Below are 288,358 nucleotides of genomic sequence, written 5' to 3'. Positions count from 1 at the left end.
ACGCCCAGACAATGGCGAATGCCTCTCTTTCAGTCTGAGAATTGTGCCGCTCTACATCTGTGCAAGCACGGCTAGCGTAGTACTGCGTGAACCATCTATTTGCTTCTGACTAAAGATAGCTCTTAGCCCCACTGGACTTGCGTCCACAATCACGTGTGTCTCTGCATCTTGATTGAAGTAGGCCATGTTGTGTGAATTGGCCAGTGCGTTCTTCAGTGTGTTGATTGATGATTTTTATTCATCTCCCCACGTCCATTTGCATGATGCTTTTGTGACTCTTCTCAGTGGTTCGGATGTGGTTGCCAGATTAGGGATAAATCTGACACAGTAGTTCACTAGTCCCAAGAAACTCCTTACTTCAGCAGCATTTGTCAGTCTGCATGTGTTCTGCACCGCTTCCACCTTTGACTGACCTGCAACGATGGAGTTCTTCGAGAGAACGTGGCCCATGAACTCCATCTCCGTCAGTCAGAATTCACATTTGTCACTGTTGAGGGTGAGCCCCCTTTCCTGCAGTTGTCTCAGGACTTGGTGTAGTCATTTGGTGTAGTATGGTGTAGTATGGTGCAGTATGTTCTTCCCAAACACAATGATATCATCTGAGATTTGGAAACCCTTGATGCCTTGATGCCTTATAGGACTTGCTGTGATGTGCTGATATGTCTCTGGAACAGAGGAGACACCAAACATTAGTCTCTTGTAGCGCCACAAACCTGTGTAGGTCACAAATATGCTCAGGGAACTGAAGATCTCAGTTCGATCTGATGATATCCCCACTTTAGGTTAAGGTTTGAGAAGACCACGGCTCCTGACATGTCCATCAGGATCTCGTCGATAGTGGGGATGGGGTGTCGCTCCTGCACAATTGCTTCATTTGCTCTACACACGTCAACACATACACTGATGTTATAAGTTTTTCTTGTGTACTACAACTAATGGTGACACCCATAGTGTAGGTCTCAATAACATCCATGTCCTCTAGCTTGTTCATCTTCTGTTTCAGATAGCTTCCTGACACCGAATGGTATTCTGTGTACTGGCTTTGCAACAGGTGTGACAGTCTCATCTACATTAATTCCTAACTGGAAGTCTTTCAGTTTTAGCATGCAGGATCGATTTTGTATTTCCACTCGTTCAATTTGCAAAGAGAGGAATCTGTGAAAATCTCACCCTTAACGTTGTTTCAACCAGTCAAATCACATTCGTATGTATTCCTCAGAGATCCTAGAATGTAACGAGACTTCACTATATCATTAGGGGTGTAATATATCCTATAGGACACCATATTTGGTCAAAGAGTGACGCCTTCATGGCACACCGATGACGCAGGCAGTCTTCACTTGAACGACTAACTTTGTCAAATAAGCACCAATCGGGGTCAAACAAGCTAGCTAGATAGCCAATGAGCTGGGCTTTATGGGAATATCTGTAAACCATGTATCTGTCGTAAAATGTAGCTACTATCCTTATACGACAGTATGACTTTTCATTTTGGACATAAATTATAAGAATATTCAGAGTTATGATGTTATGAAAACGAGTTGTTTTGGAAAATCTTGAACTTATAATATGGCTACTAATACTGGAAAAGCTGAATCAAAGTCCAAGTATACAGATTTGACAATATTCTTGCAGAAAAATTTAATATGAATTTGCCCAAATGTACCGGGTGACTTCATACTTAATGTCATGTAGCTCGCTCATACTTCAAGTTATCCCTCTGAAACTTTGTAATACACTGCTCCCATCTTGTGGACACCATCGGAATTAAAACCAGAGTGATGGCTGGAACAGGGACCTTTCTGCTGCATTTTAAAAATGGTGGTAGAAAAAATTGGTTGTTTTTTTCTTTGTATTTTCTTCTACCAGATCTATTGTGCTATATACCATTCAATTCACATTTCCACAAACTTAAAAGTGTTTCCTTTCAAATGGTACCAAGAATATGCATATCCGGAGGCGGAGCTAGCATGTTGGAGTGAACGGCTGTGCATGAGAGGCTCCTGCAACTTTTTTGCGAAATAATCTAATTTAACCTACTTTATGGCACTTTTTACAACAAACGTTTCTTTCTAATACAAGATTGTAACTTTTTATATGAAAATGCCGAGTAATAAGCGACCAAAGGACAATAAATCCACAGCAGAGGCCTACTCCCCACTAAACAACGAGACAGACATGGCGGGAGGGACATGCAACAACAATTATTATTTGTACTTTATTACTATTTTCTCTTAGCATTTTAGTATTATGTATGTGTATATTTTAAATCAGTGTAGATTGTTATTCTGGGGTATGAATTTTTGTATGTGTATATGTGCATATGGATGTATATACATATTTTTTTGTGTGGGTATGTATACATACATGTATACAGTGCCTTGCGAAAGTATTCGGCCCCCTTGAACTTTGCGACCTTTTGCCACATTTCAGGCTTCAAACATAAAGATATAAAACTGTATTTTTTTGTGAAGAATCAACAACAAGTGGGACACAATCATGAAGTGGAACGACATTTATTGGATATTTCAAACTTTTTTAACAAATCAAAAACTGAAAAATTGGGCGTTTTGAGACCGAAAAGCATAATCAGAGTTCTAACTCCCCCTTGCACTGGTCTGGAGCAATGAAGCAGTGACGCAGGGTACAGTACTAAACCACTAAGTCCCACAGCATAATCTCAAAACGTTTAGTTGAACAATTAATATAATTTATTTTTCTATTATTTTATTATCCAGTTCTGGAGACGGTAGAGTGCTTCTATTCAGCCCATGATGTAGACCTATAGCCTAACTCACTACTGTAAGACCGTTCTTCATCAGACAGTCACTGGACACTGCTCCATCATGTGCTCGCCACACAGACACGTACACACACACACACACACACACACACACACGCACGCACACACGCATGCACACACACACACACACACACACACACACAAATGCAAGGTAACGACACACCTCAACACCATAGAGGTAGAACAGATGTGCTGACAGAAAACATCTTTGTATCAGATCAGGTTTGTGTACATTAGGGCACATAAACTGAAACATTATATAACATTTTTCAATGGAAATGAAAAGTAATATTTCTTATTGCACAAGTCCAGGTAGTCCCCTCCTGTTTCGGTCTGTTATCCTCCGTTTGGTGCCTAATGAACACGACCATGCTGAATCATATAATAATAATAATAATCCATTTATTTTACATAGCATTAAAATGTTCCATTAAAAGTTGAATCTCAAAGTCGCTTTAAAAACAATTTAACAAAAAAATGGAGAGATCTGGCAGTGGCAACTCAGGTAATGGAAAGAGGGGAGTGGGGGAAGGCGGAGGAGGGGAGAGGAGACTCAAATCTGATTACTGATACCTGTGAGGAAGAGAGGAAAAAGGATTGTAGGAGGGTGAGTCAGAGGAGGAGGCATGTGGGTTGATGGAGCAGGAGAGGACCTTGAGGCTCAAACAAACCTTCGAATGATGGGGAGGAGAGAAGCAAGAGAAATTACAGAGAGGGAAGAGAGGAGAGGGGGGACCTGAGTTACTGTAGTAGCAGTTGGGTTGGGGGGACGTGGGGTGCTATTAATGTCCACTGGTGGAATTCCAGACATTTTCTATGTTTTGTTTTGTTTATTTGTTTGTTTTGTTGTTTACAGGATGTACTTGAATGCAAGTACATGTAATTGAAGTTGTAACAGAGATTGACTATGTGGGGAAAAATAGCAAATGTATTAATACTACAGTTGATATTTAGGGTATTATACTGTCCATTGCCATGCTAAGGTTGGATTTGGCAATATTCAAAAAATAATATTTGTGCTGCTATCGGAACAATAATATTGAAACAAAAGTGAATTAATGAATTTATTTTGTTGGATCATCTATTTCTTGGAGGGTGGTAAATTGAAATGCTCTCATATACTAATGTACTTGTCTCACGACTTCCGCCTAAGTCGGATCCTCTCCTTGTTCGGGCGGCACTCGGCGGTCTTCTAGCCGGCAACGCTAGTCTCAATTCCGTCATTATATGTTGTGTACTTAAACCTCTGTTCCCCCCATGTCTTTGTGCGGAATTGTTTATTGTAAGTGCATATGCACGTTTTCTCTGGTGCGCGACAGGTTTTGTACCCATTTTGTTTGTTGTTCTGGTTTCCGGTGGTTTTATGAATAAAACTGCTCCGTTGATTACCCAGTTTTGCTCTCCTGCGCCTGACTTCCCTGCCACCAGTTACGCACTCTCTTACTACATTCTCTCCTATCTACAACATTTTTCCTGTTTGTTTTTTAAGGCTGTTGAACAACTTCAATTTCTAAAGCCAAGGGTAAGATTGTGGAGAAATATTCTTACATCGTAATATCTGACTAAATCAAACCTGATCTACCTCTGTACCTATCAGTTAGTGTAGATAGAAATGTGTAGCTACATGCCAACTTTTGTACACTCACTCAGTCATGTTGACTGTGCATGTCATAATGATGGAATAAATCTCTCAAGTGTAATCATGTTTACTGTATTACATTTTTTCTAATTGTAGTGAGAATCCAATTTTCTAATGTTATAGTCCCAACCACATACTTATTCTTTGTAGAACATCTTGATTTATAATAGCCTTTCTTTTATATCAGTTCAGCCTCTTTCTACTACACACAGAGCAGTAGCAGGTCACAGGGGCTCTTCAAATCACACCTGCTTTTTACAACCTTACAACCCATATTAACTATTATGTAAATTGTACTATCAATGATATAACAATATACAGAGATTGTTTCGTGTATGCATACATGGGGTAAATACAGTATATTGGTTCGTCCAAAATACACCAAAAACTATTTTGGAATTAAAGATTGATTGCTTTATAGTCCTTTGAGCTCACTTGAGGATTTTATTTTGGAGCATATTTTTCCCTGTGTAGAAACTAAGCTCGAGAAAAACACGTGGCCCAATTCCAAACAATAAGCAGACTTGTACAACTATCATTAGCTATTTTTCACAACTGTTTCAGGGGAGGCATCAATCGAAGAAAGAGAGAGAGTGCGCGTCCTCGGTGGCGCTGGTCATGGTGTTGAAATGCCTAACTGTGTCGTGTGGGGTTTCGGCTTGTGGGTAGTCAATAGGCTTACTACTTAGTCTTAGGTCAAAAGTCGTAGTATAATTCTTTAAGTCATCAGTCGAAACAAACAAGCTCAGAAACTGCTCCTCCTGTCATCATCCTTAATCTCAATTCTTCACTTTAAGTGGGTAACAGTGGAGTGACAGAGAGAGCTGTAGCTTTTACACTGACAGACCTCATTTGATAAAGAGTGTCCTTAATGACGCACACATGCACACACACAAACGGGTTCTTTGGCGTTCTTTATACAACGTTTGGGTCTAATCCTGAATTCGATAAAAGCCATTCCAGCCGGTGTCTATTCCACAAGTTACCACCGGCTAAATCTATGACGTTAAAATGCTTATTTTCCCTGTTCCATCTGACTGCAATGTCTCATCAGCCCAAGCAGGGAAGTTATAAACTTGATCTCCACTATAAAAATCATCTAGACATTAACTCACATTTCTTTTTGACTAACATTTAAGAGATTTGAAGAAGTGAAGAAGAAGTGCACCTTACAGTCTGTCTCTTCGACATTTGCGACATTGTTGGCTAGCTCCTCTGAACAACAGTGTCCTAATGAGAGAGCACATTTTCTATGCCAGGAGAAATTGTGCCTTGTTAGCTCATTGTAATGGATGTATCCAAATAAATGTCACTGTTCTTTCTGCACTGTTTGACGTGGCTGTAAATTAACCGTAGTTGGCTAGCTAGCAAGCAAGGGATAAGAATCTTTCCAGCCAGTATGGCAATGAAACATTTGGAATGAACGACTGGGTCACACTTACGGAGTGTGATACAAAACATAAAGACTGAACGACTGGGTCGCGTCTCTGGCAACCGAACCAATAGAACGAACGACCAGCCGGCTTGGGTAGCAACCTTATATTTGTTTTCGGGGCTATAAATTGCGGAAGGATGAAATAGTATGAAGAAATTCATCAAAATAACGATTTTAATTAAGATATTTCAATCATTATATGAACATATTGGTAACCCGTTGTAAAAGGGATAATGCCCCATATATATCCTCCAAACACCGGCTTCTCGGGCATTATCACTTAAATATAGAACCATTTATTCTAAAAGTGTAACACACTCCATAAGTGTAAGAACATAAAAACCAACTATTGGAATAAATGTATCAACAGTTATTTGATTTCAATTTTCTCCTCGCATTTCACCGCGGTTGTAATAACAATTTTATTTTCAGCAGTGCATAAATTAATTACACACATTTAATAACCAAAATATCATTATATCCCCCTTTAATATCATAAATGCTGTTCACAAGGGAAGCTCTTAATAACGCACGGGCCGTAACTGCCCATTATCCGACTGTAATGATATTACAGACCCAATTACCCATCATTAGACAGGCTTCTCTGCATCTTATGTGCGTTGATCCAATCCCACCCTCCTCTTCCAAATTTCAGCTGCAGTTTGGAGCCTCATTTCGCCTCTCCATAGAGACTCCGGCGTCTGCGCCGTGTTGTCCCAGATGCGCTTTAAAACTAATTGAAAGGGTCCTGTGGTATATGTTTATCTGCAGAAGCTATATAAATCGTGGGACCCCTTGCTGTGAAGAAAATCAAAATTCTGGCCGTTGTAAATGTTGTGATATGCCAGCCCCTTGTAAAGTGGACCCGGTAACCCACCTAACGAGCAGACAATCTCAAACCCAACATAGAAGCAACCAAATGAAGAAGTGCACCGGCTGTGTGTATGTGTGTGTTTATGGTCAGGGAATAACCACTGGTATAACAGCAGAGTAATCTGCAGGGGGAAAATATTTAAATTTTCAGATAGGCTACCTGGGAGAGTTGTTTCCCACCTGGGTCGGCCCCTGACGCACGCACGCACACACACACACACACACACACACACACACACACACACACACACACACACACACACACACACACACACACACACACACACACACACACACACACACACACACACACCGAGATGGTCCCACTCACAGTGAGAAGACAAAGCCACGGTAATCCGATTAGAACCAATTAGGCGTGAGATTCTAAAGGCAGCAAGAGCTGAAGCCTCAAAACACTGTAGACATCTGGGCACTCCCAGAGAGAGAGGGAGAGCGAGAGAGAGAGGTAGAGGAAAAGGAAAAGGAAGATGAACTCAGAGAGGGATGTTGAGGGGGAAAGAGGGGAGTGAGTAATAACGAGAGTGATATAGAGGTTGTAGAGATAGTGGGACAGAGAGAGAGACTGTGACTGGAACTGGAACTGCCGGTTCCTGAGACAAACAGGAAACTTATCGCGCCCTCTCAGCATCCTCTCTTCCTCGCTCCCTGGACCAGCGCAAGACAAATACTCAGCAGGTATCAGCGGGAATATCTATCAGATAGGCCTATCTACCATTTTCTATTATAGATAGGCTACATCTTTATTATATAATTTACAATAATTTATATTACTTTTATTGCAAGAGGCAACTGGGCATTATTTCTGATTTGTCTCTTTAAAACATTTGGTGAGTGCTGCCCTGTCTTATCCTAATGGACTATATTGATGAGGAATATTCTCAGCAAATAACTTTGGAGTGAGCACATGGCTTCCTTGTTATGTGATGTTTTATTCCAATGTTTTATAGCCTGGTTTGTTTACTTATTTTTATAGTTGGGTTATTTGGGTGAAGAGCAGGGAGTTTTGTGGAGTTTCTTTAGTTGATCTACTTTGTCATTTGTAATATCAACACTATAATAATTTCACTGATTATGCCGTTTGACTAATGTCAAATACCCATACAGACAACTTGGACACATCTGGACCCGCAATTCTCTGATCTGCAACTGAAATTATTTGGTATATTTTCAGATTTCTCCGTGACATCGGCTTTTGTCCACACAGAACCACAGATAAACGAAGCCACCTAGAAAACCATAATGTTTTACTTCCACTGTCCCCCTCAGCTGGATGGAGAATGTTGTCGGACTAATACATGTAAGTAGGCTAAACTATAGCCTAAAATGCAGCAACTTTTGGCTGAGTCGCCATAGATAAGCTAGAACGTGTTGACAGTGGTTTTATCTGGGAAAAGCAGGCTTATAACTACTTCAGTCTTTAACTTCTCTATATTTGCAATCAAGTTTAAATATCTGTAGCCGGATGCTACCCCTGAATAGGCTGTAAGAAGAGTGATTTAAGTTGTATTACTCTGCAATCATCTGAATAACATATTTGTATCACTTTATTTCAACGTGGTAAATAAAGTGTGTTTGTGTGTGTGTGTGTGTGTGTGTGTGTGTGTGTGTGTGTGTGTGTGTGTGTGTGTGTGTGTGTGTGTGTGTGTGTGTGTGTGTGTGTGTGTGTGCATGTGTGTATGTATATATATATATATATAGCCACGGGGCTGAGGCAGGTGTGTTGTCCCGTCTGCAGCCACATATTTTAGTGTCTCTCAGACCGGGACATCAATGTTTTCATGGCTCTAATAACATGAATACACTAGATCATAGTTCGTTTCAATGGGCCATCCTATTTACTCACATCCTAAAAATAAACAACTGCTTGTATTTTTATTGGAACTTTTCTTAGATGATGTTATTATGTTTCTAGTGAACACCAACGGGTTTCCCAACCATTCGTCAGCAGGTGATTTTGATGACGGCTTTCTGCGAAGAAAACAGCGTAGAAATAGAACAACATTTACACTGCAACAGGTAGCAACCAATTATAAAACTCTGGACTGCTTAGAAATGTAACTCTGTAGACTACATTGTTATAACGAACTGTGTGAACAAAACCATGTGTCAAGCTAGCTAGGCTACACACATTTAATTTTCCATAATAATGTTGATAACGATTATTATGATGATGCTTAACATTATTTCCACCATAAAAATAAAATGTATCACTTCCTTATTGCTTTCAGTTATTTCAGTTAATAGCATTTTGTTAGCATTTTTCCTAGTTAGGCTAGTCATCTTTTGTCTTTAAAAGTAGGCTAGACTACTTACAAAAACAGACATTTTGTAGATTTTGTAGATTTCGTTCAAAAACCATCACACCAAAATATACAATTGTGTGTAGTATTATGAATATGAATAATAAACTCGCATAACTTTAAAACAGCATATTCCATTTTTCCTTTTCTCAGTTGGAGGCTTTGGAGGCTGTGTTCACGCAGACTCACTACCCCGATGTTTTTACACGTGAGGAACTGGCCATGAAGATCAACCTGACTGAGGCACGTGTCCAGGTGAGCACACACACAAGGCACTCTGTCATTGTCTTGATACGCCTTAATAATTTATCCACTTCGACTAAAGTCCCCTGTTTTGGGGACCTGCATGGTTCTGGTACCAGTTCCGACCGACATTTTCACTTATAAATCAATCTGTGGACACCATAAATTGGAATGGCTTGCAATAGAGCAGTAGCCCTGATTCTCACAGACACATATATATGGTGTATAGCAGGATGTGAAATCTGACACCACTTGAAGCTGGGATGTTCCTCCTACCATTTGACTGTCCATCAACTCCAGGCTGAACCCTATGTCACAGCCACTATTAACACATATGCCTCTAAACCTTTCATCATAATGCAGTGGAAGAGAGTGATTGCGTTGCTGTAGCACATTCAGAGATCGATTTATGGCCAGTAATCTAAAATAATACTAGATTTTAAACAAAATACACTTTCTGTTTGTCATAGATGGACAAGATTAATATGAGCTGAAAGGTGAGTTCCTACCGAGTTCAGGAAGCCAAGCTAGAGCTCTGTGAGATGTTCACAGCTATGCGGGTAGATGTTTTGATCAAGAGAGACCTTCAGAAAATATGGACTTTTTCTCTAACAATAAATATACAAATATGTATTTTACAGTTTTATGGAAGGTGAAATTATAGCTAATCATTTTAGAAATGTATTATATAACATTTAGAACAGAAATAAGTCATTTGAAGTCTTATTCGTACAGTTTTGTTGAATAGGAAATACATCATAAAATATTTCATATTTTCATATTTTTATCAAATATGTACTGTGTACTTAAGCTTGTGTCCCCAAAAGTGACTACACACTGGCAATGTATAACTATTTTTTACCAGAAAGGTGAGATTTGAACCTTTCTTGGAGTATGCAGCATTACTAGTTATTGTTTATGGCCCTCTCATGATAAATTATTACTTTTGGCGATTAAGTAGATTACATTTTCGATTACATTTAGTTACATTTAAGACGTTTTAATAAGATCAACATAATGGTGAATATGAGATTAAGTTGATTCATCGGTCATTCATAATTAACCAGCGATAATGTTCTTCACTAATTTGTTGACATCTCAAAGGCTAACAAAAAAGACATCATCCATGTGTGTCCATTTCCATGGCTCATAAAAAAAGAAGCATAAGGGATGCTTTTAAAGACAGCAGTACATAAACATTTTTAAGACAGCATTAAGGATGTGCACGCTCGCAGCCACACACACGCATATACACAAACACACCTTAATATTATTTAAAAATTTGTCCATTTATATTCTGCCCCTGCCCTCCACATATGCGTGGTTATAAACTTGTTCAGTTGTAATTGAATTCAGTGTGTCCTGTATGTAATTCCATGCATTCCTGATTTGCTTTTGGGGTTTGTTGTGAGCGCAGATCTAATTGTAGGAAATATAATAGTTAGGCTTTGCTTCCCCTGGGTCATCTTACTATCGCTTAAAGCCGACAGCGCGCTGCATAATAGAATCCCGAGCTGTAAATTAGGGATTGTAAACAAATTATTCTGTTCTAATCCGATTACAGCATTCTTATTATTAAATCTGAACATGAATCGGATGCAGCATACAGGGACATTATTATTAGAAAATAAATGTCCTTTCTGTTGTAGTGTTGGATGGCTTGTCTTTATGTGCATGTCAATGGATTTCCCCCCTCCTTAAAGCAGCAGCCAAATGGAGATTAATGTAGCAATTACCGGCCATTCAGAGGGACGGGATCACGACTCTTAGCTGTAAGGTGCTGTAAGGTGCAGGGTTGAGATAGTAGTCTCACAATGATAGCAAGCCGCCATATTGTTGTCTTGTCACTAAACCAAACTGTTGTCCTTTTCTTTTATATCGACTGAATGCAATTCGTTTTGTTTGGATGCTGACATCATTGTACCTCGGCTCGTCACACAATAGTGACTGTTCTGTCCCGCGTGCAGGTTGCATGCAGTCGTTCTTATTCGCACTCCCGTCCAACCCATTCCATTCACACACATCATGATTAATGCGTGCGCGAGCGCAGTCTTAATCGAATCTGATGTTGTCAAACAATCACTAAATAGGGGAATAAACGACTTAATCACAGTTCTCTCACTCAGGCACCCGACTGTTATTGGGAAGTCATTAAAATATGATAATGAAAAATTGCTCAATTAAATGTTGTTATAGGAAATGACCTTCATTCAATTAGGATATAGTAGTTGGCAGTATGTATCGGGCTGGAGACTATGGGTGGGTGAAGTTTGGGAGAAGTTGCAGTGCAAAGTCATTCAGGCAGAGAGCTTTAGTCCAACACACACACACACACATGCACACACATGCACACAAACACAGGGACTTCTATACCTTTATATTATCATGAAACAAAAATGACATTTTTTTTTATACATTGGATAATAAGATAGTTAAATCACCATATTTCAGTGCAGAGACATGATTCATGAAATCTGTCAATTTTCTGACCGACTGTATCATACCTTCCACTCCTGGGTCTCTTTTGAAAATGTATTTTATCTCGATGAGACTATACAACACGTCAACATACAAAAGCAGGTATTCATTAGAATACTTTAAATTGCACAAAGGAGAGAGCAACATTTCGTTTTTTCCTCCTCTCCTCCTGTGTAGGTGTGGTTCCAGAATCGTAGGGCCAAGTGGAGGAAGACTCAGAGAGGGAGTACAGACCCCGACGGAGGTAAGGAGCAGATTAACGAGGGAGGCACTCCTCCGTCCAGGAGTCTGAACTCCCAGTCTCCTGTGGACCAGAGCAGGAAACAGAAGGAACCTCTGGAGATGCAGCAGAGGTGAGAGAACAGGGATGGGGACATAGATGAGTTTCTGGGGAGTGTTCCCCTTCAGAGTTAGGCCTCTTCTCCCATTACAAGTTTTTACCAGTGGCCGGTGACGTTGACACTGTTCACTGTCATGGGGTATTGAATGCCTGAATTTGGGGATTCTGATTTAGCCAATGTCCATGGTGATGAAATCTCACTCTCCCTGTGGCCAGTAATGTTGCAGCTGTACCTCATGGCAGCTGTCCACTGTTACTTGGTGCTGAACAACAGATCACAGGAGTCTGAGTGTGCAGCTGTCCATGGCGCTGAAATTGCAGATCACATTTATTTGCTTGTTGTTTACATCGGACCTTCCACACATGATTAATTCACCACAAATGGTAACCCACTCATCTTCCCCTCCTCTCTCCTCCTCACTCCTCTTCACTTTCTTTCAGTTGCAGGATAACCATAATCTCTTATCTCTGCTCTGAGTCATTTTAAACTATCCTCAAACCTCTCTCTCCCCACAGTATAAACCGAGCAGTAGGTCCTGGTGGGCCGTTCTTCCCATCCTGTCTACCAGGGACCCTCCTGAACTCAGCCACCTATGCCCAGGCGCTGTCGCATGTTGCCACAATGAAGGGTACGCAAGATTCAGAATGTAGCACAGTGTTGCATTGTTGTTTTTCATCACAAAATGGGCAGCTCCTTTTATATACGCTGCGGCATTCAACATACTTTTGTACTACCTGAAATTTGAGATGCGCCATATCATTCCTTCCGCAGCTGTGGGTGCAGTGTTGTCGCTTGATTCCTTGATCTGATGTATAGGCTATATAGGCTATTCATCAAAGTAGTGTATTTTGCATCGATAACCAAATGTAATCTCAGCAACGGTTCAAACAGTAAACCAAACAAGAATCCACACAAAAAGCTATTTTGTTTAGAAGTAATAACTGGTTATTCCAGGCTATTGTGAAATGGTAGAACCTACTGTAGCCAACTAGCTAGACGTGTGAACTAAACATGATGACGCTCTATTTTGAGCTGATATTGGAATGAATACACAAGCAGCATATCAAACTGGGATAATGTTTTACACTAAACCGTCAATATAATATATAATATATGACCAAAAGTATGTGGACACCTGTTCGTTGAACATCTCATTCCAAAATCATGGGCAGTCCTCGCTTTGTGCACGGTTGAATTGTCATGCTGGAACAGGAAAGGGCCTTCCCAAAACGGTTGCCACGAAGTTGGAAGTACAGAATCATCTAGAATGTCATTGTATGATGAAGCGTTAAGATTTCCCTTCACTGGAACTAAGGGGCCAAACCCAGATTCATCCGTCGGACTGCCAGATGGTGAAGTGTGAGTCCAATGGCGGGGTGCTTTACACCAATCAAGCTGACGCTTGTCATTGTGCATGGTGATCTTAGGCTTATGTGAGGCTGCACGGCCATGGAAACCCATTTCATGAAGCTCCAGACGAACAGTTATTTTGCTTACATTGCTTCCAGAGGCAGTTTGAAACTTGGTAGTGAGTGTTGCAACTGAGGACAGCCAATTTTTGCAAGTTATGCAGCACTCTGCGGTCCCGTTCTTTGAGCTTGTGTGGCCTACCACTTCGTGGCTCAGCCATTGTTGCTTCTAGACGTTTCTGCTTCACAATAACAGCACTTACAGTTGACCGGCGCAGTTCTAGCTAGGCAGAAATTTGACGCACTGACTTGTTTGAAAGGTGGTATCCTTTGACAATGCCACGTTGAAAGTCACTGAGCTATTCAGTAAGACCATTCTCCTGCCAATGTTTGTCTATGGAGATTACATGGCTGTGTGCTAGATTTTATACACCTGTCAGCAACGGGTGTGGCTGAAATAGCTGAATCCACCAATATGAAGGGGTGTCCACATTTTTGTATATATAGTGTATATATATATCTGCATGTAGATCGACGGAGAGAAGCTGGTAGTAACCTTAACAGTTAACACAACGAATGATAAGAGGAGAGAAGGAGGCAGGTGATGATGATGATGGTGGTGGTAATGATAGACATACCCTACTGTATTTGTAAGAAACCCTAAAACAATTTCCTGACCCAGACATGTGCGTTTATTTATTTGTGTGTGTATGTGTGTGTGTGTGTGTGTGTGTGTGTGTGTGTGTATAACAAGGAGGTGGTCTGTGCTCTTGCTGTGTTCCTGACCCCATGGGCCTGTCCTTCTTGCCCCCCTACGGTTGTCAGGGTAACCGTACAGCCAGCGTGGCAGCCCTGCGGATGAAGGCCCGTGAGCACTCCGAGGCCGTCCTGCAGTCAGCCAACCTGCTGGGGAATGGCCATGGGCATGGCGCTGGAATAGGAGGCCTGCCCAGGGTCGGGGTATCTGGGGATGGGTTGAAAAGGCCCAGGATGGAACCTATCCTGGGAGTCATATCTGGATCAGTGTCTGGTGTTTCTGGAGCCGTGGGGGGAGGAGCAGGGGGCAGACTTACTCTCAGCCCAGGCTCCAAGGCCCCGACTCAGGGTAGAGGGTCTGACATGCACCCCCTCTGCGCCAAGGAACCACTGGAGAAAAAGTGAGTGTGTGTGTCTGTGTTCGCTGCCAAGAGGAAACAGACGTACGGACAGTGAGGATGTACAGACAGACGTACGGACTGGGACTTTAACTCCTGTAGTGTGACTGTGCCTGTTGTTATGACCACTTTCCCTCTCCCTACTCCCCCTAAAGCACAAAAATGGACCTATTCCTACTGGAACAGGGTGAGGAGTGGGTGCCCAGATATCATACTGTATGGATTTAACTATCAAGATATTTATTTGATTGTGATTTATTTATTGTGGGTGAATATTGCTGAATGCAGTGGGCTGTTGCTGAACCTTTATAATGGACTCTATATGGGCTCTTTGTAAGGGATAACTTGAGTACATTGTGTGTGTGTTTGTGCATGTGTGTGTTTGTGTGCGTGTGCGTGTGCTTGTGTGTGTGCGTGTGTGAACAGAGACCCTGGCTGATGTGAATCTGAGGCATTTCTCTTTCTCTCTCACCTTGGCTACACACTCCTCCTTGTGTGTTATTAGAGTATTGTGTTACAGAATGTCACCAGACAATGTAACATATTATGTTTGTATTCTTATGACCACATGTAAAACACAATGTGAAATATTGACGATTCCATTGTTTCACTGGAGCTATGGTCATTATTGTTCAGGTTTTTAGGCTAGCGACCAGAGAGAACTGCAACTAATTATTTATTTATCTTGTTTAACTGACAGAGACAGTGCACATGAATCAACATATACATTTTCACATCAGTTGAAGCTGATGTTGCTTCGCTGTCCCTTGGTTAATAGATATAATACAACAGTTGTGTTGGTATCAGGGCTGTTGCTAATATTTATTCAGTCTGTTAGCACTTCTGTAGTGTTAATAGCGTTAGCCGAACCCAGATCACTTTAGTCCTGTTGTCTAAAACAATTAAAGATGTATTCTCTCCTGTTGCCTCCCGCCACAGCCATCTGCTCCTATCCATTATTCATCAGCTTCCCTTAAAGCTGGAGAGACGAGAGCAATCATTGTTCTTATTATTTATTTACTTTTAGGAACGCCAACGCCACTCACTGCTTTTCTTTTCTCTCTCTCCCCCTCTCTCTCTCCCTTTCTCTCACATGCCTCCCCTTCTCTCTCTCCCTCTCTCTCACATGCCTCCCCCTCTCTCTCTCCCTCTCTGTCACATGCCTCCCACCTCGCTCTCCCTCTCTCTCACATGCCTTCCCCTCTCTCTCTCACTCTCTCTCTCTCTCTCTCTCTCATGAGATGCATCGCCAGGTTTCAATAACCCATTGAACATGATACATGCTAATTATTTATGCCTAAATGTATATTTACAAAACACTTTTTTAAACACCCAGAGCCTCCTTCATGGTTCATCAGCAATTGCTTATTAATTCATTAATGAATCCTTTTATTTATTTATTTTATTTTTTCCCAGATCAGATTGAGAATATTTAACCGCAGCGAGAGAGAGCACACAGAGACCAGAACTTAGTCTGATTCAATTTGCGTCCTTTTCAGGAAATCACTTTTGTTAGTCAATAACACAATTAAGCAAACTACACACAAAATAGCATTAATAATTGATGGTGAATTGTGTATTACCACAAAGTACTGGGTTAATAATTAATTATGACGGAGACACCCTGGTGACATGGAGGAGGGAGATAATGTCAGAAGGCCAGGATGGAGCACTCACACTTTTATTTTCTCTCTCTATTCCTCTCTCTCTCCTCTCATTCTGTATCTTTCTTTCATCTCTCTCTCTCTCTTTCTCTCTTGTCTTTCACACTGAAATCGACTGCATGCTGTGCATAGTTCATATATATTAATAAAGTGAAGATTTAATTGAATCTTTGAGTCATTGAGTTATATTAATTAATGTGTTTGTATGAGCAAGAATTCTCTCTGGCTTATTTTGTTTTACACTTTGTAAACAAAACAAGTAAAACCCTCATATGAAACAAAGATCCATGCATGTATTTAGTTGAGTGTGCATTATTATACTCTAAAATGTGGATACAATTGTGATGGTTCTATTCAAAACTTTAGACCAGTGACTGTGTTTTCCAATCTAAACTAAGTAGCAATGTAACTCATGTAACATTGACATGCTGGCCAGATTTATACAGTAAGGACAGGCGAGTTTATTTTGTATTTTTGCATTACTCCAGTCATTGTAGCACATATTGTTCAAAATATCTACTATCCAATCAAGCCCAATCAAGGATGACTTGATTAATCATATCATACAATGGTAATACGTCAATGTATGCGTTTGAAAAATGACATAGCAGCAAATTATAATATTGTGTAAACGTATTATAACAATGGTTATATTATGCGTACTTATTATACCAATACTTATTATAACAAATGTACACTGCTTCCGAAAATGGAACATTTATTATATCATGTGGCTGACATTGACATACGGTCTAAAACTCACAAAAGATTCAGACAAACCATTTAAATCCCTCCAAATTGAATACAGTGGTTTTGGAATTGAATCATAAAAAAAAGGATTTCGGTCTTATAACGGTTCCAATCATCATAAGTTCTGTATAGCACTCATAATTCACTGCTTTAATATGCCATAAACAAGTCAAGTTGCTGTTGACATCCCCGCTGTGCATATGGCATCTGTGATAATTCTGTCACCTAAAATAAGTCCTGCAGCAGTTTGTGGAGCATTGTTATAATAAATTAACTGGAGCGCAGCCGGAAACACAAACTGACAGAATGAATACAGAGGCCAGGCATTCTACTCTGTTCTACACAGCCATGTTAATGGGCTTCTATTGTTGCAGTAATGAAAACATTATGCTGAGATACAGAAAGAGAGAGAGATGTCCTGGACCAGGGGCACTTCACACTAAGAGACAACCAGCAGGATGAAGACAAACCTGGACACTCATCAGAGGTCAGTTTTATGTTTTCCATCCCTAATGGTCAGGGATTTGGGGAAGGGTATTAAAGATGGTCCTAGATCTGTGCCTAAGAGCTAACTTCTACCCAGCAGCAGAGAGAAACAGTGCAGACAGTGTTCAAAACAAATCAAATCAAATGTTATTTGTCACATGCACCAAATACAACAGGTGTAGACCTTACAGTGAAATACATACTAACCAACAATGTGGTTTTAAGAAAATACAAAAAAAAAAGGTAAGAGATAAGAATAACAAATAATTAAAGAGCAGCAGTAAATAACAATAGCGGGGCTATATACAGGGGGCACCGGTACAGAGTCAATGTGCAGGGGCACCTGTGTCGAGGTAATTGAGGTAATATGTACATGTAGGTAAAGTTAAACTGACTATGCATATATAATAACAGAGAGCAGCAGCAGCGTAGAAGAGGGGGGGTGACATTTGATTAGCTATTCAGGAGCCTCTTGGACCTAGACTTGGCGCTCCGGTACCGCTTGCCGTGCGGTAGCAGAGAGGACAGTCTATGACTAGGATGACTGGAGTTTTTGAACATTTTTAGGGCCTTCCTCTGACACCGCCTGGTATAGAGGTCCTGGATGGCCGGAAGCTTGGCCCCGGTGATGTATTGGGCCGTACGCACTACCATCTGTGGTGCCTTGCGGTCGGAGACCAAGCAGTTGCCATACCAGGCAGTAATGCAACCCGTTAAGGTCAGAGAAGAGACTGAAATTCCACTGTCATTATTACTGCTTTTAATTCCTGCTTCAGAGATGATAGATAAGCCAATCAATTAGAATCAGTTATACTCAACTCTGATGAAGGTATACCAGCAGCATATTTTAACTCAGCAGAGAATAATGCATTTGTCACTCAGATGTCTGCCAGCTGTAACAATAGGCTCCTGACAGCAACACAACCACAGGAAGGCATCTGACTCAGCATGGAGAGGACCAGGACCTGCTCTCTGCTCTGGACCAGACTCCTGCCTCATATACGTGTATCAGACCAAAATAATATTTGATTTATTTATCCTTTATTTAATTTGGTGTATCCGATTGACAAATATATATATTTTGCAAGGGAGAAAATGGTGAAGGAATGTTTTTTTATTTTGCATTTAACCTTTATTTAGGTTAAATAAAGTCCCATTTATGTCAGGAGACCTCTTTTACAAAGGAGACCTGGCCAAGAGGGTCATGTTGTTGGCTTGTAAAATAGGTCCTAAAAGGTTCAATACAAAATCAAAATAAATATTTCACATTTATTGCAAGGACTTGCAAGGCTTCAGATTTGTTTTCACCCACTATAGAATTGACCAAAGTCTGAGAACTTAAAGCCTTTTAGGGTGCATCTCGGTAGGGTTAATTTAATCAGTGATAATTGATGGAGTGAATTCCAGCTTTCTCACAGATTTAGGGATGCATACATAAATGCACTATAAGAAATGACTGAGGTGTTTTGCAGGCCATATAGGAGGACAGTGTATTAAAACAGACCAAAGAGTGTGATTATGGAGGGTCTGGACACCGAATCCTCTACAGCAGTGGTTACCAAACTTTTTATAGTCCCGTACCCCTTCAAACATTCAACCTCCAGCTGCGTACACCTTCTAGCACCAGGGTCAGCGTACTCTGAAATGTTGTTTTTTGCCATCAAGCCTGCCAGACACACTCTACGATACATTTATTAAACATAAGAACGAGTGTGAGTTTTTGTCACAACCCGGCTCGTGGGAAATGACAAAGAGCTCTTATAGGACCGGGGCACAAATAATAATATAATCAATAACTTTGAGCTTTGTTTAGCCATATATTAATACCTTTATATTAAAATTGTGAATAACTCACCACAGTTTAATGAGAAGGGTGTGCTTGAAAGGATGCACATAACTCTGCAATGTTGGGTTGTATTGGGGAGAGTCTCAGTCTTAAATAATTTTCCACACAGTCTGTGCCTGTATTTAGTTTCCACTCTCACGTAGGTATGTGGTTGCAAAGGGCAGCAGTGTCTTAACAGCACGATATGCCAAGGCAATAAACTCTGAGCGCAGCCCTATCTTGAAATCTGGCAGTGGCTTCCGATTGTATTCAATTTTCACAGAACCGCTTGTTGCAATTTCGTACAATGATCTTGCTTCAGGTCCTGAGCTACAGGCAGTTAGATTGGGCTATGTAATCTTAGGGGAAAATTGAAAATAAGGGTCCGTTCTTTCCTGAAGGAGGGGAGGAGAGAGGAGGATCATGGTTACATACTGATCACGTCCACTAGGTGGTATCTTAGTCAGCTGCTGAGTCCATCAACAGTGAATAGACAACCAATTATGTCAACAACAAGAGCAATTCCAACCAACAACACATATTTTGATTAGATTTTGTCTTTAATATTTGCTTATTTACAAAGTGCTTCTAAAAGACACCCAAAATACTGACAAAGAAAGTGAATAGAGTCAAGTAAGTTTTATTTTCTCTGCAAAAGTCCATCTCACACTATATTACTCACAGTAAGAGAAAAACCCTGTACACCTTTCTCATTGCAGAAATTTTGATTTATTTAGTGAAATCAAATCTACCAAACGGCAAGATTCAAATCAGCTTTTTTCACATCCACACAATGTGGTTGCATACTTGCATAATTCGTTTTTGTGTTCACTTTGTTAGACATTTCAGCTTGTGTGACGTAACTACAGTTGATTAAAATCACCATATATCCCTATTATAAAATATTCTTATGACACCATGTTGCAGAATAGTCACTGAATTGTGGAATAAAAAATAATCAAATCCATGTTTACACTGGATTAGGGGCCCTGAACAGGCAGTTAACCCACTGTTCCTAGGCCGTCATTGAAAAACTGGTAGCAGATGTAGCTAAGGAGAACTTGAGTTTCTACATTCTGTTGAACTTCATCCCTAAAATTACTAGCAGCACTAATACTGTAGAATTGTATTGTATACTTATTCACTAATATTAGCAAAAGTTGGAGGTGACCATGATGTATTTCTCCACAGCATTTATTCACAGTAAAAAAATAATACCAAAAAATAAGAAATGGAATTGTAAACATTTCTGTAAAACAGTCATAATACATATCCTTCGTCTAATTCATACATCAACATCAGGAATATAAAACAAACTAGAAAAACATTTTCTAATGAAAACAAAACAGTCAATTACAGCAGACAAAGATCTTAAATAAGTCACATATACAGCCGCATCACTCATGTTTAAAAAATATATATTGAGCTTCTGTGAAATCTCTATTTTTGCATCTAAATGCTATCAAACACTTCAAAACACTGCAGTTTCTTCTGGGTTAAACTCTTCTGGGTGAAGGGCTGGGGAGGCTGAGGGAGGCTGAGGGAGGAGGGGGAGTGTAGTTGGGGTCTACATGGCACTGAGGGACATTCAGGTGGGAGGCCAGTGGTGAGACAAGGTGTCTGGGGTGAGCAAGGTGGTGGGGTGGGGTGGGGTGGGGAGGAGGGCACACTGGCCACTTGCGTTGGGACTCGGGGGCAAGAGACAGGGGGTGAGGCATGTGGTGAGGTGACGGGAAAAGAGACGAAGGCTTTGGCATGGAGGAAGGCGTAGAAAGATGGGCGAAGGGAAGATGGTAAATCAGTTGGAGAAGAGGGGACACTGGAGATCTAAGTTGGGGCGAGGGGCAGGGAGATAGGGGCAGAGAAAAGGGGGACTCACGAGTCTGACGGTTGGAGGATCGTAGTTCCAACGGTGAGGAGGGGATGCTAACGACCACACAGACCGGTTTCTCCACTGGGTCAGCAGCGCTGTCGGTCTCAGTCGTGGACTTTTTATTTATCCTGCAGGTTGTCCTGCAGCCTCTTGGCTCTCAGTTGGGCTTTCTCTTTTTTATTTTTTTACCCCTTTTTCTCCCCAATTTTGTGGCATCCAATTGTTAGTAGCTACTATCTTGTCTCATCGCTACAACTCCCGTACGGGCTCGGGAGAGACGAAGGTTGAAAGTCATGCGTCCTCCGATACACAACCCAACCAAGCCGCACTGCTTCTTAACACAGCGCGCATCCAACCCGGAAGCCAGCCGCACCAATGTGTCAGAGGAAACACCGTGCACCTGGCAACCTTGGTTAGCGTCCTCCGGCCCGCCACAGGAGTCGCTGGTGCGCGATGAGACAAGGATATCCCTACCGGCCAAACCCTCCCTAACCCGGACGACGCTAGGCCAACTGTGCGTCGCCCCACAGGCCTTCTCACTCTTAGGAGGATGAGTTGGTGTCTTCTCCAGTGGACGTCTTACGTCGTGGGTAAAACTACAAGCTGATTCTGGCCTGTCATACCCCCCCCCCCCCGCTGGCGAACTAAAGTCAGACAGGTTGGCTACACTGGTGGCATAACTTTTAACATCCCCAGACATGTTGCTGATCATTGAACTAGAGTCATCGTCGTCCAGAGCCACACTCCTCCTGGAGTAAGGTTGAGTCTCTCGGATGTTGGCGAGTCGGCGCTCTCTCTCTGTCATTCATGTACGGCTCTCCTCATCTCCCCTGTCTGATCTGCTCCAGAGCGGTGAGCCCACCCAGAATCCTTCTCCGAAGCTCTTGTGAAACCATGGTTTGACTGACTAGGTGAGAGAGGAGTCTCTGAAGATGTTGCCTTTTACTCTAATTATGGTGGGATTGCCCCCCAGGCCAGGGGAGGAGGTTTTGAAGTGGGTAGAAGGGAGTGCAGAGGAGGTAGGGAGGTGGGGTCTACCGTAGAACTCCCAGTCCTCAGGGTCCCCCCTGCATGGGGAGGGTTGGGGGAGAAGAGGGTTCTGTAACTCTGGGTCTGGTCTGATCCTCATGGCTGCTGATGGAGTAATTCTGGAGAGCGTCCATCTTGTCCTCCTCTCTCTGTCTTGCCCTCCGCTTCTCCTCTTTCTTCTCCTTTCTCTCGCCGTTGCTGTAGCTCTCTCCTCCTCGTTTCTCTCTTCCTCTCTCTGTCTATTTATTCTCTCATTCTCTTTCCTCTCTTCCTCTTTTCTCTCTTCCTCTCTCTGTCTCACCAAACTCTCCTCTTCTTTGTCTTCCTCCCTTCTCTCCTCTTTTTTCTCCTCCTCTCTCTTCTTCTCCTCTTTCTTCTCCACCTCTCTCTGGTGGTGTAGCTCTTTCATCTCCTCCTCTTTTCTCTCTCCCTCTTCCTGTCTCGCCATCTTATCCTTCTCCCCTCTTCTTTCTTCTCCTCTTTCTTCTGCTCCTGTCTGTCTGTCGCTGCTGCTCTCTCTTCTCCTCTTTCCTCTCGTTTTCTCTCTGTCTTAGCATCCTCTTCTCTTTGCTCTGTCTCACCCTCCACTCCTCCTCTTTCTTCTTCTTCTCTTCTTGCAGCTATGCCTCTCTCCTCTCCTCCTCTCTATGTCTCATCCTCCTCTCCTCCTCTTTCTTCTCCTTTCTCTGTAGCTGTTCTCTCTCTTCCTCTCTCTTTCTCTCCCTGTCTCACCAAACTCTCCTCTTCTTTGTCTTCCTCCCTTCTCTCCTCCTCTTTTTTCTCCTCCTCTATCTGTTGCTCTCTCTTCTTCTCCTCTTTCTTCTCCACCTCTCTCTGCTGGTGTAGCTATTTCCTCTCCTCCTCTTTTCTCTCTTCCTCTTCCTGTCTCGCCCTTCTCCGATCCTCGCCCTTCTCCTCCTCTTTCTGTCTTACCTTACTCCCCTCCTCTTTTTTTCCCTCTTTCTGTCGCTGTTGCTCTATCCTCTGCTCCTCTTTCCGATCCTCCTCTTCCCACTGTTTTGTCTCTTATCCTCCTCTTTCTTCGCCTGCTCTTTCTGTCACTGTTGCTCTCTCCTCTCCTCCTTTCTCCTCTCCTCCTTCACAAACTCTCCTCATTTATCTGTCTCACCTTCCTCTTCTCGTCTTTCTTCTCTTCTCTCTGTTGCTGTTGCTCTCTCCTCTCCTCCTCTTTCTTTCTCATTCTCCTCTACTCCTCTCTCTGTTTAGCCTTCCTCTCCTCCTTTTTCCTCTCCTCCTCTTTCCTCTGCTCCTCTGTCTCATATTCCTCTCCTATTTTTTCCTTTTTCCTTTCCCTGTCTCTCTCTCCTATCATGCTCTCTCTTCTCCATGCTATAGATCTCTCCCAGAGAGGCCTGTGTAGCATGTGTTTTCTCCATATATTGAGTTGCCTTACTAAAAGCGGAGAACCGGTCTTTTCCAGGCATGTCGACATGGGGGGGTTGGGTCGTTGGTGAGAGAACAAGGGGGTTCTAGTCTGGTTTCTGAAATGGTTGCATTTTCTGGTTGTGGCACAGTGGCACATCTGTTGTCTCTGTGAATCCCTCAGTAGTTTTGGCCTTGTTGAATGAGATTGCCTGTTTGTCTTTTTCCCTCAGTCTGAACATCCCTGTCTTTCTCTGTTCCTGCTCCATGGAAGAGAACACTACTATCTTAGCCTCCATGTTTAGTTTAGTTTAGAACCTCTGGTTCTTTCACAGCTAATGCATCTTTCCCAGACATCACTGCCACTGGGTGGTCTTTCTATTCAGTCGTAAAGACTGGACATCTATAGCGGCAAGTCTGTATTATCTGAAAATATCCATCCTTTCTGCTTGGACTGTCCATGTTAGGAGGGGAATCTTCTTCTGTAGAGCTTAGTCTGGCGTAGTCTGTGATGCAGTAGGGACAGAAGGCAGCAAGTTCTCTCTTGATTTCACCTCTGGTTTAGAAGACACTTTTTCTCTTGTTGGAATGACTGGGTTATTTTCTCTCTCTTTTGCTGTTGTTTCCACATTGTTGTTCTCACTCACCCCTGACACAACATGGATAGCTGTACTTTCGATGTCAACATTATTGTCACCAGTGGGTTTCTCTGCTCCTGAAGAAACATGTTTAGTAACGGAATGATTTTCAGTAGTTTGTGGCTGTCAATCTCACTTGTTCCTGATACAACATGGATTGTAACTACTGTCTATGTGTAAATTCTCCACTTGGCCATCTTGAACACTTAATTCATTGCCACCTTGAACGACACTGCTCTTTGTAATTTCCACTGATGCAAGGTCAGCTTTGCAGATGGTTTCATTAGTAGGAGGGTTGTTATTTGAGTAGTTGGATTTATTGCAGTTATGCCATGTTTAAAGAGGAGAGGGGATGTTGAGTTTCATCCAACTATTTATTTTTAGCCGGTTTGACCTCTGCTGAGCGTCCATTTCGACAGCAAACACAGCTGCCAGAGGCAAACGTTGGAGCTAGAGGTCCACCTGAAAACACGAAGAAAGATCCTGAAAACTATGAAAAGCCTGTGAGGAACAATAATTATTCACAGAAGGATCCTCCATTGCATGGGAAAGATCAGTCTCAGAGGGAAAATCTACTCCATGACATCTCTGTAGAACTTCTTAGGGACGCTAGCAGGACCCCAACCCAACAACATCCGGTGAAATTGGAGGGTGCGAGGTTCAAATAAATAATCATAATATTAAACATTCATGAACATACAAGTATGTAAAATGTAAATAAACTATAATATTTCATACGGAAAGTAGTATGTTAAATAGGAAAGCAAAATTAGTAAAAGCCCGCCCGCTCCCTCGCGCGCCGAAAGACTAATATTGTTCCGCTGCTCTCTTGTTTTTCAAAAAACAAGCCTGAAACCTTGAATAAAGACTGTTGAAAATTAGTGGAAGCCATAGGAATTGCAATATGGGTCCTATTACATAGCTTTCCATTGTAAGAGCCTGGGACCTAAAAAAAAAAAAAAATCCGGATGGTTTTCCTTAGGATTTTCACCTGCCATATCAATTCTGTTATAGTCTCAGACATTATTTTACCAGTTTTAGAAACACTATTTTACCACTTTTAGAAACTTTCTATCTAATGCTACCAATTATATGCATATCCTGGCTTCTGGGACTGAGTAACAGGCAGTTTACTTTGGGCACATCAGTCAGGCTGAAATTCAGGAAACTGGACACTATCCCTAACAGATTTTGTAACTCTGGCGTTTTCTAGAATTCCAGGGTCAGCAAATGTAATATTTTCCTTATTGCTGGTTACAGTTGATTTAGCTTTATTTATCTGAAAGTTTTTCATCTGCAATGGGAGCCATGGCTGGACGAGTCTCTTTTTCAAATGGCCTGAATTGTTGTTGGGAAGTTGGTCTGAGGTGAGTAGATTGTTATTGGAAATAATTGCCTCTTCTTCCCTGTTTACCTAATCTTTTACTGGGGTGGGTTGTTGTGGAGTAAAAATGCATTCTTCATCCACTGAGGGTTTCTTATGTCATCGTCTGAAACTGCCTCACTCTCTCCAAGAACAAGTTAAGATAATTTTGAGTTTGTCATCTGTTGCTGGAACAGCTTTGTTGACACTGTACCTTTTCTCTCTCAGTCGCTCTCACTTCACCTGTTCATAGTCTCTGGTAGTGAGGATGTAATATATACCGTATCTGTCCTCACTGGCTGACCATGAACTGTACTTAGCAGGTTCATTTTGTTGCTTTTTAACCTCTTGCGACGAGCAATCCCGTATCCGGGAGCGTAATCATAGCCTCAAGCGCATTACCATAACGCAACTTTTCCTATTCATGAAAATCGCAAATGAAATGAAATAAATATATTCAAACACAAGCTTAGCCTTTTGTTAAACAACACTGTCATCTCATTTTCAAAATATGCGTTACAGCCAACGCTAGACAAGCATTTGTGTAAGTTTATCATGGCATAATGCTATGCTTGGCTCTGCCGGCAGCAGGCAACATTTTCACGAAAATAAGAAAAGCAACCAAATTAAATCATTTACCTTTGAAGAACTTCAGATGCTTTCACTCAGGAGACTCCCAGTTAGATAGCAAATGTTCCTTTTTTCCAAAAATAATATTTTTGTAGGCGAAAAAGTTCCCGTTTGTTCATCAGTTTTGGCTGAGAAATCGACGGAAAAACTTTTTTCAAATTTGCTCCATAATATCGACAGAAACACGGCAAACGTTGTTTAGGATCCATCCTCAAGGTGTTTTTAACATATGTATTCGATAATATATCCGTTGAGGCAGTTGGTTTCTCATAAGAAACGTTTGGAAAAATGTCTCCCTCAGTATTTTACGCAAGATTTTCTCCGGGAGACACCATGTGACCACTCGCCCTATATGGTCCCTTACAGCTATTGCCCAATGGAAATGCCTAAAAAGACATCACAATACTGTAGACACCTTGGGGAAAACGTGGAAAACGTAAGCTCACTCCTAGCTCCTTCACAGCCATATAACGAGTCATTGGCATGAGGCGGTTTCAAAAAATGCTGCACTTCCGGATTGGATTTTTATCTGGGTTTCGCCTGTAACATCAGTTCTGTGGCACTCACAGACAATATCTTTGCAGTTTTGGAAACGTCAGAGTGTTTTCTTTTCAAAGCTGTCAATTATATGCATAGTCGAGCATCTTTTCGTGACAAAATATCTTGTTTAAAGCGGGAACGTTTTTCATCCAAAACTGTAAATAGCGCCCCCTATATCCAACTGGTTTTAAAGCTCTGCCGTAGCTTGCTCTGCTTTAGCTGATTCTGCTTTAGCTTGTTCTGCTTTAGTCGACATTGCTTTAGCTAATTCTGATTTAGCTTGTTCCACTTTAGCTAACTCGGCTTTAGCTTTCTCTGCTTTAGCCAACTCTGCCTTTGCTAGCTCTGCTTTCACTTTCTCTGCTGTAGCTTGTTCTGCTTGAGATTTAGCTAACTGTGCTTTAGCTTGTTCTGCTTGAGCTTGAACTAACTCTGCATTAGCTAGTTCTGCTTTAGCTTGCGCTACATTAGCTTTAGCTAATTCAGCTTTACCTAGCTCTGCTTTCAATGGTTCTGCTTTAGCTTGTTCTGCTTTAGCTACCGTTGCTTTAGGTAGCTCTGTTGTGTGCATCTTATTAGGGTCATTTGTAGTAAACACCTCACTTCTGCGATATTGGTGGCTCTTCATGGCACTAAACTGGCTTGCCTAGTAAAATTTAAAAACTGAAGCAAATCTGTTTGACTGTTCCTCCTGATTGGCTAGTGTGTGTTCAGGAACCGGAAGCACTTCCTTATATGGAAGGCTATTTTATCTATTAAGACTTATCTATGTTCCCTTCCATCAGATACAGTTGAAGTTGGAAGTTTACACACATTTAGGCTGGAGTCAATAAAACTTGTTTTTCAACCACTCCCCAAATTTCTTGTTAGCAAACTATAGTTTTGGCAAGTCGGTTAGGACATCTACTTTGTGCATGACACAAGTAATTTTTTCCAACAACTGTTGCAGACAGATTATTTCACTTATAATTCACTGTATCACAATTCCAATGGGTCAGAAGTTTACATACACTAAGTTAACTGTGCCTTTAAACAGCTTGGAAAATTCCATAAAATCATGGCTTTAGAAGATCCCGATATGCTAATTTACATAATTTTAGTCAACTGGAGGTGTATATGTGGATGTATTTCAAGGCCTACCTTCAAACTCAGTGCCTCTTTGCTTGACATCATGGGAAATTCAAAACAAATCAGCCAAAAACTCACACAAAGAATTGTAGACCTCCACATGTCTGATTCAACCTTGGGAGCAATTTACAAACACCTGAAGGTACCACGTTCATCTGTACAAACAATAGTACGCATAAACACCATTGGACCACGCAGTCATACCGCTCAAGAAGGAGGTGCATTCTGTCTCCTGGAGATGAACGTACTTTAGTGTGAAAAGTGCAAACAATCCCAGAACAACAGCAAAGGACCTTGTGAAGATGCTGGAGGAAACAGGTGGAAAAGTATCTATATCCACATAAAATGAGTACCATATCGACATAACCTGAAAGGCTGCTCAGCAAGGAAGAAGCCACTGCTCTAAAACTGCCACAAAAAAGCCAGACTATGGTTTGCAACTGTACATGGGGACAAAAATTTTACTTTTTGGAGAAATGTCCTCTGGTCTGATGAAACAAGAATATAACTGTTTGGCCATAATGATCATCATGACCATGGTTTGAGGAAAAAGGGGTGAGGCTTTCAAGAGAAAGAACACCATCCCAACCATGAAGCACGGGGATGGCAGCATCATGTTGTCGGGTGATTTGCTGCAGGAGGGACTGCTGCACTTCACAAAATAGATGGCATCATGAGGTAGGAAAATCAAGTGGATATATTGAACCAACATGTCAAGACATCAGTCAGGAAGTTAAAGCTTGGTTGCAAATTGGTCTTACAAATGGACAATGACCCAAAGCATACTTCCAAAGTTGTGGAAAAATGGCTTAAGGACAACAAAGTCACACATATATTCCCCTCATATTTCTGGAGTGGCCATCACAAAGCCTTGACCTCAATCCTATAGATAATTTGTGGGCAGAACTGAAAAAGCGTGTGCAAGCAAGGAGGCCTACAAACCTGACTCAGTTACACCAGCTCTATCAGGAGGAATGGGCCAAAATTCACTCAACGTATTGTGGGAAGCTTGTGGAAGGCTACCTGAAACTAGTGTATGTAAACTTCTGAACCACTGGGAATGTGATGAAAGAAATAATAACATTCTCTCTACTATTATCTCTCTACTATTATTCTGACATTTCACATTCTTAAAATAAAGTGGTGATCCTAACTGACCTAAGACAGGAAATTTTTACTAGGATTAAATGTTAGGAATTGTGAAAAACTGAGTTTAAATGTATTTGGCTAAGGTGTATGTAAACTTCCGACTTCAACTGTACATACTGCTCCCACTGTTCTGTTTTCTTGTTGTCCACATATATTCCCCTCATATTTCTGGTTTGGGTCATGTTTCATTGTAACGGCTCTGTCTGAGTGTAGAGACTGTACTTCTCTATTAGAGCTGTGATCTCCCCTTTCCATGTAGTGTTTCTGTTTACAGTGTTGGTTTTGTTTGCGTTGATGCCATCTGTCATGTAAGTGTTTATGACTGTCGGACCAATGCGCAGCGTGGTATGTGCTCATGATGTTTATTGACTGAACACTGAAAAATACAAAATAACATTGTGAAATAAACGAAAACCGAAACAGTCCTGAAAGGTGCAGAAAACACAAGACAGAAAATAATCACCCACAAAACACAGGTGGGAAACGGCTACCTAAGTATGATTCTCAATCAGAGACAACGAACGACACCTGCCTCTGATTGAGAACCATACCAGGCCAAACACATAAACACAACATAGAAAAAAGAACATAGACTACCCACCCCAACTCACGCCCTGACCATACTAAAACAAAGACATAACAAAGGAACTAAGGTCAGAACGTGACATTGAGGTTAGTGTTAGGGAGGTGTAATCTGGTTGAATAATGGTGATAACCACCTTGAACGTTCTGACTGGTAGTGAGCTGATTTCTGCTACTGAACCACTGCACTCCACTGTAATCTTGATGGTAAACCATCTCCTCTTGAGTCTGATACAAGGGCAAGTGGGGAGGGTGAAAGGGCATACTGTAGCACCTCTGAGGTGGTGTCAGTGTCTTGCGGGCTGTGGATAACAGGCGTCAGCAGCCGGATAATGTTGAAGGGAGTTGTGCTGGTGTTGCTAGCCGGAGTGAAGGATATTTGTTGGACCCTACGCTCTTGGTGCGTTTCCACGGTGGGTAATGACCGGCCAGCTCAGATTCCGAGTGTTTCTCCAGGGCCAAAGCCTTCTGCAGCATCATGGAGATGGACCGGGGTGGAGCAGGAGGGGCGACTGCCTCCAGGAGCGTATGTTGGGGTCCATACACTGTCCTCTTGAACCCAGGGGGGCCATGGAACTGCTGTTCCAATGTCAGCTCCTTGTACATGGGCAAGTTGTACCATTTAAAAGGAAGTGTGCAAGGGACAATATCCTGGAGACACCAGGTATGGTCACTCCACAGGGGCTGGATGGGGTATGGTCACTCCACCAGGGCTGGATGGGGCTGAATTCACTATGGTGAAAGACGTTAGAGGTGGAATTGAGCTGCGTAAACATGCTGTGTTTACTACTGTGTTTACTGAGGGTGGATGTCATAAAGGAGGATGTTGTGTCCATCTCAGACACAGCAGAAGATACCTCAAAGGGGTAGATGCTCTTTTTACTGGGGGGAAGGGGCCTGTCTGCTGAGGGAAGGAGCTGGCCATAGGGAAGGGGCCAGTGTTAAAGTTATGGTATGCCGTAGAGAACTCAGACAGCTCTTTCTGCATGCTTATCAGAGCTGACTTGTCTCATGAGGACTCATTATTCCAGTCCCTGAGTTTTCCATCCATCCCCTCGTCCCCACTTCCAAAGCCATCTGACCTAAAATATTTGATGAGAGAGGAGACTCGGGGAGTGACTGCGGCACTACTGCCAGCTGGTGCCTGACCCGTTACTCAGGAAGGAACGTCTCTCCTCCCTCATAGTCTTCTCCTCCTGAGACACATCTATTAACCAGCACTGGAATGTGGCAGTCCTAAAATTCTTTTGCACTTTTGCCTAAATATATAGAGTGAAAGTCTGTGTCTTCAAGACGATCAGTCTTTTTATTTGTTGTCCTGAAAGGGAACATGCAAGTAAGTTGTCCCATATAGCTTTATATCAACCTACTAAAAGTGCAAGAGGACGCCTCTGGTGTTCATTTAGCATTTGAACAAGAGAAGAGCTAGATTAAATTAAATTGATTTTCTGTGAATTGAGTAGCAATGTTTTGTATGTGTGACTGAAAACAGCCTGTAAATCTACCAGTGAGTTTATGTGACCTTCAGGTCCTAGTGGTGAACTGAGACAGCCAACTGTTGCTAGGCACAGTAAAGAATTGACACAGGCAGTTGCTAGAGACACTAAAGACAGTGAGAGATCGACTTGTGTGAGTTATTTTAGGAAAGGAGGACATTTCCCTTCCAAACCATGATGATCATCTAGTCAACCCCCCTTCCCCCTCACAGGCCCCCCAATAGAATGTGTTGTGTTAGAGCCTGAATTTAACATGGATTACATTTAGATTTTGTAACACAACAAACTTTGGAAAAAGTCAGTGGGTGTGTATACTAGCTGACCTGAAAGTGAGCCATACTTCAGAAGGATTTTGAAGTAGCAGTGTCCATCAGTTAGTCAACAGTTAGTCAACAGTTAGTCAACGCGACATCCCTCTAAGGCCCTTCTGCTAGCCCCGTCTTGCTAGCTGTCTGAATCACCATGTCTCCAGCCAGCCCAACCACTCACTGGACCCTTATGATCACTCGGCTACGCATGCCTCTCCCTAATATCAATATGCCTTGTTCATTACTGTCCTGGTTAGTGATTATTGTCTTACTTCAGTGTAGAGCCTCTAGCCCGGCTCAATATGCCTTAATCAACCATTTAGTTCACCACATATGCGGTGACATCACCTGGTTTAAACGTCTCTAGAGACAATATCTCTCTCATCATTACTCAATGCATAGGTTTACCTCCAATGTACTCACATCCTACCATACCTTTGTCTGTACATTATGCCTTGAAACTATTCTATTGCGCCCAGAAATCTGCTCCTTTTACTCTCTGTTCCGAACGTACTAGACGACCAGTTCTTATAGCCTTTAGCCGTACCCTTATCCTAGTCACCCTCTGTTCCTCTGGTGATGTAGAGGTTAATCCAGGCCCTGCAGTGCCTAGCTCCACTCCTATTCCCCAGGTGCTCTCATTTGTTGACTTCTGTAACCGTAAAACCCTTGGTTTCATGCATGTTAACATTAGAAGCCTCCTCCCTAAGTTTGTTTTATTCACTGCTTTAGCACACTCTGCCAAACGTGTCTGAATCCTGTTTTAGGAAGACCACCAAAAATCCTGCAATTTCCACCCCTAACGATAACATTTTCCAACAAGATAGATCTGCCAAGGGGGGCGGTGTTGCAATCTACTGCAGAGATAGCCTGCAAAGTTCTGTCTTTACTATCCAGGTCAGTACCCAAACAATTTGAGGTTATACTTTTAAAATCCACCTTTCCAGAAACAAGTCTCTCACCGCTTGCTCTAGACCACCCTCTGCCCCCAGCTGTGCCCTGGACACCATATGTGAATTGATTGACCCCATCTATCTTCAGAGCTCGTGCTGCTAGGTGACCTAAACTGGTGACCTAAACTTAACAACCCGGCCATCCTGCAATGTAAACTTGATGCCCTCAATCTCACACAAATGATCAATGAACCCACCAGGTACAGCCCCAAATCCGTAAACATGGGCACCCTCATAGATATCATCCTAACCAACTTGCCCTCCAAGTACACTGCTGTTTTCAACCAAAATCTCAGCGATCACTGCCTCATTGCCTGCATCCGTAATGGGCCTGCAATCAAACGACCACCCCTCATCACTGTCAAACGCTCCCTAAAACACTTCAGCGGGCTGGCCTTTCTATTTGATCTGGCCCGTGTATCCTGGAAGGATGTTGACCTCATCCCGTCAGTAGAGGATGCCTGGTTATTCTTTAAAAGTGCCTTCCTCACCATCTTAAATAAGCATGTCCCATTCAAAAAATGTAGAACCAGGAACAGATATAGCCCTTGGTTCTCCATAGACCTGACTGCCCTTGACCAGCACAAAAACATCCTGTGGCGTTTTGCATCGAATATCCCTAATATCCATTCCCTAATACTTTTCAGGGAAGTTAAGAACCAATATACACAGGCAGTTAGGAAAGCAAAGGCTAGCTTTTTCAAGCAGAAATTTGCATCCTGTAGCACAAACTCAAAAAAAATCTGGGACACTGTAAAGCCCAAGGAGAAAAATAGCACCTCCTCCCAGCTGACCACTGGACTGAGGCTAGGAAACACTGTCACCACCGATAAATCCACGATAATTGAGAATTTCGATAAGCATTTTTCTACTGCTGGCCATGCTTTCCACCTGGCTACCCCTACCCTGGTCAACATCCCTGCACCCCCACAGCAACTCGCCCAAGCCTCCCCATTTCTCCTTCACACAAATCCAGATAGCTGATGTTCTGAAAGAGCTGCAAAATCTGGAGCCCTACAAATCAGCCGGGCTAGACAATCTGGACCCTCTCTTTCTAAAATGATATGCCAAAATTGTCGCAATCCCTATTACTAGCCTGTTCAACCTTTCTTTCGTATCATCTGAGATTCCCAAAGATTGGAAAGCTGCCGTGGTCATCCCCCTCTTCAAAGGGGGAGACACTCTAGACCCAAACTGCTACAGATCTATATCTATCCTACCCTGCCTTTCTATGGTCTTCAAAAGCCAAGTTAACAAACAGATTACCGACCATTTAAAATCCCCCCGTACCTTTTCCACTATGCAATCTGGTTTCAGAACTGGTCATGGGTGCACCTCAGCCACGCTCAAGGCCTTGTTTTCCTATTATTTGAAAGCTTAGCCTTCAGCCACACCCAAGGTCCTAAACGATATCATAACCGGCATCGATAAGAGACATTACTGTGCAGCTGTATTCATCGACTTGGCCAAGGCTTTTGACTCTGTCAATCATCACATTCTTATCGGTATACCAAACAGCCTTGGTTTCTCAAATGATTGCTTCGCCTGGTTCACCAACTACTTCTCTGATAGAGTTCAGTGTGTCAAATCGGAGGGCCTTGTTGTCCGGACCTATGGCAGTCTCTATGGGGGTGCCACAGGGTTCAATTCTCGGACCGACTCTCTTCTCTGTATACATCAATAATGTCGCTCTTGCTGCTGGTGATTCTCTGATCCACACCATTCTGTATACCTCTGGCCCTTCTTTGGACACTGTGTTAACTAACCTCCAGACGAGCTTCAATGCCATACAATTCTCCTTCCGTGGCATCCAACTGCTCTTAAATGCAAGTAAAACTAAATGCATGCTCTTCAACCGATCGCTGCCTGCACCTGCCCGCCCGTCCAGCATCACTACTCTGGACGGTTCTGACTTAGAATATGTGGACATCTACAAATACCTAGGTGTTTGGTTAGACTGTAAACTCTCCTTCCAGACTCACATTAAGAATCTCCAATCGGGGCGCTAGTGAGCGTGTTATGGAGTAGATGTGCTATGGAGTTGATGTGCGACAGAACATCCGAATATTTGGGATCCAGGAGGACACTGAGAAGGGGCAACCCACTGAATTCATCTCGGAGCTGAAACTGGCATTGCTGGGGAGTGAACACTTCAAAACGGCCATCCTGATCGACCACTCACACAGATCACAGGCAACGAAGCAGGCCAAGGGCGCACCACCAAGGCCATTCATTGTACGGCTGCACTATCCCCAGACCAGGGATCTCATCCTCAAGCTGGCTAGTCAAAAGTTCCCCCTTAACTACAACAAAGCCAGGGTGTCTTTCTACCCAGATCTTACTTTGGAGGTGAGGAACCAACGGAAAGTATGATGAGTTTTATTTTTTACCTTTATTTAACTAGGCAAGTCAGTTAAGAACAAATTCTTATTTTCAATGACGGCCTAGGAACAGTGGGTTTACTGCCTGTTCAGGGGCAGAACGACAGATTTGTACCTTGTCAGCTCAGGGATTTGAACTTGCAACCTTTAAGTTACAACTTGCAGACTTGTTTACGTATTGCTGTGCGTTTTGTTGCCAACCTATTTTGCTACCTGACAACTTTAAGTTTTTTACTTTTGAATTACCGTTTATATTTTTGTTTTTTACCTAAATCTTTTCACTCCGGACGCTTTATCTGGACATGGTTCGTCAGGACCTCCAACAACCGAAGCTAAGTAGTAACATTAACATGATGCCTTCTAATTGCAGTCGCTGTACTCATAATATACAGGAGAACGATCGCCTTACGGCGAGGATAGCTGTGCTTCAAGCCCAGCTTCAGACGCAATCGTTAGGCAAGGGTAATTTCTGTGCCACCAGTAAGTACAGATAGTAACGTTAGTATAAATCCCCTCGCACGGTCCCCGCAGCCGGACAACTTTCTCACGGTTTCTGGAAGGAAATGCTGTAGGAATGCTCAACCGGTGTCGCTCATTCAGCCAACAGAAACTTTCAACCGGTTTTCCCCATTAAGCAGCGAGTCGGAGTCAGAGGCCGAGCCTTCTCTTGTCTCTAGTCCTCCCGTTACGGGGTCTGAGACGCCGAAGCTTCCCACCATTAGCTCTGACAAATTTAAAACTCTAGTCATTGGCGACTCCATTACCCACAGTATTAGACTTAAAACGAATCATCCAGCGATCATACACTGTTTACCAGGGGGCAGGGCTACCGACGTTAAGGCTAATCTGAAGATGGTGCTGGCTAAAGCTAAAACTGGCGAGTGTAGAGAGTATAGAGATATTGTTATCCACGTCGGCACCAATGATGTTAGGACTCACCCACAAACAGGACCAAGCCTGACCTGCTGAGGAGTGACGGACTCCATCCTAGCTGGAGGGGTGCTCTCATCTTATCTACCAACATAGACAGGGCTCTAACTCCTCTAGCTCCACAATGAAATAGGGTGCAGGCCAGGCAGCAGGCTGTTAGCCAGCCTGCCAGCATAGTGGAGTCTGCCACTAGCACAGTCAGTGTAGTTAGCTCAGCTATCCCCATTGAGACCGTGTCTGTGCCTCGACCTAGGTTGGGCAAAACTAAACATGGCGGTGTTCGCCTTAGCAATCTCACTAGGATAAAGACCTCCTCCATTCCTGTCATTATTGAAAGAGATCATGATACCTCACATCTCAAAATAGGGCTACTTAATGTTAGATCCCTTACTTCAAAGGCAATTATAGTCAATGAACTAATCACTGATCATAATCTTGATGTGATTGGCCTGACTGAAACATGGCTTAAGCCTGATGAATTTACTGTTTTAAATGAGGTCTCACCTCCTGGCTACACTAGTGACCATATCCCCCGTGCATCCCGCAAAGGCGGAGGTGTTGCTAACATTTACGATAGCAAATTTCAACTTACAAAAAGAAAATGACGCGTTTTCGTCTTTTGAGCTTCTAGTCATGAAATCTATGCAGCCTACTCAATCACTTTTTATAGCTACTGTTTTACAGTCCTCCTGAGCCATATACAGAGTTCCTCATTGAGTTCCCTGAATTTCTATCGGACGTTGTAGTCATAGCAGATAATATTCTAATCTTTGGTGACTTTAATATTCACATGGAAAAGTCCACAGACCCACTCCAAAAGGCTTTCGGAGCCATCATCGACTTTTTGTTTTGTCCAACATGTCTCTGGACTCACTCACTGTCACAGTCATACTCTGGACCTAGTTTTGTCCCATGGAATAAATATTGTGGATCTTAATGTTTTTCCTCATAATCCTTGACTATCAGACCACCATTTTATTCATTTGCAATTGCAACAAATAATCTGCTCAGACCCCAAAAGTCGTGCTATAAATTCACAGACAACACAAAGATTCCTTGATGTCCTTCCAGATTCCCTCTCCCAAGGACACCAGAGGACAAAAATCAGTTAACCACCTAACTGAGGAACTCAATTTAACCTTGCGCAATACCCTAAATGCAGTTGCACCCCTAAAAACGAAAAACATTTTTCATAAGAAACTAGCTCCCTGGTACACAGAAAATACCCGAGCTCTGAAGCAAGCTTCCAGAAAATTGGAACGGAAATGGCGCCACACCAAACTGTAAGTCTTCCGACTAGCTTGGAAAGACAGTACCATGCAGTACCGTGAACCCTTACTGCTGCTCGATCATCCTATTTTTCTAACTTAATTGAGGAAAATAAGAACAATCCGAAATTCCTTTTTGATACTGTCGCAAAGCTAACTAAAAAGCAGCATTCCCCAAGAGAGGGTGGCTTTCACTTCAGCAGTGATAAATTCATGAACTTCTTTGAGGAAAAGATCATGATTATTAGAAAGCAAATTATGGACTCCTCTTAAAATCTGCATATTCCTTCAAAGCTCAGTTGTCCTGATTCTGCACAACTCTGCCAGGACCTAGGATCAAGAGAGGCGCTCAAGTGTTTTAGTACTATATCTCTTGAAACAATGATGAAAATAATCATGGCCTCTAAACCTTCAAGCTGCATACTGGACCCTATTCCAACTAAACTACTGAAAGAGCTGCTTCCTGTGCTTGGCCCTCCTATGTTGAACATAATAAACGGCTCTCTATCCACCGGATGTGTACCAAACTCACTAAAAGTGGCAGTAATAAAGCCTCTCTTGAAAAAGCCAAACCTTGACCCAGAAAATATAAAAAACTATCGGCCTATATCGAATCTTCCATTCCTCTCAATTCTTTTTGAAAAGGCTGTTGTGCAGCAACTCACTGCCTTCCTGAAGACAAACAATGTATATGAAATGCTTCAGTCTGGTTTTAGACCCCATCATAGCACTGAGACTGCACTTGTGAAGGTGGTAAATGACCTTTTAATGGCATCAGACCGAGGCTCTGCATCTGTCCTCGTGCTCCTAGACCTTAGTGCTGCTTTTGATACCATCGATCACCACATTCTTTTGGAGAGATTGGAAACCCAAATTGGTCTACACGGACAAGTTCTGGCCTGGTTTAGATCTTATCTGTCGGAAAGATATCAGTTTGTCTCTGTGAGTGGTTTGTCCTCTGACAAATCAACTGTAAATGTCGGTGTTCCTCAAGGTTCCGTTTTAGGACCACTATTGTTTTCACTATATATTTTACCTCTTGGGGATGTCATTCGAAAAAATAAAGTTAACTTTCACTGCTATGCGGATGACACACAGCTGTACATTTCAATGAAACATGGTGAAGCCCCAAAATTGCCCTCGCTAGAAGCATGTGTTTCAGACATAAGGAAGTGGATGGCTGCAAATGTTCTACTTTTAAACTTGGACAAAACAGAGATGCTTGTTCTAGGTCCCAAGAAACAAAGAGATCTTCTGTTGAATCTGACAATTAATCTTAATGGTTGTGCAGTCGTCTCAAATAAAACTGTGAAGGACCTCGGCGTTACTCTGGACCCTGATCTCTCTTTTGAAGAACATATCGATACCATTTCAAGGACAGGTTTTTCCATCTACGTAACATTGCAAAAATCAGAAACTTTCTGTCCAAAAATGAGGCAGAAAAATTAATCCATGCTTTTGTCACTTCTAGGTTAGACTACTGCAATGCTCTACTCTCCGGCCTACCCGGATAAAGCACTAAATCAACTTCAGTTAGTGCTAAATACGGCTGCTAGAATCCTGACTAGAACCAAAAAATTTGATCATATTACTTCAGTGCTAGCCTCCCTACACTGGCTTCCTGTCAAGGCAAGGGCTGATTTCAAGGTTTTACTGCTAACCTACAAAGCATTATATGGGCTTGTTCCTACCTATCTCTCTGATTTGGTCCTGCCGTACATACCTACACGTACGCTATGGTCACAAGACGCAGGCCTCCTAATTGTCCCTAGAAATTCTAATCAAACAGCTGGAGGCAGGGCTTTCACCTATAGAGCTCAATTTTTATGGAATGGTCTGCCTACCCATGTAAGAGACGCAAACTCGGTCTCAACCTTTAAGTCTTTACTGAAGACTCATCTCTTCAGTGGGTCATATGATTGAGTGTAGTCTGGCCCAGGAGTGGGAAGGTGAACGGAAAGGCTCTGGAGCAACGAACCGCCCTTGCTGTCTCTGCCTGGCCGGTTCTCCTCTTTCCACTGGGATTATCTGCCTCTAATCCTATTACAGGGGCTGAGTCACTGGCTTACTGGGTCTCTTTCATGCCGTCCCTGAGAGGGGTGCGTCACTTGAGTGGGTTTTGTCACTGATGTGATCTTCCTGTCTGGGTTGGCGCCCCCCCTTTGGGTTGTGCCGTGGCGGAGATCTTTGTGTGCTATACTCGGCCTTGTCTCAGGATGGTAAATTGGTGGTTGAAGATATCCCTCTAGTGGTGTGGGGGCTGTGCTTTGGCAAAGTGGGTGAGGTTATATCCTTCCTGTTTGGCCCTGTCCGGGGGTGTCCTCGGATGGGGCCACAGTGTCTCCTGACCCCTCCTGTCTCAGCCTCCAGTATTTGTGCTGCAGTAGTTTATGTGTCGGGGGCTAGGGTCAGTTTGTTAGTTTGTTATACTTCTCCTGTCCTATTCGGTGTCCTGTGTGCATTTAAGTGTGCTCTCTCTAATTCTCTCTTTCTCTCTTTCTTTCTCTCTCTCGGAGGACCTGAGCCCTAGGACCATGCCTCAGGACTACCTGACAATGACTCCTTGCTGTCCTGAGTCCACCTGGCCGTGCTGCTGCTCCAGTTTCAACTGTTCTGCCTTATTATTGGACCATGCTGGTCATTTATGAACATTTGAACATCTTGGCCATGTTCTGTTATAATCTCCACCCGGCACAGCCAGAAGAGGACTGGCCACCCCACATAGCCTGGTTCCTCTCTAGGTTTCTTCCTAGGTTTTGTCCTTTCTAGGGAGTTTTTCCTAGCCATCGTGCTTCTACACCTGCATTGCTTGCTGTTTGGGGTTTTAGGCTGGGTTTCTGTACAGCACTTTGAGATATCAGCTGATGTACGAAGGGCTATATAAATACATTTGATTTGATTTTGATTTGATTTGTTACTAGTCCAACACTCTAACCACTAGGCTACCTTGCCGTTACACAACAAATGCAGGGCTTCCAACATCCGATATGAATTCCTCTTCCCAGCCCGCTTTAAGGTGACAGTCGTGGGATCAACACATACGTTTGACAACCCAAAAGAGGCCAATCTGTTCTTCTCAGGAAGTTCTCTGGCTAAGGAATCAGAACAGCTGGGTCAACCGGCTAAATGGCCAAATACAGGCCAGGAATGTCCTGCCTATGTCTTTTCGATCAGAAGATCAGAAATCGGGACTTATATGATGGGTGAGATGTTGTGGCTTATATAGCATTGTTTAGCCTATCATGTTTTAGCACCACTGACCCCCTAATGTGAGAGTGTTATTTAATATTAGTTTATATGCGGAGCATCTATAGACAACAAGTTAATTCAAGCTGTATGTCTAGACACCCTAAGGTTTGTGTGTTAGTCAAGGAGTGCTTCGTTTGTGGAAGTCACTCAGTAAAGTGACGGGAGGGGGGATGGGGTCTGTGTTTTATGTTCACATTTATTAATACAGGTGGCATGACAAGCTCCCGCATGGCGGAACATTTTTCTTTTGGGCTTTGTATGACAGCAACAATTTTCTCTAAAATAAGAAATGCAACATAGTGACCGAGCACAGAGTAGACCTAGTGGAATTAAGATAGTCAGCTGGAACTGTATTGGCTTAGGGCATATTATGAAACGAGCCAAGGTTTTATTTTCATCTTAAATCACTGGGGGCTGACATAGTGCTTCTTCAAGAAACTCATATTAAAACGCTCAGCTCAGGACAAGCTACGACTCGGCTGGATCGGTCAGATATACCAGTCTAACTTGCAAAAGTGAGAGGGGTAGCAATCCGTATAAGGAAAAACATTCCTTTCGTTGACTCATTCTCGATTTCAGATCCTAATGGTCGGTATATTATTGTGGCTGGTACACTGAATTCGAAACCATGACCTTGGTCAATATGGTTTATATGGACCCAACTTCGATGATCCATCATTTTTTCAAAGGGTATTTAAGGCCATACCAAATATCTCGGATACAAATGTTATTGTTGCAGATGACTTTAACTGTACGTTAGATCCTCTTTTAGATAAACAGCTATCAAGTTCACTTCAACAATCAAATGCCAGTGTCTGTCTAAATACATTGATGACAAACCTTAACATTGTTGATATTTGGAGACTGACAAGATAGGGATTATTCTTTTTTTTCATCAGTTCATAAATCATATTCCAGAACCCCCCTCTGTCCATGGTTCTGAAACTCGATAATATGTTTACAGGTCGGCGACCGTGGCGCTTAGACGCATACCTGTTGAAAGATGAGGCTTTTTGTCAGTATTTGAAGGAGCAGATTGCCTTTTTCCTCTGAGCTAACGACATGGGGGATGTTGACGACTCCACCCTTTGGGAATCTCTAAAGGCTGTGATTAGCGGATACATTATTTCTTATACATCAGAGAGGAAGAAACGCGCCAATACTAGGCTGAAAGAAATTGAAAGCGAGTTAGGGAAACAGGATAACTTTTTAAGGACGAATACAGTCCTTGAGAAGATCACAAAGTTGAAATATGAACACAATACCATCCTTTCGAAACGGGTGGGCACTTTACTTGCAAGAATGCAACAAAGTTATTTTGAACTGGGTGACAAACCACATAAATTATTAGCAAGACAGCTAAGGCATGTACAGGCATCTAGAGCTATTCACAAAATAAAAGACAAGAAAGGTAAAATAGTAAAAGATCCGCAGGATATTAATAAATGCTTTTCGCAGTTTTACTCAGAGCTATATCAATCAAAATGTGATGCTACTGAGCCACAAACTATGGAGCGCTTCTCGCTGAATGCAAACTCATTAAACTAGACAGGGGGGCAGCTGCTGCACTCGATGCTGGGATAACTTTAGAGGAAATTAACACAGCGATAGCACCATTTTCAAACAGCATGGCCCCCGGGCCCGATGGATATGTAATAGAATTCTATAAGAAGTACGGCGCCAGTTTTGCTCCACTTATGTTGCGAATGTTTAAACAATCCAAAGAAAATGCCAAACTCCCACAAACACTGTATAGCTACAATAGCACTGATCTTGAAAAAATATAGAGATTCCATGGAGATGTCATTACTCCCCATAGAAAATAAGGTGTTGACAAAGATATTGGCAAACCGATGGAAAAAAAAATATTTCTGACATCCTACACCCTGACCAGACAGGTTTTATCCCGGGCTGACATATATAATAACATTTGAGACGCCTTTTCAACGTAATGTATCATGATCATAAAGTTGAGGCAGTGGTAATAGCTCTTGACACAGAGAAGGCATTTGATCAGATTGAATGGAAGTATATGATGTCGGTTCTGGAGCAGGTTTGGAAAGGAATTTAATAATTGGATAAGAATTATTTCTGCACACCCAATGGCGTCCGTGGTAACCAATCAGCAAATGTCGCAGTCATTAAGCCTGTTCAAGGGCTGCCGACAGGGGTGCCATATTTCGCCTGCTCTCTTCGCTATAGCCATGGAACCCCTTGCTACTCGCATTCGGGCATGTGTCGATATAGCTTCTGTTAAAATAAAAGACACGCAACACAAAATTTCCCTATATGCAGACAATGTTCTTTTGTTTTTATCCAAGCCTAAAACTTCTGATATCCAGTCATTTGTCATGATAAATACATTTGGCCCATTCTCTGGCTACAAAATAAACTGGGAAAAAAGCGAATTGATGCCGATATCACGGCCTGTGGATATGCAATTTCTGCAATCTACACCATTTATAACAATGATGGACAAATTCACCAGCCTTGGCATTGTAGTGACAAGAGACCTTGATCAGCTATTGAAAGCGAATTGCGACATGAAAATGTATCAGCTTAAACAAAATATAGATTTTTGGGAAACTCTGCCTATCACCTTGGTTGGTCGTGTAAAAGCTATTAAAATGGTTATCCTACCCATGTTTTTTTACCTCTTCGTATGTCTACCCAATTTCATACCACAAAGCTATTTTAAGAAACTGGATTCAATAGTAATTCAATTTTTATGGGATAAGAAGGCAGCCAGAATTTCAAAGAAGCATTTATGCAACTACAATATAGAGGGGGGCTTTGGCCTTCCTCACTTTAAACGGTTTTATTGGGCTGCTAATCTGAACATTGTGTCTTTCTGGAGGGAAAGTTTACCTGGGATGCGACAGAATGATATGCCTTCATGGCTTTTGATTGAGCAGGCCTCCTGTCAACGTTCCTCACTCCCTGCACTTGTTAATAGTCCATCATATGTGAAAAAAGCCACTTATGACTCTAATCCAGTCATTTGTCATACTCTTAGGATCTGGAAACAGATGAGGTATTTTCTTAACACACCCACTGTATACATTGACAGCCCGATTTGCCTGAATCTTGCTTTCCACCCTGCATTGGGTGATATGGTGTTTTCACAGTGGAAGGAGAAGGGGCTCACAACAATTGGTAAATTATACATGGATGGCCAGTTAGCTTCATCTCAACAATTACAGGGAAAGTTCAACATGCCAATAACACATTTTTTTCAGATACCTCCAAATCAGGAATTTCTTAAGGACACATATCCCACAGTACGGCATTAAGCAAAATAATCCTACATTAGATAGCCTGATCCTTGTCAAACCCCATTCAAAAGGGTCAGTCTCTAGACTGTATGATGTGATACAGGCCCACATAGAGGTATCCACAGACACTATTAAAAAGGCTTGGGAACAAGAACTTAGTTCAGAAATCTCAGATGAGGACTGGGTAGAAGCTCTCAGGAAAATAAACCACAGTTCAGTGAATGCCAGACACAACCTTGTACAGTTTAAGGTGCTACACAGGTTACATTACTCAAAAGTGAAACTGCATAAAATATTCCCGGACACCTCACCACTGTGTGAGAGGTGCAAGCAAGATGAGGGGACGTTGACGCACTTATTTGGACATGTCCTAAGTTACATGCTTACTGGGCTCTCATTTTTGATCACTTATCTAAAGCCTTCGATAGAATTATAGCCCCAGACCCATTGATTGCTATGTTTGGCACATTTGGTGGGAATAACCAGGAGGGGAAGGCTGTCTCTATTTGTACTCTATTAGCCAAAAGGATCATATTGCAATTTTGGAAACTGGAGACTGTACCTATCTTTGAAATGTGGTTACGGGATTTAGGGAATGTAATACATATGGAAAAGATACGATACAATACCTCCAATAGAAGTCCATTGTTTTACAAAATATGGCAGCCGATACTGGATAAATGGTCTAGTCCCGCTTCATAACTGGGTTGACGATCTGTTGCTACTCAGTGCTGTACTCAATTTAATATTTATTTTTGGCTTAACTACACTGCTTGTAATGACTGTATCCTGTCTTCTTATACATGTACCACCTAATAGGATTTTGTTTTATTTTGTGTATGTGTGAGTTACGTTTTGTTTTGTCATGTAAATTGGCCATCAGTACAATGAATGTCAATGTTTGTATTGCTGTCTTTTTACATACATTTTTTGGGAAAATAATAAACATTAAAAAAAGAAAAGAAAAAGAATCTCCAATCCAAAATCAAATCTGGAATCGGCTTCCTGTTCCACAACAAAGCATCCTTCACTCATGCTGCCAAACATACCCTCATAAAACTGACCATCCTACCGATCCTCAACTTCGGCGATGTCATTTACAAAATAGACACCAACACTCGACTCAACAAATTGGATGCAGTCTATCACAGTGCCATCCGTTTTGTCACCAAAGCCCCATATACTACCCACCACTGTGACCTGTATGCTCTCATTGGCTGGCCCTCGCTTCATACTCGTTGCCAAACCCACTGGCTCCAGGTCATCTACAAGTCTCTGCTAGGTAAAGCCCCGCCTTATCTCAGCTCACAGGTCAACATAGCAGCACCCACCCGTAGCACGCGCTCCAGCAGGAATATCTCACTGGTCACCCCCAAAGCCAATTCTTCCTTTGGCCGCCTTTCCTTCCAGTTCTTTGCTGCCAATAACTGGAACAAACTACAAAAATCACTGAAGCTGGAGACTCATATCTCCCTCACTAGCTTTAAGCACCATTTGTCAGAGAAGCTCACAGAGCAGCACCTGTACATAGCCCATCTGTAAATAGCCCATCCAACTACCTCATCACCATACTGTATTTATTTGTTTATCTTGCTCCTTTACACCCCAGTATCTCTACTTGCACATTCATCTTCTGCACATCTATCATTGAAGTGTTTAATTGCTATATTGTAATTACTTCGCTACTGTGGCATATTTATTGCCTTACCTCCCTTATCCTACCTCATTTTCAAACACTGTATATATACTTTTCCACTGTATTATTGACTGTATGTTTGTTTATTCCATGTGTAACTCTGTGTTGTTGTACGTATGTGTCGAATGGCTTTGCTTTATCTTGGCCAGGTCGCAGTTGTAAATGAGAACATGTTCTCAACTAGCCTACCTGGTTAAATAAAGGTGAAATAAATCAAATTAAAAAACATTATAACATTATTTAGTCCTTCATGTGAACCCCGGTAAGTGATTCACAATTTAGAATAGTTTGGACATAAACATTCTGTCATGGAGAAGTGGGTTTGGATCCCACTTCGGACACCATGTTATGTTATTAGCTATATGGAGGAGTCAAAGAGATGTGAGTCAAGTTAAAATGTTTACTTAGGAAATAATTTGACAACAATAAAGGTCATGCATCCAGGGTCTTGACCAAGTCATCATTACCACTTCATTATGAGATTGTACTCAACGTTATTCGAGCTATTCATAAGAATACGATTACCTGTTCAATGGCTTAAATCTAAAACGAATAGTGATGTTGCATGTAGGGGTAGGGTGAAAATAATTATAGACTGCTGGACAATACTTTCATTAAGCCAAATCTTCTTGATACGACCGAGTTTGGTGCCATGTGTCCCTAATATGTATGGTATTATGTGTAATTACATAAACAGGTAATTACATAAACTGCAAGCAGACTATAAAACCTGTAAGTAACAATATGTATCTATTACACTGTAAATAAACTATACCTGACTATGTAACTACCATGTCAATACCAGAGGATGCTCGTTCTGGGAGGAGCAGGAGAATGGTCTTCATATAAATGAATTGCTGCTTGCACAAGGATTATACAACAGCATGGTACCTGAGTCAGTCAAACATCAGCTCTCAGAACATAAAGATAAGATATTCAATTGGAAATATGTTCTAGTCAATGCAAACAATCACCTAATAATATTATTGGGCAAATATAGTATTTGTATAGTATTTCCACTCAAATAATAACCTCTCGTGTCTCTAAAGAATAACTGATATCTGAAAATATCACGGCTCAGGATAAGACTCAGACGTAGACAGTTCAAATCACAGATGCGTATTGACCAAACAGGGGGCAGGCAAAAGACAGGTCAAGGGCAGGCAGAGGTCCGTAATCCAGAGGTCCGTAATCCAGGGCAGAGTCAGTAAGGTATAGAATGGTAGGTAGGCTTGGGTCAGGGCAGACATAGGTCAGTAATCCAGGGTAGTGGCATACAGGTACAGAACGGCAGCCTCAGGGTCAGGACAGGCAAAGTGCTCAAAACCGGAAAAACTAGAAAAACAAGGGCTAGAGAGAAACAGGAGTACGGGAAAAACACACTGGTAGGCTTGATGAGACCAGACGAACTGGCAACAGACAAACAGAAAACACAGGTATAAATGCACATGGATAATGGGGAAAATGGGTGACACCTGCAGGGGGGTTGAGACAACCACACGACAGGTGAAACAGATCAGGGTGTGACAGAAAAGTATTAAAGTTCATAAGAGCACTACAGTAGTGTGCACGTTCCCTTGGTAACTTAAAGCGATTACTTAACGGACATATTTTGTTGAGCTAGAATTGCAGAGGTTCTATTCATCCTGAAAATATATGCTAGATTGCAAACACTTCAATTCAACACATATTACATTAATATTTAAAAAAAATGTTTAGTGGAACATCCATTTAAGCCTGATGCAGAGTTAAAACACTTGCTGTGTACTGACCTTGAATAGCAGTGCAATACAGTAATGAAGCAATGTAAAACGGGGTAATACAGGGTGATCATCCTGGGTGATTTATTTTACTGCAGCTACCAGGCAGTCTTCCAACGGCCCAGAATATCTACTGGTGGGTCATTAATGCCTCCTAACCTGACCGGGAGTATCACACGGCACTCATTACATACCAGATACGCTATAATAGCTACAGTAGATGCAGACCACAATACAGCCATACAGGGATGATCTAATACTATGGAATATCTACTCTTCATTATTAATCCTGACCCGGTGGACACCCAGATTCTTTCATTAGTGTCACGCCCTGGCCTTAGTTATCTTAGTTTTCTTTATTATTTTGGTTAGGTCAGGGTGTGACATGGGGGATTTATGTGTTTTGACTTGTCTAGGGGTTTGTATGTTTATGGGGCCTTTTCCTGTCTAGGTAAATTGTATGTCTATGGTTGCCTAGATTGGTTCTCAATTAGAGGCAGCTGTCTATCATTGTCTCTGATTGGGAACCACATTTAGGCAGCCATATTCTTTGGGTATTTTATGGGTGATTGTTTCCTGTGTCTTTGTTTGTGCCACACGGGACTGTTTCGTTACCAGTTCACTTTGTTATTTTGTATACGTGTTCATGTTCAGTTTTTCACATTAAAAACCATCGACACTTACCACGCCGCGTATTAGTCCGATCCTTGTTTCACCTCTTCTAAGGAAGAGGAGGAAATCTGCCGTGACAATCAGATACATTAATGACAGAAATAATTGGCACCCTTGAAAAAGAATACTGTATAAAATAATAATACAAATATTATATTGTATGTTTTAAAAAAATGTGAATTATTTTATACTAATACAATTGCTCAGAAAAATATATTTTTTTCAAAAAAATTATTATTGACACTCCTGCTTTCAATACTCCTAGTACTCGCACCCTACGAGGATGTCACGAACCCCGCTTCCTGAGTCTGTGTTTGCCTGTGTTTCTGTCCTGGAACGCACCCTGTCTGGTTGCCGGGCAGATTAGCTTGTTGGGAGATCGATGTTCACCCGCACCTGTATCCCATCAGTAATCTGCACACCTGTCCTGATCATCACCTCTCCCCTTCAAAAGCTCTGACCTGACATCCATTCCCTGCCGGATCGTTAGCCATGAACAGTATGTTGTGCCATAGTATCAGCCTCAAGTTGGATAGAATTTGTTTTGTTGTTTTGTACGTCTTGCTTGCCTTCAACTTACCTCCGTTTGTTCTGTCTTCAGTTACTCACCCGGATCATTTACCCCATTCCCGCCTGGTCATCGGAGGATTCCGCTTCCCCATTGGATCCACCTATTTACTCCCATCAACTCACCACCGCTGCCCGCTACGCCACCTGGATGTATCTACCCACTCACATTCACTTGTAAATAAATACTCACCTTCTTCCTACTCTCCTTGTCCTGGTCTGCTTCTGGGTTCGATTTTGAAGAAACGTGACAGAACGATCCGGACTAGGATGAACCCAGCGGACCTGGATTCCGTTTGCCATGCCATTACCCAGCAGGGGAAGACACTGGGACAACACAAGACGACGCTACAGGAGATAGCGGGTGCAATCCAGAATTTATCTGCTAGCTTGACACAGATCCAGGATCAGCTCAGTTTGCCGGCGATTCATTCACCACCTGTTTCACCCATCTCACCTGCCGTGTCTGATGCGGTTTCCTTCCGTGAACCCAAGGTACCGACGCCTGATAAATATGAAGGGGATTTGGGAAGATGCCGTTCGTTTCTTATGCAGTGTGGGTTAGTGTTTGATCTGCAGCCCCATTCTTACGCCACTGACAAGGCTAGGATAGCCTTTGTTATTGAACTGCTGCGTGGAATAGCTCTGGAATGGGCTTCAGCCGTTTGGGAACGACAGGAGACCTGCATGGCTTCATACCAGGAATTCACGGGAGAGATGAGAAGGCTTTTTGACCATCCAGTCCGAGGTAAGGACGCAGCTAAAAGTTTGTTCACTCTTCGCCAAGGAGCTTGCAGTGTGGCAGACTTTGTGATAGAATTCAGGACATTGGCTGTGGAGAGTGGTTGGAATGAGGAATCACTACAAGCGTTTTTTTACCAGGGGTTGTCGGAGCAACTCAAGGACGAGCTGATCTCCTATCCAGAGCCTAGTGACCTGGATAGTTTGGTTACCTTAGCTATTCGGGTAGATAATAGAGTCCGAGAGAGGAGGGAGAAGCAGTGGGGTCCATCTAATCAATCTGAGACTCGGTTACCATTCGGGTCAGGAAGTGGACCAGAACGGGTTGATCATTTTCCCTCACACGGGATTAGTGGAGGAGTCCTGCCGCCAGATCCTGAACCTATGCAAGTGGGGCGGTACGAGTTAACTAAGGACGAGCGCCAATGTAGACGTGAGACCAACAGCTGCCTCTACTGTGGTAGCTCGGGACATTACATCTCCGTTTGTCCTCAGCGCCCGTTAAACTGCTCGGCTCGTTAAGTTTGGGAGGTTTGTTAGCGAGCCAGTTTCAACCTCTCAAGAGCCCTGACAGACCTGGTTTTCCTGCTACCCTCATAAATAAGAATCAGAGTTTAGCGATTAACGCTTTCATCGATTCAGGTGCCGATGACAGCTTCATTGATGCCGACTTAGTGGAACAGCTGGGGCTTTCCAAGGAGCAACTACCGGAAGCCATTGAAGCAACCACTCTGAACGGCAGTAGTCTGGCACGGATCACTATGAGGACCGAACCGGTTAAGATGTTGTTGTCGGGGAATCATTCAGAGGTTATTTCTTTTTTCATTTTGCCTTCCCCCCAGGTTCCTCTGGTTCTTGGATACCCCTGGCTAAGAGAACACAATCCTTCGTTCGATTGGATGACTGGTAAGGTGACTAGTTGGAGCATTGAGTGCCATGCTAACTGCCTCAGGACTGCCTGTTCTCATGCTGTCCCCAGTCGGGTCAGTGAGTCTGCTCCTCCTGATTTGTCCCTGGTTCCTGAAACATATCATGAGTTGGGTGAGGTGTTCAGTAAGCAGAAAGCTCAGTCACTTCCTCCCCACCGACCTTATGATTGTACAATTAAGCTGTTCCCTGGAGCTGCCTTTCCCAAGGGACGGTTATACAGTATTTCTCGACCTGAGCGGGAAGCCCTGGAGACCTACATAAAGGAGTCTCTTGCTGCAGGTCTCATTCGTCCCTCATCATCACCCCTGGGAGCTGGATTTTTTTTTGTGAGTAAGAAGGATGGCTCTCTTCGACCGTGTATTGATTATCGGGGGTTGAATGATATTACGGTCAAAAACAAGTACCCCTTGCCCTTGATGAGCTCCGCTTTCGATTCTTTACAGGGTGCTACTGTGTTTACGAAGCTTGATCTACGCAATGCATATCATCTGGTTCGGATCAAAGAGGGGGACGAGTGGTTGACTGGATTCAATACACCTATGGGACATTTCGAGTACCAGGTGATGCCGTTTGGACTTTCCAACGCTCCAGCAGTGTTCCAAGGTTTGGTGAATGACGTACTGAGGGATATGATCGATCTGTTTGTGTTCGTTTACCTGGATGACATCCTGATTTTCTCCAAGGAGCTTTCCAGCCACATCCAGCATGTTAAACAGGTTCTGCAGCGGTTATTGGAGAACCGTCTGTTTGTGAAGGCAGAGAAGTGTGATTTTCACGCCCACACTACATCCCTTCCTCGGGTACATCATCTCCAGGGGTGAGATCAAGATGGACCAAGAGAAGGTTCGGGCGGTTCGGGATTGGGCCCGGCCCGGTACGAGATTGCAGCTCCAGAGATTCCTGGGATTTGCGAACTTCTATCGGAGGTTTATCCGTGATTACAGCCGGGTGGCCGCCCCTTTAACTGCTCTGACGTCTTGCACCAGAATATTCTGTTGGACTCCTGAGGCAGACCGAGCATTTCTGAACTTGAAGAGCCGATTCACCAACGCGCCGATTCTATCTCAACCTGACACTTCCCGTCAGTTTGTTGTTGAGGTGGACGCGTCTGATGTGGGGGTGGGCGCCATCCTGTCCCAGCGTAGCTCCACTGACGGTAAACTCCATCCCTGCGCCTTCTACTCTTGTCGTCTTTCACCAGCTGAGAGAAACTACGATGTGGGTAACCGGGAGCTTCTCGCTGTGAAGCTTGCCTTGGAGGAGTGGCGTCACTGGTTGGAGGGAGCGGAGCAACCGTTTGTGGTCTGGACTGACCACAAGAATCTGGCTTACGTGCAATCGGCTAAACGTCTCAACTCCCGTCAGGCCAGGTGGGCTTTGTTTTTTGGACGCTTCAATTTTTCCCTGACGTTCCGACCTGGGTCGAAGAACGGCAAAGCGGACGCCTTGTCCCGGATGTTCTCCAAGACGGATGAGAGTGGGGCCAAGACTGAGACGATTCTTCCCCAGAACCTTGTCGTGGGAGCCGTTACATGGAAGATTGAGGAGGATGTGATGGCGGCCCTTCGGACGCAGCCCGGCCCCGGTAACGGTCCACCCGGTCGGTTGTTCGTGCCTGAGTCGGTCCGTTCTGCTGTTCTTCAGTGGTCCCACCCCAGCAAGATAGCTTGTCACCCTGTCGTTGCTCGGACTATGGCGCTACTGTGCAGACGATTTTGGTGGCCTGCCATGGGAGAAGATACCCGGAGGTTTGTTGCCGCATGTCCTGTTTGTGCTCAGAACAAGAGTACCAATCGGCCCAGCTCTGGGCTTCTTCACCCCCTACCTATTCCTCGGCGACCTTGGTCGCATCTGGCCCTGGATTTTGTCACGGGATTGCCCCCTTCTGTTGGGAACACGGTCATTCTGACCATTGTGGACAGATTCAGCAAGTTTGCTCATTTTGTCCCTCTCTCCAAGCTTCCATCTGCCACGGAGACGTCCGAGATCCTTGTTAGGGAGGTTTTCAGGGTCCACGGATTGCCCAGTGACATTGTTTCTGACCGTGGTCCTCAATTTACCTCTGCTGTCTGGAAATCCTTCTGTTTGGCCATTGGAGCTACAGTCAGTCTCACTTCTGGATTTCACCCACAATCTAATGGTCAGGCGGAGAGAGCCAACCAGAAGATGGAGTCCACGCTGCGTTGTCTTGTCTCCTCTGATCCCACCTCTTGGTCATCTCAATTACCCTGGGTCGAGTATGCCCATAATACCCTTCCTTCATCTGCCACTGGGATGTCCCCCTTCCAATGCCTGTACGGATACCAACCTCCCTTGTTTCCTTCTCAGGAGAGGGATCTTTCGGTTCATTCTGTCCAGGCCCACATTCGTCGTTGCCACCGGACCTGGCATCGGGCCCGGAAGGTTCTCCTTAGAGTTTCTGACCGGTATCAGATCCAGGCGAATCGTCGCCGTATTCCTGCTCCCGCTTACACCATCGGAGATAAGGTTTGGTTGGCTACACGGGATCTTCCTCTACGGACTGAGTCGAGGAAACTGTCACCGAAGTTCATTGGTCCGTTTGTGGTGGAGAGAATCATTAACCCCGACTCAAGTTGCCGGCAACGCTTCGAGTACACCCCACTTTTCATGTCTCCTGCCTCAAGCCGGTTCTCATCAGTCCTCTGTTGCCCCCTCCCCCTCGTCCTCCTCCTCCTCGGATGATCGGAGGTGGTCCTGCCTACACGGTGCGCCGCATAATGGATTCCAGACGGCGGGGTCGAGGTTTCCAATATCTCGTGGATTGGGAAGGATATGGTCCAGAGGAGAGGAGTTGGATTCCTCGGCGTCAGATCCTTGATGACGATCTGCTTCGTGACTTCTACCGCCTCCACCCTGGTGCTCTAGGTAGTCCGCCCGGTGGCGTTCGTCGGAGGGGGGGTACTGTCACGAACCCCGCTTCCTGAGTCTGTGTTTGCCTGTGTTTCTGTCCTGGAGTGTGTTTCCGGTGTCCTGGAACGCACCCTGTCTGGTTGCACCCTTGAAAAAGAATACTGTATAAAATAATAATACAAATATTATATTGTATGTTTTAAAAAAATGTGAATTATTTTATACTAATACAATTGCTCAGAAAAAGATATTTTTTTCAAAAAAATTATTATTGACACTCCTGCTTTCAATACTCCTAGTACTCGCACCCTACGAGGATGTCACGAACCCCGCTTCCTGAGTCTGTGTTTGCCTGTGTTTCTGTCCTGGAACGCACCCTGTCTGGTTGCCGGGCAGATTAGCTTGTTGGGAGATCGATGTTCACCCGCACCTGTATCCCATCAGTAATCTGCACACCTGTCATGATCATCACCTCTCCCCTTCAAAAGCTCTGACCTGACATCCATTCCCTGCCGGATCGTTAGCCATGAACAGTATGTTGTGCCATAGTATCAGCCTCAAGTTGGATAGAATTTGTTTTGTTGTTTTGTACGTCTTGCTTGCCTTCAACTTACCTCCGTTTGTTCTGTCTTCAGTTACTCACCCGGATCATTTACCCCATTCCCGCCTGGTCATCGGAGGATTCCGCTTCCCCATTGGATCCACCTATTTACTCCCATCAACTCACCACCGCTGCCCGCTACGCCACCTGGATGTATCTACCCACTCACATTCACTTGTAAATAAATACTCACCTTCTTCCTACTCTCCTTGTCCTGGTCTGCTTCTGGGTTCGATTTTGAAGAAACGTGACAGAGGATAATGGCACTGATCCTTTTCAAAATTGGAGAACACATTTGGGAGGGATCTTAGATCATTCCTCAATACAGAATGTTTCAAGATGCTTGATATTCTTCGTCTGCGCTTATAGACTGCCCTCTTCCATACAAACTACAGGTATTCAATGGGGTTCAAGTCCGGAGACTAAGATGGCCATTGCAAAATGTTGATTTTTATGGTAAATAAAACATTTCTTTGTGGAATTTGATGTGTGCTTGGAGTCAATGGCGGCCCGCCCGTGGATTATGTTTTAAATGCTCATAAAACTTTTCTTGTTTCAAAAATATATTGTTCAAAACAAGCTGTTCAGTTCCACTCTTCTCTGCCCATCAGTGCCTGCCAGCAGCTCCCCGGGCGCATAGGCCATGTGAACATTACTTCCGCACATGAGACTAGATCTGCACTATCAGATACAGATGGCGCTAAAGCAAAAAGCAAACTGTAATGAACTTGTAAATAAGCATTCATAACAGTCATGGGAGCCTGGGACCTGATAAACCAGACTTCTACTGTATATCCAACAAGAGTCAAAGGACAGAGGGATACACTAGCTAGAACCTTCTCATCGCGGATCTGGTAGGACAAAAAAGCATGACGTGGCTGGCCAAGTTTATTGTTCATCAGGTTCAAATCAAAATCAAATCAAATTTGATTGGTCACATACACATGGTTAACAGATGTTATTGCGAGTGTAGCGAATGCTTGTGCTCCCTAGTTCCGACAGTGCAGTAATATCTAACAAGTAATCTAACAATTCCACAACAACTACCTCATACACACAAATCAAAGTAAAGGGATGGAATAAGAATATATACATATAAATATATGGATGAGCAATGACAGAGGCATAGGCAAGACGCAATAGATGGTATAAAAATACAGTATATACATACAGGATGAGTAATGCAAGATATGTAAACATTATTCAAGTGGCATTATTAAAGTGACTAGTGGTCTATTTATTAAAGTGGCCAAAGATTTCAAGTCGGTATGTAAGCAGCAGTCTCTCTGTGTTAGTTACGGCTGTTTAACAGTCTGATGGTCTTGAGATAGAAGCTATTTTTCAGCCTCTCGGTCCCAGCTTTGAGGAACCTGTACTGACCTCGCCTTCTGGATGGTAGCGGGGTGAACAGGCAGTGGCTCGGGTGGTTGTTGTCCTTGATGATCTTTTTGACCTTCTTGTGACAACGGGTGCTGTAGGTCAGTGGTTCCCAAACGTTTTATAGTCCCGTAGCCATTCACACATTCAACCTCCAGCTGCATACCCCTCTAGCACCAGGGTCAGCGCACTCTAAAATGTTGTTTTTTGCCATCATTATAAGCCTGCCACACACACACACACTATACAATACATTTATTAAACATAAGAATGAGTGTGAGGTTTTGTTACAACCCGGCTCATGGGAAGTGACAAAGAGCTCTTATAGGACCATGGCAAAAATAATAATTTAATAATAATAAATCATTTTGCTCTTTATTTAACCATCTTACATATAAAACCTTATTTGTTCATCAGCAATTGTGAATAACTCACCACAGGTTAACGAGAAGGGTGTGCTTGAAAGGATGCACATAACATCCTTTCAAGCAGTCTCAGTTAAAAATAATTTTCCACACAGTCTGTACCTGTATTATTTTTCATGCTAGTTAGGGCCGAGAATCCACTCTCACATACAGTTGAAGACAGAAGTTTACATACACCTTATCCAAATACATTTAAACTATGTTTTTCACAATTCCTGACATTTAATCCTAGTAAAAAAAAACAGTTTTAGGTCAGTTAGGATCACCAATTAATTTTAAGAATTTGAAATGTCAGAATAATAGTAAAGAGAATGATTTATTTCAGCTTTTGTTTCTGTCATACATTGCCAGTGGGTCAGAAGTTTACATACACTCAATTAGTATTTGTCACGTCTTAGTATTTAGTATGGTCAGGGCGTGAGTTGGGGTGGGCAGTCTATGTTCGTTTTTCTATGATTTGGGTATTTCTATGTTTCGGCCTAGTATGGTTCTCAATCAGAGGCAGGTGTCATTAGTTGTCTCTGATTGAGAATCATACTTAGGTAGCCTGGGTTGCACTGTTTGTTTGTGGGTGATTGTCTATGTTGATGGCTTGTTTCAGCGCAGCTCGCATTAGCTTCACGGTTGTTATTTTGTTTTTGTATAGTGTTTCAGTGTTCAGTGTTTTCTTTATTAAAATTCATGATGAACACATATCACGCCGCATTTTGGTCTTCCGATCCTTCTCGCCTGTCCTCTTCAGATGAAGAGGAGGACGACCGTGACAGTATTTGGCAACATTGCCTTCAAATGGTTTAACTTGGGTCAAATGTTTCGGGGAGCCTTCCACAAGCTTCCCACAATAATTACATTTTGGCCCATTCCGCCTGAAAGAGCTGGTGGAACTGAGTCAGGTTTGTAGGCCTCCTTTCTCGCGCACACTTTTTCCTTTCTGCCCACAAATGTTCTATGGGACTGAGGTCAGGGCTTTGTGATGGCCACTCCAATACCTTGACTTTGTTGTCCTTAAGACATTTTATCACAACTTTGGAAGTATGCTTGGGGTCATTGTCTATTTGGAAGACCCACTTGCGACCAAGCTTTAACTGATGTCTTGAGGTGTTGGTTCAATATATCCACATGATTTTCCTACTTCATGATGCCATCTATTTTGTGAAGTGCACCAGTCCCTCCTGCAGCAAAGAACCCCCACAACATGATGCTGCCACCCCCGTGCTTCACGGTTGAGATGGTGTTCTTCGTCTTGCAAGCCACCCCTTTTTCCTCCAAACATAACGATGGTCATTATGGTCAAACCGTTCTATTTTTGTTTCATCAGACCAGAGGACAAAAAAAAGTAAAATCCTTATTCCCATGTGCAGTTGCAAACCGTAGTCGGGCTATTTTATAGCGGTTTTGGAGCCGTGGCTTCTTCCTTCTTCTTTGCGGCCTTTCAGGTAATGTCGATTTAGGACTCGTTTCATTGTGGATATAGATACTTTTGTACCTGTTTCCTCCAGCATCTTCAGAAGGTCCTTTGCTGTTGTTCTGGGATTGATTTGCACTTTTCGCACCAATGTATGTTCAACTCTAGGAGACAAAGAGTCTCCTTCCTTAGCGGTAATGATGGCTGCGTGGTCCCATGGTGTTTTTACTTGCATACTATTGTTTGTACAGATGAACGTGGTACCTTCAGGCATTTGGAAATTGCTCCCAAGGATGAACCAGTCTTGTGGAGGTCTACATTTTTTTCTGAGGTCTTGGCTGATTTCTTTTAATTTTCCCATGATGTCAAGCAAAGAGGCACTGAGTTTGAAGGTAGGCCTTGAAATACATCCACAGGTACACCTCCAATTGACTCAAATGATGTCAATTAGCCTATCAGAAGCTTCTAAAGCCATGACATCATTTTCTGGAATTTTCCAAGCTGTTTAAAGGCACAGTCAACTTAGTGTATGTAAACTTCTGACCCACTGGAATTATGATACAGTGAATTATAAGTGATATAATCTGTCTAACAGTTGTTAGAAAAATTACTTGTGTCATGCACAAAGCAGATGTCCTAACCGACTTGCCAAAACTATAGTTTGTTAACAAGAAATGTGTGTAGTGGTTGAAAAACTAGTTTTAATGACTCCAACCTAAGTGTACATAAACGTCAGACTGCAACTGTATATTAAATTACACAGTTACATAAATAATCAGACCCTTAACTCTGTACTTTGTTGAAGCACCTTTGACAGCGATTACGCTACAAGCTTGACAGACCTGTATTTGGAGCTTTTCTCTCATTCTTCTATGCAGATCCTCTCAAGCTCTGCCAGGATGGAATGGGAGCGTCTCGCCAGAGATGTTGGTTTGGGTTTAAGTCTGGGCTCTGCCTGGGCCACTCAAGGACATTCAGAAACTTGTCCTGAAGAAACTGCTGCTTTGTCTTGGCTGTGTGCTTAGGGTCGTTTTCCTATTGGAAGGTGAACCTTTGCCCCCAGTCTGAGGTCCTGAGCGCTCTGGAGCAGGTTTTCATTAAGGATTTCTCTGTACTTTGCTTCGTCCATCTTTCCCTCATTCCTGACTAGTCTCCCAGCCCCTGCCGCTGAAAAACAACACCACAGCATGATGCTGACACCAACACGCTTCATCGTAGATGGTGGCAGGTTTCCTCCAGACGTGACGCTTGGCATTCAGCCCAAATAGTTCAATCTTGGTTTCATCAGACTGGAGAATCTTGGACTGAGAGTCCTTTAGGTGCCTTTTAGCAAACTCCAAGCAGGCTCTCTTGTCTTTTACTGAGGAGTGGCTTCCGTCAAGCTACTCTACCATAAAGGTCTGATTGGTGGAATGCTTCAGAAATGGTTGTCCTTCTGGAAGGTTCTCCCATCTCCACAGAGGAACTCTGGAGCTCTGTAAGAGTGACCATCAGGTTCTTGGTCACCTGACCAAAGTCCTTCTCCCCCGATTGCTCAGTTTGGCTTGGTGGCCAGCTCTAGGATGAATCTTGGTGTTTCCAAACTTCTTCCGTTTAAGAATGATGGAGGCCACTGTGTTCTTGGGGACCATCAATGCTGCAGATTTTTTTCTTTACCCTTCCCCAGATCTGTGCCTCGACAAAATCCAATCTCGGAGCTCTACAGACAATTTCTTCGACCTCATGGCTTGGTTTTTCCTCAGACAAACTGTGGGACCTTATATTGACAGGTGTGTGCCTTTCCAAATCATGTCCAATCAATTGTATTTACCACACGTGGACTCCAATCAAGTTGTAGAAACATCTCAAGGATGATCAATGCAAACAGGATGCACCTGAGCTCAATTTCGAGACTCATAGCAAAGGGTCTGAACACTTTTGTAAAAGTATTTCTGTTTTTTTATTTCTAAAAACCTATTTTCGCTTTGTCATTATGGGTTATTGTGTTCAGATTGATGTGGGATATATATATATATTTTTAACAATTTTAGGAAAAGGCTGTAACGTAACAAAATGTGGAAGAAGTCAAATTGTCTGTATAATTTCCAGTACAGTGTATGCCAATTAAGAATGATCGGGATGTTTAGGTGGCCATGATGGAATGTGGCCAGGTTGGGAATTTGGTCATGACACTGGCCTGCGAGGATCAGGTTACCGTAGATCAACTCTACAGAGCTCTCTCTCTCCTGCATGGGTGGGGGTTTGATTGTGGATTTTATGACACCTCAGGCAGCAGAGGAATCCTTTTTCCTCAAGTGTTGGGATTTGGAATGTCTGTGTGGGCCTTATGGAGAGTCTACCTCAGAACTGTAACATGCAATACATGGACTTAGGACATTATGCTTCATCAGCCAAAATGGTGTTAACAATGACAGATGGAATATGAAAATAAATGTTGATTTTGTGATGTCATTGAAAGTTAAATGAGGATGTTATAAAAATATCCAGATTAGAGAGAATGTTTTTGTGACAATGAACTGTGACTTTAGTCTAAACAGGATCATAGTAAATTCTAATACCTTGCCTCGTAACAAGCTACGCCCCAGGGAACCCAGAGAGTGTGTCATAAAGATGGAAACGCCCCCTTTTGACCAGAGGGTATAAACCATGGGAGTTAAGAATTAACATTCTAGTCTAGAGGACCACGCGTTGCAGCCAGTGTCAACAGTTAGTCACGACCCCCCAAAACGCAACACAAGGTTGAAGAGGACAGCAACATCTTAACAATCAATGCATACGGTTTAATACTGGTGTCACGCCCTGGTCTAAGTATTTTGTGTTTTTCTTCATGTATTGGGTCAGGCCAGGGTGTGGCATGGAGTTTTTGTATTGTGGTGTGTTTTGTCTTGGGGTTTTGGTGTGTATGTATTTGGGATTGTAGCTAGTGGGGTTATCTAGCAAAGTCTATGGCTGTCTGGAGTGGTTCTCAATCAGAGGCAGGTGCTTATCGTTGTCTCTGATTGGGAACCATATTTAGGCAGCCATATTCTTTGAGTTTGTCGTGGGTGATTGTCCTTAGTGTCTTTGTTCCTGTCGCTGTATTTAGTTGACAAGTATAGGCTGTTTCGGTTTTCATTACATTTATTGTTTTGTGTATATTCGTATTTACGTTTGTTTTCATTAAACATGGATCGCAATCTACATGCTGCAGTTTGGTCCGACTCTCCTTCACCACACCTAGAAAGCCGTAACAACTGGACCTAAGAAGGTGAATTGAATCAGGACCACCCGGTTATTCTTTTTAACCTCTAGCGACGAGCAATCCTGTATCCGGGAGCGTAATCATAGCCTCAAGCACATTACCATAACGCAACATTTCCTATTCATGAAAATCGCAAATGAAATGAAATAAATATATTGAAACACAAGCTTAGCCTTTTGTTAACAACACTGTCATCTCAGATTTTCAAAATATGCTTTTCAACCAAAGCTACACAAGCATTTGTGTAAGAGTATTGATAGCCTAGCATAGCATTAAGCCTAGCATTCAGCAGGCAACATTTTCACAAAAACAAGAAAAGCATTTACCTTTGAAGAACTTCGGATGTTTTCAATGAGGAGACTCTCAGTTAGATAGCAAATGTTCATTTTCTCAAAAAATATTATTTGTGTAGGAAGAAATCGCTCCGAAATCATTCATCACTTTTGGCTAAGAAAAAAAAACGAAAATTAATTCACTACAACGCCAAACTTTTTTCCAAATGAACTTCATAATATCGACAGAAACATGGCAAACGTTGTTTAGAATCATCCTCAAGGTGTTTTTCACATATCTATTCGATGATAACTCCTTCGTGGCAGTTGGGTTTCTCCTCAGTAGAAAACGGAAAAAACGGAAAACATCAGTTCTGTGGCACTCACAGACAATATCTTTGCAGTTTTGGAAACGTCAGAGTGTTTTCCTTCCAAAGCTGTCAATTATATGCATAGTCGAGCATCTTTTCGTGACAAAATATCTTGTTTAAAACAGGAACGTTTTTCATCCAAAAAATAAAAGAGCGCCCCCTATATCGAAGAAGTTAAAGGACTATGCAACATTCAGAATGAGGTTGATATAAGGAAATGGTGGACTGCTATGATATTGAGTTCTGATATTTTCTTTGTGTTAATTCGGGAAATGGTAACTCATTAAACAAAATTTCCCGTGGTGTCCCAGGTTACTGAGTTAATTGTTACATGATTAATTTAATCACATAATAATAAACATAAGTAATTATTTCGATAAATTGCATGTCATCACATTAACGATTGCAACAACGCCCCCGTGCGAGGAATCTAAGATAAAACTATGCCTCACGGTTGAATTCAGCCCTTAGGAATTGTGTAGCACGATACTTATACACCAATAGCGCTATAGGCAGGATTATTGTTGAGTGGCGTGTGTGTGGTTCTTTTTCACCCAGATACTATTGGAGAGAGATTGCCTCATGTGTTGTATATCTGTTGAAAGTCAGTGTGTAGGGGATTTACTGAATACTATGAGCTAGGGCATATGTACCAGTTGATGCAGGCATTCTGAGAAATATACTAGCTTGGCCCAATGTAGTGTTATTTCTGTCTCTCACGTTTAGGACCAAGTAGACTCGGTCATTATTAATTTCTCGAGCGAGGATATAGGGCAAGCCGATTGAAATTTGAGTAGAGATTAGCTTGACCAAGCGAATAATTATCTCTCTGTCTCTCGCGTTTTCAGTGGTGTGAGTAGACCAACAGTGTATTTCTTTGTTTTCCACGGGTTCTGGTTAACATCTCGAAAAATATCGCCGAAAGGTTGAATGTGAGACGTCACTTAGTAAACCCGTTCTCTTGTTGGAGGGGACTTTTGACAATGCTAGAAAGTAAGATTCTGCACAAGTGAGGCTAGGCATTGCACCAAATGCTAAGCAAACAAGGGGGAGCAGCCATTTTTGTGTTTCCCTTTGTTCAAAGTGAAATCCTGCGCCGTGTGGGAATCAATTTTGATTTCAGCTTGTGCTATCAGTGACCTCTGATGGCGATGAATCTCCAGTAATTGTTTTTGGAATAGTTCAAGTTACACTGTATGATATAATTTTAAACTTTGCTAAGATAAAGCAATACTTTTAGGTTCATTAAAGTTTAATTCCAAATAGTGAACACCCTAGTGGTGTAGTGGAGGATATGTGAAGGTATACGCAGTATTCCCACTTATTTTCAGTGGGCATTGTGTATGCTCACTTCTTAATCCCCACTGATACATATCAAAGACGTATAGTTGAGGTATACATTGTATCAATTAATAGGGCTGACAGAACAGATCAGAATGTTTAGCTTAAAATGTATTATTCTTCACATTTTAGGCACAGCAATGTACACACGGCAGTAGGCCTAAGAGTGAGTGTTTTACAAAATGCAGTTTGTGGGAAAACACTATTCTAAAAAGCACAACGCACAAGCAAGCAGTTTCATGGACAGAGATGGAAATATCAGTTAGAAAGAGGGGGGGATTTAAAGATGCAAAAACTATCATGGGTTACTAATTTGAATAGGATAATGCCTTTGGCTGCTAGACAATGAAAGAATGTTGAAAGAAAACCAGTAGGACAGAGAATGCATATAAGTAAGTCTTTATAAAAATAATTGCCTCCAAAATTAGAGTATACCCACTTTTCCAGGCACCATTAAACCACTGGAACACCCCTACTCTTACAATAAGTGCCATGGGATTTTGAATGAACACAGAGAGTTGGGACACCCATTTTAAAGCCCAATCCGAAAGACGGCACCTTACGCAGGGTAATGTCCTCAAATGTATTAAAGGTTTAAAATGATTGTTTTATTCACATTTTACACCTGTTTAGGCTTCTTGCGATCAATTTGCAATTCAAAAATATTAGTTTTTTTATGTTCCGGCCCCCCGACCATCTATGTTCTGGCCCCCCGACAATCTACTCAAGAAGATATTGGCCCTCGGCTGAATCTAGTTGATGAATCCTGCACTATGGTGTTGAATGCTGAGCTGTAGTCAATGAACAGTATTCTTACGTAGATGTTCCTTTTGTCCAAGTGAGAAAGGGCAGTGGAGTACAATGGATAATGCGTCATTTGTGGATCTGTTGGGGCAGTATGCGAATTGGAGTGGGTCCAGGGTGTCTGGGATGATGGTGTTGATGTGAGCATGGCTAGCCTTTCAAAGCATTTAATGGCTACAGATCTGAGTCCTATGGGGCGATAGTCATGTAGACAGGTTCTCTTGGCATTCTTTGGCACAGGGACTATTGTGGTCTGTTTGAAACATGTAGGTATTACAGACTGGGTCAGGGAGAGGTTGAAAATGTCAGTGAAAACACTTGCCAGCTGGTCAGCACATGCTCTGAGTACACATCCTGGTAATCCACCTGGCCCTGGGGCCTTGTGAATGTTAACCTGTTTAAAGGTCTGACTCACATTGGCTACAGAGAGCTTGATCACACAGTCCTCTGTAACAGCTGGTGCTTTCACGCATGGTTCAGCGATGCTTGGCTCAAAGCGAGCTTAGAAGGCACTTAGCTCGTCAGGTAGGCTTGCGTCACTGGACATCTCGCGGCTGGGTTTCACTTTGCAAACCACAATAGTTTGCCAGCGCTGCCACATCTGACGAGCGTCAGAGCCGGTGTAGTAGGATTCAATCTAAATCCTGTATTGACGCTTTGCTTGTTTGATGGTTCCTTGGAGGGCGTAGTGGGATTTCTTTCAAGCGTTCGGGTTAGTGTCCCGATCCTTGAAAGTGGCAGATCTATCAATGGCTTCTGTTTGGAATATGTACATACAGTCACTGTGGGGACGACTTCGTCAATGCACTTATTAATGAAGCTGGTGAACTGATGTGGTAAACACCTCAATGCCATCGGATGAGTCAAGGAACAAATTCCAGTCTGTGCTAGAGATACAGTCCTGTAGCTTAGCATCCGCTTCATCGGTCCAATCCCGTATTGAGCGCATCACTGGTACTTCCTGTTTGAGTTTTTGATTCTAAGCAGGAATCAGGAGGATAGAGAGATGGTCAGATTTGCCAAGTGGAGGATGAGGATAATCATTGCATGTGTGTGGAGGAAAGGTGATCTAGAGTTTTTCCACCTCTAGTTGCACATGTGACATGCTGGTTGAAGTTAGACAAAACGTATTTCAGTTTTCTTGCATTGAAAGCACAAGTCACTAGGAGTGTTGCCTCTGGATGTACATTTTCTTGTTTGCTTATGGTCCTATACAGCTCGTTGAGTGCAGTCTTAGTGCCAGCATTGGTTTGTGGAGGTAAATAGACAGCTACAAAATATATAGCTGAAAATTCTCTTGATAAAAAGTATGGTCTACAGCTTATCAGGAGGTATTCTAACTCAGGCGAGCAGAACCTTGACACTTCCTTAATATTACACAAAGAGCAGAAGCTGTTGTTTAAGTGATACACACCATCCCCCTTGAACTTACCCAACGCTGCTGTTCGGTCCTGACGATGCATAGAAAAACCAGCTACAATATTATCCATGTCCTTGTTCAGCCAAGTTTCAGAGATACATAGGATATTACAGTTCTTCAAGTCCCATTGATAGGATAGTCTCGAACGGACCTTGTCCAGTTTCTTCTCCAGTGATTGTACATTTGCCAATAGAACAGAGGGTAGAGGCGGAATATTTACTTATTGTCGTAGTTTCATCAGGGTATCCGCACGTCGGCCTCTATATCGCTGTCTCCTCATCTTCCAAGTGTCGCGATCAGAGACTAAAATATTTTTAAAAAACGATATTCAAACACCTCACACAACTAGTGTTTGAGGGCGAAAATGTCAAAAGGACTCATACCTCTATACTAGCTTGGCCCAATGTAGTGTTATTTCTGTCTCTCACGTTTAGGACCAAGTAGACTCTGGGTGAGCAGTATCTCCTGTGCTGCCGACTCATTTAAGTAGAAATCTTCAACCAAATTCAGTGATCGCTGGTCTGATGTCCAGAAGCTCTTTTCGGTCATAGGAAACGATCGTGGAAACATTATGTACAAAAAAAGTTAAGATCAGTGCAAAAAAATATATAAAAAAATAGGAGCCAGTAAAACTGCCGCTATACATTCCAGCATCATTCTTGTACTTCTAGTTGGGCCAAGGGCTAGGGTTGCTGCTGGGCCCAGGGCTATGGTTGCTGCATGGCTCTCGTCATAATCTGTGTGGGAGAGTGATAAGCAAAGTTACCAAGCAGGATACATTCGCTATGAACAATGACTTTTGTTAGCAAACACCTAGTAGTCAACAACGTAATGTAGTGGTGAAATAGTTGACTTACTCTTATTCATTACAAGCATTTGAGTGAGAGTGAAAAGGAAAGTTTACAAACATGCTTGCAACAATCACTAATGTTATAAACAGTGGGCTTTGTTAGCAGCCAGCTAGCAGACAATAAAGTGAAGTAGTGATCATTTCGATTCATATAACTTATAGCTAACTAGCTGGCTGGGTAATACATTAGGACATATCAGTGTCAGTATGTACTTTGTTAGCTATGTCATGATGTGGCCCTTTCTGGGTATAGAGCATGGAATCCCCCTCTCTCTCCCTCCTACACCCAGGTTCTGTTATCTCAGGTCGTAAATTCCTGGAGGAGACTCTCTCCTCCTGGCCATGCAGTATATAAAGAGAGAGAGTTTCACAGTAGAACAAAGGAACTTCTTCTACATCACAGAACTTGAGAACTGAATAATGTCCATGTTTTGGAGAATGTGTAAATGTTCGGTGGAGAAGCCAGCTACGACCCGGTCCATTTTGTTTCATGTTTGTGACCTCATGAAAGACAATACAGCCACATTACCATAACTCTGTTTATACAGGTGCCTCCATTATGAGGTTTGCGTCTAATTATTGTATAAAATGAACGAGTAAAGATGAAACTATTTGTGAAATGATATAATGATGTTAATGTTAGAGAATTGTATTCCCTTTAATGTTTAACTAAGTCATTGGCCTGCACCCATGAGCACAGACATGATCTGGCTCATGGGACAGCCCTTTTCTACTGTTACGAATAAAAAAAACACCTGAAGAAATCCTCTTCAGACCATGCATACCTTAGTCAGCTGAGAGGGCAAAGGTTTGAGTGGAGACCACAAAAACCTCAGTAAACTAAGGTTATAATGGTTGTTGAATTCCTAACAATACCACATGGAGCATTGGCTACACTGCAGGAAATGGTTCAACTCTGAGACTATCGATCTCTACAGAATAAGAGTAAATCTTAGATACTAATTAGTAGTCTGTAGCTAGAAATTGTTAACCTGGGATGTGAAGACCGACAACCGCCAAGACATCTATTCTATAAGAACATTTCTGAATGGTACTCTGAAGTATCCAACCACTTCAGGGAAGCAGAGAGACGCTTGGATGAACTTTCCAACAGAAAGATGGACAATTCCAACAGAGATCACGACAACACACTGAGCGTTATTATATATTGATTGCAATTATTCCCGAATGAACAACAACATTGTAGTTACTCCACAATACTAACCTAATTGAAACAGTGAAAAGAAGCAAGCCTGTAGAATTAACTTTAGAATTCACTTTTTGTCCTGAATACAAAGTGTTATGCTTGGGGCAAATCCAACACAACACATTACAAAGTACCACACTTCATATTTTCAAGCATAGTTTTCGGGAGTTTTCAGGATAAAAAATAAACGGAATGGAGCTAAGCACAGGCAAAATCCTAGAGGAAAACCTGGTTCAGTGTCACGTTCTGACCTTAGTTCTGTTATTATGCCTTTGTTTCAGTATGGTCAGGGCGTGAGTTGGGTGGGTTGTCTATGTTCGTTTTTCTACTGCATAATTTGTGATTTCTGTGTTCGGCCTCTCAATCAGAGGCAGCTGTCAATCGTTGTCCCTGATTGAGAATCATACTTACTTTTGAGTTGTGGGTGTTGTGGGTTGTGGGTGTTTATTTTCCGTGTTAGTGTCTGTGCCACACGGGACTGTTTGATCAGTTTGATTTACGTCACGTTTATTGCTTTGTTTAGTTTTTTCATTAAAAAACATGCACACTTACCACGCTGCGTTTTGGTCCTCCGATCCTTCATACTAGTCCTCCAAGTCAGAAAAGGAGGACGAAAACCCTTACATTCAGTCTGTTTTCCACCAGACACTGGGAGATGAATTCATCTTTCAGAAAGGACAAAAACCTTAAACACAAGGCCAAATATACACTGGAGTTGCTTTCCAAGAAGACAGTGAATATTTATTTGACTTACATCTACTTGAAAATCTAGCAAGGATCAACAAGTAATTTGACAGAGCTTGAAGAATTTTGAAAAAGATAATGGCAAATGTTGCACAATCATGTTGTGGAAAGCTCTTAGAGACTTACCCAGATAGACTCACACCTGTAATCGCTGCGAAAGGTACTTCTACAAAGTATTGACTCAGGGGTGTAATTTTTATACATTTGCAAAAATGTATTAAAACATATTTTCACTTGTCATTATGGGGTATTATGTGTATTTAATCCATTATGACATCAGGCTGTAACATAACAAAATGTGGAATAAGATAAGTGGCATGAATACTTTCTGAATTCACTGTACATACAGTTCATGATACAGTACAACTGTCCTGGCTGTGGTACCATAGCACTTCATGCTAATCATTAATGGTGATGAGGATGTTTAACCTTCTCACATTTTCTAAAGAAAAAGATACAGAATGAGAACCTACTCGCTCCTCCTCCTCCTCCTCCTCCTCCTCCTCCTCCTCCTCCTCCTCCTCTACTGTCCCCATGTCTCAGAGGCAGAAATGGGACTGTCTTTATCACACAGATAATTACCACAGTTCATTAGGGAGGTTTAAGTAATCACACTCTTACGCTGCTACTGTTGTCACTCTAGGTCTCTTTCTCTCCCTCTCTCTCTCTTCTATTGAATCAACAACATCACCCTCTCTCTTCCCTACTCTTTCTTTATTGTTAGTGTGCGTGTGTGTTTGTGTGTGTATCTTTCCTGTTGCTGTATAAACGTCCCAAACGAGTTAAATGAGCGCCAACTGCCCCCAGAAGCCTGGAAGCTACATCTGCTATGAAAATGCCTTTCCTTTCATTTCCCCTGATCCACAACCTCACAACAAACAAACAAACAAACACACACCATGATCCTTATTTGTTTCACAGTCTTCCCTCTGAACTATGACATAGGGGGTGCTTGGAATGGGGACATTGCGATCCAGTACAGTAGGCAGGTTCACTAGGCAACTTTGTGGGCGACCCGACCAAATTCACATAGTAATGTGAGTTGTAGATCTGTCAGTCATTCTCATCGGAGGCAAGTCTGATAAGCGGTAGGTCTGACTATGGGTGCTATTTCTATTCTTTGCAGTGATTTAAGAAACAAGAAATGGCAGAGCCATTGTACCTTTAAGTGTTTACCATCATAAGGAACACATCTGCCTCAAGGACCTGCCATACTGGAATTTCCTTCATTTTAAAAACCTTATTCACCCTGTTTGTGAAAAGCTAAGACTTTAATTAAAAGATCATCAAGAAAATGTAAATATTTATTTAAAAAATTAAAGTACAGTTAAACATGGGTTTTTGCAGTGACAGGGTGTATTGATACACCATACAAAGTGTAATTAATAACTTCAACATTCTCAAAGGGATATTCAGTTGCAGGTTTTTTTAGTTTTGACCCATCTACCAATAGGTGCCCTTCTTTGCGAGGTATTGGAAAATCTCTCTGGTCTTCGTGGTTGAATCTGTGTTTGAAAATCACTGCTCGACTGAGGGACCTCCAATTGGGAGGAGGTCAGAGACCTGGCAGTGTGGTGCCAGGATAACAACCTCTCCCTCAACGTGATCAAGACAAAGGAGATGATTGTGGACTACAGGAAAAGATGGACCGAGCACGCCCCCATTCTCATCGACTGGGATATATTGGAGCAGGTTGAGAGCTTCAAGTTCTTTGGTGTCCACATCACCAACAAACTATCATTTGTGAAGGCACAACAAAGCCCATTCCCCCTCAGGAGTCTGAAAAGATTAGGCATGGTGTCACGTTCTGACCTTTATTTCCTTTGTTTTGTATTTATTTAGTATGTTCAGGGCGTGAGTTGGGTGGGCAGTCTATGTTTGATTTTCTATGATTTGGGGTTTTCTATGTTTCGGCCTAGTATGGTTCTCAATCAGAGGCAGGTGTCATTAGTTGTCTCTGATTGAGAATCATACTTAGGTAGCCTGGGTGTCACTGTGTGTTTGTGGGTGATTGTTCCTGTCTCTGTGTTTGCACCAGACAGGGCTGTTTAGGGTTTCACACGTTTCTTGTTTTGTTGTATCAGTTGTTCATGTGTAAGTTTACATATTAAAAGAACCATGGACACTTACCACGCCGCATATTGGTCCTCTGATCCTTCTCGCCTCTCCTCTTCGGAAGAGGAGGAGGAAATCCTTGACACATGGGTCCTCAGATCCACAAAAAAGTTATACAGCTGCACCATCAAGAGCGTCCTAACTGGTTGCATCACATCTCTGACCGCAAGGCTCTACCGAGGGTAATGCGTACGGCCCAGTACATCACTGGGGCAAAGCTTCCTGCCATCCAGGACCTCTATACCAGGCGGTGTCAGAGGAAGGCCCAAGCCACAAGATTCCTGAATAGCTGATCAAATGGCTACCCGGACTATTTGCATTGCCCCACACCCCATTTTTACACTGCTGCTACTCTCTGTTTATTATCCATGCATAGTCACTTTACCTCTACCTACATGTACATATTATCTCAACTTACCTGTGTCCCCGCACATTGACTCTGTACTGGTACCCCCTGTATATAGCCTCGCTACTGTTTTTTTTTATTGTTGCTCCTCTATTATTTGTTATTTTTCTTCTTTATTTATATTTTTTATTTTATTTATAATTTTTTTACTTCAGTTTATTTTAGTAAATACTTTCTTAACACTTCTTCTTAAAAATGCATTATTGGTTAAGGTCTTCACCGGTTGTATTCGGTGCATGTGACATGTACAATTTGATTTGATTTGAAATATCATGAAGGCCTATTGTTATCCAAATGCTGACGAAGGCTATCGCCAAAACACGTACGTACGTTTGCTTTGACCTCTACTGACATTACATTTTTTTACTTAAATAATATTTCAGTGAGCGCAGGTTTTTCATTTTCTCTGGAATAATCTGAATTGCCAGATCTAATTCCATGGTTGTACTGGTGTATAGATGCGTGAGCCAAGTGAAAAGTAGCCTCTTTTAACCACATGGGGGCAGAGAGGAGCATAGTAGGTAGCAACAGGGAATACAAAACAGAAGTGTGTGTGTGTGTGTGTGTGTGTGTGTGTGGTAGCAGATGGGTAGAAGCATCAATCTTGTGTTTTATGTTAAGGGCCAGATGCCTACTCCTGGATTACAGGTAGCTTTATACTACCATTTTGTTTGAATCAACTGTTTGTTATCCTCCATCACATGTTAATCAGAATCAATTGAATCCTCTGGGAGTGGAGACTTTAAAACCCTGTCAACATGATTTACTGTATTTTAAGGTGTCTTAAAGCATCATGTGACCATTGCCAAGAATTTCAACATCTGGTTTCTCTATTCTATTCTATTCTGTTAATATTGTTTTACGTCAGATAGTGCGACAAACCGTCTGCAACTATCAGTTGAGGGACGAGTGTCAAGTAGGCGTGACGCCACCTTTTGGAAGACATTGTTGTGTTGCTGTACAGTAAATTAATCTTTACAAAAGGAGTTCATGTAGGAAGAGCTTTCAATGTCATCCTGCACAAGATTGGAAAAAGTGAAGTTTGCATGACACCAGCCACATTTGACAAAGTGCTAACACTTTACATTGAGGTAGCTTTTATAACGTATTGGTCAAAATAGTGTGATAGCTGTTCAGTACTTGCCAAATAGAAGCCAAATTTGACCTGCAGTCATTAACACTTTATAAAATGCACTTACACATGGTTATAACCTTTATCTGTCATCATGCAACCATAAAAAGGTTGGAAATGTCATTATTTTCAGTGTTCTATTCCTGAATTCCAAAACTCAGCTCTGAGTTGGCTGTCAATTGCGGAGTCATCAGCTAGAGCATAAAGGGAGGAGGGAAAGGTGTAAACTACATGTGATTTCACATTAATCTGCATGAAAAGTAAACAACACTATATAACAGAAATTGTAAAATAAAAATAATTTTGAAAGAGTGATTCCTGAAGGCCGTTAGACATAGTATATAAAGGGTTATGTGTTGTGTAACACCAGTGGGCTAGGGATGGCCTAGAGCCAGCAGTAATACTAGCTCAGCACTTTAGCCTGGCCATTAAACCAGCAGGCCTGTAGTCTACTGGACCAGTCTGACCACAGCCTGAGACTAACCTTGCCACTCTGTTGGAGAGACAGACACAGACACAGAATCAGACACAGACACAGACACAGACACAGACACAGACACAGACACAGGTAACGCTCACTCACGCACACACACACACACACACACACAAAAAGATGCCCGCTAGGCCTGCCTAATGCTTCTTAGGCAGCTTTAGCTGGAAATCTGCGGCTGTTCCAAAACACCACTCAGGAAACGACATTTCCCTACATTTAACAGGGGAAAGAGAGAGAGAGAGAGAGAGAATGAGAAAGAAAGAACTGAGGGGAGTTTCTAAGTGAGAACAGAGCATGTACTGTTTCTTATTACACACTGTGATTTTGGGAACGGAGAAAGAAAATGAGAGAGAAGAGACAAAAATAGAGAAAAGTAGAGTAGGCTAGATGGTGGCCTGGGCTCTGGAGGATGGTGTAACTACTGGAGAGTTGTTACGTGGCTGTGTCTAGATGTATAGCTACATCTTGTTGTATTGCGTAGTTTATTGTATAGGTGCAGTGTGCGTTTATGGATTGGTTGACTGTGGAAAATGAACTTCTCCTTTGTAATGTACGTTCTCTTGACTAGAGCTCTCATAGCAGGTAAGGTGCTCTACTTACATACTACTACTGTATTCACATACTGTACTACCTCTGTACTAACATACTACTACCCTGTATTTACTTGCTGTTAATTTATCTCTGTAGAAGTAGGGATAAATAAATACTTTTGCACATTCTTCAGTTTGAATTGTCAGGATACTCTTCACTCTCAACCATGTGAACTTATACAGTACATTGTCAGGCCACTGTTTTATATGTTATCCCATACAAACATTCTTCACATTTTATTGTGTTACAAAGGGCATAAAAATGTATTTAATTGGAATTGTGGAAGAACATCTTAATAAAAAAAAATTATTAATAGAAATTAAATACCTAAAATATGGCTCCATGCATCAAATACATTTTACAATCACCTATGGCATTGATTGCAGCTATGAGTCTTCTTGGGTAAGTCTATACTTGCTTTGCACACCTGGATTGTGAAATATTTTCCCATTATTCTTTTCAAAATTCTTCAAGTTCTGTCAAGATGTTGGGGATCAAGTCTTGCCATAGACTTTCAAACAGATTTAAGTAAATACTGTAACTTGCCCGCTCAGGAACATTCACTGTCTTCTTGGTAAGCAACTCCAGTTTAGATTTCACCTTGTGTTGGAGGTTATTGTCCTGCTTAAAGGTGTAAAGCAGACTAAAGCAGACTGTGCTTAGCGCCATACCGTTTCTTTTAATCCTAAAAACCTCCCTGTATTTTCCGAAGTAAAGCATGCCTATACCATGACGCAGCCACCCAAACACAAGGCTTTGCAATTAGGCCAAAAAGTGTATTCCTTTACTATGTTTTTTTTGCAGTATTACTTAAGTGCCTTGTTGCATTCAAGATGCATTTTTTGGCATATTTTGTATATTTATATTCTTCTTTTCACCGTGTCATTTAGGTCATTATTGTGGAGTCACTAGTTTTCTCCCATTACATCCCTGGAGCAGTTTAATTCCTGTCCTGCAGCTCAGTTCAGAAGGATGTCTATCTTTGATGTGTCTAGGTTGTTTAATATATGATCCACAGCATAATTATTAACTTGACCATGCATGAAGAGATTATACATTTCTGATTTGTTTTTGTTACCCATCTACCAATCACTGCCCTTTTTATGAGGCTTTCAAAAAGCTCCCTGGTCATTTTAGTTGAATCTGTGCTTGAAATTCAATAGTTGACTAATTGACCTTTACAGATGTTGGATGTTTGGGGGACAGAGCAACGTTTAGTCATTCAAAAAATATTTCACACAGAGAGACGCCATGTAACTTATTATGTAATTTGTTAAGCCACATGTTACTCCTGAACTAATTTAGTCTTGCCTAAACAAAGGGTCGAAATACTTATGCAATGACTATATTTTAGTTATGAACTTCCACTTTGACATTAGAGTATTTTGTGTAGATTGTTGACAAATAAAAATCATAATTCAATTCATTTTAATCTGACTTTGTTATACGTTTGCAAGGCACTGTATCTACCATCGGTCAGCAACAGGAGATAACAGCAACAGGAGATAAGCAGTCACTAACTCCTCATATATCAGTTTTGAAGTTCAGAATGCTAGCATCTCAAAATCAACCACATTTCGAAAGTATATAAGCTAGGTATATATATATATATATATATATATATACAGTGGGGCAAAAAAAATTATTTAGTCAGCCACCAATTGTGCAAGTTTTCCCACTTAAAAAGATGAGGCCTGTAATTTTCATCATAGGTAAACTTCAACTATGACAGACAAAATGAGAGAAAAAATCCAGAAAATCACATTGTAGGATTTTTAATGAATTTATTTGCAAATTATGGTGGAAAATAAGTATTTGGTCACCTACAAACAAGCAAGATTTCTGGCTCTCACAGACCTGTAACTTCTTCTTTAAGAGGCTCCTCTGTCCTCCACTCGTTACCTGTATTAATGGCACCTGTTTGAACTTGTTGTCAGTATAAAAGACACCTGTCCACAACCTCAAACAGTCACACTCCAAACTCCACTATGGCCAAGACCAAAGAGCTGGCAAAGGACACCAGAAACAAAATTGTAGACCTGTACCAGGCTGGGAAGACTGAATCTGCAATAGGTAAGCAGCTTGGTGTGAAGAAATCAACTGTGGGAGGAATTATTAGGAAATGGAAGACATACAAGACCACTGATAATCTCCCTCGATCTGGGGCTCCACGCAAGATCTCACCCTGTGGGGTCAAAATTATCACAAGAACGGTGAGCAAACCACACGGGGGGACCTAGTGAATGACCTGCAGAGAGCTGGGACCAAAGTAACAAAGCCTACCATCAGTAACACACTACGCCGCCAGGGACTCAAATCCTGCAGTGCCAGACGTGTCCCCCTGCTTAAGCCAGTACATATCCAGGCTCGTCTGAAGTTTGCTAGAGAGCATTTAGATGATCCAGAAGAAGATTGGAGGAATGTCATATGGTCAGATGACACCAAAATAGAACTTTTTGGTAAAAACTCCAACTCTTTGTGTTTGGAGGACAAAGAATGCTGAGTTGCATCCAAAGAACACCATACCTACTGTGAAGCATGGGGGTGGAAACATCATGCTTTGGGGCTGTTTTTCTGCAAAGGGACCAGGGCGACTGATCCATGTAAAGGAAAGAATGAATGGGGCCATGTATCGTGAGATTTTGAGTGAAAACCTCCTTCCATCAGCAAGGGTAACGTGACTGGGTCTTTCAGCATGACAATGATCCCAAACACACCGCCTGGGCAACGAAGGAGTGGCTTCGTAAGAAGCATTTCAAGGTCCTGGAGTGGCCTAGCCAGTCTCCAGATCTCAACCCCATAGAAAATCTTTGGAGGGAGTTGAAAGTCCGTGTTGCCCAGCAACAGCCCCAAAACATCACTGCTCTAGAGGAGATCTGCATGGAGGAATGAGCCAAAATACCAGCAACAGTGTGTGAAAACCTTGTGAAGACTTACAGAAAACCTTTGACCTCTGTCATTGCCAACAAAGGGTATATAACAAAGTATTGAGATAAACTTTTGTTATTGACCAAATACTTTTTTCCACAATAATTTGCATATAAATTCATAAAAATTCCTACAATGTGATTTTCTGGATTTTTTTTCTCATTTTGTCTGTCATAGTTGAAGTGTACCTAAGATGAAAATTTCAGGCCTCTCATCATTTTAAGTTTGAGAACTTGCACAATTGGTGGCTGACTAAATACTTTTTTGCCCCGTATATATATATATATATATATATATATATATATATATATAGTATATTCCATTAAACAGATGCTTTTATCCAAAGTGACAGTAATTTGTGCATACATGTTTTACGTATGGGTGGAACCCACTATCCTCGCGTTGCAAGCGCCATGCTCTGCAGAGATGTGCGTGCGTGTGTTATTATGTGTGTGTTTGCGTGCACTGGTTTTGTAAACAAAGAAACAGCGCAGACATAGCTGTGGTTTGGTTGAATTCAGCCCTTGTTCTGACTTCAGTGTCACTGTCTTTGTCCCAAATTGCACCCTATTCCGAATAGTGCATGACTTTTGACCAGAGCCCATGTATGATGACCTGTGGGCTTTTGTCTCTATGGCGTGGTCATGGACAACATATGAACAGGGTTATGACATAAAGATAGTCCGTACATACACTGCAAAATAAATCTAGTTGTTTCAACTAATTATTATTAAGTAACTGGTTCCACAGCCATTTTGTTGTTAATTCAACTTACCTGAACTAAAAAAACAATAGTTGGCCAAGACAAAAATGCAATACATTTTAAATGATATGATTTCTCAATTTGTCTGTTCATTCAATTATAACTTATTATCTGAGCATCTTAACTGAAAAAGGCTGTGTAACTACATTGTATGTTAAAAGCACTGTGTGTGTAACTAATTCCACAGCCTTTTTTTAGGTAAGATGCACAAATAATAATTCATACTTGAATGAATAGACAAGTTAAACAAACATATCATTTTTAATATACTTTTTTTGCAGATAACACTGAACTGTTGAGTAAACAAACAAAAAAAGCCTGTGGAACTAGTTACTTATTAAAAATTTGTTGAAACAACTAAAAAAAAATGTACACACGTAACTTATCAGATGAATGGACCAATTCATATCTACAGTGAACATACATCATATAGCCTTTAGTGGTTATGACGTAAACATAAAGTGGGGAGAACAAGTATTTGATACACTGCCGATTTTGCAGGTTTTCCTACTTACAAAGCATGTAGAGGTCTGTAATTTTTTATCATAGGTACACTTCAACTGTGAGAGACGGAATCAAAAACAAAAATCCAGAAAATCACATTGTATGATATTTAAGTAATTAATTTGAATTTTTTTGCATGACATAAGTATTTGATACATCAGAAAAGCAGAACTTAATATTTGGTGCAGAAACCTTTGTTTACAATTACAGAGATCATACATTTCCTGTAGTTCTTGACCAGGTTTGCAAACACTGGAGCAGGGATTTTGGCCCACTCCTCCATACAGACCTTCTCCAGATCCCTCAGGTTTCAGGGCTGTCGCTGGGCAATACGGACTTTCAGCTCCCTCCAAAGATTTTCTATTGGGTTCAGGTCTGGATACTGGCTAGGCCACTCCAGGACCTTGAGATGCTTCTTACGGAGCCACTCCTTAGTTGCCCTGGCTGTGTGTTTCGGGTCGTTGTCATGCTGGAAGACCCAGCCACGACCCATCTTCAATGCTCTTACTGAGGGAAGGAGGTTGTTGGCCAAGATCTCGCGATACATGGTCCCATCCATCCTCCCCTCAATACGGTGCAGTCGTCCTGTCCCCTTTGCAGATAAGCATCCCAAAGAATGATGTTTCCACCACCATGCTTCATGGTTTGGAATGGTGTTCTTGGGGTTGTACTCATCCTTCGTCTTCCTCCAAACACGGCGAGTGGAGTTTAGACCAAAAAGCTCTATTTTTGTCTCATCAGACCACATGACCTTCTCCCATTCCTCCTCTGGATCATCCAGATGGTCATTGGCAAACTTTAGACGGGCCTGGAAATGCGCTGGCTTGAGCAGGGGGACCTTGCGTGCGCTGCAGGATTTTAATCCATTGCGTTACTAATGGTTTTCTTTGAGACTGTGGTCCCAGCTCTCTTCAGGTCATTAACCAGGTCCTGCCGTGTAGTTCTAGGCTGATCCCTCACCTTCCTCATGATCATTGATGCCCCACAAGGTGAGATCCTGCATGGAGCCCCAGACCGAGGGTGATTGACCGTCATCTTGAACTTCTTCCATTTTCGAATAATTGCGCCAACAGTTGTTGCCTTCTCAAGAAGCTGCTTGCCTATTGTCCTGTAGCCCTTCCCAGCCTTGTGCATGTCTACAATTTTAACCCTGATGTCCTTACACAGCTCTCTGGTCTTGGCCATTGTGGAGAGGTTGGAGACTGTTTGATTGAGTGTATGGACAGGTGTCTTTTATACAGGTAACGAGTTCAAACAGGTGCAGTTAATGCAGGTAATGAGTGGAGAACAGGAGGGCTTCTTAAAGACAAACTAACAGGTCTGTGAGAGCAGGAATTCTTACTGGTTGGTAGGTGATCAAATACTTATGTCATGCAATAAAATGCTAATTAATTACTTAAAAATCAAACAATGTGATTTTCTGGATTTTTGTTTTAGATTCCGTCCCTCACAGTTGAAGTGTACCTATGATTTAAAAAAACAGACCTCTACATGCTTTGTAAGTAGGAAAACCTGCAAAATCGGCAATGTATCAAATAATTGTTCTCCCCACTGTATGTGCATGATGCGCAGCGCTAGTTCATACAGGAAACCAGAGTATTGGCATAAGCTGATAGCATCAGCTGGTATTGCACCAATTAGATTCATCACTCCACGTTAATAATATGGCGGTCTATTTAGTCCACCAGGTTCTGCACACACTTCTCTGATGGCTGCCATGCGCAAACTATGCACTGGTGTTCTCGGTGGCATGCTATTGCAGGAACATGCGTTACCCGCATGCATGTCTGTTACTTGCTTTCCCCCCAGCCTCCACCTTTTTGGTTCTGTGTTTCCTTCCTGTAGGTGGATTGGTTTAGCATGCTCTATGCCTGTAATTATTATTATCTCAACAATATGCATGCTCTGGCAGTGAGCTACCCTGAATGAGCAGAGCCTAACGCCAAGACTAATGTATTGCATGTATTGTAATCTTTCTTAAAAATGGTTAATTTAATACGTGATGTTTCCTGTCTGAAATGTGTAACATATGAACTCTCAGGCCATGGACAGACTGTAGGGGTAGGAAATATTAACAAGACTAAAGCTCTATAGTAAACACACACACCCACACTATTTATGGAACACAGGTGGTCCTTGTTATCCTGTCGTGTTTCTCTCTCTTCCCCTTTTCTCTCTGTACAGTAGATAAATGTGTACCACCTGTAGCTGTTCTGTCTCCGCTGGCAAATTGTCCATACTGTTTCCAGACAGACTGACTCCCCTGAACAGACCTGACCCAGCTGGTACACTGGGCATCAACACACACAACCCCCTTTTAGAAAGTGTGCAGTCTGTGAACAAGTCAAACTCTATGGACCTCTCTTAAACCTCTCCAGACCGTGTCTGGACTTCTATTTATCTATAAATGTACTGATGATCCAGTATGAATGTTACAGTTGTTATTCAAGAGGTGATAATATACAGTATTTAGAATCACAGAGAGTATATTTGAGCAATAGTGTCAGTACAGTCTCTGAGTAGGTGTGTGTGGGTGTGTATGCGTGCATGCATGCATGTGTGTGTGTGTGTGTGTGTGTGTATGTGTTACGAGAATTATGTTTTCAATGTTCATAAACCACTTCAATTAAACTACTCAGTCTGCAACCCAGAATTTGTAAGATTCTAGTTGAATGAAACAGACGGAGGCCCAGCTATGATAGTCAAAATGTTTATTCACGAGAGCGCTAGTCCGTTGTACAAAATCATTAATTTTATACTGGCTCCTTACGCACTTACATTCACACACAAACAGTAGGTATCCTACGCACATACTGTATCACTATTCAGCCAACAAAGATTAGGGAGACCGTGGGAAGCACTCCCTGTCCTCTCTCAAGATTAGGGAGGCGGTGAGAAGTACTCCCTGCCCTCTTCCAAATCTCTCAGTGGCCCCTAGCCAAGGTCGGCACCAAATTTTGCTGAGACAGTCTGTGTTTAAGATACTATAAAGATCTATTGTACAGATATATAATTTATTGACTAAACCTTAACAAACCCATCAGATAATAAATGTATGATTCTAATCAATTTCATACAGTTATAAGGTTTCAGAGTGGAATTATTTCATCATTATCTTTCAACATTTAAATTACTTTAACAGTATGTTTGACCCCACAGGTGTGTGTGAGGCCCTGAACGTGACCGTGATCCCTGGGCCAGTTGTAATGGTTAGTGAGGGTGAGAACCTGAACCTGTCCTGCCTCGTCTCCCAGAAGAAGAGGAGCAACAGCTTCCTCGTCCTCCGATGGCTCTTCTCTCCTCCTCCTCCCTCTTTCCCTCCTCTCCCTCCATCCCCATCTCCTCCTCTTCCTGAACAGCTGATTGTGAAGTTGACCATGAAGAAGATACAGATATATGGGAACTACAGTTGCCGGTTCTCCCAGCCCAAGTTCCATCTGTATGAGGAGAGAGAGGGAAGGACAGAGGGAGAGGTGTATGGACTGCTGGTTCTGAATGTGACTCGAAGGGATCGAGGGTTCTACACCTGTAGGGTCCAGGAGATACGCAGACACAGAAACAGCTGGAAGGCTTCGTCTAATGGCACCTCTGCAGCCCAGCTCACTGGTAAGAGTATGTGAGTTGTGCATGTGTGTTTTTTCATGTGTACCTATGGGTGTGTTCATGTGCTTGTGTGTGTGTGTGTGTGTGTGTGTGTGTGTGTGTGTGTGTGTGTGTGTGTGTGTGTGTGTGTGTGTGTGTGTGTGTGTGTGTGTGTGTGTTTTTGTGTGTTTGTGTGTTTGTGTGTGTGTGTGTGTGTGTTACTGCCCAGGACTGCTCTATGGTTATGTAAAGAAGGATGGTCTCAAGGTCAGTTACACAGCTGTTTCCTTCAGCTCAAAATCAGAGCGAGGTTACCTCTAGTCAGTCACAGCTCTCAGAATAGAGCTTTCCTGGCCCTGGTTGTTATGCCACAGATAACTGACTGCCAGTAAAACTATCTTGTGTACTTGTGTAGACACACAATAATTTCAACTCTACAAGATTTTCCTGCCATGTACAGTAAACAGGCCTGGAGGCTAACAATATGAAGCATGGGGAGACCTGGGACCAACGTATGGAGATAGATATCTATCAAAATGTTTCAAATATATGAGTAGTGAGTCACAAACAAAAGATGTCTTTAAATCTGAGTCTTTAAAGATACCCATATAGTTTCACAAACATATGCCATGATCCAAAAGCAAATTAGTCAAAAACAAATGCTGATTACCAAATAAATGCAAGACAGATTTTTTTCTGATTAACACAGCACATTACTACTGTAGTATATTTCTTACCTTGCAAACACAATGTTAATGTGAAAACATTTGTGACAGGTAACAGGATCTGAGGCGTTTGACGCCAGTTCCTACTTCACAGTAGGGCTGTTTACAGAAAAATGCCTTCTTGAACTTTCATGTTTACTTATAAACTTGAATAGGATACGAAAATATGTATACAAATGTTAAATTATGAGCCTAATTTAGCGAAGTAGAAAACACTGTACAGCGAGAAAGAAAGGATCCTTCCTGGCTGAAATAGTAGAGTGGTTGGACATGCCGAGATATGAGTCTTGATTGGTCTGTCATGTCACAGGCTTCCTTAGTCAGTATATACAGTACAGTGCCTGCAGAAAGTATTCACACCTGTTGACTTTCTCCACATTTTGTTGTTTTACAGACTGAATTTAAAATGTATTAAATTGTCACTGACCTAGACACAGTAAATACCCCCTAAATGTCAAAGTGACATTTTTGGGGATTTATTTTGTATTTTTTTTTACAATGAATTAAAAGTGAAATACTGAAATGTTGTCACGGTCTTCCTCCTCTTCATCTGAAGAGGAGAGGCGAGAAGGATCAGAGGACCAATATGCGGCGTGGTATGTGTTCATAGTGAAGTTTAATAAAGAGAACACTGAACACTGCAACACTATACAAAAGAGTAACAAAAACAATAAACCAATGATGACCGTGAAGCTACAAAATGAGACCTGTTCTGACACAAGCCACTAACATAGACAATCACCCACAAACAAACAGTGCAACCCAGGCTACCTAAGTATGATTCTCAATCAGAGACAACTAATGACACCTGCCTCTGATTGAGAACCATACTAGGCCGAATTTGCTTAACAAGTCACATAAAAAGTTTCATGGACTCACTTTGTGTGGAATAATAGTGTTTAAGATGAGTTTTGAATGACTATCTCATCTCTGTACCCCACACATAGAATTATCTGTAAGGTCCCTCAGTCAAGCAGTGCATTTCAAACACAGATTCAACCACAAAGACCAGGGAGGTTTTCCAATGCCTCACAAAGAAGGGCACCTGTTGGTAGATGGGTAAACATTTAAAAAACAGATATTGAATATCCCTTTGAGCATGGGTGAAGTTATTAATTACACTTTGAATGATGTATCAATACATCCATGTCACTACAAAGATACAGGTGTCCTTCCTAACTCAGTTGCCAGTAAGGAAGGAAACCGCTCACTGGTTTCACCATGAGCCCAATGGTGACTTTAAAACAGTTAAATAGTTTAAAGGCTGTGATAGGAGAAGACTGAGGATGGATCAACAACATTGTAGTTACTCCACAACACTAACCTAATTGACAGAATGAAAAGAAGGAAGCCTGTACAGGAAGCATTTCAAGGTCCTGGAGTGGCCTAGCCAGTCTCCAGATCTCAACCCCATAGAAAATCTTTAGAGGGAGTTGAAAGTCTGTGTTGCCCAGCAACAGCCCCAAAACATCACTGCTCTAGTGGAGATCTGCATGGAGGAATGGGCCAAAATACCAGCAACAGTGTGTGAAAATCTTGTGAAGACTTACAGAAAATGTTTGACCTCTGTCATTGCCAACAAAGGGTATTTAACAAAGTATTGAGATAAACTTTTGTTATTGACCAAATACTTTTTTTCCACCATAATTTGCAAATGAATTCATAAAAAATCCTACAATGTGATTTTCTGGAATTTTCTTTCTCATTTTGTCTGTCATAGTTGAAGTGTACCTATGATGAAAATTACAGGCCTCTCTCATCATTTTAAGTGGGAGAACTTGCACAATTGGTGGCTGACTAAATACTTTTTTGCCCAACTGTATATATGAAGAATTGGAAATTATGCAGACAATTACATTGATGGAAGATACAATCTATCTGTAGTAAAAAAAGTTGATCTACCTATTTAAAAAAAAAAGTCAATACCTGTTTGCGTACCCATTGTTGCGTTAGTTAGTTAGTATTTACTGGTCAATATCATAAGTTCCACCGTCTTTCCTACCTACCCCACCGGCTACTGTTATTTTTCTCTGAGTTGCTCTATGCAACAACCTGCAACTGCGCACTCTTGCTGCATGACACATGATGTTATTTAAATATTAACTCAGCAAAAAAAGAAATGTCCTTTCACTGTCAACTGCATTTATTTTCAGCAAACTTAACATGTGTAAATATTTGTATGAACATAACAAGATTCAACAAATGAGACATAAACTGAACAAGTTCCACAGACATGTGACTAACAGAAATTCACCTGCAAGTTCCCAAACATTTCTGGTGGAATGGCCCTAGCCCACACCCTCCGATCCAACAGGTCCTAGACATGCTCAATGGGATTGAGATCTGGGCTCTTTGCTGGCCATGGCAGAACACTGACATTCCTGTCTTGCAGGAAATCACGCACAGAACGAGCAGTATGGCTGGTGGCATTGTCATGCTGGAGGGTCATGTCAGGATGAGCCTGCAGGAAGGGTACCAAATGAGGGAGGAGGATGTCTTCCCTGTAACGCACAGCATTGATTGCCTGCAATGACAACAAGCTCAGTCCGATGATGCTGTGACACACTGCCCCAGACCATGAAGGACCCTTCACCTCCAAATCGATCCCTCTCCAGAGTACAGCCCTCAGTGTAATACTCATTCCTTCAAAGATAAACGCGAATCCGATCATCACCTCTTGTGAGACAAAACCGCGACTTGTCAGTGAAGAGCACTTTTTGCCAGTCCTGTCTGGTCCAGCGACGGTGGGTTTGTGCCCATAGGCGATGTTGCTGCCGATGATGTCTGGTGAGGACCTGCCTTACAACAGGCCTACAAGCCCTCAGTCCATCCTCTCTCAGCCTATTGCGGACAGTCTGAGCACTGATGGAGGGATTGTGCGTTCCTGGTGTAACTCGGGCAGTTGTTGCCATTCTGTACCTGTCGCGCTGGTGTGATGTTCGGAAATACCGATTCTCTGCAGGTGTTGATACACGTGGTCTGCCACTGCGAGGACAATCAGCTGTCTGTCCTGTTTCCCTGTAGCGCTGTCTTAGGCGTCTCACAGTGCGGACATTGCAATTTATTGCCCTGGCCACATCTGCAGTCCTCATGCCTCCTTGCAGCATGCCCAAGGCACATTCATACAGATGAGCAGGGACCCTGGGCATCTTTCTTTTGGTGTTTTTCAGAGTTAGTAAAAAGGCATCTTTAGTGTCCTACGTTTTCATAACTTTTACCTTAATTGGCTACCTTCTGTAAGCTGTTAGTGTCTTAACGACCGTTCCACAGGTGCATGTTCATTAATTGTTTATGGTTCATTGAACAAGCAAAGGAAACAGTGTTTAAACCCTTTACAATGAAGATCTGTGAAGTTATTTGGATTTTTTAAAATTATCTTTGAAAGACAGGGTCCTGAAAAAGGGACATTTATTTTTTTGCTGACATTATTTCACATACTTTCCAATTGTTTAGACTAGTTTGTGCATGATTATCTATTGTACTACATAATTGATACAGCATACACTACTTTGATACGCAAGTGGGAAGTGAGTATAAGCACTGAAAAAAAAGTGGGTATACGGCGTGTACATGTGTATATCACCCACTACACTACTGCACACAAGAGGATCTCATAGCGTGTGTGACATTGTAGTGTTTTACTTACCGGGAGCGTCCAAAGATGGGTTGACTGAAAATTACTTATTCTAGGTGGAGAACTACAGTACATCAAGTCATGCCTCTTCTGGTGGTTGTGTCATATTTCTTTGCATACTTTCCGTTGAAGCTTGCTTCGCTGCATGCTTCAAAATAAGTACACATTCGAAAAGTGCCCTACGTGCTCCGTTTTGCAGACTTTGATTTGGACTCATACTCTGACCCTCCCATGCTACACTTGTGTGCTCGGAGCACAGTTTGCTCGGAGCACGGTAGTATACATTTTAAGAAAGACCCTGTGTGAATGAATAATAAGTCAAAGTCATGGACAATGTCAAATGTAACAAACATCTTATACTTACACCTAAAACAAAATATTCCATATATTATTATTATTATTTTTTTGCCTTATTATTATTTAAAATGTTTTGCCTTATTAAAGGAATGATGAGAACTGAGGAAGTCCTAATATGCATGCCTTTTTTTTGATCTGCACAGCAACTCAGAAATATGTGAGCCAAATCATAAATATGGGAGGGCAGTCACAAATGTAATGCAAGTCACAAATACATGAATGCAAACCACAAAAGTAATCTGTTGAGTCACAAATGTTGTCACATTCACGAAAACATATTTGACAACTGTTGTGTTCGCAAAGTAACAAACATAGTATGTTTGTAAAGTGTGCCGTTTTAATAAAAAGAAAATCTGTTGCATTTATTTGCAAATCATCATTTGTTGACTCATTTGCTTTTGGATCATGACATATGTTTGTAAAACTATATGGGAATATTTACAGACTGATATTTATTTAAAAGTTGCATTTTCTATTTGCACAACACATTTTTTGTTTGTGACTCACTGCTTGTATATTGTTTTCTATATACAGTATATATATAAATCTCCATACCGACGCCACACACACACACACACACACACACACACACACACACACACACACACACACACACACACACACACACACACACACACACACACACACAATGTGAACTCATTGTTTTTACATGGAAGTGTTGTGTCTTTGGCTATGCCAGATTATGTGATATGACATGCTATTCTATAAAACAATTTCTCCGTAATTAATATCACCTGATTGAGCTAATCATGTAAATGGAATTAACTAGAGAGTCGGGCACCATGAAAGAATATTTATAGAGCTGTAATCTTCCGAATAAACTCTTAAAGACCTAGTAATATTTTACATCCATAGCAGTCAACATTAATCTTCATTTTATTTCAGTCTCATCTGAAAGTTGTAAATTCTTGGATATCTGCAAGAACCCTGGCTAACAATTTGAATCAGCAATACAAAATTGGGTTTAAATATTTATTTACTAAATACCTAACTAATCACACAGAATTCCCATACACACAATTAATCATAACTTGATAACAAATTACATCATAAAGGAAAACTTCCCTTGCGGGCGGAACAGATATGACAGCTTGTTACACAAAGGAAAATTGGCCTGGGTTGAGTGAAAGAGCGGGAGACTGAGGAACAAAGGAAAAAAAGATGTGCTATCATAAATACAGTATCTTATGCATTCTAAATTACTGCCCATTTGGAAAAGGAAAATGCAATAAATATTTACTCTGAGCTACGCTTCAGTAGGTTGGTGGTAGATGGAAGGCCGTGTTGCCAAACTGAGTCCTCTGTAGAATGTCTCTGGTTGTCAATTGGATACGTTGTAGTAACGTCGTTGTGTGATAGACGGGATACTCTGTCTGTTCCTTCCTAACCTGCGTTTGCAGCTGCGGTCGCTAACTCAACAGCTAGGAGGTATCACTTCTGTAGTGAATAAGAGTTCAAAAGTTCATACCATTCGCAACCAAAGCTCATGCTGATGTTGGCTTTGTTCCGTAGTTATTATCTGAACCATTCTGACATAGGACCGTCACCCTCATATCCTCGGAACAGGACGTTATGTTGTCGTCAAGGCTTTATATATATACATATGCTCCAAGGTGGCATAGCAGTTCAGACGTCTTTTGTCCTCGTCTTGTCGTGTCCTGTATATATATATATTTACAACTTTTTTTCACATACATTTTATTTTTATTTTCCATCAACTCATCTTCAAAACACTCTCCTGCAACCCGCCTCACCAATGTATATTTATAAAAAAGTATTATTTACCTCAAATCTGTAATCCTCCAAGAAGCTAGCCAGAAACTCCAAGAAGCTAGCCTGAAACTAGCCAGAAGCTAGCCAGAAGCTAATCCAGAAGCTAGTTCAGAAGCTAGTTAGCTCCTTTACTGGCAAATCGTTAGTATTCAGCTAACCACGGTTTGTGGTCATCAGCTATCCTTTAGCTCGAAAATCTATCGCCAGTTCTGTACGGCGCCAGCGCGGCTCGGAACGGAACATACCGGACCAATTTCTCTCTCCATGTCCCTGGATTTCGACTGCTCTCTGGACATTCATACCCGGATCTCACAGCTAGCTAGCTGCTATCCATGTGACTATCGGCCTTCGTCGATTCCGGAGCAAACATCAATTATTCCGGAGCTAGCAAGCTCCGTCAATCACTCCTGAGTTCCATCAATCACACCTGGGCTGCAGTCACCTATCCGGACCCGTTTTACTGCCTACGCGGAGCCCCACCGGGCCTTCACAACTGGACTGCCGACGTTATCTACCCGAAGGAGTTATCCGGCTGGCTCCTCCGTCGCGACGTCACCTGAACGCCCATCTGCGGCCTGCTAACCGTTAGCTGTCTTACCGGCTGCTATCTGAATAGACAATCGGACAATTTATTTATTTTTTATTATTATTATTATGTTTTCTTCTTGGGCCTCTATAACTATATCTATTGTTTTTATTTTTGTTGTTGTTGTGTGATTTGGATTAATCCCCTCTACCACACGGAACCCCACGAATCTACTGACGGAACGCAAGAGGTGGCTAACAACAGACCTCCATCCTATGCTAGCTTGCTACCGATGCCCTGGCTAGCTGTCTAAATCACAACCAACCTCTCCACTCACCGGACCCTTTTGATCACTCGACTAAGCATGCCTCTCCTTAATGTCAATATGTCTTGTCCATTGCTGTTCTGGTTAGTGTTTATTGGCTTATTTCACTGTAGAGCCTCTAGTCCTGCTCACTATACCTTATCCAACCTATTAGTTCCACCACCCACACATGCAATGACATCTCCTGGTTTCAACGATGTTTCTAGAGACAATATCTCTCTCTTCATCACTCAATACCTAGGTTTACCTCCACTGTATTCACATCCTACCATACATTTGTCTGTTCATTATACCTTGATGCTATTTTATCGCCCCCAGAAACCTCCTTTTACTCTATGTTCCAGACGTTCTAGACGACCAATTCTCATAGCTTTTAGCCGTACCCTTATTCTACTCCTCCTATGTTCCTCTGGCGATGTAGAGGTGAATCCAGGCCCTGCAGTGCCTAGCTCCACTCCTATTCCCAAGGCGCTCTCTTTTGACGACTTCTGTAACCGTAATAGCCTTGGTTTCATGCATGTTAACATTAGAAGTCTCCTCCCTAAGTTTGTTCTATTCACTGCTTTAGCACACTCTGCCAACCCGGATGTTCTAGCTGTGTCTGAATCCTGGCTTAGGAAGACCACCAAAAATTCAGACATTTTAATTCCAAACTACAACATTTTCAGACAAGATAGAACTGCCAAAGGGGGCGGTGTTGCAATCTACTGTAAAGATAGCCTGCAGAGTTCTGTCCTACTATCCAGGTCTGTCCCCAAACAATTTGAACTTCTACTTTTAAAGATCCACCTCTCTAAAAACAAGTCTCTCACCGTTGCCGCCTGCTATAGACCACCCTCTGCCCCCAGCTGTGCTCTGGACACCATATGTGAACTGATTGCCCCCCATCTATCTTCAGAGTTCGTGCTGCTAGGCGACCTAAACTGGAACATGCTTAACACCCCAGCCATCCTACAATCTAAACTTGATGCCCTCAATCTCACACAAATTATCAATGAACCTACCAGGTACCTCCCCAAAGCCTTAAACACGGGCACCCTCATAGATATCATCCTAACCAACTTCCCCTCTAAATACACGTCTGCTGTCTTCAACCAAGATCTCAGCGATCACTGCCTCATTGCCTGCATCCGTAATGGGTCAGCGATCAAACGACCTCCACTCATCACTGTAAAACGCTCCCTGAAACACTTCTGCGAGCAGGCCTTTCTAATCGACCTGGCCGGGGTATCCTGGAAGGATATTGATCTCATCCCGTCAGTAGAGGATGCCTGGATATTTTTTTTAAATGCCTTCCTAACCATCTTAAATAAACATGCCCCATTCAAGAAATTTAGAACCAGGAACAGATATAGCCCTTGGTTCTCCCCAGACCTGACTGCCCTTAACCAACACAAAAACATCCTATGGCGTTCTGCATTAGCATCGAACAGCCCCCGTGATATGCAGCTGTTCAGGGAAGCTAGAAACCATTATACACAGGCAGTTAGAAAAGCCAAGGCTAGCTTTTTCAAGCAGAAATTTGCTTCCTGCAACACTAACTCAAAAAAGTTCTGGGACACTGTAAAGTCCATGGAGAATAAGAACACCTCCTCCAAAGCTGCCCACTGCACTGAAGATAGGAAACACTGTCACCACTGATAAATCGACCATAATTGAGAATTTCAATAAGCATTTTTCTACAGCTGGCCATGCTTTCCACCTGGCTACTCCTACCCCGGACAACAGCACTGCACCCCCAACAGCAACTCGCCCAAGCCTTCCCCATTTCTCCTTCTCCCAAATCCATTCAGCTGATGTTCTGAAAGAGCTGCAAAATCTGGACCCCTACAAATCAGCCGGGCTAGACAATCTGGACCCTTTCTTTCTAAAATTATCTGCCGAAATTGTTGCCACCCCTATTACTAGCCTGTTCAACCTCTCTTTCGTGTCGTCTGAGATTCCCAAAGATTGGAAAGCAGCTGCGGTCATCCCCCTCTTCAAAGGGGGGGACACTCTTGACCCAAACTGCTACAGACCTATATCTATCCTACCGTGCCTTTCTAAGGTCTTCGAAAGCCAAGTCAACAAACAGATTACCGACCATTTCGAATCTCACCATACCTTCTCTGCTATGCAATTTGGTTTCAGAGCTGGTCATGGGTGCACCTCTCGCTCTTGCTGCTGGTGAGTCCCTGATCCACCTCTACGCAGACGACACCATTCTGTATACTTCCGGCCCTTCTTTGGACACTGTGTTAACCACCCTCCAGGCAAGCTTCAATGCCATACAACTCTCCTTCCGTGGCCTCCAATTGCTCTTAAATACAAGTAAAACTAAATGCATGCTCTTCAACCGATCGCTACCTGCACCTACCCGCCTGTCCAACATCACTACTCTGGACGGCTCTGAATTAGAATACGTGGACAACTACAAATACTTAGGTGTCTGGTTAGACTGTAAACTCTCCTTTCAGACCCATATCAAACATCCAACAACAATCCAAAGTTAAATCTAGAATTGGCTTCCTATTTCGCAACAAAGCATCCTTCACTCATGCTGCCAAACATACCCTTGTAAAACTGACCATCCTACCAATCCTCGACTTTGGCGATGTCATTTACAAAATAGCCTCCAATACCCTACTCAACAAATTGGATGCAGTCTATCACAGTGCAATCCGTTTTATCACCAAAGCCCCATATACTACCCACCATTGCGACCTGTACGCTCTCGTTGGCTGGCCCTCGCTTCATACTCATCGCCAAACCCACTGGCTCCATGTCATCTACAAGACCCTGCTAGGTAAAGTCCCCCCTTATCTCAGCTCGCTGGTCACCATAGCATCTCCCACCTATAGCACACGCTCCAGCAGGTATATCTCTCTAGTCACCCCCAAAACCAATTCTTTCTTTGGCCGCCTCTCCTTCCAGTTCTCTGCTGCCAATGACTGGAACGAACTACAAAAATCTCTGAAACTGGAAACACTTATCTCCCTCACTAGCTTTAAGCACCAACTGTCAGAGCAGCTCACAGATTACTGCACCTGTACATAGCCCACCTATAATTTAGCCCAAACAACTACCTCTTTCCCAACTGTATTTAATTTTAATTTATTTATTTATTTAGCTCCTTTGCACCCCATTATTTTTATTTCTACTTTGCACATTCTTCCATTGCAGAACTACCATTCCAGTATTTTACTTGCTATATTGTATTTACTTTGCCATCATGGCCTTTTTTGCCTTTACCTCCCTTCTCACCTCATTTGCTCACATTGTATATAGACTTGTTTATACTGCATTATTGACTGTATGTTTGTTTTTACTCCATGTGTAACTCTGTGTCGTTGTATCTGTCGAACTGCTTTGCTTTATCTTGGCCAGGTCGCAATTGTAAATGAGAACTTGTTCTCAACTTGCCTACCTGGTTAAATAAAGATAAAATAAAATAAAAAAATAAATAAAATATAATAGGAGGGAGAAAAGGGGTGTGTGTCATAGTTTACAACCTCTGTCTCTTCACGTGGGCGGGCCACTGAGTGAGCAGCAATATCTTATGAAAACTCATATCTCACATTTTAGAAGCTAAAATCACATTTCATCCCATCACAAATAATTTAATATTCAAACATTTAAATTGAACCACAATTCCATGTGAATCCGATAACTCTGATGTGTAGACTTTCCACTGTAGAGTTTATGTCATCTTATCATTGATGAGAATGTCTCAGATGACAACCGAACTGACATCATATTCATTAAGTACCACCACATATGTTCAATTGTTCGGATTACCCGAATATAGTTCATTTCCCCCCACATTCTGACATTCCCAGACGTTCTCTGCAAGGGTTTTGCAAATGTAACCTCAGTAGGGTAGAGAGGAAAAAGGGGGGAAGAGGTATTTATGACTGTCATAAACCTACCCCCCAGGCCAACATCATGACAGAAGCATACTGGGGTTAGCTTGACTCACAGAGAGAGGCTCATTTCTTCCATCCATTCAGTGTTTCCTTGTGAATTACAGGGAATTCCTGGGTTTCCATCAGTTTCAAATAGTCTATAATTTAGCTTTCACTTGTCTTTAGCAAATAAATTATACCAGACATCAGCTAACTAGCTTGTTTTTGTACTTGGGTCCAGGATCGCCAGGAAAACTCATTTAGACTGGGGTTATATTCATTACGGCAAACATTATTATTATTATTATTATTATTGCTAAATACTGCATAATTGAAAAACTTGTCCCCTAATCCCCCCGTCCCCAAAACATGTGTAAATATTGGACTATAACTTCTGCCTTCCTGTATTATACTTATGCTAAAAATTTTATTCTATTTTACTGAGCCATTTACTTTATGTTCTTATTCTTAGATTTAATTTTTTTCTAATTGCTGTTGCATTGTCGAGTAGGAACCTGCAAGTAAGCATTTAGCTGGACAGTGTATACCATGTGCATCCTGTACGACTAATAAAACTATTTTGCAATGGAAAATTATTCTTATTGGAGAACAACTTTAGGTAGTTTCAGTAAGGTTGTTTTTCTCTGTTTAATGCTCAATGAATACGACCCCGGATTCTCAACACAGCAGGATGAGTGGGTCGTGGCATGAAAAAATGCCCCGGGCCAGGTTCCTGATAGTGATGGAACAATAATGATAGAGTAGGATCGAAAGAAAGGGAGTGCTGCTCATGGATCAGCTTTCTCCATTCAAATCTTTCCTTAACATTATAATTATTACACAATACTGACAACGGATCAGCTCCTACAGAGATATTACTACCTACGGCTGCAAATATTGAGGCGCCTTATTATAATGCTTACCCTATGAAAATGCACAAAATCTCAGATTTGGCACATCGTTGCACACATGTTAGGTTACACATCTTAAAATATATTGAGGCAAATACAGACAGTAGCCTACTAATAGCAAAATATAACTAAATTGATTATAATAGTCTACTGCTTCTTTTTTAATGCGGTCATTTCTGTGTTCATTTAAAGCATATTTTTATATGTCGCTTGTTAATATCAATTGCAAATACATTGGCAACTTTGTATAAACCTTTGAAATCTCAGAAATGAATTAGTTCACAAAAACACACGTAAGACAGTCTGAAGGAAGATAGAGAGAGAGAGAGAGAGAGAGAGAGAGAGAGAGAGAGAGAGAGAGAGAGAGAGAGAGAGAGAGAGAGAGAGAGAGAGAGAGAGAGAGGGGGAGAGAGAGGGGGGAGAGAAGAGAGCGAGAGGCGAGACATGAAGTGTAGTTGCCTGTTCAACTCAGTCCCTTTCAGTCAGAAAACAAAGACTACACCCTGCTGAGACAGCCCACTTACTCACCTCGGAACAAATATGCTATACCAGATAGCCAACTCTCGCCCACACACTTAACCCTAACCCAAACCAGTCAAAGTAGAGATGCTGTATCAAGCAGAGAGATGGCCAACTCTCACCCACACACTCACCCCAGACCACTGTCTGCAGCCAAATGCTGACTTCTGCTCTTTTCAACTACGTTGAGGAGAACAGTCAGTGCTGTTCATAGACATGAACATAATCTTTCATACAGTATGTTTATATGACATCATAAGTCCTGTTACATACATTGGGGCGGCAGGGTAGCCTAGTGGTTAGAGTGGTGGACTTGTAACCGAAAGGTTGCAAGTTCAAATCCCCAAGCTGACAAGGTACAAATCTGTTGTTCTGCCCCTGAACAGGCAGTTAACCCACTTGTTCCTATGCTGTCATTGAAAATAAGAATTTGTTCTTGCCTAGTTAAAAAAAGGTAAAATAAATAAACATACAATTGCTCAACTGCCTTTTGACTACAGCAAACAGTATATAAGGTTGAACATCTGGCCTCAGAAATGCTTTAATATTCTCAATGCACATCTGTCTGATGTAGAAGCTATAGTACTAGTAGAAACAGATGAAACCATGGCTGTGTCCAAATATCTGGCTCTGAGGGGTGGTCAGTCCTCTTCTGGCTATGCTGGGTGGAAATTATAAGAGTACATGACCATTAAGGCCAGATCGTTCTTCAAGATGTTCAAACATAAATATTTAGTACTGTGTGTGTGTGTCTGTGTGTGTGTGAGCCCCTCACTAACAAGCCTGTACCTCATCTTTCTTGGAACTCCAGCCCTCCGCATCACTTCAGTTATCAGCAAGGTTAGCCTCTGTCCAGACAAATACAGCTAGCTGTATGCGCTCTATCTCTACAGTATATCACTAACTATTACTGAGATCATGTAAATGTCAATATTTAGGTAAAAATGTAAACATGACAGCATTATCTCAATGTACCTGGAGCAGATATGCTATATGGGTGGTAAGAAAAGAAAGCCATCTCAGGTTAACTGAAGTGAGTCAGTATTAATGTTGTATCACTCCCTGTTTTAAAGAGGCATATTAAAATCTCATTTACAGGTTCAGAGGCTAAGTATGTAGAACACCTCTCATCTCACCTCTCCTTTGTCTATCCTCCATCTCTCCTCAATCTCACTCCTCTCCTCTGTTCTCCTAAATGCCCTTGGCTCATACTGAAAGCCTTATCTGGCACACTCATATCCACACACATTCATACTGTGCACGCCCGCACAACTCAGTAGACTTGTAAATGGGGGAACCCCCTCACTCTCCAGCCAGCCCTGTTTGTGGGGTTGTGTGGGTTTGGCATGCCCTGCAGTCATCTCTCTCTGCCTCAGTCTAATGGCGGTCTGGGCCTGGGTGTATTTCTGTGTATTTCTGTGAACCACTGAGGGAGTCTGTCTGCTGCCATGGGTGAATGCACACAAAGAATGTACCATTTCACTAACATACATATTTCAGCAAACTCTTCTGTTTTCATTGAGTTTCTTAGACTACATTAGATGAAATGCTAATGTTCAGACCTGGGTCAAATACATACAGTACACAAAGTGGTATGAGAAATACTTGAGGTGCACTTGATTTAGCACTTGAGGTGCACTTGATGTCAATTGAAACCAATTGTAAAGTCTAAAAAAGTGCTAACTCTGCCCACAGGTGAGTAAAATGAAGCACTTGACATTTATATTACCGATATCTACTGATTTTTCACTTACTGTATCCAATGTTCTCTTTTTATGTCAGTATACATCCCACTGGACAGGAGCGATGAGGGAGTGTGGCGTCTATTTGGAGGTAGAGTTTTCTCATATGTCTTTACTCAGCCCATCTTTGTCCTGTACTGACAACATTAGCACTAGTGTTACACTTCTTTCTAATCAGAAACAAACCCAATCTGGAATCAAAACATGACATTCCTGTGCCTGTCTTACTCTTCCAGATGTGTTATAGATGTGTCCCCACTTTGATAGTAAAACATGTATGTGTGTTCCAGATGTGTACCTGTGTGCAGTGCTCCTCTGCTCCTTGGGACTGCTCTCCATCTTCCTGTTCACGCTGGTCCTCACCTGCCAGTACCTGCACACACGTCATACACTCAAAAAAGGTAAACACACACTCAAAGGTTACAATTGATCTTCCCCGTCACTTGTGTTTCGTAGCCTTGTGTGCTTGGCGTAAAGAAAGAAGCAGTATTTCACTGTAATTCTGTACCATCATTGTTTTTGTTTTTTTACTTTGATTTAATTAGGCAAGTCAGTTAAGATTTTTTTTTTTCAATGACAGCCTAGGAACAGTGCTGCCTTGTTCAGGGGCAGAACGACACATTTTTACCTTGTCAGCTCAGGGATTCGATCTAGCAACCTTTCAGTTACTGGTCCAAAGGTCTAACCACTAGGCTACCTGCTGCCCCCTGTTAGCCCCTAACTCTGACTTCTCTTCTCTACAGCCAGTTATTACCTGGTCAAGTGTCCAGAGAGCTGGTAAGTCTTTACCATTAATTCATAATCTCCATGATCAATAGCTAAAGCTCACATTAATACTGTACACAACTTGGAATATCATAGATTAATACAATTTAGGCAACTTCCAAAGTTACGTCTTTCTAAAATAACTTATATCTTATAAGGGTGATTGACGGTCATTGCTGCTTAAACACCCATTAATGTTAACCCCTGCTGTTCCTGTGTTAACCCCAGCTCTGGAGAGACGGTGACCAGTTCAGTGAGCTCCTCCAGCCTGTCTCCTGGAAACCACAGGAAGGAGAAGAGACACAAAGCATGCAGGAGAGACACACCCAGAGAACCAGAGACACCGCCACACAGAGTAGATAAAGGTACAATACATCTATGTACTCAAGAATGACCTCACAACAGTAGCATTCAAATATAATGACTGGAATGGGGAAACACCTTTAGACCATGGCAATTTGACAATACATTCATGGCTATGTCAAAATTGCAACCAGCACAGAACGTTGACCAGAATGGGAATGTCCATTCTAGTATTTATATGAGAATAGATAGATAATCCTAGATAAACAAGAACTTAGAATACCTATTACAGTTTCGACCTAGTAGAAATCAATCATGTTATTCTGTTCCAGTGCCTGTAGCTACAGAGAGACAGACTCCCAGGAAGCCTCTACGTTTAAAGAGCCAGCCCAGGAGGCCGGTTAGGGTAAGAGCTCCTCTTATTGTTCACCCACACCCTCAGCCCATTACAACACATTAATGTTATATTATTCCATTACAGGACTTCTGCCTTCTGAGTCATATCCTTTATTAATCATTTTCTGAGTTTAAGGTTTACATTTAAAAGCACATTTTCATATATTTTTCAATTGAGTTATTGGGCATAGAAGCTAAGGGAGCTGGTCTCAGAGGGCTGTTGTATGTGTTCTCTACTGTTATTATTGCTGTTCTGTCCTCCTGTTATGAGCCTGCCAATTCTAGTCAATTTTTTTGCTTCCCCAACACAATTATTTATTCAGTCATAAAAATATTGACCACAACAAAAAAATCAGAGGATCACCAATTATTTTTCAATCTGGTAGCAAAGGGTTGCTCCCCGTGATATGCAACTGTTCAGGGAAGTCCGGAACCAATACACGCAGTCAGTCAGGAAAGCTAAGGCCAGCTTCTTCAGGCAGAAGTTTGCATCCTGTAGCTCCAACTCCAAAAAGTTCTGGGACACTGTGAAGTCCATGGAGAACAAGAGCACCTCCTCCCAGCTGCCCACTGCACTGAGGCTAGGTAACACGGTCACCACTGATAAATCCATGATTATCGAAAACTTCAATAAGCATTTCTCAACGGCTGGCCATGCCTTCCGCCTGGCTACTTCAACCTCGGCCAACAGCTCCGCCCCCCCCGCAGCTCCTCGCCCAAGCCTCTCCAGGTTCTCCTTTACCCAAATCCAGATAGCAGATGTTCTGAAAGAGCTGCAAAACCTGGACCCGTACAAATCAGCTGGGCTTGACAATCTGGACCCTCTATTTCTGAAACTATCTGCCACCATTGTCGCAACCCCTATTACCAGCCTGTTCAACCTCTCTTTCATCTCGTCTGAGATCCCCAAGGATTGGAAAGCTGCCGCAGTCATCCCCCTCTTCAAAGGGGGAGACACCCTGGACCCAAACTGTTACAGACCTATATCCATCCTGCCCTGCCTATCTAAGGTCTTCGAAAGCCAAGTCAACAAACAGGTCACTGACCATCTCGAATCCCACCGTACCTTCTCCGCTGTGCAATCTGGTTTCCGAGCCGGTCATGGGTGCACCTCAGCCACACTCAAGGTACTAAACGACATCATAACCGCCATCGATAAAAGACAGTACTGTGCAGCCGTCTTCATCGACCTCGCCAAGGCTTTCGACTCTGTCAATCACCATATTCTTATCGGCAGACTCAGTAGCCTCGGTTTTTCGGATGACTGCCTTGCCTGGTTCACCAATTACTTTGCAGACAGAGTTCAGTGTGTCAAATCGGAGGGCATGCTGTCCGGTCCTCTGGCAGTCTCTATGGGGGTGCCACAGGGTTCAATTCTCGGGCCGACTCTTTTCTCTGTGTATATCAATGATGTTGCTCTTGCTGCGGGCGATTCCCTGATCCACCTCTACGCAGACGACACCATTCTATATACTTTCGGCCCGTCTTTGGACACTGTGCTATCTAACCTCCAAACAAGCTTCAATGCCATACAACACTCCTTCCGTGGCCTCCAACTGCTCTTAAACGCTAGTAAAACCAAATGCATGCTTTTCAACCGGTCGCTGCCTGCACCTGCATGCCCGACTAGCATCACCACCCTGGATGGTTCCGACCTAGAATATGTGGACGTCTATAAGTACCTAGGTGTCTGGCTAGACTGCAAACTCTCCTTCCAGACTCATATCAAACATCTCCAATCGAAAATCAAATCAAGAGTCGGCTTTCTATTCCGCAACAAAGCCTCCTTCACTCAAGCCGCCAAGCTTACCCTAGTAAAACTGACTATCCTACCGATCCTCGACTTCGGCGATGTCATCTACAAAATGGCTTCCAACACTCTACTCAGCAAACTGGATGCAGTCTATCACAGTGCCATCCGTTTTGTCACTAAAGCACCTTATACTACCCACCACTGCGACTTGTATGCTCTAGTCGGCTGGCCCTCGCTACATATTCGTCGCCAGACCCACTGGCTCCAGGTCATCTACAAGTCTATGCTAGGTAAAGCTCCGCCTTATCTCAGCTCACTGGTCACGATGGCAACACCCATCCGTAGCACGCGCTCCAGCAGGTGTATCTCACTGATCATCCCTAAAGCCAACACCTCATTTGGCCGCCTTTCGTTCCAGTACTCTGCTGCCTGTGACTGGAACGAATTGCAAAAATCGCTGAAGTTGGAGACTTTCATCTCCCTCACCAACTTCAAACATCAGCTATCTGAGCAGCTAACCGATCGCTGCAGCTGTACATAGTCTATTGGTAAATAGCCCACCCTTTTCACCTACCTCATCCCCGTACTGTTTTTATTTATTTACTTTTCTGCTCTTCTGCACACCAATATCTCTACCTGCACATGACCATCTGATCTTTTATCACTCCAGTGTTAATCTGCAAAATTGTAATTATTTGCCTACCTCCTCATGCCTTTTGCACACATTGTATATAGACCCCCCCTTCGTTTTCTACTGTGTTATTGACTTGTTAATTGTTTACTCCATGTGTAACTCTTTGTTGTATGCTCACACTGCTATGCTTTATCTTGGCCAGGTCGCAGTTGCAAATGAGAACTTGTTCTCAACTAGCCTACCTGGTTAAATAAAGGTGAAATAAAAAAAAATAAAAAAAAATTGGTTGTAATTCACCTGGTCTGAATTTGATTGGCAAGGAAGGACCTGAATGAGTCGCTCGCCGCAGATTGCTGATTGGATTAGTGTGACTAGAAAGGGATCTGAGGACATGGGATAGAGGTCCTTTTATACCGAATGATCTACCACTACAGAAAATTCCCCCTCCTTAGATCCCTGTCCAGTTCTTCCACTACACAGAGTGTTCTCCTGTTATACTAAATGTTATCCTGTTATAAACAAATACCTTCAATGACTGCAAATGATAGGGAGAGAGGTTTTAACTATGTCAACCTTTAACTCTCCTTTTCCACTCCTCTCCTCTCTTCCAGTCGAGTGTCTATGAGGAGGACAGCCTGACGTATGCAGAGTTGGAGCTAGTACGACCCAGGCCTGAAACGCCCTCCTGTTCCACCTCTCCGTCTTCTCTCTCCATCCCCGAGCCTCTAGCCTCCAGCCCTTCCAGCTCTGACACTGTCTACGCCCAGATCCTATTCCGGGAGAAACCGCTGTAGATGTCTTATTTAACCAGGAAAGAACTTTGAGTTTGAAAACATATTTTTGTGTAGGCGACCTGGCAAGATACAGTACATAGACTCATCGGATCTTTGGCACTGCCTTTTGGCCATTGATGTGCGCCAATAGACTGTGTTAGCCTGCTGAGCCAAAGTTTTGGCACAAGCTACAAACCTTCAAGGTTTCAGACAGAGTTCATTGAAAAGAAATGAAACAAACCCATTATTATTTCAAAGGACTCAACGAGATAAACGAGAAAAACCTGCTTCACACCTTGACTCTATTGATGAAATATCTATGTGGTTTTGTGTGTTGTTTAGTGTGCATCTCTGGTGGTTTTGTCCAGGTGCCAGATTATCTGTGTTAGAGATGTGTGTAAAATAATTGTATATCATTTCTGCATTCAACAATGCTAGAAATTGTATATGCTAGCTACTGTATATCATTACCTTGCAAACATATTGGCAAAACAACAAGTTGGCTCAGGCAGAAAGCATTGGAACTCTGCTTAATGTTGAAATGTGTAAATAGGCTACTAATGTATCTAATGATTGTGGAGATGTTTCATATCTAAATTGCTGTATACATAATTTTAGAACTGAATTTAACCTGACATATGATATGGTCCTTCTTTTCATATTTGTTTCCCATTTCAATAAACTGTTTGAGTTTGTAAACGACTCTCTTGAGCATATAGACCCACATCTACATCAGGGTAATCAGGAAAATATATGGCAGAAAATCTAAGGCTAAACACTAGAAATAGCTTATAGACACAGAGATCTCACGGGACAGAAAGACAGACATCTTACTAAAGCACAGCAGCACTCCTCATTTTCAGTCTATGTTCTAGATTTTCAACAACACACCCCAGTCATAAACACCACAGACATAAACAAATGTGACTCATCCCGGAGGTAGGAGGTTCCATGCTCTACTGCCCACCAGGGGTGAAGGAGGAGGCCATTTTGTGAAGGTCAGATTGTGAAGGATGGATGGAGTGATGGGATGGATGGAGAGAACGAGAGAGAGAAAGGGGGGGGCAGAGAGCGAGAATAGAGATATGAAGGAGGAGGAGGTGGAGTCAGTGACTGGGATGAACCCTCTAATGGGAACATTTATTCAAATTAAACAAATTGTAATCACGCTTAATAATTAGCTTTACAGTGCACTATAATTGGGTTAAACTACAAGATGGTTCTGCCTAGGTGCTATAATTTATTTGATTTAATTATTCTGAGGAACCCAACGGTGTGGCGTTTAATATCATAAAGCCAGTGGAGGAGAGAGAACGGCCGTGGACTGTTGTCTCTGAGAAGGTCATAGCTGGCTCTATGGGAGAGTTATGGGACTATTTTCCAGTCTATTAAGCCACTCCACTTAGCACAATTAGCATCACGCTCAAAGGTTAAAGACAGAGCCCAGCAAACCAAAATTAGTTCTGTAAAAGTTCCCAGAACATTCGCTAGGTTGAGGCAAATGTTCTCATAACAATAGTGTTTGTATAAAACATTCACCTGACGTGTAAGAACTTTCCCAATACAACATTTTGTCTGTTCTTTAAAAGGTTCCCAGAATGTTTCATTAGGTTGTGGGAACAGTCTGGTGGGAACATTGTGGTGACATCACAAAAAATATTTTTGCCAAAACACCAAAACTGTCCAGTTGTGTGGATGATTATACAATGTTTCTTTTAGGGCGCATTTTTTTTTAACTTGATGTTACAAGAATGCTCCCAGAATATTGTTCTTATGGTCTTTAATAGTTGCAAGAACTTTCCCAGAACACATTTGTTTAGGTTCTTTCAAATTTCCTAAAACATTTATTTAGGTTTTGGGAACATTGTGGGGATATGCCAAGATATTTGTTCCTATAACACTAAAACTGTCCAGTTGTGCTGACATTCAGATATTTGTTTCACGGTGCACAAAACATTCCTTTGAGGTTGCAAGAATGTTAACAGAACAGCCGTTCTGAGTACTTCAACGTTTCCCAGAATATTTCATTAGGATGTGGGAACAGTGGGTACATGACACTACATAGGTTCCCAAAATCTGTCCAGTTGTGATGACATTCTTACAATGTTCATATCAGGGAGCACAAAACATTCCCTCAATGTTTATAGAATGTTTCCAGAATGATTAAAATCTAGTTGTCCCCAGTCCATGTGTTCATGTTCATATGTTATCTTACTGTTGAGGAAGTTAGTTGTACAACAATCTATGCACAAACACAAATGGCAATTATTTGGAATCACATGACAATTTATCTGAAATGTTATCGTACAAACATAGTTTTACCATATTTTGTTGACCGACCACAGGAGCATTGGAGTGTTATCCCTGGAATCAATCCACTGAGACACTGGGACTAACACAAATATAAAGCTGTTTACACCTTTACTCTGACTTCCAGGTTGTGGTCTTTGTCTTTGCAAAAGTGAAGATGACTAAATGTAGAAAAATATGTATTGTCTATTATTTCCTATTCTACTAATATTTATATAACTGTAAAGTTGGATGTTTTATGATTTTATTTCTCCTACAAACTTGATTTCAGAAATCATGTCAAATTATTGCATGGCAGTTTGTGGTGAGGTTTAAATAGATGTACATACAGTGCCTTGCAAAAGTATTCGGCCCCCTTGAACTTTGCGACCTTTTGCCACATTTCAGGCTTCAAACAAAGATATAAAACTGTATTTTTTTTGTGAAGAATCAACAACAAGTGGGACACAATCATGAAGTGGAACGACATTTATTGGATATTTCAAACTTTTTTAACAAATCAAAAACTGAAAAATTGGGCGTGCAAAATTATTCAGCCCCTTTACTTTCAGTGCAGGAAACTCTCTCCAGAAGTTCAGTGAGGATCTCTGAATGATCCAATGTTGACCTAAATGACTAATGATGATAAATACAATCCACCTGTGTGTAATCAAGTCTCCGTATAAATGCACCTGCACTGTGATAGTCTCAGAGGTCCGTTAAAAGCGCAGAGAGCATCATGAAGAACAAGGAACACACCAGGCAGGTCCGAGATACTGTTGTGAAGAAGTTTAAAGCCGGATTTGGATACAAAAAGATTTCCCAAGCTTTAAACATCCCAAGGAGCACTGTGCAAGCGATAATATTGAAATGGAAGGAATATCAGACCACTGCAAATCTACCAAGACCTGGCCGTCCCTCTAAACTTTCAGCTCATACAAGGAGAAGATTGATCAGAGATGCAGCCAAGAGGCCCATGATCACTCTGGATGAACTGCAGAGATCTACAGCTGAGGTGGGAGACTCTGTCCATAGGACAACAATCAGTCGTATATTGCACAAATCTGGCCTTTATGGAAGAGTGGCAAGAAGAAAGCCATTTCATAAAGATATCCATAAAAAGTGTCGTTTAAAGTTTGCCACAAGCCACCTGGGAGACACACCAAACATGTGGAAGAAGGTGCTCTGGTCAGATGAAACCAAAATTGAACTTTTTGGCAACAATGCAAAACGTTATGTTTGGCGTAAAAGCAACACAGCTCATCACCCTGAACACACCATCCCCACTGTCAAACATGGTGGTGGCAGCATCATGGTTTGGGCCTGCTTTTCTTCAGCAGGGACAGGGAAGATGGTTAAAATTGATGGGAAGATGGATGGAGCCAAATACAGGACCATTCTGGAAGAAAACCTGATAGAGTCTGCAAAAGACCTGAGACTGGGACGGAGATTTGTCTTCCAACAAGACAATGATCCAAAACATAAAGCAAAATCTACAATGGAATGGTTCAAAAATAAACATATCCAGGTGTTAAAATGGCCAAGTCAAAGTCCAGACTTGAATCCAATCGAGAATCTGTGGAAAGAACTGAAAACTGCTGTTCACAAATGCTCTCCATCCAACTTCACTGAGCTCGAGCTGTTTTGCAAGGAGGAATGGGAAAAAATGTCAGTCTCTCGATGTGCAAAACTGATAGAGACATACCCCAAGCGACTTACAGCTGTAATCGCAGCAAAAGGTGGCGCTACAAAGTATTAACTTAAGGGGGCTGAATAATTTTGCACGCCCAATTTTTCAGTTATTGATTTGTTAAAAAAGTTTGAAATATCCAATAAATGTCGTTCCACTTCATGATTGTGTCCCACTTGTTGTTGATTCTTCAGAAAAAAATACAGTTTTATATCTTTATGTTTGAAGCCTGAAATGTGGCAAAAGGTCGCAAAGTTCAAGGGGGCCGAATCCTTTCGCAAGGCACTGTATGTACTAAGACATATATCCATAGTTTGGGTTATGATTTAAGGATTTTTTAAAGGGAAATCCACTAGAAACATTAGGATCCTGGTGGCGAAGCTGACTAAGTAGCCTGCAGATCGCAGGTTCAAATCTGTCTTTAAAAAAGATATCGCTATGTTTGGACAATACTCTAATAAAATATAATGATGTAAGAAGACTGAAATGCCATTTGTTTAAAAGTACTCTTACATTACACATCAATATTAGCAGAACATTGCAGCAATGTTATACAGTAGGTGTCTCGTATGTCATCTCAATTAATGTTAGTGGCATGTTCCAGTAATGTCAGAACTAATTTAATGGAATACAGACAAGATTTCTGAAGAATGTTTAGGAAACGTTATTGGAAGAATCATGTCATAATGTCACACTATAACTTCATGAGAGCATTGTGGGAATATTCCCTGCTCCTTGTTATGGGTGTTTTTAATCTCAATCAATATTAGCAGACTGTTCCAGTAATGTTTTCTCAGAACCATTTCTATTGCATTCACATTTTGTCGCAGCAATATGTTCTAAAATTATTACTGGTACATTGTGTTATTACATTAAAGTACCTGGAAACCTAATGAGAACGTTTGGGGAATGTTCTGTGGTTACAGATGTTGTGCACAACATTTTAGTGAACGTTAGGAATATCAAGAATATTTCATTTAAAATATTTTCTGAAGAAAATAAACATTTAGTTATGAAAAATATTCTATTGAATATTTTTGGGATGTTACTGTATCATCATAATGTTAGATAAAATCCCAACTAGAACTGTAATGGGTGGGATTTGGTGGCAGGGAAGTCAGGCGCAGGAGAACGAACGTGGTATAAACTGAGTCGTTTAATAACTGCTCACAAAACTACAAAAACCAAAATATACAAAATAATAAAAGTGGGTACATAACCCGTCGCACACCAAAACATAACTTGCACATAACATACAATCAAACAATCTCCGACAAGGACATGAGGGGAAACAGAGGGTTGAATACACAACATGTAATTGATGGGATTGGAACCAGGTGTGAAGGAAGACAAGACAAAACCAATGGAAAATGAAAAATGGATCAGCGATGACTAGAAGGTCGGTGACGTTGACCGCCGAACACCACCCGAACAAGGAGAGGAACTGACTTCGCCGGAAGTCGTGACAAGAACTTAATGGGCATGTTAGGTAATATTATGGGAATGTTCCCAGTTTCCTGGGAGCCCTCCTCTATGGGCGGCCATGGAGCATAGTGATGGAGGGAGAGATGGGGAGAGTGGAAAATACGGAGAGCTGTGTTTGGGATTTTCCCTCTTAACATGCATCTCTCCCCCTCTCTGTCTAGAGAATGCTGGGTTAGAAATATGGGTCTGAAGCATACCATACTGCTTATAAACAGGCCACTTAACAGGACATTTTGTCAGTGCATGTTTAGTGGCAAATAATCCAAGCTCAGCCTTTTTGGTTCTCTGCATACTTCCACATGTAAACAAGTCTGAGATCGTACGACCACAGTTTTTTTCTAAATATAATTCTGTTTTGTTTCTATGTAATTGGCTGAAATAAACAATGTCGTATCAACATAGACATTGAACTTCCTGTTTTGACGCTCAGTGTGTGTATGTTTGTGTCCAAAGCAACTCCAAAAAAAGGATCCAGGACACCACAATAACAGGAAATTTATTATATACAGTGGGGCAAAAAAGTATTTAGTCAGCCACCAATTGTGCAAGTTCTCCCACTTAAAAATATGAGGCCTGTAATTTTCATCATAGGTACACTTCAACTATGACAAACAAAATGAGAAAAAAAATCCAGAAAATCACATTGTACGATTTCTAATGAATTTATTTGAAAATTATGGTGGAAAATAAGTATTTGGTCACCTACAAACAAGCAGACGGAAACTATTCAGACCCCTTCACTTTTTCCACATTTTGTTACATTACAGCTTTATTCTAAAATGGATTACATAGTTTTTCCCTCCTCCTCAATCTACACACAATACCCCATAATGACAAAGCAAAAACAGTTTTTTTTGTTTTTGCAAATTAATTAAACATAAAAAAATGGAAATATAACATTTACATAAGTATTCAGACCCTTTACTCAGTACTTTGTCTAAGCACTTTAGCAGTGATTACAGCTTTGAGTCTTCTTGGGTATGATGCTACAAGCTTGGCACACCTGTATTTGGGGAGTTTCTCCCCATTCTTCTCTCTAGATCCTCTCAAGCTCTGTCAGGTTGGACGGGGAGCTTTAATGCACAGCTTTTTTCAGGTCTCTCCAGAGACGTTTGATCGGGTTCAAGTCCGGGCTCTAGCTGGGCCACTCAAGGACAATCAAAGATTAGTCCCGAAGCCACTCCTGCATTGTCTTTGCTGTCTGCTTAGGGTTGTTGTCCTGTTGGAAGGTGAACCTTCTCCCCAGTATGAGGTCCTGAGTGCTCTGGAGCAGGTGTTCATCAAGGATCTCTCTGTACTGTGCTCCGTTAATCTTTCCCTTGATCCTGACTAGTCTCTTCTGACCAATTTCCCAGTCCATACCACTGAAAAACATCCCCACAGCATGATGCTGCCACCACCATGCATCACTGTAGGGATGGTGCCAGGTTTCCTCTAGATATGACTCTTGGCATTCAGGCCAAATATTTCAATCTTGGTCTTATCAGACCAGAGAATCTTGTTTCTCATGGTCAGAGTCCTTTAGGTGCCTTTTGGCAAACTCCAAGTGGGCTGTCATGTGCCTTTTACTGAGGAGTGGCTTCCGTCTGGCCACTCCACCATAAAGGCCTGATTGGTTCTGGCCTGGTTCAGATCTTATCTGTCGGAAAGATGTCAGTTTGTCAGTTTGTCTCTGTGAATGGTTTGTCCTCTGACAAATCAACTGTAAACATGGTGAAACATGGTGAAACATGGTAAAGCCCCACAATTGCCCTCGCTAGAAGCATGTGTTTCAGACATAAGGAAGTGGATGGCTGCAAACTTTCTACTTTTAAACTCGGACAAAACAGAGATGCTTGTTTTAGGTCCCAAGAAACAAAGAGATCTTCTGTTCAATCTGACAATTAATCTTGATGGTTGTACAGTCGTCTCAAATAAAACTGTGAAGGACCTCGCCGTTACTCTGGAACCTAATCTCTCCTTCGACGAACATATCAAGACTGTTTCAAGGACAGCTTTTTTCCATATACGTAACATTGCAAAAATCAGACACTTTCTGTCCAAAAATGATGCAGAAAAAATGTATCCATGCTTTTGTTACTTCTAGGTTAGACTACTGCAATGCTTTACTTTCTGGCTACATGGATAAAGCACTAAAGAAACTTCAGTTAGTGCTAAATACGGCTGCTAGAATCCTGGCTAGAACCAAAAGATTTGATCATATTACTCCAGTGCTAGCCTCCCTACACTGTCTTCCTGTTAAGGCAAGGGCGGTTTTCAAGGTTTTACTGTTAACCTACAAAGCATTACATGGGCTTGCTCCTACCTATCTTTCTGATTTGGTCCTGCCGTACATACCTGCATGTACGCTACGCTCACAAGATGCAGGCCCCCTAATTGTCCCTAGAATTTCTAAGCAAACAGCTGGAGCTGGAGGCAGGGCTTTCTCCTATGGAGCTCCATTTTTATGGAATGGTCTGCCTACCCATGTGAGAGACGCAGACTCAACCTTTAAGTCTTTACTGAAGACTCATCTCTACAGTGGGTCATATGATTGAGTGTAGTTTGGCCCAGGAGTGTGAAGGGGAACGGAAAGGCTCTGGAGCAACGAAACGCCCTTGGTGTCTGTGCCTGACCGGTTCCCCTCTCTCCACTGGGATTATCTGCCTCTAACCCTATTACAGGGGCTGAGTCACTGGCTTACTGGTGCTCTTTCATGCCGTCCCTAGGAGGGGTGTGCGTCACTTGAGTGGGTTGAGTCACTGACGTCATCTTCCTGTCAAGGGCTATATAGATACATTTGATTTGATTGGTGGAGTGCTGCAGAGATGGTTGTCCTTCAGGAAGGTTCTCCCAAAGGAACTCTGAAGCTCTGTCAGAGCCGGGAGGCCAGCTATAGGAAGAATCTTGGTGGTTCCAAACATCTTCCATTTAAGAATGATGGAGGCCACAGTGTTCTTGGGGACCTTTGATGCTGCAGACATTTTTTGGTACACTTCCCCAGACAATCCTGTCTCGGAGCTCTACGGATAATTATTTTGACCTCATGGCTTGGTTTTTGCTCTGACATGCATAAATTTGTAAGTTGTAGAAACAAATTGAATTACCACAGGTGGACCCAATCAAGTTGTAGAAACCTCAAGGATGATCAATGGTAACAGGACGAAACTGAGCTCAATTTTGAGTGTCATAGCAAAGGGTCTGAATGCTTATGTAAATAGATAAATAATACATTTGCACAAATTTCTAAAAACCTGCTTTCGCTTAGTCCTTATGGGGTATTGCGCAGATTCTTGAGACTTTTTTTATTTAATCCATTTTAGAATAAGTGAAGGGGTCGGAATAATTCCAGAATGCACTGTAAACAGATACATTCACAATTAAATAATCGGGCTTCATCAACAAAATACCTAAAAGTTACTACTATAAAGTACATTGAAATGTACGATCTGTATATAGGTTGAAACCGCATGATTCATTGATCTGTTCCTTCCATGTCATGTGTTAATCTTGTAATAAGGTCCAGTGTAAATAGTTTGTAAACACTCAAAAATAAAATCTTGATCCTCCCTCTCTCCATTTCCTCCCTGTGCCTGGAGACTTTGAGAGAGAGAACATCTCTCTACGATTGGAGTGTGGTGGTCGGTCTGGAGGTGAGGCAGGGGCTGGTGAGAGTGCACATGTGCAGTGGAATAAGAGGTTCCTGAAGTGCAGGCTGGGTTTTGGTGTATTGTTGGTTGTATGGAACTCACGCACGCACCCACCCATGCACGCACATGCACACACACCACACCCAGGAATGCACGCAGGCACCCACACACAAACAGACACACCCAACTGCTCCTTCCCCATCACTCACAGGTCCAGGTGAAGACTCTACCCCAGCCATCTCCAACCAGCAGAGTTGCATGCGTCCTGTAAACACAGAGGCATACATTGAATGGTTTATCATAGCTGTGTGTGCATCAAGGCCATGCACAGAACTTTTGGAGGGCATACGCTCAAACTAAAAAAGGGACACCCCCCAAAAAACAATCCCGCAACCGGGTTCACAGTCGTTGAGCAATTATTACAAGAATAGGGGACAGCAGCACAATCTGAGGGAGTTAAGTATTTTCCAAAACTTGGCATTTTTCCTATTTTATTGCCTTACTTTGTATAATTGGATTTACACAACCACTTCGTAGATGCTAAATATTTTTTATTGTGAAACAAACAAGAAATAAGACAAAAAAAACAGAGAACTTGAGCGTGCATAACTATTCACCCCCCCAAGTCAATACTTTGTAGAGCCACCTTTTGCACCAATTACAGCTGCAAGTCTTGGCACATCTAGGCACTGGGATTTTTGCCCATTCTTCAAGGCAAACTGCTCCATCTCCTTCAACTAGGATAGGTTCTGCTGGTGTACAGCAATCTTTAAGTCATACCACAGATTCTCAATTGGATTGAGGTCTGGGCATTGACTAGGTAATTCCAAGACATTTAATGGTGCCCCTTGCTTAATGGTGTTGCAGACTCTGGGGCTTTCAGAAGATGTATATATACTGAGATCATATGACACTCAGATTGCACACAGGTGGACTTTATTTAACTAATTATGTGACTTCCGAAGGTAATTGGTTGCACCAGATCTTATTTAAGGGCTTCATAGCATAGGGGGTAAATACATATGAATGCACCACTTTTCCGTTTTTTATTCTTTAGAATTTTTTGAAATAAGTTATTATTTTCATTTCACTTCACCAATTTGGACTATTTTGTGTATGTCCATTACATGAAATCCAAATAAAAATCGATTTAAATTACAGGTTGTAATGCAACAAAATAGGAAAAATGCCAAGGGGGGTGAATACTTTTGCACTGTATGCACACCAAACTTACTCGCACAATCGCTGCACAAATATAACCTGTCATTACATCCAGAAACGGTGATGAATTCTCAAAATGCAAGATAGGCTACAAAAATAAAAACTGTGTTTTACACCTGCATTTAGAGCTGAAAGTCGTTAATGTTAGTAGCCAAAATCAACTGGGGATATATCATGTCACTTTTCTGGTCCAGAGCAAGAATTTGGACTACTTTTAACGGAGGTAGCGGGATCGGATGGAAAGCATGTTCTTTCTGCACCGCGCCATCAGTTTGGAGGACAGCCTGCCTGACGAGTGCTCGTTGCCAGCCCTGTTCTTGCTCACAAATATAGTAATCAATTCACCAAAATATGTTACATCTTCATCCCATAATATTCAAGGCAGTGCGATGTTACAGCTGCTTATAATTAGACATAAAGCCAGTAACCACCCAAACTAGACCTATCTGAAATAGGAAAATGATCAATCTGGCAAAGATGAGTCAGTAGTATATTGTATTTTATATGGATGATATAAACGTAGGCCTCATCTGTTTTTACCAGGCAGTTATTTGGTCACTAAACTGGATATGCGCGCACGCCTTTGCTCTCCAATGCTGATGATTGGTCAACAAATGATCAACAATCAAGACGAGTTGAGAATAGACGACTTGCCTGGGTTCAGAACAACAACAAAAAATATTTTTCTGGAAATTCTGCCACCACCGAAAAGGGCAGACTGAAAGGGGTAAGGGGAATGTGCTCTGCATAGGTAGAGCCCTATCTGTGCATGTGCCGGATGTGTGTGCGTGTGTGCATACAGTACCTGGACATGGCTAGAGCAGTGACTGCAGGGTTGTTTTTGTAGCGCCGTCTGGACACTGCTTCACTCCTGTTTAGTGGCCGACACAACACCAGGTGTCTCTCCCAGCTCTGACTCGGACCCGACATTCCTACACAGCAATTAACAATATTACAATAGTAGAAAATCAGTCCTGCACTAATAGATCTACAGTACAGGGGATCTCCTGTTATACTGTATAACAACAACACAAGAGGTCTTTCTCAGACCTGACCTGCTAGACCTATAGTACAGGATACAACACAAATATAATATAACAACACAGACAACAGGGTCTCTACGCTTCTGCCCATCTAGTTATTCGAGGAGGGAAGGATATCTTTTTAAAGTAGTCGTTCAGGGTCTTTTTCAACCTCTGACCCTGACAAACTTTAAAGGAACACAAAACCTTTAGAGGCATCACCAGAGGCTGTATTTACAGTAGTGTATATTACATGGTCAGCAGGCTGTTAGTGAGAAGAATCCCTCTTAAATAAACCTCACAGTTACACCAGGACTGTTCTGGTGTAATGTACCAGGGTAATACTGCCATGAGCTGACAAACAAATAACAGGCTAGATGTTACCTTGGAAGGAACATTTTATTATAAACTTGATTCTGGAAGCTAACAGTCAGACTAAGAGACGGTTGGCTCAAAATGATCAGCTCACACTTAACAGCATATATAAACAGATATCTATGGAAGATTTCTATGAATAATATGTTGTTATGTGAGTCTCCCTAATAGTTTACTTCTATCACAGTATCACTTCGCTGCGTATTTATTTAGACAGTGAAGCTAAAAGTTTTAATTTGGCAATATACTCCAGCATTTTGGAGATCAAATGTTTCATATGAGGCAACAGCACAGAATGTCACGCTGTATTTGAGGGTATTTTTAAACATATCTGATTTTCCGTTTTAAAATGAAAGCACTTCATGTACAGTAACATAATTATGTACTAACCAAAAAAGTGTTAAACAAATCAAAATAGATTTTATATTTGAGATTCTTCAAAGTAGCCACCCTTTGCCTTGACACCTTTTCACACTCTTGTTATTCTCTCAACCAGCTTCATGAGGTAGTCAGTTGTGTTTTGACAATTTAAGGGTGGGTATGCAGAAGATTTGGTAAAAGTGAAAGACTAAGTCCATATTATGGCAAGAACAGCTCAAATAGTGGATATGCGTGCCCGCGCATAGTCCAAATTGGTGAAGTGAAATTAAAATAATAACTTGTTTAAAAAAAGAAAAAAAAGAAGGGGCCTTCAGAAGTCACATAATTAGTTAAATAAACCTGTGTGCAATCTAAGTGTCACATGATCTGTCACATAATCTCAATATATATACACCTATTCTGAAAGGCCCCAGAGTCTACAACACCACAAACAGGTCAGGGACAAAGTTGTGGAGAAGTATAGATCAAGGTTCAACATCAACATCCCACGGAGCACATTTAAATCCGTAAAAAAAAAAAAAAAAATACGGCACCACAACAAACCTGCCAAAAGAGGGCCGCCCACCAAAACTCATAGCCCAGGCAAGGAGGGCATTATTCAGAGAGGCAATAAAGAGAACAAAGGTAACCCGGAAGAAGCTGCAAAGCTCCACAGCGGAGATTGGAGTATCTGTCATAGGGACTAATTTAAGCCGTACACTCCACAGAGATGGGCTTTACGGAAGAGTGGCCAGAGAAAAAATATATTTGCTTAAAGAAAGAAATATGCAAACACATTTGGTGTTCGCCAAAAGGCATGTGGGAGACTCTCCAAACACATGGAAGAAGGACATCTGGTCAGATGAAACTTTTTGGCCATCAAAGAAAATGCTATGTCCTGTGCAAACCCCAAGACGACCATCACCACAGTGAAGCACGGTGGTGGCAGCATCGTGCTGTGAGGATGTTTTTTTTAATCGGCAGGGACTGGGAAACTGGTCAGAATTGAAGGGATGATGGATGGCGCTAAATACAGGGAAATTCTTGAGGGAAACCTGTTTCAGTCTTCCAGAGATTTGAGACTGGGATGGAGGTTCACCTTCCAGCAGGACAATGACACTAAGCATACTGCTAAAGCAACACTCAAGTGGTTTAAGGGGAAACATTTAAATGTATTGGAATGTCCTAGTCAAAGCCCAGACCTCAATCCAAATGAGAATCTGTGGTATGACTTACAGTTGAAGTCGAAGTTTACATACACCTTAGCCAAATACATTTAAACTCAGTAATTCACAATTCCTGACATTAAATCCCAGAAAAAATGCCCTTCTTAGGTCAGTTAGGATCACCACTTTGTTTTAAGAATGTGAAATGTCAGAATAATAGTAGAGAGAATTATTTATTTCAGCTTTTATTTCATTCATCACATTCCCAGTGGGTCAGAAGTTTACATACACTCAATTAGTATTTGGTAGCATTGCCTTTAAATTGTTTACCTTGGGTCAAACGTTTCGGGTAACCTTCCACAAGCTTCCCACAATAAGTTGGGTGAATTTTGGCCCATTCCTCCTGACAGAGCTGGTGTGTAGGCCTCCTTGCTCGCACACGTCATTGTCCATTTGGAAGACCCATTTGCGACCAAGCTTTAACTTCCTGACTGATGTCTTGAGATGTTGCTTCAATATATCCACATCATTTTCCCCCCTCATGATGCCATCTATTTTGTGAAGTGCACCAGTCCCTCCTGCAGCAAAGCACCCCCACAACATGATGCTGCCACCCCCACAACATGATGCTGCCACCCCCGTGCTTCACGGTTGGGATGATGATCTTCGGCTTGCAAGCCTTCCCCTTTTTCCTCCAAACATAACGATGATCATTATGGCCAAACAGTTCTATTTTTGTTTAATCTGACCAGAGGACATTTCTCCAAAAAGTATGATATTTGTCCCCATGTGCAGTTGCAAACCGTAGTCTGGCTTTTTCATGGCAGTTTTGGAGCAGTGCCTTCTTCCTTGCTGAGCGGCCTTTCAGGTTATGTCAATATAGGACTCATTTTACTGTGGATATAGATACTTTTGCACCTGTTTCCTCCAGCATCTTCACAAGGTATTGCGTACTATAGTTTGTACAGATGAACGAGGTACCTGCAGGCATTTGGACATTGCTCCCAAAGATCAACCAGACGTGTGGAAGTCTACAATTGTTTTTGAGGTCTTGGCTGATTTCTTTTGATTTTCCCATGACGTCAAGCAAAGAGGCACTGAGTTCAAAGTTAGGCCTTGAAATACATCCACAGATACACCTCCAATTGACTCAAATGATGTCAATTAGCCTATCAGAAGCTTCTAAAGCCATGACATAATTTTCTGGAATTTTCTAAGCTATTAAATGCACAGTCAACTTAGTGTATGTATACTTCTGACCCACTGGAATTGTGATACAGTGAATTATAAGTGAAGTAATCTGTCTGCAAACAATTGTTGGAAAAACTTTGTGTGTCATGCACAAAGTTTGTTAGCAAGAAATTTGTGGAGGGTTGAAAAACGAGTTTTAATGACTCCAACCTAAGTGTATGTAAACTTCCGACTTCAACTGTAAATATTGCTGTACACCAGCGGAAGGTTATAAGGCAACAAAATAGGAAAAAAAAGGTGAATACTTTCGCAAGCCACTGTATTTTGGTTAAACTACCCACAAATTAATGGATTTGAAACCCTCAGCTTGCACAGTCCATTCTTCCATCACATGTACAGCTGATTCTCAAGACATACTAATAAGATGCTATTGAGCCCACACTACTACAATGTCTTAGCAAAGGACTACTTTCTGGTAAGTGTTGATTACAATACTGGGTGGAGTGAATATATTTTATATGACGTACGTGATTGTTTGTTAACTTCTTGGATATAGGGGGCGCTATTTAAATTTTTGGATGAAAAACGTTCCCGTTTTAAACAAGATATTTTGTCACGACATGCTCGACTATGCATATAATTGACATCTTTGGAAAGAAAACACTCTGACGTTTCCAAAACTGCAAAGATATTGTCTGTGAGTGCCACAGAACTGATGTTACAGAAGAAAAAAACAGATAAAAATACAATCAGGAAGTGCTGCATTTTTTGAAACCGCCTCATGGCAATGACTCCTTATATGGCTGTGGAGGAGCTAGGAGTCAGCTTACCTTTTCCAAGTTTTCCCCAAGGTGTCTGCAGCATTGTGACATATTTGTAGGCATATCATTGGAAGATTGACCATAATACACTACATCTACCAGGTGGTCGCTTGGTGTCCTCCGTCGCAATTATTGCGTAATCTCCAGCTGCAGTATTTTTCAGTTTGCCTCGGATGAGAAACCGACTGCCAGGAATGATTTTTCATCGAATAGAATTGTGAAAAACACCTTGAGGATTGATTCTAAACAACGTTTGCCATGTTTCTGTCGATATTATGGAGCTAATTTGGAAAAAAGTTGTGTGTTGACTGCATTTTCGTTTTTTTTTCTTAGCCAAACGTGATGAACAAAACGGAGCTATTTCTCTTACACAAATAATCTTTTTGGAAAAAATGAACATTTGCGATCTGAGAGTCTTGTCATTGAAAACATCCGAAGTTCTTCAAAGGTAAATGATTTTATTTGAATGCTTTTCTTGTTTTTGTGAAAATGTTGCCTACTGAATGCTAGGCTTAATGCTATGCTAGGCTATCAATACTACACAAATGCTTGTGTAGCTTTGGTTAAAGCATATTTTGAAAATCTGAGATGACAGTGTTGTTAAAAGGCTAAGCTTGTGTTTCAATATATTTATTTCATTTCATTTGCGATTTTCATGAATAGGAAACGTTGCGTTATGGTAATGAGCTTGAGGCTATGATTACGCTTCCGGATACGGGATTGCTCGACGCTAGAGGTTAACTAGTAAATAGTAGCCTACAGCAAAGTGTTTTAAAAAACATTTCTAGCTTAACAATTTCTGCTAGTTAGTTTTTGCAGCCATGTGGGTTTTAGCTTGCTTGAGCCTACTAACTGAGGAGTGTTAATTAACCTGTTTCCATACATATTTCATTTAAAAAAATAATCTTCCAAAGGAGTTGTTTAATGTAACTGCTTAACTATTTATCTGTACATGAAACTGTATGTTGTTTTTTTTACAACAAAAAAATATATCTTTACAGGGAAATGCCACACCATCTGATGTGTAGAGACATTTCACTGCAGCTAATGTAGAAGGAAAAGCTGTGTACATTTCAAAATGATGTGCCAAATCATATCTGAAGAATGCAACAAAGGTGCAGAATCATCTGACCAAGGCATTAAAGTTCCCTCGGCGGTCATAACAAGCAACCTCTGACAAAAGTCCCTCTACTTCTATTCGAAGATGAAAATTATGAATCAGACACCTTATCGATAGCAACAGCTCGTGGTTCTCCGGGAATCAGAAGTTTTTGACTCAATGGAAGAACATAGTCAGAGAAATGCTGATAAATGTCTTGCTCGAGCTGTGTATGCAACTGGTTCACATCTGATGCTCATAGGTAATGTGTATTGGAAGAGATTTCTGAATGTTCTTCGCCCAGCATACACTTCTCCAACCAAACATTCTTTATCTACTAATTTGCTGGATGCAGAGCTCATCAGAGTTCAAGTGAAGGTCAAGCAAATCATAGAGAAAGCAGACTGTGTTGCAATCATCTCTGATGGGTGGTCGAATGTTCGTGGGCAAGGAATAATTAACAACATCATCTCCACCCCTCAACCAGTATTCTACAATAGCACAGACACAAGGGACAACAGCCACACCGGTCTCTACATTGCAGATGAGCTGAAAGCAGTCATCAATGACCTTGGACCGCAGAAGGTATTTGCACTGGTGACAGACAATGCTGAGAACATGAAGTCTGCTTGGTCTAAAGTGGAGGAGTCCTACCCCCACATCACACCCATTGGCTGTGCTGCTCATGCAAGGACATCATGGCACTGAAAAATATGGATACACTCTACAAGAGATCAAAGGAAATGGTTAGGTATGTGAAGGGTCATTTTTATAGCAGCAATCTACCTCACCAGGAAAAGTGAGAAGAATAAGAGCACCACATTGAAGCTGCCCACCAACACCCGTTGTGGTGGTGTTGTCATCATGTTTGACAGTCTCCTGGAGGGGAAGGAGTCTCTCCAAGAAATGGCCTGTAAAGTCTGCTTCCAACTCACACTCTCAAACACGTAGATCCCCTGAATGCAGCTCACTTTCCAGCCCACTTTCCAGCTCACACTCACAAACACATAGATCCCCTGAACGCAGCTCACTCTCCACATCCCAATCTCCTGAATTCTGATCACCTGTTCACACACCTGTATGTCATTATCACACACTATTTAATTCAGTTCTTTGCACCCCATCATTGGGAGGTATTGTTTGTTTTGTGACACACTTCTATTCAGAGCTCTGTTTTTCCCGTGATTTAATCCTCCCGTGTATGATAGTTTTGGCCTGCCTCACTAACGACGCCTTTTGCCTATTCCCTGCCTGTACTTTAGCCTTTTTGGATCCTCTGTGTATGACCTTCTGCCTGCACCTGGACACAGCTACCTGCCTCCTTCTGTGGTCCTGTACAATGAAACACCTGCTGCGCCATGTGCTTGAAACCAGCTCTCTGTCTCCCATCGTGTTCATTACATGAACATATCACAGTCTGCCAAGAGGATCCTCCTGGATGATGTATTTTGGGAGAGAGTGGTAAGCAGCCTGAAACATATAGCAGTATGGAGACAATGCCATCCTGTCTGACTCTGCTTGCAGATGTAAGTGAAGAAATCCATACTGCCCTGCCCACTTCATTGTTGCTCCAAGCAGAGGAAACTGCAGTTCTGAAATACATCAAAAAGCGTGAAGACTTCTGTCTGAAGCCCATACATGCCGCAGCGCACATGTTGGATCCCAAGTATGCTGGCAGGAGCATCCTGTCTGGTACAGAGATCAACAAGGCCTATGGTGTCATCACTACCATGTCTTGCCACCTTGGCCTGGATGAGGGCATGGTTCTTAGCAGTCTGGCGAAGTACACTTCCAAGCAAGGGCATTGGGATGGAGATGCAATATGGCAGTCGTGCCAACATATCTCATCAACCACCTGGTGGAAGGGACGTTGTGGATCTGAGGCTTTTTCCCCTGTTTCCTCCATCATCCTCCAAATCCCACCAACATCAACCACCTCAGAGCGCAACTGGTCCTTGTTTGGGAACACACACACCAAAGCACGCAACAGGCTGACCAATACAAAAGTTGAAAAAACTGGTGGCCATCTGGGCAAATTTGAGGCTTTTTGAGCCTAACATCGAGCCATCCTCAACAAGTTGTAAAATGACAGTGAAGATGAGGACTCAGAGTCTGGTGTTCAAGGGGTGGACATTGAGGAGATCCAGGGAGAAGACATGGAAGCCTGAGAGGAAGACAACCAAAGCTTTAGTTTCTCGACTATCATTTTACAGATGTATGTTGAAAACGTTTTTTGGGAGATGTGATGGATCATTGGGGATCATTCAATATTCCCTTTCTTGTTGTTCAGTGAAATCATCCCATGTGAAGAGTCAACTCATTTAATGAAAGTTTAATTCGTAACCATTTTTCACATTTTATTTCTATTGGAAGTATTTAATAATTTGCAATTGTGTCTACTTATGATAAGGTAAAAGGTTTATGTTTCTGTCTTCATATGACATGGTAAATATATCCGATGCAAAAAAAAACATCTAAATGTAAATGGTATTATTATTCATTTGCATATATTTCTGTCAATTCCCGTTTAATCCCATATATTAACGTTAATTCCCATAGAAAGTTTCCACTTCTGAATATTCCCCAAAATGTGTAACCCTATTCAAAGCACACTAAACCAGCATGGCTACCACAGCATTTTGCTGCGATACTCTATCCCATCTGGGTTGCGCTTAGTGGGACTATAATATGTTTTTCAACAGGACAATGACACAAAACACACCTCCAGGCTGTGTAAGGGATATTTGACCAAGAAAGAGAGTGATGGAGTGCTGCATCAGATGACCTGGCCTTCACAATCACCTGATTTCAACCCAACTGAAATGGTTTGGGATGAGTTGGACCGTAGAGTGAAGGAAAAGCAGCCAACAAGTGCTCAGAATATGTGGGAACTCATTCAAGATTCACGCAATCTCCACCGTACAGTTGATGTTGAGATGTGTCTGTTAATTGAAATATTTATTTGGGCTGCAATTTCTGAGAACGGTAACTCTAATGAACTTATCCTCTGCAGCAGAGGTAACTCTGGGTCTTCCTTTCCTGTGGCGGTCCTCATGAGAGCCATTATCATCATAGCGCTTGATGGTTTTTGCAACTGCACTTGAAGAAACGTTCAAAGTTCTTGACATTTTCTGGATTGACTGACCTTCATGCTTTAAGGTAATGATGGACTGTAGTTTCTCTTTGCTTATTTGAGCTGTTCCTGCCATAATATGGACTTGGTATTTTACCAAATAGTTCTATCCTCTGTATACCCACCCCTACCTTGTCACAGCACAACTGATTGGCTCAAACACATTAAGAAGGAAATAATTTCCACAAATTCACTTTTAACAAGGCACACCTGTTAATTGAAAGGCATTTCAGGTGACTACCTCATGAAGCTGGTTGAGAGAATGCCAAGTGTGCAAAGCTGTCATCAAGGCAAAGGGAGGCTACTTTGAAGAATCTCAAATATAAAATATATTTAGATGTTTTTCAACTTTTTTGGGTTACTACATGATTCCATATATGTTATTTCATAGGTTTGATGTCTTCACTATTATTCTACAATGTAGCAAATAGTAAAAATAAAGAAAAACCTTGGAGTGTCCACCCTTTTGACTTTGTAAGATGGCGCCGAAGAAGATGGCAGGCGTTTTACGTGCCCCCAGCTGATTGTGTTTTTTTTCTTTGCTTATTTGCGTTGTTTGTAATTATTTTTGTACATAATGTTCCCACTACCATCTTTTATGACCGAAAATAACTTCTAGACATCAGGACTGCGATTACTCACCTCAGACTAGCAGAATCCTCTTTTTCCTTTCACGACTCTTACGAGCCCGATGCAAAGGATACCCTGCTTCCTCGGGAACAGGCCCTGATCCCTGTGATCTGAGTGAAGAGGCGGAGAAAGAGGGGACGAAGGTCCGGCTGCCTTCTGAGAATTCGCAGGCAATCGAATAAACCCACACTTCCCTCCATTCTGTTAGCAAACTTGCAATCTTTGGACAATAAAATTGACTAATTATGTGGAAAATTAAACTACCAACGGGACATTAAAACTGTAACATCTTATGCTTCAAGGAGTTGCGGCTGAACGACGACGACATCAACATACAGCTGGCTGGCTAAACGATGTACCGGCAGGATAGAACAGCGGCGCCTGGTAAGACAAGGGGCGGCTGTCTATGTATTTTTGTAAACAACAGCTGGTGCACGATATCTAAGGAAGTCTATTGAGCTATTGCTCGCCTGAGGTAGAGTTTCTCATGATAAGCTGTTGACCACACTACCTACCGAGAGAGTTTTCATCTGTATTCTTTGTAGCTGTTTTTACATACCACCACAGGAGAAAACATGAGAAAAATCCAACCAGGAAGTGGGTCATCTGAGGTTTGTAGTTTTTCTAAGCTTGTCCTACCGAATACACATTGAGATATGGATAAAGTTGCACGTCCTACGGCTTCCACTAGATGTCAACCGTCTTTAGAAACTTGAATGAGGATTATACTATAAAGGAGGGGCTCATGAGACCTCTTTGAGTCAGTGGTCTGGCAGAGAGCTTTGGTCTCATGATGCGTGCTCCCGACAGCGTTACCTCGCGTTCCAGTGCTTTTTCTGAAGACAAAGGAATTCTCCGGTTGGAACATTATTGATGGTTTATGTTAAAAACATCCTAACGATTGATTCCATACATCGTTTGACATGTTTCTAAAGGACTGTAATGGAACTTTTAGAGTTTTTGTCTGGATGAAGTGCCTGCACCTCATGAAGATGGATTACTGGGCTGAACACGCTAACAACAAGTGGCTATTTGGACATTAATGATGGAACTTTATGGAACAAATCAGTCATTTATTGTCAAACTGGGATTCCTGGGAGGGCCTTCTGATGAAGATCATCAAAGGTAAGTGAATATTGATGGTGTTGTTTCTAACTTTGTTGATTCCAAAATGGCGGACATTCCTCTGGCTGTTTAGGGTTCTGAGAGCCGTTCTCAGATTATGCTTTTTCCGTAAAGTTTTTTTGAAATCTGACACAGCAGTTGCATTAAGGAGAAGCCTATCTTTAATTCTGTGAATATCACTTGTGTCTTTTAACAATGTTTATTATGAGTATTTCTGCAAAATCACAGGATGTTTTGGAATCAAAACATTACTGCACGTAAGGCACCAATGTAAACAGATTTTTGGATGTAAATATGCACATTATCGAACAAAACATACATGTATTGTGTAACATGATGTCCTATGAGTGTCATCTGATGAAGATCATCAAAGGTTAGTGATTAAATGTATCTATATTTCTTTGGCTGGAAAAATGGCTGTCTGTTTTTTCGACTTGGCTATGACCTAACATAATCATATGTTGTGTTTTAGCTGTAAAGCATTTTTGAAGATGTTTAGCTTTCATTTGCTGTATTGGACTTGTTAATGTGTGAAAGTTACATATTTCAAACAAATATTTTCAGCGGAATGTTGTCGAGCTAGCAGAACCCCTGCGCTAGAAAGGTTAATGCAGGGAAACTTAAATCTGTTTTACCAAAATTCTATCAGCATGTTAAATGTGCAACCAGAGGAAAAAGAACTCTTGACCACCTATACTCCACACACAGAGATGCATAAAAAGCTCTCCCTCCCATTTGGCAAATCTGACCATAATTCTATCCTCCTGATTCCTGATTAAAAGCAAAAATCTAGTCACAGGAAGCACCAGTGACTAGATCAATAAAAAAATGGTCAGATGTAGCAGATGCTAAGCTACAGGACTGTTTTGCTAGCACACACTGGAATATGTTCCGGGATTCCTCCAATGGCACTGAGGAGTACACCATATCAGTCATTGGCTTCATCAATAAGTGCATCAATGACGTCATCCCCACAGTGACCGCACATACATACCCCGCACTGAGCTAAAGGCTAGAGCTACCACTTTCAAGGAGTGGGACTCTAACCCGAAAGGTTATAAGAAATCCCGCTATCCCCTCCGACGAGCCATCAAACAGGCAAAGCTTCAATACAGGACTGAGATCGAATCGTACTATACTGGCTCTTACGCTCGTTGGATGCGGCAGGGCTTGCAAACCATTAAAGACTACAAAGGGAAGCACAGTCGCGAGCTTCCCACAGACACAAGCCTACCAGACGCGCTAAATTACTTTGATGCTCGCATCGAGGCAAATAACACTGAAACATACAGTACATGAGAGCACCAGTTGTTCCGGAAGACTGTGTGATCACGCTCTCCACAGTCGATGTGAGTAAGACCTCTAAATAGGTCAACATTCACAAGGCCGCAGGGCCAGACGGATTACCAGGACGTGTACTGCGGGCATGCACTGACCAACTGGCATGTGTCTTCACTGACATTTTCAACTTCTCCCTTTCCGAGTCTGTAATACCAACATGTTTTAAGCAGACCATCATAGTCCTTGTGCCCAAAAACACCAAGGTAACCTGCCTAAATGACTCCCGACCCGTAGCACTCACATCTGTAGCCATGAAGTGCCTTGAAAGGCTGGCCATGGCTCACATTAACATCATCATCCCAGAAACCCTAGACCCACTCCAAATTGCATACCTCCCCAACTGATCCACAGATGATGCAATCGCCATTGCAATCCATACTGCCCTTTCCCACCAGGACGAAGGAACACCTATGTGAGAATGCCATTCATTGACTACAGCTCAGCGTTCAACACCATAGCCACCAAGCTCATCAATAAGCTAAGGACCCTGCGAGTAAACACCTCCCTGGATCCTGGATTTCCTGACGGGCCGTCCCCAGGTGGTAAGGGTAGGTAACAACACATCCACCACGCTGATCCTCAACACAGGAGCCCCCCAGGGATGTGTGCTCAGTCCCTTCCTGTACTCCCTGTTTAGTCATGACTGCACTGCCAGGCACAACTCCAACCCATCATTAAATTTGCCGATGACAGAACAGTGGTAGGCCTGATCACCGACAACAAAGAGATAGCCTATAGGGAGGAAGTCAGAGACACCTATTCCCCCTCAGGAGACTGAAAAGATTTGTCATGGGTCCTCAGATCCTCAAAAGATTCTGCAGCTGCACCATTGAGAGCATCTTGACTGGTTGCATCACTGCCTGGTATGGCAACTGCGCTTTCTGCAACCGCAAGGCACTACAGAGGGTAGTTTGACCGGCCCAGTACATAACTGGGGCCAAGCTTCCTGCCATCCAGGACCTCTATACCAGGCGGTGTCAAAGACTCTAGCCACCCTAGTCATATACTGTTCTCTCTGCTACTGCACAGCAAGCAGTACCGGAACGCCAAGTCTAGCTTCTAAACAGCTTCTACCTCTAAGCCACAAGACTCCTGAACATCTAGTCAAATTGCTATCCAAACTATTTGCAGTCCACATTGTTGTAATTGCTTCAATATGGAAATCCATTATTAAACAAAGGCTTTAGCGTTCACACTGATATAGGGGCTAGGCCGACTGTAAATTGCAGTCTGAACATAGCATGAGGCAAACAGTCAATAAGCAAGATTAAATTCACTAGGCTATCGATAAGGCCTAAAAAGTCATGCATAATTCAAATCAAATTCGGATAAAAAAAACTAAACAACAACTTCTTTGAAATATTGTTGTTTAAAAAAAAGTGGATTGTTTTTTTGTTTAATTTAATTAAAAAACGTATTATTAAAGATTCACCATCCATGGTGTGAACGTACATGGCTTGAATGCAATGTCTGGTATTTCTGGAGAAGTGTAAATATGATCTGTAAGATGGTTCCATGATGTTTAGAAATCATTACATTTGCGACGAGTGGACATTCCCATTTTCTCTTTATATTGGATCTTTATTCAGCTCCTGTGTAACGTTTGGACGTGCGTAAAACCCTCCATAGTCTAAATTGCCTTGTCTGTATTATATGCCCACAGGGGGCAATTATGGTGCCTGTAACTGTATTTAGACATACCTATTTCTAAATAGGAAGGGGTTCGAGAAGCATGATATTATAAATCACTTCCCTTGTTCCATGGCACTGTGTAGGCCTAAATGTAGGCCTAAATGCCTTTATGCATAAAATTCAAACGTCTTTACAAAATACTAGGCTCCTGTCAATTGCATCGTTGCTGATGTGCAAGGCAGATTCTCAACAAAAAAATGGCATCATAGGACGACTGAATAGTTTGGACTGGTAATCGCACGAGGGTCGCTCTTTGAAAATGTGGATGGATGGCCTACGTGAGCAAGCGAAATACAGGTATGTGAATTGTAAATAATGAAGAAGCATGAGGGCAAAAACCTCTCAGTAGACCATTTAAAAAGCACCCTCAGTAGACCACTTAAAACCCCTTTATTCTTAGTCTACTTTTGGTTTATGGCAAGGATAAAATAGACGCATCTATGCAATGCTGCTAAACCAGCCTTGATTAGCCTATGTTTTTACTCAAATTAAACAAAATGGGGGAAACCAATATTTTTTTATGTTCTCTAAATATGAGATTCACTGGCACAAAGGGCACATCTCTCCTGGATAGGCTGGATAGGATAGGCTGGATAGGCTGCACTTCCGCTCTCAAAATCCATGCCATTATAAACTGCGATACCGTTAAAGACCTGCTTTTTGTGTGTCTTTAAACTTCCCATTAGCGCTATTAAAGGACACACTTCAAATAGTGCCACCCCTCCCACCTCAGCGCAAGCGATCTGATGTTAGACAGGTATATTGCCGAACATAGCGTTAGGGCTGAAAAATGTCAGTGAGCAAGTTTCTACATGACGAAATGCAAACTAACGTGTGTTTGACACTAGTACTACCGGAAAATAGAGCCCTTTAAGTGAGTTGTCCAAATTCTTATGACACCTTCAAATGGGGGTACTAGATACATAAAGTGCTTTAATTTTAAAAAGCTCATACAGATATGTATAAAAATACCCTCAAATAAAATGTGACATTCTGTTCTGTCGCCTCATATGAAACATTTGATCTCAAATCCAAAATTCTGAAGTATAGAGCCAAATGAAAAGTTTTAGCTTCACTGTCCAAATGTATATCTGGGGGAGTGTAAAAGCACTTATTTGATTATGAACCATAAGTGTTTTAAAAAATCATATTCTTCTCCATTTGAGGAATATTTATGTCTTGTTGTTATTAGCATGAAATTAGCATTAGCATTACCGTCTATGGTCATTGCAGACTGATCCTGTCCTGGGGATGTGGGCTGCTGTGGAGGATCAGGTGATGTTCTAGTGTACTCCGTCCTCCAGATCTGTTACACACAAACAATCCAACATAACTGAACGCATTAAAGACAGACACACATGCACATAGGCACGTGCATACACACGCAAACCTCCCACAACACCCTGATGTGCATGCACACACACACCAACAAACAATCAGGCCGTGTCCGAATACTCGTATTTGTGTTCTAAGTAGTAGGCTGATAAGCTGTGCGATAATATAAGGTTTTATAGTATATGAAATCTCAACAATTCGATATGATTTAAATGCCAGGATGTCAAACTCATCTCTGCCTTTCATTTAATAGAATCCGCTGCAAACTAGTGAGAAAAAAAAGTATTTTCAAACCCACGTATGTTTGACATAAGCTGTTAATTAAGCTGATAATCATATAAGGGGACGCATTGTACAAAATGAACGAATTTTGCATTATATGACGCATTCTCATTATGGGTTAGCCTAGTATGTTAATATTTGATGCTTACGGCATACATTTCTACTAAACAGTAAGTTCTAAATAGTATTTAGTATGATTAGTACACATTAGGTAGTTTTAGTAAGTAGTAGGCAAGACACACATACACACATTGTCGAATAAGAACTAGCAAACACACACTCTCACTCTCTTACCCTCACTATCCCGTCAGCACAGCCAGTGACTATAACGTTTCGTGGATCCCACTCGTGTCTCTGAGTGAAGCAGACAGACAGGATGTCCCCATCTGAGCTGCAGGAAGTGACATCAGAGCCACAGGATGTGTCGAGCCAGGTGAGTAACTGACCCTTCATACTCCATAGGTACAGGACCGGCCCTGCACACGATGCTATCTCTCCCTGAAGGAGAGGGTTAACAGACACATGTAAAAAGGGTTGGCCATGCTACAAATCCCCAAGTGCAGAACAGACTATGGGAGGCTCACCGTACTACATAGAGCCATGACTACATGGGACTCTATTCCACATCAAGTAACTGTCGCAAGCAGTAAAATTAGATTAAAAAAACAGATTAAAAAAACACATTATGGAACAACGGGGACTGTGAAGCAACACAAACATTGGCACACACACACAGACACACACACAGAGACACACACACACACACACACACACACACACACACACACACACACACACACACACACATGGCTTTAGCAGCAGCTAACGGGGATCCATAATAAATACAAATACAAACAAATGAGGGAATGAACGGAAAAGTGTCTCTATCAGTGACCACACACATGGTAGACCTATGAGCACCGAGCATAGTAGAGGATGTGTGCAGCCAGAAAAGGAAATCCTCCCTTCCTCATTCTGAGTTCCAGGAATGCTCGTGCAATAGACTGGCTAAACGATGATGGTCCCTATGTACTTGTGTGGTACTTTAAAAAAAATATGTTTATCAGTCAGCAGGCAGGATCCAACAGGATCTCACTAAAGAGAGACATAGAAAGTGGAAAGAAAAGCGATAGACGGATGCAAAAGGAGGTATAGAAAGAGGTCAACTCTCAGATGTTGTTGATAGTTAGCACATGGATTCTGGACTTGTGGGGGGAGAAAAAGAGAAAAAATAGAGAGAGATAATGATGTGAAAGAGGTCAAAAGAGAGTGTAGACTCACTGTGAGGTCATTGATAGCAAGTGCTGTGATGCTAGCCTTGTGTCCAGGTAGCTGAGTGATGTAGTTGAGTTCCTCAAGGTCCCACAGTATACAGGTGAGGTCACGCGAACCGCTGGCTATCACTCCATGAACCTCAGACACCGCCAGACACGTTACTGCATCGGTATGACCATATAGCGCCTGGGAGACCAATATGAGATTCACTTTATCAAACACACAAACATTTTACTGTGTATTGGGTTAGATGCATTCTCATACCACATCACTCTCACACCACATCACACACACCTGTCTGAGTTTCATGTGAGTGAGTTTGTCCTTGCTGATGGAAACATCCCACACACACACCACTGAGCTGATCCCAGCAGTGACTATGGTAGCTTGGTTGGGACACGCTGCACACAGCATCTTCCCCCAGTCACACATACTCTCACATACAGCAAAGGTCTAGGAGAGGGAAATAGAAATACACACACAAATGTTAGTCATTGTCTATGTTGGAAATGGTTTGGCCAACTTTAAAGCTTCATGTCATGTTGCTACCTCATGATGGATGGATGGCAATCTAATTGAACCTTTGTTAGTGTGAGTAAGTGAATAAAAGGCCTCCATAGTGTACATACTTTCTCAGTGGTGTAGTGTCCGAAGGAGCAGGAGTTATCAGGGAAGCCCCAGGAGAAGTAGACATTCCACAGAGGAGGGATGAGTAGTCTGTTCTTCTCTACGACCAAAACCTCTTTGTCCACACAAACCACCTGGCCTACTGGACCACGAAGGAGCTCTGAAGGGGAGGAAAAGAAGATAGGGAAAGGGTGAGGAGAAGAAGAGATCAAGATATGAATAGAAGGAGGTAAAATAAGTCCAGATCCTCTTTATCCACTCAAACCACCTGGCCTAATGCACCATAGGGGGGGGGGGGGGGGGGGGGGGGGGGAGAATAGAGGGATGTAGGAGAAGTTTGTTGTTCTCTAAGATAAGAACCTCTCTGTCCCCAAAAACTATCTGGCCTACTGGGACAGGCAACAGACAATAGAGAAATCAGAAAGCAGCTCTGGTAGCTTGCCTGGACTAGCGGTAATGTCGCAACCTGGGCACACACACACACCTCACTCCTGTACACACATCTGCACCTGTACACAGCTCATCTGTAAATAGCCCACCCAACTACCTCATCTGCATATTCAAATTAATTGTTTTGCTCCTTTGCACCCCAGTATCTCTACTTGCACATTAATCTATCACTCCAGTGTTTAATTGCTAAATTGTCATTCGCCACTTGCCTTTTATTGCCTTACCTCCCTAATCTTACTACATTTGCACACACTGTATATAGACTTTTTCTATTGTGTTATTGACTGTATGTTTGTTTATCCCATGTGTTGGCTGTGTCGCAATGCTTTGCTTTATCTTGTCCAGGTCGCAGTTGTAAATGAGAACTTGTTCTCAACTGGCTTATCTGGTTAAATAAAGGTGAAATAATTGTTTTAATTAAATCCCCTTTTTGGCTTCCTTGGCAACCTCCATGGGAACCTTTCCCCAATAGAATCTTTACTCCATGGGAACCACACCTGTTGGTTTTCTCACAAACAATCGCAACATTGTTTCAATAATATAGAGCTGCTCTGGTATATTTGATGGTTCGTCTCAGGGAATATCAGGATTTCTTAAAAGCGTCCAGATTAGTGTCCCACTCCTTGAAAGTAGCAGCTCTAGCCTTTAGCTCAGTACAGATGTTGCCTGTAATCCATGGCTTCTGGTTGGGATATGTACATACAGTCACTGTGGGGACGACGTCGTCCATGTAGTTATTGATGAAGCCGGTGACTGAGGTGACACACTACTCAATGCCATTGGATAAATCCCGGAATATATTCCAGTCTGTGCTAGCAAAACAGTCCTGTAGCGTAGCATCCACATCATATGACCACTTCCGTATTGAGCGCGTCACTGGTATTTCCTGCTTCAGTTTTTGCATGTAAGCAGGAATCAGCAGGATAGAATTATGGTCAGATTTACCAAATGGAGGGCGAGGGAGAGATTTGTATGCGTCTCTGTGTGTGGAGTGAAGGTGGTCTAGAGTTTTGTTTCCTCTGGTTGCACATGTGATGTGCTGGTAGAAATGAGCTAAAACAGATTTAAGTTTGCCTACATTAAAGTCCACGGCCACTAGGAGCGCCTCTTCTGGATGAGCTTTTTCTTGTTTTCTTATGGCCTTATACAGCTCGCTCAGTGTGGTCTTAGTGCCAGCATCGGTTTGTGGTGGTAAATATACTGCAATGAAAAATACAAATGAAAACTCTCCTGGAAAATAGTATGGTCATCGCGCACCAGTCTGTGTTGACAAAAACATTTGCACAATAAGCACTTGTTCCTCTCAAATACAGTGCCTTGTGAAAGTATTCGGCCCCCTTGAACTTTGCGACCATTCCATTGTAGATTTTGCTTTATGTTTTGGATCATTGTCTTGTTGGAAGACAAATCTCCATCCCAGTCTCAGGTCTTTTACAGACTCCATCAGGTTTTCTTCCAGAATGGTCCTGTATTTGGCTCCATCCATCTTCCCATCAATTTTAACCATCTTCCCTGTCCCTGCTGAAGAAAAGCAGGCCCAAACCATGATGATGCCACCACCATGTTTGACAGTGGAGATGGAGTGTTCAGGGTGATGAGCTGTGTTGCTTTTACGCCAAACATAACGTTTTGCATTGTTGCCAAAAAGTTCAATTCTGGTTTCATCTGACCACAGCACCTTCTTCCACATGTTTGGTGTGTCTCCCAGGTGGCTTGTGGCAAACTTTAAACAACACTTTTTATGGATATCTTTAAGAAATGGCTTTCTTCTTGCCACTCTTCCATAAAGGCCAGATGTGTGCAATATACGACTGATTGTTGTCCTATGGACAGAGTCTCCCACCTCAGCTGTAGATCTCTGCAGTTCATCCAGAGTGATCATGGGCCTCTTGGCTGCATCTCCGATCAGTCTTCTCCTTGTATGAGCTGAAAGTTTAGAGGGACGGCCAGGTCTTGGTAGATTTGCAGTGGTCTGATACTCCTTCCATTTCAATATTATCGCTTGCACAGTGCTCCTTGGGATATTTAAAGCTTGGGAAATCTTTTTGTATCGAAATCCAGCTTTAAACTTCTTCACAACAGTATCTCGGACCTGCCTGGTGTGTTCCTTGTTCTTCATGATGCTCTCTGCGCTTTTAACGGACCTCTGAGACTATCACAGTGCAGGTGCATTTATACGGAGACTTGATTACACACAGGTGGATTGTATTTATTATCATTAGTCATTTAGGTCAACATTGGATCATTCAGAGATCCTCACTGAACTTCTGGAGAGAGTTTGCTGCACTGAAAGTAAAGGGGCTGAATAATTTTGCACGGCCAATTTTTCAGTTTTTGATTTGTTAAAAAAGTTTGAAATATCCAATAAATGTCGTTCCACTTCATGATTGTGTCCCACTTGTTGTTGATTCTTCACAAAAAAATACAGTTTTATATCTTTATGTTTGAAGCCTGAAATGTGGCAAAAGGTCGCAAAGTTCAAGGGGGCCGAATACTTTCGCAAGGCACTGTACATCGTTACAGTTGTTGGTTAGCTAGCTAGCGAATTTGATCCATATTAGCATTGACATGAAATCACTCAGAACAAGACGAAACAAGCTGAAATGAGCCATTTACGATTCCCCACGTGGCAGGTTCTTATCATTCATGCTAGCAATCTGGCCATCCAGAATCACAACAACATGCTCACTTCTGTTGCACACCGTCTTTTGTGACGTTGCAAATAACCACCCATCTATACAGATTATCTTATCTCTCATCTTCAAGCCCCCTCGGCGATGGAGATGGTTGGTGAATATCACTCTCTTGCTTACAACCATCCCTGGCGGTTGCCATTACGCAAGGATCGTCAGTCCCATGCGCACAGAAAAATTTACCACCCTCACCTAGCACTATGACCTTCTGGGTGTGGCCCATGAGAGGTAAAGACTGAATGCGACAAATATGCCACTTGAGATCATCAAAAGCGCCTCTCTTTACGCTCACTGTGGAAATTAGTAATGCTCTTCTGAGAAGTGATATGACCTGAACAGATCATTTTTGTCAACTTGAAGTGTTCTGTTTATTAAACCACTATCTTGGCCTGTCATGCAGGCTCTGATAGTTACACAGTATGGTTATATCAAATCAAATCAAATTGTATTGGTCACATACACATATTTAGCAGATGTTACTGCAGGTGTAGTGAGATTCTTGTGTTCCTAGCTCCAACAGTGCAGGAATACCTAACAATTCACAACAATACAAACAAATCTAAAGTTAAAGAATGGAGTTAAGAAATATATAAATATTAGGAAAATCAATGTTGACGTGGCATTGACTAAAACACAGTAGAATAGAATACCTTATATACATTTGAAATGAGTAAAGCAGTATGTAAACATTATTAAAGTGACTAGTGTTCCATTTATAAAGTGACCAGTGTTCCATTTATAAAGTGACCAGTGATTCCATGTCAATGTATATAGGGCAGGAGCCTCTAAGGTGCAGGCTAATGATGGCTATTTAACAGTCTGATGTCTCTTGGTCACAGCTTTGATTCATCTGTACTGACCTCACCTTCTGGATGGTAGGAGGGTGAACAGGCCGTGGCTCGGGTGGTTGATGTCCTTGATGATCTTTTTGGCCATCCTGTGACATCGGGTGCTGTAGGTGTCCTGGAGGGCAGGCAGTGCGCCGCCGGTGATGTGTTGGGGAGACCGCACCACCCTCTGGAGAGCCCTGCGGTTGTGGGTAGTGCTGTTGCCGTACCAGGCGGTGATACAGCTCAACAGGATGCTCTCAATTGTGCATCTGTAAAAGTTTGTGAAGATCTTAGGGGCCAAGCCAAATTTCTTCAGCCTCCTGAGGTTGAAGAGATGCTGTTGCTTTTTACCTTCTTCACTGCTCTCTCTGCTGTTTCCTGAAGTCCACGATCAGCTCTTTCATTTTGTTGACGTTGAGGGAGAGGTTATTTTCCTGGTACCACTCCGCCAGGGTCCTCACCTCCTCCCTATAGTCTTTCTTGTCATTGTTGGTAATCAGGCCTACAACTGTTGTGTCGTCTGCAAACGTAATGATTGAAATGGAGGCATGCGTGGCCACGCAGTCATGGGTGAGCAAGGAGTACAGGAGGGGGCTGAGTACGCACCCTTGTGGGGTCCCTGTGTTGAGGATCAGCGAAGTGGGGGTGTTTCCTACCTTCACCACCTGGGGCTGAACCGTCAGGAAGTCCAGGACCCAGTTGCACAGGGCAGGGTTCAGACCCAGGGCCCCAAGCTTAATGATGAGCTTGGAAGGTACTATGGTATTGAAGGCTGAGCTATAGTCAATGACCAGCATTCTTACATAGGTATTCCTCTTGTCCAGATGGGATAGGGCAGTGTGCAGTATGGTGACAATTGCATTGTCTGTGGATCTATTGGGGCTATATGCAAATTAAAGTGGGTCTAGGGTATCAGGTAAGGTACAGGTGATATGATCCTTAACTAGCCTCTCAAAGCACTTCAAGATGACAGAAGTGAGTGCTACGGGGCGATAGTCATTTAGTTCATTTACCTTTGCTTTCATGGGTACAGGAACAATGGTGTACATCTTGAATCATGTGGGGACAGAAGACTGGGATAGGAGAGATTGAATATGTCCGTAAACACTCCAGCCAGCTGGTCTGCGCATGTCGTTGAAAGAGTATGCGCATCGCTTGCGCCTAGTCTCCAGGCGCCTAGTCTCCAGGCCTTTAGCCCAGTCTTGGGACTTTTCTATTGCGCATGAGGCTTCCTGACAGCCGATGGAAAGTGCGGAGAGGTAACACCTCTCCTTCTGTGCAGTCTGCCCGCCTGCAAGCGAGTGAGCTCTGCACGACATATCAGTCCACAATTCGTGCCTACAGTTGCCCCGGGTTCTCCTAGGTTACCTTGTAACCTGACCCCAACTTTTATGCACAAGGTTAGCAACAACTATGCTTGTTTCGTCTTAACTTGGATGGAGCGAGAGTATTGGAGAAGAGCTAGAACTACCTCTTTGTTTCTTGGGCACCTACCTGCAAGGGGAGGCCTCTCTCTCACTGTCCTTTTGGGTAGAGGAGGCTGTTATGTTTGGAAAGAATGACAGTAAGGGTTGCGGCCCGGAAGGGCTCCTTCCATCAGAAGTATGACCACTTCTTGGGCACTATTCGAATCCCTAGAGGTTGGTGGCACCTTAATTGGTGAGGACAGCCTCATGGTAATGCCTGCAGCGGAATTAGTGGAATGGTATCAAATACAACAAACACATGCTTTCCATGTGTTGATGCCATTCCATTCATTCCGTTCCATTATTATGAGCCGTCCTAAACTCAGAAGCCTCCGCTGGTCCAAAAGCATCTCCTTCAACAATAGATTATCACTATGGCTATTTGAACCACACCTGATACATTTATGAGGTTTTTACCTGCTGGATGTCACTGCACTTTTGTCGGTATATACTTCCTTAGTGTCAGAGCTTCTGAAGGGTTGGAAATAGTCTGGCTTTGGAGAGCATGTCTCGATATGGGGGTAGTCTATTTCCCCATAGTGAGATATCGAAACAATATATTTCAAATAGAACTTAGCTTTACTTGCATAATCATGGTTCTATGATAATATGAGTGAGATATTTCACTGTGTTTCCTTGCTCGCTAGAGCGCAATGAAGAGAGGCATGATAGAGAATTACCAGTCTGTCAGTCTCCAACAGACTGTGATTGGTACTTCAGTTATAGAATCCACTAAAGAAAATCCCCATAGTGATATATCAGAACCAGGGTTACGCAAATAACATTACAGTTTAAATTTAGCTATTGATTTGAATGTTTTTTTCTTTAGTGTTTGGCACCATTTTGATTTGAGTAGGTTTAGTCCTTGAGCTGGTTGAATTGCTGTTATTCCTTACGATATAATATGGACTGATAGACCGAGTTATTCAGTGATTCAGACAATCATACTGTCACCAGTTGTCTCTGTCTTGCAGTTATGTGGATGTTATGGGTGGCCTTTACACGACTCCCCTAGAACTCGTTATAGGCGGCAGGTAACCTATTGGTTAGGGGTTGGACTAATAACCGAAAGGTTGCAAGATCGAATCCCCGAGCTGACAAGGTAAAAATATGTCATTCTGCCCCTGAATAAGGCAGTTAACCCACTGTTCCTAAGCCACCGTCATTGAAAATAAGAATTTGTTCTTAACTGACCTGCCTAGTTAAATAAAGGTTAAAAAAATGTAACTCCATAAAATCTCCTCGCGTTATTTCAGTCTCAGCCTCCAGTCTGTGTGAACCAGGTTGCACTCTCCCACCAGATTGTTTGTATCTGTTTGCTATATATTTATGGAAAGAGTTCCTTAGTAAACTTAGATGGCGTAGTATCGGCTACACTTAATCTCTGCCACCAAGTACATGGATCAAATTACCTGGGAAAATAATAATAATAGTCCTACTTCAAAACCATCACATGAAAGAGTTTCCCAACTTCTGCTGAATTTCATTCAATTAAATTAATATCCCATATTGCATTGCAGACCATACACTGCCACCCTGCCCTAGGGGATACACATACACCTTTATAAGGATCAGGATGTTTGTGTATCTGGCGTCCTGTAATTGTGCCTTTAATTGATCTGCTCCAACCTGGATGGGAAAAATATTTATTTTCCTATCGCCACCTTTACCTTCCAAATCCCCTGGAAGCAGAAAGAGCCTGGAGAATGTTTCAGCATTACCCTTAATAATATCCTTTAATATCACCTTAATATCTTTCTCTCTAGTCATCTCTACATGCTTCTTGATCAGACAACATTCTGAGATGTAATATGCAGGAAGGTATGCATCGCCTCAACATACACACACATTCAGCTCATCTCCTTCAGAATGGCCAATCCGATTATTAAGCAAGGCTTCGCTGGTGGGTCCATCTCAATATTGTAGGTCCGTAGTAGCAGGTGTGTGTGTGCTGGGTAAATTACCCTATGAAGAGTGTCTAGCCAACCTCTTCCTATTGCTCCCTATAGACCTGGCCCATCTAGTATATAAAATAATTGAGGAACGCTGTTAGATAAAATAATTGAGGTACAAAACGTTATTTTGAAATAATAAGGTGAATGAAAATGATTAAATACATGAGTATTTCTTGCGTACACACACTGCATACGCTCGCACTTCTGTATACAAGTCTAGTTCTTTGTAACGCCTTTTAAATATTCACAACAGGAGATTGGTGGCACCTTAATTGGGGAGGACGGGCTCATAGCAATGGCTGGAACTGAATTTTTGGGATGGTGATCGAACTCATCAAGCACATGGTTTCCATGGGTTTGATACCATTCCATTCATTATTATGAGACGTCCTCCTCTCAGCAGCCTTCTATGATTTCCACATAGTACTGCAAACAATTTTTCCCCACAGGGAAAATAAAGTCAGAAAAGTAAAGCACAGCACTCCTGATTCTACTGTTTTGGGGTATTGTTAGAGAAGTGCTTGGATACGGTTTGTGTGGGATTGAAAGTTTGAGTAATGTTATGATCGTGTTATAATTGAAACTTTACCTTTGAATGGTTGAATGGAGGGTTTGAGCTTGTCCAGTCTAAAGAAAAAGGGGGTTGGCTGGGCGGGTGCTGATCCCTCCTTTTTTGAGCCGGCACGAGGAGGGTGGGGCTTGTTGAACAGCTGAGGTGTCAAAGGGTAGAGGTCATTCATAGAGACAACCCTCACTTTGGCCATCACTGGCTAAATCTGGCACAAATCAAGAGCCAACTGAAATATACCCCATTTCTACAACCAGTACCTCCTAGATATGTGTAATGGTAGATTGTCAAGGCTTCTCTCGTTCCTACCTGTTTGGGAACCTGTCCAAAGTTATTGACGTATCCCTGGATGGTACTCTTGATAAGGGGGTCTCTGAGTGCATCCTGCCCCCTTGTCCCTTTCCTTCTCTGGGCGTAGAAGTAGGGGTGGAATGTGTTGAGGGACTCTACAGCGGCTGGTCCCTGCTGGCAGTGCCCAAAGATCAGGTCGATCCACAGGTGGAGGTGGGAGCTAACATACTCACTCTCCAGAGCCTGGGGGACAGAGCAAAATAGTAAGATACAACACAAACGCACATGCACCCACATACAGTGGTTCTTCCTGTAAAAGTTGTGTCATACTGCAACACACCTTGAGGGCTGCCGCAGAATTCTACGGCACGTTATTTAATTGTCAACCATTGTTGTCATAAAAAAAAAAATTAATTTTTTTTTTCACCTTTATTTAACCAGGTAGGCAAGTTGAGAACAAGTTCTCATTTACAATTACGACCTGGCCAAGATAAAGCAAAGCAGTTCGACACATACAACAACACAGAGTTACACATGGAGTAAAACAAACATACAGTCAATAATACAGTAGAAAAATAAGTCTATATACAATGCTATAATATAATGCTAGTTAGTGCTAGTATGACCACGAGAGGGCATCTTTGAGAAGCATGACTTTTTGTAATAGTGGCTGTACTAAAGAATTTTAAAACGTTTTTTGTAAGAACATAGTTTATGGGATTGATTTTAAATGTAACTTCAAAAGTTTGATTAATATTACGGTGATCTATGAAAAACAAAACCCTGGCACTGTACAACATGCCCGTTTCCACACCCTAATTGTAGGCTAACCAACACCCAAACGGCGATTCAGTGAAAATAAAAATCTAATTGTTTTAGCAAGACCAGTCCCATGCTTGTCTCAGAGCAGCGTGAAATGGTGCTAAAACAGTTGTTTCAAATCCTATGTGAGAATGCCATTCATTGACTACAGCTCAGCGTTCAACACCATAGTGCCCTCAAAGCTCATCAATAAGCAAAGGACCCTGGGACCAAACACCTCCTTCTGCAACTGGATTCTGGACTTCCTGACGGGCCACCACCAGGCAAGGAAGACAAAGAAATAACCGCAGCATTGTCACAGAGGTGATGGAAGGTTTCATCAAGCAGCTGAGTGACTACTTATAGCAATAGTTTGTTATGTTTAGGTCTATTTACATAGGCCTAAACATAACTAAACATTTATATTTATATTATTGTACCTAATGTTGGCTGTTTGGCTAAATGTTTTTTTTCTTCTCCAAATGCAGACAATGACCCAAAACACACTGCTGCCCGGGTTTGCATTGCAAATGAGGGCATAAACTGGCTGAAGACGCCAGCAGAGTAAGTAGACCTTTATGTTGTAAAATATAAATAAATAAATAAATAAATAAAAGACCTACAACACCTACGGTAGGCCTACAGTATATCTCAAAATATGTATTTAATCTCTACATGTATAGGTCTCCTGATTTAAACCCAATCTAACTTGTTTGGCATCAACTGAAAACATGAGTCCGTAACTCTGCCAAGCCTACAGTACAGTATTTAACAGTATTTAACTAGGCAAGTCAGTTAAGAAAGAATTTGTATTTACAATGAAAGCCTAGGAACAGTAGCACTCACTTCCGTCATCATGAAGTGCTTTGAGAGACTAGTCAAGGACCATATCACCTCCACCCTACCTGACACCCTAGACCCACTCCAATTTGCTTACCGCCCAAATAGGTCCACAGACGATGCAATCTCAACCACACTGCACACTGCCCTAACCCATCTGGACAAGAGGAATACCTATGTGAGAATGCTGTTCATCAACTACAGCTCGGCATTTAACACCATAGTACCCTCCAAACTCGTCATCAAGCTCGAGACCCTGGGTCTCGACCCCGCCCTGTGCAACTGCCCGCCCTGTGCAACCGCCCTGTGCAACCTGCCCTCCAGGACACCTACACCACCCGATGTCACAGGAAGGCCATAAAGATCATCAAGGACAACAACCACCCGAGCCAATGCCTGTTCACCCCGCTATCATCCAGAAGGCGAGGTCAGTACAGGTGCATCAAAGCTGGGACCGAGAGACTGAAAAACAGCTTCTATCTCAAGGCCATCAGACTGTTATACAGCCACCACTAACATGTTGCTGCTGCCAAGCTGCTGCCAACACACTGACTCAACTCCAGCCACTTTAATAATGGGAATTGATGGGAAATGAAATATATCACTAGCCACTTTAAACAATGCTACCTAATATAATGTTTACATACCCTACATTATTCATCTCATATGTATACATATATACTGTACTCTATATCATCTACTGCATCCTTATGTAATACATGTATCACTAGCCACTTTAACTATGCCACTTTGTTTACATACTCATCTCATATGTATATACTGCACTCAATACCATCTACTGTATCTTGCCTATGCCGCTCTGTACCATCACTCATTCATATATCTTTATGTACATATTCTTTATCCCCTTACACTTGTGTCTATAAGGTAGTAGTTTTTGAATTGTTAGCTAGATTACTTGTTGGTTATTACTGCATCAGAACTAGAAGCACAAGCATTTCGCTACACTCGCACTAACATCTGCTAACCATGTGTATGTGACAAATACAATTGGATTTGATTTGAAGTGCAACTAAAATGTATTTTAAATAAACATCTGCTTTTTGAGTGTATTTTTTCTCTTTATTTTATTAATGAAAGCATAAAGATGTTGATGAAGAACTGTTGGGGGATTTTTGCACCTACAGCAGCTGGGCTTTGAAGAGTTGCATGTCAAAACCATGTGAGTTGGAATCTCTTCCCATCTATTTTGCAATCTATATGGTTCTCTGATCATTTGCGGTTGCATTAGGTCTTGAGTTAGAAATGTAACACTTTAGAGTACTTAAGCATCAAATACATAGCAAATTGGGGGATTTTCACACCTACAGTAGCCAGGCTATGAAGAGTCTATTGTCCTGCTAATAGGAAACATTGTTTGCATGATGGGCTACACTTGCTACAGTACATGTGAAAAACAGGAGTTTGAAAACCTGTTTTCAAAATGCCTCCAGCTGTCCATCACTACTGTAAATAAAAACACAGCATCTTGTTTACATTCTTTATAGGAACCACAATGTCACAAATAAGTTGTATCTACCTTTCCAATTACTTTTAGAGTTTGGGGTTTACAAATATGCACTGTGAGAATATCTAATAATAATAATCGCTTTGTAAATAAGGATGCATTATAAAAAGGAAAGTGACATGCGCAAGAGACGGTGGTAATATTTTTCCTTTTAGAGACTACGATACTGTACATGGCATCCAGGTCCAGGTCATTTTCGTTTCTCTTAGAATTAAAACCTTAGTGTTACAACAGTTTTAATTAGTAATACGCTACAATCCAGTAACAGCTTGTTCTGATCAAGTAGAAACAAAAAAATAAGTGTATTTTTTTGGGTGTGCGTGCAAGACAGAGGACAAGCAATTCTTACACTATTGTTCAGGGGGGACGGGACATTTTGTGTCAATTCATAAAACGTGCCATTGAAAATCTCTTCCCAATTATTTTGCAATCTATATGGCTCTCAAAAGCATAAGCTCTAACTCCCCCTTGTGGTGGTCTGGAGCATTGAAGCAGTGACGCAGGGTATTGTACTAAACCACAAATTACCTCTATGTCCCGCAGCATAATCTCCAAACTTTTAGTTAAGGAACCACTGTATGAACATACGGATGGATGGACGGACGGACAGACAGACACACGCACAGTAATATAAATGCACTCAAGAAACATCCAATTCTTTGTTGACTGGCATTTACAGTATAGTTGAATATATGAAAATGTACGAGGAGGACCTTCTAGCCACATACAAACCAGGAGCAACTCGGATAGGAGAGTTAACCCTAAAACCATCATTCATCCGCAACAGTATGAGATACAAACTAATCTAAGCCTCTATAACCTCTGAATTATGACTCAAAGTGTGAACAAGGAAACAGAAACTCATTAGAAAGCCCAGTATCTATCAGATTACTCAGGTGTGATTTCCTACATGAGTCCATTTAAAAGTGAGGAGCAGGAAAATGTTGTGAGCTAATACTCTCATCACGACCGAATCACAGAATTACAGAATCATTTGCCTTGAATTAGCTTGAATTAGAGACATGTTTTGAACATTAGAAATAGTGGACATTATGACCAGAAGTCTCCGTTAAGGAGACCTTAATAACAACAGATCTCAGTCTCATAACTGCTTTCTATTGTTCATATTGTTCCATATGGAGTTCATTTGCATATCAGGAAGAATAAACATGCAGCTAAAACAGCTAATTTGGTGGGAATTGGAGGCAATATGAGATTTTATGAGATTACAGACTGATAAACACCATACAGGCCTGGAGTGGAGGGGGAGGAAATATAGCGAGAGTGAAAGGGGAAAAAAGAGAGAGAAAAATAGAGAGAATGAGAGAGAGAGAGCAGGCATTCATCCCGAGTGTCAGGCAGTAGTATCAGAGTTATGAGAGAGTGTATTGTGTGTGTTCTTAATGGCTCTGAAAAGCCTGTTATCCTGTAATGCCAGTGGTTTTAAACACAGTAAAACAAGGCTTTAACCTATTTATAATAGGCATTTGTTGATGAGCACAAGAGCTGATTATCTATTTAAGTGCAGAAAACAATTTCACTCTTTCTGGTTCAACCCCGAGCCCAACTTAACGGGACAGCATGAATGTTTACCCCTTTCTTTAAAATTGTTAAGAAGTGACTGGGCCTAAAGAATAAGGGATATCTCCACTAAGATGGATAACAGCTAAAACACTAGCACACTGAGAGCAGTCAGTCCTAAAAATATAGAATTAGAATGACAAGAACCGACATCCCCATCCCTGTGCTATCTCCAGCCATTGTGCCCCCTTAGAAAGGCACTTAACCCCTAAACTTTTCCAGGGGTGATGCACTGTGGGTGTTTGTGGGAATGTTTCTCAGGTAAAAAATATAATGTAACAGTTTCATCCTACTGTACTTCTTGTATTCATGGCAACTTTACGTGGTCGGCAGACTAGAAGATATGTTTGGTGTACAACTAACAGCATGCGTGAAAGGCAACTGACCTCTCGGTGAACTCTGATGAACTCCCGGGGGTCTCCCTTAGCCCAGGGAGGGAGGACAACGTCCCCTAGAGTGGTACCGTCCTGCATACAGCCTGGAGACAGACACAACCATCTTCAGAATACATATTGTGCTTCTACACCTGCATTGCTTGCTGTTTGGGGTTTTAGGCTGGGTTTCTGTACAGCACTTTGAGATATCAGCTGATGTACGAAGGGCTATATAAATAAATTTGATTTGATTTGATATTCCCCATCAAAATACACACACACACACACACACACAATACACACCTAGTTTGAAGTGGTTTGTGTTAACCAGGAAGTCAGGTAGGTAGTAGAACTCTGGGATCAGCTCTCTGACATCGCTCATGTTGTCTCTGGAGGCGGAGTCCCAGTCCTTCATCACACTATGGAACATCCTCTCTGCTATGTCATACCCTCCCTGAGAGAGAGAGACACAGAGAGAGAGAGAAAGAGACACAGAGAGAGAGAGCGACATCAACTTTAGCTGTCCACTCATTCACTCACACAGGCATTTCATTGTTACTTAAGCTACCTGTACCTTTGTGTGGCTGGATTGACATAAGAAGTGGGTAAGAATGTACAGTATGTCCGCGTGCTCTTGCGTGCACACATTCGTGCACATGTGTGCGTAATGGCAGAAGATGCAGCGGTTTTCATTGCAAACCAAACTTTGGAATAGAAACATTTAATAAAGTAACCTAAACCATATTAAACACGTTTTCATTCTTGACATCCAGACGTTGACTGAAGCTTTTAATTTTTCCATAAAATCTTCTAACCCCTTGATAGAGATGCCATGAGGAGGAATGTAATTTACTGCAAAACAATTACCTTTATTCAATGAGAATAACACCCATACTGGCTAAACTCTGTTAGGGACATAAATCAAGTTATAGATATTACTGCAACTGCACATACTAGTCTGGGGTTGAAAGGAAAAAGTGAGCACTGTGTTTTCAACAAGCTAATATCTTGATTGTTTTATTGTTTGATGATGACTATCAAATATGCAGACCTTCTCATTAGCATCTATTGGATTCCTAGACTGGAAATCAGCAGCTTTTACAACCAAATGGGATTCTTCTTTTGTTTTGTAATGTTACCACATTTATTTGCTTAATATACACTGAACAAATATATAAACACAACATATAAATGGTATGTAACATACACATATGTTGATTGAGCTGAAAAAAAAAGATCAGAGAAAAGTTCCATAGGCACAAAAATATGATTTCTCTCACATTGTGTCCACAAATTTGTTTATATCCCTGTTAGTAAGCATTTCTCCTTTGCCAAGATAATCCATCCAGCTGACAGGTGTGGCATATCAAGAAGCTAATTAAACAGCATGATCATTACACAGGTTAACCTTGTGCCGGGGAAAAATAAAAGGCCACTCTGAAATGTGCCGTTTTGTCACACCACACAATGCCACAGATGTCTCAAGTTTTGAGGGCATGCTGACTGCAGGAATGTTAACCAGAGCTTTGCCAGATAATTTAATGTTCGTTTCTCTACCATAAGCCGACTCCAAAGTCGCTTTAGAGAATTTGGCAGTACGTCCAACCGGCGTCGTGTGTGCGAGCAGTTTGCTGATGTCAACATTGTGAATAGAGTGCCCCATGGTGGAGGTTGGGTTATGTTTGGGCAGGCATAAGCTACGGAAAATGAACACAATTGCATTTTATCAATGGCAGTTTGAATGCACAGAGATACCATGACAAGATCCTGTGGCCCGTTGTTGTGCCATTCCTCCACTGTCATCACCTCATGTATAAGCATGATAATGCACGGCCCCATGTCGCAAGGATCTGTACACAAATCCTGAAAGCTGAAAATGTCCCAGTTCTTCCATGGCCTACATACTCACCAGACATGTCACCCATTGAGCACGTTTGGGATGCTCTGGATTGACATGTACGACAGTGTGTGTCAGTTCTGGCCAATATCCAGCAACTTCGCACAGCCATTGAAAAGGAGTGGGAGAACATTCCAAAATCAACAACCTGATCAACTCTATGCAAAGTGTGGTGGTCACAACAGATACTGACCAACAGATGCATATCTGTATTCCCAGTCATGTGAAATCCATTGGGTTTAATGGGTCTAATTTATTTATTTCAGTGGGCTGATTTCCTTATACAGTAAAATCGTTGAAATTGTTGCATGTTGCGTTTATAGTTTTGTTCGGTATTTATTGAAATCTCATTTAAATGAATTTGTTTCTAAATTAAAAAGCTGATATGGAATCCAGCGAGTCCAAAATAAGGAGGCAGTCATTAAAGACATGCTCTGCAACTTTGGTAGTTCATACATGCATAATCTATGAGCAGAATTATTGTTTTACCTCAATTAGCCACAAAATCTCTAGTTTGAAAGCGACTGTTTTTCTGGAAGCTGTACTGCACCATTTTCCCTACATTTTCCCCAACGTGGGCCAGCCCCCTAGCAATTCCAGTTCTAGCCAATGAGCTTCAGCGCCTTGCCATTTGAGTGACAGCTAGCAAGATGTACATATAGCAGAGCAATTTTCAGGGACCACTTTTTGCTTGTGAGCGCTACTTTCAGAACTACAGGCAAAAAAGTATACAAAAGTACCGGATAATCTTTTTAAGGATTATTCGTTTTATGACATCTACAGAAAAGCCAAAAATACTATTTCGACATTTTCTGGTAAAATATTTGTTGTATTTAATGTACTGTGCTTGCTCTTTAGCTCAGCATACACCAGTGAAACAGTACCATGGAAAAAAGAGATACAGTATGTACAGGCCTCTGTTCCAGCCTTGCATGAATACAACTTCAACTGACCAACTGGCTGAATCAGGTGTGTTCGGGTTGGTCTGGAAAAAAAGCCTGCACACCATGTAGCTCTCCTGGACCTTGGTTGAAAAACTCTGGCCAATGGGGGCACATGCCAAGATGTAATGAGCCAAACAGAGCAGCTGACCCTTGACCTCTCACCTGTAGGGTCAGAAAGGTGTGTGAGAAGGGTTCCATCCGAACGAGGAAGGAAGACACGATGATGGCCGAAGAATAGTGGGTACAGTAGTGACACCTCACTGCCAGGTCACCTAGAATAGCCAAAATACTCAGCCATGAATAACCAATACAACACAAAATGCATCCTGTCATGAACTATGAAAAAATCATGTGATTGGACACTGTATTGCTTCAGATTGTAGGCCACACATGTTAAATATCAGTGATGTTAGAACTGGGGGCAGTGTAATGTGAAATTAAAGTGTTGAGTTGTTGCAGTAGGGGTTGCAGTTAGTACAACATCAGCACATGGTATGGTACACTACCTTCACTACTTTCCACTTCATTAAATCTCTGAATAAACATGTCTCTCCTCTTCTCTGTCTGGGCTCCCATTGGTTTCGAGAGGTCACGAAATGTCGCCGGTTTGGTCAGATCCAGGGTCTATCAATAAATAGTATATGACATGTAAATATGCAATCAATAATATAACAATTCACCCTTCGCTAAGCCCTGTCCCCTTGGTTACTGCTGCAACCTCGATCAAAGTTTTCCCAGGAAGCCCAATAGCCGTTTCAAACCACTGGAGAAAACCCCTCACAATGATAGTAAACTGTGTTTTTAATACACAATGAAATTAAACAGACTACCCCTTGCTAATCAGGAGCCTCTCGAGCATGTTGTGGTGGACTGTCATTATAATTGCTTCACAGGAACATGGTAAAATAAAGTTTGTAGTGTGGTGAGCCACTGGATGGCTCTGAATGCACGGTCAGCTGTGCATGCAGTCAAAGCTACTTACAGCTTGTGGAGCCAACTAGTGCTCTCAAATCGTATCCTCCTGATGTTGACAGCATAACTACCATAAAAAGCCGATAAAACAGTTGGATCACATACATCTATGCTCTAACTAAACCATGTTAGAAATTCCAATAGCAGTGTGTTTGCATAAAATAATCCCATTATTGGCATGTCCCACATCCTGTTTGTCCAACTTCTAGGAAGTTAGAATATTTAGCCAAATTTCAGTTTGTGACAAAACAAGCAAGCAATAATGTAGAGAATCATTGTACCAACTAAACCGCTGGGAAATATCTTTTCCATAACCCCAAACATGATATTTTCAACTGTTTGAAGCTGGTGTACAAAACTGAAAGTAAAAGTTGCACAAACAAAACTTAAGAATGGGAAGCATAGAAATAGCACAAATAGAACAGTTCTACTACTTCTTAGACTTTCTTTCAATGAGAGAGAAATTTTTGTTATAAATCTATCAATGTGAATTTGGTTGGGTCGCCAAAAAAGTTAGATATTGCAGCTTTAATGTGAATAGTGATTAATTTACATTTGTCCCTCAGGTTTAAGGTCATCCCTGTAACGTGAACTGAACTCTTGTTTCAATTTGATAAAACTAATTTTGTACATTATTTTCTCAAAAGGAACACCTTATAGTCAAATCATTGTGTAGAAGCAGGTAAGCTGATTATACTCTATTTGGCCATTTTATGGTGTTTTGTGGTGGAAAACTGAGTGTGTCGGAGCATAAAACATCAACCCTATTACATATAGATAGATAGGCTAGAAATGTTTTAACAAGTTCACATTTTTGGTTAAACTTGCATTCAATTGCCCCTCCCTGATGATGCACACAAGCTTCCATATAGTCCTTTTTCTTAATTTAAATTCTTGAGATGGGAAATCATGCTTGTTACTAAGTTGAACATGCGCTCTTTATGACAAAATTAGGTTAAATAAGTAGTTACACAGCCAGTATTATTACAGATATGAGACATACAGAGACAGATATGGACACAGAGAGACAGACACACAGACAGACAGACAGTATTACTCCTCACCTCCGACTTGTAGTCAGCTAGGACCCAGGGGAAGACGGGGTACTGCATGAGGTCACTATAGGTTCTACCAGCCAGAGTGTTCAAATGCATCAGGTACTCAAAATTACTTATGTCCCCACGCTGTCAGAGTAAAAGAACACAGAGAAACACAATCTGTATTTAGATAATACTGCGCTGTCAGAGAGAACACACACATGCATGATATATCATGTTGATAATACTAGAAGATATTAAGAATATTAAAATATGATGTGTTGCCACAATGTTCACAATAAATACAAACATTTGTCAGTCATAGAAAAACTGAAGTTCTCAGTAGATCACTATCAATTATGTCAAACAGTACAGTACCTGCCATTTCACCTGAGTAGTCTTCTCCATCACTGGAGTCTTCCTGAACAACACAACATCAGAATATCAACTGTCAACTGCATTAAGCCACATCTACCAGTTTACATAGGCTGCTCGACATGCTCATGTTAGTCATGACCTACAGTACCAGTCAATGGTTTTTCTTTATTTTTACTATTTTCTACATTGTAGAATAATAGTGAAGACACCACAACTATGAAATAACACATATGGTATCATGTAGTAACCAAAAAAGTGTTAAATCAAAATATATTTTATATTAGAGATTCTTCAAAGTAGCCACCCTTTGCCTTGATGACAGCTTTGCACACTCTTGGCATTCTCTAAACCAGCTTCACCTGGAATGCTTTTCCAACAGTCTTGAAGGAGTTCCCACATATTCTGTGCACTTGTTGACTGCTTTTCCTTCACTCTGCATTCCAACTCATCCCAAACCATCTCAATTGGGTTGAGGTCTTGTGATTGTGGAGGCCAAGTAATCTGGCGCAGAACTCCATCATTCTCCTTCTTGGTCAAATAGCCCTTACATAGCCTGGAGGTGTGTTGGGTCATTGTCCTGTTGAAAAACAAATAATAGTCCCAACAATTTATAGTCCTTGTCTCATCACGCACCAGCGACTCCTGTGGCGGGCCGGGCGCAGTGCGCGCTAACCAAGGTTGCCAAGTGCACGGTGTTTCCTCCGACACATTGGTGCGGCTGGCTTCCGGGTTGGATGCGCACTATGTTAAGAAGCAGTGCGGCTTGGTTGGGTTGTGTATCGAAGGACGCATGACTTTCAACCTTCGTCTCTCCCGAGCCCGTACGGGAGTTGTAGCGATGAGACAAGATAGTAGCTACTAAAACAATTGGATACCATGAAATTGGGGAGAAAAAGGGGTAAAAAAAAAAAAGTGTTAATTCAGTATTGTTGTAATTGTCATTATTACAAATAAATAAAAAAGTTGGCCGATTAATCGGTATCGGCTTTTTTGGTCCTCCAATAATCGGTATCGGTGTTGAAAAATCATAATCGGTTGACCTCTAAAACATACCCTCGTAAAACTGACCACCCTGCCGATCCTCGATTTCGGCAATGTCATTTACAAAATAGCTTCCAATACTCTACTCAGCAAACTGGATGCAGTCTATCATAGTGCCATCCGTTTCATCACCAAAGCCCCTTATACCACCTACCACTGCGACCTGTATGCTCTCGTCGGCTGGCCCTCGTTTCATATTCGTCGCCAGACCCACTGGCTCCATGTCATCTATAAGTCTATGCTAGGTAAAGCTCCGCCTTATCTCAGCTCACTGGTCACGATAACAACACCCACCCGTAGTACGCGCTCCAGCAGGTATATCTCACTGGTCATCCTCTAAGCCAACACCTCCTTTGGCCGCCTTTCCTTCCAGTTCTCTGCTGCCAATGACTGGAATGAATTGCAAACATCGCTGAAGTTGGAGACTTATATTTCCCTCACTAACTTTAAACATCTGAGCAGCTAACGAATCGCTGCAGCTGTACATAGCGCACCCAATCTACCTACCTCATCCCCATATTGTTTTTATTTACTTTTCTGCTCTTTTGTACACCAGTATTTCTACTTGCACATCATCATCTGCTCATCTATCACTCCAGTGTTAATTTGCTAAATTGTAATTACTCTGCTACTATGGCCACTTATTGCCTTACTTCCTCATGCCATTTGCACACACTTTTTGCACACACAGACTTTCTTTTTAGCCAGCAGCCTAAACACCGTGACTAAACGGTTGCTAGATCAAATCCCCAAACTGACAAGGTAACAATCTGTTGTTCTGCCCCTGAACAAGGCAGTTAACCCACTGTTCCTAGGACGTCATTGTACATAAGAATTTGTTCATAACTGACTTGCCTAGTTAAATAAAGGTAACATTTTTTTTAAATTAAATGACTCGTGACAGACGGTCACCGCAACAGCCCTAGTGGAGATGAGTGTGTGTAATGTGTACCCAGCAAACAAAAATTGGTTCTGTGCAAGTTCCCAGAACATTTGTTCGGTCACGGCAAATGTTCTCATAGAATGTTTGTATAAAACACTTGCCTGATGTTGCAAGAATGTTCCTAGAACACATTTAATCTGTTCTTTAAAGGTTCCCAGAATGTTTCATTAGGTTGTGGGAACTGTCTGGTGAGAACAATGTGGGGACATCCCAAAATACAAAAACTGTCCAGTTGTGTGGATGATCTACAATGTTTCTTTTAGTATGCAAAAAACATTCACCTGCAAGAACTTTCCCAGAACACATTTCGGAATCATATCGGGTGCGTTTAAAAAAAGTTGAACAGTTCATTTTTACACCATGTTTATTTTTTTTTTTTCAGTTAGTCTAAATTCTGCATTTGACTAGATTTATAAATTTGGACTAAATAAAGATTTACTCTCTTTTAGTAGAGTATACCTGAGCCTCAATTTCCCTTTTTTCTCAAAAGAAACACATTTAAAGAACATGTGGGATTGAACCTGCAGATCTGCAGCCAGATCATTAATCCTCCATGCCAGTGGTTCCCAAACGTTTTATAGTCCCGTACCCCTTCACACATTCAACCTTCAGCTACGTACCCCCTTTAGCACCGGGGTCAGCGCACTCTCAAATGTTGTTTTTTGCCATCATTGTAAGCTTGTCACACACACACACACTTTACGATTCATGTATTAAACATAAGAACAAGTGTACGTTTTTGTCACAACCCGGCTTGTGGGAAGTGACAAAGCTCTTTTAGGACCAGGGCACAAATAATATAATAATAATAATCAATCATTTTGCTCTTTATATTTACCATCTTACATATAAAACCTTATTTGTTCATTGAAAATGGTGAAAAACTAATGAGAAGGATGTGCTTGAAAGGATGCACATAACTCTGCAATGTTGGGTTGTATTGGAGAGTCTCAGTCTTAAAACGTTTTCCAAAAAGAGTCTGTGCCTGTATTTAGGTGTCATACGAGTGAGGGCCAAGAATAGACTCTCACATAGGTACGTGGTTGCAAAGGGCATCAGTGTCTTTTTTATTTTTTATTTAAACAGGCAAGTCAGTTAAGATCAAATTCTTATTTTCAATGACGGCCTAGGTACAGTTAACTGCCTGTTCAGATTTGTACCTTGTCAGCTGGGGGATTCGAACTTGCAGCCTTTAAGTTACTAGTCCAACGCTCTAACCACTAGGCTACCCTGCCACCCTCAGTGGCTTAACAGCACAATTTTCCAAGTCAGGATACTCTGAGTGCAGCCCAATCCAGAAATCTGGCAGTGGCTTCTGATTAAATACAATTTTCACAGAACCGCTTGTTGCAACTTCGATGAGGCTCTCTTGTTCAGATATTGGTAAGTGGACTGGAGGCAGGGCATGAAAGGGATAATGAATCCAGTTGTTTGTGTCATCCATTTCGGGAAAGTACTGGCGTAATTGCGTACCCAACTCACTCAGGTGCTTCGCTATATCACATTTGACATTGTCCGTAAGCTTGAGTTCATTTGCACACCAAAAATCATACAATGATGGAAAGACCTGTGTGTTGTCCTTGTTAATGCAGACATAGAAGGCTCCAACTTTTTAATCATAGCCTCAATTTTGTCCCGCACATTGAATATAGTTGTGGAGAGACCCTGTAATCCTAGATTCAGATAATTCAGGCAGAAAAAACATCACCCAGATAGGCCAGTCGTGTGAGAAACTCGTCATCATGCAAGCGGCCAGACAAGTGAAAATGATGGTCAGTAAAGAATGCTTTAAGCCCACCTCTCAATTCCAAAAAAACGTGTCAATACTTTGCCCCTTGATAACCAGCGCAATTCTGTATGTTGTAAAAGCGTTACATGGTCGCTGCCCATAGCATTGCATAGTGCAGAAAATACACGAGAGTTCAGGGGCCTTGCTGTAACAAAGTGAACCATTTTCACCGTAGTGTCCAAAACGTCTTTTAAGCTGTCAGGCATTCCCTTGGCAGCAAGAGCCTCTTGGTGGATGCTGCAGTGTACCCAAGTTGCACAGAGCAACCGGTTGCACACGCATTACCACTCCACTATGTCTCCCTGTCATGACTTTTGCGCCATCAGTACAGATACCAACATGAGCAGCAGCTACATACGGACCATTAGTGGAATTCCCACAAGAGAGTAATGGTTAATGTGATTGGATGTTAATTATTTGACTAGGCTACCTGTATTTGACATTGTGTTAAACACTGTTCGCTGAACACTAGATGGTTTAATTTTATTTTTGGCAGTGAAACCAGGCTACTCAGGCAAGAAAAACATTTTAAAATGTAAAATTGTATGAATGTCATCACAACTGAGCATATTTTGTGTTTTGGGAATCTATCGCTTGTACTGTTCCTACACTGTTCCTACCTGTTCTGGGAACCTTTAAAGAACTCAGAAAGGCTGTTCTGTCAACATTCTTGAAACATCAAAGAAACGTGTTGTGCACCCTGATATAAACTCTGACTGTCAGCACAACTGGACAGTTTCTATGGAAACATATCTTTCAGAACCTAATGAAACATTCTGGGAACCATTAAAGAACAGACTAAATGTGTTCTTGGAACGTTCTTGTAACATCAGGTAAATATTTTCCACCCATTCTCTGAATGTTTTGGGGATTTTACCATGCTAATGTTAAATAAAACCCTAACTAGTACTTAATGGGAATCTTAGCTAATGTTCTGGGAATGTTCCCGGATTGCTGGGTAGTTAATACTGTGAGTTTGTGTGTGTGAACCAATGGAAGAGCTCTCAGGTGGAATGGAATGGCCAGTTAACTGGAGCTGCAGACAGACTACACTGCTACCTAACTTTGCAGGCCATATCAACTGGTTGAACCTCTTCACTCTACTGTAAATAGAAAATGGTATGTACTCATAGATTACTACAGTACTGTTTTGTACATAACAGTACAAACTATGCAGGGTTGGTTTCCACGACTATGGTTGATGTGTATGTAAACAGGCGGGCTCAGTACAGCTTGCTTTGACTCAGCTTGCTTCAGCTCAGGCGTGTGAAAAGCCCCTAAATTACATCTAATAATGGACATGGGCTTAATCCGGACAGGTTGCTTAACTAAGCTCAGAAACAGCAGTAATATTGAGTTATTTCTCACTCATAAGGCCCAGAAATAAAGTCTAAACAGCAGACTTGTAGTAAATGTTCTCGTTCCAATTTCCAGAAATATCTCTGGGTTATATGATACTCATACAAAGTCAAATACTTGATTTCACAAATCAAGAGCCATCTGAAGTATATCCAATTTCTATCCCCAGTAACTCCTTACCACATTATTTTGTAGAAAGCAGCCTAAATCAATCATTGCATTTGTCCCGCTGTACAATATAGTATAATTGCAGGTAGTAATTGCAAGCAATAATTTCTTATAGGAGGTTGTAGTGGAAACAAGCGATGGTGAATCACTTCTCTGTTCTCTGTGATCCTCAATATGATTAATGAGGTGATAGAGGGCCTTAGGGCTTTAATACAGACACACTCTGCTCTCTGAGACACACACACACTTGCAAACTCTGCTACACACACACACACAAAACGCAAACACAAGCCCTAACTGTAATTTTTCAAAGTCCTGATTTGACTCCGTCTCTTTTCACACAAGCACACACACTCTCCACCTGGGAGAGGCTTCCCAGTTCAACAAGCTGGATCTTGTGGGCCTCCCGAGTGGCACAGTGGTCTAAGGCACTGCATCACGGTGCTAGCTGTGCCACTAGAGGTCCTGGTTGGAGTCCAGGCTCTGTCACATCTGGCCATGACCGGGAGACCCATGTTTGTCTATGGAGATTGCATGACTGTGTGCTCGATTTTATACACCTGTCAGCAGCGGGTGTGGCTGAAACAGCCGAGTCCACTAATTTGAACGGGTATGCACCTACTTTTGGCCATGTAGTGTTTCTACAGGTAAAGTCTGAAGTTTACATACTTGTTAACAAACTATAGTTTTGGCAAGTCGGTTAGGACATCTACTTTGTGCATGACACAAGTCATTTTTCCAACAATTGTTTACAGACTGATTATTTCACTTATAATGCACTGTATCACAATTCCAGTGGGTCAGAAGTTTACATACACTAAGTTGACTGTGCCTTTATACAGCTTGGAAAATTCCGGAAAATGATGTCATGGGCATAGAAGCTTCTGATAGGCTAATTGACATCATTTGAGTCAATTGAAGATGTACCCGTGGATGTATTTCAAGCCTATCTTCAAGCCCAGTGCCTCTTTGCTCGACATCATGGGAAAATCAAAAGAAATCTGCCAAATCAGCAAAATAGTCTGGTTCATCCTTGTGAGCAATTTCCAAATGTCTGAAGGTACCATGTTCATCTGTACAAACAATAGTACGCAAGTATAAACACCATGGGACCACGCAGCCGTCCTACCACTCAGGAAGGAGACACATTCTGTCTCCTAAAGATGAACGTACTTTGATGCGAAAAGTGCAAATCAATCCCAGAACAGCAAAGGACCTTGTGAAGATGCTGGAGGAAACAGGTACAAAAGTATCTATATCCACAGTAAAACGAGCCCTATATCGACACAACTTGAAAGGCTGCTCAGCAAGGAAGAAGCCACTGCTACAAAACCGCCATAAAAAAGCCAGACTATGGTTTGCAACTGCACATGGGGACAAAGATTGCACTTTTTGGAGAAATTACCTCTGGTCTGATGAATCAAAAATAAAACTGTTTTGCCATAAAGACCATTGTTATGTTTGGAGGAAAAAGGGGGACGCTTGCAAGCCAAAGAACACCATCCCAACTGTGAAGCATGGGGGTGGCAGCATCATGTTGCGGGGGTGCTTTGCTGCAGGAGGGTCTGGTGCACTTCACAAAACAGATGGCATCATGAGGGTGGAAAAGTATGTGGATATATTGAAGCAATATCTCAAGACATCAGTCAGGATTTGAAAGCTTGGTTGCAAATGGGTCTTCCAAATGGACAATGACCCCAAGCATACTTCCAAAGTTGTGGCAAAATGGCTTAAGGAAGCCCTGACCTCAATCCTATAGAACATTTGTGGGCAGAACTGAAAAGGTGTGTGTGAGCAAGGAGGCCTGCAAACCTGACTCAGTTACACCAGCTCTGTCAGGAGGAATGGGCCAAAATTCATCCAACTTATTGTGGGAAGCTTGTGGAAGGTTACCCAAAACATTTGACCCAAGTTAAACAATTTAAAGGCAATGCTACCAAATACAAATTGAGAGTATGTAAACTTCTGACCCACTATGAATTTGATGAAAGAAATAAAAGATGAAATAAATAATTATCTCTACTATTATTATGACATTTCACATTCTTAAAATAAAGTGGTGATCCTAACTGACCAAAGGCAGGGAATTTTTACTCGGATTAAATGTCAGGAATTGTGAAAAATTGAGTTTAAATGTATTTGGCTAAGGTGTATGTAAACTTCCGACTTCAACTGTACCTGATGTGTATGTGTATGTGTCCACACTCACCTGGCATTAGTTATGACCTCAGCAACCCCTCTACCTATCAATGCTGGCACCACTGAACACAGCCTACAGAAAGTAGTAGGAATGGAAAACAGAGAGAAAGAAAGAAAATCAAACCTGTCCCATAAAGCCACACTCTCCATCTCTCTCTCCATGTTTTCCTATCTCTCTCCATCTCTTACCTTTTAAAAGCAGACACATGGTCTTTGTTGAAGAAAACCAGGAAAGTAGAGTATCCGTTCTGCATAAAGATCTCCAGCGCATTTTCCTGAGGTGTCAGAAAACGGGAAACGTTTCCACAACACTGCAACAACTTTCTAATAGACACATGAAACACACCAACATGCAGACGGAGAAATATATATGTTTTAACATTTTACTCCAAAAAGTAGACTATTTGGGAATTAGGTGCCATTTCAGATTTGCCGTGTAAGTTCACCTCTAGAAGGAAACGCATAAAGCGGACATCTCTTATGTCCTGGTAGGGCCATCGTTTGCAGCTGAGGCTGGATGAAGATATGTCTTTAGTCAACATACTGGAAACGAACGCGTCACGCACACTGGGGGAAAGAGAGACACGGTGTGTGAACAACAGTTCATAATGATTAATATTCAATAGTATAGTATGTTTTCCCATATAACCCTATATGTAAGTACACACAGACATTGTCCAACTCATCTCTCTCTCTCACAAACACAGCCACACGTACAGACGCACGCACACACAGTACCCAGTGGGGTGGTGTTTTCTGCAGCAGACGTCTCCTGCGGGGCTTAGGGTGAAGCCCTCACACATGTACAGACTGTCTGTCCCAAACAACAGCAGCCCCTCTGTTACAGACAGCCCACTGACCACCACCACACATACCTTCGCTTTAACCTTGGGGGAGAGAGGACACAACAGATTATAATTTTAAATGAAAAGTCAAGGTTATATTAAATTGTTAAATAAAGGTTATATTCACAATCAGTGTTACATTATGATAGTTCTGAAGTGTCTGTCCTATATCTGAAAGATACAAGAAAGATCAGGGAACTTCTATATATATTTTTTACATATATTTAACCCCTTATTTTTGGCACTAAACATGTTTTTCCATGTATATACATGTTCCACAGATTTTTTCAACTGGTACCAGGGGACCTTCAGACAAGTATTGTGAGGCCTGTGGGTGTCCTAGAGCAAAACAACTGACATGTACGTGTTCGTGAGAGTCGTATTAGTGTATAGCCCAAACTGTATGGACGCTACAGACAGAAGTTGGCAGATTGGCTGTACCAACTTCAGGCGAATCCCAAGAAGCTTGTGGGGGTCATAGAGCTAAATGGAGAACACCATTGTGTTTGTGAGAGTCTCATCTTTCCATAGAGGGGTAATAGTTTGTCAAAACATTTGGATGCTACAGATGATTTTGTGAGAAAACCGATTTTCGGGATGTCTAATGGTCTAACAAACATTGCTCTAGCTCTGTCACCTTTCACCGCAGATGCGAAAGTGTGACATAGGCGGATGTGGTTGATTGAGATGCATCCAATGCAAAATAGATATCTCTAGCTTAAACTGACATTTTCATGGGGATTGTTTTTGTTATGCTAATTAGATTTCCATGGGGGCGCAGACATCGACCTTAGGGGGTTAATAGACAAGCACAGCACAAGGACAGAACTACATCAATTTAAAATAAGAATACACACTTTCGTACATTTATGCCTTAGCATTCCATGCTTCATGTACTCATTATAACGGCAACACTGCAGCCATTAATTTTCCCATATATTGCGATCCTTTGCTCTACTGTTACAATTGCTTTGACCAAGCAGGTCCTGATATCCTAAATCGCATAGCACCAGTCGATCTGTGAAAAGGCCCATGGAGTTGGTGGAAGAATCCTTTAATTCATGGCCTCTTGCTCAGCTGGGCCAGGGGCACTTCAAGTGGAAATGTCCAACAGATTTCAACTCCATAAAATGAGGAAATCGCCATCACCCGATCTTGCTGCTTTCTCTTCCTTAACTGCTCCAGAAGTTCTGTGCGTCCATGAATCCATATAAGGCCACCGAATCTGTTACATTTCAGCTGAACTACCTGTTGCGATCGGGAGAGTGGGCCATCAGTTATTGTTTATAGTTATTACCGCAGAGCGCACGCTTCAAATCTATTGTGTAATGTAAATGGTCAATGATCACAGCCCTACAGATCATCACAGGGCAATTGTGCCATCGATATATGGTATTATGTAATGAAATTACATGTACATATGAAGACAAACTTGAAATATGAAACGTCATTGTTTGCTGAACTGATCAATTCTGATATCAAACTAATGGTGATAATAGATTGAATAACCGATCACTGTTTGAATTATTTGTATTATTCTTCTCATGATTATGATAAATAGTTATGAGCCAAAATGACTCAAGGATAATTCCTATTGACTTCTTATTGATCTGGATTGCTGAATTACCTAATTATGTTAATAATGAATGATTGTTATGATTTGATCTTTGTGATTATGAATTTGATTGGATTCCTGTTATTCTGTTTCCTTTGTTGCGCAGCACAGACTACCCAGTAAACATACCACTTCATGGTTAAAGGAATTCCTGCCTCCGTCTCATCCATTCCTCTGTCACCTGACCTGTGACCACCTGTTCACCTTCACTGTCAGTCATCCTACCTGTTCAGCTACCCACACAGATTCCAATCTTTCAGTAAGCATCAAAGAGAATCTCACAACATCACGAACCATCCATGTCCTTGTTTGTTCTGTTTGACGTCAATACTATGCATATTTGTGATTCATAGACGAATGTAGCAACCTTGTTCACTAAATTCTCCTGACATGTATACAGCTACCTTGTTTCTCTAAAATCTCCTGACGTAAATAAAGCAACCCTGTTTTGCTAAATTCCCCTGACGTGAATAAAGCTACCTTGTTTCGCTACATTTCCGAGATGAATAAAGCTACACGGTCATCTACAGTTATCGCCCTTAATAGGTAACATGGGGTAAAATATTGAGTTTTTACAGTACCACCCGCCATGGATTTCATTAGGTAAGATTTATACCTTGAATCGTGTGGAGTTTACTCCCACTAGAAATTCAACTTAATGGTTTATTGACTGAGAGGCTAATGTCATACCATTGATTTCTCCTCAGAAACATTACCATCATAATCACACTATCGGCGGTGGAAGTCTAATCATGCTAAAGATTGTGTGTGGGGGGGGGGAGGGTGCTGTGCTCCTGGATTAATAAGCGTGTAAATGCCTGTGTATCTGACAACGGCTCAGCAGGACACACACACACGCCAACTAGCTAGGAGACAGTTGATACAACCATCTAACGCTTTTTTATTTTTTTTTACATTTATTAACATTATTAAAACACTCTGCTGGTTGATTTTGCTTTAACGTGACCTGTTAATACGGTTTCCACCTCAGCAACTTGTCTTACATTTCCATATGTCACATTCACACCCAGCAGCATACACCAGTCACAAACATACACACATATCACAAGAGGTTGGTAGCACCTTAATTGGGGAGAATGGGCTTATGTTAATGACTGGAGTGGGATTAGTGGAATGGTATAAATTATATCCAACACATTGTTTGATGCCATTCCATTTGCTCTGTTTCAGCCATTATTATGAGCCATCAACCCATCAGCAGCCTCCACTGGTACATACACGTAGGCTTACAAGTTATTTAGGTCAGTTAGAGGAGAGGTGTATGTATTAAGTAACCAGAGGTGTTCCATTGTAAAGTTTCAAAAAGTAATGTGAAAACCATGAAACCCAGCCCACGTCTACTTTTATGCTCCCATGGGACGTCAAGACATCATCACCACTCCAGGCTGCACATGATTGATCATTTTAATCACACGTCTTCATCATGATTAAAACGACACAGTCACCACTTCATTATTCAGATTATTAACATTGATTGATGGATCATAGAGAAACTGTCCCCCTTTTCACCAAGATGGCGGTGCTCCCGCTATAGACTCAGAGACTGAATGGACCCTGATGCTTGTATTATGTGTGACTCTGAAGACAGTCACTGCTATGAGTGTGATTATGTGTGACTAATTCTATTGTCTCCCCTCATTTACCACTGTGTGTGAGTGTGTGCATGCATGTGTGCGTGCACCTGCCCCTCCCTGTCTCTCTCCCTCTCTCGGCCCCAAGGGACCCACCACCCAAAAAACCATATGGGGCTCCAACGCACCCACAGGCCTCTCACAATGAATACTAATCAAATCCCACACACTGGGAGAGAGAGGGGCCTAGTGATTATTAGGGAAATTAATCACTGCCACACACACAATAGGAAACCAGCTAAGTGATAAGAGCCTCTCGTCTGAACACACTGAACAAACACGAGCGAGTGAGTGCTCGCACACACACACACACACACACACACCACATGCACATTCACACAGTGTAATTGATGTCGAAAAAACATGATTTATTGCCAACCGAAAAACGCCCCACAATAATATGCCTACAACCTACAGAGACCCTAACTAAAGTGACTATGAATTATCAAGCTGATGTGATTCAACTAATGGAGGGAGAGGAGGAAAAAGGCAAGAAAAGAGGAGGACATCAGGTGAACTGAGGAAAGGATAAGTGGAAAATAGAAGGGAAGAGAAGGAGAGGTGGATGAGTGTAGGAGAGAGAGAGCAGTGGATGAGTGAAGTAGAGGATAGGAGGGTTCTTATTGGTTGAGATGCTAATGTCACAACATTGAATTCTCCCAAGAAACATTACCATCATAATCACACTATCGGCAGTGGCAGTCTAATCATGCCAAGTACTGTATGTGTGTGTGTGTGGTGGGGGGGGCTTTAAGAATAGTGCTCCTGGATTAATAAGCGTGTAAAGGCCTGTGTATCTGACAACAGCTCATCAGGACACACAGCCACATCAGCCAGCTAGCTGAGAGACAGTTGATACGACCTCCTACTGTTTTTTTGTTAATTCTTCTGTCAGAAACATTAGCAAAACACTCTGCTCGTTGTCTGAGCTTTAAACAGCCCTGGGTTACCACTGACTAACACAAACACTCACATTAAACTAACTATAACAGATGAGTTTCTGATAGCAGAGAGGAGGTATTGGAATCCCATAGACTATCTGGACGATAAAAAAATATAGATCTCTCTCAAAGTGTGGGACTTTTCTGGTTGAGAAGACATGATACTGGATTACAACCAACGGGTCTTTGTAACATGTTAAAGACGTCTTTTTTATGACAAAACCTCATGGAAAAGATGTCACATTTTGGTTGATATCTGGTCAGATCTGATTAAAACATGATAAATATTTATATTTCTGGTTGCTAAAAATACATTATTTAACCAGTATACAACCTGACACACACAAACACACACACACTCACCTCTTCCTCAGGCTCCAGCTCCTGTAGTATGGTGTGTGTGTGGCTGCAGGTGTGTGTATGTGAGCAGGGCTCAGGGGTGGTGGACGCTGGGGCGAAGAGCTCAGTGAGAGGTGCAGTAGTCTCAGCCAGGACAGGGAAAAAGGTTAGGCGGTTACAGTCCTCTCCATCATCCTCCTCTTCCTCTGTCCCTGGCTCAAAGAGGATCCTTGACTCTGGAACACATACAGAGACACATGAGTGTGGGCACAGGTGCTAAGTGGGTAGAGCACAGCGCTTGCAATGCCAAGATTGTTGGTTCGATTCCCACTTTGGCCATCCATACGAAAAATGGATGCACGCATGACTGTAAGTTGCTTTGGATTAAATTGTCTGCTAAATGACATATTATATTATGTTAGGAGTGTGTCTGTGGTCTTACCTGAGTCAGTCTCTGTCCTTCCTTTGCTCTCCTCTGGCAAACCATTTCTCACACACATATCTGCCAACTACACAGCAACACAGAGAGGACAGATGAAGTAAATACGATGGCGCCGTAAAGGAGGGCTGCCATCTTACCGGCTCTCAACCAACCATGCTATTTATTTATTTTTTTTGCGTTGTTCGTAACTTGTTTTTGCTACCGTCTATTATGACCGAAAAAAGCTTCTGGACATCAGAACTGCGATTGCTCACCTCAAACTGAAAGAAGAGTTCTTCTTCAATGAGTCGGAGGGGAGGGATATACTACTACAGACACCCGACCAGGCCCAGATCCCCGTAATTCACTGGATAAGAAAACTGAGATTTCGTGGAAAAAGATCCGGGTGCCTTGTGAGGATCAGGCGACGAGTGGCTAACCTGCCCTTGCCTTCCGTCCTGCTAGCTAATGTTCAATCGTTGGAAAATAAATGGGGACGAGCTGAAAGCATGTATCTCCTACCAACGAGTCGTGGCTGAATGACGACATTAAGAAAGTACAGCTGGCGGGTTACACACTCCATCGGCAGGACAGAACAGCAGCCTCTGGTAAGACATGGGGTGGGGGCCTATGCATATATGTGAACAACAGCTGGTGCACGATATCTAAGAAAGTCTCAAGGTTTTGCTCGCCTGAGGTAGAGTATCTCATGACAAGCTGTAGACCGAACTGTCTACCTAGAGAGTTGTCATCTGTATTTTTAGTAGCTGTCAACATACCACCACAGTCCGCTGTTGGCACTAAAAACTGTGTTCAAACGCTCATCCAGAGGCGGCACTCCTAGTGGCCGGGAACTTTAATGCAGGGACATTTAAATAACTTTTACCTAATTTCTATCAGCATGTTAAAAGTGCAACCAGAGGAACAAAAAATTCTAGACCACCATTACTCCACAAACAGAGACGCGTACAAAGCTGTCCCTCGCCCTTCATTTGGCATATCTGACCATAATTCTATCCTCCTGATTCCTGCTTACAAGCAAAAATAAAAGCAGGAAGTACCAGTGACTCGGTCTATAAAAAAGTGGTCAGATGAAGCAGATGCTAAACTACAGGACTGCTTTGCTAGCACAGACTGGAACGATTGCAAAAATCTCTGAAGCTGGAGACTTACATCTCCCTCACTAGCTTTAAGCACCAGCTGTCAGAGCAGTTTACAGATCACTGCACCTGTACTTAGCCTGTAAACAGCCCATCTACCTACCTCATCCCCATACTGGTATTTATTTATTTTGCTCCTTTGCACCCCAGTATCTCTACCTGCACATTCATCTTCTGCCGATCTGCCATTCCAGTGTTTAATTGCTATATTGTAATTACTTCGCCACCATGGCAATACCGTAACAATATGGGGATGAGGTAGTTGGGTGTGCTATTTACAGATTGGCTGTGTACAGGTACAGTGATTGGTAAGCTGCTCTGACAGCTGATGGTTAAAGTTAGAGAGGGAGATATAAGGCTTCAGTGATGTTTGCAATTCATTCCAGTCATTGGCAGCAGAGAACTGGAAGGAAAGGCGGCCAAAGTAAGAGTTGGCTTTGGGGATGACCAGTGAAATATACCTGTTGGAGCGAGTGCTATGGGTGGGTGTTGCTATGGTGACCAGTGAGCTGAGATAAAGCTGGACTTTACCTAGCAAAGACTTATAGATGACCTGGAGCCAGTGGGTCTGGCGATGAATATGTAGTGAGGGCCAGCCAACGAGAGCATACAGATCGCAGTGGTGAGTAGCATATGCGGCTTTGGTGACAAAATGGATGACACTGTGATAGACTACATCCAGTTTGCTGAGTAGAGTGTTGGAGGCAATTTTGTAAATGACATCGCCAAAGTCAAGGATAGGAAGCCGACTCTAGATTTAATTTTGGATTAGAGATGCTTAACGTGAGTCTGGAAGGACGGTTTACAGTCTAGCCAGACACCTAGGTATTTGCTGTTGTCCACATATTCTAAGTCAGAACCGTCCAGAGTAGTGATGCTAGTCGGGCGGAGGGTGCGGGCAGCAATCGTTTGAAGAGCATGCACTTAGATTTACTAGCATTTAAAAGCAGTTTGAGTGGCCACGGTAGGAGTGTTGTATGGCATTGAAGCTTGTTTGGAGGTTTGTTAGCACAGTGTCCAAAGAAGGGCCAGATGTATACAGAATGGTGTCGTCTGCGTAGTGGTGGATCAGAGAATCACCAGCAGCAAGAGCAACATTATTGATATATACAGAGAAAAGAGTCGGCCCGAGAATTTAACCCTGTGGCACCCCCATAGAGACTGCCAGAGGTCCGGACAACAGGCACTCCGATTTGACACACTGAACTCTGAGAAGTAGTTAGCATGAACCAGGCGAGGCAGTCATTTGAGAAGCCAAGGCTATTGAGTCTGCCAATAAGAATGTGGTGATTGACGAAAGCCTTGGCCAGGTCGATGAAGACGGCTGCACATTACTGTCTTTTATTGATTGCGGTTATGATATAGTTTCGAACCTTGAGCGTGGCTGAAGTGCACCCATGACCAGCTCGGAAACCAGATTGCATAGTGGAGAAGGTACAGTGGGATTCGAAATGGTCGGTGATCTGTTTGTTAACTTGGCTTTCAAAGATTTTAGAAAGGCAGGGCAGGATAGATATAGGTCTATAACAGTTTGGTTCTAGATTGTCTCCCCCTTTGAAGAGGGGGATGACCGCGGCAGCTTTCCAATCTTTAGGGAACTCAGACGATACGAAAGAGGTTCAATTAGGCTAGTAATAGGGTTTGCAGCAATTTTGGCGGATAATTTTAGAAAGAGAGGGTCCAGATTGTCTAGCCCAGCTGATTTGTAGAGATCCAGATTTTGTAGCTCTTTCAGAACATTAGCTGTCTGGATTTGGGTGAAGGAGAAGCAGGGTGGGGGAGGGGGCTTGGGCAAGTTGCTGCAGGGGGTACTGAGCTGTTGGCAGGGTTAGGGGTAGCCAGGTGGAAAGCATGGCCAGCCATGGGAAAATGCTTATTGAAATGATCGATTATCGTAGATTTATCAGTGGTGACAGTGTTTCTATCCTTGCAGTGGGAAGCTGGGAGGAGATGCTCTTATTCTACATGCCCATGGTTACGGATTTAGGGTTGTACCTAGTAGGTTCCTTGAGTGAGATTGAGGGCATCTAGTTTAGATTGTAGGATGGCAGGGATGTTAAGGTTTAGGTCACCTAACCGTACAAACTCTGAAGATAGATGGGGGCGATCAATTCACATATGGTGTCCAAGGCACATCTGGGGGCTGAAGGGGGTCTATAGCAAGCGGCAACAGTGAGAGACTTGTTTCTGGAAAGGTGGATTTTAAAAGTAGAAGCTCAAATTGTTTGGGCACAGACCTGGATAGTATGACAGAACTCTGCAGGCTATCTCTGCTGTAGATTGCAGCTCCGCCCCCTTTGTCAGTTCTATCTTGTGGAAAAAATTTATAGTTAGGGATGGAAATTTCAGGATTTTTAGTGACCTTCCTAAGCCAGGATTCAGATACGTCTAGGATATCTGGGTTGGCGGAGAGTGTTAAAGCAGTGAATAAAACAAACTTAGGGAGGAGGCTTCTAATGTTAACATGCATGAATCCAAGGCTATTACGGTTACAGAAGTCAACAAATGAGAGTGCCTGGGGAATGGGAGTGATGCTGGGGGCTGCAGGGCTTGGGTTAACCTCGACATCACCAGAGGAACAGAGGAGGAGTAGGATAAGGGTACGGCTAAAGGCAATAAGAACTGGTCGTCTAGTGTGTTCGGAACATAGAGTAAAAAGAGCATATTTCTTGGCGCGGAAGAATAGATTCAAGGCATAATGGTTGGATGTGAGTACAGTGGAGGTAAACCTAGGCATTGAGTGACGATGAGAGAGGTTTTATCTCCAGAGGCACCATTTAAACCAGGTGAAGTCACCACATGTGTGGGGGGTGGAACAAAAGGGCAAGCTAAGGCAAATTAAGCAGGGCTGGAGGCTCTACAGTGAAATAAGACAATAATCACTAACCAAAACAGCAACATACAAGGCATATTGACATTAGGGAGAGGCATGTGTAGCCGAGTGATCATAGGGTCCAGTGAGTAGCTAGGCGAACTGGAGACACGGCGATTCAGACAGCTAGCGGGCCGGGGCAGGGAGATAGGCCTCCGGGGGACGTCTCAACAGAAGAGCCTGTTGAAACCCCCTCGGACGGTTACGTCGGTAGACCAGTTGTGATGGATCGGCGGGGCTCTGTGTCGGCAGTAAAGGGTCCAGGCCAATTGGCAAAAGAGGTATTGTAGCCCAGGAATTGGCTGATGGATCTTTTCGGCTAGCCATGAGATGGGCCTAGCTCGAGGCTAGCTCCAGGCTAACTGGTGCTTGCTTCAGGACAGAGACATTAAACAGGAGTAGCCACTTGGATAGCAGCTAGCTAGCTCCGATGATCCGGTGTAAAGGTTCAGAGCTTGCGGTAGGAATCCGGAAATATGGTAGAGAAAAAGCAGTCCGATATGCTCTGGGTTGACATTGTACTGTGGAGACTGGCAGGAATTGACCGGGCTGAGGCTGGCTGATGTCCGAGTTAACGGTGATGACCGCTAGCAGTGGCTAACTGACTACTAGCTAGTAGCTAGGTAGCTGGCTAGCTTCTGATGGGGTTTTGGTTCTAAAGTATAAAAAAAAATAGCAGATCCGTACCACATTGGGTGAGGCGGGTTGCAGGACAGTATGTTCAGTCTGTAGATGGAAATTGAGATTAAACATTTTAAAAATATATATGATCGGCGGGGCACTGTATTGTTGGTTAAGTGCTTGTGAGTAAGCATTTCACTGTATGGTCTACACCTGTTGTGTTCGGCGCATGTGACAAATACAGTTTTATTTGATATGTTACACACTACTCAAAGAACAGCCATTACACTCATAAAACAACTGGTTTCAACTGGGCACTAGTTAATTTAGCTGAGCCGATGATTTGTTCCTGTGAAAACTGATCCTAGATCAGCAATTCTACTTTGAGATGTTGCTTTATGAATACGTTCCCCAGTGTCCACATTTACCTATATTTTACTAGGCAAGTCAGTTAAGAACAAATTCTTATTTTCAATGACGGCCTAGGAACAGTGGGTTAACTGCCTGTTTAGGGGCAGAACGACAGATTTTGTACCTTGTCAGCTCGGGGATTTGAACTTGCAACCTTTCGGTTACTAGTCCAATGCTCTAACCACTAGGCTACCCTGCCGCCCCAATGCCAGGAGGACTTCACATAATCAAAGATTGGTACTGATTCAAGTAATGATGTAGCGATGTAAAACCTAATGGAGAGAGACAGAAAGAGAGAGAAAGCTATAGACTCATAGAGAGAGAGGCTGACAAAGAGGGAATAGAGAGAGATACAGTTGAGTGTGAGACAGCTATGGTATACAGTAAGGGCCAGTACCCGTTTGGAGTGTCGCTGGGCTCTCCTGCGGATGCGAGGCCTGGTGCGGTTGGGGCCTTCAGCTGCATCCTGGACCCAGCCTCGTGTCAGCACCACCCCCGGCCCCGGGCCGAACACACCCCTCTCCCTTAGCAGCTCCTCCTCCACACACAGCCACATAGTCCCCAACCGCTCCCACTCATAAACACACAGCTGCAGGAGAGGGAAATTAATGTAAAAATAAACATTGGGGGAGATAAGAAGAGCGTGAAAATTACGTATGGGGAATATTAGAGGCATGTCAGAATTATGTTGGGGAACCATAAGAGGAATGTAAAATTATGGAATGTAATAGGAATACTGTAGGAATGTAAAAATGTTCCACAAAAGGCTGTTCAATCACATTCTATATGGGCACAAAAGATCTCACAGTACCTGTGTGTGGTTCTTCCTCAGCTTCTCAAACATCTCCTGACCTCTCTTCAAATGGGCCTCCATACAAGACAGGAACTCCTAGAAAGGAGGAGAGAGACAGAGAGACAAATCAAATCAAATGTTATGGTCACATACATGTTTAGACGATGTTATTGTGGGTGTAGTTATTGTTTCTAGTGCTATGCCACTTGTAGTTTCTTCTCCGTAATGAGTTTGGATCTGAGTATCGCCTCGACAATTTCTGATTGGTCCCAGAAACTGATGGGTTGGGCCAGTAATTTGCCTCCCAAGTGGCACAGTGGTCAAGGCACTGCATCACAGTGCGAGGTGTGCCACTAAAGATCCTGGTTCGAGTCCAGGCTCTGTCGCAGCCGGCCGTGACCAGGAGACCCATGACACGGAGCACAATTGGCCCAGCGTTGTCTGGGTTAGGGGAGGGTTTGGCTGGTAGGGATGTTCTTGTCCCATCGCTCACTAGTGACTCCTGTGTCAGGCTGGGCACAATGCATGCTGACACGGTCGCCAGGTGTACAGGCACCTTGGTGCAGCTGGCAACCCAGCCAAGCAGTACAGCTTGGCTGGGTTGTGTTTATGATGACGTACGGCTCTCGACCTTCGCCTCCCCAAAGTCCATGCGAGAGTTGCAGCAATGGGACAAGACTACCAATTGGATACCACGAAATAGGGGTAAAACAATTATAATAAAAGACAATGTAACGTCAAAATGAGGTCTGTTGTACAAAAAAGTCATCTGCGATCTGGATCATCTCTAACCAGAGTATGAAAGCCTGGTTAGAGATGATTTGATACTCTGGTTAGAGTTAGAGCCGAGAAGTAGCACGGAAAAATCATCTGTCCTTGGTTGCAACACTCACTAACAAGTTCCAAACTGCCTCTGAAAGAACGTCACAAGAACTGTTCGTCGGGAGCTTCATGAATTGGTTTCCATGGCCGAGAAGCCGCACACGAGCCTAAGATCAACATGCGCAATGCCAAGTGTCGGCTGGAGTGGTGTAAACCTCGCCGTCATTGGACTCTGGAGCAGTGGAAAAGCGTTCTCTCTGAAAAATCATCTGTCCTTGGTTGCAACACTCACTAACAAGTTCCAAACTGCTTCTGAAAGAACGTCACAAGAACTGTTCGTCGGGAGCTTCATGAATTGGTTTCCATGGCCGAGAAGCCGCACACGAGCCTAAGATCAACATGTGCAATGCCAAGTGTCGGCTGGAGTGGTGTAAACCTCGCCGTCATTGGACTCTGGAGCAGTGGAAAAGCGTTCTCTGGAGTGATGAATCAAACTTCACCATCTGGCAGTCCAATGGACAAATCTGGACAAATCTTGGTTTACCTGTCTCAATGCATAGTACCAACTGTAAAGTTTGGTGGAGGAGGAATGGTTGGGCTAGGCCCCTTAGTTCCAGTGAAGGGAAATCTTAACTCGACAACATACAATGAAATTCTAGATGATTCTGTGTTTCCAACTTTATGGCAACAGTTTAGGGAAGGCCCTTTTCTGTTTCAGCATCACAATGACCCTGTTAAAGAACTTGACTGGCCTACAAAGAGCCCTGACTTCAACCCCATCGAACACCTTTGGGATGAATTGAACCGCCGACCGCTAGCGAGGCCTAATTGCCCAACAGCAGTGCCCAATCTCAATAATACTCTTGTGGCTGAAAGCAAGTCCCAGCAGAAATGTTCCAAAATGTTGTGGAAAGAAGAGTGTTAAAGCAGCAAAGAAGAAACCAACTCCATATTAATGCCCATGATTTTGGAATGAGATGTTCGATGAGCAGGTGTCCACATACCTTTGGTCATATTGTGTATGTAGCGAACATAAAGAAGTGAAAGGATTCCATTTGAGTCGTCAGGCAACACTACTATGACTATCCCTCAAAGTGTGTTACATTATAATTATAATCAATGTTCAGTGATCATTTAGACCAGTTCTACAGTACTGTGTGTGTAAAAACAACACACCTCAATAATTCTGTATGAAAAACAATGTCCCATCATTTCCTTATGACCTTTCTGTAGCGAAAACAGCCACTTCCCATACTGCGTATTTATATTAGTATGGTTTGTTTCATCATGAAATTACCATACACTCATATAATTACAGCTCATATAAATTGCATTCAGTGGGTGAAATAAGCTAGTGGCTACACAGCTTTCCAATAATACTGTCTATGGATCTAAACCTTTGGTGTCTGTGATCTAATTAGCTTAAACATTAATATCTCAGTGGTACGCTGCGGCAGTGGGCAGGGTGCAGTGGTGTGTCTGTGAGTCCTTGTGTGTGTCTGTGTGTGTGCATGTCCTTCTACTACATTAGCACTAGCTAGTGACACTTAGGACTCACATTGGCACGGCTCACAGAATCATTAAGACAATCATCACAACATAGGCCTCACTGAGAGGGTGAAACAACATATCTCCTGCCATAACGTGTGACCGAGAATGCACATTTCAGTCAGTTACAGACAGAACATTACAGACTAAATGAACATGCTGCAGACTTGAGCTTCAGTCATGGTCGTGGATGGCTAACTCGATTTCTTTGTGGTATTGGTAATCATATTTCTCTGCTCTACTGCCTACACCTGGGGAAATAAATGCAATGTTTTATTAAATACTTTAAAAAAAAAGAAGAAAAAAAAGAAACAGAATATAAAATCCTTGTGCGTCAATCTAAGTAACATAATCACAAAATCCCCATCAAAATCTGTCAGTTTAAGATACGAGTTTTTACATATACTATCTCTATGTTGGCTTTCCGCATCTGGGGTGAAAGATGGCCGAGCTACAGCAAACAGTGTTTGACTGACCATGAGACATTCTGAAAATCGGTCATCTCACGAAAACGTCTATAGAGTTCCAACGGGTTGGCCTACAAACTATTTCTCCGGTTTGCTCTACAACCTCTACAACCCCCACAACTGTCACGGGACTTGTCTGAAAGAAACCCATACAAACGAGTGGAAGTATGGAGGTAGTTTTGTGCCAACAAAAATAAGAGGATAACTATGTGTCCAGAAAAAAAAAAAAATTACCTGAGCTTTCTAGATATAGGACAGACATAGGACAGACACTTCAAAATCTTATTCCTTATTATTTATTTTTTTACTATCTTTTTTGCCATTTATGAATGTGTTATTCAATGCGTTTCTATGGGCTACAGTAGTAAAGGCCGAATTCAATATTTTATCAAATATATTTTTTTATACATCATTTTTATACCTAAAGGGGTACTAAAATTCAAAATCAATGCGCTGAATGATCCATGCTATGACCATATTAAAACAATTCCATATGTTAACTTAGTACACCCCCACCCCCCAAGAGCTTGAACTCTAATCCCAGATACAGATTGAAACCCTAGTGACTGTATATGGCATTCCAAAAGCAGGCAAAAATGTGACAATACAGTATAGAAGACAGAAACAAATGAAGGAAGAATTGGAAGCGAAATTGAAGAAATATTAAAGAGAGAGAAGAAAATGGGCCTAATGAACTTGATCAAATGAAGCCACATTTTAAAAGATAAACACACCGTCGCTGCCATCACCACCATCTATAATTTAATTCCTTCATTTGGACAAACATAAGTAATATATAGCATTAATTACCCTAATTAGCAGATAGCAACCTCATTGGCTCTTTAAACACTGCATTAAAAAAACACAACTCATCTCTTCCCCTATGCAATTAACATCACACACACATTTGTGTGTGTGGGGGGGGGGGTGTAATGTGTGTGAATTGCACCAGTCCCTCCTGCATCAAAGCACCCCCACAACATGATGCTGCCACCACTGTGCTCCACGGTTGGGATGGTGTTCTTCAGCTTGCAAGCCTCCCCCTTTTTCCTCCAAACATAATGATGGTCATTATGGCCAAACAGTTCTATTTCTGTTTCATCAGACCAGAGGACATTTCTCCAAAAAGTATGATCTTTGTCCACATGTGCAGTTGCAAACTGTAGTCTGGCTTCTTTTTGGTGGTTTTGGAGCAGTGGCTTCTTCCTTGCTGAGCGGCCTTTCAGGCTACGTCGATATAGGACTAATTTTACTGTGGATATAGATACTTTTGTACCTGTTTCCTCCAGCATCTTCACAAGGTCCTTTGCTGTTGTTCTGGGATTGATTTGCACAGATTGTTTGTACAGATGAACGTGGTACCTTCAGGCATTTGGAAATTGCTCCCAAGGATGAACCAGACTTGTGGAGGTCTACACATTTTTCTTCTGAGGTCTTGGCTGATTTCTTTTGATTTCCCTATGATGTCAAGCAAAGAGGCACTGAGTTTGAAGGAAGGCCTTGAAATACATCCACGGTACACCTCCAATTGACTCAAATGATGTCCATTAGCATATCAGAAGCTTCTTGTAACGGTTTTCTTTAGGTGAAGTAGAGGCGGACCAAAATGCAGCGTGGTTGTTATTCATTGTACTTTTAATAAAGAAACTGTACACGAATAAACTAACAAAACAACAAACGTGCGAAAACCTAAAACAGTCCTATCTGGAGCAAAACACAAAGACAGGAACAATCACCTACAAACACACAGTGAAACCCAGGCTACCTAAATATGGTTCCCAATCAGAGACAATGACTAACACCTGCCTCTGATTGAGAACCATATCAGGCCAGACATAGAAATAGACAAACAAGACATCCAACATAGAATGCCCACTCGGATCACACCCTGACCAACCAAAACATAGAAACATACAAAGCAAACTATGGTCAGGGTGTGACACTTCTAAAGAGATTACATACTTTTCTGGAATTTTCCAAGCCATTTAAAGGCACATTCAACTTAGTGTATGTAAACGTCTGACTCACTGGATTTGTGATACAGTGAATTATAAGTGAAATAATCTGTCTGTAAACAATTGTTGGAAAAATTGTGTCATGCACAAAGTAGATGTCCTATCCGACTTGCCAAAACTATAGTTTGTTAACAAGAAGTTTGTGGAGTGGTTGAAAAATGAGTTTTAATGTCTCCAACCTGACTTCAACTGTATTTGATTTTGAATTTCAGGACCTTTAGGATATAAAAATATATACAGTATATAAAAAATTGGATAACATATAGATGTTGTCCTTTACTACTAAAGCCCATAGAAACGCATTAAATTACATATTCATAATAGGCTCAAATAAATCATAAGAAACAAGGTTTTGAAATGTCTGTCCTAAATCTAAGAGATATTTTTAAAAACTCAGGAAATATATACAGTGCCTTCAGAAAGTATTCAGACCCCTTGACTTTTTGCAAATGTTTCCACATTTTGCTAAGTTTTCTTCATCAATCTCCACACAATACCCCATAATGACAAAGCAAAAACAGTCTTCTTGGATATGACACTACAAGATTGGCACACCTGTATTTGGGGAGTTTCTCCCATTCTTCTCTGCAGATGCCCTCAAGCTCTGTCAGCTTATATGGGGAGTGTTGCTGCACAGCTATGTTCAGGTCTCTTCGGAGATGTTTGATTGGGTTCAAGTCCGGGCTCTGGCTGGGCCACTCAAGGACATCAAATCAAATTTGATTTGTCACATTCGTTGAATACAACAGGTGTAGACCTCACAGTGAAATGCTTACATACAAGCCCTTAACCAACAATGCAGTTTTAAGAAAATCAAGAGTTAAGTAAAAAATGGAAAATTAAACAAATAATTAAAGAGCAGCAATAAGATAACAATAGCGAGACTATTTACAGGGGGTACCGGTACAGAGTCAATGTGCAGGGCCACTGTTTAGTCGAGGTAATTGAGGTAATATGTACATGCAGGGAGAGTTAAAGTGGCTATGCATAGATAATTAACAGAGAATACCAGCAGAGTAAAAGAGGGGGGGGGGGGGCAATGCAAATAGTCCAGGTAGACAACTTATGGCTTTGGGGTAGAAGCTGTTAAGAAGCCTTTTGGTCCTAGACTTGGTGCTCTGGTACCACTTCCCATGCGGTAGCAGACAGAACAGTCTGTGACTTGGGTAGCTGGAGTCTTTTACCATTTTTAGGGCCTTCCTCTGACACCGCCTGGTATAGAGGTCCTGGATGGCAGGAAGCTTGGCCCCAGTGATGTACTGGGCTGTACACACTACCCTCTGTAGCACCTTGCGGTCAGAGGCTGAGCAGTTATCATACCAGGCAGTGATGGTGCAGCTGTACAACCACATTTTTTCAGTTTCCCGAGGGGGAATAGGCTTTGTCGTGACCTCTTCACGACTGTATTGGTGTGTTTGGACCATGACAGTTTGTTGGTGATGTGGACACCAAGGAACTTGAAGTTCTTAACCTGCTCCACTACAGTTGTCCTGGCATCACATGGCAGGGTCTCTGACCTCCTTCCTATAGGCTGTCTCATTGTTGTCTGTGATCAGGCCTACCACTGGAGTTGTGCCTGGCCTTGCAGTCATGAGTGAACAGGGAGTATAGGAGGGGACTGAGCACGCACCCCTGAGGGGCCACCCTGTTGAGGATCAGCGTGGCGGATGTGTTGTTACCTACCCTTACCACCTGGGGTGCAATAGACATTACATCATCTGTGGATCTGTTGGGGCGGTATGCAAATTGGAGTTAGTGTATCTGGTATAATGGTGTTGACGTGAGCCATGACCAGCCTTTCAAAGTACTTCATAGCTACAGAGTGCTACGGGTTGGTAGTCATTTAGGCAGGTTACCTTAGTGTTACCTTAGTGTTCTTGGGAACATTCAGAGACTTGTCCGAAAGCCACTCCTGCGTTGTCTTGGCTGTGTGTGTTTAGGGTCAGTGAAGGTGAACCTTCACCCCCAGTCTGAGATCCTGAGCGCTCTAGAGCAGGTGCACTTCAGTCGAGTCTCCTGACACATAGTGTTTGTGAGAGTCTCCCCGTTCCATAAAGTGGTCATAATAGTGTTGTAGGTTAAACCGTTCCGGCGCTACAGACTATTACATGAGAAGACCGATTTTCTGGATGTCTCATGGTCTGACGAACACCGCTTGTTGCGGGGCCAATGTGATGAAAAATATATTCTGTTAAATCCTATTTCCTGACTGCTCTGCCTTTCAGAAGGTAGAGACCATTCATCAAGCAGTCGATGGTCTGTCAGCAGATGATATGATAAAGAAGAACACAAAAACACGCCTGCTTAGGTGGCTCGACACACACACGCGCGCGCCTTGTGGGGACACGGAATTCAGTCCCAATCAACATTTTTTTTTTTACCTTATCCCCAAAACCTAACCTTAACACTAACCCTATCTCCTAACCCTAAAACTAACCCTGGCTCCTAACGCTAAACCTAATTCTAATGCTAATTTTAACCTTAATCCACTAGAAATAGTATTTGACCTTGTGGGGACAAACAAAACATCCTCAGTTGGTCAACTGTTTGTTTACTATTCTTCTGGGGACGTCTAGTCCCCACAAGTATAGTCAAACACGTCCACATGCACCTAAAGCACCACACACACACCAATGTCACTGTGCTGTGTGCGTTGGTCCATCCAGCCCTGTGGGTGTGTTTTGATTATGTCTGTAAATGGATCTGGATTGTCCCATCTGACCACCCCTCAGTTGGCCCAGTAATTGATATCTGTTAGTTTTATCTGTAGTAATACACAGACACACACACACACGCTCAGGCTGCTGTTGAAGGTTAAAGACGCGCTTTTTGTTGTTTTCCTCCCGAAACACGCTGCCCACATCATTATTTCTTCCTGCAGATGAGGACGTCGCACCATCTGGATCAGGACGTGGAGACGTATTACTCATGCACACAGGCATGAAATACAGCGTCTCTCTCTGTCTTTCAGTCTTGCCCCACAAACTGTTTGTTTGTGTGTGTGTGTGTCTGTGCATGTCTCTCCCTTCGCATGTGTGTGTGTGTGTGTGTGTGTGCGTGTGTGTGTGTGCGTGTGTGTGTGTGTACGTGCGTTACCTCCACAGTGCCAGTTTCTCTCCCCAGTCGTTTGTGTACAGAGCGAATAGCAGAGCTGATTACACTATCTTTCCTCTGGGTGGTGCTAGTCAGCTTCCTCTTCACATTTCCTGACGGGACAAAAACCATCAATCCTTCAGTCAGGCATTCAAGTGCAAATACAAGTATAAATACAAGTGTGCAGGCCTGAGTATATTACAAGATCGGTAGATCATACTGATGCGGTTGACTTTTTCAGGTATAAAGATCTGATATTCTGTGCAGGCCTGCGTCTCACCTGTGTGTATACCTGAGTGATGTGTATGTACGTCAATTAATGTGTGTGGTTTCACCTGTGTGTATACCCGAGTGATGTCTGTCTACGTCCATGCCTGTGTGTGGTCTCACCTGTGTATAACTGCCACACCTTGAGTGCTATCTCTTCCCACAAAGGGCTGATGTCACTCATGCTGACAGGTCCCATCCTCTGCGTCTGATTAGCTGAGAGCTCAATCTTATAGGTGTCTTCTAGAATGGTGCGTCTCTCAGTAAGGATCTTAGACCACACAGACTCTACTTGGGACATCAGCTCTGTAACACACACACACATTCAGCTCACTCTCATGGGTTATGGATGCAGGCCTTGACTAGGGACAACAGCTCAGCTGTCACTACTGTCACACAAGAAACACACAGTCCTACCTGTGTCTGAATCAGGTACTTGGCTGAGTGTGGTAGTGTGGCTGGTCTTAAGAGGGAACAGATGAGACAGGATTCTCCGCTGGTGTTTCTTGTGACTTTCAAACCCAAAGCCTATTGGGTAGCTGTAGGGCACACAAACAATACCCCATAGCATAGACCTACAATTAATACAAAGCCAGTGGCGACGCATCATTAAGGGCAGGTGGGGCTGAGCCCACCTGTTGAGACCCACCTGTTTAGCTAAAATAATAATAATAATAATAAATATATATCTATAAATATATATACAGTGGGGCAAAAAAGTATTTAGTCAGCCACCAATTGTGCAAGTTCTACCACTTAAAAAGATGAGAGAGGCCTGTAATTTTTATCATAGGTACACTTCAACTATGACAGACAAAATGAGAAAAAAAATCCAGAAAATCACATTGTAGGATTTTTTATGAATTTATTTGCAAATTATGGTGGAAAATAAGTATTTGGTCACCTACAAACAAGCAAGATTTCTGGCTCTCACAGAACTGTAACTTCTTCTTTAAGAGGCTCCTCTGTCCTCCACTCGTTACCTGTATTAATGACACCTGTTTGAACTTGTTATCAGTATAAAAGACACCTGTCCCCAACCTCAAACAGTCACACTCCAATCTCCACTATGGCCAAGACCAAAGAGCTGTCAAAGGACACCAGAAACAAAATTGTAGACCTGCACCAGACTGGGAAGACTGAATCTGCAATAGGTAAGCAGCTTGGTTTGAAGAAATCAACTGTGGGAGCAATTATTAGGAAATGGAAGACATACAAGACCACTGATAATCTCCCTCGATCTGGGGTTCCACGCAAGATATCTCCCCGTGGGGTCAAAATGATCACAAGAACGGTGAGCAAAAATCCCAGAACCACACGGGGGGACCTAGTGAATGACCTGCAGAGAGCTGGGACCAAAGTAACAAAGCCTACCATCAGTAACACACTACGCCGGCAGGGACTCAAATCCTGCAGTGCCAGACGTGTCCCCCTGCTTAAGCCAGTACATGTCCAGGCCCGTCTGAAGTTTGCTAGAGAGCATTTGGAAACATCATGCTTTGGGGCTGTTTTTCTGCAAAGGGACCAGGACGACTGATCCGTGTAAAGGAAAGAATGAATGGGGCCATGTTTCGTGAGATTTTGAGTGAAAATCTCCTTCCATCAGCAAGAGCATTGAAGATGAAACGTGGCTGGGTCTTTCAGCATGACAATGATCCCAAACACACCGCCCGGGCAACGTAGGAGTGGCTTCGTAAGAAGCATTTCAAGGTCCTGGAGTGGCCTAGCCAGTCTCTAGATCTCAACCCCATAGAAAATCTTTGGAGGGAGTTGAAAGTCCGTGTTGCTCAGCAACAGCCCCAAAACATCACTGCTCTAGAGGAGATCTGCATGGAGGAATGGGCCAAAATACCAGCAACAGTGTGTGAAAACCTTGTAAAGACTTACAGAAAACGTTTGACCTCTGTCATTGCCAACAAAGGGTATATAACAAAGTATTGAGATAAACTTTTGTTATTGACCAAATACTTATTTTCCACCATCATTTGCAAATAAATTCATAAAAAATCCTACAATGTGATTTTCTGGATTTTGTTTTCTCATTTTGTCTGTCATAGTTGAAGTGTACCTATGATGAAAATTACAGGCCTCTCTCATCTTTTGAAGTGGGAGAACTTGCACAATTGGAGGCTGACTAAATACTTTTTTGCCCCACTGTATATATGTACACACATACACATAATTTTAGTTGTCTGTTTTTACCAAGATGGCGTAGCAGTGAAGACGTGTTTTGTTCATGTCTCGTGTATTTTTCGTATTTTTTTGTATGTATATTTCAATTTTATTTTCAATCTCTTTTCGATTTTTAATTCGATTATACCTTCTGGTAACCTGTCTCACCCAACTATTATTTTCAATTTTAGAACACATTCAAGAACCTCCAGAAGCTAACCAGCTAATTAGCTATTCAGTCATTGTTAGACACTGCTAGCGGCTTTTACCTTCTGCACAGATACCAGCCCTGTTCTTAGCCTGGATAATACTCGCCAGTCTACTAGTATCGGACTGTCTCTCCACAACAACGCCGGATTCCTGCCGTAATCCCTGGACCACTACTTCTGATCTTCACAGCTAGCTTGCAGCTAGCTAGCTCACAGCTTGCAGCTAGCTAGCTCACAGTGGCACCTAGTACCGAAGCTATCCCTGAGCCCCTACTCACGGCCTACTCAGCTGATCACCCGAACCCCACTAATACACGGCTAGAGCCCGATACTCCACCGGATCCTTGCTGTAAACTCTGGACCTTGGCACCGGATCACCGCTGCTACCGCCACTGCCACGAAGCTAGCACCAGTTAGCCATGAGCCAGGCGCATCTCCCGGCCAGCAAACTAAATTCTACAATACCTCTTTCGCCATCTGGCTTGGATTCTCTGTCGACACTGCGCCCCGCTGCACCACCACGACTGGTCTGCCAACAAATACTCCATCGCTGTGCCTTCAACCGGCCTCCGTCGGAGGGCTACTAACTTTAAATGCCTTGTCGCCTGCTAACGTAGTGGCGGGTTCCCTGTTCCATCTACTGCTGCCCCCTGGACACTATGATCACTTGGCTACATAGCTGATGCCTGCTGGACTGTCCATTAATCACGGTACTCCATTTTGTTTATATATTTTTTATCTGTCGGCCCCAGCCGCGAACTCAGGCTCTGTGTGTAGTTAATCCGACCCTCTCTGCCTAGTCATCGGCATTTTTCCTGCTGTTGTTGTGTTAGCTGATTAGCTGTTGTTGTCTCACCTTTTGTTTTAGCTAGCTCTCCCAATCAACACCTGCGATTACTTTATGCCTCGCTGTATGTCTCTCTCAAATGTCAATATGCCTTGTATACTGTTGTTCAGGTTAGTTATCATTGTTTTAGTTTAAAATGGAGACCCTAGTTCCAATCTTCATACCTCTAATACCTCCTTTGTCCCACCTACCACACATGCGGTGACCTCACCCATTACAACCAGCATGTCCAGAGATACAACCTCTCTTATCATCACCCAGTGCCTGGGCTTACCTCCGCTGTACCCGCACCCCATCATACCCCTGTCTGCGCATTATGCCCTGAATATATTCTACCATGCCAAGAAATCTGCTCCTTTTATTCTTTGTCCCCAACGCTCTAGGTGAACAGTTTTGATAGCCTTTAGCCGCACCCTCATACTACTCCTCCTCTGTTCCACGGGTGATGTGGAGGTAAACCCAGGCCCTGCATGTCCCCAGGCACCCTCATTTGTTTACTTCTGTGATCGAAAAAGCCTTGGTTTCATGCATGTCAACATCAGAAGCCTCCTCCCTAAGTTTGTTTTACTCACTGCTTTAGCACACTCTGCCAACCCTGATGCCCTTGCTGTGTCTGAATCCTGGCTTCGGAAGGCCACCAAAAATTCTGAGATTTCCATACTCAACTATAACATTTTCCGTCAAGATAGAACTGCCAAAGGGGGAGGAGTTGCAGTCTACTCCAGAGATAGCCTGCATGCCAGTAATGTCATACTTTCCAGGTCCATACCCAAACAGTTCGAACTACTAATTTTAAAAATTACTCTCTCCAGAAATAAGTCTCTCACTGTTGCCACCTGCTACCGACCCCCCTCAGCTCCCAGCTGTGCCCTGGACACCATTTGTGAATTGATCGCCCCCATCTAGCTTCAGAGTTTGTTCTGTTAGGTGACCTAAACTGGGATATGCTTAACACCCCGGCAATCCTACAATCTAAGCTAGATGCCCTCAATCTCACACAAATCATCAATGAACCCACCAGGTACAACCCTAAATATGTAAACAAGGACACCCTCATAGACGTTATCCTGACCAACTGGCCCTCCAAATACACCTCTGCTATCTTCAACCAGGATCTCAGCGATCACTGCCTCATTGCCTGTATCCGCTACGGGTCCGCAATCAAACGACCACCCCTCATCACTGTCAAACGCTCCCTAAAACACTTCTGCGAGCCGGCCTTTCTAATCGACCTGGCCCGGATATCCTGGAAGGATATTGACGTCATCCCATCTGTTGAGGATGCCTGGTCATTCTTTAAAAGTAACTTCCTCACCATCTTAGATAAGCATGATCCGTTAAAAAAATGCAGAACTAAGAACAGATATAGCCCTTGGTTCACTCCAGACCTGACTGCCCTCGACCAGCACAAAACATCCTGTGGCGGACTGAAATAGCATCGAATAGTCCCCGCGATATGCAACTGTTCAGGAAAGTCAGGAACCAATACACGTAGTCAGTCAGGAAAGCAAAGGCCAGCTTTTTCAAGCAGAAATTCAAGCATCCTGTAGCTTTAACTCCAAAAAGTTCTGGGACACTGTAAAGTCCATGGAGAACAAGAGCACCCCCTCCCAGCTGCCCACTGCACTGTGGCTAGGTAACACGGTCACCACCGATAAATCCATGATAATCGAAAACTTCAACAAGCATTTCTCAATGGCTGGCCATGCCTTCCTCCTGGCTACTCCAAACTCGGCCAACAGCTCCGCCCCCCCGCAGCTACTCGCCCAAGCCTCCCCAGCTTCTCCTTTACCCAAATCCAGATAGCAGCTGTTCTGAAAGAGCTGCAAAACCTGGACCAATACAAATCAGCTGGGCTTGACAATCTGGACCCTCTATTTCTGAAACTATCCGCCGCCATTGTCGCAACCCCTATTACCAGCCTGTTCAACCTCTCTTTCATATCGTCTGAGATCCCCAAGGATTGGAAAGCTGACGCAGTCATCCCCCTCTTCAAAGGGGGAGATACCCTGGACCCAAACTGTTACAGACCTATATCCATCCTGCCCTGACTATCTAAGGTCTTCAAAAGCCAAGTCAACAAACAGATCACTGATCATCTCGAATCCCACCGTACCTTCTCCGCTGTGCAATCTGGTTTCCGAGCCGGTCACGGGTGCACCTCAGCCACGCTCAAGGTACTAAACGATATCATAACCGCCATCGACCTGGCCAAGGCTTTCGACTCTGTCAATCACCATATTCTTATTGGCCTACTCAGTAGCCTCGGTTTTTCTAATGACTGCCCTGCCTGGTTCACCAACTACTTCTCTGACAGAGTTCAGTGTGTCAAATCGGAGGGCATGTTGTCCGGTCCTCTGGCAGTCTCTACGGGGGTGCCACAGGGTTCAATTCTCGGGCCGACTCTATTCTCTGTTTATATCAATGATGTTGCTCTTGCTGCGGGCGATTCCCTGATCCACCTCTACGCAGACGACACCATTCTGTATACTTCTGGCCCTTCCTTGGACACTGTGCTATCTAACCTCCAAACGAGCTTCAATGCCATACAACACTCCTTCCGTGGCCTCCAACTGCTCTTAAAACGCTAGTAAAACCAAATTCATGCTTTTCAACCGTTCGCTGCCTGCACCCGCACGCCCAACTAGCATCCCCACCCTGGATGTTCCGACCTAGAATATGTGGACATCCATAAGTACCTAGGTGTCTGGCTAGACTGTAAACTCTCCTTCCAGACTCATATCAAACATCTCCAATCTAAAATCAAATCTAGATTCGGCTTTCTATTCCGCAACAAAGCCTCCTTCACTCACGCCGCCAAACTTACCCTCGTAAAACTGACTATCCTACCGATCCTCGACTTCGGCGATGTCATCTACAAAATAGCTTCCATTACTCTACTCAGCACACTGGATGCAGTTTATCACAGTGCCATCTGTTTTGTTACTAAAGCACCTTATACCACCCACCACTGCGACCTGTATGCTCTAGTCGGCTGGCCCTTGCTACATATTCGTCACCAGACCCACTGGCTCCAGGTCATCTACAAATCCATGCTAGGTAAAGCTCCGCCTTATCTCAGTTCACTGGTCATGATGGCAACACCCACCCGTAGCACGCGCTCCAGCAGGTGTATCTGACTGATCATCCCTAAAGCCAACACCTCATTTGGCTGCCTTTCCTTCCAGTTCTCTGCTGCCTGTGACTGGAACGAATTGCAAAAATCGCTGAAGTTGGAGACTTTTATCTCCCTCACCAACTTTAAACATCTGCCCTCTGAGCAGCTAACCGATCGCTGCAGCTGTACATAGTCTATCGGTAAATAGCCCACCCAATTTACCTACCTCATCCCCATACTGTTTTTATTTATTTACTTTTCTGCTCTTTTACACACCACTATCTCTACCTGCACATGACCATCTGATCATTTATCACTCCAGTGTTAATCTGCAAAATTGTAATTATTCGCCTACCTCCTCATGCCTTTTGCACACAATGTATACAGACTCGTTTTTTATTGTTTTCTACTGTGTTATTGACTTGTTTATTGTTTACTCCATGTGTAACTCTGTGTTGTTGTCTGTTCACACTGCTATGCTTTATCTTGGCCAGGTCGCAGTTGTAAATGAGAACTTGTTCTCAACTAGCCTACCTGGTTAAATAAAGGTGAAATAAAAATAAATAATTATAATAATATTTTGACATGAATACGTGTCACAAATTAGTTTGCAAAAAACGTTACAGGTGTTTCAGCCTAGCTCAGTGGTTTCTGTGGTGGTGGGGAAGCCAAAAGAAAATAGTGGTTGGTAATTTTTCCTAGTTGCTCTGTGATTGGCTCAGTGTTCTGTCACTCATGGGGACACTTCGTCACGCAGCTAAATCTACAGGAAGAGTTTGAACATTCAAGCCCTTGAGTGCTGCCATAGATTTACATTAGAAATGCCCATCCAAGAAGGCTGAAGGTCAATGGCCACAGAAAAAAATATGTCAAATCACGTGGCTTTACCGTAGCTTTGAATGGAAAGATCATGTCAACATCATACTTTCAAAATCTTAGCTAGCAAGCTAGACAAGTAGTCATCGTCATGAATCAAGTTGACAAACAAGTTGACAATCTACTGGCAAATCCATTATAGATCAAATAAAATATAGATAAAACGTATCGGTGCTCATCAGCCATTGGACATAAACATTACACAACAAGTAGGAATTCAAATTCAACAATGAGTGGTTTGGAAGGAATCAGGGGCTAACTGCAAGCTTTGCAAAGCAATCACTAGCCTGCTATTCAGTGGAGATTGTGGTCCAAGTCTGGGTTTAAGGGTCTCTTTTCCAAGCTCAAAAGAATACATTTTCTTATGCAACACCAGAAAAGGTTGAATACATTGGCCATGCTGTCAATCCAACATGACTTCTGCCGCATTCAAAACAACTGTAAATTCGGGAACTGGGAAATTTCAGAATTCAGTGAGTTCAAGACGACTGGTCAATCTGAAAAAGATTTGCTCCGACGGGGAAGATATGTTTAGAATGGTATTCCAACTCGGAATTCCATGTCGGGAACTCAGGCCTCTTTCTAAAGGTCCGACCTGAAGATCACTGATGTCATGATTCGGTCTTGTTTTTGTTGTCTTGAAAGCACCATAAATCCAGAGAATGCCAAACTGTGATGACAAAATTTGTGCCTCAACCTTAATAATTTGGTACCTGCGGAGACAGGGGTTGGGATTTAAAAGATGTATATATATATATATATATAGGCAGTATTTTCACTTTTGGATGAATAGCGTGCCCAGAGGGAACTGCATCCTACTCTGTCCCAGATGCTAATATATGCATATTATTATTAGTATTGGATAGAAAACACTCTGAAGTTTAATTAGAATTTGGCGCTCTGAAATTCAGCGGATGTTGATGAAAATGATCCCGCTAACAGGATGGGTGCATCAGGAAGTTAATGTATTGTTTAGAGTTGTGTTGTGTTGCTGGCATGCATCTAAAAACAATTGGGTGGGAGTTTGCCCCACCGAGATTTACATGCTAAAATCGCCACTGTACAAAGAATCCATGATCATAAAGCCAATCATAGGTCTGACTTTTTAACACCCTGTGTACGTTTGTGTGTGTATGAGTGCGCGTGCACACGTGTGTGTGTAACCTACCTGCCAGATCGTATCAACAGTAGACAGTGCAGCAGGCAGGTAATAAAGTTCACGTTGGCATTGTAGGTTGCCATGACTACGTCCCAGCGCGCCATGACCACCTGCAGCGTCCTGATGACAGCATCCTGTTCGGCCTGTGTGTGTTGTGGGCGGGAAAGGAAGTAGAGCAGAGCTCGGTTGGTGCTGGTGTAGAGGGAGGAAACTGTGTTCTCTTTCTGTGATAGGCCCTTCTCCATCACCTGATAAGGAAACGGCAGGTGAAAACATTCAGACGGTTGCAGATAAACAGAAAGCCTGTGTTACATTGTAGTCGCGCTGTGTGGAATTGTGGTTGCAGTTGCATGCCATGTCACCGACTTCGAAGTCGGACATCAGACTGCTAATCTGTTTAACACTTATCCAGGCGTTGTAAGATTGGGCAGGCGACAACAACGTAGTCAGCCTGGAACGCTACCAAAAATGTTATGAATATAGCTGAATAGAGCTGACAAATCATGACTTACTCTGTAAATGAAGAACAATCATGTTTGTGTTTCACATTACATTTTATCTGAACATTCTTTAACATTACTTTCACCCATGGCAGCACATAGCCTTCAGAGTTTCTCACCACCACGATCTGGTCTGCTAGGAAGGTGAGCAGGTTCTCTGGCTCAACCAGAAACATGCCGCTGTAGAGTTTCTCCAGAAACTTCTGACTGAAAAGCACCATGTTCTCCATCAGTGTGGCCATCTGCCCCTCAGGACTCTGGGCGTTTGACTCTGGTGACAGAGAGGGAGAAAGATCTGTTGAGTGACATGATACAATATTTTATTGTCCATTTGCATGGGTAATTATTTGTGTGTGTCTGTGTACATGCGCATGTGTGTGCGCATGTGTGAGGTGTGTCTGTGTATGCTTTGTGGACATGTGTGAGTGCATGCTCTACCCTGTGTGGTGAGGTGTGTGTTATGTCCATTCTCCTGGCTGGTCATGTGGATGATTTCCATGAAGAACTCAAGCAATTCAGTTTGGAAGACCTGTCTCCGCTCCAACGATGCTCCTTCTGGGGAATACTGCAACGCACACACGCACACATGCACGCACACATGCACGCACACACACGCACACACACACACGCACACACACACACACACACACACACACACACACACACACACACACAGGGTTGAACATGTGCTCCTAAGATAGTAGCCATCCCTGTCTTCTCTCCATCTCCCCTGGTGTTTAGCTAAAGGGACCACGTTTAGATGCATACCAATATCCCAATATTATTCTGTTTTTGAGTTGAGGCAAATACATTGCCTTCAGAAAGTATTCACACTGCTGGAATAAAATAAAAAAATTGTGTTACAGCCTCAATTTAAAATGGATTAGATTTAGATTTCGAATGGCCTACACACAATACCCCATATGTCCATTTTTACTAATTAATATAACAAATAAAAAGATTCAATATCTTGATTCAGTAAGTATTCAACCCCTTTTTTATGGCAAGCCTAAATAAGTTCAGGAGTAAAAATAAAGCTTAACAAGTCATATAATAAGTTGTATGGACTCAACATCATTTTTTTATGACTACCTCATCTCTGTACCCCACACATACAATTATCTGTGAGGTGCCTCAGTCGAGCAGTGAATTTCAAACACAGGTTCAACCACAAAGACCAGGGAGGTTTTCCAATGCCCCGCAAAGAAGGGCATCTATTGGAAGACGGGTAAAAAAAAAAAGCTGACATATCCTATTGAGCATGGTGAAATTATTAATAACACTTTGGATGGTGTATCAATACACCGTCACTACTAACTCAGTTGCCAGAGAGCTCAGGGATTTCACCGTGAGGCCAACGGTGACTATAAAACAGTTACTGTGGATGGGTCAACAACATTGTAGTTACTCCACAATACTAACCTAAATGACAGATCAGAAAAGAAGGAAGTCTGTACTGAATATGCATCCTGTTTACAATAAGGCACTAAAGTAAAACTGCAAAAAATGTGGCAAAGAAAGAAACATTATGTCCTAAATACAAAGCACTGTGTTTGGGGCAAATCCAACACAACATATCACTGAGTACCACTCTTCAAATGTTCAACCATGGTGGTGGCTACATCATGCTATGGGTATGCTTGTCATTGGCAAGAACTAGGGAGTTTTTAAAAATGTAATTTCCTAGACTAAAACCTGATTCAGTCTGCTTTCCAACAGACACTGGGAGACAAATTCACCTTTGAGAAGGCCAATAACCTAAAACACAAGGCCAAAAATACATTGGAATTGCTTACCAAAATGACATTGAATGTTCCTGAGTGGCCTAGTTATAGTTTTAACTTAAATTGTCTTGAAAATCTATGGCAGACTTGAAAATGTCTGTCTATCTAGCAAAGATCAACAACCAACTTGACAGAGCTTGAATAATTGAAGAAAGAATAACGTGCAAATATTGTACAATCCAGGTTAGGCTGACCCCATTTAATCGACTGGTCGATAGGCTGTTGGTCGACAAATATGTTTTTAGTCGAGCAGTCGCAAATATACAGTACCAGTCAAAAGTTTGGACACACCTACTCATTCAATGATCTTTCTTTATTTGACTATTTTCTACATTGTAGAATAATAGTGCAGACATCAAAACTATGATAAGACATATATGGAATCACATAGCAACCAAAAAAGTGATACAAATATCAAAATGCATTTATATTGTACATTCTTCAAAGTAGCCACCCTTAGCCTTAATGACAGCTTTGCACACTTGGTATTCTCTCAACCAGTTCCACCTGGAATGCTTTTCTAATAATCTTGAAAGAGTTTCCACATATGCTGAGCACTTGTTAGCTGCTTTTCCAACTCATCCCAAACCATCTCAATTGGGTTGAGGTCAGGTGATTGTGGAGGCCAGGTCATCTGATGCAGCACTCATCACTCTCCTTGGTCAAATAGCCCTTACATAGTCTGGAGGTGTGTTGGGTCATTGTCCTGTTGAAAAACAAATGACAGTCCAACTAAGCGCAAACCAGATGGGATGCCGTATCACTGCAGAATATTGTGGTAGCCATAATGGTTAAGTGTGCCTTGAATTCTAAATAAATCAGTGATAGTGTCACCAGCAAAGCACCCCCAAACCATCACACCTCCTCTGCAATGCTTCAAGGTGGGAACCACACATGCGGAGATCATCCGTTCACCTACTCTGCGTCTCACAAACTAAAGGCAGTTGGAACCAAAAATCTCAAATTTGGACTCATCAGACCTAAGGACAGATTTCCACCGCTCTAATGTAATTTGCTTGTGTTTCGTGGTCCAAGCAATTCTCTTCTTCTTATTGGTGTCCTTTCGTAGTTTCTTTGCAGCAATTCAACCATGAAGACCTGATTCACGCCGTCTCCTCTGAACAGTATATGTTGAGATGTGTCTGTTACTTGAACCCTGTGAAGCATTTATTTCTGAGCCTGGTAACTCAAATGAACTTATCCTCTGCAGCAGAGGTAACTCTGGGTCTTCCTTTCCTGCGGCGGTCCTCATGAGAGTTTTATCATATCGCTTGATGGTTTTTGCGACTGCACTTGAAGAAATATTAAAAGTTCTTGACATTTTCCGTATTGACTCACCTTCATGTCTAAAATGATGGACTGTTGTTTCTCTTTGATTATTTGAGCTGCTCTTGCCATAATATGGACTCTTTTACCAAATAGGGCTATCTTCTATATACCAACCTTACCTTGTCACAACACAACTGATTGGCTCAAATGCATTAAGAAGGAAAATAACTACACAATAACTTTTAACAAGGCACACCTTTTAATTGAAATGCATTCCAGGTGACTACCTCATGAAGCTGGTTGAGAAAATGCCAAGAGTGTGCAAAGCTGTCATCAAGGCAAAGAGTGGCTACTTTGAATAAATATATTTAGATTTTTAAAATACTTTTTTGGGTTACTATATGATTCCATATGTGTTATTTCATAGTTTTGATGTCTTCACCATTATTCTACAATGTAAAAAATAGTACAAATAAAGAAAAACCCTGGAATGAGTAGGTGTGTCCAAACTTTTGACTAGTACAGTATATATATTTTCTTATGGCAGACGAGACACCTGTCTGATTCACGCCTGTCCCAGTGGACTAATCCATTGCGGAGGCTGCGGGGATGGCACACCAGTATCACCAGTAGTACATTTACTGTTAATTCCCATTATTTCTAATCTACAATGTTTGTTTGGTTAAGGTTATTTCTGTTAATGCATTCAATATATTATTATTATAGTATTTTACCATTGTCATTGTCGAAGTGGGCACGTTGTCTGAGGACTGCACAACCTAGGATACACTGTGAGGAACAAGTTTTGGTTTATTTCATTCTATTGTTTGTAGCGCTCTCGTCAATGTTGAGTAAGGACACGCAATCACATCCTGATCTGTTTCACCTGTCTTTGTGCATGTCTTCACTACCTCCAGGTGTCGCCCACCTTCCAAAGTATCCCCTGTGTATTTATACCTTTGTTCTCTGTTTGTCTGTTGCCAATTCGTTTTGTTTCGTGAAACCTACCAGCGTTTGTTCCCCTGCTCCTGTCTGTTCTTGCTCCTGTTTTCTACTCCTTCCCGGTTTTGACCGTCCTGCCTCCCCTGATCCTGAGCCTGCCTGCAGTTCTTACCTTGCCCCATCTCACTGGATTATTGACCCCTGCCTTCCCTGACCCTGAGACTGCCTGCTGTTCTGGACCTGTTGCACCCTTTATGGATTACTGACCTCTGCCTGCCTTTGACCTGTCATTTGCCTGCCCCTGTACTAGAAAGTAAATGTTGTTTCTTCGACATTGTCTGCATCTGGGTCATACCTGAATCATGATAGTACGAACTGGCCATTACTGACCCAGCAGACTCAGACCAGCTCCGCAACGCCCTCTCCTCCCAAGGAGCCATCATTGGAAGGCACAAGGAGTTGCTTCGTGGTCTCATGGAAGGGTTCCAGACCTTGGCCGAATGCCATGACCGAGCGTTTAACACATTGCTGGAGCAATTCTGTGGGTTGTCTGTTAGGCAGCCTACCCCAGTGTCCTGAGAGCCCCGCTTACCTCTTCAAGATCACTACGCTGGGGATTCCAGAACCTGCCAGGCTTTTCTCTCCCAGTGCTCCCTCATTTTCGAGCTGCAGCCTTCTTTATTCACCTTAGACCGCTCGAGGATAGCGTACATCATAACACTAATGTCCGGGAGGGCACGTGCCTGGGCCACGGCGGTGTGGAAGCAACAATCCGCCCTCTGCCTCAGTCTGGAGGAGTTCATGGAGGAGGTTCGGAAGGTGCTTGATTCCCTGTTGTCCAGGAGAGAGGCTGCTCGCAAGCTGCTCCAGCTACGTCATTACTCCCGTAGTGTGGCAGACTATGCAGTGTATTTCCACATATTGTCAGCTGAAAGTGCTTGGAACCCGGAAGCGCTGTTCAACATGTTCCTTCACTGATTATCGGAGGAAATAAAGGACGAGCTTGCAGCCCGGGAACTACCGACGGATCTCGACTCGCTCATCGCCTTGACCATTCGGATCGATGGGTGACTACGGAAATGAAGGAATGAGAGGAGATTCGATTCCACCTCGCCTCCGAGGGAGCCCGGGAGTCCCCGGCGGCTCCGTTGCCAAGAGAACCTTAGGCTACCCGAGTTCCCCCGAGAGCCTCCGAAGACTACCGATTCACCTCTTCCCGAGCCCATGCAATGAGGCAGAGCTAGGCTGTCTCCAGCTGAACGGCTATACAGGCTTCACACTAAGAGCTTCCTCTATTGCGGGACTACTGGTCATTTTGTCTCCACCTGTAGGTAGGAGCGAGTGCTCTGGTGAACCATATGGAGAACTTTTCCTCTCCCCTTACTGGCATCCCTTTTCATGCCATGTTGATGGTCCTAAGCTTCAGGCAGTTAACTTTGGGTATATCATTTTAGGTGCAAATTGAAAAAAAGGGGTGGACCCTTCAGAGGTTTTAATTTCTTATGGCTGCAGGGGCACTATTGAGTAGCTTGGATGAAAGGTGCCCAGAGGTGCCCAGAATAAACAGCCTGCTCCTCAGTCTCAGTTGCTAATATATGCATATTATTAGTATTATTGGATAGAAAACACTCATACGTTTCTGAAACTGTTTGAATGATGTCTGTGAGTATAACAGAACTCAGATGGCAGGCAAGAACCTGAGAATAAATCTAAACAGGAAGTGGTCTGGGGCAGAACAACAGATTTTGACCTTGTCAGCTCAGGGATTCGTACCAGCAACCTTTCGGTTACTGGCACCAACGCTCTAACTACTAGGCTACCTTGCCACCCCAATTAAACATAGTTAGTTTATTTCGATAAATAAGAGTCATCAGATAAATTATAGTCACATCATGACAAAAGTTGTAATAATTATAATAGTTAAAATGGTTATAATAATATGTTTAAAACATTTACATGCTTTGCAAGAAGAACAATTTAACAATCTCCCTAATAATCCTGTTTACATGGACACATCTGAAATCAGGCTACCTAATTATTTTTTAAATGACATCGCCAAAGTCAAGGATTGGTAGGATAGTCAGTTTTCTGTTAAATAAAAGCAGAAAACGCATTTCACCAATCAAAATAAATGTTCTACCACGGCGGCCATGTTATTTTGCAAAGCCCATTTGATTGAGTTTGGACATATTAAGTTTGTATGTGAAAAATATTTCTAAGATGTTTTTTTCCGAACTGACTTCACTCGTGCATAAGAGGGAGACATGAGCTACCGACGCGGGCACATGATCAAACACACAGCTGGAATGCCGATTAACCTCTCTTGGGTAGTGGGCAGTATGTTGACGTCCGGATGAAAAGCGTGCCCAAGGAAAATGCATGTTACTCAGGCCGAGAAGCTAGGATACTCATATAATTGGTAGATTTGGAAAGAAAACACTCAAAAAATGTTCAAATTGTGTCTGTGAGTATAACAGAACTGATATGGCAGGCGAAAGCCCAAGGACAAACCATCCCCCCCCAAAAAACTTTTATTATAAGGCCAAGTACTTCCAGATTGCAGTTCCTAGGGCTGCAGTTCCTAGATGTCAACAGTCTTTAGAAAGAGTTTCAGGCTGGTTTTTGGAAAAATGAGACAGAAATTTTAGTTTTTCTAGGTGGCTCCCATTTTGGCTGTAGTGTTTCCAAGCATGTGAAAGAGAGCGCGTTCTTTGGTATTTTTCTCCGGTAAAGACAATAACGATTCTCCGTCTTAAATTGTATCGTTTATTTACATATTAGGGTACCTAAGGTTTGATTATAAATGTTGTTTGACTTGTTTGGAAAAGTTTATTAGTAACCTAAGGTTTGATTATAAATGTTGTTTGACTTGTTTGGAAAAGTTTATTAGTAATTTTGTATGCATTTTGATGGAGGGAAACTGGGTGGATTATTGACTGAAGCACAAGGTAAACTGAGTTTTTATGGATATAAAGAAGGACATTATCGAACAAAAGGACCATTTGTGATGTAACTGGGACCTTTTGTAGTGCCAACAGAAGAAGAGCATCAAAGGTAAGGCATTTTTTATATCGCTATATCTGACTTTCGTGTCGCATCTGCCTGGTTAAAATATTTTTTTTATGTGTTTGTATGCGGGGCGCTGTCCTCAGATAATCGCATGGTGTGCTTTCGCCGTAAAGCCTTTTTGAAATCTGACAGCGGCTGGATTAACAAGAAGTGAAGCTTTATTTTGATGTATTACACTTGTGATTTTATGAAAGTTAAATATTTATAATACTGTAGTTTGAATTTCGCTCTCTGCCATTTCACCGGATGTTGGCCAGGTGGGACGCTACCGTCCTGCCCATAAGAAGTTAAGCTGCTTACATGTGCTAATAATTAGAAAGGTTGCTAAGAAAACGAGGTGTTTTAATCAGTGTATGCTTACTTTGATTTTGACCTTATGCTGATTAAGATAAGCAGAGTATGTGCAAAGTGTTTACATGACTATTGCCATACTCGGCCTACTGCCATAATCTGTTTAACCTTTTTGGGATAGGGGGCAGCATTTTCACTTTTGAATGAATAGCGTGCCCAGAGTGAACTGCCTCCTACTCTTTCCAGATGCTAATATATGCATATCATTATTAGTATTGGATAGAAAACAATCTGAAGTTTCTAAAACTGTTTGAATGATGTCTGTGAGTAGAACAGAACACATATGGCAGGTGAAAACCTGAGAAAAATCCTACCAGGAAGTGGGACATCTGAGGTTTGTAGTTTTTCAAAGCTTGTCCTACCGAATACACATTGAGATATGGATAAAGTTGCACTTCCTACGGCTTCCACTAGATGTCAATGGTCTTTTGAAACTTGAATGAGGATTCTACTATAAAGGAGGGGCTCATGAGACCTCTTTGAGTCAGTGGTCTGGCAGAGAGCCTTGGTCTCATGATGCGTGCTCCTGACAGCGTTACCTCGCGTTCCAGTGCTTTTTCTGAAGACAAAGGAATTCTCCGGTTGGAACATTATTGATGGTTTATGTTAAAAACATCCGAACGATTGATTCCATACATCGTTTGACATGTTTCTAAAGGACTGTAATTGAACTTTTAGAGTTTTTGTCTGGATGAAGTGCCTGCACCTCATGAAGATGGATTACTGGGCTGAACATGCTAACAACAAGTGGCTATTTGGAAATAAATGATGGAACAAATCAGTCATTTATTGTCGAACTGGGACTCCTGGGAGTGCCTTCTGATGAAGATCATCAAAGGTAAGTGAATATTTATGGTGTTGTTTCTAACTTTGTTGATTCCAAAATGACTGTTTTGGGCTCTGAGCGCCGTTCTCAGATTATACTTTTTCCGTAAAGTGTTTTTGAAACTTGAGACAGCGGTTGTATTAACTTCTTGCTGACAGGGGGCAGTATTTTCACATCCGGATGAAATGCATGCCCAAATTCAACTGCCTGCTACTCATCCCCAGAAGATAAGATATGCATAGTATTAGTAGGATTTAGTATTTGAATTAGTATTTGGATAGAAAACACTCTGAAGTTTCTAAAACTGTCTGTGAGTATAACAGAACTTATTTAGCAGGCGAAACCCAGAGGACAAACCATTCAGATTGAGTGTCACCCTCTTTCAATGGATTTTCATTGGGAATCCAGATTTCTAAGGGACCTTCTTGTAGTTCCTATCGCTACCACTGGATGTCAACAGTCTTTAGAAATTGGTTGAGGTTATTCCTTTGTGTAATGAAGAAGTACGGCCATCTTGAACGAGGGTCACTTGAAGTGTACTGTTAGATAGAGGCGCGTGACCAGAAACCATGCTTCAGATTGTTTACTTCCTGTATTGAACACAGATCATCCCGTCTTCAATTTTATCGATTATTTACGTTAGAAAATACCTAAAGTTGTATTACAAAAGTAGTTTGAAAAGTTTTGGCAAAGTTTACAGGTAACTTTGAGATATTATGTCGTCACGTTGAGCAAGTTGGAACCGGTGTTCATCTGGATCAAACGCACCAAATAAATGGACATTTTGGATATATATCGACGGAATTAATCGAACAAAAGGACCATTTGTGATGTTTATGGGACATATTGGAGTACCAACAAAAGAAGCTCATCAAAGGTAAGGCATGAATTATATTTTTATTTTTGTGTTTTGTGTCGCGCCTGCAGGGTTGAAATATGGTTTCTCTCTTTGTTTACGGAGGTGCTATCCTCAGATAATAGCATCGTTTGCATTCGCCGAAAAGCCTTTTTGAAATCTGACATGTTGGCTGGATTCACAACAAGTGTAGCTTTTATTTGCTATCTTGCATGTGTGATTTAATGAAAGTTAGATTTTTATAGTAATTTATTTGAATTTGGCGCTCAGCATTTTCCCTGGCTTTTGGCCAGGTGGGACGCTAGCGTCCCACATGTCCCAGAGAGATTAAGGAGAAGTCTATCTTTAATTCTGTGAATAACACTAGTATCTTTTATCAATGTTTATTATGAGTATTTCTGCAAAATCACCAGATGTTTTGGAAACAAAACATTACTGCACATAAGGTGCCAATGTAAACTGAGATTTTTGGATATAAATATTCACATTATCGAACAATACATACATGTATTGTGTAACATTATGTCCTATGAGTGTCATCTGATGAAGATCAAAGGTTAGTGATTAATTGTATCTATATTACTGCATTTTGTGACTCCTATCTTTGGCTGGAAAAATGGCTGTGTTTTTCGACTTGGCGGTGATCTAACATAATCATATGTTGTGCTTTAGCTGTAAAGCATTTTTGAAATCGGAAACGATGGGTAGATTAACAAGATGTTTATCTTTCATTTGATGTATTGGACTTGTTAATGTGTGAAAGTTACATATTTCGAAAAAATATTTTTTAATTTCGCTCGCTGCCTTTTCAGGGGAATGTTGTCGAGGGGTTCCGCGCTTGATAGGTTAATATTGAATTATTAGTGTGCATGCTAAGGTACTCAATGAATACACTCCCTCTCTGTCTTATAACTGTGCCAAGAGCGGCACATCCTGGATAAAACAGGGGAATACAGTCGTTTATTAACCTCACCCGCGTGTGTGTGTGTGTGTGTGTGTGTGTGTGTGTGTGTGTGTGTGTGTGTGTATATATACCTCCAGTAGCAGCAGTAGGGGGTGTGTGTGTTCTTTGGCAGGCACGTTGAGCAGGCTGTCCATTAAGAGGATACGGATGAAGTCACACACCTGCTTCCTGGTTGGCTGACACACCTCCTCTTCACTCTGAGGAGATGAGAGCAAGAATTTCACTATTTATCAAAACCCCCATCATAGGTCTGATGCCACTACAAAAGGAAGATGAAGTAGAGGAGGAGAAAGACACACACACCTCAGGGGGAAACACAGTGCTGGCGAGCGTGTGTAGAAACTCTGGAGACGTCCATAGTGGGTCTCGGGGGCGGTGATTGTGTACCAGACAGAGGAACTGCATCACACTGCCGGGAAACTGCAACTCCCAAGATGCATCAGCGGCAGATGACCGCTATACATGGAGAGCGACAACAAACAGGACAGTATTTAGATTGAGGAAGGGTGTATAGTAAGTTCAAACTGATGCCATTAATAGTAACCATTTACAATGTTAAGTGCTTTGAGACTACATTAGCGCAATTGTCTCAGAGTGAGAATGTAAAACAACTTCTGTGTTATGTTTTGAACCCAGTTGTCTCACCTGTGTGATGATGGCCTTGACCAGCTCCAGTAGCATGGCTGCAGACTTGGAACACAGCTGTAAGGGAGCAGAGTTTGTGTACTCTGTGCTGTCAATCACTGCCTGCAGAACTTCATCCAGATCCAGCTACAGAGGAGACCACAGAGGACATACACTTTTAAAGTCCAACACAGGAATCATCTCATGGATGCCAAAATAGATTTAGCTTTGTTTGATTTACTTTACAGTTAATCATGAGAATTGAATTGTGCAAAATAACAGGAGTGGTAGGAGCCCTATTAAAATGCTCCTAATATCTTGCCATGTCACTTCAATATAACTTAAGTCACTTTAATGTACTTTAACTACTTTATATCCAGGTCAGTTAGTGTCATGTTACCTGTCCGTCAGGTGTTTCTCCTCCTCTCTTCCCCAGCAGTAGAGCGGCCAGCGCTCCGTACACCTGAGGCAGGTGAGCCTGGCGGACCAGAAGCCTTTGCAGCACGTCGAAGCCTGCGCAGGTGACACTCTGACACTCATAGGACCACTCATAAGCTCTCAGGTTGTCTAAGAGACACACAAAGACAAATACCATACAATACATTAAAGGAAAGAATACACCACCGGTGCCAGACTCCGGTGGGTATTTAAGGTGTTTTACAATACGTTCGGTTGGAGGGTAGTACACAAAACAACAAGCCATTGATTAGAGTGTAAGTCTACACAGTCGACACGATGAGAGTATAAACTTCTTTGCATATCTACTCATGTAATATAAACAATTAGAAAACGGGTTGTTTGGATCCTGGATGCTGATTGGTTGATAGCAGGGAGTTATAGCACCACAATACCCGCAATCCACAGGTAATTCCTGTTAACATCCACTCACCCACTTGCGTGACTAACAGCTTCTCTGAGCAAGTCAAATTCAGTTATCAGGATCATTATAAAGGATATAAACAAAAAAAATGGCGATAAAGGTAAAAGAAACAAAAGTGCACATAGTTTGCAGTCATTTCAGCTGCTTGATGTTACTGTGTGTTAGCTTGCCTTTAGCCTAGCTATCCTCCATAACTATATTATTGACTTGACAATCAGCTGGTTGTTGCCTATTTATACATTATTCATCAAATCATTAAGTTATTGTTGCCTAGTTATATACTGAACAAAAATATAAATGCAACATTCAACAATTTCAAAGATTTTACTGAGTAACAGTTCATATAAGAAAACAGTCAATGTTCATATAAGAAAACAGTCAATTTAATTAAATGCATTAGTCCATAGTCTATGGATTTCACATGACTGGGCAGGAGCGCTCCCACCTACTTGGGAGCCAGGCCCTGACAATTAGAATTAGTTTCTCCACACCAAAGGGCTTTATTAGAAATACTCCTCAGTTCATCAAGTGTCTGGGTGGTCTTAGATGATACTGCAGGTGAAGAAGCCAGATGTGAAGGTCCTGGGCTGGCGTGGTTACATGAGGTCTGCGGTTGTGAGGTCAGTTGGACATACTGACAAATACTCTAAAACGAAGTTGGTGGCAGCTTATGTTAGAGAAATGTACATTCAATTCTCTCGCAACAGCTCTGGTGGACATTCCTGCAGTCATCATGCCAATTGCACACTCCCTCAAAAGAGTGGCCTTTCACTGTCCCCAACACAAGTTGCACCTGTGTAATGATCATGCTGTTTAATCAGCTTATTGAACACCTGTCAGGTGGATGGATAATCTTGGCAAAGGAAGAAAAAAAATCACTAACAGGGATGTAAACAAATTTGAAAAAACATTTGAGAGAAATAAGCTTTTTGCCCCTATGGAAAAATGTGGGGATCTTTTATTTCAGTTCATGAAATATGAAACCAACACTTTACATGTTGAGTTTATATTTTTGTTCAGTATAATTATTTATTAAATCATTAGGCCTATTTATTGAAGTTCTTGTCTCTCGTCATCATTGAACCTCTGCTAGCTAGCTAGCTACATGCCAATGATTTCTTTAACATTGCAACGTGGAATGAATAGAATGAAAGACTGGGTCAAAATAATTAACATGTTTATGTTTATGAAACATAATACAAATCATGTTAATGAACTATAAAACATACAGTATCTAAACAAAAGTATATCATACCTATGACAACAGAGGGTTCATCCAGGCTCTCTACTAGGGTGCCTGGGAACACGCCCTCTCTGAAGCTGTTCCGCTCGCTCTGATTGGCCAGGAGGAGTGTGAGTAGGCGGAGCCCTAGGCACAGGGTGGAAGAGTGGAGGCGGGGCTGCAGGAACAGCAGGAACCAATCACTGCCCAGTGTCTGGATCAGCTCTTTCTGCTCACTGCAGGTGGACACACACACACACACACACACAGTAGATCAAACATGTTAAAAATGCAGTAGTTCCATTGAAACCCATGTTAACCCGATCGTGAGCGGTTTGACCCTGCAGGTACTCACTCTGCAGTGAGAAGACTGTCTGAGCTGATGAGGTCACAGAGAGAAGACAGCAGTTGATTACGGACCCACACTAGTCTGGCTGGACTGAAACTTTGAGCTACAGGAGAGAGAGGAGAGAATTAGGGTTTCTACTAAGCTAATATATGGCATTGTTTTAAGATGGCCATACCATGGATCATTTAGCAATTTGAATTAGAATTTTAGGTCCCCTGTAAGTATAAAAAAAGATACACAAAAAAATAGTTGAATTTGGTCTTACTGCTATTAGCCCATAGAAATGCATTGAATAACATATTCATACATGGCAAAACACAGTCAAAACATTTATCCAAAGGAAGTAAGTTTTGTGTCTGTCCTCCATTCAGTGGTCAGTGTATTAGGTTCAACCATCTAGAACCAGGTCGGACCTCCCTTTGCCACCAGAACAGCCTGAATTCTTCAGGGAATGGAAACGCTGCTCAATCGGTATCAAGGGACCAAACGTGTGTCAGGAAACATTCCCCACACCATTACACCACCACCAGTTGACACCAGGCAGGATGGGGCCAGGCAGGATGGTGCTGCAATAGCCCATCCGTGACAAGGACCGACGAGTTCTGCATTCCGAGATGCCGTTCTGCACACCACTGTTGTACTGCGCTGTTATTTGTCTCTTTGTGGCCCACCTGCTAGCTTGCACGATTCTTGAGCTCCTTTGATTGCTCATCAACGAGCTGTTTTCGCCCACAGGGCTGCCACTGACGGGATGTTTTTTGTTTGTCGCACCATTCTCATTAAACCCTAGACACTGTCATGTGTGAAAAGTCCAAGAGGCCTGCCATTTCTGAGGTATTGCATACGGCGCGCCTGGCACCAACGATCATACCATGGTCAAAGTCACTTAGGTCATTTGTTTTGCCCATTCTAACACTCAATCGAACAGTAACTGAATGCCTCGTTGACTGTCAGCCTGCTTTATATAGCAAGCCACAGCCACATGACTCCCTGTCTGTAGGATCTAACCATTTTTGTGAACGGGGTGGTGTACCTAATAACCTGGACACTGACTGGATATCTGAGACATATAACAAGGATCAGGAAATGATTTATGTGTTTTTTACCCATATTTAAGCCCTTTTTTTGTCACTAAAGTACTTCCATATATACTGGACGTACAAAACATCAGGAACACCCTGCTAATATTGAGTTGCACCCCAATTTATATCAGAACAGCTTTAATTAGATGGTGCATGCACTCTACAAGGTATCATACAAGGTTCCACAAGGATGCTGGCTCCAATGCTTCCCACATTTATGTCAAGTTGGCTGGATGTATTTTGGGTGGTGGACCATTCTTGATACACACGGGAAACTGTGAGATGAAAAACTCAGCAACATTGCAGTTCTTGACACACTCAAACTGGTGCGTCTGGCACCTACTTCCATACCCCGTTCAAAGGCACTTCAATATTATATCTTGCCCATTCACCCTCTGAATGGCACACATTCACAAAGCATGTCTCAATTGTCTCAATGCTTCTTAAAACCTGTCTCTTCCCCTTCACCTGCACTGATTGAAGTGGATTTAACAAGTGACATCAATAAGAGATCACAGTGTTCACCTGGATTTACCTGTCCAGTCTATGAACAGGTGTTCTTAATATTTTGTATACTAAGGGTATACTGTACTTCCAGATAAAAAATATAAAAAACTGGTACTGGGCTACTTTCAGACAAGTTTTGTGAGGCTTGTGGGCACCCTAGAGCAAAACAACCAACATGTTTGTGAGAGTCTCACCTTTCGATGTCAGGGTCACATTAGTGTGTAGCCTAAACTGTTCGGACGCTACAGACAGAATTTGGCAAATCGGCGGTACCAACTTCAGACGAGTCCCGTGACTCTTGTGGCGGTCGTAGAGTAAAACATAGAACACCATCATGTTTGTCTTTCCATAGAGGGGTCATATTAGTTTGTAGGCAAAACCGTTTGGACACTACAGACGTTTTGTGAGAAGACCGATTTTCGGGATGTCTCTTGGTCTGACAAAAACTGCTGTAGCTCTGCCACCTTCCACCGCAAATGCGGAAGGCTGACCTCGGTGGATGTGGTGGATTGCAAAAAAACAGATATCTCTAAATTAAACAGACAGATTTTGACAGGGATTTTTTTATTGTTATGCTAATTCGATTTATGCGGGGGCGTTAAGGATGTGATTAGGGTTAGGCTAGGCTGGACTTAATCTTAGAAAACCAGAACTAAAATGTGTCGTCAGATGCTCGATTAAGTTCTGGGTGAGACGTGTTAGACAATACTAGAACGAGGAGTGGAAGCAGGGTGGATGCTCCAACCTCTCTCTTCGCAAGTTACAGACAAGTCTATGGGCCAAATGTCCCCTTTCCTACCGAAATTACAAAGATGCAAACACCTGCAAAATCTGAATTTATCTGAAAAAAATGTGTGCTGGAACCAAGTTCCTTGTTCTTCGTCGCATCCCACAGTCTGTTGACAAACACTATGACACTAGTTATGTTACGTGCATCTGTCCACGCAAGATTAGGCTGGACTGGAATAAAGCTATTGGCTACTTGTGGGGCTGTACCTTTGGTTTCCTCATCAAGAGTGTCAGAGAGTCCAGAGCTTTCACTCACACTTGGGGGAGGCACGGTGTACACCAGGAAGAGGCCAAGTCTGGAACAAATAGAAAACACACACCTGGTTTAGTATACTAGTGACATACACACAGCACAATAAGAAGAATGAATGGCTGTCCCATAAAAGACAACGCTAAAACGAAACATGTAAGTACTGCATATGCCTGTGACACAGAGGTGTGTGTACCTGCGTATGTCGGTGGAGGTGAAGTGTCCTCTAAGCAGGCAAGTGATGATACAGGTGGCAACCTTTACTTTCCTGGGGGTCACCATGGGGTCAGCCAATAGGAAGAGCAGTTTAGGCACCAGACCCAGGTTATGCATGACCTTTGCATTACCATGGTCACCACTGGGGGAAAGAGTGGGTGGAGGTGCAAAAGTTCCTTGTTCAATTTACTTGTGGTTGAAGTAAAGTAAGTGTGTAATTTTAACAAGGGTAGCACAACATTTAGTTTTGATGGCTCATGAAGATACTCTACCTTGATGATGTCAGGATTTCAGCAAAGTGATTGAGAACTGACAGGTCCAGACTTTCCGCAGTGTTCTTCCACACCTTCAAGGGAAGGGGCAAATGTTAGAATACCTTCCTAATATTGAGTTGCGCGCCCCCCCCCCCCCCCCCCCCCCCCCCCCCCCTGGATGTCAAAGGCTGGATGTCCTTTGGGTGGTGGACCATTCTTGATACACACGGGAAACTATTGAGCATGAAAAACCAAGCAGCGTTGCAGTTCTTGACACACTCAAATGGGTGCACCTGGCACCTACTTCCATACCCCGTTCAAAAGCACTTAAATATTTTGTCTTGCCCATTCACCCTTAAAATAACACACATACACAATCCATGTCTCAATTGTCACAAGGCATAAAAAATATATTTAACCCATCTTCTTCCCTTCATATACACTGATTGAAGTGGATTTAGCAAGTGACAGCAATAAGGGATCATAGACTGACCAGGTGAATCCCGGTGAAAGCTATGTCATGGAAAGAGCAGGTGTTCCTAAAATGTTGTACACCCAGTCTATATCTAACAGGAGGTGTCTAGGTATCAGCTCTAGGAGTTGATTTGGGAATGTAGGGTTGGTGTGGGGCCGGACGGGAGTATGTTACCTCCAGGTCACAGAGCAGAGCATTGAAGGCGGGTCTGTTGTGTAGACAAGCGGCTCCAGATCCCAGGTGGTCCACTGAACCAGACAGAGACAGCACCAGCTGAAAGGTTCTACTGCTCAACACACTGCTCTTAATCTTCAGCAGGAATGCTAGGAGCTAGAGACAGGGAGGAGGAGATGGGGAACAGAGTCAACATTCCAAGGCAACCGCTTTTTAATGTAATTTTTATGTAAATGTCATCAATAAGTTTGGGCTGTACAGATATGTATGTCATTAGGTGCCATAATTCTATCCATTCCGTTTCGTAAAGACCTGACTGGGTTGTGTTCATTAGGGGATGCAGTGGAAAACATTTCAAAACATTTCGCAAGAGAAGTCCAGTTAATCACACCGTTTCAGTCCATTTTATTCCATTTGGTGCCTAATGGACACGACTTTAATGACAGGTGTTTTGGTTGTACCTACCTTGTAGCCGTTGATGCGTGTCATCTCCCGCTCCATGGCAGGGCTTGTCTCCAACACAGACAGCAGAACTTTCACTGCTGCGTACAGCGCTCCATCGTCTGCCGCCATAGCAACCATGCTTAGGATCACCGCCGGCCCACCAAGGTACAGAAAGCTATCCCCTGCGCTGCTGGGAGCGAACGTCCGCACTCCTGACCGACACCACAACACACATTCAAACCGTATACTGTGAACAGTTAATAGTACCATACAGATTGACCTCTGATGAAAGCACACTTACATTTCTTAACTCTTTACACTCGTACCCGTATACGGGTTGGAAATGTCAGATTTGGGTACTAATAAGTGACAAAATATGAACGTAGTGGCTGAAAAATAACATCAGAGCTCTGGCTCTGCGCTTCACAGCACTGTATGTGTTTTAACGGATAACCGTTCTAACCTTGACACTGCATCGAGTCATCTTAATTTTCAGCATTTCCCTCATTCAGACGTTGCACCCATCCATCCTGGTAATTGGTCAACTTTTGCTAATGTTTTGTTGTCTGAGTGAGGAAAATGCTGTAAATTAAGATGACTCAATGTATTTTGAAAGATGAGATGTTGAGGATTATAATAAATACCGCTTTGATGTAAAACAAGCAAGCCAAACGCCTGTGAGTCCAAAGGTATACTTCACATCTCCAAATCATAAAACTCATGTCATATACAGTGTCAACGTTTATGTAGAGTTACACGATGTAGAGTTACAAGATGATGTAGAGTTACAATATGACATGCAGTCATACCAGTGGAGGATCCTCAGAGGAAGAAGGGGAGGACCATCCTCCTCAGTGAATTTCATAAAAATGTCAATTGTAAAACATTATCCTTTTTAGATAAAACTAACCTAAATATAATCACGTCACCAAATAATTGATTAAAACACACTATTTTTAAGTTTTACAGTAGCCTCAACAGCACTCCGTAGGGTAGCACCATGGTGTTGCTGGAGGAAAGCTAGGTTCTGTCCTCCTCTGGGTACATTGACTTCAATACAAAACCTAGGATGTCCATGGTTCTCACCCCCTTCCATAGACTTACACACTAATTATGAGAACTTCTGGAGAGCTCTTGCAGCATCAACTGACATGTTGTCCACCCAATCAAAGGATCAGAGAATTAATATAGTACTGAAAGCATAACCTACAGCTAGCTAGCACTGCAGTGTATAAAATGTGGTGAGTAGCTGACTCAAAGAGAGTGAAAAACAATAGCTGGACAGTTCTGAACAAATTAATTACTTCCAAAATGAAGGAGAAGCAAAGGTTTACTAACGCATTAGCTCAATTGTCTATGCTGACTAAGACGTTACCTTAGCTAATAGGATGACAACGATGTAGGCTGTGTGTAGTGGTTTGGCTTGGAAAGTTTTATTCACCTGGTCACATACAGCTGATGTGTTGTGCAAAAGCGAAGGGAAAATGTAAGAGGAGGAAAGCTCTTAGATGCGAGAAGGAATACAACGTGGTTGCTATGAAAGTGAACTGTGTTTACACTTGATCATGGGTGTATTCATTCCGCTGATTCTGTTGAAAAAGGCGATATTGAAAGTCACTGTCTGTCACCTCAAATTTGTCTCTCGACCTGTGTGCACCAACGTTGTAAACTTTCATTCATAGGCTAGGTTATAGCAACTTCATGATGGGTATAGGGAAAATTTGAGTATCATGTAGTAGCCTAAACCCATTCCTGTTACATTGAACTGGGCGAATGGAATATGAAAGAGAGTCATTCAATAAGCTCTCATACAAATAAGGCCATGCTCATGAAAAAAAAATGTCCTTCCACATCTTTAACGGCACTGACAGCCACTGTGTAATACCTTGAGTTGTTCTGAACATAATTTACTTATTTGTTTATTTATTGTGAAAACAATTCACACGCCCCTGAATGCACTCACGCACCAAAATTACGATGTGTTTCTCTGAATTGCCACGAGTGTAAAGGGTTAAACAGAAGTTCACTGTGTATTTTGTTAGTCTTAGAAAATAATATGATCCGAATACTAAAGTTTCCCTTTACAGAAATACAATTTCACACGTCTTCCACAACAGTTAAGTGCACCAAATTAATTTGAATGAATGTTGGTTGTTTACCAAAGTGTCCAACCAGTGCAGCTCCTATGGTGCGTGCAGTGCCAGTCAGGTGGTGGCTGATGTTTTGAGACAGGAACACAGGGGTGGAGTTATCCCTGGACGTGATTCCCATCTGAAACAGAACACACAGGAGACAACATACAATTTGTTACACTCTCAGTACTGACAAGACAGCCCTGGGACCTATATTTTCTGATCAGGTATTGTCAGGACTTCCCCGGTCCTACTAATCAACAACCACAAACAGATACCCCAAATATCCCCAAACAACCACAAACATATACCCCAAACAGCCACAAATATATACCCCAAACAGCCACAAATATATACCCCAAACAGCCACAAATAGGTACTCCAAACAACCCCAAACAAACACAAACCATAGAAATAGAATGAATAGAACTGGCGTCCTATTCAATGATGGCATAATGGGTGGACTGGCGGCCATTGCGAGTATACCCATAGGAGCAAAGAAGGTAAGTGAAAGCAGGAAGTGTACCCATCAATACGTGATGTGATTTGTTGTTTCACATCAGTTAACATAATTTGAATGAATGTTCTACATGACCATGGAAAAGATTGCCATTTTGAGTGTACTCATGAGTTTATCAGTCAAATTGCCAGCATTAGAGGTTCCAAGCCCATTCTAATAATTCTATGCATATGCCAACGCCAAACAAGTACCTCAAATAACCCCCAAACAACCCCAAATCAGAAATATGGGGTCCTGCTAATCACCCCAAACAAGCACAAACCACCATAAACAACCACAAACAGGTACCCCAAACAACCACAAACAGGTAACGCAAACAATCACAAACAACTACAAGCAATGCAAAACAACCACAAATAGATACCCCAAACAACCATTAACAACAGGGAAGCATCCAGCTGCAGATTATGCACGCTTAGGGCACCTGGTCTGTGAACCTCAAAGCACAAACCTTAACCCTGGGGGGCAGGTAGCCTAGTGGTTAGAGCGTTTGACTAGTAACCGGAACGTTGCAAGATCAAATTCCTGAGCTGACAAGGTAAAAATCTGTCGTTCTGCCCCTGAACAAGGCAGTTAACCCACTCTCCAAGCCTGGGGGCACACCATTTCTAGTTGGCTTACATTGAAAATCTGGCAAATAAGAGTGGAAATATCGTCCGCTATTATCCTCAGTCATTTTCAATCCAAGTTGGACCCTGCTGGCTTGTCATTGTTGATAGACAACAATAATGTTTTCACCTCTTCCACACTCACTTTACGGAATTCATAATTACAATGCTTGTCTTCATAATTTGGTCAGATATACTTTGATGTGTAGTGTCAGCGTTTGTTCCATGTCAGGCCTAAATTTGCTACGCTTGCCAATGAAAAAATTATTAAAGTTGTTGGCAATATCCATTGGTTTTGTGATGAATGAGCCATCTGATTCAATGAATGATGGAGCTGAGTTTGCCTTTTTCCCAACATTTAATATAAGGTGCTCCAAAGCTTTTTACTATCATTCTTTATGTAATTAATCTTTGTTTCATAGTGTAGTTCTTTTTATTCAGTTTAGTCACATGATTGTGCAGCGAAACATATTTGTCATTCCATTTGCCTTATCCTTCTCCACCAAACAATTTTTCAATTCATTTTCAATCCAAGGGGATTTAACAGTTTTTACAGTAATTTTCTTAATGGGTACATGCTTATTAGTAACTGGAATAAGCTATTTCATAAATGTGTCAAGGTGCAGCGTCTGTTTGCTCCTCATTACACACCACAGACCAACAAATATTATTTTCGTCAACATAGGAATCGCTACAAAACATATTGTATTATCTCTTATACACTATATTAGGCCTTTGGAACTTTGGTTTTCCTAGATAGGGCTACTATATTGTGATCACTACATCCGATGGATGGATACTTCTTTCAAACAAATTTCTGCAGCATTGGTAAAGATGTGATCAATACATGTTGATGCTTTCATTCCTGTGCTATTTGTAACTACCTTGGTAGGTTGACAACCTGAACCAGGTTGCAGGCACTGGTTACAGTTTGAAGTTTTTTCTTGAGTGGGCAGCTTGAGGAAACCAGTCAATATTTGAATCACCCAGCTAAACATACCTCTCTGTTGACATCACATACATAATCAAGTATTTAACACGTGTTATCCAGATACTGACTGTTAGCACTTGAATGGGCTTTAGGTGAGGCAGATGAACTTGTAGCCATATTACTTCAACAGTATTTATCATGAGATCCTCTCTAATCTTTACAGGAATGTGTTTCTGAATATAAAACAGTAACACCTCCACCATTGGCATTTCTATATTTTCTGTAAATGGTATAACCTTGTATTGCTACCACTGTATCATCAAAGGTATTCTCTAAGTGAGATAGTCATATTATGACTGTCACCTTTTACTATCAAATTATTGATTTCATGAACCTTGTTTCTTAAGCTACATACAGTGGGGCAAAAAAGTATTTAGTCAGCCACCAATTGTGCAAGTTCTCCCACTTAAAAAGATGAGAGAGGCCTGTAATTTTCATCATAGGTACACTTCAACTATGACAGACAAAATGAGAAGAAAAAAAATCCAGAAAATCACATTGTAGGATTTTTTATGAATTTATTTCCAAATTATGGTGGAAAATAAGTATTTGGTCACCTACAAACAAGCAAGATTTCTGGCTCTCACAGACCTGTAACTTCTTCTTTAAGAGGCTCCTCTGTCCTCCACTCATTACCTGTATTAATGGCACCTGTTTGAACTTGTTATCAGTATAAAAGACACCTGTCCACAACCTCAAACAGTCACACTCCAAACTCCACTATGGCCAAGACCAAAGAGCTGTCAAAGGACACCAGAAACAAAATTGTAGACCATTACCAGGCTGGGAAGACTGAATCTGCAATAGGTAAGCAGCATGGTTTGAAGAAATCAACTGTGGGAACAATTATTAGGAAATGGAAGACATACAAGACCTGTTACGGTTTTCTAGGTGTGAAGGATAGTCGGACCAAAATGCAGCGTGTAGATTGCGATCCATGTTTAATGAATAACTTGAAACACGAATAAACACAAAATACTACAAAACAAAGAACGTAACGAAAACCAAAACAGCCTATACTTGTGTAAATAAACAAAGAGATAGGAACAACGACACTAAGGACAATCACCCACAACAAACTCAAAGAATATGGCTGCCTAAATATGGTTCCCAATCAGAGACAACGATAAACACCTGCCTCTGATTGAGAACCACTCCAGACAGCCATAGACTTTGCTAGATAACCCCACTAGCTACAATCCCAATACATACACACCAAAACCCCAAGACAAAACACACCACAATACAAAAACCCCATGCCACACCCTGGCCTGACCCAATACATGAAGAAAAACACAAAATACTTAGACCAGGGCGTGACAAGACCACTGATAATCTCCCTCGATCTGGGGCTCCACGCAAGATCTCACCCCGTGGGGTCAAAATGATCACAAGAACGGTGAGCAAAAATCCCAGAACCACACGGGGGGACCTAGTGAATGACCTGCAGAGAGCTGGGACCAAAGTAACAAAGCCTACCATCAGTAACACACTACGCCGCCAGGGACTCAAATCCTGCAGTGCCAGACTTGTCCCCCTGCTTATGCCAGTACATGTCCAGGCCCGTCTGAAGTTTGCTAGAGAGCATTTGGATGATCCAGAAGAAGATTGGGAGAATGTCATATGGTCAGATGAAACCAAAATAGAACTTTTTGGTAAAAGCTCAACTCGTCATGTTTGGAGGACAAAGAATGCTGAGTTGCATCTAAAGAACACCATACCTACTGTGAAACATGGGGGTGGAAACATCATGCTTTGGGGCTGTTTTTCTGCAAAGGGACCAGGACGACTGATCCGTGTAAAGGAAAGAATGAATGGGGCCATGTATCGTGAGATTGTGAAAACCTCCTTCCATCAGCAAGGGCATTGAAGATGAAACTTTTTTGCCCCACTGTATGTTAACTTGGGCTATTTTGAGCATTTTTCTTCTGGGATGCTTACTTGTTTGTATTGATTTACTGGGAGGCTTAGCAGAAGTAGATATGCTCATGTTATTTATGTTAGTGCAGGGTGAGCTGCACACAATGGTCCTCCTAGGGCACACCGCCTCAGTGCTAACAGTATGCATCTGGTTTGTAGGCACATGATTACTGCATACAATAGCTGTAGGATCAGCAGTGGCATTCAGAGCAGTTAGAGGGACATTTGGTTACTTACATTGTGTCTACCAACGCCCTTGGTGTAATGTACATTTGCTGAAGCATTATGACAACTCTGCATCACAATGGTAGGGATTAGCTGAGCTGGGCTTGGGTCATTGATAAGTCATTGTCTCAACGCAGCCTTATAATGCTGTGAAAGGATCCAGGAACACAAATGATAGGGTGGATCCCTTCCTCCTTATAAAATGTGTTGTTTGTTTCCAAAAGGTATCTACATTGTCAACAAAAGGTACACCCATTTAGCTGCAATAATCACGTAGCCATTTGTGAAGAGAAAAGTTAGTGTCTAGCAGAGAGTCAATCAGCCCTTTAAAATCCAGTTTCAACTGTTCAGAGCTGCCCTTCATAATGTCACTAAACCCACATGGACTACGATATAATCGATTTCCATGTCCTGACGTAGTACATTCGAGAGCAGCTTAGTAATGTAATTTATTCGATCTCCAGGATAGGACATTGTTTTTGCACCAGGAACGGTTGCTCCCGGCACCTGGTGCAGGCCTCCAACAGATGGAGGAGCCCCGCTCGATACAGAGCAGGGACAAAAGTTTATCGACTACGAAATCGTAGTAGTAGGCACTGTGGCTGAAGACATGGGCACGCCCAGCATCGAAGGTGCAGGAAGATCAGGCTCCAGGACAGCGAAACTATTCGTTGTTTGTATCCTCACGGGGCCTCTCGTTGGGAGTGTAGACTGCTTTGTGGGAGGCCTCGGCTTCCACGGCTCGTGACATGCGACCAACGTTGATTGCCTTGCTCCTCTTGGCTGATGGGGAGATCTGGGCAACACCGACCAGTCAGATAACGACAAACGACAAGGCAGAGATGTATCCAACAAGTGCGAACGCCATCCAGCCACCGGCGTAGAAAATGTAAACATTCCACTCTGCGTTTTCCCCAGTTTCTTACGTAGGCTAGCGACGTGCGTGATCAAGGAAGCCACCTTGGAACTGAGTGATCCGGTTTGTCCCGAAATAAAGTATAGTAGATAAAGCTCCTACAGCACTGGAACTGTTCATTTATTTCTCCAGACAAAGAGGGCTCCATTGCAAAAACTCCTCTGGTACCAACTTCATTAGCTTGATGGCTAGCAGCTTAGCATCTCAGTCAAGCAGGCTTCAAACTGTAAGCAGGATTCCGGGACAAGAAATAGTGGTCCTGGCGGATAAAAGCTAACCTCGTCGCAGAGTCCACTTAGAAACAATTTCGGTATACGTATTTAATGATCAAACGTTTTGTTTTAATAAAAAATAAACCCAAAGTTTCCAGCATACACTATAGGTAGTCTGTCAGGCAAGAAAGCAAGAGTTGATTGGAGGAGAGCGTGTGTGTGTGTGTGTGTGTGTGTATGTGTGTGTGTGTGTGTGTGGGGGGGGGGGGAATGGGAGTCATGTAACTGTATCACATAATTTATTATGGAAATCCATTACTCTCTTCCTAATATGTGTATGGTTGAGGAAAAAGAGAGAGCGGAAGGAAGAGAGAAACAGTGTGAAAGGGAGAGAAAGATTATGTTCCTGACCACAATTGTATCCTATTTTTTGCTTCTCTCCGTCTGTTACTATGTTCCTCTAGGTCAGTGAAAGTGAAGGAAGTGATATGGAGAATCAGGGCTTAGCAGCAAAAGGCAGGGAGGATAAGGAGTTACAGATGATTGGAGGGATAGAGATGTGGAGGGAGGAGTGGAGCGAGAGGTGAGTGGAGGGAGAGAGAAAGAGGAGAGTGAAGAGGGAGAGTAGAGGGAGAGAGGAAGAGGAGAGTGAAGGAGAGGAGAGAGGAAGAGGAGAGTGAAGAGGAGGGAGAGGAGAGTGAAGGGAGAAGAACATGGAGAGGAGGAGGGGAGGGAGAGGAGGGAGAAGACAAAGCAGAGGGAGAGGATGAAGCAGAGAGAGTGGAGGAGGAAGAGGGAGGAGAAGAGGTAGAACACACCTGAGACGGGAGCTTACATTTCCATGGAGTGTGTCTACCCCAAGTTCCACAATTCACCCTTGTACCACATAGCCTGGGCCTAAAGTGAAAGTGGCAGGGATTTTGGAGTTGTTTTAATAACCTCTCTGAACCACCCATACCGGATCCGGGTTTGAATTCGACAACATACGGTGTTCGCCACAAATAGTCAAATGAAACATTCCTGAAAATACAAGTGTCTCGCATGCTTCAAAAGCCTAGAATCTTGCTAATCCAACTGCGTTGTCAGATTTAAAAAAGGATTTACAGCGAAAGAATACGATGCGATTATCTGAGCACAGAACCCCGTATCAAACTACTTGTTCAACCAGCTCTTGCGTAACAAAATCACAGATTGCATTGAAATAAATCGTTTACCTTTGAAGATCTTGCTCTGTTTGCAATCCCAAGGCTCATTGTTACACAATGAATGGTCTTTTGTTCAGTTAAATCCATTTTTAATTGCCTAACACGAAACATTTTGTGAACGCTTATCTCATTGAATTTCGTGTCATTCAATTTTCGATGAAACATCCGACGTAAATACACAGACTATACCTGACTTTATCCAGTCATGTTTGGTTTCCTTGCAATCAACTGTTTGTTTGTAACACAACCAAACTTGATGGGTCATTTTGCGGGACATATTGACCCGGGAAAAAAACGATTGGAAGACAACGAGTGACGAGCTCATTGTGCACCAATTATTTGACCACTGTCTCGTTGATTGACTGTATTTTAACCCAATGACCACTGATCGTCTTGAAATCTAGCTGGGTAGATAGCCAATGAGCTGAGGTAAGCGGCAATATGCAATGGTTGTGTGTTGGAAGACCAACCCATGTCGTAAACGGCAGCGTAAAGAGAGTCATTCGCTATTGAAGTTTTATTCCGGAAGGAGCTACGCATTTTACGCACAGCGTTGTTTTGGTAAACGGGCAGATTCAACTGTTTATATATCAATCAGTATGGCAACTAAGTCAGGGAAAGCTAAATCTAAGTCCAGATATACAGATGTACACACAATTTTAGAAGAAATTTATCATAAGAGTGAGAGAGATTGTTTTAGGACGATTCATTTAGCGAGGAGTGGAGGAATATTTTTTTAACGGAGAGGACAACGTTGTAGCCATTGTGTATAATCTGTAACGTGCCTGCAGAAGAGGAACAATGTCACCGTTTTGGACTGGGAAGTTCCTCCCATGCTAATGCCGTTGTTTGAAATTAACAATAGAAAATGTTATTTGTGAAATGAAATAGCCTATTTGAGGCTGTTGAGTGGAGGGCAGGCCCACAACAACGGCCAAAGTGAAATGGAGACAGTAGATACAGCTGGTCTGTTGTAATATAATAAAAACAGTAGATCTAGCTGGTCTGTCATAATATAATAGAGACAGTAGATCTAGCTGAAATTTCATAATAGAAAAGAGACAGTAGATGTAGCAGGTCTATAATAATATATTCAACCTTATGTTCCCTGTACTCTATATATATATATATATGTTTATTATACCTCAGCAGCCCAATATTGTGTACAGCTTTGGCAAAGTGGGTGATGTTATATGCTTCCTGTTTGGCACTGTCCGGGGGTCTTATCGGATGGGGCCACAGTGTTTCCTGACCCCTCCTGTCTCAGCCTCCAGTCTGTTATATCTGGAGAACTTCTTCTGTCTTATCTGGTGTCCTGTGTGAATTTAAGTATGCTCTCTCTAATTCTCTCTTTCTCTCTCTCGGAGGACCTGAGCCCTAGGACCATGCGTCAGGACTACCTGGCATGATGACACCTTGCTGTCCCCAGTCCACCTGGCCTTGCTGCTGTTCCAGTTTCAACTGTTCTGCCTGCGGCTATGGAACCCTAAATTGTTCATATTTACTCTAGAGGTGCTGTCCTGTTGCATCCTCTACAACTACTGTGATTATTATTTATTATTATTTCACCCTGCTGGTCATCTATGAACGTTTGAAAATCTCAGCCATGTTCTGTTATAATCTCCACCCGGCACAGCCAGAAGAGGACTGTCCACCCCTCATAGCCTGGCTCCTCTCTAGGTTTATTCCTAGGTTTTGGCCTTTTCTAGGGAGTTTTTCCTAGCCACTGTGCTTCTACACCTGCATTGCTTGCTGTTTGGGGTTTTAGGCTGAGTTTCTGAGATATTAGCTGATGTACGAAGGGCTATATAAATACATTTGATTTGCTATATTTGGAGGACTGAGGGTCTTCCAAATATTGAAAGTGTGTAAATAGTTTGGGGGGGTGTGTTAGAATACAATTTTGGCATTTTGTATATAGTTATTTGTTCCAAAATGTATACATTCACCAATTTGGCCACTTGGGCACATTTGGGCTACTTGTGTGGGACACCTGGGTGACTTCATGATAAATGTCATGTAGCACACTCATTTTGGAAGTTATCATTCTGAAACTTTGCACAAGTACTGTTGCCCTCTTATAATTTTCACTGAAATTGTCCCCATCATCCTATCTGAATGTTTTTTTTATCTTGTTTATTTTAAAGATTATGATACAACAATAAAAATAAAAAACGTATGGTTTTTTTCATTGTATTATCTAAACCAGATCTATTGTGTTATATTCTCCTACATTCAATTCACATTTACACAAACTTCAGAGTGTTTTCTTTCAAATGGTACCAAGAATATGCATATCCTTGCTTCTGGGCCAGAGCTACAGGCAGTTAGATTTGGGTATTTCTTCAGGTGGAAATTGAAAAAAGTAGGGGGGTAGCTCTAAGAGGAAGTGGTAGGAAGTTATATCTGTTCCAGAGCTTGTAATGGATTACAACAAGAAAATGGCCAAGGTTGACCATCTTGACCAATTGAGGAGCTATTACAATGTTGGACGCACAGGCTGAAAATAGTGGAAGTATGTGTTTTGGGGGAAGCTCAACATTGTCATCATAAATGAGTACATTGTGTGGGGGAACCTGCAAAAGCCTCTTCCCAGAAACCGCATACACTGGTCCCTGAAGGCATTCAAAATGCAGCTTGTGCATTCACTTTGTGATATGGCTACAGTGGCATGAAGAGGGGAGCCAAGAGTACGTGTGAACTGAGTTGTAACTCATTTGAAAGCAGGCTCCTTTGAGTGCTCTAAGTGTTCTGTGCCACTTTGCAGGATGGGGATTGCTTCCAGAAGTTCCATGACATGTTGTAGGCTGAATGCAAACACTAAGGTGACATTGTGAAATATTAATTTGTCCTACAAATCATTTATTTTCTCTGAGCAGTTGTTGTGTTTTGTATCTTGTCTGTTTATCTGTCGCAATTATAAGAATATTTTGAAGATAAATACACAACGCAGAAGATAAGAGGATGAGAGGACTAAAAACAAGAGTACCTAGGGAAATGTAAATAGGAGTTGGGTTTCAGTTCAACAGCTGTTTAGAATCTGTGGAATGTCCCTCCTGAACCCAGAGCAAGGTGTGCTACGGGTACATTGAGTCTGGGCCTTCGGCCCAGTTGTACTGCAAGGCCTTCTGATTGGTCAACCCCAGGCTAGGGTGTGGGGTTATAAATGGCGTCCCGTCCCTTTGTTCGTTGGAGAAAAATCTGAGGACAGGCAGACTGAACATCTACCTTCCAGCATAACATCTTTGATTTGTCCTCTTCGAATAAACCTATTTTTCTCCCCCCGATTTGCTTTGGGGTTTGTGTTATTGTAGAATAGCATCAATTGCTAACACTTTCTAATACTTGTTGCATTAATTGAATTGTTGTCAAAGTAGGCTACTATTTCTACATTTGGTGTCAGGCCTGGTCTGTACTAAATCGTATTGAGAGAGGTTACCTACATTTTCCAATAGTCTCTGAATAGTTGTTTGCATTTTTACATTGTTACAGAAGAAAGAATCGCTGTCAATCAAATTGCCCACTTTGCACGGGTTTTGAAATACTTTTTGAATACTTTTTGGATATTTTATTTATTTATATGTAAATAACATTTATAAATATATTATACTTGGTACATTTTGATAAGGGGTGTCTTCACACAATGGAAGACAACATTTGTTTTATTCCTATTGACATGAATGCAGTGTCATTAAAGAGAGGTTGTACTCTTTAAAACTAAGTAAACTTTTTTTTGCTATGTCTGTTTGTTTTAAATGTGTGAGAACATGAGCTTTATCTTGAAAATCCTCAGTAAGCTACAGCAGCATTCTATAATTCTAATGGGGTCTAAAGGGTTAACTTCTTCTCTGAAAAAAGATTATTGTATTTGGTCAAACACAATTCTCTCCAACAGTTTACTAAGAACATGCAGGAAACTGATTGGGCGGCTGTTAGAGCCAGGAAAGGGTGTTTTGCTATAGCTTCCTTCCACACATGTGAACACACACACTCCTTTAGGCTTTGGTTAAAGATATAGCAAACAGGGGTGGCAATACAGTGTGATACCATTCTCAATAGTTTCCCATCAAGGTTGTCTATACCTTGTGGCTTATCATTATTGATGGATAACAATCGTTTTTCTACCTCTCCCACATTAACTTGACCAAATTCAAAACATCAATCATTCTCATTCATTATTAGAAATGTTATACACAAATTGGATGGTTCACTGTTCAATGTTGTAATTTAACGTCTGAGTTTGTCAATTTTACTAGTGAAATAGTCATTTCAATGATTGGCAATATTGAAAGGTTTTGTTATAAATTAGCCATCAACTTCAATGAACGATAGAGATTAATTGTGTTTTCTGCCCATGATATTGTTTAGGTACTCCAAAGTCTTTTTCCATTGTGTTGTATGTCATTTATCTTGGTTTGGTAATATAATTTCATATTTTATGTTATGTTTAGTCACAACATTTCTCGATTTAGAGTATTTCAACCAATCAGCCCCGAGCAGCCTGATTTGTTTACCACCTCTTTTGCATAATTTCTTTTAACCATATAATTTTTCAAACATCACCAATCCAAAGGGCACTAAAACAAAAAAACCAAGCTCTCTCTCATTCGTTGCACACTGTCAGGTTCCCAGGTAAAAGCTGACAATATCGCAATGTTATTTTTGTGCTAGTTGGCTGTACCTGCACCAAAACTCCAGTATTTTTCCTTCATAGCCTGTTCTCTATCTTCCTATTAAATAGGGAGCCAATAGGGTGTTTTCAGCACTTTGATTTCCATGACTGATCACAGTATCGAATCGCAATACATATAGAATCGTGAGAATCGCAATACATAACGTCAAGGCACCTAAGTATCGTAATAATATCATGTTGTGAGGTCTCTGGCAATTCCCACCCCTAGCGGGGACACAATCAATGAGGGCACCATCCTGTTCTGTACCCACTCTCCAAGGAGAATAGATTAAAAGGGAAGCATGTAGCTCTCATAGTCGATAAACTGTATATTGATAACCAAATGTTCCGAGACACCAAGACTACTCCATGGCTATTCTAAATATTATAAATTCCCATAGAGGAGTCAAATAATGGAATACCCAATACTATACATGGTAAGGATTGTAATAAAAAAATATATAGGAAAACAATAAAATACAACAGTTCATAAAGAAATAAACTACACTATACCATTCAAAATAGGGAATGGTGTAAAATAATTAGTATTCAACTTTCTATTTATTGAATTTTATAAATAGATTAGACAGCATTAGAAGAAAGGATAATTAGCTAAATAATACATCTTCAAATATAAGGAACTGGAAACACAAAAGTACTCAGAATCAATACAGTAAACAGAGGACATAAAAGGCACAGTATGTGGATATGTGTGGGTGTATTGTGATGGAAGGTTGGGTGTGTGTTTTTGTGTTTGGAAAAATGTAGAGTTGAGTGAAAATAGTTGCAAATACCATGTGTGTCTGCGAGCAGGGGTTGTGAAAGAGAGCTTTCAACTTTGTGCAGATATGGTATATACATTTTAAAATAAATTATAAATATAGATCATTGTCCTATCAATTAATTAAAAGTCCTTATCTGTTTCATGGGCCTACTGTGAGTAGCCTATACGCAATCTAAAACAGAAAGATAAATGCAGTAAGAGACCCACTAAAGCAGCACCGCCCCCTCAAGATTCTGAGCCTGCCTGGCAGGGTTGGTCCTACAAAGCCAAAGCCCCCTGATTGGTGAGCATAATATACAAGGAATTTCTCAAAGCTGCTAATGAGAACCTTGACGACCTTGTACCTAGCCGGTGGAAATTCCGGTGAGGTGCCCCTACCCAAGTAGTGACAGTGCTAGCAACAGTAGCTGCAGTAACCCATGGGGAATGGTCACACTCGGACAATCAGAGAGGGGGCCAATTATTGTGGCCCTGGTGGCAGGAAAAGGTCTGACTGCACAGAAGTACTTGGGAAAATGGGTCACATCAGGGGACAAGCATGTGTGGGTTGGAGGGAAGGGGGGTATGCAAGCTCAATTATCTAGGACTAGATATTGTTTAATCAAATAATTTTTGTTCAGTTTTGCATGCCTTCTCAAACAGCTGCAACTGTATATGCATTCGCACATCAAGTATTTTCTTGAGTTGGGCTCGGGGATGAAACAACATCTGAGCCTGTGGTTGTTTATGGGGGAAAGGGGTCTAGTATGTATGAGTGTGTGTGTGTGTGTGTGTGTGTGTGTGTGTGTGTGTGTGTGTGTGTGTGTGTGTGTGTGTGTGTGTGTGTCCCACATCTGTTGCTATGGGGTTAGGATGTTAGTGCCAATATTGGATGAATCACAATAACTGTTTGCTAAAATAATAATTGCTTGCCAAAAATGTATTCTTTGTAATGGCAATACTGGTTATAGGCAACAATCCTTCACATGAACTGCTTACATTATTACGCATATTATTTGTTAATTGTGGAAAGTAAGATATGCAAGATTTGTATAAATATACCAGTCAAAAGTTTGGACACATCTACTCATTCCAGGGTTTTTCTTTAATTTTAACTATTTTCTAAATTGTAGAATAATAGTGAAGACTGAAATAACACATATGGAATCATGAAGTATCCAAAAATCCAATATATTTTAAATTTGAGATTCTTCAAAGTAGCTACCCTTTACCTTGATGACAGCTTTGCACACTCTTGGCATTCTCTCTACCAGCTTCATGAGGTAGTCACCTGGAATGCATTTCAATTAACAGGTCTGCCTCGCTAAAAGCTAATTTGTGGAATGTCTTTCCTTCTTAATGCATCTGAGCAAATCAGTTGTCTGTGGCATGGTAGGGGTGGTATACAGAAGACAGCCCTATTTGGTAAAAGACCAAGTCCATATTATGGCAAAAACAGCTCAAATAAGCAAAGAGAAACGACAGTCTATCGTTACCTTAAGACATAAAGGTCAGTCAATCCGGAAAACGTCAAGAACTTTAAAAGTGCAGTCGCAAAAACCATTAAGCTCTATGATGAAACTGGCTCTCATGAGGACCACGAAAGGAAAGGAAGACCCAGAGTTACCTCTGCTGCAAATTGCAGCCCAAATAAATGCTTCACAGAGTTCAAGTAACAGATAAATCTCAACATCAACTGTTCAGAGGCTGCATGAATCAGGCCTTCATGGTTGAATTGCTGCAAAGAAACCACTACTAAATGACACCAATAAAAAGAAGATACTTGCTTGAACCAAGAAACACAAGCAATGGACATTAGAGTGGTGGAAATCTGTCCTTTGGTCTGAATTTTAGATTTTTGTTTCCAACCGCCATGTCTTTGTGAGACGCAGACTAGTTTAACAAATTTTCTCTGCATGTGTAGATGGGTGAAAGATGAGGCGAGTAAATTTGGTGTCCGAAGGCCATTCATTTAACATAAAAAGATAAACATGTATAAATATAACATTAAATCACAATATATAGAATAATGGGCGACATATTTTATCTAAAAACTTTTTTCTGGATTTTTGCGCTTCATCAATGTCATTCAGTATAACAAAGGAAAAAGCCATTTTAAAGCATATCACATGATAGTAATCATGTGACATCACAAAGAAGACCCATTGAAGACCCTCTATCAATGTGATGAGGTGAGTAAATCTCTCTGAAAAAAATTTCTCCATTTAGTAACCTTTGTAACAAAACCGCATGTCTTTCAGTACAACACAGAAAACATACTTATAATGATATTATTTTATTATTATTAAAATTATTATTTAAATTTTGCACGCCCAATTTTTCTGTTTTTGATTTGTTAAAAAAGTTTGAAATATCCAATAAATGTCGTTCCACTTCATGATTGTGTCCCACTTGTTGTTGATTCTTCACAAAAAAATACAGTTTTATACCTTTATGTTTGAAGCCTGAAATGTGGCAAAAGGTCGCAAAGTTCAAGGGGGCCGAATACTTTCGCAAGGCACTGTAAGCTTTATTTTGGTGTATTGCACTTGTGATTGTATGAAAGTTAAATATTTCAAATAATTTAATTGGAATTTGTCGCTCTGCCATTTCACCGGATGTTGTCAAATATTAACCCATGTTTTCACTAGTTTACAACATTTTATTGTGCAATTCATATTAACATGTAGTATGAATACTGAATATATAATTTAAACCATTTTATGGCATTTTAAGGTATTTCAAGGCACATTATCTTTATTTTGTACTAAGGAGAGGGCTGCATGACACAGACAAAATATTACCACAGATCCAGTTGCTAGGGAGGAAAGACTAGCCAGAAGAAAAGCAAGGTATTGTTTTCATGGTTTCATGCTACTGTGAGCAACAGAATATGATATCATTGGATATAACGCTGGGCGGATAACACCTAACATTATTAAGTTCCACTATTACACTGTGGTTAATGTTTTCTTGCACTGCAGTTAAGGTATAACTGATTGATTATATTAGTTCATATAATATCACACACACACACAATTATGGGTAAAAAATGGATTATGATTTATATTAGTTAAGAGCTGCTTCACATTTGGGGCACTTTATGAAAAATTGAGACTGTACAAGTTTGAATTTAAGTAGTTTGATGGGCATTTTATGTAGCTATTTTGTGTAGTTATCTTGAAATTGCATTTGTGTACCTGCATTAAATAGAAATGTACCTGTTACAGTGTAACAACGCATAATTACAACATTAACTTAACTTAATGCAACATAAAGTGATGCCGCAGGCTCAAATGATAGTAAAGTGATTATTATTAACATTAGCAATGAAATAGTAACAAAACATGTTTGAGAGAGAAAGGAAGAGGGAGTTGATTTAACTTTTCAACTTTGATTAAGTGTTATCATTGAATAGCCTACCATTAACTTCTTCTTGGCTGGTGGCAGTATTCTGTATTTCGGATGACTGATGTTCCCAAAGTAAACTGCCTGTTACTCAGGCCCAGAAGCTAGAATATGCATATAATTGGTGGTATTGGATAGAAAACACCCTGAAGTTTCAAAACGGTTACAATAATGTATGTGAGTATAACAGAACTGATATTGCAAGCAAAAACCCGAGGGGAATCCATCCGGGAATTCTTTTTTGAGCTCACCAGTCATTATAATGGCTGTCTATGGGAATATCAAATTAATACCTCCCAGATTGCAGTTCCTAGGGTGTCCACTAGATGTCAACAGTATTAAGAAAGAGTTTCAGGCTTGTTTTTTGAAAAATGAGCTAGAATTTGTAGTTTTTCTAAGTGGCTCCCATTATGGCTGTAGTGTTGTGGCGCGGCGTGTCGGTGAGGGCGCGCACTTCGTTATTTATCTCCGGTAATGAACATACTATTCTCCATCTTAAATTCTCTTTTTAAAAAAGAGGTGAAATGGAGACTAAATCAGAGGAGGTGCCGTGAAAAAATCAAACAAATGAATGTGGTGATGAACTTAACTCCAGTATCCACTGAAGGAAACTCTTTTGAGCAGCCCCCTGAACAACTTGTAAAAGTACAACATGAATCTGCACCTCCAGAGCTGGAGCAACCATCTGAGTCCTTGACTCCAAAACTAGAGCAATCCCTTGAGCCTCAATCTCAACCACTTGCTTCCTCCACTCCAGAAAAAGTGAAAAAGGTATCAAAGCATTGCAAGCGGCTGCAAAAGGAAAAATGAGAACTAAAGAAGAAAATTCTCCAACTGGAAATGCAACTTAAAACAATCACAACAAAAAAAGTGACAAATTACAAAAGGGCATGCAAAGGTCAAATAATTCATGTATTTATTGTGTCATTCAGGGCAACAAAATATTGTCATACAGTATAACACCAGTATTTTATATTAAAATACAATAACTTAGTTTAGTTGACTCAGAGAGACAAAAATAAATCTCAAAGGATCAAATTAAAGATTTTTTCATAGATTTTTTTCATTTTTCTTTCAGTGTAAGGCAGGACTTTTTTCATCATGTGGTATTCAAAATAAAATAATGTGATTTTTTTCTGAGTAGTTATATTTCTGCCAGTCTGAGAATGGATATATAACTTTGTGATTATGAAAAATGGGCTTTATTCTTGAATATAACTAATATAAAGGCATAGCTGACACTACAATGAACATAAAAATATTTTGGGGGAATTGTAATTGCTGTTATTTTTTTTGCTACTTTGAAAAGGAGGTGTGTTGCTGTGGGGGTGCTTTGCTGGTGACACTGTCTGTGATTTATTTAGAATTCAAGGCACACTTAACCAGCATGGCCACCACAGCATTCTGCAGCAATACCCCATCCAATCTGGTTTGCGCTTAGTGGGAATATAATTTGTTTTTCAACAGGACAATGACCACAATCAGGCTGTGTAAGGGCTATTTGACCAAGAAGGAGAATGATGGAGTGCTGCACCAGATTACTTGGCCTCCACAATTACAAGACCTCAACCCAATTGAGATGGTTTGGGATGAGTTGGACAGCAGAGTGAAGGAAAAGCAGCCAACAACTGCTCAGCATATGTGGGAACTCCTTCAAGAAAATAATTCCAAGTGAAGCTGGTTGAGAGAATGCCAGGAGAGTGCATTGCAATCATGGCAAAGGGTGGTTACACTTTTTTGGTTAGTACATGATTCAATGTGTTATTTCATAATTTTGATTTCTTCACTATCATTCTACAATGTAGAAAATAGTAGAAATAAAGAAAAACCCTTGAATGAGTAGGTGTGTCCAAACTTTTGACTGGTACTGTATATGTTTTGATAACTATATATAATACAAATTGAGGTGAGGATGTTGGAAATTATTTTGGCAGTTGATCTGCTTCTATTCTGTGGGTGGCACTGTGTGCTCTTTTCGAGGGATGGGTACCTGATCTCTCGGGTGCCCTGGGATTCTGGGGGGGGGGGGTGGTCTGCTGGTCACTGGGATGACAATCCAACTTGGGATGGGGAAGGGTTTAACGGGTGGAATAGTGGAGAACAATTGGAGGTTTACTTACTTAATTGTAATGGCTTAGCAGATAATAAGAAAAGACAATCAGTATTTAGCTGGCCAAAAGACAAAAAATATAATATCTATTGTTTACAGGAAACTCATTCAACAATTTAAGATGAAGTTTTGTGGAAAAAGGATTGGGGGGGGATGAAATATACTTCTCCCATGGACAAAGAAACTCAAAAGGGGTGATGACAATCATTTTGATCCAAATGTGCAAATTGTCCAAACAGATCCACAAGGTAGATGGGTGATTTTAAGTATGTTATTGAACCATATATATATATATATATGTGGTTCATTAATCAATACGGTCCAAATAATGATGATCCATGCGTTTTTGAAAAAATATATTTCATAATTTATCAAACCTACAAGCAATACAAGACTCTATATGGTTTTAAATACCTAAATGGACCGTAAAAGAAATCACTCTACAAACTACCAACTTCATGCACTCAAGGAATTCACAAATGTCATGGATATACTGAAACTAGTGGATATATTTAGGCTTAAATATCCTGATCCGAGTGAGATATACATGGCGGAGGCTCAATCAACCAAGTTGTCTTGACTACTTTTTTAATGTAATTCTCGCTGGCGCCAAAAGTTGAAAAAGTGTTGATAGGGGACAGAATGCAGTCATACCATCAAATAATAATTGGCATATACACTACTGTTCAAAAGTTTGGGGTCACTTAGAAATGTCCTTGTTTTTCAAAGAAAAGCTCATTTTCTGTCCCTTAAAATAACATCAAATTGAAGAGGCGATTCCGTGATGCTGGCGTTCTAGGCAGAGCATCCTGGAGTCACGCCTTCACTGTTGACGTTGAGACTGGTGTTTTGCGGGTACTATTTAATGAAGCTGCCAGTGGAGGACTTGTGAGGTGTCTGTTTCTCAAACTAGACATTCTAATGTACTTGTCCTCTTGCTTAGTTGTACACCGGGACCTCCCACTCCTCTTTCTATTCTGGTTAGAGACAGTTTGCGCTGTTTTTTTATTTACCTGTTATTTTACCAGGTAAGTTGACTGAGAACACATTCTCATTTATAGCAACGACCTGGGGAATAGTTACAGGGGAAAGGAGGGGGATGAATGAGCCAATTGTTAACTGGGGATTATTAGGTGACCGTTGTACTGTGAAGGAAGCAGTACACAGCGTTGTATGAAATCTTCAGTTTCTTGGCAATTTCTCGCATGGAATAGCATTTTTTTCTCAGAACATGAATAGACTGCTGAGTTTCAGAAGAAAGTCCTTGTTTCTAGCCATTTTGAGTTTGTAATCGAACCCACAAATGTTGATGCTGCTGATACTAGTCTAAAGACAAGTTTTATTGCTTCTTCAATCAGACCAACAGTTTTCAGCTGTGCTAAATTAATTGCAAAAGGGCTTTCTAATGATCAATGGGCCTTTTAAAATGATAAACTTGGATTAGCTAACACAACGTGCAATTGGAACACAGGACTGATGGTTGCTGATAATGTGCCTCTGTACGCCTATGTAGATATTCCATAAAGAAATCCAGTTACAAAAGTCATTTACAACATTTACAATGTCTACACTGTATTTATGATCAATTTGACATTATTTTAAGACAAAATATGTGATTTTTTTTCAAAAACAAGGACATTTCTAAGTGACCCCAAACTTTTGAACGGAAGTGTACAAAAATTAAAATAAACCTGAACTATGACATTTACATAAGTATTCAGACCATTTACTCAGTACTTTTTTTTGCCTCGTTTCTTCTTGGTTATGACGCTATAAGCTTTGCACAACGGTATTTGAGGAGTTTCTCCCATTCTTCTCTGCAGATCCTCTCAAGCTCTGTGAGGTTGGATGGGGAGCATCACTGCACAGCTATTTTCGGTATCTCCAGAGATGCTCGATTGGGTTCAAGTCAAGGGCTCTGGCTGGGTCACTCAAGGTCATTCAGAGACTTGTCATCAGACCCGAGAATCGTGTTTCTCATGGTCTGAGAGTCCTTTAGGTGCCATTTGGCAAACTCCAAGCGGGCTGTCGTGTTCCTTTAACTGAGAAGTGGCTTCCGTCTGGCCACTCTACCATAAAGGCCTGATTGGTGGAGTGATGCAGAAATGGTTGTCTTTCTGGAAGGTTCTCCCATTTCCAGAGAGGTACTCTGGAGCTCTGCCAGAGTGACCATCAGGTTCTTGGTCAGCTCCCTGACCAAGGTCCTTCTTACCCAGATTGCTCTGTTTGGCAGGGCGGCCAGCTCTAGGAAGAGTCTTAGCGGCTCCAAACTTCTTCCATTTAAGAATGGAGGTCACTGTGTCCTTGAGGACTTTCAATGCTGCAGAAATGTTTTGGTACCCTTACCCAGATCTGTGCCTCGACACAATCCTGTCTCGGAACTCTACAGACAATTCCTTTGACCTCATTGCTTGGTTTTTACTCTGACATGCATTGTGAACTGATTTAACTTATATACACAGGGTTGTGCTTTTCCAAATCATGTCCAGTCAATTGCATTTACCACAGGTGATTCAAGTTGAAGAAACATCTCAAGGATGATCAATGGAAACAGTATGCACCTGAGCTCAATGTCGAGTCTCATAGCAAAGGGTCTGAAAACGTATCTAAATAAGGTATTTCAGTTTCTTATTTGTAATATATTTGCAAAAACTTGGTCATTATGGGATATTGTGTGTAGATTGATGAGGGAAAAAAATATTTGATCAATTTTAGAATAAGGCTGTAATGTAACAAAATGTGACCCGATTCAGGAAACTAGGCGTATGTCGCAAGTCACGACTTCACAGGAGAGCCGTTTTAAAGTAAAAAAATGGTTTTTTAGCAAAATGTGTATTTTGGGCAGAAATGCCTTTCCACTAGCCATCACTGGCTGAGATAATGAGTGGGCTGGACATGCCGAGGGAGGAGAGAGGATTAGTTTGCCATATTGAAAGCTTCTGTCTTTTTGAGCTTGTCAGTCTGTGCTGGTAATCTTTTCGAAATGCGGCTTTAAAAAAAATGATTGTGTTGTGGAACTGCATAAGAGTTGCTCTCCACTTTCTGGAGGATCAAGTTTTGAAATCAGTGGAGTATGATAGCTAAAGAGAAGGAGAAAACACCTGTCTCCGGATTACATCTTCAAACTAAGAGCAACCGTGGTATGGTGTTCCTGACAGGGAGACGCGGCCATCATGCATGATGATGTATGCAAGACCGTCTAGGGTTAGCTAGCTACATTTTCAGATATGACATGTTTCTAATTTTGACAGAAAGTGGTTTCATTTGAAGCTAAAGTGTACTGTTAACTAGCTAGCTAACATTAGCTGGCTGGCTCCCTAGCTGACGTTATTATTTATTTCCCAGAGCCGTTTGCTTTTCTAGTTAGAGCCTAATGTTAGCTAGCTAACATTGGACCTGGTTGGTTAGCTGCCCGCACTGTGGCATTATTGGCACTTTTGTTCATTCTTGTTTAACTAGCTAACATTAGCTGGCTGTCTCGTTAGCTAACGTTACGTGACGTGTGTGGTCTTAAACCTTGTTTACCTAGCTAGGTTCTTTGTTTACCTAGCTAGCTAGCTATATGTCTTAAGCTGATGTGTACTGTTAGCTATCTAGCTAATGTTAGCTGGCTGGCTCCCTAGCGAACGTTATTATTTGTTTCCCAGAGCCGTTTGCTTTTCTAGTTAGAGCCTAATGTTAGGCATTTTTGGGAACTTTGTTCATAGTTGTTTAACTAGCTAATGTTAGCTGGCTGGCTCGTTAGCTAACGTCATGTCACGTGTGTACAACAATTGTTGCTAGCAGAGCTGGTTAGGCTGTTTTAATTTTATCCAGAGGTAAACAAATCATCGGCCAGAGCGTCAATTGTGCGCTACGAGACGAAACGAGATGGGTGGGGCTAAAGTTAAAGAGGGTGTGAATGATGCTGAATGGGTGCAGTCAAAGAGGAGCACTTCACTAGATACCAAAACATTCAAAAGCAATTTTCTCAAACGTTTGTTAACAAGTGAATCAACTTTCAAAACAGAATTACTTTCCTATTGTTCCTAAAATGCCGTGTATGATATGCCATTTTGTAGCTTTGAGTCTCTACTTTTATCCAATGTAAAATACACCATTTCACATTTTACTACATAAAACTGAATCAAGGTGGTGAGTCACAAATGTGGAAAAAGTCAAGGGGTCTGAATACTTTTCGAATGCACTGTATACTGATTGTTTAAAGCTAACTACCAAAACTATTGCTGATGGTCTGTCTGAACATTCAAAATAAATATAAAGTAAGCCCCATTCAGCATGTACAGCTAGATGAGAGTTGTGTCTCTGGTAGCTTACTTTAATTCCAGTAAATCACGCTTTTCAACAGTGCATAGATAACAATAATGTACAAAATTACATAGATTGTCACAGCTAATAAAGCATAATATTGTGCAAGCAAGTTAGCGTTTGAATGCTGAAGTTTCCAAACATACAATTGAAGTCGGAAGTTTATATACACCTTAGCCAAGTAAATTTAAACTCAGTTTTTCACAATTCCTGACATTTAATCGTAGTAAAAATTCCCTTTTCTTAGGTCAGTTAGGATAACCACTTTATTTTAAGAATGTGAAATGTCAGAATAGAGAGAGTAGAGACAATGATTTATTTCAGCATTTCTTTCTTTCATCACATCCCAGCCTTCAAAAGTTTACATACACTAAATTAGTATTTGGTAGCATTGCCTTTAAATTGTTTAACTTGGGTCAAACGTTTTGGGTAGCCTTCCACAAGCTTCCCACAATAAGTTGGGTGAATATTGGCCCATTCCTCCTGACAGAGCTGGTGTAACTGAGTCAGGTTTGTAAGGCCTCCATGCTCGCATACACTTTTTCCAGCTCTGCCCACAAATGTTCTATAGGGTTGAGGTTAGGGCTTTGTGATGGCCACTCCAAAACCTTGACTTTGTTGTCCTTAAGCCATTTTGCCACAACTTTGGAAGTATGCTTGGGGTCATTGTCCATCTGGAAGACCCATTTGCAACCAAGCTTTAACTTAACTTTAACTGATGTCTTGAGATGTTGCTTCAAAATATCCACCAAATGTTCCTACCTCATGATGCCATCTATTTTGTGACATGCACCAGTCCCTCCTGCAGCAAAGCACCCCCACAACATGATGCTGCTACCCCCGTGCTTCACGGTTGGGATGGTGTTCTTCGGCTTGCAAGCGTCCCCCTTTTTCCTCCAAATATAACGATGGTCATTATGGCTAAACAGTTCTATTTTTGTTTCATCAGACCAGAGGACATTTCTCCAAAAGTACGATCTTTGTCCCCATGTGCAGTTGCAAACCGTATTCTGGCTTTTTTTATGGCGGTTTTGGAGCAGTGGCATCTTCCTTGCTGAGCAGAAATTCAGGTTATGTCGATATACATGTAGGACTCGTTTTACTGTGGATATAGATACTTTTGTACCTGTTTCTTCCAGCATCTTTTGCTGTTGTTCTGGGATTGATTTGCACTTTTCACACCAAAGTACTTTCATCTCTAGGAGACAGAACGGGTCTCCTTCCTGAGCGGTATGACGGCAGCGTCCTCCCATGGTGTTTATACTTGTGTACTATTGTGTGTACAGAACGTGGTACCTTCAGGCATTTGGAAATTGTTCACAAGGATGAACCAGACTTGTAGAGGTCTACAATTTTTTTCTGAGGTCTTGGCTGATTTCTTTTGATTTTCCCATGATGTCAAGCAAAGAGGCACTGAGTTTGAAGGTAGGCCTTGAAATACATCCACAGGTACACCTCCAATTTACTCAAATTATGTCAATTAGCCTATTAGAAGCTTCTAAAGCCATGACATCATTTTCTGGAATTTTCCAAGCTGTTGAAAGGCACAGTCAACTTAGTGTATGTACATTTCTGACCCACTGGAATTGTGATATGGTGAATTATAAGTGAAATAATCTGTATGTAAACAATTGTTGGTTAAATAACTTGTGTCATGCACAAAGCAGATGTCCAAACCGACTTGACAAAACTATAGTTTGTTAACAAGAAATTTGTGGAGTGGTTGAAAAACCAAGTTTTAATGACTCCAACCTAAGTGTATGTAAACTTCCGACTTCAACTGTATGTGCAAGAAACAGGCCACCTACCTCACCTTGGTCAGAGCATGAAGCTTGTCACAGTGCGTAGTTTGACTAGGCTACTGACATTCCTTAGGGCTGTTCGGGATGCAAAATGACTTGAATATCAATGACTGTCAACACAACTACATACTTAGTTTGACACTACAGGACAGGGCGCATCAGTTGTCACAAAAGATTAGGCATTTTTCACTAGGTAGAAAGAAAGTAATATGAGCAAAATCAATGATTCCTAATGTTTGAATCTATTTTCTTCGGGTCCAATGAGGTCATATCTTAAACATTTGAATCAGGGACCGATGTGTATCGGTGAATTACATCCGTAGTAAATTTGTGAACATATTCATTGTATGTTGTTACAATTGTTTCTAGACTTGAAATATTGAACTCTGTCGTTTGACTCCATATTAGAGTTTTTTTTGTCATCAACATGAGGACCTTTTTGTATGTTGCGTACCTGCGACAGTTGTCAGACCAACCAATCTGTGCTGTGCTTAGCCTAATTACTTAAGCGAGAAGCAGCAGCCCTGGAACAAAGAAATCCCAGACTCCCTTATCAGGTTAAGAGAAGTAGGTTATGGGAATCCTGAATTTATTCAACCATCTTTCTGGACTACCCGGCAGGTGGCCTCAGCACACATATCTGCAGTTGGATGCTTCTCATTGTTGGTGGTTGTTTAGGGTATGTTTCGGGTTGTTTGTGGTCGTTTTAGTTTTTGGGGGGTAACTGTTTGTGGTTGTTTGGAGTTGTTTGCGTTACCTGTTTGTGGTTGTTTGGGGTACCTGTTTGTGGTTGTTTAGGTCACCTGTTTGTGGTTGTTTGGGGTGATTAGTAGGACCCCGTATTTCTAATCGGGCATCATGAAGACAGCGCTGGACCCTCTTTACCTCTTTGGCGATGAGACGGCAGTCCACCTCGTTGTAGCTTTCTCGTATCTCTGCCACCGTGGTTAAAGTTGCTACAGCCGGGTTGATGCCAAATGAGATCCTCTCCTCAGGGACCAGCCTGAAAGGGAGGAGGTCTGGGCCAGAGCCTAGATGAACACATAGAATTACAGAATTACATTGTCAGACACAAATCCTGGTCAAACTGACATTGGTAACACAACTGACTCAAATATGTTTCTGTATTTCTGGAAACACAACTGACTCAAAATGGCAGGCATATAGTCAAGGTCATCATGAGATGATTCTAATAGATTATAAGAGGTCGTAGATGCTAAAGGAATCATGTGTTATACAGTATCTGCAAGCTTTAAGTAAATTGACTACACGGTCTTAAGTCCATGGCCAGTTAATGATCACCTGTGTTGCGTAGAGCCAGGTAGTTTCCCAAGTAGGCTGTTCCCTGGTTGTAGATGACTCCTACAGCCCCTGGACTCAGCACTTCCTCAAACAGGTAGGTGGGCCCGACGCGCCACACCAACGAAGCGTGCTGTTTCCATATAGACGGCGTTCCAATGAAGGCACACACGTCAATCACCGCCGTGGGTTCCATGGAAATGTACTGACCCGGGAACGGTTGGATGTACAGCATCTGACAGCGAATCAGAACACATAGAGAGTTCTCTGCATTTTCACAGCACAGAGTGAGCAAGGGAGTAGACAGTACTTCAACCAATGACATGAGCTACAGCTAAAAATCACAGCAGCAGCGGAAAAATCGCCAATGGCCTCCAACACAACAGAAGTTTATTCGATCATCTTTCAATGTAAAATGGATGAATTTACTCTCTCCTACTCCTGTACCTTTGCTGCTCCCACCAGTTCCCCATTGAGGTGGGCCGTGACCTTACAGCTCTTCTTCACGTCCTTCGCCATGACAATGGCCAGATGGTGCCACTGACCTGGGGTCAGCTGACTGGAGCATTTGAACCTCAATGAACCTGGCAGTGGGCTGGGGGTCCGCACCTCTGGCTCCATCATATCTGGCAATTAATACATCAATCAATTATACAACAATCAATCAATCACAGAAGGAGTTGCAGTCCAGATCAAACAGTAATCAACTAAAATTACAAAAATCCACCTTTTGCTAAATCTTTCTAAAATTAGGTAATTCAGAGCAATCATAGCCCCAATCCCAAATTGACCTCTAGACCACTTGTGGATATCTGAGAGAATTTGACAGGTGTAAGCAATAATGGTAATCTCTCTTCCTTGCCCTGTCATAAGATAGTTGGAAGTTATATCATAATGTTTATACCAATCAAATCCTTTCAAATTTCCAAGTGCACAGGGTGTAGGGCAGGGGTCTACAACCTTTTCAAGCATGAGAGCTACCAGTCTTCAATTTAATGATGCCACAAGACACGACACAGTGAACACTGAGGCTGTACCCTTACAGTTTTAAACAGTAACCAATAAATAGTAAATAGAAAATCCCATTACATTTTCACATGGATATAGCTTTTGATTTCTATGATGTAGCCTACAGTAACCTATATGTGACTCATTTTGGAAACTAGGCGTATGTCGCACGTCACTACTTCACAGGAGCGGCATTTGAATGTAAACAACTATTTGTTTTTATCAAAAAGAGTTTTTTTTATAGAAATGCCTTCCATAATAACAAACTTGTATTCCGTCCATAAATATGAACAAAAATGTTAAATTAGTCTGTGTATAGTCTGATTAATAATATTATTTGAATCAGAAAGCCATTTTCATTGCTAGTTGTAGCCTAATGTTAGCTAGCTAACATTGCACATAGTTTGTTAGCTACCTGAAGAATCATACCATAGCTATGACAATATTTGTATTGGTAGTAGTATGAGTTGGGATTATGCCAGTTCATTGTTTAGCTAGCTAGCTATATGTCTAAACAAAATACTCCACTTCGGCCGGATTATTACATGACCCATCAAATTAGCCAGGTGTGTATGTGGGTGATTACAGCCATCTATTGTATTTCATGAAGATGTGTAGCTTAGCTACAGTAGATGTGGCTGGGAAGTGGTTATAGCATTTCCTTCACATGACCCATCAATTTAAACACTTTGTTTTTGATATTGCTACTATGTAAGCTACCACTTCACTGTACTATTTACACGTTCTGTATCCTGTGCATGTGACAAATACACTTACATTCTATTTGATATAGCATGTGTTTACCACATGGCCTCATGTGACCCCTTAAATAGAAGGGTGGGGCTAAGGCTTAAGAGAGTGTGAACGATGCTGAATCGGTGTAGACAAAGAAGAGCTCTCCAGTAGGGGTACTAAAACATTAATCAACTTTCTAAGAATAATTACTTTGCCATTGTTCCTCAACTGCAGTGTATGATATAAAAATGTTTTGCTCTGAGTCTCTACTTTTATCCAATGTAAAACACACAATTTCAATCTCAAACACTGCCCCTTTAATTAAGACATCAACTTTTTACCTGACTAGGTTTTCAAAGACAGCTTGAAATGTAGCCGACACGTTTTGTGCTCTTTTAGGAAGCAATATCCCCATTGTAGATCTATACTTAGACAAAACTGGGCTAATAACTCGGTAACTAGCAAAGAATATAAACAAATGCACACCAGCGCAGCTCTGATCTGAAAAGCATGATTGAAGACTGCTAGTCGGCTACCCCAGCCAATAGAATTCTAATCCGTTGCGCTTTAGCTCTGCCTACAACAAAATCACAGACTCAATCTTGCAAAGTTAGATTTGTTTTGGTGTGTTGCATTGAAAAGCGGTTGATGTAATGTTGATCCGATCCGCAGAAAAAACATTGATCTACACTACCGGTCAAAAAATTTCGAACACCTACTCATTCCAGGGTTTTTCTTTATCTTTACCATTTCCTACATTGTAGAATAATAGTGAAGACATTACAACTATGAAATAACACAAATCATGTAGTAACCAAAAAATTGTTAAACAAATCTAACTATATTTTATATTTGAGATTCTTCCAATAGCCACCCTTTGCCTTGATGACAGCTTTGCACACTCTTGGCATTCTCTCAACCAGCTTCACCTGGAATGTTTTTCCAACAGTCTTGATGGAGTACCCACATATGCTGAGCACTTGTTGGCTGCTTTTCCTTCACTCTGCGGACCGACTCATCCCAAACCATCTCAAATTGGTTGAGTTCGGGGATTGTGGAGGACAGGTCATCTAATGCAGCATTCCATCACTCTCCTTCTTGGTCAAATAGCCCTTACACAGCCTGGAGGTGTGACAGCCGTCATTGTCCTGTTGAAAAACAAATGATAGTCCCACTAAGTCCAAACCGGATGGGATGGCGTAGCGCTGCAGAATGCTGTGGTAGCCATGCTGGTTAAGTGTGCCTTGAATTCTAAATAAATTACAGACAGTGTCACCAGCAAAGCACCCCCACACCATAAAACCTCCTCCTCCATGCTTTACGGTGGGAAATACACATGCGGAGACCATCCGTTCACCCACACCACGTCTCACAAAGACATAGCGGTTGGAACCAAAATATTCAAATTTGGACAATTTCCACCGGTCTAATATCCATTGCTTGGCCCAAGCAAATCACTTCTTCTTATTGTTCTTTAATAGTGGTTTCTTTGTAGCATTTCGACCACAAAGGCCTCATTCACACAGTCTCTTCTGAATAGTTGATGTTGAGATGTGTCTGTTACTTGAACTCTGTGAAGCATTTATTTTGGCTGCAATTTCTGAGGCTGGTAACTCTAATGAACTTATCCTCTGCAGCAGAGAGGAGTCTTCTTCCATTCCTGTGGGGGTCGTCATGAGAGCCAATTTCATCATAGTGTTTGATGGTTTCTGCGACTGAACTTGAAGAAACTTTCGAAGTTCTTGACATTTTGCATATTGACTGACATTCATGTCTGAAAGTAATTTATCTTTGCTTATTTGAGAGGTTCTTGCCATAATATGGACTTGGTCTTTTACCAAATAGGGCTATATTCTGTATACCCCCCTTCCTTGTCATAACACAACTGATTGCCTAAAATGCATTATTAAGAAGGAAAGAAATTCCACAAATGAACTTTCAGGTGACTACATTCTGTAAGCCTTTCCAAGAAGGTACGCCTGATACACAGTTATCACTGCTGACGTAATTTCCTGTCACAACTTGTTAACTTGTTTACGTGCTGCTGTGCATTTCGTTGCTTGCGTAACTTTGCTACCTGCCAACATGACAGTTTTTACTTTTTAATTACCTTTTTTTTTTTTTTTCCTCACTCAACTTTTTTCATACAACTTTTCCCCCCGGACGCTTTATCTGGCCATGGTTCTACAGGACCTCCACCAGCCAAAGCTGGTAGTAAAATTAACATTATGCCTTCTAATTGCAGTCGCTGTACTCATAATACCATCTCACCATCTTAAATAAGCATGCCCCATTCAAAAAAAAATTGAACCAGGAACAGATATAGCCCTGGGTTCTCTCCAGACCTGACTGCCCTTGACCGGCACTAAAACATCCTGTGGCGTTCTGCATTAGCATCGAATAGCCCCCATGATATGGAACTTTTCAGGGAAGTTAGGAACCAATATACACACGCAGTTACGAAAGCTAAGGCTAGCTTTTGCAAGCAGAAATTTGCATCCTGTAGCACAAACTCAAAAAGGTTCTGGGACACTTTAAAGTCCATGGAGAATAACAACGCCTCCTCCCAACTGCCCACTGTACTGAGGCTAGGAAACTCTGTCACCACCGATAAATCCATTATAATTGAGAATTTCAATAACCATTTTTCTACAGCTGGCCATGCTTTCCACCTGGTTACCCCTACCCTGATCAACAGCCCTCCACCCCCCACAGTAACTCACCCAAGCCTCCCCCATTTCTCCTTCACTCAAATCCAGATAGCTGATGGTCTGAAATAGCTGTAAAATCTGGACCCCCACAAATCAGCCGGGCTAGACAAACTGGACCCTCTCTTTCTAAAATGATCTGCCAAAATTGTTGCAACCCCTATTACTAGCCTGTTCAACCTCTCTTTCGTATCGTCTGAGATGCCCAAAGATTGGAAAGCTGCCGCGGTCATCCCCCTCTTCAAAGGGGGAGACACTCTAGACCCAAACTGACCTATATCTATCCTACCCTGCCTTTCTACGGTCCTCGAAAGCCAAGTTAACAAACAGATTACCGACCATTTCAAATCCCACTGTACCTTCTCCGCTAAGCAATCTGGTTTCCGAGCTGGTCATGGGTGCACCTCAGCCATGCTCAAGGTCCTAAATGATATCATAACCGGCATCAATAAGAGACATTACTGTGTATTCATCAACCTGGCCAAGGCTTTCGACGCTGTCAATCACCACATTCTTATCGGCAGACTCAACAGCCTTGGTTTCTCAAATGATTGCCTCGCCTGGTTCACCAAATACTTCTCTGATAGAGTTCAGTGTGTCAAATCGGAGGGCCTGTTGTCCAGACCACTGCAGTCTCTATGGGGGTGCCACGGGGTTTAATTCTCTGTGTACATCAAGGATGTCGCTCTTGCTGCTGGTGATTCTCTGATCCTCCACTACGCAGACGAAACCATTCTGTATACCTCTGGCCCTTCTTTGGACACTGTGTTAACTCTGTGTTAGCTCCAGATGAGCTTCAATGACATTCAACTCTCCTTCCATGACCTCCAACAGCTATTAATTAACACAGCTATCAACAGCCCCCCTCGGGTTTGTGCCGTGGGGGAGATCTTTGTGGGCTATAAAATGGTGGTTTAAGATATTCCTCTAGTGGTGTGGGGGCTGTGCTTTGGCAAAGTGGGTGTGGTTATATCCTGCCTGGTTGGCCCTCTCCGGGGGTATAGTTTGACTTGGCCACAGTGTCTCCCGACCCCTCCTGTCTCAGCCCCCAGTAATTATGCTGCAATAGTTCGTGTCGAGGGGGCTAGGGTCAGTCTGTTATATCTGGAGTATTTCTCCTCTTATCTGGTGTCCTTTGTGAATTTAAGTATGCTCCCTCTAATTCTCTCTTTCTCCTTATTTTCTCCCAGAGGACCTGAGCCCTAGGACCATGCCTCAGGACTACCTGACCCGATGACTCCTTGCTGTCCCAAGTCCACCTGGTCGTGCTGCTGCTCCATTTTCAACTGTTCTGCCTGCGGCTTACAGAACTCTGACCTGTTCACTGGACATGCTAACTTGTCCTGGATATGTTGTTTTCGACTCTCTACCGCACCTGCTGTCTCAAACTCTGAATGACCGGCTATGAAAAGCCAACTGACATTTACTCCTGAGGTGCTGATCTGTTGCACCCTGTGATTATAACCACTGTGATTATTATTATTTGACCCTGCTGGTCATCTATGAATGTTTGAATATCATGGCCATGTATTGTTATAATCTCCACCGGCACAGCCAGAAGGGGACTGGCCACCCGTCAGAGCCTGGTTCCTCTCTATGTTTCTTCATAGGTTCCTGCCTTTCTAGGGAGTTTTTCCTAGCCACCGTGCTTCTACACCTAAATTGATGCTGTTTGGCGTTATAGGCTGGGTTTCTGTATAGCACTTTGTGACATCGGCTGATGTAAAAAGGGCTTAATAAAAACATTTGATTGATTGATACATCATCAAAAAGGTTGAGAGAATGCCAAGAGTGTGCAAAGCTGTCATCAAGGCAAATGTGGCTAATTGAAGAATCAAATATCTAAAATATATGTTGATTTGTTGAACACTTATTTGGTTACAACATGATTCCATATGTGTTATTTCATAGTTTTGATGTCTTCACTATTACTCTACAATGTAGAAAATAGTAAAAATAAATAAAAACCCTTGAATGAGTATGTGTTCTAAAACTTTTGACCGGTAGTGTACATAGTGTAAACTTATGGGGCGAACTCAGTGAATTTCAATCTCTTGCGTTTCTGTGCGGCACTGCATTTCTTCTGCGTGGCATTCCTGGAGGAAGTGCGTGCATGCGCACATCTTAGCCAGAACATTGTTCTAAAGCACGTGTCTAATTCATTGCACGGAGGTCCAAGTGTCTGCGGGTTTCCGCTCCTTCCTTGGACTTGATTGATTAATTAATGTCATTGATTAGTTAGAAACTCCCCTCACCTGGTTGTCTGGGTCTTAATTGAAAGGAAAGACCACAAACCAGCACACAGTAGGCCCTCCAAAAATGAGTTTGACACCCCTGGTCTAGAGGTTGGTTTGGGATTGGTGTATTTTTTTGTAAATAGCATATTGTGCCAAAGAAAACATTACAGCACAGGTTTAGGTCATTCCAATGTCTCTTTAACATGTCTTTACCCAGGAAGGTAAAAGGCTCCTCCTCAGTTGAGATGACCAAACATCCATCGCTGGCTGAGATGGAGACAGACAGACAGACGTACTGCTGTTCGGCACGGGACATATGGCGCACCACAGACAGCAGCCAGATCGGGTGGGAATCACAGGCTGAACTGAACCTGCTGATCAGGAACCAGCATGAATATGACAGGCCTGCTGCCGGAGGGAAACCACGACAGTCTGGTTGAATGGAAGAGGAGGAGGAGAGGGGAAAGGCAGAGATAAAGTAAGCCAAACATAGGTCATACAGCATTTTCAAAGCAAATCCATTTAAACAAGTAAAATAGGAAAACATATAGTTGTTAAAAGTAAAACATAGTTGATACAGTACTAGGTGAACTCCCTCCCCTCCTGTCTTACCTCCTCCTATCCCCCCTGTTGGGATGGAGTCAGCATTGACACCTTTCACTGTAGCCAGGGATGGTAGAAATAGACATCTGAAAACATACACACACAGACATGCACACACACACAGAAACACACGTCATTGTCAAATCAATGGTGAGCAACAGAACATTTCCTATGACAATGACCATAGAAGTTGGCAAGACATCACAAACAGATCTGGGATCAGGCTAGTGAATCATTGGAATCCTATGCAAACCTATCAGAACCAATCCCACTTCCAACCTACCCAGTACAGTGGACTCACCCATAGCCACTCTCAGTCATATCAAACTCCACAAAGGCCGGAGAGGTGGAGACTCGGTGTGGTCGGAAGCTCCTTGGTGACGTCATAGAGACTAGGCTAATGATTTGGTGCAGGGGGAGGGGCTGGCCGACAGGAGAGCCAATAGGAGGAGAGGAGCTCAGCAGGCTAAAAGAGCGCTTCATGATGGAGCGAGTGGTGGTCTCACTATCTGTTAAGCTGTCTGCCTTCTCTGGGCTGTGGCCTGCAAAATTAGATTAATTATACGATTACAACCATGTTTATTTCATTAGCAATTACAGAATTACATGTAATGACTATATACAGTATAGGCCTAAAGTTAAAAGCTACACTTTTTGGAACACAGATTTCAAATGCTGTCTGCTTCCTCTAGACAAGTGTTTCCCAAACCACTCCTCGACTACCCCTAGCCAGTCCACTTCTTTGATGTCTTCTAGAATTAGCACAGCTGATTCAAATGGTCATATAATTATGACCTTATTAGTTGAATCAACAGTACTAGTGCAGGACTTAAAATCAGATAAAAGTTCTGTATCTTTACCATTGGAGGGAGAAAAGGGGCATTGTGTGTTGGATTCTGGAGCAGAGGTGGCAGCAATGTTGTTAGCTTGGCACATCAGAGGATCACAAAGACACAGGAAACGCCTGGAGGAGAAGGAAATAAGAGGTAAGATAACATTCGTCAAGCTTTGATTTTGGGGTGAACTATCCATTTTAAATACAAAAAAGATTCCTCAACGGTGGGTAGTGAGATCAACACAGGGACAATGTTTTAAAACTTATTGAATCAGAAAGCGGAAACGCGTGTCCAGATAGTCCTTCCCTGTTTCACTGCCATTTGGTGCCTAATACGTATACACACCCAAGCTTGGTGCCAAGAAAAGCAGCTGACCTGAGGTCTATGTGGGAGATGGAGTGTGAGGAGATTTTCTCTAGGATGCGTGTGTCAGGCAGGTATAGTGGGTGGTCCGGCCTGAGCAGAATGCTTCGACAGTGGGTTAGTAGAGTGGACACCAAACCCCCCTTGCAGACAATCTGCCGGTTCTTCTCTGATGTTACCATCACCTGGAGGTGGTGGGCTACTGAGTACTGGACCTCCACTGACAGCTGGGGGAGAGGAGGAATGATGAAGAATTCAATTTAACCAAATTGAGTAAAATTCAAATGACAGCAAAGCAGTCTGAGAAGAGAGGAGCTATGAGTAATCCAATTGAACTGAACTGAGTTGAATTCCAATTAATTGATTTCTACATAATATGAAAGAGCAATACAGCGTGAATTAAATCTAACTGATTCCTGAATTGATTCCTGCATATGACAGAGCAGTGTAGTCGGTCTGCTGATAGGTTACCTGTGGATCCTCTGCAGTAAAGACATGAGGCAGGATAGTCATGATGACCCTGAGGGCTCCAGGATACAGTATGGTCTGGTCACAGGTAAACCTGAACCCATAAACCCACAGATACATAGTATCACATAGTTATATTCTCTCGTAATTATAATATGAAGCAATCTTGCTTGGCCTCTGATAGATTGGGTACGAGAGAAATTAACACTCATGCAACAACCTGTAATATACAGTACATTCGGAAAGTATTCAGGACCCTTGACTTTTTCCACATTTTGATACATTACAGCCTTATTTTAAAATGGATTAAATACTTTTCCCCCCACATCAATTTACACATAATACTCCATCATGACAAAGCAAAATCAAAGGTTTTTAGAATTTTTTGCAAAATAAAAAAATGAAATATCACATTTACATAAGTATTGAAACACCTTTGGTGGTGGTTACAGCCTCGACTCTTCTTTGTTATGATGCTACAAGCTTGGCACACCTGTATTTGGGGAGTTTCTCCAATTCTTCTCTGCAGATTCTCTCAAGCTCTTTCAGGTTCAATGGGAAGCGCCTCTGCACAGCTATTTCCAGGCCTCTCCATAGATGTTTGATCGGGTTCTGGCTGGGCCACTCAAGGATATTCAGACACTTGTCCTGAAGCCAGTCCTGCTTTGTCTTGGCTGTGTGATTAACGTTGTTGTCCTGTTGGGAGGTAAACCTTCGCCCCAGTATGAGGTCCTGAGTGCTCTGGAGCAGGTTTTCATCAAAGATCTCTCTGTACTTTGCTCCATTCATCTTTCCCTCGATCCTGACTAGTCTCCCAGTCCCTGTCGCTGACACACCCCCACACCATGATGCTGCCACCATCATGTTTCGCTGTAGGGCTGGTGCCTCGTTTCCTCAAGACACATGACGCCTGGCATTCAGCCCAAAGAGTTCAATCTTGGTTTCATCAGACCAGACCCTTCAGACCCTTTTGGTTTCATCAGACCCTTGTTTCTCATGGTCTGAGACCTTAAGATACCTTTTGGAAAACTCCAAGCGGGTTGTCATGTGCCTTTTACTGAGGAGTGGCTTCCGTCAGGCCACTCTACCATAAAGGCCTGATTGGTGGAGTGCTGCAGAGATAGTTGTCCTTCTGGAAGGTTCTCCCATCTCAACAGAGGAACTCTGGAGCTCTTTCACCTCCGTGACCAAGGCCTTCTCCTCCGATTTCTCAGTTTAGCTGGGCGGCCAGCTCTAGGAAAATCTTGGTTGTTCCAAAATAACAATGAATGAGGCCACTGTGTTATTTGGGACTTTCAATGCTGTAGACATTTTTTTGGTACCCTTCCCCAGATCTGAGGTCTGAATACTTTCTGAATGCACTGTAAAAGCTTAGAAGAAAACCACTGTAATATTTAGGGAGATGAAGATGGAAAGGGAGGGGGAGAATGAGAAGGAAAGTAGAAGGAGATAGAAAGGGAGATAGATATAGATGGACATTGAAATAGAGATACTCTGGTACGATAGTGTCTCTTTAACAAGAAACAACAGTTCCACCTGTAGTTAGTCTCAGAGCAGACAACAGCGACGCTGTGGCCTGCAGGTCTGGATCCCCCCGGTAGTTCATCCTCTGGTGTCTGTGAAGTCTTTCGGGTTGGTGGCACAGTCTGCAGCCTCTCTCCTCCACCACCACCCCCCTGGGTCTCTCCATCTCCCACCTCCTCTCTCTTCTCTCCCACATGTCCTGCTGTCATCTCAAGGGCAGCGTAGGTCCCTGTAGCTAATTGGTCCAGGTAGGAGAGGAGCCTGATACAGGTCTGTAAAGAGGGAGGCAGGGGTGGCTTGGAGGTGGAAGAGAGGGAGGTGAGCACTAGGGTCTCAGACAGCTCCAGAAACTGGTGGAAGCTCCTCCCAAGTGAATGATTGTCCTCTGTTTCTCTCTGACCCCATCTCGGGCCCAGGCCCCTACTCATCATACCCCCAGTGTGGCCCTCCATCCTCTCTGTTGCCTCCCAGCCCTCAGTCTGGAAACAACCCAGCCGTAGTAAGGCTTCAGCCAGCCTCTCGTAGAACCCTTCAGCCTGGAACAAATTAATGAATTATTTTCATGTCTGGTCACTTTCATACAACCCATCCTTTGGCTTACGAGGTTATTGGACACCTCATTTGAATTAATGACATCACAGTACTGTGGTGTTACTTACCTGGAACTGGTGTGAGTTGACAGGGTGTACGTGGACAGCTAGGGCGAGGGTGTGTAGGGTGAGGAAGAGGAGGTCTAGTATCCCCTGCTGCCCCTTAGCACCCCACACCCCACCCTGAGTGTGGTCACTCAGAGCCCCCTCCATGTCCACCACCAGGGACAGCAGGCCGGTGAAGCCCCGCGCACGTCGAAACGCCCCCCAACTGTTAGGTCTCTCCAGAACCTTCAAAACTGACTGGAGAACACAGAGAGAGAATTCAGTTACAGAAAATGTACACACACACGTCTGGCTCCATTTATGCTTTAGTCCTCTCTGACTATCTAACAAACAAGGTAGACTATGTTATATTATACAGTTCTATGGATGAGGCAGATCGAGAAAGTCCGGTTAACATGGCTATTGAGAAGATTATATGGCAAGTTTACAGGCATAGATTGAGGTAATTGAACTTGACCCATACAGAATTAACCCTTTACAGACAGCACAAACAGAATAGCCTGGACCAAACTATTCAGCTCACACACAGTATTCTCTTTGGGATGTTTGAGATGTTTGAGGTTTGGGAGAATGTTGTCAAAAAGGCATCAGTGACCAACATCTAGATATGTATAATGCCTAGTGAAAGTCTACACCCCTTTTTTTTACTAGTTATCTACACAACCTGCTCCACTTTCAAAGTGAAAGAAACATTTTAGAACATTTTCTCAATTTCTAAAAAATTTAAAACAAAGATGTCTTGATTGCTCATGTCTTTATAAAACCAGTGTCAGTATGCTAACTTAGCATATAGTGCTGCCACCCTGGACTTACCTCTGACTGGGCTTGTACCAGGGTCCTCTACCTTACCAACACACTTAACTGCCCGCTTGACAACATGCAAAACAATTGAACTACACAAGAGGTTCCAATTGGATAGTTCCATCGGCAAGATTTCAAGCTAGCTCCGAAGTGAGCTTACAGTACATTCTTACCCCAAAGTTAATACTTTGTGGAAGCCCCTTTGGCAGCAACTACAGCTGTGAATAATTTTGAATAAGATTCTACCAACTTCGCACAACTCTTAATTAAGGCAACATATATTAATTGTTTTAATTGCTCAAGCTCAGTAAATTTGGTTGGGAATCATTGATGGACAGTCATTTTCAAACCTTTCAAGCAGACTCAAGTCAGGACTGAGAGTAGACCACTCAAGAACACTCAACGCCTCTTGGAAAGTCATTGTAATTGCCGCCAAAGATGCTTCCACCAAGTATAAACTATGGGGTGTGGGGACATACCCAATCAAGACATATTTTTTTATATTTTTTTATCCCTTTTTAGATTGATTTTTAAGGCAGCAAAATGTGAATCTGTGCAAGGGGTGTGTAGACTTTCACTCGGCACTGTGTAAACATTTTGAGTAATAATGTATAATGCATTCAATTGCCTATCAATAAGTAAACAAAGGAAAATGCGAGCTTATCTCTTCGGTTCTATCAGGCCAATTAAAACAAGCAGGTCATGAAGGGATGAAAAATAGTCCTGACATAAATAAATAACAAAATCATAAATTATTTGGGGTAACCGTTGTTGAGGACTAAGCTAAATGTGATTAGCTTCATCTAATTTAGTGGTCTAATCCATCTGATAGGCAATGTGTGTGGCAGAACGCAGAGAGAAATGTGATTAACAAGAATTAGACTAATCACAATGGCTCTCAACACACGCCAAACCAGGTCACACTAAATCTGACTGCCACCTGCTTTAATCAAGTTAACACACATAGACACACTCGCGCACACACACTCACACAAACTCATATACAATTACACACACTCGCACACACACCAAACACACAAACACCCCACCACCACACACCCATACACACATATATCGTCTGCGAGTTAGTACCCCTCTCATTCTGATCTATAAAAATAGACACGTACAGTAAGTCGCTAACTCACTTAGACCTAATCAGGTTTATCAGCCATTCTCTGATGTGATAGAGGTCCTAATCTTCATAGAGCTACAGCACAGGGCTGCAGGGGTAATCAAATAGCGCCCCGGCTAACAGCTAAACCTGTATCAGCTAATCAATCTGCATTTGTCTATAATGCAATAAGGCTCCTGGAGGATGGGATAACAAATTCACTGCCTTATTATGTTTTAAACATGTTACAATTTGTTAAAATTTGACGTGAAAATGAAATCTGCAGATTAGTCGAGACCCTCACGTGTTTTTGTTGGCTGTCATTTCTCCTCATGCTTTAGAAAAATGTGTTTCTGACAACAATCCATAAAACATTAGAGAGAGATCAATGTCTGTGTGTGTACCTGCAGCAGGTCTTGTTTGAGCCCCAGCTCCTGTTGTGTAGAGGAACAGAGAGCTCCTATAGCCGTAGACATAAACTCGTCAGGGTTTATCTCTGACAGCTGCTCCAGGATGCTGAGGGTTGGTCCTCTGTACTGCTCCTCATCTAGAAATATCTTTATGTAGGGAACCATCCCAAGGTCACGGACTGACACTGAGAGAGCGGGGAAGAGAGAAAGCGAGATATTTGTGATCGGGATTTGTGTACCTGATAGATTGTAGCATTTCTTTGGATAGACTCAGATATAAAAGCGAGGGGAGTCAGATGAGAGTGAGAGGATGAGAGGAAAGTGGCTAGTGGTGGACCCAGGGATCGGACCAGTGCCTTTGGGGGCAATGTTGGTTGCACTACCGCTAGACCAGATTCCGACACTTACCTGTGTTTCTGATGGAGCGCAGGGTGAGGGCAGCCACTACTGTGAGCATGCTGGTGGTGAGAGCTCTCTCATTGTCCTCTACAGCTGACTGATCTTGGGGACCTGACAGAGAGAGATGAGATCACTGTGAGGAAGAGTGAAAGGCTCTATAGGCTCTAAATAAGACTATATGTGGTAACATCATGGTTACAATAACATACCTGCTCCTCTAGCCTTCCTGAGTATCTTGGCCCTCCTGCGTAGTTCTCCAAGCAGAAGTTCCAACAGACCTCCATCACTGAGAACCTCCGCTAGCAGACCACTACGCACTGTCAACCTGAAGAGGAATGGAAGAGATCTTGTATATTTTAAACTAAAGTCAAATCCAATCAAATTTGATTTGTCACATGCTTCGTAAACTAGTGTAGACTAACAGTGAAAAGCTTACTTACGGACCCTTCCCAACAATGCAGAGAGAAGAAAAGAGAAGTAATATAAAAATAATTACACAAGGTATAAATACGCAATGAGTAACTGGATATACAGTGCATTTGGAAGGCATTCAGACCCCTTGAATGTTCCACATTTTGTTACGTTTCAGCCTTGCCACGTCTACTCCCGCTCTCCCTCTCTGGCACTCGATGTCGCAGGTCTACTAACCACCGGTCCTGGAAACCCATCTTTACGTACACCTGCGTCTCATCACCAGTCACACCTGGACTTCATTACTCCCTGACTACTTACCCTTAATATAATAATTTTTTGTTATCAGTTATCAGGTAGTGTTAGTTATGTTTCTTTGTCAGACGTTTGTCTTGTTTTGTATGTTTGTTCATATTAAACTCACTAACTGCACCTGCTTCTTGACTCCCTGCATCGAAGTTACAGAATACTGCCTCAAAATATGGAAGCATCAGTTAATCAGGACATCTCCCAGATAGTCAGCGAACAGGGACACTTACTTCGCCAACACTATGAACACCTGGCACAACTGCGGATGGCTATGGATGAGGTCCTCCACATTATTCAACATCTTGACATTTCCGGAGGGGCATCACCTCCAACAAGCGGAGGATTCTCTACAACAAGTCGACCCAGCGTGCCAGCACCCCAGCCCCATCCAACAGTCCACCCAGGTCAGCGATGCCCGTTTGTCCCTCCCGGACAAATATTACGGGTCTCCCTCCAAATGCTGTGGTTTCCTACTCCAGTGCTCCCTCTATTTCACTCATCAGTTGGGAGTTCCCACCACAGACAGGTCCAAGGTTGCCCCGGTTATTTCCGGGTTATTTCCGTTGGAGTGGGCTATAGCCGTCTGAGAGAGAAGAGGAGCTGGGTTCCTATGAGGGGTTCAGGGTCTTCCACCATTCACCGGAGGGCAGAGAGGACAGTGGCAGCATCCAGTGGATGGAATGATCCGGCGCTCTGCACCCTATTCAGAAGAGGATTGCGCAAAGAAGTCCAGACGGAGATGGCTTGCCGAGATGAAAATCTAACCTTGGACACACTCATCGCGATGGCCATTCGTCTGGATAACCTCCTTCGGGAGCGTCAGCACCCCCATCGCCTCTCTCCCTCCTTCGTTGACCGTTCTGCGTCAGAGCCTGAACCCATGGCCACAAGCCTCCCCACGGCTGAGCGACGCCATCGGAGGCAGTTAGGGCTCTGTCCCTATTGCGGCCAGGAAGGGCACCAGCTTCAACGGTGTCTGGTACGTCCCAACCCGGAATCCACGAGAGCAGAGGGACTTCCTGGGTTAGGCATGAGTACTCCATCATCATCACTGTCCGTCAAACCTTTTTCAGTATCGATTTCACTAGGAGGCGGTCCCTCATCTATTGTTTCTACAGCTCTAAAGAGTTCTGGTGACACAGGGAATTTTATTGACGAGACCTTTGCCTCCTCCCTGCACATCACCTCATACCCGCTCTCTTCTCTATTTCTGGTCCAAGCGTTGGATATACGACCATTGGGATCCGGCACTATTACGCACATCACAGTTCCACTCGCCCACTTTGGCACAGGACGTTGCACACTATGTCAACTCATGTCAAGTTCAGTATGTACTCAATATAAATCTCACCGCACGCTCCAGCAGGAAAACTCCTTCCCCTTCCTGTGCCACAGCATCCCTGGTCTCATCTGTCAATTTATTTAATCACTGATCTCCCCTTGTCTGATGGTTTCACCACCATTTTGGTGGTTGTGGACAGATTCTCAAAATCATGTAGTTTCATCTCTCTCTCTGGTCTCCCTAACGCTCTCCGGGTCACTGAGGTACTCTTCCAGCAGGTCTTCCGGCACTTTCACCATCCGGAGGAAGGCTTTTATGGAGAAGCTGGGGTCACAGTCAGTCTCACTTCTGGGTACCAGCCTCAATCTAACGGGCAGGTGGAGATGATAAACCAGGAGCTGGGGAGGTTCCTGAGGATTCACTGCCAGGACCAGCAGGGGGAGTGGGCCCCATTCCTTCCTTGGGCTGAATACGCCCAGAATTAATTTGGACACTCCTCCACTAAGCTGACTCCCTTCCAGTGTGTTCTGGGTTATCAGCCGGCCCTGGCTCCGTGGAATCCGATCCAGACCGAACCTCCTGTGGTGGACGAGTGGTTCAGGTGCGCAGCAGAGGTATGAAACGATGCCCTCGTGAGATTTTAGTGCGCCATCCACCGTCAGTGAGGCTCCCGTGTTCCATCCTGGTGATCGTGTCTGGCTCTCCACCAGGAACCTCTCGCTCTGCCTGTCCTCTAAGAAGCTGAGTCCCTGGTTTGTGGGGCCGTTCAAGGTCCTCCGGAGGGTCAACGAGGTAACTTACAGATTACAACTCCCCAATAACTATCGGATCTCACCTTCTTTTCATGTTTCCCTCCTCAGTTTTGGTTATGTTTCCTTGTCATACGTTTCTCTTGTATTGTATTGTGCTATGTTGGTTCATATTACACTCACTAACTGCACATGCTTCTGACTCCCTGCGTCAACGTTACACTTATTCAAAAATGTATTAAATAATTTTTTTCCCTCATCAATCTACACACAATACCCCATAATGATGAAGGGAAAAGAGATTCTCAGTTTTTTGCCAATGTATGTATTAAAAACAGAAATACCTTATTTACATAAGTATTCAGAACCTTGCTATGAGAATCGAAATTGAGCTCAGGTGCATCTTGTTTCCATTTTTCATCCTTGAGATGTTTCTACAACTTCATTGGAGTCCACCTGTGGTAAATTCAATTAATTGGACATGATTTGGAAAGGCCCACACCAGTCTATATAAGGTCCCACAGTTGACAGTGCATGTCAGAGCAAAAACCGAGCCATGAGATCGAAGGAATTCTCTGTAGAGCGACGAGACAGGATTGTGTGTGTCGAGGCACAGGCTACCAAAAAATATCTGCGGCATTGAAGGTCCCCAAGAACTCCCTCATTATTAAATGGAAGAAGTTTGGAATCACCAAGACTCTTTCTAGGGCAGGCCACCTGGCTAAACTGAGCAATTGGGGGAGAAGGGCATTCTTAAAGGAGGTGACCAAGAACCCGATGGTCACTATTTTTATATATATTTATTTTTCTCCCCAATTTCATGTCATCCAATTGGTAGTTACAGTCTTGTCCCATTGTTGCAACTCCTGTACGGACTTGGGAGAGGCGAAGGTCGAGAGCCGAGCGTCCTCCGAAACACAATCCAGCCAAGCCGCACTACTTCTTGACACAATGCCCGCTTAACCTGGAAGCCAGCCGCACCAATGTGTCGAGGGAAACACCACACACCTGGTGACCATGTCAGAGTGCATTGCGCCCGGCCTTCCACAGGAGTTGCTAGAGCGCGATGGGACAAGAACATCCCTGATGGCGAAATCCTCCCCTAACCCGGATGACGCTGGGCCAATTGTGCGCAGCCCCACGAGTCTCCCTGCCGTGGCCGGCTGCGACAGAGCCTGGACTCGAACCAGGATCTCTAGCGGCACAGCTAGCACTGCGGTACAATGCCTTAGACCACTGTGCCACTCGGGACGCCCGATGGTCACTCTGACAGAGCTCCAGAGTTCCTCTGTGGAGATGGGAGAACCTTCCGGAAGGACTCCACCAATCAGGCCTTTATGGTAGCGTGTTCAAACAGAACAAACTCCTCAGAAAAAGGCACATGACAGCTCACTTGGAGTTACCAAAAGGCACCTAAAGGACTGTAGTCTGATGAATCCAAGGTTGAACTTTTGTCATTATGGGGTATTGTGTGTAAATTGATGAGAAGAACAACAACAATTTAATACATTTTTAAATAAGGCTTACGTAACAAAATGTAGAAAAAGTCAAGGGGTCTGAATACTTTCTGAATGCACTGTATACTGTAAAATGTTACTATAAATATACACTCAGTGGCCAGTTTTTTAGGTACACCACCCCATTCACTAAAATGGTTTACTCATACAGACAGTGAGTCACGTGGCTGTGGTTATATAAAGTAGACAGACAGGCATCGAGGAATTCAGTTACTGTTCGATTGAATGTTAAAATGAGCAAAACGAGTGACCTAAGCGACTTTGAGCATGGTATGATGCTCAAAGTCAGCTGTATTCCTGTGGGTGAAAAAAAGATAATTGATGAGAGAGGTCAAAGGAGAATGGCAAGACTCATGCAAGCTCTCAGGCGGGACATAAACAGGCAAATAAAAGCGCAGTACAACAGTGGTGTGCAGAACGGCATCTCGGAACACACAACTTGTCGGTCCTTGTCACGAATGGGCTATTACAGCAGATTAAGAGGCTCCAGTGGGCAGGTCTGATTGCTTCATGCTGATGGCTGAGTCAGGATTTGGCGTAAACAGCATGAGTCCATGGCCCCATCCTGCCTGGTGTCAACAGTACAGGATGGTGGCGTAATAGTGTGGGGAAGTGTACCTAATAAACTTTCCACTGAGTGCATATTGTATCATCCCAGTCATAGAGTCATTTATAAAATAATCAATGTGTCTTATACTGGGGACGAATCCAATTTAACCTTTGGGGATCAATAAAGTTTATTCCTAAATTTAAACCTGTGGAAGCAGCCGAGGGCAGCCACTCCAAACTGTGCCCCTCCGGCCACGGCCCCTGCCCAGCCCTGCTTCAGCACCGCCTGCACCGCACGCACAGCCTCGTGGGGGATGTAATTAAGATGGAATGCCACCTGGACAGACACATTAACAGGATAGTTCAGTCAATAGTGGTGAATCAACAGATAAGTATTTTACCAAATTATCAATTGCGGAATTAATTCAACATAACGGACATATGAAGTCATGGATGGAGAACTATAAATGTAAAGATTGTTAAGGGGATAGCTTCCTTGAATGACAGGACATTGATAGATTCTGATGCAGATTTTGTGTGTATGTACTCTAACAAGTGAAGTTACCTTGTGTGCATGCAAGTGTGTGTGCTTGTGCACGCATGTGTGTGTATGTGCCTACTTGCCCACAGGTGCATGTGTCACTCAACCCACCATCTCTAACATAGAGAAGAACAGTCTGTGTACAGGAGGTGGTTTCTTCGAAACACACTGAGCTAGCTGAGCCAGTGATTGAACAGTCCACTCTAACAGGAAGAAGTTGGCCCTGTTCCATGACCACACAGTCCTGATGGTGCTTAGGATCTGGCTGCAGAAAACACAGTCCTCTGACCGCTGGAAGGAACCCTGGAGCAAACGGAACGCTGATAGGTTCCTTACCGCAGAGCCTGGAAGGACAGGGGTTAAAAATTAGGGGGGAAAAAATACATTATTGTGGGAATCTCAAAAGTACTAAGTGCCTTAATCCTCTCATCATCTCCTTCCTGTAATTTGCTCAAAACTGAGAACACATCATAGGAAAATATTTTTGTGCAGACCCTCTGCACTGCGTCTTATGACACAAGGATAGAAAGCCTGAAGCAGAAGGTTAACTAGGCTCAGATAGAAACAGATATGTAAAAGTGTAATAAACTAGGAGCAGTGTTTCCTCAAGGTCGAAGAAGAGAGACAGACACCCCAAAAAAAGGTTCAGTCAATGAGGATTTGTTTCACATAGAAAGACACTGGCTGGGCTGGTTAGTTATAGTGCCTATGACCACTATCCCTACCTGGAAAAATATGTTTGTTTTGTGTTTGATGTTGACTGAAAAGGGGACCGGAAATACATTCCCATGCAGCTGACAAAGTAATATATGTGAAAATAATCTTATGGCATACTCAAAGGTCAATTTAAGCAAAGTTATATTTTAGTTTAGGAACCATTTATCATATTTTGCTCAATTCCATAGAGGAATGACGGTTGAACAATTAACTCACAAATAACCTAAACAGGAGAAAATAACCAAGGGAATCGAGTTACGCTCACATAGATTGATAGATAACGAATGTGTTAAGTTGCATAAAAACATTGGGAAAACATCATTATCCGGGCGGATAAAGTTTGGAAGCACAGCATTGTCAGAATATTCCGAGATGGTCATAGATTTAGGAGCGGGGACATGGATATGTTTGTGGTAAATAAAGATATAAGTAGTTTGTAATAAGATTAATTTTCACCTGTAATGAAAATCATATCACAGACAAATAAGATCATCCTAAAATACCCTTGTCTCAACGCTGGTGAGAGAGGTGCTCCTGTAGGTGATATATGGGCTCTCTCTGTGCGTGTGTGTGTGTGTGTGTGTGTGTGTGTGTGTGTGTGTGTGTGTGTGTGTGTGTGTGTGTGTGTGTGTGTGTGTGTGTGTGTGTGTGTGTGTGTGTGTGTGTGTGTGTGTGTGTGTGTGTGTGTGTGTGTGTGTGTGTGTGTGTGTGTGTGTGTGTGTGTGTGTGTGTGTGTGTGTGTGTGTGTGTGTGTGTGTGTGTGTGTGCGTGCGTGCGTGCGTGCGTGCGTGCGTGCGTGTGTGTGTGTGTGTGTGTGTGTGTGTGTGTGTGTGATAGATGGGTAGCCTCTGTGCGGTGGTGTTTTATGAATGCAGTGTGTCTGTTAACAGAGTTAGGACTGCAGACACTTCATCATCTTGGACATAATCACCTCATGGCTCCTGTTAACCTGAGAGGTGGAGCAAGGGAGGGGAGAAGGAGACTGTTTGGGGAGTACAAGGGAAGAGTGTGGGAAGGGGTAGAGGAGTGTTTGGAGGTGGGAGGCACACAAGGTTTCCCAGTAACCCACCTACATTTGTTCTTGTAAAGTGTGGGGGAAACGGGGGCAGGAGGGGGGAGAATAAAAGGAAGTGTTTTCTTACCTGTGGTGAGTGAGGGGTCAAACTTGAAACCAGGTGGCTGAGGGTTGGTGACACAGAGCGCCACCTTCAGCTCTGACCTCCCAAACAGACACAAAGACGCTAGCAGAGATAACAGGTCCTCTACTGGACCAAACTCCTCCGCAGGCACACCCTCCTCACACCTGCCATTGTGAAAAATTGGGAATTAATGGCACGGAGAGAGTGTGAAAGAGACACAGTAAAGGGTCTAGATATAAAGTGAAAGATAAAATATTATTTGTAGCCATATATCTGTAAGCAGACAAACTGCAGAGACATAAATAGCATTGTGTTGTGGGCAGAATTGACTTTAACCCAAAAATAAATCAAATTACATTATGTCTGTTGCACGCACCTTTATTCCTGGAAGCCATATTTCCAAGAAATCTGGATAAGTTCCACAACTGACGCTTTCAATAAAGACAGATGTTTTTACTCTGTCCCTCTCCCTCCCACCTTTAAACACTCCCTTTCTCTCCCTCACCATCATCCTTCCTCACCCTCTCTTTCTCCCTCAATTCCCTCCCCCCATCTCCTTCTCTCTAACTCACCGGGTCATGATGGCCTGTAAGACAGTGTATCCATCGTAATTTTCAAGCTCGGTGAATAGAGCAGGGTTGAGCTGGTAGGAGTCTCTGATGAAACTGAACACTGTGACAGCCACCTCAGCTAAGACTGGAGCTGGGGCACGATCACTGATACGCTGCAGGTTCTGAATACAGATACGCACACAGTTCTTAGCTGAGGAGAGAGTGGAGAAACAGAATATATATATATATATATATATATATATATATATATATATATATAGAGAGAGAGAGAGAGAGAGAGAGAGAGAGAGAGAGAGAGAGAGAGAGAGAGAGCAGGGGTTACAGGGTCTATGAATCATACATTGAGTAAATCAAGTATTTCACCATACAAATACACACCAGACACATTGCCTGAATGCCTTCACCATCACCAAAACAAATCACCCATCATCACCAAAACAAACTGATAATCATCACCAAAGCAAACTGCTCATCATCACCAAAACCATAGCATTAAATAAAACACTAGCACAGTATTATTATTATATTGATTATATTCCAGGCTGTATCACAACCTGGAGTGATTGGGAGTCCCATAAGGCTGTGCACAATTGGCCCAGGGTCGTCCGGGTTAAGGTTTGGCCGGGGTAGGCCATCATTGTAAATAAGACTTTGATCTTAACTGGCTTGCCTAGTTCTTGACGCACCCATCCCGTTAGCGGGATCATTTTCATCAACACCCACTGAATTGCAGGGCGCCAAATTCAAATAAAATTACGAAACATATTTAATTTTCATGAAATCACAAGTGCAATATAGCAAAACACAGCTTAGCTTGTTGTTAATCCACCTGGTGTGTCAGATTTCAATACAGCTTTTCGGCAAAAGCATAACAAGCGTTTATGTAAGAACATCTCTCTCAGTAGACAAAATATTACAAACACCTAGCAGCCAAGTAGATTGGCCACGAAAGTCAGAAAAGCAATAGATTAAATCACTTACCTTTGATGATCTTCAGATGTTTGCACTCACGAGACTCCCAGTTACAAAATAAATGTTCCTTTTGTTCCATAAAGATTATTTTTATATCCAAAATACCTCCATTTGTTTGGCGCATTATGTTCAGAAATCCACATGCTCGAGCGGTCATGACATCGCAGAAGAAAATTCCAAATAGTATCCGTAATGTCCACAGAAACATGTCAAACGTTTTTTATAATCAATCCTCAGGTTGTATTTAAAATATATAATTGATAATATTTCAACCGGGACTCTTGCTTTTTCAATAGGAGAGGGAGAGACAATGGCTGCCCCACTCTGTTGCGCAAGCAAAACACTGACACAATGTTATCTTTCTCGCTCAATTTTCAAAATAAAGCCTGAAACTATGTCTAACGACTGTTGACACCTTGAGGAAGCCATGGGGAAAGGAATCTGTTTGATATCCCTTTAAATGGAGCGAAGGCAGGCTATGGAACATGGAGCTTTCAAAATAGAAGCCACTTCCTGGTTTGATTTTCCTCAGGGTTTCGCCTGCAATATCAGTTCTGTTATACTCACAGACAATATTTTGAGTGTTTTCTATCCTAATCTGGATCTGAGAAATAGGCCGTTTCAAATGGGTATGTTTTTTAGCCAAAAACGAAAATCATGCCCCCTACACTCAAGAGCATGGTAGAATTCAATGGCTATTTCAATCTTACATGTTCAATGTTTGAGCTATTTTTGAAAGCAAAAGTTGAATTGTAAACATTGTTGACATTGTTGAATTCGATTTTCATAATAGCAAGCTAGGACTGATGGTAAGGTTAGCTAAACTAGCAAGTATGTTTGTTTGGTTACCAAGGCAACTACTGTAGCTACTGTATCTAGTAAACTTGCTAGCTACTTCAGTGGATGTTGAACACATTTCTTGCGGGAAATGTGTTAAATTATAGCCATGGTATAAAAAGGATAATCAACTATGGGCTCTAGGGGCTATGCATTCTATGGGAAAATAAGCAGCTCTGTGGAAGGTAAATTCCATTTCACTCCACTAGCGTGTTGCGGAACACATTTCGCACATTCCTGATTTTCCATAGAATGCATAGCCCCTCGTTGATTATCCCTTACATATGTCCTCCATGACCAAAACAAACTGATAACGATCACCAAAACAAACCAGACAACGGTCATGTTCTGTGCTCTGGGCTGTGTATGGGAACAGCTAAGTAGATAATGAGGTCTGAGTGGATATCATGTGAATGTCTACTTCTGTGTTTGTCATGAGACCTGGGGCTCTGGTGACTGCTGCTTATCTTTACCCACGTTCATGAGAGAGGAAAATCATCCCATCAATAAGGTCAGTGGTCTTAATGTTCTGGTGATTACTGCATCCCAGCAAACTGGGAACATTCCTATAACATTAGCTAAGATTCCCATTAAGTTCTAGTATCTTTTGTCCATCAACCACCACAGAAAATTCCTCAAAAGTTCTCATTATGTTTCCTGTTTATGTAAAAGCACAATGTACCAGTAATGTTTTATCAGAAAACCAAAATTGGTTCTGTGAAAGTTCCTAGAACATTCGTTAGGTCGCAAATGTTCTCATAACACAAAAACTGTTCATTTGTGGTGATGATTATAGAATGTTTGTATAAAACTGATGTTGGAAGGACGTTTCTATAACCCAATTAACCTCTAAAAGTCTAAGTTGTCTAAGCTAACATATGGAATTGTTTTTAGATGGTTCAATATTTAGATGGTTCAAAATTCAATATTTTATCAAATAATAACAACAATAAAAAATAGATACCTAAAATTCAAAATCAAATAGCAAAATGATCCATAGTCTTACCATGATGTTTCATTAGGTTGTGGTAACATTGCGAGGACGTGACAAGAGGTATATTTCCAAAACACAAAAACTGTCCAGTTGTACTGACGTTCAGATAATATTTGTATCAGGGTGCACAAAAAAGTCCTTTGATGTTGCAAAAATGTTGACAGAACAGCCTTTAAAGGTTCCCAGAACATGTAGTTAGGTTGTATGAACAGTGTAGGTACATTACAAGAGATAGGTTCCCAAAACACAAAATATGCTCAGTTGTGATAACATTTGTCTAGGCAAGTCAGATAAGAACAATTTATTATGTACAATGATAAGAACAAATTATTATTTACAATGACGGCCTGCCGGGGAACAGTGGGTTCAGGGGCAGAACCACAGATTTTTACCTTGTCAGCCAGGGGAATTGATCCAGCAACCTTTTGGTTACTGGTCCAATTCGCTAACCACTAGGATACCTGCCGCCCCAGGTTGCACAGGACATTCCCTTAATGTTGTAAGAATGAAATAAGTCAGTTTTTATGATGTTCATATCATATTTGTTTTAGGTTTAAAATGTTATTCCATTGATGTTCACTCAATATACATTTTACCTTGTCTTGGAGGTTTGTTACTCAAAACATTTCAAGAACATTTATAAAATGATATATTTACGTTTGACCTAATACTACCACACATTCGCCGCATGCAAAAGCTGATTGGAATACATCCCCATTAATTTTCTCTCCAGATTTTTTTTCAATTTGCATTTGAGGACAGTATTGTAGGTGATATAGAGACACATGGCATTTTAATTTAATTTATAGGACATTTGAATAGAATTTTATCATACAAACGCAACCATATTTTTTACACTTCATATGTTGATAACCTGCACATTATTTAATTCATAGGACATTTGAACAGAATTTAATCATATAAACACAACCATATATGTTACACTTATGCTGACAAGCTGCACATTATTTAATTCATAGGACATTTGAACATAATTTATTCCCGCAAAGTTTAACCAATGTTTAACCAGGTCTTTTATCCTCTGCTCCACAAGGGACCACATTTTCTTTTATCAGTATATAGCAATGGCAGTATGGTCAATCAGCAATTATATGCTTCCCTTTTAGTCTTCTTAGACATAACAAACCCATCGCAATACTGGTAACTAGGTTATTCACCATCAATCACTTCACCCATCCTCTTTATATGCTGTCTGCTGCGTTGCTTTTGCTTTTCAGATCATGAAAAATAAGCCAGTGGGGACCATATCAATCATCTCAAAGTAGGAATTATATAGGGTGCGTCTTTTAAAGTTGAAGAGTCAATTTTTACACAAAGTTCTATTTTTTACAGTTTCTGCAGTGTTGTAAAGTACTTAAGTAACAATACTTTAAAGTACTACTTAAGTCATTTTTATGGGTATCTGTACTTTACTATTTATATTATTGACAACTTTTACTTTTACTCACTACATTCCGAAAGAAAATTTTGTACTTTTTACTCCATACATTTTCCCTGACACCCAAAAGTACATGTTACATTTTGAATGCTTAGCAGGACAGAAAATAGTCAAATTCACACACATCCCTGGTCATCCCCACTGCCTCTGATCTGTCAGACTCATTAAACACAAATGCTGTGTTTGTAAATTATGTCGGAGTGTTGGAGTGTGCCCCTGGCTATCCATAAAAAAACAAGAAAATTGTTCCATCTGGTTTTCTTAATATTAGGATTTTTTTAATTATTCGTACTTTTACTTTTGATACTTAAGTATATTTAAAACCAAAAACGTTTAGACTTTTACTCAAGTATATTTTACTGGGTCATTTTCTGTTAGGTTCTATAAGAATGACAACTGGATACTTTTTCCACCACTGCATTTCTGACTGGATTTATACAACTGAACGAAATATACTCTTTTAGTTTTTGAGCCTCAATTTCACTTTTTTTTTCAAAAGAAACATGGTTAAAGAAAATAGTGGATTGAACCTGCAATCTTTGGATCTGGAGCCAGATCATGAACCCTCTGCGTCACAAGAGGATAGCTGTGGCCTTGTCATTAAAATGTTCCTTTTCACTTCATATGCGGTGTACTTATAACACTGCATTATATGATTTTCTTTCTTCACCACAGGTGTTGAAAGCCTTTAACTCATATTATTGTGTATTCATGTCCTTCTTAAATACAGACCTTCAAACTACACCACACAAAAATATAAACCCAACATGTAAAGTGTTGGTACCATGTTTCATGAGTTGAAATAAAAGATCCCAGAAATTTTCCATACGAACAGAAAGCTAATTTCTCTCAAATTTTGAGTACAAATGTGTTTACAGTCCTGTTATTGAGCATTTCTCCTTTGCCAAGATAATCCATCCACCTGACAGTTGGGCATATCAAGAAGCTGATTAATTACATACAGTGGGCTCCAAAATTACTGGCACCCCTGATTGGCAATGCACAAACAATACTTAAAAAAATATAAACAGTATAATTATAGAGATAAACTCAAAATACCAACGTGTGAGAAATACTGTACTTTATTAATGTTCCAATGGAACCCACCAAAATCATACAATTATTTAATACAAAATACATTTCACCAAAATCAAAGTTTCATAATTATTGGCACTCCTCATTTAGTACTTTAGTCATTTAGTGCAACCATCTCTGGCAAGGATAACAGCATGAGCCTTTTCCTGTAATGTTTGACAAGGTTAAGGAACACATTTGGAGGGATTTTGGACCATTCCTCTATGCAGATCGTTTCAAGATCCTTCACATTCATGGGTTTGCATTTATCAACTGCCCTCTTCAACTCAGACCACAGGTTTTCGATTGGATTGAGGTCCAGCGACTGAGATGGCCATGACAGAACATTGATTTTGTTGTTACAGAACCATTTCTGTGTGGATCATGTTTTGGGTCATTGTCTTGTTGGAAAGTCCACATACGGCCAAGTCCCAGCCTTCTGGCAGAGGCAACCAGACTGTCAGATAAAATTGCCTGGTACTTGGTGGAATTCATTATGCCATCAATCTTAACCAGTGCCTCTGGACCTCTGGAATTAAAACAGCCCCAAAACATCACTGACCCAACACCATTTTTCACCGTGAGTATGAGGTGCCTCTCCTTGTATGCATCTCTGTTTCGACACCAAACATGCCGATGCTGTATCTGACCAAAACGTTAAATTTTGGTCTCATCTGACCAGAGCACCTTCTTTCAATCATAATTTAAATGACGTTTGGCAAACTCCAAGCGCTTGCGTCTGTGTCTTGGGGTCATTAAGGGCTTTTTTTCTGGCAACCCTTCCAAAGAGCCTGTGGTTGTAGAGGTGGCTGATGGTGCTTTTTTAAACCTGGTGACCGCAAGACGCCACCAAGGTCTGCAATTCTTTCACAGTGATTCTTGGGGATTGTGTTGCTTCTCTCACCATCCTCTTCCCTATCCTGGGGGGAAAATGCATTTGCGTATTAACTATTTTTCTGATCCACACTCCTACCTTCTTTTAAGGTATCTGTGACCAACAGACGCATATCTGTATTACCAGTCATGTGAAATCCATAGATTAGAGCCTAATTAATTTATTTCAATTGACTGATTTCCTTATATGAACTATAACTCACTAAAATCTTAGAAGTTCTTGTGTGTTGCGTTTCTATTTCTGTTCAGTATAAATAAGAAAACTATTCAACCTTTTCTCAATTTCCAAATGCAAATCCTCTCAAGCTCTGTCATGTTGGTTGAGGAGCGTCGCACAGCTATTTTCAGGTCTCTCCAAAGATGTTCGATCGGGTTCAAGATCGGGCCCTGGACATTCAGAGACTTATGCCGAAGCCAGTCCTGCGTTGTCTTGGCTGTGTGCTTATAGTCGTTGCCCTGTTGGAAGGTGAACCTTCGCCCCAGTATGAGCGCTCTAGAGCAGGTTTTCATCAAGGATCTCTCTGTACTTTGCTCCGTTCATCTTTCCTTCAATCCTGACTAGTCTCCGAGTCTCTGCCGCTGAAAAACAAAAGCACAGCTTGATGCTGCCACCACCATGCTTCACTGTAGGGATTCTGCCAGGTTTCCTCTAGACATGACGCTTGGCATTCAGACCAAAGAGTTCAATCTTGGTTTCAGACCAGGTAATCTTGTTTCTCATGGTCTGAGAGTCTTTAGGTGCCTTTTGGCAAACTCCAAGTGGGCTGTCATGTGTCTTTTACTGCGGTCTGGCCACTCTACCATAAAGGCCTGATTGGTGGAGTGCTGCAGAGATGTTGTCCTTCTGGAAGGTTCACCCATCTCCACAGAGGAACTTTAGAGCTCTGTCAGAGTGACCATCGGGCCTTTGTCACCTCCCTGAGCAAGGCCCTTCTCCCCCGATTGCTCCGTTTGTCCTGCCGGCTGGCTCTAGGAAGAGTCTTGGTGGTTCCAAACTTCTTCCATTTAAGAATGATGGAGGCCACTGTGTTATTGGAGACCTTCAATGCTGCATACATTTTTTGGTACCCTTCCCCAGATCGGTGCCTCGACACTAGCTCAGGCAGTTAACCCACTGTTTCTAGGCTGTCATTGAAAATAAGAATTTGTTCTTAACTGACTTGCCTAGTTAAATAAAGGTAAAATAAAATAAAAACAGGATACACCTGAGCTTAATTTCGAGTCTCATAGCAAATATTAACACAAATTTAACACAAATTTCTAAGAACCTGTTTTCACTTAGTCATTATGGGGTATTGTGAGTAGAACGCTTAGGAAATGTTTTTATTTAATCCATTTTAGAATAAGGCTGTAACGTAACAAAATGTGGAAAAAGTCAAGGGGTCTGAATATTTCCCCGAAGGCACTGTATATACAAAAATATGTGGACACCTCTTCAAATGAGAGGATTTTACTATTTCAGCCACACCTGTTGCTGACAGGTGTATAAAATTGAGCACACAGTCATGCAATCTCCATAGACAAACATTGGCAGTAGAATGGCCATACTGAAGAACTTTCAACGTGGCACTGTCATAGGATGCCACCTTTCCAACAAGTCAGTTTGTTCAAATCATTGCCCTGATAGAGCTCCCCTGGTCAACTGTAAATTATGTTATTGTGAAGTGGAAACGTCTAGGAGCAACAACGGCTCAGTCGCAAAGTGGTAGGCCACACAAGCTCACAGAACGGAACCTCCGAGTGCTAAGCACGTAGCACGTAAAAATCATCTGTCCTCGGGTTGCAACACTCACTACCGAGTTCCAAACTGCCTCTGGAAGCGACGTCAGCATAATAACTGTTCTTCGGTTGGGTGCTTCATGAAATGGGTTTCCTTGGCCGAGCTGCCATAAACAAGCCTAAGATCACCATGCACAATGCCAAGCGTCGACTGAAGTTGTGTAAAGCTCGCCACCATTGGACTCTGGAGCATTGGAAATGCGTTCTCTGGAGTGATGAATCACACTTCACCATCTGGCGGTCCGACAGATAAATCTGGGTTTGGCAGATGCCAGGAGAATGCTACCTGCCCCAATGCATAGTGCCAACTGTAAAATTTGGTTGAGGAGGAAAAATGGTCTGGGGCTGTTTTTCATGGTTTGGGCTAGTTCCAGTGAAGGGAAATCTTAACGCTACAGCATACAATGACATTCTAGACAATTCTGTGCTTCCAACTTGGTGGCAACAGTTTGGGGAAGGCCCTTTTCTGTTTCAGCATGACAATGCCCCCATGCACAATTTGAGGTCCATACAGAAATGGTTTGTCGAGATCAGTGTGGAAGAACTTGACTGCCCTGCACAGAGCCTTGACGTTAACCCACTCAAACACATTTGGGATTAATTGGAACACCAACTGCGAGCCAGGTCTAATCACCCAACATCAGTACCCAAACTCACTAATGCTCATGTGGCTGAATGGAAGCGAGTCCCCGCAGCAATTTCCCAACATCTAGTGGAACGCCTTCCCAGAAGAGTGGAGGCTGTTATAGCAGCAAAGGGGGGACCAACTCCATATTAATGCCCATGATTTTGAAATGAGATGTTTGAGGAGCAGCTGTCCACATACCTTTCGTCATGTAGTGTATACTAAAAAAGAGGATGTCTTTATTTTGTTCAGATTTGTAAATTCAGTCAGAAATGCAGATTTTAGATTTACTTTAAACAAAAACACATTGTAAAAATGTACTGTTCCACGTAAGAAAATGCACCAAATATAATTCCTACTTTGAGATGCTTGAAATAGTCCCCCATTGCAAAAGAGATCCTAGATCAGCACTCAGTCATGGATACCTTGTAAAGATGGGCCCAGAAGTGTGCAGCATACAGTGCCCTCAGAAAGCATTCATACCCCTTGACTTATTCCAAATGTAGTTGTGTTACAGCCTGAATGCAAAAAGGATTCAATACAGTGCCTTGCGAAAGTATTCGGCCCCCTTGAACTTTGCGACCTTTTGCCACATTTCAGGCTTCAAAAATAGAGATATAAAACTGTATTTTTTTGTGAAGAATCAACAACAAGTGGGACACAATCATGAAGTGGAACGACATTTATTGGATATTTCAAACTTTTTTAACAAATCAAAAACTGAAAAATTGGGCGTGCAAAATTATTCAGCCCCTTTACTTTCAGTGCAGCAAACTCTCTCCAGAAGTTCAGTGAGGATCTCTGAATGATCCAATGTTGACCTAAATTACTAATGATGATAAATACAATCCACCTGTGTGTAATCAAGTCTCCGTATAAATGCACCTGCACTGTGATAGTCTCAGAGGTCCGTTAAAAGCGCAGAGAGCATCATGAAGAACAAGGAACACACCAGGCAGGTCCGAGATACTGTTGTGAAGTTTAAAGCAGGATTTGGATACAAAAAGTTTTCCCAAGCTTTAAACATCCCAAGGAGCACTGTGCAAGCGATAATATTGAAATGGAAGGAGTATCAGACCACTGCAAATCTACCAAGACCTGGCCGTCCCTCTAAACTGAAATGTGGCAAAAGGTCTTAAAGTTCAAGGGGGCCGAATACTTTAGCAAGGCACTGTAGATTGTTCTCTCACCCATCTACACATAATACCCCATAATGACAAAGTGAATACTTTGTAGGCACACCTTTAGCAGCAATTACAACCATGTCTCTTTTAAGGTAAATCTCTTAAGAGTCTGGATTATACAACATTTTCCCATTATTGTTTTTAAAATTCTTCAAACTCTTGTCAATTTGACTGTTGATCATTGCTAGACAGCCATTTCCAAGTCTTGACATAGATTTTCAAGATGATTTAGGTCGAAATTACAACTAGTCCACTCAGGAACATTCAATGTCATCTTGGTTAAGCAACTCCAGGGCCCTGTGTTTTAGGTTATTGTCCTTCTGAAAGGTGAATTCATCTCCCAGTGTCTGTTGGATAGCAGACTGAACCAGGTTTTGCCGGTGCATATAGCTGTACTCCATTTATTTTTATCCCCAAAAACTCCTTAGCCCTTGCCAATGACAAGCATACCCTTGATGCTGCCACCATCATGCTTGAAAATTATGTGTTGTGTTGGATATGCCCCAAACACTTTATATTTAGGTCAAAAAATGTATTTCTTTGCCACATTTTATGCAGTATTAATTAAGTGCCTTGTTGCAAACAGGATATATGTTTTAGAATATTTTTATTCACTCTGTCATTTAGGTTAGTATTGTGGAGTAACTACAATTTTGGTGATCCATCCTGAGTTCTCATATCATAACCATTAAACTCTGTAAGTGTTTTAAAATTGGCCTCATGGTGAAATCCCTAAGCAGTTTCCTTCCTCTCCGGCAACTGAGTTAGGAAGGACGCCTGTATCTTTGTAGTGATTGGGTGTATTAATACACCATCCAAAGTGTTGTTAATAATTTCACCATGCCCAAAGGGATATTCAGCACCTGCTTTTTAGATTTTTACAAATCTACCAATCGGTACCCTTCTTTGCGAGGTATTGAAAAACCTCCTTGGTCTTTGTGGTTGAATCTGTGCTTGAAATTCACTACTCGTTCGAGGGAACTGACATATAATTGTATATGTAGGTTACAGAGATGGGGTGTCATTCATAAATCATGTTAACCACTACTATTGAACATTGGACATGGACATTGTCCATGCAAATCATGTGATTTGTTAAGCACATCTGAACTTATTTAGGCTTGCCATAACAAAGGGGTTGAATACTTATTGACTGAAGACATTTCAGCATTATGTTTTTATTAATTTCATTCATTTTCTACAAACAAAATTCCACTTTGACATTGTGGGGTATTGTGTGTAGGCCAGTGACACAAAATTTCAATTTAATACATTTTAAATTCAGGCTCTAACACGACAAAATGTGGAAAAAGTGAGGGGTGTGAATACTTTCTGAAAGCACTGTATAAAGAGGATGGTGAAGTGATGGTGAATAACACAGTTACTGGTATTTTCCTGGGTTAGTTATGTCTAATAAGGTTAAAAGGGAAGCATGGAATTCCTGATTGACCATACTGCCATGGCTATATACTGGGAAAAAACAGATTAAGGGTTCAAACTGCATGTGTCAACATATGATGTGTAAAAAATATGGTTTTGTTTATATGATTAAATGCTGTTCAAATGTCCTATGAATTAAATAATGTGCAGTTTGTCAACATACTGATGTCGGATCTTAACTTGATCATTCTTGTTGCAGAGAATTTTCTTGCTGCATCATCAGGAAATTCTATTGAGCCTTGTGATTCTTTGAAAATGAGCAGTTATCTTTCTCTCCGTGCAGGGGCAGTTGAGTCATTGGGATCAGGCCTGCTATCAAAATAATATTCTCGTTCGCTCAAACACTAGGCTTAGGTCCAATTACTGGAACATTCAAATGTGCAAAAATGTATCTGAAATGCAGCCATACACATCAACCACCATCGTTATATATATCTTAATATCACAAGATAGATATTGGTTTCCACTAAGCTACGACATACACGTGTGAAGTGTATCCTAAGGTTACGAATGAACTGTCCAAATTGAGTTCAGTCGTGGTGTGGTTTAGTGGTTAGGGCCGCTGCCTTCAGTGTGTAAATATAGCTTTACCGTGTTGGCGTTGCCGTGTTACCGATTTACTTGATTTAGTTACACATTTCAAATGTGGACAGTCCAGGGATATTTTACCCCCGATATTGATAAGAAATTACCATACCAAACACTTTTGGATAATATAAATAGGAAACAAATAAAATAATAACAACAGGCTACACCAACATTTTTAATTTATATAAGTTGTCTGGTAAATTGCTATAGTAGATTAGCCGTGGTAAACGCATAAATTATTTATTTATTTTGTACGAAATGCTTGTCAAAAAAATTACTTAGTTGTTCCAATGACAACACCAACCAGAGTACGAACATATCTTGAAAGACTTTGGTTGCAAGCAGGACTAAGGAAGAGAAGAAGAGGCGAATAAGCCCAATGTGTTTCTATGGGCTTAATATGCAGACCTAAACTTCTCGCCTGCCTTCCTGCCTTTGGGAAAACAACTCCCATTGTTAGAGACATGAGCATCTTGTCATTATATACATATCTTTGACTAAGGCATATGGTGGCATAATTGCAAGATTATGTTATAGTACTTTTATTGCATAAAATGGTTGTTTTAGTCAACAGAATAGAGTATTCTTAACTATTGTGTGTGTGTTCTACTGAGGATGGGCCTCTGGGAGATAACACTGACAGGAGATTTACGATATCTTTTGGGTGATAAAACCTAAAGAACATTCCAGATGCATGGGTTAATGTTTCTGTTCTATACCGTACCAGGGAGAGATGGTTCCAGTTTGGAGTTGGAGGGCCAGACACTGGTCTATACAATGAAAACTGTTGACACAGCAGATACTGCCTGCTATGTATTATAGGTATCTTTCATACAGATCTTAACCTTGTGACCCATTCTATATATCTGTTGTTCATCATCTTGGTTGAAAGGGGTGTATCGTGGCTATAAAATACCTTTGTACTTTTGTCTCACCGCTCTCAACGAATCATCAGAGACGGTGATTCGTTGACCAGCCATCGCAATTGCAAAGCTCTCACTATTAAAGATTTAGTTTAAGTATAACTCTGACTTGTGTGATAAGTTTGTCTCTCCTCATTTGATAGTGAAGAAATGAAACACCACAGGTATCACTGACATCAGCTTTTAGGGAGCGGTAATGAGGTGACCTATAATGGTTGAAATTGAGATCAGCATTGAGGGTGAATTTAGAGCATATTAATAGTTAATGAAACATCAGCTGGTGATAATCTAGTGCCATCAATAGTTGCAATTGGCCCTTTGTTAATTGATCATATTCTAATAGTCTACATTTTGTAGAATACCCGTTAACCTATCCATTGTCACATAATAAAAGGTGTGAAAACTGATAGTAGTCTACCATTTGTGTTTCCCTGGCTGAGTTGATGAGCTGATTTGGGCTATCAGATGATTGACAGATGTAGGCCTACTGTGGAACGATAAGCTTTCTTCCAGTGTGGATGCTTGCACACATTTTATATATATAATTTGCAGAGGTGGGTTGAGTACTGAAAATCTGTACTGCAGTAAAAGTACTATTACTTAGATTGAAATGAACTCAAGTAAAAGTAGTCCTCGAAACTACTCAAGAAAGAGTAAAAAAGTATACGGTCAGAAAACTACTTAAGTACTAGTTACACATTTAGTTTGGTAATTGTTTACAACTTCTGGTAAACTGTGATAGCAAACAAAAACAACAACTTAGTGCAATTGATTTGACATTAATTTATTATTTAAGCCTGCCAGCACCATCTTTTAGTGTCCTCCAGCACAGATAGTTGCCAATGAAGACTAACATTAAACAAAGTCTGTAGACTGTACAGTTTCAATTACGGTCTTATTCAAAGTTAACTTAATATCTGCCATTGTGCTCAATTTAATAAACAGGTAAATGTTACTTAATTTGAATATTTTACCATTTTAATATTATTAATTTTTAAATAATTTCACAATATAATTTCAAGTACATGTGATGGTGAATGTGTACTAAAAAGATTTACAACAAGTGTGATGTTAAATTTTTCAAGGAGGATCTGGTAAGTGTTACAACAATCAAACAAAAATCTATATCGAATATTCACTATCAGTCATGTTACTAGTCTGTAAATCAGACACATTTCAGCATGTAATTAAACATCAAGGTGAGTAATAAATAATCAAATAGTGCCGTTATCAATTGCCATTGTCAACTCAATTATATTTTTAATGTACACTAGAATTTACCCTCCATCCTCCTCCTCTTCCAAACCTCTCCTTTCCACTTTGAAGGGTATTTTATTTTCTTGGCTGGCCCATTCTCCTACCCCTCGGGTTGTGTCGCTACAAGCTGTAAATAAAAAGACACACACAAAAAAATGTATTTCTAGTTTAAGGCTCAAAAAACTTACTGAGATGATACACTGACTGTATGACAGATGTGCTTATAGACCTGGTCATAAAAACAGAATGACATTTAGACACACACAGAGTGAGAGAGTGCAATGGGCAGTGGGAGGATGCTGCGCTGGTCTGAGCAGTTGATCAAGCTAACATTAGCTAGCTACCTGGATGACACTGCAGCTAGCTAGTTTAGCCAGCTTATATCTAGTGGCAACCTAATGTGATAGCTAGTTACCTATTGCCACAAACATCTGATTAATCTGTTCACACGTTATGCCAATGACAAGGTGGCTAGTTAGCCAACAAGCAGATCATTTATTTGCACTTGCCCTCAAAACACAATATAAACAGCAGAATTATATCTGAGAATGACCAAACATGAATAAAGTCCAACTTACCTCTGATCCAACTTATCTCTGGCTAAGAACCCATGAACAAAAATATCCTCAGGAGGGAAGACCTGCGCTTCGCTTCAAGAGCCTTGGTGGAGATACAGGGTTTGACGAACAACTTGTGATGGATGGAAATTTTGAATTTCCAAGACAGAGCCAATTGATTTAAGAGTTTTGATGACAAGCTATATTGAATACATTTCCTTGGTCAAGGGGTCATGAAATGTTCATACAGACGTGACATAAACGTAAAACTTGAAAAGGAGAACCAATAGTATACATTCATGCAAAAAATTGAAATCATCAAAAGTGGAGTTGTGAGGTTTTCATTCGACAGCGACAATATAATAATATAAATCTATGTAACTGAAGTTATTTGGTAAAATGTCATGGAGTAAAAATTTAGTTATTTCCTTTAGAAATTACTTGAGTAAGAGCACTCAGTACAACCCACAGAGCGTAACTAGTACTAGTTCCACAAAAAAATTCTAATGGCAGTGAGTTAGATTCGAACCCATGCCAACTCTGGCATATGAGTGTCAGGGTCACCAGCTGTAACCAGTGAACCACACAGGCACTGAAGAAACCAACACCTTATTCAGCCTATTGGTTGCATTGAACATATAATAAAACAATTTATACAAATAAAAAAAAATCCCCTAATGAAAGATACATGTACCCCCTACAAATATGCAAATGTATTATAACCCACATGAGATGCGCTGTAACCTGCACGTAGCCTAAGTAGGCTACTTGAACTAACGCCCAGTGGACCTGTGGTCTAAGTTATTGTAAAGCCTACAAACACCATACACCATTCCCCAGCTGCAATTGTATGATTAAATGCTATTCGAATGTTCTACGAATTAAATCAAAATGCCATGTGTCCCTATATCATCGACAATACATTCCTCAAATGTGAAATACTATTAAATATGGAGAGAAACATAATTGGGGAGGCATTCCAATTTGCTTTCTTATGCTTTATGGAGCTACAAATTCGCATGCTGAGAATGTTGTGGTTATACAGATGTTGGCTCTTAATTGAGCCAGTTGGCTACAGCAGAAAAATCATCCTGTGGCTACAGGAAATGTCCATTTTTATATTCATTATAATTAATGGATATTTTTGTAGGGGTTGATAAATGGTTCATTAGGACAAATAAAGTCAGACATTTCAAAGTGGAAATTACAAACTTAAGAAGCCTTTTTAAAACTCAAATACACTACAAGTTTGCATTTCCTGTAGTAAAAACAAAAGAGTGATAATATTAAGATCCTACATCTGTATTAGGTAAAACTTAAATATACAATTTTCTAAATGTTCTTGAAATGTTATGAGGACCTCCAAGACCAGGTAAAATCTATATTGCGCGAACATAAATTGAACATTATGTTAAATCTAAAACAAATATGCTATGAACAGCATAAAAATGTATTTAATTATTTCAGCATTAAGAGAATATCCTGTGCAACCTAACTTAAACATTGTATGAATGTCATCACAACTGAGCATATTTTCTGTTTTGGAAACCTATTTCTTGTATTGTACCCACACTGTTCCCACAACCTCATTAAATATTCTGGGAACCTTTAAAGAACTCAGAAAGGCTGTTCTGTCAGCATTCTTGCAACATCAAAGGAATGTTTTTTGCACCCTGATACAAACATTATCTGAATGTCAGCACAACTAAACCATCTCTTGTCATATCTTCACAATATTCCCACAACCTAAATAAATGTTTTATGAACTTTTAATGTACAGAAAAAATGTGTTTTGGGAATGTTCTTGTAACATCAGGCAAATGTTTTTTGCAACCTGATAGAAATATTGTAATAATGTTTGTGTTTTGGGACCATATCTCTTGTCATGTCCACATGATATTTCAACAACCTAATGAAATATTCTGTGAATGTTTTTCTGCACCCAAAAATAAACATTGTAGAATCATCCACCCAAATGGACAATTTTTATGTTTTGGGAACATATCTAATGTGATGTCCACACATTGTTCTCGGCAGACTGTTCCCACAACCTAATTAATCATTCTGGGAACCTTTAAAGAACATAATAAATGTTTTCTAGGAGCGTTGTTGCAACATCAGGTGAATGTTTTATACAAATATTCTATAATCATCACCACGACTGGTCAGTTATTTTGTTATGAGAACATTTGCCACGACCTAAGGAATGTTGGAACTTTCACAGAACCAATTTTGGTTTACATCACTGATGGGAAAAATATCCAATCGATAATTGAAGCTAAACTGATATAGACTCACTACCACTCTCAATTGAGGAATTTGTTGCAATCAAACAATCAAACACCAGCTTTGCATTGATTAGGAAAACATTTAAAAAATAATAATAATAGGAAATGGCCATTATCAGATCATGTTGGTTGCAACAACAAGCTTGTGGGTTTGATTCTTGCATGGGCCACTAATACTGAATATATTAGTGTAATTGACTACTAAAATTATACTTTTTGCACTTCAGCTCACCCTGTAGGAAGGGGACGGTATTGGGTGTCTTAGCAGCAGAGACAGCTCTGAGAACACGTGATGCCTGGTGCCTCCAGGGGGCACTAGTCTGGTCGTGTAGTGATGTGAGCGAGATGATCAGACACTGCAACTCCTCAGTCTCCACCATCTCCTCCACACTGGAAGGGTGACAGCACAGCTGTAACAGGACCTAAGGAGGAGAGGAGGTTAGGGGTTAAGTGCCTTGATCAAGGTCACATGACAGTAGTATATTAATAATAATATATATAATTTAGCAGACGCTTTTATACAAAGCAACTTAGTAATGTATGCATACCTTTTTTTACATATGTTTGGACCCGGGAACCAAACCCACTATTGTAAGCGCCAAAGTGCCATAACTGAGCTACAATGGACCACCTGAGATTCTATTGCCAGCACTGTTCACTATGGACTGATATTCTCTATCAGCACTGGGATTTGAACAGACAATCATGCTCTTACTGGCCGGCCTCTCTAACCTTGAGGATACCGCTGAAATAGACTAGAGAACTCACCTGTATGAGCAGTTCTTGAAAGGTCTCCTCTACTGCTGCTCTCTCCTTCCGGGACGGTAGACACACTAGCAGGTAGAGACACTTTACCAGGGCCGCCGGCAGACCTGGCTTTACTACAGACATCAATTCCTAAAAATAGTGAAGAACACACAACAATTTGACTCAAATCACCTCCCAGAGAAAGAGAACACAATATAACCTGGCTTTATTGAATAGAGCAATTCCTAAAGAGAGAAAAAACACACACAAAAAAAAAAAGAAGGAACTTTTACTCTTAGCAAGATTAAATCTGATCAGCTTTTATGACTTGCCTTTAAAATGTGTAACTGACAACAAAAACACATTTGTATTGCTTACTAAAAATATGCCACCAAGGAGATGTCTGTCTGTGAGGGGCTTGCCAAGACCTATGCACTGGAACAACTCTGATTTATTAACACACACTGAATCATCATTGAACTAAACAACACTGGGAGTTTCCAGATGTTTCACTTCCAGTTACCTGGGACTTCAGGCTACAGTACACAGCTTAAACTATAATGTGGTAAACCACAGTCAGTCTGTTAAAGGATCAGGGTAGCCATGCTTTAGATTCAAACATGTTTAACTTCACTCACAGCAGAGTTTGTAGCAGTCAGGAAAGACAGAGTCTTCAACAGAAGCCATCCTGCATTGTCTGTCTGTGTTGTCTGGCTGTGTGACTCTCCCCTGTCTGTCTCCTCTGTCCTGTCTGTCTCCCTGCTGTCTATCTCACTGTTGTCTATATCGTCTGTGTTGTCCATCTCGTCTCTTCTCTGGAAGAACTGCTGCACCTCGTAGCGAGCCTCCTCTAGGAGAGGAGACACAACAAAGGTTAGAATCACAGATACACCCAAGGCGTAGAAACACATACAAATCTGTCCAGGAACAACCCCATAACACCTGACCTTAGACACTGAAGCTTAACAAAGGGCAAGGTGGAGAAGCTACTACCATATTTCTTACACTGTGTGTAGCCATTCCTTTCAGATCTACTTGAAGTGCCTAGTGGATAGGAAAAGAAACCTATCAGAGTTCTCAGAGAGCCTGTTCTAACGCAGAGGTTAAAAATAATAATAGTATTTTTACCATCCACTGAAACTACTTTCACTTTCTAGTCTCAAACACCAAGGTCTGCATGAGGTATATTTCGGTTTTGTTATTCAGTTTGACTGAGTTTTTAAATCACACTGTATTGTTGACTTTCTAAAGAGTTGCTCTAGTACATTTACTGTACTGTGCTGGTATGTAAACACTAAACTATTAAACCAATAACTTCAAGACACTATGTTATCTGTATAGAGGTTCTGGTACAGCAGAGAAACACACAACAGAGAAACATGACATACAGTACAACATGAAAACATAGTTGGGAATTAAAAACAGAAGTATCCACTTCTCTAAAGAAGTCAGGTAGTACTAACATGCAAGCATGCTCACACACAAACAGTCACGCTCGCACACACTTCCTTCTAATAACCTGCAGTAACCCAGTAAAGTTTATCAGAGAAATATGACTGAGCAGAACACAGAGGGAAGTCATGCCATAACCATAATAAAGGCATGATGACCATAAAATACCTGCAGGTTTTTCTGCCAGTATGGCATGGATGTTGGAGACCACAGTGTTTGCAGTCAGAGCAGCTAGACTCCTCAGATCCAGCTCCTCTGTCCCACCACCACTTTCACATACCTACAGTAGAAAGAGAGGGAGAGATGGAAGGGAGAGAGAGAGAGAGAGGGAGGGAGAGATGGTTACTGTAGTTAGGTTTAGCTAGCATTGAGTGTTGCTAGTTTACTTTACAGTGAATAGTCTTATGGCAGTAAATGTATTGATACAGATAAAAACCTGAGCCAAGGCATACTGGAATAGTGGATGCAATGAATTAGTATTTAGCAGAAGCACAGATGCAGGTTTCATTTCTCTTTTTATACACTGCAGAATCATATACACCAAATAACAACTACACAAATACCAGACATACAATACCAACTCCACAAATACACAACACCAGATGTATAGTGTCTGCATTGAAACCTGTAAGAAGATATGGATATGGGTGATGCGTTTGAATGGGCCCCTATATACTGGTGAAATCCCATTGCGCAGATCATGGAGCCTGTGTTTGCATACACACACCAGTCACATATGAAAACTCCCTCCTTTAGTTCAAGGGAAAGACTCAGAGACTGCTTACGCCTGTGGCTACGGTTATCACCATGGTTCTGACCAGATCAATGGGCACGTGCGCACACACTCGCTCGCACGCACACAGCATCCTGCTCAATGGGCACACAGATCAGTGCTGGAATTCAGCCAAAGGACAGTATGATTGTCATTGTCATTAACTTGCTATTATGGGAGGAAATCGTAGGATAAATCCTATCAGTTTGTCTATAAGCATAGTCAAAGGGTCTCTGATTAAAGTAAAGAAGTGACTTTATCATTAGCCATCTCCTGTGGCTGTTTGGCATGACAATAACCACAGAAGTTGGCAAGATCGCACAAACACATATGGGACCAGAGACAACACAGTACTGTACCTGTATGTAGAGAGGCAGGACTCGGCGCAAGTGTTCCTCTTTTTGGTCAAGGGGGAGGGGTGTGTCTATCTCGCTCTGGTCCATGGTTTCCTTTTTGGTATGTGTGTGGTCAGGGGAGAGGTGTGTGTGTTTCTGGCCAGAGGTGTTCATACTATCCTTGTGTGTGTGTGTCTCCATCTGTTGGAGCATCTCTCGGAGGACCAGTAGGGGATGGGGCTGGGGTCCTCCACCTCTCTCTCCCCCCCTTCCCTCCTTCAGATCCAGGGGGGCAGCTAGCTCCCCTGAAGCACTCAGCTCCCCTGTCTCCTTGTTGATCCTCTCCACGTCAGCCATCTGCTCCTGACAGACAAACAGAGAGGAGAGACAGAGAGTGAAATAGAGAAAGAGAGAGACTGAAAGAGGATGGGGTGGGGGGGGGGGGGGGGGGGGGGGGGGGTTCAGAGTGTTTGGGATAGTCAACCTAAGTTTGCAAAATTCCAGAATATTCCCTAAATCCCCAGTTTTTCCAGAATTCCCAGTTGGTAATTTATCCATGATTTTGTTACTTCTAGGTTAGACTACTGCAAATCTCTACTTTCCGGCTACCCGGATAAAGCAATAAATAAACTTCAGTTAGTGCTAAATACGGCTGCTAGAATCCTGACTAGAACCCCAAAATGTGATCATATTACTCCAGTGCTAGCCTCCCTACACTGGCTTCCTGTCAAGGAAAGGGCTGATTTAAAGGTTTTACTGCTAACCTACAAAGCATTACATGGGCTTGCACCTACCTATCTCTCTGATTTGGTCCTGCCGTACATACCTACACGTACGCTACGGTCACAAGACGCAGACCTCCTAATTGTCCCTAGAATTTCTAAGCAAACAGCTGGAGGCAGGGCTTTCTCCTATAGAGCTCCATTTTTATGGAATGGTCTGCCTACCCATGTGAGAGTCGCAAACTCGGTCTCAACCTTTAAGTCTTTACTGAAGACTCATCTCTTCAGTGGGTCATATGATTGAGTGTAGTCTGGCCCAGGAGTGTGAAGGTGAATGGAAAGGCTCTGGAGCAACGAACCGCCCTTGCCGTCTCTGCCTGGCCGGTTCCCCTCTTTCCACTGGGATTCTCTGCCTCTAACCCTATTACAGGGGCTGAGTCACTGGCTTACTGGTGCTCTTTCATGCCGTCCCTAGGAGGGGTGCGTCACTTGAGTGGGTTGAGTCACTGACGTGATCTTCCTGTCTGGGTTGGTGCCCCCCCCCCCCCCCCCCCCCCCCGGGTTGTGCCCTGGCGGAGTTCTTTGTAGGCTATACTTATGCTGCAGTAGTTTGTGTCAGGGGGCTAGGGTCAGTTTGTTATATCTGGAGTACTTCTCCTGTCTTATCCGGTGTCCTGTGTGAATTTAAGTATGCTCTCTCTAATTCTCTCTTTCTTTCTCGGAGGACCTGAGCCCAGGACCATGCCTCAGGACTACCTGGCCTGATGACTCCTTGCTTTCCCCAGTCCACCTGGCTGTGCTGCTGCTCCAGTTTCAACTGTTCTGCCTGTGAAAATTATTATTTGTCCATGCTGGTCATTTATGAACCTTTGAACATCTTGGCCATGTTCTGTTATAATCTCCACCTGGCACAGCCAGAAGAGGACTGGCCAGCCCTCATAGCCTGGTTCCTCTCTAGGTTTCTTCCTAGGTTTTGGCCTTTCCTAGCCACCGTGCTTCTACACCTGCATTGCTTGCTGTTTGTTTTAGGCTTGGGTTTGGGGTTTTAGGCTGATATCAGCTGATGTACGAAGGGCTATATAAATACATTTGATTTGATTTGATTAATGAATAGATTATAATCAGTGTTGGACACATCTGTTTGCAGAATGGCAGTGACATAGAAGCACAGTTAAAATCAGACTACACTTCTCCTATTGTCTTCAGTCCCTCTATAAACAGCTCACCTAGGGAAATAAAGAGAGAAAGCTAGACTACTGATAGACCCCGTCTGTCTACAATTTTTTATCAACCTCTAAGCAGTCAACAGCTCAGAGTGAGAAGGGTGAGCATGACAACACCTATAGGTCCCAACTAGTGTTGCAAAATTATAGAAACTTTCTCATGTTTGTCAGAAAAACAGGTTGGAGGATTCCCAGAATCAGGAGCAAATACGCATGAAGGGAATCATGGAGGGAGATATGTTTCTGGAATTTCACAACCCTAGTTCCTACAATAAACGCAGACCTCTGAGTTTTCTCAATTTTCTTTTTCTGAGATAATCACCATGTGACTCACAATAAAGACGAACTGGAACACACCAGAGGAACTAAGTGTGCCTAATGAACTCCTTGAGGGTGTGATTTGAAAGTGCACTATAAAGAGATATGAACGGTAAGGGGTTAGAATGAAATGCAACACAAACGTACATCTGGGAGCCAGCTAACTGTTCAAATCATTTGGTTCAATTCATTAAGAGATTAGCTCACCTTTTGGATCACCGGCACTTTAATTTCTGAAGAATGTTGAGATTTATGACATCACTGACTAATCCTTCTGCATCTCGTACTAGTCTCCCACGCAGCGGTGAGGGAACACACGCACACGCTCTCCCTATCAGCTGTTCACAGTCACATTAAGATGTAATTGTTGTCTTGTGATGTAACACTGGGCTTGCTGCAGGGAAGGAAATCTGCTTCTGTTTGCTCATACTGGTTGTCCCGTGTGTTTGTGTGTGTGTGTGTGTGGGAGGGGGGGTGATGTGTTTAGGAACTACGGTGATCAAGCGATCACACACACACACATTCACACAGGGCCTTTTGTGCTGCCCATTATCCCTGCTATATTGGTGCACACAGAAACAGATTTAAACATAACTGAGTAATGAGAATGAGCTTCACATGAAGTTGAAGTTGATCTGTGAAAACCATGTAAGGGGACCAAGCGCTGTTCTTTCTCTCTAGCCCTCTCTCTCTCTTTCCCTTCGCTAAGCTCTTCCTCATACCATGACAGAACTGGTTCGTTCCAGTACAGCAAAGCAGTATTGAGTGGAGGAGCAATATGTCTGTTCACGAGAACATAAACCTGTTCTCCCAAACACACACAAAAAAAACTTTGCTATAATACAACCTCACTGTAATAAAATCTCATCCTGGCACAAAGACAGCCTGACAAGTCTAGTCTCAGAGCAGGCCCATAGTATATACTGTAACTGTACCTACCTGTGTGAGAGTCATCTATAAGTCCACTGACAGCCAGGGGGATCGGAGTTGTTAAATCCAAACAAGGGTTCTCTCTCTCTTTCCCTTTCCCTCTCTCTGTTCCCATGTCAGGGCATGCAGGCTTTGACAATTAGGGACATGACTACTCTAGCCCTTCAGTACAGTGTGTGTATGTGTGAGTCCTCAAACCTCTCACTAATCTGTGTCTCCTCTACTACAGCAGTCCCTTCAGTAATCTGCAGAGAGAGAGCAACAGTGGTCTGATCTGAACTTTGCTCCGTCTTACATCAGCAGGGCCAGGTCATGTGCTTCATTTCCTACGAGCCGAAAGCAGAAGTGAAGAACCCTGTTGTTCTGGTAACTATGGCGGAACCCTCCCAGCTCTCGCCACTCCACATTTTGACTGCAAAAGAGACCTGTTTGGCTTTTTATAGACCTGTCATGTTACTTGTGGTGATGAGGAGTAATGAAAGCAGGACAAACATGTTGCCAAACATCAACAAAATATGTTTTTCTATGATTAGCACTTCCCTACCAGTAGCGATGTGTGCATAAAAGCACCAGAGAAGCCAAGCCAGAAAAAAAGCCATATTACAACCTGTGTTGTGATAATTGCGTAACATATCATACTAAATGGAGTGTCTCGGATTTTGTACAGAATAATACTAAATGCTATGAGATCAGGTTGCAGCCAGCCAGCAGCGCGCAGTCAAAATCCAATAAAATGCTTGCTAACATGTTTAACTTCTTGATGAAATTAGTATGTTTGTAACAAATCAATTGTTTTACACTATTATATTCTATCCAAACAAGATTAATAAACATGCAATCACTATTGAGTGAATGAACAAAGTAGTTTTGGAACTAATGGTCTGTCGAAGTCAATGTGATAAAATCAAGATTCATAGTGTAATGGTCAGTGCTTGACTTCGGCCGGAGCTGTCCAGAGCGCCATACTAGCACTTCAAATTTTGGGGGGAATTGCGTACCGGCTCCTCTATAAAACAAAGTAGCCTATCGCCGGACCAGATTTCCACACCGAGGCAAAAAAAGTTTGATCAAAGCAGAATGAAGGCGGGATCTGCAATGAATAGCAATGGAGAGTGGGCATTCATTTCCTGATTCCGCTTTGTTCAAGTTTATTTGCCGCTAGTCTGTGAATCTGTGAGTGACAGTAGGCTGTTTGAGATCACACAGATTGAAAATCTGTCAGTGTAACGTAGATGCAGGGAGTCAGAAAGCAAGAGCAATTAGTGAGTTTAATTACGAAGAACATTGAATGATACAAAACAAGAAAGTCTAAACATGAAAACATAAACAATATTGCCTGGTGGGTGATAACAACAGAGTGCTATGTAAAGGGGAAGTAATCACGAAGGTGATGAAGTCCAGGTGTACCTAATGAGGCACAGGTGTGCATAATGGATGGGGTGCGAGGACCAGTGGTTAGTAGACCGGCGACATAGAGCGCCGGAGAGGAAGTGGACGTGATAGGAGGAGCGGGAGTGGATGCGCGGCACAAGCCGCAGGACGACGCTGACCAGGAGGACGGCACAGAAGGACGAGGAGCTGGCTGGTCCGGACGGCAAAGGACGGCAAAGGTGGAAGTCTCGGATTATGTTGGGATCTAGATTGTCTGGACCATGAACCTCCCAGTCCACCAGGTACTGGAGCCGACCCCACAATGTCTGGAGTTCAGAAGGGACCTGACAGCATAGGCAGGACTACACTCGATGCCCAGGGGAAGTGGATGGGTGTTGTGGGGGACGGCATCAACAAGGGGACCAGGAACCACGGCCTGAGGAGGGGAACGTGAAAAAATTGTGAGATCCGATAGTCTTTGGGAAGCTCTAATCGGTAATTGACCCTCAAGAGGACTTTGATTGGCCGCACAAACTGGGGACTCTGCTTCTGCAGGGCAGGCAGAGCAGGAGGTTCCTGGTGGAGAGCCAGATGTGATCACCAAAATGTTAACTGGTGCCTCACTGCGGTGGCGGTCCGCCCGCTCCTTCTTGCACCGGATGGTGCATTGGAGCCTCAAGTGGGCAGCTTCCCAAACCTCTCCTGCGCGCCGGCATCACTCATCCACCGCAGGGGCTTCGGTCTGGCACTGGGTCCACGGAGCCAGGGCCGGCTAGTACCCCAACACGCACTGGGAGGGAGACAACAAGGTGGAGGAGTGACGAAGTGAGTTCTGTGCGTATTCCGCCCAGGGAAGAAATTGGGCCCACTCCCTCTGACGGTCCTGACAGTGACTCTTCAGCAACCTCCCCAGCTCCTGGTTGGTCCACTACACCTGCCCATTGGACTGAGGCCTGTACTGATATATGAGGATGACCATGACCCCCATCAAGGCTCTCCATACACATGACGTGAATTGGGGATCACAGTCGAAGACTGAAACAGTGCCTCAGCGACCTGGAGGGGCAGTAGGGAGACCAGAGAGAGGGATATAATGACAGCATTTGAAGAATCTGTCCACATCATTTATAACAGTGGTGAAACCACCAAACAGGGGAAGATCAGTGACAAAATGTATCGACAGATGGATCCAAGTCTGCTGAGGCGCAGGGAGGGGAAGGAGTTTCCCTGCTGGTGCGTTCCAGGGAAACCTGGTTTGGGCACATACGGAGCAGGAGTTGACATTGTAGGAGGCGTACTGTGCCAAGGTGGGCAACCAGTACTTAATGGAGATGGATTGAGTGGTGCAGGTGATGCCTGGGTGTCCATTGGCAAGGGATGTATGCGCCCAGGTCAAAAGCCGATCCCTTACCTTTGTGGGAATGTAGGTGAGCTCCGGAGGAGAGGTAGCCGGTGGCAGTTCCCTCTCCACAACCTGGCAGATGTCCACGTCTATGTCCCAGAGCATGAAGGCAATGATTCGGGAGGGCGATATGATGGGACCACTCAGGACAAGAATCTCTCCTGAATCGTGATGTCGTCGCCAACTTCCTTTGAGGAGAGAGTTGAGAGGAGAGGTGATGGAGCTGAAGTTCCTGATGAAGTGGCGGTAAAAGTTGGCAAACGCTTTATGGTGGTTGGGACTGGCCATGACCTGATTGCATCTACCTTCCTTTCCTCCATAACTACTCACTGTGGGCTGATCTGATATCCCAAGAAGGAGACAGCGACCTGATGGAACTGGCACTTCTCCGCTTTCATGTACAGATGGTTCTGATGGGCGATGTGCTCCTCCAAGGTGGCCAAGTAGATCAGGATATAGTCGATATACATGACCACTTGGCGCCCAAGCATGTCCCGAAACACCTTGTTCACAAATGCAAGGAACACCGATGAAGCATTGGCTAAACCATAAGACATCACCAAGTACTCATATTGCCCAGACACCATGCTGAAGGCCGTCTTCCATTCATCCCCCTCCCGGTTGTGGATCAAATTGTAGGCACTCCACAGGTCCATTTTGGTTTTAAAAAACTAGGCACCGCGGAGCTGTTCAATGGTGGCCGGGAGGAAGTAGCGGTACTTGGTGGTGATGGCATTGTAGTCTATACACGGACGAAGACCACGAAGAAGAAACCAGCCATCGCAGGGGAGGTGGATGGGCGAATTAAACCCTGTAGGAGAGCCTTCTGGATGTTCTTCTTCAGAGCCTTGGTTTCAGCCACCGACAGGGGGTAGATGCAGCTGTGTGGAGACGCAGAGTTTGTTAGCAGGTCGATGGCACAGTCTCAGGGGCGATGAAGAGGGAGACAGGTGGTGCTGGTCTTGGATAAAAAACTTCCGGAGATCCTGGTAAACTGTCTGGTCCTACGGCCATAGTTGGAGTAGGGGCTCACCCCTGTCCCCTGGTGGATTATTGAAGACTCCTCTGAACAAAGCCATAAACCTCGCATAGGAATCCAGGAATGGCCAAAGCCCATTCCAATGCCTGCCCCGTCAACAGGGAAATAAGCATGGCAACCTTGGACCTTGGAAAAGTTTGGAACCACCAACACTCTTCCTAGAGCTGCCAGCCGTCCAAACTGAGCAATCGGGGGAGAAGGGCCTTGGTCAGGGAGGTGACCAAGAACCCGATGGACACTCTGACAGAGCTCTAGAGTTCCTCTGTGGAGATGGGAGAACCTAGGTAGCCTCGTGTTTAGAGCGTTGGACTAGTAACTGAGAGGTTGAAAGATCGAATCCCCAAGCTGACAAGGTAAAAATCTGTCGTTCAGCCCCTGAAAATGACAGTTAACCCACTGTTCCTAGATCATTAACTGACTTACCTAGATAAATAAAGGTAAAATAAAAAATCTCTACAGCACTCTACCAATAGGCCTTTATGGTAAAGTGGCCAGATGGAAGCCACTCCTCAGTAAAAGGCACATGACAGCCTGCTTGGAGTTTGCCAAATGGCACCTAAAGGACTCTCAGACCATGAGAGTGGTCTGATGAAACCAAGATTGAACACTTTGGCCGAAATGCGAAGCACCATGTCTGGAGGAAACCTGGCACCATCCCTACGGTGAAGCATGGTGGTGGCAGCATCATGCTGTGGGGATGTTTTACAGCGGCAGGGACTTGGAGGCTGGTCAGGATCGAGGCAAAGATGAATGGAGCAAAGTACAGAGCGATCCTTGATGAAAACCTGCTCCAGAGCTCTCAGGATCTTAGACTGGGGTGAAGGTTCACCTTCCAACAGGACAACCACCCTAAGCACACAGCCAAGACAACGCAGGAGTGGCTTCAGGACAAGTCTCTGAATGTTCTTGAGTGGCCCAGCAAGAGCCTGGAATTAAACATCATTGAACATCTCTGGAAAGACCTGAAAATAGCTGTGCAACAATGCTCCCTATCCAACCTGACAGTGATTGAAAGGATCTGCAGAGAAGAATGGGAGAAACTCTCCAAATACAGGTATGCCATGCTTGTAGAGTCATACCCAAGTAGTATCGAAGCTGTAATCGCTGCCAAAGGTGCTTCAGCAAAGTACCGAGTAAAGGGTCTGAATACCTATACCTGTAAATTAAATACTTCCATTAAAAAATATATCTAAATTTGAATTTTTTTTTTTAAATGGTTAAAAACATTATGGGGGTATTGTGTGTAGATTGATGATGATTTTCTTTTACTTAATTCATTTTAGAATAAGGCTGTAACCTAACAAAATGTGGAAAAAGTCAAGGGGTCTGAATACTTTCCGAAGGCACTGTATCTATATAATTTGGCTGTATGTATTTTTAGATATAGGCCTATTGTAAATGTGTATTATTGTACAAATATATCTAAGCTACATATTATTTGGACAGAGGTAATAAACTATCCATTGATCAGCACAGCAATTGATAAAACAGGACCATGTTTGAAACACAAGTGGTTCTGAGCTTAATTCAATATTACATACTGTAGGTAAGCTAACAGTAACAGAAATCAGGAATGCAGGCAGGCATAGTAACTTATCTATCTGAGCTACTGTGTCCAACGCACCACCACCTGTTGTTATGTTGGGCACCTACTTATCAAAAAGGGATGTTATTATGATTTTTTTTTCATTACATGTTTTGCTAAAATAAAGAAATACGGGCATGAAACTCCTTACTACAAGACAAAACAGCTCAATCAAGCCTGAAGGTCTAAGTATAAAAGCAAAGCTTGCATTTATTTAATTTTAAAAAGAATGAAAAGGTAGCTTAATGAGATAATGTCTTAATGAGATAATGTGTGAAGAATCCAATTCTTTACCTTTGTGTGTGGTTCAAATCACATTATTGTGGAAACACCTCCTCTAATTAGTGTGTTTGAGAAGGTTTGAATCCCAAGCAACTTGCCTATACATAGTTTGAAGTGCAATACCAACGTAGCTACTGTAGTAAGTCAAAGCTATGTGCTGGAAAACCTTGGTAGAGCATTGGCGGAATAGGCATTGTAGTACTCATGTGAATTTCCTTTGTTTTTCAGCTTCAGACCAATGCCTATTCTCACTTAAAACCAGTGGAGGCTGTGTTTGATGTATTTGATACCATTCCACTAATTCTGCTCCAGCCATTACCACGAGCCCGTCCTCCCCAATTAAGGTGCCACCAACCTCCTGTGCTTAAAACATTGTTTTTTTGTTTTTAATAGGTCAAAGGCTAAGATAATAAGGAGACACAGTTGCAGAATAAATTCAACCACATACTGTATATGTTTCATTACAAAACAGGAGAGCAACAACATGTCTGTTGAAGTCCACAAAACATATCGCATGTAACTATCAGTTGACAAAAATGACCTACAGCATGGTCAAGCAAGCTAATGTTTACCGCAAGTCACAAAGAAAACAGGAACTGCCGCCACTATTCCAGCACCATTTTAACATAATCAAATCACTTCTGCTTAATCTAATACAGTGATAACTAAAAGATGCCAAAAATGATTTAGTCCAATCAACTTCAGGTAAATATGTATTATGTAAATATAATATGTAAATATGTAAATATTCACCCTGCTTGTAGAGAAACACCAATGTCATCCTCCTCTTTCATGTTGACTATATGGTCTATGACTCTGTCATATAGTACACGCCTTTAGTTTTTGTTGTCCTAGGCTACCTGGCTAAAATGCTTGCACGCTAGCCTAACTAGCCTTTCATGGGCGACGATGCACCAGGCCAACTAGTTAACATTAGGATACTACACCTAGATTCATGTTGAACTTCCATCTTCTCAGCCAAGGGGCACAATTTATTAATTTATGGTTGGATCAGAATCGCCATTATAATCATGGGCAGTACGGAGAATGAAGTAAAACCACAATGCCAAATCCCTATCTCCATCCATGTCTAATCTGGGAAAGGGACAATTCTAGCTAGCTCGCTAGACACCGGAAGACAACAACACAAGATACAACAATTATATTTTATTTTGGTCGATAATGACGTTTGGCCAAATCCAAACTGGCTTCCATTGACACTTTTTTTTGGTGGGCCAGGACCATTCACAGCTGAGCTTACTCAGTTTAGCTCAATGCTGATTGGCTATTATTTTATTATTTTTTCATCAAGGGAGGCCAAATGCTCGCTGGCTTCAGGAACTATGTAAAAGTTAAGAAGTGACTGTAGTCTACATCAAAGGCAATCACTTTGTGTAATGCTATAGTTTTTCATTCAGTTGTAGCTTTCTCAAAGGGTGAGGAAGTAGTTAAAGGAGAACCGCACTTCCTGATTTGGCCGTTACAGTTACTTGTAATGTAACCTTTAGATTACCCAAACTCAGTAAAGTAATCAGTTACTTTCAGATTACTTTCCCCTTAAAGGGGAATTCCGCTACTCTTCAACTTCATAGTCCTTATCTCCAGCACAATAACAGTGTCTATTTATGTGAAAACTGTGCATTTCTATGATCTGTGGTTAAAAAGATAAGAAAGGTCCTAAAAAATGCTTATCTGTGACATTTTATAAACGAGTTTCTATCCAGATGGAGGGTATTTTATTTTTCCCCACATCACTGTAACTCTCATCATGTTTAAAAAACAGTTTTTACATATATATTTTTTTGATTATGTTATCACGTATAACTTTTTAACTTTATATATTTATTCTACAAAACGAAGAAATGCACCGTTTTCACATACACTCCTGGCCAGTTCACATACACTCCTGTCGGAGCAGACAGTCTCCTACAGACAGTGAGTCACATGGCCGTGGCTTGCTATATAAAGCAGACAGACAGGCATCGAGGCATTCAGTTACTGTTCAATTGAACAAACGTTAGAATGGGCAAAACGAGTGACCTAAACGACAGCATGATCGTTGGTGCCATGCGCCCCGGTTCCAGTATCTCAGAAACGGCCGGCCTTCTGAGATTTTCACACACTACAGTGTCTAGGGTTCACCTAGAACAGTGCTACAAACAAAAAACATCCAGTCAGCAGCAGTCCTGTGGGAGAAAAATAGCTCATTGATGTGAGGTTGAAGGAGAATGGCAAGAATCATGCAAGCTAACAGGCGGGCCACAAACAGGCAAAAAACGGCACAGTAAAACAGCGGTGCGCCGAATGGTATCTCGATACGCACAACTCATCGAGTCTTGTCATGGATGGGCTATTTCAGCAGACGACCACACCGGGTTCCACTCCTATCAGCTAAAAATTAGAAGAAGCGGCTCCAGTGCGCATGCAATCACCAATACTGGACAATTGAGGAGTGTAAAAGCTTTGCCTGGTCCTATGAATACCGGTTACTGTTGAGTCAGGATTTGGCGTAAGCAGCATGAGTCCATGGCCCCATCCTGCCCAGTGTTAACGGTACAGGCTGGTAGCGGGATGTAATGATGCAGGGAATGTTTTCCTGGCACATATAAGGTACCTTGATACCAATTGAGAAACATTTCCATTCCCCAATGGATTCAGGCTGTTCTGGAGGTACTAGCCGGGTACTAGATGGGTGAACCTAATAAACTAGCCACTTAGTGTATGTAGACACCGGTATTGTGCTGGATATAATAAAAAATTAGGTTAAAAAGTGGTGGAGTAGCACATTAAGAGACATTAGAAGAAGACACAAATTCATTTTACCAATTGAACAACATCTATTGCAGGGTAAATCAATGTTAGAGTTTACATAGCTGGTCATAAATGGATGTTGCATTTTTCTTTTTGGGTTGGTTATGTAGGCCTCTTCTAACCCATTGTCTTCTACTACAGATAATAATACAATTAGGCTATATCTTTAAATAACAACGTAAAAACGTCTGTCAGATTTGCAGTCATTCCAATTAATTCAATACTCCTTAATCTTCCTGAATACTGCTATAGGCCTTTTCAAGACATGAGGTATAGGCCTATTGTTAACTTTTTGGTTAGTGACACTTTGATATCTTGATAATATGCAGCTGTTAAAGCCTATCAAAAGTTTGCAAGTTTAAACATGTGTCTGTTAGGCCTATGAGCACGAATTAGATTGAGCAATAAGAGCCCCACTTGTGGTCTTCTTAAATTAAACTTGTTTTTGACAGTATGGACTGGAGCACAATGTACAGTATGAGGCAATTTAGCAATTAGGATTCACTATCTGGTGGTTATGATAAATTAGGCATTGTGGCTCACTTTTGACATATAGATAAATGTGCACATTTTTTATGTATATATTTTTGTTGTTGAGTACTCTAGTACTCAAACAGTCAAAAAAGTTAAAACGTCCATCCCTTGTTTGGAAATAATCTAAGTATTGTTTTAAAACAAGTGGGCATGTGCCAAATCCACCTCTTCATTGTCGAACCGGAGCGAGGGAAGCTGTGGGTGGAGGGGCGATTTGCACATGGAACTTGGCAAAGGAGGGCATGAATTGTTGTTATTATTGTAATCCAAACCCAACCTTCATTTACTCGTTGTGACACACTCAGGTTCCAAACTCAGTTTTAGACGAGACTGACATTAGGACCAATATTATCCTATTTACACATTGTCGTCAATTTTGACACTATAATACATTTTTCTGACTCATACCGATGCCATATTGGCCATATTCAAAGGGATTAGTGTTTTTTTTAGGGTCAGCCGCTCTTTAATTCTCACATAATTGCTATACATTGTAATACTAGTGCTGTGTGTATGGAGAAGCCTGCCACTAGTCCTTGTAGATAGCACCATCATGTGGTGTGTAAACTATACTGACCAAAAATATTAAATGCAACATGTTAAGTGTTGGTCCCATGTTTCATGATGGGAAGTAAAAGACCCGGAAATTTTCCATATGCACAAAACCGAATTTCTCTACATTTCTTTGCACAAATTTGTTTACATCCTTGTTAGTGAGCATTTCTCCTTTGCCAAAATAATCCAGAAGCTGATTAAACAGCATGATCATTACACAGATGCAACTTGTGCTGGGGACAATAAAATACCACTCCAAAATGTGCAGTTTTGTCACACAACAAAATGCCATAGATGTCTTAAGTTTTGAGGGATTGTGCAATCGGCATGCTGTTTGCAGGAATGTCCAACAGAGCTGATGCCAGAGAATTGAATGTTAATTTCTCTACCATAAGCTGCCTCCAACATCATTTAAGAGAATTTGGCAGTACGTCCAACAGGCCTCACAACCGCAGACCACGTGTAACCACTCACACCCAGGACCTCCACATCCAGCTTCTTCACCTGCGGGTTCATCTGAGACCAGCCACCTGGACAACTGAGAATTATTCAGTCCGTAATAAAGCCCCTTTGTGGGGAAAAACTCATTCTGATTGGCTGGACCTAGCTCCCCAGTGGGTAGGCCTATGCCTTCCCAGGTCCCACCCATGGCTGCACCCTTGCCCAGTCATGAAATCCATAGATTAGGGCCTAATGAATTTCTTGAAATTTACTGATTTCCTTATATGAACGGTAACTCAGTAAAATCGTTGAAATTGTTGCATTTATATTGTTGTTTAGTATATAAATGTGCAGGTACAACAAAGGACTATAGTGAAATAGGTTAATTAGACATAGGCCTTTTTGAACTGTTGGTCTGAGCCCTGAATGCTGATTGGCTGACAGCCATGGTATATCAGACCATATACCATGGGTATGACAAAACGTTTATTTTTACTGCTCTAATTACATTGGTAACCAGTTTGTATTAGTAATAAGGCACCTCGGGGGTTTGTGGTATATGGGTATTTCATGTATTTAAGATGTATTTAAGATGGCGCTGACAGAAATGGTCACCTTGCTTCAAGTCCAACTATGTAGTTATTTGTTTTTTTAATGTATTATTTCTTACATTGTTAGCCCAGAAAAACTCAAGTGTTATTACATACAGCCGGGAAGAACTATTGGATATAAAAGCGATGTCAACATACCAACATTGCGACCAGGAATACGTCTTTCCCGAAGCGGATCCTTTGTTCGGACCTCCACCCTGGACATGGGATCTTATCCCAGAGGCTGACCCAAAACAACGCAGTCGCCGTAAGAGAGGCAGACGGAGCGGCCTACTGGTCAGACTCAGAAGGCGAGCACATCATCCACCGCTCCCGAGCATATTACTCACCGATGTCCAATCTCTAGATAACAAGATGGGAGACATCAGAGATTGTAACATACTCTGTTTCAAGGAAACATGACTCACTCGGGATATGTTGTCAGAGTCGGTACAGCCACCCGGTTTCTTCATGCATTGTTTTCTGCCACTCCCAAACGATAGAATTTGTAGATAATTGGCCCTCATTCTGGGACTCACCCTCCTGTTGAGGAGTGACGGACTCCATCCTAGCTGGAGGGGTGCTCTCATCTTATCGACAAACATAGACAGGGCTCTAACTCCACCAGCTCCACAATGAGATAGGGTGCAGGCCAGGCAGCAGGATCTTAGCCAGCCTGCCAGCTTAGTGGAGGCTGCTACTAGCACAGTCAGTGTAGTCAGCTCAGCTATCCCCATTGAGACCGTGTCTGTGCCTCAACCTAGGTTGGGCAAAACTAAATATGGTGGTGTTCACCTTAGCAATCTCACTAGAATAAAGACCTCCTCCATTCCTGCCATTATTGAAAGAGAGTGTGATACCTCACATCTCAAAATAGGGCTACTTAAGTCAGTGAACTAATCACTGATCATAATCTTGATGTGATTGGCCTGACTGAAACATGGCTTAAGCCTGATGAATTTACTGTGTTAAATGAGGCCTCACATTCTGGTTACACTAGTGACCATATCCCCCACACATCCCGCAAAGGATTTACAAAAAATCCCATCTTTTGAGCTTCTAGTCATGAAATCTATGCAGCCTCCTCAATTACTTTTTACAGCTCCTGTTTACAGGCCTCCTGGGCCATATACAGCATTCCTCACTGAGTTTCTATCGAACCATATAGTCATGGCAAATAATATTCAAATTTTTGGTGACTTTAATATTCACATGGAAAAGTCCACAGACCCACTCCAAAAGGATTTCGGAGCCATCATCGACTCAGTGTGTTTTGTCCAACATGTCTCCGGACCTACTCACTGCCACAGTCATACTCTGGACCTAGTTTTGTCCCGTGGAATAAATGTTGTAGATTTTAATGTTTTTCCTCATAATCCTGGACTATCGGACCACCATTTTATTATGTTTGCAATCGCAACAAATAATCTGCTCAGACCCCAACCAAGGATCATCAAAAGTCGTACTATAAATTCTCAGACAACCCAAAGATTTCTAGATGCCCTTCCAGACTCCCTCTGCCTACCCATGGATGTCAGAGTATAAAAATCAGTTAACCACCTAACTGAGAAACTCAATATAACCTTGTGCAATACCCTAGATGCAGTCGCACCCCTAAAAACAAAAAACATTTGTCATAAGAAACTAGCTCCATGGTATACAGAAAATACCTGAGCTCTGAAGGAAGCTTTCAGAAAATTGGAATGGAAATGGCGCCACACCAAACTGGTGTCGTAGAGCCCTGACTGCTGCTAGATCATTCAATTTTTCCAAATTAATTGAGGAAAATAAGAACAATTCAAAATGCATTTTTGATACTATCGCAAAGCTAACTAAAAAGCAGCATTCCACAAGAGGATGGCTTTCACTTCAGCAGTGATAAATTCATGAACTTCTTTGAGAAAAAGATCATGATCATTAGAAAGCAAATTACAGACTCCTCTTTAAATCTGCCTATTCTTCCAAAGCTCAGTTGTCCTGAGTCTGCACAACTCTGACAGGACCTTCATTCGAAAACATAATGTTAACTTTCACTGCTATGCGGATGACACGCAGCTGTACAAGCCCCAAAATTGCCCTCGTGTTGCCCAGACATAAGGAAGTGGATGGGGGCAAATGTTCTACTTTTAAACTCAGACAAAACAGAGATGCTTGTTCTAGGCCCCAAGAAACAAAGATATATTCTGTTCAATCTGACAATTAATCTTGATGGTTGTACAGTCATCTCAAATAAAACTGTGAAGGACCTCGGCGTTACTCTGGACCCTGATCTCTCGTTTGACGAACATATCAAGACTGTTTCAAGGACAGCTTTTTTCCATCTACATAAAATTGAAAAAATCTGAAACTTTCTGTCCAAAAATTATGCAGAAAAATGTATCCATGCTTTTGTCACTTCTAGGTTAGACTACAGCAATGCTCTACTTTCCGGCTACCCGGATAAAGCAGTAAATAAACTTCAGATAGTGCTAAACACGGCTGCTAGAATCTAAAACCTAAATGTTTTATCATATTACTCCAGTGCTAGCCTCTCTACACTGGCTTCCTGTTAAAACCTGTTAAGCCTACCCCCTACTTTTTCGAACATTCTGTTAAAAATCGCGCAACATTTCGGCATCCTGCTACTCATGCCAGGAATATAGTATATGCATATGATTAGTATGTGTGGATAGAAAACACTCTCACGTTTCTAAAACTGGTTAAATCACGGCTGTGACTATAACAGAGCGTCTGTTTCATCGAAAAGCGCAAGAAAAACTGATCACTGAAAACTGGAAAAAATATCCATGCGCCACTTGCATGTATTGTTTAAGGGGCACGAAATTAAATGGGGCCGAGATTGCAAGTCCTACAGCTTCCACACGATGTCGCCAGTCTTGTCAATTGCCTTCTCGTTGTTTCTTGGTCAAACGAGGTAGAGAGACCACTTTCCATCCGGTCTCCGACAGGAAGTTTTGGATGAGAGATTTTGGAAGATGATTTGAAATCGTGGAGCTATTTAAATACACATCGCCCCGTGATCAATTTGATAGATTATTAACGTTTACTGATCCCTAAAGTTGGATTACAAAAGTATTTCGAAGTGTTTTGTGAAAGTTTATCGTCAACTTTTTTAATTTTAAAAAATGACGTAGCATTTGAAACTGTGTTTTTTTCTGAATCACACAGTTTCCATAGATTGATATTTTGGGTATATATGGACCGATTTAATCGAAAAAAAGACCCAATAGTGATGTTTATGGGACATATAGGAGTGCCAACAAAGAAGCTCGTCAAAGGTAATGAAAGTTTTATATTTTATTTCTGTTATTTGTGTAGCGCCGGCTACGCTAATTATTTTGTTTACGTCGCATTCAGGTATTTCGGGGTGTTGCATGCTATCAGATAATAGCTTCTCATGCTTTCGCCGAAAAGCATTTTAATAATCTGACTTGTTGGCTAGATTCACAACGAGTGTAGCTTTAATTCAGTACCCTGCATGTGTGTTTTAATGAACGTTTGAGTTTTAACGAGTGCTATTAGCATTTGGCGTAGCGCATTTGCATTTGCTGATGGCTAGATGAGACGATTGCGTCTCGGGTGGGCTTAAGAGGTTGGCAAGGGCTGATTTCAAGGTTTTCCTGCTAACCTACAAAGCATTACATGGGCTTGCTTCTACCCATCTTTCCCGATTTGGTCCTGCCGTTCATACCTACACGTTTGCTACGGTCACAAGACGCAGGCCTCCTTACTGTCCCTAGAATTTCTAAGCAAACAGCTGGAGGCAGGGCTTTCTCTTATAGAGCTCAATTTGTATGGAATGGTCTGCCTGCCCATGTGAGAGATGCAAGCTGTGTCTCAACCTTTAAGTCTTTATTGAAGACTCATCTCTTCAGTAGGTCCTATGATTGAGTGTAGTCAATGGTGCTCTTCCATGCCGTCCCTAGGAGGGGTGCGTCACTTGAGTGGGTTGAGTCACTGACGTGATCTTCCTGTGTGGGTTGGCACCCCCCTTGGGTTGTGCCGTGGCGGAGATCTTTGTGGGCTATACTCTGCCTTGTCTCAGGATGGTAAGTTGGTAGTTGAAGATATCCCTCTAGTGGTGTGGGGGCTGTGCTTTGGCAAAGTGGGTGGGGTTAAATCCTGCCTGTTTGGCCCTGTCCGGGGGTATCGTCGGATGGGGCCACAGTGTCTCACTACCCCTCCTGTCTCAGCCTCCAGGATTTATGCTGCTGTAGTTTAAGTGTCGGGGGGCTAGGGTCAGTCTGTTATATCTGGAGTATTTCTCCTGTCTTATCCGGTGTCCTGTGTGAATTTAAGTATGCTCTCTCTAATTATTTATTTATTTCTCTCTCTCGGAGGAACCTCAGGTGGCTGAAGAAATGTGGCTTGTCACCTAAAACACTCCCAAAATTTTACAGATGCACAATCCACTCGTTACCTGTAGTAATGGCACCTGTTTGAACTTGTTATCAGTATAAAAGACACCTGTCCACAACCTCAAACAGTCACACTCCAAACTCCACTATGGCCAAGACCAAAGAGCTGTCAAAGGACACCAGAAACAACATTGTAGACATGCACCAGGCTGGGAAGACTGAATCTGCAATAGGTAAGCAGATTGGTTTGACGAAATCAACTGTGGGAGCAATTATTAGGAAATGGAAGACATACAAGACCCCTGATAATTTCCCTCGATCTGGGGCTCCACGCAAGATCTCACCCCGTGGGGTAAAAATGATCACAAGAACGGTGAGCAAAAATCCCAGAACCACACAGGGGGACCTAGTGAATGACCTGCAGAGAGCTGGGACCAAAGTAACAAAGCCTACCAGCAGTAACACACTACGCCGCCAGGGACTCAAATCCTGCAGTGCTAGATGTGTCCCCCTGCTTAAGCCAGTACATGTCCAGGCCCGTCTGAAGTTTGCTAGAGAGCATTTGGATGATCCAGAAGAAGATTGGGAGAATGTCATATGGTCAGATGAAACCAAAATAGAACTTTTTGGTAAAAACTCAACTCGTTGTGTTTGGAGGACAAAGAATGCTGAGTTGCTTCCAAAGAACACCATACCTACTGTGAAGCATGGGGGTGGAAACATCATGCTTTGGGGCTGTTTTTCTGCAAAGGGACCAGGATGACTGATCCGTGTAAAGGAAAGAATGAATGGGGCCATGTATCGTGAGATTTTGAGTGAAAACCTCCTTCCAATCAGCAAGGGCATTGAAGATGAAACGTGGCTGGGTCTTTCAGAATGACAATGATCCCAAACACACCACTCGGGCAACGAAGGAGTGGCTTCGTAAGGAGCATTTCAAGGTCCTGGAGTGGCCTAGCCAGTCTCCAGATCTCAACCCCATAGAAAATCTTTGGAGGGAGTTGAAAGTCTGTGTTGCCCAGCAACAGCCCCAAAACATCACTGCTCTAGAGGAGATCTGCATGGAGGAATGGGCCAAAATACCAGCAACCATGTGTGTAAACCTTGTGAAGACTTACAGAAAACGTTTGACCTCTGTCATTGCCAACAAAGGGTATATAACAAAGTATTGAGATAAACTTTTGTTATTGACCAAATACTTATTTTCCACCATAATTTGAAAATTAATTAATAAAAAATCATACAATGTGATTTTCTGGGGGAAAAAATCTCATTTTGTCTGTCATAGTTGAAGTGTACCCATGATGAAAATTACAGGACTCCCTCATCTTTTTAAGTGGGAGAACTTGCACAATTGGTGGTTGACTAAATACTTTTTTGCCCCACTGTATATATTCTTATTCACCCCTTTGCATTTGTGTGTATAAGGTAGTTGTTGTGAATTTGTTAGATTACTTGTTAGATATTACTGCATTGTCGGAACTAGAAGCACAAGCATTTCGCTACACTCCCATTAACATCTGCTGACCATGTGTATGTGACCAATAAAATGTGATTTGATTCAAACTGGGCAGTTAAATTTGCATAAACTATGTCTTTCACAGTTTTAAATGTGTTCAGGGTTTTAAATAGATAGGCAAGTCATGTATAGGTCTATTTACCTTAATAAATGCCTTTTATTTGTTTGCCTGAAGTGTCAATCAACCGAAACGTTCCTAACCTTTGGTATCAACAAAAACATAATAGGAGGAGCTTTGTACCAATACACGTATATTATCCCCTAAATTTTGCCACTGACTTATCGCTGAACAGTAAATTGAGCAAGTGGTTATTAAACATTGCCAACCTACTGTCTTTATTCTGAGGTTATGATTTCAATGACACCATATTCGTGTGTTCTTTTTCAGGCCGCTCCAGTCCAAAGCGTTGAAATGTTGACACAATATTATTGTTATTCAACGTTGAGTGAAACTTTAACAGTCCCGTGTTCTTGAGGTAGGCGTTTATCCGACTGGCAACGTTTGCAGCCACAACCAGCAACATTAATTTATGTTTAGCGCATTCAATGGAAGACAATTCATTTTGAATGTTTCAGTTTCACGGATATAATCGGCGAGTCCATACTGTCAAGTTACCACAGCCACACAGTCATAATTGGCTATAGTAAAAATTAAAACAGAAATGTGCTTTTTGGTCTTAATTTAAGGTTAGCGTTATGCATAAGGTTAACAGTGTGTTTAGGTTTTAAATCATATTTTAAGAAGATACATTGTCGAAATAGGCGGTTTTTATGACTTTTTGGCTGTGGTAACTAGTGACGATCCCATATTGAGATGACAAAAATGCAGAGCCAGGTCACATGTGTCTCTATCCAATCAGATTCCCTAGGCGGAGTCTGTCATGCCTACTGCAGTACAATCGTTTTTCACCACAATAAAATATCCAGCTACTTAGTCGCGTAGGATCTCTGTTAAATGAATGTGTAATTGTTGTTACAATGTATCGTCTCTGTATGGATATTTTGTTTACATTGACAGAGTAAAAGTCAGGCGGCACAGGGGTCGATCGTATGCAGTATTCGCATAATGCTTCCAATGCCTAGTGTCGATGGGGACATTTTTGACTGTGTTCAACGAGGGAACGTTGAACATTGTGCACATATCATTCAACATGATCGATCTATCCTCAAAGAGAAAGGTAAGGCTTACCTATGCATGTTTGGAGTATGCATTAGCCTATATAATTTACTGCACACACATTTGCGGAAAATGGGGGATGGATTCTTTTTTTCCAACTAGCCTAGCTACCCGACTGTAGCCTATTCTAATGTCACTTCCGGGAAAGGTGCTTACCATA

At 42.1% G+C, this 288,358-nt stretch overlaps 4 protein-coding genes across 6 annotated transcripts in view; 3 read left to right on the top strand and 1 right to left on the bottom strand.

The window, feature by feature from the left end:
- Positions 1-8,010: 8,010 nt before the first annotated feature.
- On the top strand, positions 8,011-14,703 carry LOC109876191 (dorsal root ganglia homeobox protein-like). Its single transcript, XM_020468644.1, has 6 exons — positions 8,011-8,068; positions 8,684-8,787; positions 9,225-9,326; positions 11,970-12,145; positions 12,649-12,761; positions 14,297-14,703. The coding sequence occupies exons 1-6, from the start codon at positions 8,011-8,013 to the stop codon at positions 14,701-14,703; spliced, it is 960 nt and encodes a 319-aa protein (XP_020324233.1).
- Positions 14,704-71,265: 56,562 nt separating this feature from the next.
- LOC109899057 (V-set and transmembrane domain-containing protein 4) lies at positions 71,266-99,159 on the top strand. The gene is made up of 8 exons (XM_031835918.1): positions 71,266-71,619; positions 78,983-79,429; positions 93,863-93,913; positions 94,113-94,223; positions 94,566-94,599; positions 94,816-94,952; positions 95,223-95,296; positions 98,285-99,159. The coding sequence occupies exons 1-8, from the start codon at positions 71,568-71,570 to the stop codon at positions 98,465-98,467; spliced, it is 1,089 nt and encodes a 362-aa protein (XP_031691778.1). The 5' UTR covers positions 71,266-71,567; the 3' UTR covers positions 98,468-99,159.
- Positions 99,160-103,563: 4,404 nt separating this feature from the next.
- Positions 103,564-270,810, bottom strand: wdfy4 (WDFY family member 4). Of its 3 annotated transcripts, none has more exons than XM_031835915.1 (65): positions 270,544-270,810; positions 267,366-267,704; positions 266,403-266,514; positions 265,421-265,632; positions 264,804-264,932; positions 264,268-264,457; positions 247,165-247,354; positions 246,596-246,756; positions 244,848-245,080; positions 244,402-244,532; positions 239,588-239,703; positions 239,388-239,489; positions 238,974-239,164; positions 236,661-236,894; positions 236,014-236,537; positions 234,481-234,571; positions 234,022-234,236; positions 233,671-233,774; positions 233,112-233,352; positions 232,820-232,896; positions 232,421-232,639; positions 225,967-226,145; positions 225,523-225,754; positions 225,106-225,251; positions 200,588-200,699; positions 198,450-198,640; positions 197,985-198,140; positions 197,354-197,427; positions 197,062-197,223; positions 196,823-196,911; positions 194,244-194,340; positions 193,922-194,124; positions 192,187-192,353; positions 191,808-191,933; positions 191,466-191,618; positions 191,234-191,359; positions 181,540-181,666; positions 181,221-181,372; positions 180,611-180,849; positions 172,638-172,759; positions 172,344-172,526; positions 171,957-172,066; positions 164,027-164,104; positions 163,613-163,804; positions 158,173-158,239; positions 157,755-157,966; positions 153,077-153,225; positions 152,785-152,905; positions 152,528-152,613; positions 152,349-152,411; positions 144,840-144,882; positions 144,489-144,608; positions 142,959-143,076; positions 142,615-142,724; positions 139,915-140,065; positions 139,624-139,715; positions 134,506-134,730; positions 134,218-134,338; positions 126,237-126,394; positions 125,902-126,060; positions 125,614-125,793; positions 124,627-124,830; positions 123,931-124,021; positions 109,566-109,692; positions 103,564-107,804 (listed from the first exon to the last, which is right to left on the bottom strand). In XM_031835915.1, exons 1-65 carry the CDS (start codon positions 270,556-270,558, stop codon positions 107,741-107,743), a joined length of 9,903 nt encoding a protein of 3,300 aa, XP_031691775.1. In that variant the 5' UTR covers positions 270,559-270,810; the 3' UTR covers positions 103,564-107,740. The 3 variants fall into 3 exon arrangements, with proteins under 3 accessions (XP_031691775.1, XP_031691776.1, XP_031691777.1); XM_031835916.1 differs by having other exon boundaries at positions 267,366-267,698; XM_031835917.1 differs by lacking the exon at positions 270,544-270,810 and adding an exon at positions 269,812-270,475.
- A 17,078-nt stretch (positions 270,811-287,888) lies between these two features.
- Positions 287,889-288,358, top strand: part of LOC109899559 (palmitoyltransferase akr1-like) — an 18,559-nt gene continuing 18,089 nt past the window's right edge. The window contains exon 1 of the mRNA XM_020494898.2: positions 287,889-288,199. Coding sequence (XP_020350487.1) covers positions 288,088-288,199 — 112 coding nt within the window. The 5' untranslated portion in view covers positions 287,889-288,087. The remainder of the gene's footprint in view (positions 288,200-288,358) is intronic.

The sequence above is a fragment of the Oncorhynchus kisutch genome, linkage group LG11, assembly GCF_002021735.2.
Source record: "Oncorhynchus kisutch isolate 150728-3 linkage group LG11, Okis_V2, whole genome shotgun sequence".
NCBI lineage: Eukaryota > Metazoa > Chordata > Actinopteri > Salmoniformes > Salmonidae > Oncorhynchus > Oncorhynchus kisutch.
The sequence above is the reverse complement of the archived record's forward strand: the minus strand, read 5'-3'. Positions and strand labels throughout refer to the sequence as shown.

Bases quoted from the DNA above. Each gene is read 5' to 3' on its own strand.
- LOC109899057 (XM_031835918.1), top strand. From the start codon at position 71,568: ATGAACTTCTCCTTTGTAATGTACGTTCTCTTGACTAGAGCTCTCATA. The intron at 79,430-93,862 runs GTAAGAGTATGT...TTTTTATGTCAG, and splicing joins CTCTGCAGCCCAGCTCACTG to TATACATCCCACTGGACAGG. The intron at 93,914-94,112 runs GTAGAGTTTTCT...TGTGTGTTCCAG, and splicing joins AGTGTGGCGTCTATTTGGAG to ATGTGTACCTGTGTGCAGTG.
- wdfy4 (XM_031835915.1), bottom strand. The intron at 264,933-265,420 runs GTGAGTGAAGTT...CACTATTTTTAG, and splicing joins TGACTGCTACAAACTCTGCT to GAATTGATGTCTGTAGTAAA. The intron at 152,906-153,076 runs GTACTGTGTGTG...TCTTTCCCCCAG, and splicing joins AGAAAACACCACCCCACTGG to TGTGCGTGACGCGTTCGTTT.
- LOC109876191 (XM_020468644.1), top strand. From the start codon at position 8,011: ATGTTTTACTTCCACTGTCCCCCTCAGCTGGATGGAGAATGTTGTCGG. The intron at 9,327-11,969 runs GTGAGCACACAC...CCTCCTGTGTAG, and splicing joins TGACTGAGGCACGTGTCCAG to GTGTGGTTCCAGAATCGTAG. The intron at 12,762-14,296 runs GTACGCAAGATT...GTGTATAACAAG, and splicing joins GCATGTTGCCACAATGAAGG to GAGGTGGTCTGTGCTCTTGC.